This window comes from Lampris incognitus, chromosome 8 (assembly GCF_029633865.1).
Source record: "Lampris incognitus isolate fLamInc1 chromosome 8, fLamInc1.hap2, whole genome shotgun sequence".
In the NCBI taxonomy this organism is placed as follows: Eukaryota; Metazoa; Chordata; class Actinopteri; order Lampriformes; family Lampridae; genus Lampris; species Lampris incognitus.
Window position 1 is genome coordinate 50,246,423 of NC_079218.1, and position 288,358 is coordinate 50,534,780.

At 46.2% G+C, this 288,358-nt stretch overlaps 13 protein-coding genes across 20 annotated transcripts in view; 5 read left to right on the forward strand and 8 right to left on the reverse strand.

Moving 5' to 3' along the window:
• Window positions 1–42,344: 42,344 nt before the first annotated feature.
• ruvbl2 (RuvB-like AAA ATPase 2) lies at window positions 42,345–51,427 on the reverse strand. 2 transcript variants are annotated; one of them, XM_056285136.1, is made up of 14 exons: window positions 51,215–51,427; window positions 50,672–50,726; window positions 48,724–48,779; window positions 48,359–48,500; window positions 48,036–48,165; window positions 47,894–47,960; window positions 47,235–47,341; window positions 46,725–46,818; window positions 46,324–46,542; window positions 46,108–46,226; window positions 45,893–46,012; window positions 45,659–45,788; window positions 44,667–44,781; window positions 42,345–42,799 (listed from the first exon to the last, which is right to left on the reverse strand). In XM_056285136.1, the coding sequence occupies exons 1-14, from the start codon at window positions 51,224–51,226 to the stop codon at window positions 42,774–42,776; spliced, it is 1,392 nt and encodes a 463-aa protein (XP_056141111.1). In that variant the 5' UTR covers window positions 51,227–51,427; the 3' UTR covers window positions 42,345–42,773. The 2 variants fall into 2 exon arrangements, with proteins under 2 accessions (XP_056141111.1, XP_056141109.1); XM_056285134.1 differs by having other exon boundaries at window positions 42,346–42,802.
• A 5,264-nt stretch (window positions 51,428–56,691) lies between these two features.
• ftr83 (finTRIM family, member 83) lies at window positions 56,692–73,653 on the reverse strand. Of its 4 annotated transcripts, none has more exons than XM_056284553.1 (8): window positions 73,176–73,653; window positions 61,915–62,604; window positions 61,350–61,445; window positions 60,922–61,155; window positions 60,358–60,517; window positions 60,198–60,254; window positions 58,503–58,571; window positions 56,692–57,518 (listed from the first exon to the last, which is right to left on the reverse strand). In XM_056284553.1, the coding sequence occupies exons 2-8, from the start codon at window positions 62,488–62,490 to the stop codon at window positions 56,992–56,994; spliced, it is 1,719 nt and encodes a 572-aa protein (XP_056140528.1). In that variant the 5' UTR covers window positions 62,491–62,604; window positions 73,176–73,653; the 3' UTR covers window positions 56,692–56,991. The 4 variants fall into 4 exon arrangements, with proteins under 4 accessions (XP_056140528.1, XP_056140530.1, XP_056140529.1 ...); XM_056284555.1 differs by lacking the exon at window positions 73,176–73,653 and adding an exon at window positions 73,031–73,148 and having other exon boundaries at window positions 61,915–62,542; XM_056284554.1 differs by lacking the exon at window positions 73,176–73,653 and adding an exon at window positions 64,517–64,583.
• A 1,605-nt stretch (window positions 73,654–75,258) lies between these two features.
• On the forward strand, window positions 75,259–81,705 carry ftr82 (finTRIM family, member 82). The gene is made up of 7 exons (XM_056284558.1): window positions 75,259–76,011; window positions 77,732–77,827; window positions 77,918–78,151; window positions 79,669–79,828; window positions 79,940–79,996; window positions 80,570–80,635; window positions 80,727–81,705. The coding sequence occupies exons 1-7, from the start codon at window positions 75,421–75,423 to the stop codon at window positions 81,245–81,247; spliced, it is 1,725 nt and encodes a 574-aa protein (XP_056140533.1). The 5' UTR covers window positions 75,259–75,420; the 3' UTR covers window positions 81,248–81,705.
• A 5,762-nt stretch (window positions 81,706–87,467) lies between these two features.
• atp5l (ATP synthase, H+ transporting, mitochondrial F0 complex, subunit g) lies at window positions 87,468–91,235 on the reverse strand. Its single transcript, XM_056284557.1, has 3 exons — window positions 91,081–91,235; window positions 90,368–90,528; window positions 87,468–87,669 (listed from the first exon to the last, which is right to left on the reverse strand). The coding sequence occupies exons 1-3, from the start codon at window positions 91,130–91,132 to the stop codon at window positions 87,571–87,573; spliced, it is 312 nt and encodes a 103-aa protein (XP_056140532.1). The 5' UTR covers window positions 91,133–91,235; the 3' UTR covers window positions 87,468–87,570.
• A 2,392-nt stretch (window positions 91,236–93,627) lies between these two features.
• nherf4b (NHERF family PDZ scaffold protein 4b) lies at window positions 93,628–99,163 on the reverse strand. Its single transcript, XM_056284346.1, has 11 exons — window positions 99,157–99,163; window positions 98,353–98,380; window positions 97,368–97,432; window positions 97,073–97,284; window positions 96,749–96,956; window positions 95,934–96,070; window positions 95,619–95,823; window positions 95,271–95,467; window positions 94,968–95,180; window positions 93,722–93,941; window positions 93,628–93,641 (listed from the first exon to the last, which is right to left on the reverse strand). Exons 1-10 carry the CDS (start codon window positions 99,161–99,163, stop codon window positions 93,723–93,725), a joined length of 1,491 nt encoding a protein of 496 aa, XP_056140321.1. The 3' UTR covers window positions 93,628–93,641; window position 93,722.
• An 11,698-nt stretch (window positions 99,164–110,861) lies between these two features.
• Window positions 110,862–162,381, reverse strand: abcg4a (ATP-binding cassette, sub-family G (WHITE), member 4a). The gene is made up of 15 exons (XM_056284756.1): window positions 162,192–162,381; window positions 146,801–147,038; window positions 130,193–130,310; window positions 128,820–128,952; window positions 128,683–128,733; window positions 128,419–128,564; window positions 125,859–125,982; window positions 125,488–125,602; window positions 124,881–125,017; window positions 113,520–113,618; window positions 113,207–113,375; window positions 113,001–113,101; window positions 112,764–112,922; window positions 111,225–111,343; window positions 110,862–111,087 (listed from the first exon to the last, which is right to left on the reverse strand). Exons 2-15 carry the CDS (start codon window positions 147,027–147,029, stop codon window positions 110,862–110,864), a joined length of 1,926 nt encoding a protein of 641 aa, XP_056140731.1. The 5' UTR covers window positions 147,030–147,038; window positions 162,192–162,381.
• Window positions 162,382–162,601: 220 nt separating this feature from the next.
• si:ch211-117m20.4 (CUB and sushi domain-containing protein 1) lies at window positions 162,602–163,684 on the reverse strand. Its single transcript, XM_056284347.1, has 4 exons — window positions 163,582–163,684; window positions 163,224–163,388; window positions 162,899–163,066; window positions 162,602–162,810 (listed from the first exon to the last, which is right to left on the reverse strand). The coding sequence occupies exons 1-4, from the start codon at window positions 163,682–163,684 to the stop codon at window positions 162,602–162,604; spliced, it is 645 nt and encodes a 214-aa protein (XP_056140322.1).
• hinfp (histone H4 transcription factor) lies at window positions 163,590–173,124 on the reverse strand. 3 transcript variants are annotated; one of them, XR_008810613.1, is made up of 10 exons: window positions 172,608–173,124; window positions 170,591–170,817; window positions 170,269–170,380; window positions 169,380–169,532; window positions 169,183–169,260; window positions 168,257–168,377; window positions 168,005–168,143; window positions 167,769–167,893; window positions 167,180–167,651; window positions 163,590–163,718 (listed from the first exon to the last, which is right to left on the reverse strand). XR_008810613.1 is itself a non-coding variant. In XM_056285090.1 (9 exons), exons 1-9 carry the CDS (start codon window positions 172,771–172,773, stop codon window positions 167,279–167,281), a joined length of 1,494 nt encoding a protein of 497 aa, XP_056141065.1. In that variant the 5' UTR covers window positions 172,774–173,124; the 3' UTR covers window positions 166,473–167,278. The 3 variants fall into 3 exon arrangements, 1 of the variants encoding a protein (XP_056141065.1); XM_056285090.1 differs by lacking the exon at window positions 163,590–163,718 and having other exon boundaries at window positions 166,473–167,651; XR_008810614.1 differs by lacking the exons at window positions 169,183–169,260; window positions 169,380–169,532.
• A 388-nt stretch (window positions 173,125–173,512) lies between these two features.
• dpagt1 (dolichyl-phosphate (UDP-N-acetylglucosamine) N-acetylglucosaminephosphotransferase 1 (GlcNAc-1-P transferase)) lies at window positions 173,513–181,748 on the reverse strand. 2 transcript variants are annotated; one of them, XM_056285052.1, is made up of 10 exons: window positions 181,300–181,748; window positions 181,051–181,171; window positions 180,757–180,970; window positions 180,331–180,477; window positions 180,101–180,185; window positions 179,641–179,829; window positions 179,426–179,513; window positions 178,983–179,042; window positions 175,213–175,368; window positions 173,513–174,952 (listed from the first exon to the last, which is right to left on the reverse strand). In XM_056285052.1, the coding sequence occupies exons 1-10, from the start codon at window positions 181,452–181,454 to the stop codon at window positions 174,887–174,889; spliced, it is 1,281 nt and encodes a 426-aa protein (XP_056141027.1). In that variant the 5' UTR covers window positions 181,455–181,748; the 3' UTR covers window positions 173,513–174,886. The 2 variants fall into 2 exon arrangements, with proteins under 2 accessions (XP_056141027.1, XP_056141028.1); XM_056285053.1 differs by lacking the exon at window positions 178,983–179,042.
• Window positions 181,749–185,367: 3,619 nt separating this feature from the next.
• c2cd2l (c2cd2 like) lies at window positions 185,368–233,131 on the forward strand. Its single transcript, XM_056285243.1, has 15 exons — window positions 185,368–185,464; window positions 185,764–186,208; window positions 207,160–207,255; window positions 213,959–214,078; window positions 214,394–214,504; window positions 214,653–214,766; window positions 214,982–215,081; window positions 216,768–216,900; window positions 218,099–218,163; window positions 220,877–220,998; window positions 223,429–223,600; window positions 223,685–223,783; window positions 225,378–225,511; window positions 228,528–228,741; window positions 231,789–233,131. The coding sequence occupies exons 2-15, from the start codon at window positions 185,849–185,851 to the stop codon at window positions 232,037–232,039; spliced, it is 2,091 nt and encodes a 696-aa protein (XP_056141218.1). The 5' UTR covers window positions 185,368–185,464; window positions 185,764–185,848; the 3' UTR covers window positions 232,040–233,131.
• Window positions 233,132–249,420: 16,289 nt separating this feature from the next.
• On the forward strand, window positions 249,421–258,360 carry LOC130116440 (E3 ubiquitin-protein ligase RAD18-like). Its single transcript, XM_056284348.1, has 5 exons — window positions 249,421–249,745; window positions 250,903–251,002; window positions 253,971–254,122; window positions 255,515–255,585; window positions 257,522–258,360. The coding sequence occupies exons 1-5, from the start codon at window positions 249,421–249,423 to the stop codon at window positions 257,906–257,908; spliced, it is 1,035 nt and encodes a 344-aa protein (XP_056140323.1). The 3' UTR covers window positions 257,909–258,360.
• Window positions 258,361–262,247: 3,887 nt separating this feature from the next.
• LOC130116968 (histone H2AX) lies at window positions 262,248–262,913 on the forward strand. Its single transcript, XM_056285084.1, has one exon. It carries the CDS (start codon window positions 262,299–262,301, stop codon window positions 262,725–262,727), a length of 429 nt encoding a protein of 142 aa, XP_056141059.1. The 5' UTR covers window positions 262,248–262,298; the 3' UTR covers window positions 262,728–262,913.
• A 5,096-nt stretch (window positions 262,914–268,009) lies between these two features.
• The window catches only part of phldb1a (pleckstrin homology-like domain, family B, member 1a), an 86,961-nt gene continuing 66,612 nt past the window's right edge, over window positions 268,010–288,358 (forward strand). Inside the window, exon 1 of the mRNA XM_056284960.1 lies at window positions 268,010–268,413. The gene's annotated coding sequence lies outside the window, so the exon portion shown is untranslated. The remainder of the gene's footprint in view (window positions 268,414–288,358) is intronic.

The window sequence follows — 288,358 nt, forward strand, 5'->3', positions numbered from 1 at the left end:
ATCTGGCTGGCCTTCCGTATCATTCCGAGAGCGTACCACCCTTTCCCACAGCGGGAACAGTGTGTGCCCCTATAGGATGTCCCAGCCTCTGGACAAGTCAACACACCTAGTCATTGCAGCGGGCAGGAAGCAGCGGGGTGTAGACAGGAAAGAGAGAACAGTTCTTGCAAGCCGTGGAATTTCCATTCGCTCTTTACCGCTTTTATTCTCAGCGGGCGCGTGTTGTGGAGCGGGCCCGCTGATAAATTTAGATTGCCGGTAGCTGAAATGTCAGCCTGGCAGGAATTTTAACCTCCTTTGTTTTTCAGGCTGGCTGGGAAGGCTGCTGAAACGGGCGTCGTAATGTGAGTGTCCCCTTATCTGTAAGGATTTGTCTCTTGGGAATCCTTGTTAGCATTATCTTTCTTTTTTGTTTTTGTCGTTTTATTGCTTTTATTCTTTCTTATTGAGTAACTGTGAGATAGTTGTTGAGAATGGCGTAATTTGATGTGTACAAAACTTCATCATTATTATTAGAATTTGATTTATTATCATTAAAAAGTGCATTATTCAGGTTTATTAACTGAGCATTAGAGAGGGGGCAGGAGACTGTAAGTAGTCACTTCCTCCTGCTCCTTTTCCAACGTATCATTTTTGTTGGATTCTCCGTCGAGAATTCTTCTGGTTTTCTTTTTGTTATTTGTTTTTCTTTGTATGCTTGGTCATTTCCCTTTCACTTTGCATGTGTGAAATAAAGACGTTTGAATTTGAATCTGAATGACTGCTCTGTAAATAAGGACACAGCTGCAGGTAAGACATCTATTACAAAACAAAAACAAGGGAAAGGGACAAAGACCACCAGGCCCAACAAATGTAAAAGCAGATACTAGGCTGAGTTTGCCAACAGAATAAACACAATAATTAAAGTTACGAACATGCTGAGCAAAGCAAACCCACAGACAGGGCTGGGCTGATAAGGCCAGGCGCAGCTGGGTGGGGACGCAGCTTGGACTCATCCCAACAGAGAGGAACATATAATATATAAGGAGACAATGTTTGAAGATGAGCAGGCCGGTGATAATGATACTCAAGTACAAATCTGTATTTATACATTTCTGCTTCAAATGTACCACTCTTAGACTGGACAAATGGGTTTCAGACTGATGAAGGTACAGCTTCCAGGCCTGCAGTCCCGGCTGCGTCTCAATTCAGCGGCCGCGTCCTTCGAAGGCTGCGTCTGAAGACTGATTACGTCACAGCAGCGCACCGAGTTTGTCCCGCTCCACAGACTCCTTCCCCTTCTCTGGGTGCACAGGGTACTAAATGTGTCCGGAGACCAGCAACTGTTTGTTTGTTTGGATGGGAACTGTGCCACTTCTTGAAAAAAAGTGGTGAAGGAAATCAAAAAATAGAAGAAAGAGATGGACAGATGGATTGGCAGATAGATAGAAAGACATATAGGGACACAGGAGGATAGATGGATGGATACTGCTTTGTTTACAATTATCTTGCACTTTCGGTGTGGGTAGATGGCAGCGAATCCACATTTGTGGCAGCCTCATCCGGTACCGTCCATGCAGTGAGTCCACATCTGCATCTAGTTTTGTCTTCGTTTGATGGCTGGGAGAGCTGGCACTGGATCGGCTGAGGGAGCCTGGTCTGCTAAAATCCTGTGGGCCCAAGGATCACGGTCCTGCCTGGAGCTGTGCCTAAACAGGGTGGTCTGACAGGATGCAGAAGCGAGGCAGGCTAAGCTAACTGCTAGCCCATGCAGTCCAGCATTTCCGATAACAGCGAGGGTGGTCTGGCGGCGGCCTCGCCTGGCCTTGACTGTGTTTTTAGTGTCGTCGTGTGGAGTGCGGGGAGGTGTGTCGAAGGTGTCTGGCTGGGAGAGCTGGTGTTGGGTCGGCTGAGGGAGCCTGGTCTGCTGCATCCTGTGGGCCCAAGGATCACGGCCTGAACAGAGCTGCATCCAAAGAGGAAACACCGAGGGCGGTCTGACAGGACGCGGAAGCGGGGCAGGCTAAGCTAACTGCTAGCCCATGCAGACCGGCAGCTCCGACTGTCATCCTGGCTGGCGTTCGTTCTCCTGGACAGTGATTTCTGTTGTTTAGTTTAGATGTATGTGTTAGTTTGGATATGTGTGTTAGTTTGGATATGTGTGTTCTTGTAGTTCTTGTAGTTTGGATATGTGTGTCGTCTTTGTGTTGCACTGCTGTGCGCTGGGGGAAGCCATGTTTCATTTCGTTTCATGCGCGCAAGTCCATGAAGTGAAACGACAAAGTGTTTCTGACTCTGATTAACTTGTGCACTTTGTCAGTAGGCATGTTGACTTAACCTCTCCTGCACCATATGTGGTGATGATGATGATGATGATGATGATGATGATGTGGCAGGGAGCAGTGGCAGTGATTCCAGCACCCATTCGTCCGCTGAGAGTAGCTGTTCTGTTCAGTGTTTGGGTGGGCTGACAGAATGGAAGGATTCTTCTGGAAACAACTACAGTGGTCCAAAGTAACTGAGAAGGTTCTGGGCTTCATTTCCTGAGCTTTTACTCTGCACCTGTGCTCGCTATTAAATTCTCATTTGACTTTTTTGCAAATACAGCTCCTGCCACCCAGTGCCGGGCACCACGGGCTGCCACATGGCCTCTCGTGTTTCAACTCTGAACCGGTCTTGTTTGCACCTTATTGCACCTTACTTTTACTTATATATATATATATATATATATATATAAATGTTTTAACTTTTATTGTAACTATTTACTGTTAATCTTGCCAAGACAAATCCCTTACATGTTCTTATACGTCACAATAAATCTGGCCCTGATTCTGATTCGGAGACTCCCGAGACATCCGTGGAGCAGAAGTGTGTGGATCCTGTCTTCACACCTCCGCTGTGAGGCTCTCGCCCCTCTCTGCTGGCGCTCGCCCGTCACCTTTCCCCACTTGTTTCACTCTCCAGAAATAACCCTGACTTCAGCAGGCTGGGACGCCGCGGGGCGTGGAAACCCCGCGGAAGACCCGCTCGGCGTTTGGCGAGACACTTCTGTCATATTGCAGGACTCATCTGTGGTATCACGGCGATGTCCTCATGTCCACGTGTGATTTGAGTCGTGTGCAATTTGTCACATTACACAAAAAGTTGGACGTGTACACAAACTCGCGTGTCTAGTTTTTCTCTCATTCAGCGGCGGCTGACCACACACGCCTGCTTAGGCTGTGAAGGTGCTCTGAGGTGCAGTGCATTGGGGCGCAGCAGTTTGTTGCTCGTGACAAAGGCACCGAGCTGCTCGTGGGTGGAAGGTCAAGAAGGCCTCAACCCTGCGATTCCTCCGCCCCTCCCTTTCAGCGGCGGTAAGCTTGCAGGGGCGGAGAGCTCGGTGTGCTGCAGCTGAGCAGATCAGCGTCAGGCGGGGCCTCGGTGCTGCCTGGTGTGGATGAACATCGGGCCGAGAGGAGCCAGCCAACCTTTACTGGCACCCCCCACCCCATCCCCGCTCCCCCGACACACACACAGTCACTGCTGCATCGCTAATGAAGCCAGCACATTTCCAGGCGCTAGCATGAGACGTCCCCGTCCCCCGTCCCCTCTTATCATTGCGCGGTCCTGAAGTGAGGGACTCGTGCAGGCATGAATGGCAAGTAAAGTGCGGGCCCGCTGTCCCCTGCTGTCCTCACTCTAGTGGAGGACTTCTCCACCCTCAAGACAATCACCGGGTTGGTTGTTTTATCCTCCATCTGGCACCGAGGTACTGGATGTTACTTCACACAGGGCCACTGAGGTCCCCAAGCGCCATGAAGGATTCATTCAATTTGCATGCGCACGAGGACGACTCGATGTAAAGGGAGGCCGCTGAATATGAATGAGTCGCTCGCGAGTGTGTCTCCTGCAAGCTGCAGTGGGTTAAAGCGCTGCGGGTTTAGAGGAGTGTGTGTGTGTGTTGTGTGTGTTATAAATATCCCAGCCCTCTGCATTAAACAGGAGTTTACGCTCGACTAGGCCAGACGGGAACGATGCCGGTTGTCGCCGGTTGCCATTTTTAGCACACGCCAGTCCACATTTAGAAATATTATTTACCCCCGCAGCGTCAGCTGAAGCAGAAAATCCTCCACGGTGGCTTCGTCTGCACCGCAGCATCTGCACTTGTGTCCCACATGCATGTTAGTGGGAGGGGGAGGGGGCGGGGGGGGGGCATGGGGTCAGATGCGCCTTTGTGAATGAGTCGTGTGTGTGTAATGCAGTCAGCCAGGCAAGAAGGCGGAGGCCATGAATGGCACCGGCCTGGAGAGTGAATGGAGGGAGAAGAGCAACTAACATACAGTACACAACCCCCCCCCCTCGAAACCACATAGAGGAATTGTGTGTACTGAGACTGTGCATGTGTGTGTTCAGCAGAAGGGTCACGCTGTGGCATCGGGTTTGTTTTAAATTTGAACAAACTGCAGAGAGAAACGACGCCTTAATCAAGAGATGGTTTACACGTCTTTGTCTTGCAGACAACCACAAAGGCCTTTCCTTAGACACACACACCGATCCATTTGCATAGGAAGAAATAAATTCCACAAACACGTCTCTAATAGTTTTTCTACAAATGCCCTTTTTTACATTGTATTTCGAGCTCTAAGCCTGCATTTGTGAATACCAGATCATGTGTGGGGGGGCAGTCCCTTCAGTCAATCACGTCACAGTTTGTTTGCATCATCGATTTCCACCTTGGTCACTTGAGGGGTGGAGGGAATACACAGGATGCTGTATTCCCTCCATGCAAATGTATGACCACGCTTCTATCCTCTACCCCAAACGTCGATACACATTATTTGAGTCTTGGAGGAGACCTAAACTGTTATGGACACCCAGCTAGATCACTTGAGTTCCCAGGGTACCACTCTGTCACAGATGGCCACAGCACTAACGTCATCAGATCGGCAGAGGGGGTGGAGCAGCGACCGGGACAGCTCGGAAGAGTGGGGTAATTGGCCAAGTACAATTGGGGATGAAAAGAGGGGGAACCCCCCCCCCCAAAAAAATCATGTATGGAGGCTGTGATCCCTGGAGATTTTCACACCCAGACACCAGAGCTTACTCATTCTTCACCCACGTACATCAAACCTACTCAAGGATAGACTGCTTCTTATAGACAAAGCCTTACTACCATCCACGCACGCCTCTGAATATTCAGCAATAGTCATATCAGACCACTCCCCTTTATTACTTGACCTCAGATTGGATTCTTCATCAGCAGTAAATTCACTCTGGGGACTCAATACATCATTACTGTCTGATGATGCATTCTGTACTTCAATAATACGAGCAACTGAGGAATTTATAGGCTTTAACTACACAGACGAGACTAATCCATCATTAGTTTGGGAAGCTCTGAAAGCTTCTGTAAGAAGTAAAATGACCTCCCACTCTGCCTACCACAACAGGCAATGCAGGCAGGAAGACACAGGACATAATTGGTGAAATATCAGCTACTGATATAGGCATTACGTGATTCATTTTACTCCAGATCTGTACCAACAGAAAATGAACCTCCCAACTCAATTTGATCTTTCCTCCGCAGTCAACATGTAACATGCTAAAGGGTCGTACCCTTCAGGTGACGGGTTAGCGCGGTCGCCCGTGGTGCGAGCTATCTGGGTTCAGTTCCCGGCTGCGGAGGTTCCCGGCTGCGGAGGTTCCCGGCTGCGCCCTGAATTTGCTACACTGGTGTCAGAAGTGGGATGGTGAGGCCATCGGAAGCGCGTGCGCCCAGAGGCGCGAGGGAGCTGATACGCTGAAGCACGGGGACGCGCAACGACCACGGATGACTTGACTCACTAGCCCTTGGCTAATGGGTCAAATTGGCCCTTTAGTTGACTTGTTAGCGCAGTCGCCCGTGGTGCGGGCTATCCGGGTTCGATTCCCGGCTGTGGCGGATTCTCGGCTGCCCCCTGAATTCGCTACATTGGTAACATGGAAGAGCAAATTATACTGAGATCAAAAGCAATACGCTATGAATATGGCGACAAAGCCAATCGTCTGCAGGTCCAATGGCCCAACTCAAACACCAATCACCAACGCGATATATCCCTCAGATCTTTGACCAATCAAATCGACTTACAGCATGTCCCACTGGAAATCAATGCCACTTTAAATCATACTACTCTAAACTTTGTACACCAGAACCCCCAAAAGACTCAAACATAAATAAGTTCTTAGACAAACAAATGCAAACTTAGAGCAGCCAGTAACCCTGGGAGAAAGATGTGACAGCATCGGGGAAATTAACAATGGCAAAACACCAGCACCAGATGGGTTTACCACAGAGTTTTATATAATAAAAAAAATCTCAAAGTAATTAGTTCCATTACTAGTTGATGTTTAATTATTCTCTTTCCACAGCGACTCTGCCAAAAACTTTAACTTAAGCCTCAATCTCTGTCATTCTTAAAATAAATAGGAACCCTGCAGAACGCAGCTCCTATCGACCCATTTCACTTTAAATGTTGATGTTAAAATGCTGGCAAAAGTCTGGGCAAGACGATTAGAAATATGTCTCCTATGGAAATTGGGCGAAAACAGAGATGAACTTCTCTCTTTGACCACATGAACGCATGTGTCCTTTATTTCCTGACATTTACAACCCTGCCCAACCACATGGCGCTGCGTCACCATGGCTACATCCTGAGCCCTTAAAGTGAGCACATCGACGTCATAAAAACAAGCTATGGTGAATTATGTCCATAGGTTCACTACACGCCCTTCAATAATCTCTGAAAACCAAACAGGCTTCATCAGAGGAAGGCATCTATCCTCAAATATACAGCATCTGCTTAATATAATTTCCGCTCCACCCACCACCACAAATCCCAAAGTAGTACTCTCTCTGGACACTGAAGAAGCCTTTGACAGGGTTGAAATGGGGGGTATTTTTTAAATTACTGGAAAAAGTTGGGTTTGGTAAGGAATTCATTTCCTGGGTCCATCTTCTTTAGTCGTCTCCTCAAGCCCGTGTTCACACAAATAGTCGGCAGGCAACATACTTCCCACTAACCTATTCAAGGCTGTCTGCTATCACCTTTGCTGTTTGCATTAGTCACTGAACCTTTAGCCATAATGCTGAAAACATCAACACACGTGCAGGGTATACGCTGGGGCAATATGGAGCAGCGGGGTTCTCTGTATGCAGATGACCTGCTACTGTATATAACGGACCTGGTCAGCTGTGCCACTAAGATAACTCAAATTCTGGATAATTTTGGAGCATTTTCAGGTTGCAAAATCAATTTTTATAAAACTGTGTTCCCTGGTAAATTCTTTAGCCAAACCGCTCATACATGGGCAGATACCCTGTCATCTTCACCCATTCATTTTAGGCGCTACATAAAAATAACTTTGACAAACTGCCAAATAAAGTCAAAGCAGACCTGCAAAAACGGTCCAAATTACCACTGTCAGTGGCCGGTAAAGTGCAAACTATAAAAATGAACTTTTTGCCAAGGTTTCTGTTTCTTTTCCAGTGCCTTCCCTTCTTTCTCACAAAATCATTTTTCAAGCAACTTCAAGCAACACTTTTCTAGACACCCAATGCGCTTCACATTGAATGGGGGTAACTCACTTCAACCACCACCAATGTGTAGCACCACCTGGGTGATGCACGGCAGCCATTTTGCGCCAGAATGCTCACCATACATCAGCTTGAGGTGGAGAGGGAGGAATCATTGAGCCAATTACACGGGGGTATGATTAGGTGGTCAGATGGAGAGAGTCAGGTTGGGAATTTGGCCAGGACACTCGGGAACCCCCTACTCTTTGTGATAAGGGCCATTGGATCTTTAATGACCACAGTGAGTCAGAACCTCGGTTTAACATCTCATTCAAAGGACGACATCTCGTACAGCACAGTGTCCCCGTCACTGCACTGGGGCTGGATATGTGTTGTTTTTATTAGGACCAGAGGGAAGACTGACCCCTACTGGCTCACCAACACCACTTCCGGCAGCAACTCATGTTTTCCAGGGAGGTCTCCCATCCAAGTACTAGCCGAGCCTGTAGCTGCTTAGCTTTCGTCATTTGGCAGAGCCAGGGTACATGTAGGTACGGCTGCCGGTAACCATTCCCAAATCCTCTGTGACCTTAACTGGGTTTGTCAAACCCAGTTAAGGTCCATCTATTAACCTGGAAGGTGGTAGGAAGGGCTACATAAAATGGCTACCAAAAAAAGAAGAAATACTCCAAGTAATAGTACACATGGCCATTATAACTCTGGTCACGGCAGTTTGCATATGAAACTGATTGCTGGTTTCAGTTGTTCTGCCACTGTCTTGTTTATAAGGGTTGGGACACCTGCAGTCAGTTGAGACTGGGGAGGTCACTTGGATGAGTGGTGAAACGTTTCTCCCAATAAACGTTGTGTCCGGATGAACTGATTCACCCTTCTGTGATATCAAGTAAGTTGCTAACATTTAGCTATAATGAAAAAAATCAGTACTGACAAAAGGTGTCATTACAATCAAATAACTTCTTATTATTATGAAAAACCTCCTAACCGAGAGATTAAGACCTCATGTTTGCATAATAGATACTGTATCTTGTCGCTGCTGACTGCTGATTGACTGCTGGGATGGGCTCCAGCATCCCAGATAATGGATGGATATCTTCTTTTGGTTGGTTATAATAAGATCAACATAGGACCCATGTCATTCAGGTGGCTAACAGTGGCAAGACTGAATGGAAATTGAAGATGGCATGGCAAAAAAGCCGTACTGACGTCACCTAGAAAATATTTTGCCCCTCGGTACGTTGTCACGGGATCATGTCATTGTTAAAAGAAAGGACGGCATTCCCATTCCACCATCCTTTCTATCAAGGAATGGGAAGCAGAGTTGAAAGATTCAGATAGCAGAGGAAGAATGGTATCAAATGTGGGAGACACAATGTACACAAACTCACAAATATGGAGGGAATTCTGCTGGCAGAATTTAACTTGCTTTTTCATAACACCCAAGACAAAAAGAGGGCAACCTGCTGCACGACAACAGTGTGGGAGGCTGTGTGGGAGCATGGAGGCTGACCACTCACATGTGTTCTGGGAATGCACAAAGATAAGGTTATATTGGCAGAATGTATGAAATCCCAAATACCTGCCCTGTGGTACATCTTGGTAACATTTATGATGTTGTGATGAGAGAAGAGCTCTCTACTTGACTCTAGTTTCATTTGCAGCAAATAAGAAAGCCCTTGCCACAAACTGGCTTGATGCTAACACTCCAGAACAGGAATGGTGGATGGAAATTTGTCCAAGACATTTTTGTTACGGAAAAGTGGAGCTACATGATGAGAATCCGAGAGAACATGTTTAAAAAGAACTGGGAAGAGCGGAACATTTATATGAGAAATGACACCGACTAAATGAAGGCCTAATTAAAATATTTGTGTGACTACTGAAATATTTCCAGACGACTATTTATTGTTTTTTTAACTGTTTGTATATCATACCGTATTCTTTGTTGTGTTGGTGTTGTTGTACTGTTCTGTTTATAGCTGTTTGAAAACTTAATAAAAACCTAAGTGAGACAAAAAAGAAAGGATGGCGTCATTTCGAAAAGAGGATCTCTTGATGAGAAACCGATCTTGTAATGAGAGACGACGTCGTCGGGCAGCGTCTCAATACTGTTCCATAAGGTTGTGGCCTTCCCAGCGGTTGTGGCCTTCCCACGTAGCCCGCCTGAATCCATTTCAGAGGCACTGATTTGTTTCTACTAAACAAACCACGTTGGCTTAATAATAATAATAATAATAATAATAATAATAATACTAATAATGTAAACTACTAATAAGACACGTTAGCCCCTAGCTAACGGGTCTGACACTATGGCCGAGCGGTTAGTGATGTTGCCTTGTGGTGCAGTACACCTCGTATCGAATCTCGCACCGGGCAAGAAAATAACCGGTTACAATAACAATAATAATTAATGATAAATTAAAACTTAAGACTTAACCAATGCTGGAGGAATAATGCAGTGTAAAACACGTCACACTGTACTTTCTGACTTAGACGCAAAGTCAACAAACCAACGACACCGTCAAGATGGCTACCCAAGGACAGTAGTGTCTCCTGATGTGTCAAACCGAGACACAAATAAAACTGAGTTAAAGTGTACATCTGTGCCATCTTAGCTTTCTGCTCGGTCTTGCTGCTGTGAGCAGTCTGACAGGGGGCCATGTCAGGACAAGGACTTTCCTCCAAGTAACATCATCACCATCATCTGGCAGTTATGAGGTCTCACTCTCACAATTATGAGAGATTTTCTCATAAATAATGAGATGTTGTCTTGTAATCATGACACATTCTTGTGATGAAGAGATCCGCTACTACTTTCGGCTGCTCCCGTTAGGGGGCGCCACAGCGGATCATCCGTTTCCATCTCTTCCTGTCCTCTGCATCTTCCTCCGTCACACCAGCCACCTGCATGTCTTCTCTCACCACATCCATAAACCTCCTCTTTGGCCTTCCTCTTCTCCTCTTCCCTGGCAGCTCCATATTCAGCATCCTTCTCCCAGTATACCCAGCATCTCTCCTCCACACATGTCCAAGCCATCTCAGTCTTGTCTCTCTTGCTTTGTCTCCAAACCGTCCAACCTGAGCTGTCCCTCTAATATACTGGTTCCTAATCCTGTCCTTCTTCATCACTCCCAGTGAGAATCTCAGCATCTTCCTTGTGATGAAGAGCTCCTTGTGATGAAGAGATCCTTGGGATGAAGAGCTCCTTGTGATGAAGAGCTCCTTGTGATGAAGAGATCCTTGTGATGAAGAGCTCCTAGTGATGAAGAGATCCTTGTGATGAAGAGTTCCTTGTGATGAAGAGATCCTTGTGATGAAGAGTTCCTTGCGATGAAGAGCTCCTTGTGATGAAGAGCTCCTTGTGATGAAGAGCTCCTTGTGATGAAGAGCGCCTTGTGATGAAGAGATAATGAGGAGAAGAGATGTTCTGTTGGCGACGCCGACACACTTCTGTTGACCTGAGCCCACCGAGGAAAATCTGTCTCAGAATGATGACAATAAACGTGAGCCAGTTTACAGGTACATAAATGTTTAAAACATAAAGATTAAAACGTTAAATACAATGCAGAAATAGTACTGGAGCGACGATATAATTCACATTTAGAAATATATTCACGCAGTTATTTTCTTCAGCTGCAAATTGATGGGTATTTCTTTGTGTCGTCCTTATTTGTGAGACATGGTGGGCGTTCTTTCCCCAGGTTTTATTTCCTTTTGAGATAAATCTAGTTACACAATACTGTACACACACACACACACACACACACACACACACACACACACACACGCAGAGATAGGGGGTGTTTGACAGGGCGGGTGTGATCCTATCACCACTGTGCTGTAAGCTCATCTCAGTCTTTGTGATTAACTCATCGTTGTTGTAATTAACTCATTGTTGTTGTGATTAACTCATTGTTGTTGTGATTAACTCATCGTTGTTGTTTTCTCCTCCTCAGAATGTCGTTTCCTGGGAATGAGCAGTTCTTCACTGAGAAAGGATCACATGTTTTTCCATCAGAAGAGTTCTTAGTCTGTTGTGTCCTTGACTTGTCATTCTCTGTCTCTTTGTCTCGTGTCTCTTTGTCTCGTGTCTCTGTTAGAGTCATGAACACACACAGTGGGACACATTCTGGGCTCCAAAGTTCATGTTTCTGTGGTTCTGACCCGCATGTGGGGATCCCGCTGGACACGGTAATCCAGTCAGGAGGTTTGAGGCAGGCAATTTTTAGGGCACCTTTTCTCGCCCCTTCCTCAGGTGGGCTGAGCAGAGTGGATCCTGAGGACGGCTGCTCAGTCATGGGTGCTCTTTCTGCCTCGTTCCAAGAGCCCGGCGACTGATGTGCCGGCTCATGGTGAGGGGCTTCCAGATCTCACAATCCTGCCCCCCATCACCACTTGCCAGTCACCATAGGACTTATGGCGACCTGCCATAAAGGGATACTCCAGAAAGGGATACCCTTTATGGAGGACGCCTGTGCATTACTTTGTTTACCGTGGGGAGACTGGTGCACAGACAGCCACCACACGGTCCTTGATCGATCTGGGTCAGGATCCAGTGGTTTAGAGTCCAAGATGGCTGGGGGCCCATTCCTGCTGCCGCCTTCATCGGCCTTCCCAGCCGTTGTGATGCTTCCCTAACGTCAGCCATCATCCTCTGCCTGGTCCACCATTGAGGTCTTGGTTGGATTGCTCTTTGTCGGGGACCCGACCTTACCGCCATGGGTGACCCTACCAGGAGCGTAGCTCCAGACGGCATCGCTCTCGGGATCTCAGGACCATGCAAGCTTCTCCACCACGACAAGGTGACGATCCACAGAGGAGAAACACACAGACACAAGCGACACAGTAACGGCCTGATGTGCCACATGGCTGACTCCTATTTACATGAGAAATTAACCCATTGTTGTCAGGGGCACCGCTGACCTGTGGGCTGATGTGGCACGTACACACTTCTTTCTTTTTCTTACCCTTTCCTGTCTCCTTTCCTTATCACTTACACAAAAGGAGGGAAAGAGGGGGAGGAGAAATAAGCCCAGTCCACTGTACCTCATGGCCGAGGCTCACATGTGCAGTCCACATGGATAGAAGGCCGAGCCCACCAGGAATGCCACAGCCTTTTTCAGTCAGGCTACCTGAAGAAAGTATTTGATTTCCAGCTACATAAAAACTGCTCCTACGTTAAAAAGGGAGACCTCGATGACTTTGTTCAGTAAATGGGGAGAAGCTGTCTGTCGTCCGGTGGACCTGGGCTGTAGCTGACCTCCTCGACAACAGACCTTTCTTCTCTTAGAGGATAACAACAACAAAATACATTCAAACCCGGAGCACTGTACCAAAGAAAGGTGAATCAGTTCATCTGGGTGCAACGTTTAGAGAGAAACGTTTCATCCCTCCCAAGACGCCCAAACAGTGCACCAGCCGAGCGAAGGGAGAAGAACAACAGCCGTCTAAGCGTAAACCGGTGGTGATTCCATATGTGGCGGGAGTGTCAGAACGGTTGAGACTTGTATTTTGCAAACACCGCATCTCAGTTGCGCTGCGCCAGAAGTTGGTCCACCCCAAGGATCGAGTCCCCCGGCACAAACAGAGAAATATAGTGTACCCCGTTAAGTGCCAGGAGGACTGCCGTGACTTGTACATCGGGGAAACCAAACAGACGCTGGCCAAGAGGATGTCACAACACAGGAGAGCTAACATGTCAGACCAGGACTCCACAGTCTACACCATCTACAGGCCAGGACTCCACCGTCTACACCATCCACAGGCCAGGACTCCACAGTCTACACCATCTACAGGCAAGGACTCCACAGTCTACACCATCTACAAGCCAGGACTCCACAGTCTACACCATCTACAGGCCAGGACTCCACAGTCTACACCAGGGGTGTCAAACTCCAGGCCTCGAGAGCCGCAGTGTCTGCAGGTATTTGTTGCAACCGTGCACTACACCACCTGATTTAACTAATTAGCTCACCTCCTGGATCAAGGAGGGAAAGGAACTAGTTTAATCAGGTGGTGTAGTGCATGGTTGCAACAAATACCTGCAGACACTGCAGCCCTCGAGGCCTGGAGTTTGACACCCCTGGTCTACACCATCTACAGGCCAGGACTCCACAGGCTACACCATCTACAGGCCAGTGGCCACTCTTTCAAGGATGAGGATGTGCACATCCCCGATAGGGAGGAACGCTGGTTTGAACGGGGAGTCAAAGAGGCCATCTATGTGAAGAGGGGGGGGGGCAAGAGTACATCTGTCACCATCTTCACCATCTTACAATGCTGTGATTGCAGCTATTCCCCAGTCCTCTGTGAATAGCACACATGGCCATTGTAACTCTAGTTAATGGTCACGCCCATATTTGCATATGAAACCGATCATTGGTTTCAGTCACTATACCACTGTATTGTTTATAAGGGTGGGGACACCTGCAGTCACTGTATTGTTTATAAGGGTGGGGGTACCTGCAGTCAGGTGAGACTGAAGAGGTCACTTAGATGAGTGGTGAAACGTTTCTCTCAATAAACGTTGAGTCCAGATGAACTGATTCACCTCTCTGTGATTTCCTTACCTGGATTATTGAGCATCAAGACACCTGAAAATTGTAGCATCCACTCATACATCGTTTGAGCCGAATCGCCCTGTTCAATTCTGTTTACATCTTTTCATTATTTCGTACCATAGTGTGGTTCTGCTTATTCAAAATGTTGATTGGTCTACCATCATTCAAAGCAGATCACAGTATAATGAGATGTTTCCAGCCAGACTGCATTAAAGTCTTGATTGTTTAAAATGAGAAGAGATGACAGAGATACCGAGGGATGTGACAACACGCTCGGCGGACTTTCTCTCCTCTCATTTCTACCATGAATGTTCTCACACTGGTTGTAACAGCAGAATGATGGACCTCTCAGGGAAGTCTTGGGAAACGGAATCCATTCATATCACAAATGGTGCTAAAATCCTCCAATCCCGGAGAGGGACCCTGGTGCCAAACAATGTCCAAACACAGACAGACGGGGAAATATTTTCAAAGGGAAACCTGATTTGAAATTCACGTACAAGCTAAACTGTCGAATCAAAATACTAAAGGTGTTGTGAAAGTCTTCTTGGTACAACATTAGTCCATTCTGTCTTCACATTATGAGTTAGTTATTGCCCTGATTACCGTAATACTTACTCTTCAAGTGAACTCTGTATGTGTTTCTAATATGTGGTATGTATGCGTCATCTCTGATGGCAACATATATATAAATATCTAAAATTCAGGTTGACAGATTGATTCTTTTGTTGTCCTTCATTTCAGCTGACAGTATCTTAATTGATTACTAAGTCAATTGGTTTGATGGCATTGCGCTGCTTTTAATGTGGACACGTTCAATTAATTAAATGTGTACGAACGGCCCCATTATACTGCGAGGGTGTCCAATGACCTTTGACCCAGTCGATAATATTGGGGAGGCCTTTGCTAGCTGTCATGGCTTCCTCGCTAACATAAACCCACACCGACCTCAGACGGGTACAGTAAGGATGTGTGAGTGTGCGTAGCATGAGACGAGGGTGAGAGAGACGTGACTGGCCTGGTTAGTGGTAGCATGGGGTTAGTGTTAGCATGGTCTGACAGTGATGGCATGGGGTTAGTGTTAGCATGGGTTTAGTGTTAGCATGGTCTGACAGTGATGGCATGGGGTTAGAGTTAGCATGGTCTGACAGTGATGGCATGTGGTTAGCGTTAGCATGGTCTTGACAGTAATGGCATGGGGTTAGTGTTAGCATGGTCTTGACAGTAATGGCATGGGGTTAGTGTTAGCATGGTCTGACAGTAATGGCATGGGGTTAGTGTTAGCATGGGGTTAGTGTTAGCATGGTCTGACAGTGATGCATGGGGTTAGTGTTAGCATGGTCTGACAGTGATGCCTGGGGTTAGCGTTAGCATGGTCTGACAGTGATGGCATGGGGTTAGTGTTAGCATGGTCTGACAGTGATGCCTGGGGTTAGTGTTAGCATGGTCTGACAGTGACGGCATGGGGTTAGTGTTAGCAGGGGGTTAATATTAGCATGGTGTGACGGCGATGGCACGGGGTTAGTGTTAGCATGGTCTGGCAGTGATGAAGGAAAGGGCATCCAGATCAATGCAGCAGGCCAAATGCCACAACACGTTAGCATGCTGCACAGCTTTGTGGCCTGTGGACACCAAAGCTGCTCACGCTCAGAAGGGCTGGGCTGAACGAGCCACAGGGACGACGCTTCGTCACACATCTTGTGTGTCTGTGTCCAGTGTCTTCGCTGTCAGCATGGGGGGTTAACTGGAGAGGGAAGGCAGTACAAGTGCATGTCCACGTCGGGTTCTTGCATTTTCCCGTCATGCAGCACAGAGATTGGAAATGTTACCCCTCTTTCGTCATGAGCCCTGCTGCCCAGGTGTGGGGACGTCGGAGACGTGCATCATGATAGTGGTGCTAAACCACGCGTGGGACGTGGGCTAAATTATGATTCAGGAGATCTTGCAGAAGATCAACTGATGTGACCTTTTTTTTTTGCAGGGGAAGGAGAGAAGAGAACCGTTAAACACTCGATGAGAATACAGGTTCAACATAGGAGACAGATACCACGCTGTGGCTTCTAATTAAGTCTGCTCACACACACACACACACACACACACACACACACACACACACATGCACGATATACGCCTACTCTCTTTCACACACACAAACACTAATCTTCCCACATGAAATTCATCCCAGCCTAAATTCAGCCAGCGACTCCATCAGCTGCTGCCATGTGCAGCATCCACCAGCCGCCTGGTGGGGACAGGGGGGATTTATTGGATTTGTAGGCAGCAGGGTCGTCCATTGGAGAGGACAAAAAAAATTGTCGTCCAGCAGGACTAAACATTAAATATTCATTTCCACGTAGGAGGCCATCTGGCGAGCTGCTCATCTAATAGTGTGAGGTGTTGTGAGAGTTAATGCAGCTAGCATCGATCCCGCCGTCCTGTTCAGTTGTGGAAGCGATGCAACTCGTGGGTCCGGGAGAGGACGGCGGGGCCTTGGTACTTCTCAGAAATACAGCAAAACCCCCTGTGACGAGGCTCCTTCCCCCACAATAACGCCTGCATATGCACAAAGCCATGTTCACTTGAGCAGCCGGTCAGATATCCACCACTCAGATCCACCGAATACTGAATTAACCTTTTGTTGAGCGAGAATCTAGAAATAAAGCAGTTCTGCGACTATTCAGATCCAGATACTTTAATGCAACGGCTGATTCATCTTGGAAGGTTACGGCTGACTGGTTACGATATCTGCTGAACATGCTGGAGTGTGACAGAGCACCGTGAACATCTGCGGACCAGGCTGGCGGTGAAGCTGAGGTTGTAGAGCACCTCCGGCCTTTCAGACGACGTCACCACCATCACACACAAGCTGCTAACGGCCAGACACTAATTAGCCCATTAAACACACATAACAGGTGGACATTTCAGGAGATTAAGGGTGTCGTCTAAAATGGCTTGTTGAAAAGCGTGGCAAGAGGCCGGCACACGTGTTGCGTTCTACAGGAGCGCCGTAATACTGAATAAGATTGGGCTTCGGGCTCCACCTAGTGGAAGACATCTCAAACTACAACACTCCGCCGTAAGGAGCCTTTAAGACGCGGGGCCTTCTCGAGGTGGACGACAGGGAGTGGACAACATCGTCCTGGGGCCTCCCCCCAAATAATAATAATAATAATAATAATAATCCACCCTGTTTTAAAATAAAGGGTTGTAACCACAAAGGGTTTGACAATGTTTATTTTGAACCCTCAGCCCTAATATGATCTCCCACATCTTAACAGAAATCAATAAAAGTGGTTAAGAATTAGTATGTAAGTCCCTGTCAAGCATGTTTCTGAAGTTAAAGAAAAAATGGGAAATTGAGCACACATCCATCACCTCTTAGCAACACCGACCAGAACCGAGGACATGAAACGTATGGCATGTATCTTCTCTGCACCGTTATGACACTTTATCACCTCTTAGGTCCCCTGCACAAGTCAACGCCTGTGTATAGCGTGTGTGGAGATTGTTATTCTATGTTAAGTTCACCGAGAGAGCCACGAACCCGGAGTCCCACTCCATGGCGCCCCCCAGCGGAGGCGGATCTGAATCTTGAGGGGGGGGGCTGCTTTTAAGACATCCCCCAAAACAGCCTCCTTACCTCAGGAGTCTATTTAAGGTTGGTTAACACGTGACACTCCAGTCCAGAGGTACTAGTTATTCTCAGCACATCCCTGAGGGCCATATAGAGGTTTCTGGAAGGTAATCCCAAATGTAAAACATGTTTGTGGCTTAAAACAAATCTTCCAATTCCACATTTACAGCAATTCTGCCCCCAAAGTTTCCCAACAATAGATTTTTATTTTTTTGCTGAATACAAGATTAAATTAATGCATTTTCAAGCCAAGGTGTGGCTGTCATGTTCCATCAGGAATCATCAGAGTAAAGACAAAGAGAAGATAAAGTAAAACCATCTGCCTTCATGTCTGCTGTAGACCGCCTGCCTGCTGGTGGAATGCAGGAACTCAGGTTAGTGGTGCAGGGCTGTGGCTGGACCTGCACAGGGCTCCGCAGTGGGACTCTTCACAGCCATGCAGTAGCTCATAAACAGCCATACAGTAGCTCATAAACAGCCATGCAGTAGTTTATAAACAGCCATGCAGTAGTTCATAAACAGCCATGCAGTAGTTCATAAACAGCCATGCAGTAGTTTATAAACAGCCATGCAGTAGTTCATAAACAGCCATGCAGTAGCTCATAAACAGCCATGCAGTAGTTCATAAACAGCCATGCAGTAGCTCATAAACAGCCATACAGTAGTTTATAAACAGCCATGCAGTAGTTTATAAACAGCCATGCAGTAGTTTATAAACAGCCATACAGTAGTTTATAAACAGCCATGCAGTAGCTCATAAACAGCCATGCAGTAGCTCATAAGCAGCCATACAGTAGTTCATAAGCAGCCATACAGTAGCTCATAAGCAGCCATACAGTAGCTCATAAACAGCCATGCAGTAGCTCATAAACAGCCATGCAGTAGCTCATAAACAGCCATGCAGTAGTTTATAAACAGCCATGCAGTAGTTTATAAACAGCCATACAGTAGCTCATAAACAGCCATACAGTAGTTTATAAACAGCCATACAGTAGTTTATAAACAGCCATACAGTAGCTCATAAGCAGCCATACAGTAGTTCATAAGCAGCCATACAGTAGTTCATAAGCAGCCATACAGTAGCTCATAAGCAGCCATACAGTAGTTCATAAGCAGCCATACAGTAGCTCATAAGCAGCCATACGGTAGTTTATAAACAGCCATATAGTAGCTCATAAGCAGCCACACAGTAGTTTATAAGCAGCCATACAGTAGTTCATAAACAGCCATGCAGTAGTTTATAAACAGCCATGCAGTAGTTTATAAACAGCCATGCAGTAGTTTATAAACAGCCATACAGTAGCTCATAAGCAGCCATACAGTAGCTCATAAGCAGCCATGCAGTAGTTTATAAACAGCCATGCAGTAGTTTATAAACAGCCATACGGTAGTTCATAAACAGCCATACAGTAGCTCATAAGCAGCCATACAGTAGCTCATAAACAGCCATGCAGTAGTTCATAAACAGCCATGCAGTAGTTCATAAACAGCCATGCAGTAGTTTATAAACAGCCATACAGTAGCTCATAAACAGCCATACAGTAGCTCATAAACAGCCATGCAGTAGCTCATAAACAGCCATGCAGTAGTTCATAAGCAGCCATACAGTAGCTCACAAACACCCATGCAGTAGTTCATAAACAGCCATGCAGTAGTTTATAAACAGCCATGCAGTAGTTCATAAACAGCCATACAGTAGTTCATAAACAGTCATACAGTAGTTTATAAACAGCCATGCAGTAGTTCATAAACAGCCATACAATAGTTAATAAACAGCCATGCAGTAGTTTATAAACAGCCATGCAGTAGTTTATAAACAGCCATACAGTAGTTTATAAACAGCCATGCAGTAGTTTATAAACAGCCATACAGTAGTTTATAAACAGCCATACAGTAGTTCATAAACAGCCATGCAGTAGTTTATAAACAGCCATGCAGTAGCTCATAAACAGTCATACAGTAGTTTATAAACAGCCATACAGTAGTTTATAAACAGCCATACAGTAGTTCATAAACAGCCATACAGTAGTTCATAAACAGCCATGCAGTAGTTTATAAACAGCCATGCAGTAGTTCATAAACAGCCATGCAGTAGTTTATAAACAGCCATGCAGTAGTTCATAAACAGCCATACAGTAGCTCATAAACAGCCATGCAGTAGTTCATAAACAGCCATGCAGTAGTTTATAAACAGCCATGCAGTAGTTTATAAACAGCCATACAGTAGTTCATAAACAGCCATGCAGTAGCTCATAAACAGCCATGCAGTAGTTCATAAACAGCCATGCAGTAGCTCATAAACAGCCATGCAGTAGCTCATAAGCAGCCATACAGTAGTTCATAAGCAGCCATACAGTAGCTCATAAGCAGCCATACAGTAGCTCATAAACAGCCATGCAGTAGCTCATAAACAGCCATACAGTAGTTTATAAACAGCCATGCAGTAGCTCATAAACAGCCATGCAGTAGCTCATAAGCAGCCATACAGTAGTTCATAAGCAGCCATACAGTAGCTCATAAACAGCCATGCAGTAGCTCATAAACAGCCATGCAGTAGTTTATAAACAGCCATGCAGTAGTTTATAAACAGCCATACAGTAGCTCATAAACAGCCATACAGTAGTTTATAAACAGCCATACAGTAGTTTATAAACAGCCATACAGTAGCTCATAAGCAGCCATACAGTAGTTCATAAGCAGCCATACAGTAGTTCATAAGCAGCCATACAGTAGCTCATAAGCAGCCATACAGTAGTTCATAAGCAGCCATACAGTAGCTCATAAGCAGCCATACGGTAGTTCATAAACAGCCATACAGTAGCTCATAAGCAGCCACACAGTAGTTTATAAGCAGCCATACAGTAGTTCATAAACAGCCATGCAGTAGTTTATAAACAGCCATGCAGTAGTTTATAAACAGCCATGCAGTAGTTTATAAACAGCCATACAGTAGCTCATAAGCAGCCATACAGTAGCTCATAAGCAGCCATGCAGTAGTTTATAAACAGCCATGCAGTAGTTTATAAACAGCCATACAGTAGCTCATAAGCAGCCATACAGTAGCTCATAAACAGCCATGCAGTAGTTAATAAACAGCCATGCAGTAGTTTATAAACAGCCATGCAGTAGTTTATAAACAGCCATACAGTAGCTCATAAACAGCCATACAGTAGCTCATAAACAGCCATGCAGTAGCTCATAAACAGCCATGCAGTAGTTCATAAGCAGCCATACAGTAGCTCACAAACACCCATGCAGTAGTTCATAAACAGCCATGCAGTAGTTTATAAACAGCCATGCAGTAGTTTATAAACAGCCATACAGTAGTTCATAAACAGTCATACATTAGTTTATAAACAGCCATGCAGTAGTTCATAAACAGCCATACAATAGTTAATAAACAGCCATGCAGTAGTTTATAAACAGCCATGCAGTAGTTTATAAACAGCCATACAGTAGTTTATAAACAGCCATACAGTAGTTCATAAACAGCCATGCAGTAGTTTATAAACAGCCATGCAGTAGCTCATAAACAGTCATACAGTAGTTTATAAACAGCCATACAGTAGTTTATAAACAGCCATACAGTAGTTCATAAACAGCCATACAGTAGTTCATAAACAGCCATGCAGTAGTTCATAAACAGCCATGCAGTAGTTTATAAACAGCCATGCAGTAGTTCATAAACAGCCATACAGTAGCTCATAAACAGCCATGCAGTAGTTCATAAACAGCCATGCAGTAGTTTATAAACAGCCATGCAGTAGTTTATAAACAGCCATACAGTAGTTCATAAACAGCCATGCAGTAGCTCATAAACAGCCATGCAGTAGTTCATAAACAGCCATACAGTAGTTTATAAACAGCCATACAGTAGTTCATAAACAGCCATACAGCAGTTTATAAACAGCCATGCAGTAGTTCATAAACAGCCATGCAGTAGTTTATAAACAGCCATGCAGTAGTTCATAAACAGCCATGCAGTAGTTCATAAACAGCCATGCAGTAGTTTATAAACAGCCATACAGTAGTTCATAAACAGCCATGCAGTAGTTTATAAACAGCCATGCAGTAGTTTATAAACAGCCATACAGTAGTTCATAAACAGCCATGCAGTAGTTCATAAACAGCCATACAGTAGCTCATAAACAGCCATGCAGTAGTTCATAAACAGCCATGCAGTAGTTTATAAACAGCCATGCAGTAGTTTATAAACAGCCATGCAGTAGTTTATAAACAGCCATGCAGTAGTTCATAAACAGCCATGCAGTATCTCATAAACAGCCATGCAGTAGTTCATAAACAGCCATACAGTAGTTTATAAACAGCCATACAATAGTTCATAAACAGCCATACAGCAGTTTATAAACAGCCATGCAGTAGTTTATAAACAGCCATGCAGTAGTTCATAAACAGCCATGCAGTAGTTCATAAACAGCCATACAGTAGTTTATAAACAGCCATGCAGTAGTTCATAAACAGCCATGCAGTAGCTTATAAACAGCCATGCAGTAGTTCATAAACAGCCATACGGTAGTTCATAAACAGCCATGCGGTAGTTCATAAACAGCCATGCGGTAGTTCATAAACAGCCATACGGTAGTTTATAAACAGCCATACGGTAGTTCATAAACAGCCATACAGTAGCTCATAAGCAGCCATACAGTAGTTCATAAACAGCCATACAGTAGTTCATAAACAGCCATGCAGTAGCTCATCAACAGCCATGCGGTAGTTCATAAACAGCCATACAGTAGCTCATAAACAGCCATACGGTAGTTTATAAACAGCCATATGGTAGTTCATAAACAGCCATACAGTAGCTCATAAGCAGCCATACAGTAGTTCATAAACAGCCATACAGTAGTTCATAAACAGCCATGCAGTAGCTCATCAACAGCCATACAGTAGTTTATAAACAGCCATACAGTAGTTTATAAACAGCCATACAGTAGTTCATAAACAGCATTGCAGTAGTTCATCAACAGCCATACAGTAGTGCATAAACAGCCATACAGTAGTTCATAAACAGCCATACAGTAGCTCATAAACAGCCATACAGTAGTTCATCAACAGCCATACAGTAGTTCATAAACAGCCATACAGTAGTTCATAAACAGCCATACAGTAGTTCATAAACAGCCATACGGTAGTTCATAAACAGCCATACAGTAGTTCATAAACAGCCATACAGTAGTCCATAAGCAGCCATACAGTAGTTCATAAGCAGCCATACAGTAGTTTATAAACAGCCATACAGTAGTTCATAAACAGCCATACAGTAGCTCATAAACAGCCATACAGTAGTTTATAAACAGCCATACAGTAGTTCATAAACAGCCATACGGTAGTTCATAAACAGCCATGCAGTAGTTCATAAACAGCCATGCAGTAGTTTATAAACAGCCATGCAGTAGTTTATAAACAGCCATACAGTAGTTCATAAACAGCCATGCAGTAGTTTATAACCAGCCATGCAGTAGTTTATAAACAGCCATACAGTAATTCATAAACAGCCATGCAGTAGTTCATAAACAGCCATACAGTAGCTCATAAACAGCCATGCAGTAGTTCATAAACAGCCATATGGTAGTTCATAAACAGCCATACAGTAGCTCATAAGCAGCCATACAGTAGTTCATAAACAGCCATACAGTAGTTCATAAACAGCCATGCAGTAGCTCATCAACAGCCATACAGTAGTTTATAAACAGCCATACAGTAGTTTATAAACAGCCATACAGTAGTTCATAAACAGCATTGCAGTAGTTCATCAACAGCCATACAGTAGTGCATAAACAGCCATACAGTAGTTCATAAACAGCCATACAGTAGTTCATAAACAGCCATACAGTAGCTCATAAACAGCCATACAGTAGTTCATCAACAGCCATACAGTAGTTTATAAACAGCCATACAGTAGTTCATAAACAGCCATACAGTAGTTCATAAACAGCCATACAGTAGTTCATAAACAGCCATACGGTAGTTCATAAACAGCCATACAGTAGTTCATAAACAGCCATACAGTAGTCCATAAGCAGCCATACAGTAGTTCATAAGCAGCCATACAGTAGTTTATAAACAGCCATACAGTAGTTCATAAACAGCCATACAGTAGCTCATAAACAGCCATACAGTAGTTTATAAACAGCCATACAGTAGTTCATAAACAGCCATACGGTAGTTCATAAACAGCCATGCAGTAGTTCATAAACAGCCATGCAGTAGTTTATAAACAGCCATGCAGTAGTTTATAAACAGCCATACAGTAGTTCATAAACAGCCATGCAGTAGTTTATAACCAGCCATGCAGTAGTTTATAAACAGCCATACAGTAATTCATAAACAGCCATGCAGTAGTTCATAAACAGCCATACAGTAGCTCATAAACAGCCATGCAGTAGTTCATAAACAGCCATACAATAGTTAATAAACAGCCATGCAGTAGTTTATAAACAGCCATGCAGTAGTTTATAAACAGCCATACAGTAGTTTATAAACAGCCATACAGTAGTTCATAAACAGCCATGCAGTAGTTTATAAACAGCCATAGAGTAGTTCATAAACAGCCATGCGGTAGTTCATAAACAGCCATACAGTAGCTCATAAACAGCCATACGGTAGTTTATAAACAGCCATACAGTAGTTCATAAACAGCCATACAGTAGCTCATAAGCAGCCATACAGTAGTTCATAAACAGCCATACAGTAGTTTATAAACAGCCATGCAGTAGTTCATAAACAGCCATACAGTAGCTCATAAACAGCCATGCAGTAGTTCATAAACAGCCATGCAGTAGTTTATAAACAGCCATGCAGTAGTTTATAAACAGCCATACAGTAGTTCATAAACAGCCATGCAGTAGCTCATAAACAGCCATGCAGTAGTTCATAAACAGCCATGCAGTAGCTCATAAACAGCCATGCAGTAGTTCATAAACAGCCATACAGTAGTTTATAAACAGCCATACAGTAGTTCATAAACAGCCATACAGCAGTTTATAAACAGCCATGCAGTAGTTCATAAACAGCCATGCAGTAGTTTATAAACAGCCATGCAGTAGTTCATAAACAGCCATGCAGTAGTTCATAAACAGCCATGCAGCAGTTTATAAACAGCCATACAGTAGTTCATAAACAGCCATGCAGTAGTTTATAAAAAGCCATGCAGTAGTTTATAAACAGCCATACAGTAGTTCATAAACAGCCATGCAGTAGTTCATAAACAGCCATACAGTAGCTCATAAACAGCCATGCAGTAGTTCATAAACAGCAATGCAGTAGTTTATAAACAGCCATGCAGTAGTTTATAAACAGTCATGCAGTAGCTCATAAACAGCCATGCAGTAGTTCATAAACAGCCATGCAGTATCTCATAAACAGCCATGCAGTAGTTCATAAACAGCCATACAGTAGTTTATAAACAGCCATACAATAGTTCATAAACAGCCATACAGCAGTTTATAAACAGCCATGCAGTAGTTTATAAACAGCCATGCAGTAGTTCATAAACAGCCATGCAGTAGTTCATAAACAGCCATACAGTAGTTTATAAACAGCCATGCAGTAGTTCATAAACAGCCATGCAGTAGCTCATAAACAGCCATGCAGTAGTTCATAAACAGCCATACGGTAGTTCATAAACAGCCATGCGGTAGTTCATAAACAGCCATACAGTAGCTCATAAACAGCCATACGGTAGTTTATAAACAGCCATACGGTAGTTCATAAACAGCGATACAGTAGCTCATAAGCAGCCATACAGTAGTTCATAAACAGCCATACAGTAGTTCATAAACAGCCATGCAGTAGCTCATCAACAGCCATGCGGTAGTTCATAAACAGCCATACAGTAGCTCATAAACAGCCGTACGGTAGTTTATAAACAGCCATACGGTAGTTCATAAACAGCCATACAGTAGCTCATAAGCAGCCATACAGTAGTTCATAAACAGCCATACAGTAGTTCATAAACAGCCATGCAGTAGCTCATAAACAGCATTGCAGTAGTTCATCAACAGCCATACAGTAGTGCATAAACAGCCATACAGTAGTTCATAAACAGCCATGCAGTATCTCATAAACAGCCATGCAGTAGTTCATAAACAGCCATACAGTAGTTTATAAACAGCCATACAATAGTTCATAAACAGCCATACAGCAGTTTATAAACAGCCATGCAGTAGTTTATAAACAGCCATGCAGTAGTTCATAAACAGCCATGCAGTAGTTCATAAACAGCCATACAGTAGTTTATAAACAGCCATGCAGTAGTTCATAAACAGCCATGCAGTAGCTCATAAACAGCCATGCAGTAGTTCATAAACAGCCATACGGTAGTTCATAAACAGCCATGCGGTAGTTCATAAACAGCCATACAGTAGCTCATAAACAGCCATACGGTAGTTTATAAACAGCCATACGGTAGTTCATAAACAGCCATACAGTAGCTCATAAGCAGCCATACAGTAGTTCATAAACAGCCATACAGTAGTTCATAAACAGCCATGCAGTAGTTTATAAACAGCCATGCAGTAGCTCATAAACAGTCATACAGTAGTTTATAAACAGCCATACAGTAGTTTATAAACAGCCATACAGTAGTTCATAAACAGCCATACAGTAGTTCATAAACAGCCATGCAGTAGTTTATAAACAGCCATGCAGTAGTTCATAAACAGCCATGCAGTAGTTTATAAACAGCCATGCAGTAGTTCATAAACAGCCATACAGTAGCTCATAAACAGCCATGCAGTAGTTCATAAACAGCCATGCAGTAGTTTATAAACAGCCATGCAGTAGTTTATAAACAGCCATACAGTAGTTCATAAACAGCCATGCAGTAGCTCATAAACAGCCATGCAGTAGCTCATAAACAGCCATGCAGTAGTTCATAAACAGCCATACAGTAGTTTATAAACAGCCATACAGTAGTTCATAAACAGCCATACAGCAGTTTATAAACAGCCATGCAGTAGTTCATAAACAGCCATGCAGTAGTTTATAAACAGCCATGCAGTAGTTCATAAACAGCCATGCAGTAGTTCATAAACAGCCATGCAGTAGTTTATAAACAGCCATACAGTAGTTCATAAACAGCCATGCAGTAGTTTATAAACAGCCATGCAGTAGTTTATAAACAGCCATACAGTAGTTCATAAACAGCCATGCAGTAGTTCATAAACAGCCATACAGTAGCTCATAAACAGCCATGCAGTAGTTCATAAACAGCCATGCAGTAGTTTATAAACAGCCATGCAGTAGTTTATAAACAGCCATGCAGTAGTTTATAAACAGTCATGCAGTAGCTCATAAACAGCCATGCAGTAGTTCATAAACAGCCATGCAGTATCTCATAAACAGCCATGCAGTAGTTCATAAACAGCCATACAGTAGTTTATAAACAGCCATACAATAGTTCATAAACAGCCATACAGCAGTTTATAAACAGCCATGCAGTAGTTTATAAACAGCCATGCAGTAGTTCATAAACAGCCATGCAGTAGTTCATAAACAGCCATACAGTAGTTTATAAACAGCCATGCAGTAGTTCATAAACAGCCATGCAGTAGCTTATAAACAGCCATGCAGTAGTTCATAAACAGCCATACGGTAGTTCATAAACAGCCATGCGGTAGTTCATAAACAGCCATGCGGTAGTTCATAAACAGCCATACGGTAGTTTATAAACAGCCATACGGTAGTTCATAAACAGCCATACAGTAGCTCATAAGCAGCCATACAGTAGTTTATAAACAGCCATACAGTAGTTTATAAACAGCCATACAGTAGTTCATAAACAGCATTGCAGTAGTTCATCAACAGCCATACAGTAGTGCATAAACAGCCATACAGTAGTTCATAAACAGCCATACAGTAGTTCATAAACAGCCATACGGTAGTTTATAAACAGCCATATGGTAGTTCATAAACAGCCATACAGTAGCTCATAAGCAGCCATACAGTAGTTCATAAACAGCCATACAGTAGTTCATAAACAGCCATGCAATAGCTCATCAACAGCCATACAGTAGTTTATAAACAGCCATACAGTAGTTTATAAACAGCCATACAGTAGTTCATAAACAGCATTGCAGTAGTTCATCAACAGCCATACAGTAGTGCATAAACAGCCATACAGTAGTTCATAAACAGCCATACAGTAGTTCATAAACAGCCATACAGTAGCTCATAAACAGCCATACAGTAGTTCATCAACAGCCATACAGTAGTTTATAAACAGCCATACAGTAGTTCATAAACAGCCATACAGTAGTTCATAAACAGCCATACGGTAGTTCATAAACAGCCATACAGTAGTTCATAAACAGCCATACAGTAGTCCATAAGCAGCCATACAGTAGTTCATAAGCAGCCATACAGTAGTTTATAAACAGCCATACAGTAGTTCATAAACAGCCATACAGTAGCTCATAAACAGCCATACAGTAGTTTATAAACAGCCATACAGTAGTTCATAAACAGCCATACGGTAGTTCATAAACAGCCATGCAGTAGTTCATAAACAGCCATGCAGTAGTTTATAAACAGCCATGCAGTAGTTTATAAACAGCCATACAGTAGTTCATAAACAGCCATGCAGTAGTTTATAAACAGCCATGCAGTAGTTTATAAACAGCCATACAGTAATTCATAAACAGCCATGCAGTAGTTCATAAACAGCCATACAGTAGCTCATAAACAGCCATGCAGTAGTTCATAAACAGCCATGCAGTAGTTTATAAACAGCCATGCAGTAGTTCATAAACAGCCATGCAGTAGCTCATAAACAGCCATGCAGTAGTTCATAAACAGCCATACAGTAGTTTATAAACAGCCATACAGTAGTTCATAAACAGCCATACAGCAGTTTATAAAAAGCCATGCAGTAGTTCATAAACAGCCATGCAGTAGTTTATAAACAGCCATGCAGTAGTTCATAAACAGCCATACAGTAGTTTATAAACAGCCATGCAGTAGTTCATAAACAGCCATGCAGTAGCTCATAAACAGCCATGCAGTAGTTCATAAACAGCCATAGAGTAGTTCATAAACAGCCATGCGGTAGTTCATAAACAGCCATACAGTAGCTCATAAACAGCCATACGGTAGTTTATAAACAGCCATACAGTAGTTCATAAACAGCCATACAGTAGCTCATAAGCAGCCATACAGTAGTTCATAAACAGCCATACAGTAGTTTATAAACAGCCATGCAGTAGTTCATAAACAGCCATACAGTAGCTCATAAACAGCCATGCAGTAGTTCATAAACAGCCATGCAGTAGTTTATAAACAGCCATGCAGTAGTTTATAAACAGCCATACAGTAGTTCATAAACAGCCATGCAGTAGCTCATAAACAGCCATGCAGTAGTTCATAAACAGCCATGCAGTAGCTCATAAACAGCCATGCAGTAGTTCATAAACAGCCATACAGTAGTTTATAAACAGCCATACAGTAGTTCATAAACAGCCATACAGCAGTTTATAAACAGCCATGCAGTAGTTCATAAACAGCCATGCAGTAGTTTATAAACAGCCATGCAGTAGTTCATAAACAGCCATGCAGTAGTTCATAAACAGCCATGCAGCAGTTTATAAACAGCCATACAGTAGTTCATAAACAGCCATGCAGTAGTTTATAAAAAGCCATGCAGTAGTTTATAAACAGCCATACAGTAGTTCATAAACAGCCATGCAGTAGTTCATAAACAGCCATACAGTAGCTCATAAACAGCCATGCAGTAGTTCATAAACAGCAATGCAGTAGTTTATAAACAGCCATGCAGTAGTTTATAAACAGTCATGCAGTAGCTCATAAACAGCCATGCAGTAGTTCATAAACAGCCATGCAGTATCTCATAAACAGCCATGCAGTAGTTCATAAACAGCCATACAGTAGTTTATAAACAGCCATACAATAGTTCATAAACAGCCATACAGCAGTTTATAAACAGCCATGCAGTAGTTTATAAACAGCCATGCAGTAGTTCATAAACAGCCATGCAGTAGTTCATAAACAGCCATACAGTAGTTTATAAACAGCCATGCAGTAGTTCATAAACAGCCATGCAGTAGCTCATAAACAGCCATGCAGTAGTTCATAAACAGCCATACGGTAGTTCATAAACAGCCATGCGGTAGTTCATAAACAGCCATACAGTAGCTCATAAACAGCCATACGGTAGTTTATAAACAGCCATACGGTAGTTCATAAACAGCCATACAGTAGCTCATAAGCAGCCATACAGTAGTTCATAAACAGCCATACAGTAGTTCATAAACAGCCATGCAGTAGCTCATCAACAGCCATGCGGTAGTTCATAAACAGCCATACAGTAGCTCATAAACAGCCGTACGGTAGTTTATAAACAGCCATACGGTAGTTCATAAACAGCCATACAGTAGCTCATAAGCAGCCATACAGTAGTTCATAAACAGCCATACAGTAGTTCATAAACAGCCATGCAGTAGCTCATAAACAGCATTGCAGTAGTTCATCAACAGCCATACAGTAGTGCATAAACAGCCATACAGTAGTTCATAAACAGCCATGCAGTATCTCATAAACAGCCATGCAGTAGTTCATAAACAGCCATACAGTAGTTTATAAACAGCCATACAATAGTTCATAAACAGCCATACAGCAGTTTATAAACAGCCATGCAGTAGTTTATAAACAGCCATGCAGTAGTTCATAAACAGCCATGCAGTAGTTCATAAACAGCCATACAGTAGTTTATAAACAGCCATGCAGTAGTTCATAAACAGCCATGCAGTAGCTCATAAACAGCCATGCAGTAGTTCATAAACAGCCATACGGTAGTTCATAAACAGCCATGCGGTAGTTCATAAACAGCCATACAGTAGCTCATAAACAGCCATACGGTAGTTTATAAACAGCCATACGGTAGTTCATAAACAGCCATACAGTAGCTCATAAGCAGCCATACAGTAGTTCATAAACAGCCATACAGTAGTTCATAAACAGCCATGCAGTAGCTCATCAACAGCCATGCGGTAGTTCATAAACAGCCATACAGTAGCTCATAAACAGCCGTACGGTAGTTTATAAACAGCCATACGGTAGTTCATAAACAGCCATACAGTAGCTCATAAGCAGCCATACAGTAGTTCATAAACAGCCATACAGTAGTTCATAAACAGCCATGCAGTAGCTCATCAACAGCCATACAGTAGTTTATAAACAGCCATACAGTAGTTTATAAACAGCCATACAGTAGTTCATAAACAGCATTGCAGTAGTTCATCAACAGCCATACAGTAGTTCATAAACAGCCATGCGGTAGTTCATAAACAGCCATGCGGTAGTTCATAAACAGCCATACGGTAGTTTATAAACAGCCATACGGTAGTTCATAAACAGCCATACAGTAGCTCATAAGCAGCCATACAGTAGTTCATAAACAGCCATACAGTAGTTCATAAACAGCCATGCAGTAGCTCATCAACAGCCATGCGGTAGTTCATAAACAGCCATACAGTAGCTCATAAACAGCCATACGGTAGTTTATAAACAGCCATATGGTAGTTCATAAACAGCCATACAGTAGCTCATAAGCAGCCATACAGTAGTTCATAAACAGCCATACAGTAGTTCATAAACAGCCATGCAGTAGCTCATCAACAGCCATACAGTAGTTTATAAACAGCCATACAGTAGTTTATAAACAGCCATACAGTAGTTCATAAACAGCATTGCAGTAGTTCATCAACAGCCATACAGTAGTGCATAAACAGCCATACAGTAGTTCATAAACAGCCATACAGTAGCTCATAAACAGCCATACAGTAGTTCATCAACAGCCATACAGTAGTTTATAAACAGCCATACAGTAGTTCATAAACAGCCATACAGTAGTTCATAAACAGCCATACGGTAGTTCATAAACAGCCATACAGTAGTTCATAAACAGCCATACAGTAGTCCATAAGCAGCCATACAGTAGTTCATAAGCAGCCATACAGTAGTTTATAAACAGCCATACAGTAGTTCATAAACAGCCATGCAGTAGCTCATCAACAGCCATGCGGTAGTTCATAAACAGCCATACAGTAGCTCATAAACAGCCGTACGGTAGTTTATAAACAGCCATACGGTAGTTCATAAACAGCCATACAGTAGCTCTTAAGCAGCCATACAGTAGTTCATAAACAGCCATACAGTAGTTCATAAACAGCCATGCAGTAGCTCATCAACAGCCATACAGTAGTTTATAAACAGCCATACAGTAGTTTATAAACAGCCATACAGTAGTTCATAAACAGCATTGCAGTAGTTCATCAACAGCCATACAGTAGTGCATAAACAGCCATACAGTAGTTCATAAACAGCCATACAGTAGTTCATAAACAGCCATACAGTAGTTCATCAACAGCCATACAGTAGTTTATAAACAGCCATACAGTAGTTCATAAACAGCCATACAGTAGTTCATAAACAGCCATACGGTAGTTCATAAACAGCCATACAGTAGTTCATAAACAGCCATACAGTAGTTCATAAGCAGCCATACAGTAGTTTATAAACAGCCATACAGTAGTTCATAAACAGCCATGCAGTATCTCATAAACAGCCATGCAGTAGTTCATAAACAGCCATACAGTAGTTTATAAACAGCCATACAATAGTTCATAAACAGCCATACAGCAGTTTATAAACAGCCATGCAGTAGTTTATAAACAGTCATACAGTAGTTTATAAACAGCCATACAGTAGTTTATAAACAGCCATACAGTAGTTCATAAACAGCCATACAGTAGTTCATAAACAGCCATGCAGTAGTTTATAAACAGCCATGCAGTAGTTCATAAACAGCCATGCAGTAGTTTATAAACAGCCATGCAGTAGTTCATAAACAGCCATACAGTAGCTCATAAACAGCCATGCAGTAGTTCATAAACAGCCATGCAGTAGTTTATAAACAGCCATGCAGTAGTTTATAAACAGCCATACAGTAGTTCATAAACAGCCATGCAGTAGCTCATAAACAGCCATGCAGTAGCTCATAAACAGCCATGCAGTAGTTCATAAACAGCCATACAGTAGTTTATAAACAGCCATACAGTAGTTCATAAACAGCCATACAGCAGTTTATAAACAGCCATGCAGTAGTTCATAAACAGCCATGCAGTAGTTTATAAACAGCCATGCAGTAGTTCATAAACAGCCATGCAGTAGTTCATAAACAGCCATGCAGTAGTTTATAAACAGCCATACAGTAGTTCATAAACAGCCATGCAGTAGTTTATACACAGCCATGCAGTAGTTTATAAACAGCCATACAGTAGTTCATAAACAGCCATGCAGTAGTTCATAAACAGCCATACAGTAGCTCATAAACAGCCATGCAGTAGTTCATAAACAGCCATGCAGTAGTTTATAAACAGCCATGCAGTATTTTATAAACAGCCATGCAGTAGTTTATAAACAGTCATGCAGTAGCTCATAAACAGCCATGCAGTAGTTCATAAACAGCCATGCAGTATCTCATAAACAGCCATGCAGTAGTTCATAAACAGCCATACAGTAGTTTATAAACAGCCATACAATAGTTCATAAACAGCCATACAGCAGTTTATAAACAGCCATGCAGTAGTTTATAAACAGCCATGCAGTAGTTCATAAACAGCCATGCAGTAGTTCATAAACAGCCATACAGTAGTTTATAAACAGCCATGCAGTAGTTCATAAACAGCCATGCAGTAGCTTATAAACAGCCATGCAGTAGTTCATAAACAGCCATACGGTAGTTCATAAACAGCCATGCGGTAGTTCATAAACAGCCATGCGGTAGTTCATAAACAGCCATACGGTAGTTTATAAACAGCCATACGGTAGTTCATAAACAGCCATACAGTAGCTCATAAGCAGCCATACAGTAGTTCATAAACAGCCATACGGTAGTTCATAAACAGCCATGCAGTAGTTCATAAACAGCCATGCAGTAGTTTATAAACAGCCATGCAGTAGTTTATAAACAGCCATACAGTAGTTCATAAACAGCCATGCAGTAGTTTATAACCAGCCATGCAGTAGTTTATAAACAGCCATACAGTAATTCATAAACAGCCATGCAGTAGTTCATAAACAGCCATACAGTAGCTCATAAACAGCCATGCAGTAGTTCATAAACAGCAATGCAGTAGTTTATAAACAGCCATGCAGTAGTTTATAAACAGTCATGCAGTAGCTCATAAACAGCCATGCAGTAGTTCATAAACAGCCATGCAGTATCTCATAAACAGCCATGCAGTAGTTCATAAACAGCCATACAGTAGTTTATAAACAGCCATACAATAGTTCATAAACAGCCGTACAGCAGTTTATAAACAGCCATGCAGTAGTTTATACACAGCCATGCAGTAGTTCATAAACAGCCATGCAGTAGTTCATAAACAGCCATACAGTAGTTTATAAACAGCCATGCAGTAGTTCATAAACAGCCATGCAGTAGCTCATAAACAGCCATGCAGTAGTTCATAAACAGCCATACGGTAGTTCATAAACAGCCATGCGGTAGTTCATAAACAGCCATACAGTAGCTCATAAACAGCCATACGGTAGTTTATAAACAGCCATACGGTAGTTCATAAACAGCCATACAGTAGCTCATAAGCAGCCATACAGTAGTTCATAAACAGCCATACAGTAGTTCATAAACAGCCATGCAGTAGCTCATCAACAGCCATGCGGTAGTTCATAAACAGCCATACAGTAGCTCATAAACAGCCGTACGGTAGTTTATAAACAGCCATACGGTAGTTCATAAACAGCCATACAGTAGCTCATAAGCAGCCATACAGTAGTTCATAAACAGCCATACAGTAGTTCATAAACAGCCATGCAGTAGCTCATAAACAGCATTGCAGTAGTTCATCAACAGCCATACGGTAGTTCATAAACAGCCATGCGGTAGTTCATAAACAGCCATACAGTAGCTCATAAACAGCCATACGGTAGTTTATAAACAGCCATACGGTAGTTCATAAACAGCCATACAGTAGCTCATAAGCAGCCATACAGTAGTTCATAAACAGCCATACAGTAGTTCATAAACAGCCATGCAGTAGCTCATCAACAGCCATGCGGTAGTTCATAAACAGCCATGCAGTAGCTCATCAACAGCCATACAGTAGTTTATAAACAGCCATACAGTAGTTTATAAACAGCCATACAGTAGTTCATAAACAGCATTGCAGTAGTTCATCAACAGCCATACAGTAGTGCATAAACAGCCATACAGTAGTTCATAAACAGCCATGCAGTATCTCATAAACAGCCATGCAGTAGTTCATAAACAGCCATACAGTAGTTTATAAACAGCCATACAATAGTTCATAAACAGCCATACAGCAGTTTATAAACAGCCATGCAGTAGTTTATAAACAGCCATGCAGTAGTTCATAAACAGCCATGCAGTAGTTCATAAACAGCCATACAGTAGTTTATAAACAGCCATGCAGTAGTTCATAAACAGCCATGCAGTAGCTCATAAACAGCCATGCAGTAGTTCATAAACAGCCATACGGTAGTTCATAAACAGCCATGCGGTAGTTCATAAACAGCCATACAGTAGCTCATAAACAGCCATACGGTAGTTTATAAACAGCCATACGGTAGTTCATAAACAGCCATACAGTAGCTCATAAGCAGCCATACAGTAGTTCATAAACAGCCATACAGTAGTTCATAAACAGCCATGCAGTAGCTCATCAACAGCCATGCGGTAGTTCATAAACAGCCATACAGTAGCTCATAAACAGCCGTACGGTAGTTTATAAACAGCCATACGGTAGTTCATAAACAGCCATACAGTAGCTCATAAGCAGCCATACAGTAGTTCATAAACAGCCATACAGTAGTTCATAAACAGCCATGCAGTAGCTCATCAACAGCCATACAGTAGTTTATAAACAGCCATACAGTAGTTTATAAACAGCCATACAGTAGTTCATAAACAGCATTGCAGTAGTTCATCAACAGCCATACGGTAGTTCATAAACAGCCATGCGGTAGTTCATAAACAGCCATGCGGTAGTTCATAAACAGCCATACAGTAGTTTATAAACAGCCATACAATAGTTCATAAACAGCCATACAGCAGTTTATAAACAGCCATGCAGTAGTTTATAAACAGCCATGCAGTAGTGCATAAACAGCCATACAGTAGTTCATAAACAGCCATACAGTAGTTCATAAACAGCCATACAGTAGCTCATAAACAGCCATACAGTAGTTTATAAACAGCCATACAGTAGTTCATAAACAGCCATACAGTAGTTCATAAACAGCCATACGGTAGTTCATAAACAGCCATACAGTAGTTCATAAACAGCCATACAGTAGTTCATAAGCAGCCATACAGTAGTTTATAAACAGCCATACAGTAGTTCATAAACAGCCATGCAGTATCTCATAAACAGCCATGCAGTAGTTCATAAACAGCCATACAGTAGTTTATAAACAGCCATACAATAGTTCATAAACAGCCATACAGCAGTTTATAAACAGCCATGCAGTAGTTTATAAACAGCCATGCAGTAGTTCATAAACAGCCATGCAGTAGTTCATAAACAGCCATACAGTAGTTTATAAACAGCCATGCAGTAGTTCATAAACAGCCATGCAGTAGCTCATAAACAGCCATGCAGTAGTTCATAAACAGCCATACGGTAGTTCATAAACAGCCATGCGGTAGTTCATAAACAGCCATACAGTAGCTCATAAACAGCCATACTGTAGTTTATAAACAGCCATACGGTAGTTCATAAACAGCCATACAGTAGCTCATAAGCAGCCATACAGTAGTTCATAAACAGCCATACAGTAGTTCATAAACAGCCATGCAGTAGCTCATCAACAGCCATGCGGTAGTTCATAAACAGCCATACAGTAGCTCATAAACAGCCGTACGGTAGTTTATAAACAGCCATACGGTAGTTCATAAACAGCCATACAGTAGCTCATAAGCAGCCATACAGTAGTTCATAAACAGCCATACAGTAGTTCATAAACAGCCATGCAGTAGCTCATCAACAGCCATACAGTAGTTTATAAACAGCCATACAGTAGTTTATAAACAGCCATACAGTAGTTCATAAACAGCATTGCAGTAGTTCATCAACAGCCATACGGTAGTTCATAAACAGCCATGCGGTAGTTCATAAACAGCCATGCGGTAGTTCATAAACAGCCATACGGTAGTTTATAAACAGCCATACGGTAGTTCATAAACAGCCATACAGTAGCTCATAAGCAGCCATACAGTAGTTCATAAACAGCCATACAGTAGTTCATAAACAGCCATGCAGTAGCTCATCAACAGCCATGCGGTAGTTCATAAACAGCCATACAGTAGCTCATAAACAGCCATACGGTAGTTTATAAACAGCCATATGGTAGTTCATAAACAGCCATACAGTAGCTCATAAGCAGCCATACAGTAGTTCATAAACAGCCATACAGTAGTTCATAAACAGCCATGCAGTAGCTCATCAACAGCCATACAGTAGTTTATAAACAGCCATACAGTAGTTTATAAACAGCCATACAGTAGTTCATAAACAGCATTGCAGTAGTTCATCAACAGCCATACAGTAGTGCATAAACAGCCATACAGTAGTTCATAAACAGCCATGCAGTATCTCATAAACAGCCATGCAGTAGTTCATAAACAGCCATACAGTAGTTTATAAACAGCCATACAATAGTTCATAAACAGCCATACAGCAGTTTATAAACAGCCATGCAGTAGTTTATAAACAGCCATGCAGTAGTTCATAAACAGCCATGCAGTAGTTCATAAACAGCCATACAGTAGTTTATAAACAGCCATGCAGTAGTTCATAAACAGCCATGCAGTAGTTCATAAACAGCCATGCGGTAGTTCATAAACAGCCATGCGGTAGTTCATAAACAGCCATACAGTAGTTTATAAACAGCCATACAATAGTTCATAAACAGCCATACAGCAGTTTATAAACAGCCATGCAGTAGTTTATAAACAGCCATGCAGTAGTGCATAAACAGCCATACAGTAGTTCATAAACAGCCATACAGTAGTTCATAAACAGCCATACAGTAGCTCATAAACAGCCATACAGTAGTTCATCAACAGCCATACAGTAGTTTATAAACAGCCATACAGTAGTTCATAAACAGCCATGCAGTAGTTTATAAACAGCCATGCAGTAGTTCATAAACAGCCATGCAGTAGTTCATAAACAGCCATACAGTAGTTTATAAACAGCCATGCAGTAGTTCATAAACAGCCATGCAGTAGCTCATAAACAGCCATGCAGTAGTTCATAAACAGCCATACGGTAGTTCATAAACAGCCATGCGGTAGTTCATAAACAGCCATACAGTAGCTCATAAACAGCCATACGGTAGTTCATAAACAGCCATACAGTAGCTCATAAGCAGCCATACAGTAGTTCATAAACAGCCATACAGTAGTTCATAAACAGCCATGCAGTAGCTCATCAACAGCCATACAGTAGTTTATAAACAGCCATACAGTAGTTTATAAACAGCCATACAGTAGTTCATAAACAGCATTGCAGTAGTTCATCAACAGCCATACAGTAGTGCATAAACAGCCATACAGTAGTTCATAAACAGCCATACAGTAGTTCATAAACAGCCATACAGTAGCTCATAAACAGCCATACAGTAGTTCATCAACAGCCATACAGTAGTTTATAAACAGCCATACAGTAGTTCATAAACAGCCATGCAGTAGTTTATAAACAGCCATGCAGTAGTTTATAAACAGCCATACAGTAATTCATAAACAGCCATGCAGTAGTTCATAAACAGCCATACAGTAGCTCATAAACAGCCATGCAGTAGTTCATAAACAGCCATGCAGTAGTTTATAAACAGCCATGCAGTAGTTTATAAACAGCCATGCAGTAGCTCATAAACAGCCATGCAGTAGTTTATAAACAGCCATGCAGTAGTTTATAAACAGCCATGCAGTAGCTCATAAACAGCCATGCAGTAGTTCATAAACAGCCATGCAGTAGCTCATAAACAGCCATGCAGTAGTTCATAAACAGCCATACAGTAGTTTATAAACAGCCATACAGTAGTTCATCAACAGCCATACAGTAGTTTATAAACAGCCACACAGTAGTTCATAAACAGCCATGCAGTAGTTAATAAACAGCAGCTAAATGAACTCGGGGTTACAAGTTAAGTACTTCTCAAGTACATAAGAAGGATACTGTAAGATCTTAAGAAAGCGCACAGTAGCCAACGGTGACTAAAGGTGATTGTTATCAGGACATTTAAACCTAAACTAAGGGGGGCGGGGGGGGTGTCTTTTCTTTTTAATGGATAACGCTCCATAATGTTAGGAAAAACGCCACAACCCGTGCAATTATTAACGTTCTTTACCGGAAATGTCTCCTGCAGACTTCGTTTCGGAGCACTGGGGCAGTTACCAAATTCAAACAGTAATTACTGCAATCACAAATAAACTGATCAGAAAAAGAAAAGCGGTGTAGTGTGTAATAACATTCACGATCCTATCGCCCCCCCCCCCCCCGTGTGGCCCTGGGACTCTGTGATCACTGTCTGGTTCATCTCGTCCCAACCTACAGGCAGAAACTACAACCTGGTTAAAACCTTGAGGAACTGGACCAATGAGTCAAAACCGGAGCTCCCGGCCTGCCTCGGCTGGACTGACTGGAGGGTTTCTGAGGCTGCACCAAAACCCTCTGTACCTTTAACAACAATAATCCCTGGTTCTCAGCAAAACTCAGACGGCTTCCTCAGGCCAAAGAGGAAGCCTACGGGAGTGGAGACAGGATCCGGTGTAACTAAGCCAGAAATACACCCACAAAGGAGATCAGAGTGGCAAAAGTTGAAAAACAGCTTTTCTGCCAACGGCCGAGCATCATTCTGGAGTGGGTTGAAAGACATTACCAACTACAGGAGACCCCCCCCCCCCCACACACACCCTCTCTGGTCACAACACACAACCAACTACACCCCCTGCCAGCCACTCCCCCCTCCCCACCGAACCCCCACCTGCACTCTGGATCTGTGCTGAGGACGTGTGCCGGCTCTTCCAGAGACAGAAGACCAGGGAGGCACCGGACCCGGGTGGCATGTCACCCTCCCGTCTGGACGTCTGTGCTGACCAGCTGATCCCCATTTTCACACTGATCTTCGACAGATCACTGGAGCTGTGTAAGTCCCCTCCTGCTTCAACAGCTCCACTATCATCCCGGTCCCCAAGAAACCCCATCCAGACACAATCAGCAAAAAGGCCCAGCAGAGGATGTACTTCCGGTGTGGGAAGATGGCGGCGCGAACTCACGTTTGCAGCAGCTTCACCCAGTACCGACTATGCAGCGTCTTTGTCCACGTCTACGTCTGAGTTTGTGAAGTTTTTAAGTTTGATCTTAGTTTGTTTTTTTTTAATAGCTGGGAGAGCTGGCATTGGATCGGCTGGGAGAGCTTGGTCTGCCACGTCCGGTGGGCCCAAGGACCACAGCCTTTCCTGGAGTTGCCCCCGAAAAGGAAGCACCGAGGGCGGTCTGACAGGACGCGGGAGCAGGGCAGGCTAAGCTAACTGCTAGCCCATGCAGACCGGCGGTTCTGATAACACCGGGGGCGGTCTGACAGGACGCGGGAGCAGGGCAGGCTAAGCTAACTGCTAGCCCATGCAGACCGGCGGTTCTGATAACACCGGGGGCGGTCTGACAGGACGCGGGATCAGGGCAGGTTACGCTAACTGCTAGCCCATGCAGACCGGCGGTTCTGATAACACCGAGGGCGGTCTGACAGGACGTGGAAGCAGGGCAGGCTAAGCTAACTGCTAGCCCATGCAGACCGGCGGTTCTGATAACACCGAGGGCGGTCTGACAGGACGCGGGAGCAGGGCAGGCTAAGCTAACTGCTAGCCCATGCAGACCGGCGGTTCTGATAACACCGAGGGCGGTCTGACAGGACGCGGGAGCAGGGCAGGCTAAGCTAACTGCTAGCCCATGCAGACCGGCGGTTCTGATAACACCGGGGGCGGTCTGACAGGACGCGGGAGCAGGGCAGGCTAAGCTAACTGCTAGCCCATGCAGACCGGCAGTTCTGATAACACCGAGGGCGGTCTGGCCTGGCGTTGGCTGTGTTTCTAGTGTCGTCGTGTGGAGTGCGGGGAGGTGAGTCGAAGGTGTCTGGCTGGGAGAGCTGGCATTGGATCGGCTGAGGGAGCCCGGTCTGCTGTGTCCGGTGGGCCCAGGGACCACGGCCCTGACCGGAGCTGCACCCGAAGAGGAAGCACCGAGGGCGGGCGGTGCGCTCTCGAGAGTGAGGCAGGCTAAGCTAACTGCTAGCCTGGCTGGCCTTCGCTCTCCTGGACAGTGACTTATTTGGACTGTGTTGCGCTGAGTGGACTGTGTTGTTAACTGTTTGTGTGTGTGTTTTGTTTTTGTTTTTTGCTTTGTTCTCTCTGTTTTTGGATGTTTTTGGATGTGTGTTTTTATCTTTTGTGCCGCACTGCTGTGGGCTGGGTGAAACGAAATTTAGTTTCCTTTGTGTACGCAAGCACACGGAAGAAAGGATAATAGATTGTTCCTGATTCCCGATACTTTCTCCGCCAGCTCAGGAAGTTCAACCTGCCTCGGGAACTGCTGATTCAGGTCTACACTGCAGTAATCCAGTCTGTCCTCTGCACATCCATCACTGTCTGGTTTGGATCGGCCACCAAACAGGACCGGGACAGACTACAACGGACAGTTAAGTCTGCAGAGAAAATCACTGGTGCCAACCTGCCCTCCATTCAGGACTTATACACCTCCAGACTCAGGAAACGGGCAGGCAACATCACTGCAGACCCACCACACCCTGGTCACCACCTGTTCCAACCCCTCCCCTCTGGTAGGCGCTACAGAGCACTGTACCCCAAAACAACCAGATATAAAAACAGTTCCTTTACGCAGGCTGCCATTCAAACAAATGCTTAACACTGTCAAATAAATCCAACCATGTAGTATATACTATACTGTACATGCTGTATATACTGTACTGTACATGCTGTATATACTGTACTGTACATGTTGTGTATACTGTACTGTACATGTTGTGTACACTGTACTGTACATGTTGTGTATACTGTACTGTACATGCTGTATATACTGTACTGTACATGTTGTGTATACTGTACTGTACATGCTGTATATACTGTACTGTACATGTTGTGTATACTGTACTGTACATGTTGCACTGTACATGTTGTGTACACTGTACTATACATGTTGTATATACTGTACTGTACATGTTGTGTATACTGTACTGTATATTGTAGGTATACTGTCTGTCATGTCCATCTACCTTAGGCATGTATGTCAGTAAGCTGCTAACATCTATTTCAGCATCTCAGATATATTCTCTGCACCACTGCACTTTATCTCCTCTTATTTCACCTGTATAAGTCAGTCCTTGTGTAGATATCTGAAGATTGTTGTGTTGTTGTGTTGTAAGTACACTTAGAGCCACGAAACCTGTGCAAACCTACACAGCCAATAAACACGATTCTGATTCTGACAGAACTATATCACGTTTATTCAACCTTCAGGATTCATAAAAATGGAAGGAGGGGAAAACACCATGTGTCTTCATAAAAGTTTGAGTTTAATAAATGCAACAAAAAAAAAACAAACCACATGTAAAGACAAGTCAACAGAACATGAACGGAATGGATATTCCCACCACAAGGCCTCCATAAAGAACAGAGCGTGTTTAAATTCAGTTTTTTTGAAATACGGTCAAATTTAATTCAGCAAATGTGGATTTGGACAGAAGGTTGAATCTGAGGTGCGAGACTTAAAAAGGAAACTCAATGGGTTCCTTTGAAATTTCAATTATTTTCCTTTAAACGATACATCTTCATTGGGATATCAGATACTCTTGAGTGAAACTTTAATTATATTCAAAATTCTGAATCGTCTCCAACCCCCAGGAACCAGTAGCAAACAGCAGCAAAACTTCACAGGTAAAAAATGTCTCGTCTTCATAGACACGTGTCCATCTGGGCGTCTTCTGGAAAATAAGCAGAAAGACCTGAGTTACTCTCCTCACCGTCTACACTTCCTCTCAGTTGCTCGAGCATGTGTACCGCTTTTCCACCGCCCACTTCCCTCACGAAGGCCGCCGAAGGAATTTGCCCCCATCCAAGTTAAAAACAAAAAGCCCAAATTCTACTCCAAACCCACAAGAACCAACAGATCACCCTTACTGGGTGACATGTTTTATGGCAACGCATGCTTAATCTTCCGAGCCGTCCCGGTCGCTGCTCCACCCCCTCTGCTCCACCCCCTCCACCGATCCGGGGAGGGCTGCAGACTACCACATGCCTCCTCCCATACATGTGGAGTCACCAGCCGCTTCTTTTCACCTGACAGTGAGGAGATTCACCAGGGGGACGTAGCGCGTGGGAGGTTCACACTCTTCCCCCCAGCCCCCCCCCCCCCAAAAGGGCGCCCTGACTGACCAGAGGAGGCGCTAGTGCAGCGACCAGCGGAAAACTACGAACGCTTTTAGAGGCTCGTTCAGGGACCACGTCAAGCTGTTAAAATACTGTTGGTTAAATATGTTTGTGACTTGCTTGGGACTTTGAATTGACTGCCTTGTTAAATTCTGAATCAGTTGTGGACATGAAGACCATGCTGTTGTGCAGCATAGGGTTTTAAGAGGAGGAACGAACAGACATGTAATCAGAAAATGTAGGGTGGGATTTCCAAGCTCATGCTCAGAGACCTTTACGGCGAAAAATCTGACGTTAACTGCTGTTCAGTGCTTTTCCACAGCCACCTGACAACATTAACTTCCAGCAAAAGCACAGGAGCAACCAGCTACAGAGCAGCCTGCTCATGATGAGAGAAGACACAAACATTTTACCGGGAATTCTGGGTAAAAAAATGTTGGCAACGCTCAAATTTATGATAACTGCTTACTCTCATGTAAACTGCTCTTGATAAGTCGCCTCTGCGACCGGAGTCCCTGAAAGAGCCACGCAAAACGTTGGTATGTATTGTGCAGAATACCACCAGCGGGTTCCCGAGCTATAGGTCTGCAGTCCCAGGTTCACACCCTTTTCAGGAAATCATTTTCCAGGACTTCTGTTTGGAAATACAGGACCCTTGTCATCCACACAAGGTCGTAGTCTTCAGTATCAAATATTAGTGGAAGCCTCAACAGTTTCTAAATGGACTGTGTAACTTTCAGCTGGCCACTGACCATACCGCCCAAACCTCAAACGATGGTGTGCAACCACAGCAGATAAAAAACAATAGAAAAATAAATATATCTGTTGCAAATTATGCTAAAATATGCAATCTCAGTGTTACCGACTGAGATTATAAATATATATATAGATAGATAAATGTGATTTTACAGTCAAACTTTACAATTTTCGATGACCTCAACAATAATTCCAGGACATTTGATCGATTTTATTATAAACTATTCTATAATTCAAGGTTTTCCAGGATGCGTGGGAAACCTGAGTAAAACAAAATGTCAGCACACAGACCATCAAATACTGACCAGCAGGACCATTTTCAAAAGTAAACGATTATGTTAAGCGACTTTGAGTGTTAGACAAGCGCTACATGAATTAGATTTATTATTATTATTAATATTATGTTATTGAGCACAGTATTTGTACCCAATGCGATATGGTTCAGTGTGTTTGCAGAAGTGGAACAAAAGATGATACGGATCTGCAATCTGAGGGACGCATGGAGCTCAGGGGCTGCAGACACGTGTCAAGAAGCATGTCATAACATCTTTACTGACCGGAGCAGATAGTTTGTGCTCCTGTGGAAATGAAGCCTAAACATGACTAAAAGTAGGGAACTTGTTCTGCCGCTCTCGGAGAGAGAACGAACAGCAGCAGACTCACTTGTTTCGTTAAAGAGGAAGGAATCCTGGTACTCCTTCATGTACTGAGAGGATCTGGCCTCGTCCAGGAACAGAGAATACACCCTCTTGATGTCCTCCACCTGCACCTCCGTCCCCTGAGGTAAAAAACACACATATAACAGCCGCTTCCAATGCTAACAGACACACTAGAGGACTGAAAACCCTAACCTACTGTGAAAACAAACTGGTTCATATACATAAGATTTTGAAGACTTTGTCACTTCAGGCAATTGTTTGGTGTAAGGACATCAATGTCCTTACACCAAACAATTAAGCAAGGATGGCCTTTCCCAAATTAAGGCTATTACTATACTGATGACGATCACCTTTGCTCACTGTTGGGTAATGTGCGCTTTCGTAAGATCTTATAGTATCCTTTTTATGTATTTAAGAAGTACTTAACTTGTAACCCAAATTTGTCACTTCAATTCAGTTGTTTGGTGTAAGGACATCAACGCCTATCCCAAATCAAGGCTATTACTATTAGTTAAATCGTGAGCTACTGGGCACCCCGGTAGCTCACCTGGTACAGCGCATACCACGTACCAAGGCTGAGTCCTTACCACAGCGGTCTGGGCTTGAATCCAACCCATGCCCTTTGCATATATATATATATATGTGTGGGTGTGTGGGTGTGTGCTACTGAAACCCGACACACTACGGATGTCTGGAGCTATTAGTACAGGGACGCAATCCAACATGATGACAATTAAAATGCTAGCAAAACTCAAATTGACCCCTCACCACAACACCTCTTCAAGACCAATGCAGGTGTCAGGCCATTAAAAACTCATCATACTTGAGATTAATGGGGCAACTCAGATCAGTCTGAGTCAACTGGGGTGGGTAAGACTAACTCTGTAAGCCCACTTAAGAGTATGACTGATGGGTTTTTCCAGTCACGGTTAGAGCTGTAACACAATCTACGTATTCCTGGTGAAGCTGACTGGAACTGAGGCTCAAGAGGCTCACCCTGCGTTTGCGACACACCAGGCCAGCGGTGCTGATCAGCTGGATGGCATAGCGCAGTGACGTCTCCAGGCCGATGCGCGTCAGGACTGTGTGAGCCTCCTCACTCAGCTCCACATCCTCCTCCTCACACCTGAAATGACAGCAAAAATAGAAAATTATGCTATCTTATGTTAGCTTATAGATGCTGTGAAGAAGGGAACAGAGGTCGGTGAGCTTGAGAACGTGGATTCGAACCTAATCTTGAGGATCTGCCTCGTCTCTTTCTCGGTGTAGGGTGAGGTAGCGATGATGAGAAGACGGTCTAGCAAATCAATGGGGATACCATGGGGGCTCTGGTAGTTTGTGCCACGGATACTGACAGAAAGAAAAATGCAGTGAGTAACCTGTCAAGATTCACAACAGATACACAACATCAGAGGGAAAAGGGAGCAGGGGACAGCGGATAGTACCGAGTGATCCCTCTGTTGGTAGCCATGATCAGAACGGGGGACAAGTCACTCTCCAGCGCACGGTTCAGGAAGGAGAAGCACTCCATGTCCAACATATGGACCTCATCAATAAATAACACCTGGAACCAGTCACAAACAACAAATGGAGGTTAGTGAAGACACACACATGTATGTGCACATGCACAAACACATGAACTGTAAATCTTTACAACCTACCCCTGGAATTATCTCGGCTTTGCCCTCTTCCCTCCACTCAGACACTTTAGCGTTGATCTGCTCGCGAACTTCAGACTTGATCTCTCCGGTGTCTCCAGAGAAGAGCGCCAGGAAGCCTTGTGTGCGGCTGTTGATAACATCAATCTCGTGGAGGGACACTGTATGAACCACCTCTTTCCTCTTCTGCAGCTCCCCCTCTGGACACTGGACAAACTGCGTCTACAGTAATAACAATAATAGAAAAAATAAAGAAATAAAGGGTACTTCTACAAATTGATATGACTGTCATAGTCTTTTTCCACATTCTATATCTGCAGCTGCTTATTAGTGTGACTTATTAACATCTGCTTATGGGCATTAGAAATATCACACTGAAGGAAAGGTTCAAGAATAACCAGTACCTGGGCTCCCATGGCATCATAGTCTCTGGCTCTGGTGAACGAACGGCCCAGTTTGCTGATCTTCCCGGTGGCTTTGTCAATGGTTATAACGTCTCTAAGGGAGAAGGAGCCAGAAAAAAACAGACTAAGTCAGGCAAACTGACAAGTCTGGCTGAATAACATTTTTGTCATTGTACAAGTTACACGGAATGTGTTCTCTGCATTTAACCCATCCTATTGTATAGCAGCAGTGGGCAGCTGCAGTGCCCGGGGACCCACTCCACTTCCTCTTTCCATTGCCTTGCTCAGGGGCACAGACAGGAATATTAACCCAAACATGCATGTCTTTTTGATGGTGCGAGGAAACTGGAGCACCCACACAGACACGAGGAGAACATGCAAACTCCACACAGAAAGGACCTGGGACGGCCTGGGGTTTGAACCCAGGACCTTCTTGCTGTGAGGCACCAGTGCAAACCACTGGGAAATTAAATATAAATAAAGGGAATCCTTTACCAGAGATCAACTCACCCAGCTTGAACCTTCTCTTTACTGAGACTCTCAATCATCTTGTTGCCCAAGTCATAGATGGTCTCCATCTCTGTGGTCTTTAGAGTCAGCTTGCCCACCTTGGCACCCTGATAAATAATACACAAAGTGAAAAATGGCTATGAAAATAAATAATGATAAAACTTTATGTGTTTTGACATGAAATCAAATAAGTTAATCCATTGGCTGTCTTTCCATCCAAAGGATAGCGGTCCTCTAATCCCTTTGAGATGTACTGAGACAGCCTGGCTTTTTTTACTTAGCTGTACTTAAAACAATTTTAAGAATATATTTCATAATTCTTTTTACAATGTGAAGTATAAAATATTGTACGATATGCAATTTTTTTGTGAGCATGGAAAATTACAAATTATGGAAGTGCAACAATTGCTTTGAATTTATTTTCCATTTAACTACAGTTATATAATTATCTAAATTAGCAAGCTTTTGTTTGCATGATTGTGAATCCGAAAATATCACGACTTAACCAGTAGATGGCGTATTTCTAGGAGATCTGGCTTGTGAACAGCTGAGCTCATACTGAGCGTAGTGATCCATTCAAGATGAATTAAACAAGGGATTAATATTCGAGAAAAACAGACCAATAGCAAGTAGCCTACAAGAGAGAGTGAAGAACTTACTGTTCCAGTGGCTGGCCTGTCAATCTGGATCTCCACGACCTCTCCTTCGATGATCTCCGTCTCTTCTCTGCAGAAACACAATGAGCATCAATTCATTTCATACTATGAGAAGTATAAGCAGAACTCCTGTTTGACAACTCACTTGATTCTCACTCCAATTGCTTTTCTAAATGCTTGGCTGAGGGCCTCGGTCTTGCTCATCTCGAGAGAGAAGATCTCACTGCCAGCCAGTGCTGTGAAGGGTGTATCAGGGCCAAGCGACTGGGCAATACCTGCATTAACAACAAACAGCTCATTGTTGTCAACTACTACATCTAGGAAGAAGGGCTTTATATCAATAACTACTACTACTACTATTATAGTAGTATAATTTACGTCAATAAGATTCTACAAATTAACTACTCCGGAGGGCTAAGAGAAAACTTAGCCTATCATATTGTGGAATAATTACAATGTTGGGCTTACCCATAGCAATGGCCGTCTTTCCTGTGCCAGGCTGGCCAGCTATCAAGACAGCCCTGCCGGCAATGTGGCCATCTTTGATCATCTCCAGGATGACACCCGCAGCCCGACGGGAAGCCAGCTGGCCAACCATCCCCTGAGACACCTACAATAGACCAGGTGTAGGAATTTTTTAACTTCATTGAGAAAATACACATATGCACTACACAACCATACTGCAGTACACCCCAGCCTGCAGACTGTTTAGATATTTTCTTATGATTGTATGTATTCCATTTTTAAAGTTTTTTTTAAAGGTATGACTTGTCTAGGGACTATTACATGCAGATATAGGTTATTGAACAACTACATTTAAGAATTTAGCCTACCTGTCTTGGCTCCAAAGCATCATCCAAACCAAGGCCACGAATGTGAGAATGTGCACCTAAACACATAACAAAACAAAACTGCGTTCATAACAAATCATATTAAGGGCGATGGAGTAGACTGAATAATCTGAGTACAGGGTATGAGTAGAATAAACCTAAATTAAAACTGATCCAAGGGCAGCCCACAGCGTATCACTCGCTCTGCTGAGAGAGGTTGATTGGCTGCAACCTGCCATCCCTCAATGACCTGTATGCCTCAAGGATACTGAGGCGAGCAGGAAAGATCATGGCCGACCCTTCCCACCTAGGGCCATGGTCTCTTCAAAACACTCTCCTCTGGCAAGAGGCTAAGCTCTATAAAAACCCAGAACCTCACGCCACAATAACAGCTTCTTCCCTACAGCAGCAGACATTCCTAACAACCCCCCAGACACCCACAGAGTCTGAGACCGCTGGCCCCCCACCCCCTTTTATCTTCCCTACTGTGCTCTCCGTATTTGGACACCCTGCATAAAACCTGCACTACCCTGTAAATAACTTATTCTGTAAATCTACTAATATTTCTACTACTACTTTCGGCTGCTCCCATGAGGGGTCACCACAGCGGATCATCTGTTTCCATTTCTTCCTGTCCTCTGCATCTTCCTCTGTCACACCAGCCACCTGCATGTCCTCTCTCACCACATCCATAAACCTCCTGTTTGGCCTTCCTCTTCTCCTCTTCTCCGGCAGATCCATATTCAGCATCCTTCTCCCAATGTAACCAGCATCTCTCCTCCACACGTCCAAACCATCTGTCTTGTCTCTCTTGCTTTGTCTCCAAACTGTCCACCCTGAGCTGTCCCTCTAATACACTCGTTCCTAATTCTGTCCTTCTTCATCACTCCCAAGAAAAATCTTATCTTCAACTCTGCCACCTCCAGCTCCACCTCCTGTCTTTTCATCAGTGTCACCGTCTCCAAACCATATAACATAGCTGGTCTCACTACCATCTTGTAAACCTTCCCTTTAACTCTTGCTGGTACCCTTCTGTCACAAGTCACTCCTGACACTCTTCTCCACCCACTCCACCCTGCCTGCATTCTCTTCTCCACCTCTCTCCTGTACTCCCCGTTACTTTGGACAGTTGACCCCAAGTATTTAAACTCATTCACCTTCGTCACCTCTACTCCTTGCATCCTCACCATTCCACTGTCCTCCCTCTCATTCACGCATATATCAACTCTTATTCAGTAAATAACCTGTTAAAATTCCAATTTAACTTTTTATAAATACATCTCCTTCCACCCAATGCCATGCATCAGGGGCTGCCACATGGTCTCATTTTCAATCTGAATCGGTGCCGACTGCGCCTTATTGCACGTGTCTTCCATTTTTAGTTTACTTTATCGTGTGTGTGTGTGTGTGTGTGTGTGTGTGTGTGTGTGTGTGTGTGTGTGTGTGTGTGTGTGTGTGTGTGTGTGTGTGTGTGTTAAAAGAAACACTCAACGGTAGGGAAAGTGCTCAACAAATAAGGAGCAAAATAATCAAGTGAGTCAAGTAAATTCTTTATGAGACAGTACAAGCCTGTTTCATGCCATAATTATAATAATAATCGTAATGCTGATCACTTATGGCATATATATAAAATATATATTATCATATATTACAATATATATTTGATTCTTTTTAACTTTTATCTTTACTACTTAGTTAATTTTTCTCTCTTGCACCAACATACCAAGGTAAATTCCTTGTATATTCGTGTACTTGGCAATACATTTGATTCTGGTCCCAAACTTACAAGCACATGGCCATATAGGACTGACAGGCGTACAAATCAAGACAGGTTTTCTAATTCGTCCCTTGCCAAACACAGGCTTGTCTTGGGACAGAACGGCTGTAGTCTTGGTGACGTCACGTGCTAAACACAGTACAGTTTCCAGGCAACCCTGCTGTGTGTTCTTACCGATTCTCTCTATCCGAGTAATGTCCCGAACCTCTGGAACCTTTGTTGACGCCATCTAGTATATGAAATGCACACACGTCATTAAGAGAAATCCCGAAACCCTTAAAGAAATCCTGATCTTGTTTTGGTCAGCTGGTCGTCATAGTGACAGCTACGCTATCGCGCATGCTACTACCTAGCTATACTAAACACAGCTAGGTATCGTTAACGTTAGCCAAAAATCAATATCCATGCACCATTTGTTATTAAATTTTAATTACGACAAGTACTTTCCTGCAGAATAGAAAAACAGCTTACAATGCGACTGCCCTGGTGGCAGGATTAAAATGCCAAATGCGGCTAGTGCTAACGCTAGCAATGTTACTAGCTTTAGCTAGCTCCATTCGTAGGCTGCATGTCTACAATCAGCCTTGAACTGCGCAAATGAACTTTTACATAGACTGACGGGTCACCGCTGACGTTATTCTAACATTACTAACACACAGCATTAAAACATGCAGGACGGTTTTAACAAATAGTGAACTCGCCACATGGTGCACTTACCGGTGCAGCCATACTTGTTGAGTTGCGAGAGCGCGGCGCTAAATTCTCTGGGTGCGCAGGCGAAATGTGTCCGAAGAGCAACAACAGTTTGTTCGGAGGGGAATCATGAAGAAGAGAGAAAGAAAAACAGTAAAGAAAAGTAAAACAAACGGAAGTGTAAAGAAATGGACAGATAGATAGATAGATAGATAGATAGATAGATAGATAGATAGATAGATAGATAGATAGATAGATAGATAGATAGATAGATAGATAGATAGATAGATAGATAGATAGATAGATAGATAGATAGATAGATAGATACTCAGGACACAGGAATCGGGAACACTTTATTTGTCATGTAATTTCATGTACTTGCGCAAATTAAATGAAACGATATTTCGCCCCCCCCCCAGCTGGCAGCAGTGCAACACACACAACAACACGTATCCAAAACCACACATATCCGAACTAACACATATCAACACAACAGATAGCGGATGGGCACTATTGTGTTTACTATGAACTTGTGCAGTCATGTCAGTACGCAGGGTCAGCTCGTGTCCTAACCTCGCCTACACCTCATATGATGATGTGCAGTGGACAGAATCAGAATCAGCTTTTTGGCCAAGTGTGCCTATGCACGCCAGGAATTTGACTCTGGCACACAGCAGCTTCTAGCACTTGCAAACATTACTCACACACACACACACAAACAAAACAAAACAAAACAAAACAAAACAAAACAAAACAAAGCAAAACAAAAGGAAAACGAAAACACCCCCCCAAAAAAAAAAAACAAGAAAGCATCTATGCACAACAGGAGGTATGTCACTACTACACAGAGCTTTGTTATGGCTGAGTAATCAACAACCTATGCCCATATATTATACCATCTATTATACCATATTGTATATTATAACATGCACATATTATATTATATCATATTGCTTATATACTATATACACTATACCACATACCATACCACAACTCCGCAACCCATCATGCGCGTATACAATGCCATACACTCCCACTATATTACACTGCATTATTTTATGCACCAGAAGTATACACTTTCTATCACCCACCTCACAACTACTGTTAAAACCACAAAATGAACAGCAATAATTGTAACCGGTATACAGCAGTTGAATGTGTGTTTACAACTGTACATTTGTATTGCACAAACATTTGTATTGCACATCTGGTTTAAAGCAGAAGTGCGCATCGTAGATAGGTAGGTGAGACACCCTGACCAGAAGGGGCTGTTTACAGAGTGTCATATTTACATAATAAGTGTCCATTATTGCACCATGTTGTTAAGTGTTCATGAGAGAGCTGGTCTGTGTGTGTGTGGGGGGGGGATGTTCCTCTGTCTGGTGGTTTTGGTGCACATTGCTCTGTAGTGCTTGCCAGAGCAGGAGTTCAGACAGACTGTGTCCTGGACATGGTGGGGTAGGGGTGTTGTCTGCTGTCCTTGCTGTCCACTGCAGTCTGTTCCTATCATGTTTTGTTGCTGCTCTGAGCCAGACTGTGATGGATGTGCACAGGACTGATTCAACGGCTGCGGTGCAGAACTGGCTCAGCAGCTCCTGTGGCAGACCACATTTTCTCAGTTGCCTCAGAAAGAACATCCTCTTGTGGGCCTTTTGGAGGATGGAGTTGATGTTGGTCTCCCACTTCAGGTCCCTGGAAATAGTAGTTCCCAGAAACTTGAAGGTTGCAGTGGCAGTGATTCCAGCATTGCACCCGTTCCTCCACTGGGAGTAGCTGTTCTCTTCTGTATTTTGGTGGGCTGGCGGTAAACAGAAGGATTATTCTGCAAACTACAATGGTCCAGATTCACTGAAAAGGTTTTGGGTTTCATTTCCTGAGCTTTAAGTGGGCACCTATGCTGTTTTTCACCAGTGCAAAGTAGATTTTCTTTTAAATGACGTGCACTAAAAATTGATTTACAATCAACAAACAGTCTGAGGTGATGACCAGGTTGTAACATGGCTGTTGGAAGCCCTTCAGGAATTAAGACGAGTATCTAAACACAGTCTCCGTTTGAAGTTTGAGGAAAACTACTTCAAATTAAGCCAGAGCAGATAACGATGGAGGACGTGGAAGTTGCACTTTAAAGCACTCACAGTGTCAGATTAATTCATCTCTTTTCCTCATTTAATCTATTTTTTCTATTATTATTATTATTTGAAAATGCTCACAGCTGCATAAAAACACCCAGGAGCTCTTTTTAAGAACCTAACTTCCTTTTACACAATGGAGCTGATCCTTTTTTAAAAAGCACACTGCAGTTTAGTCTGGTGTTTTAGTTCTGCCCCAACACATTCAAATACATACAGATTTGGATTTCAGAGAACACCAGATGAGAAAGCACATGAATCATGGTGGGACGAACAGTGGCTGAGCAGTAAGCAGACATGCACAAACTGCACAAACTGCACAAACTGCACACTGCAGCTGAAAACAGACTGACAGCACAACAGCAAAGCTCGTCCACTCTGACCCGGAGGGAGGGAGGGAGGGAGGGAGGGAGGTGGGAGCTGCGCCCTGAAGGGTGCGTCATAGCCTCCACATGCAAAGGGCTGGCACTTGGCTGCAGAGTTAAAACAACTCGGACCAACTTGTTCAAAGAAGTCTTCCACACAGACTGCAGACCCCCACCAAGGAGATAACCCCAGCAACCCCAGGCTTTACTCATCTAGTCACTAAAACTAGACCGCCGCCAGAGATTCAAACGGCTCCACTGCATTTATTTGGGATATCTGAGTTTTTTTTTTCTTATTCTGAGTTTGCACTGTTTTCAACTCGATGGACAGTAAAAAAAAAAGTAGAGAAAGTAAAGAGAAAGTTGGATCTCGTAAGCACGAGATCCAACTTTCTCTTTACTTTCTCTACTTTCTCTACAAGCTACTAAGAACTGGAGTAACACAGCTCGTTGCAGGATAGATCAAGCACATTTTACACATAAATGACCAAATGCATGTTAGAGTAATATATGTATGATGCAAATCTTTATTTATTTATTTATTTATTTATTTATTGTCGCTGGAAACAAGTGAGATTCACGGAAGAGGAAAAACGTGTGTGTGAAGCGTACGACTTCTTCTCGTGAACTTCCTGTGAGTCACGGCTCGGGGCCGTTGGCAGGTTAACCATTCGCTAAGATCCAAGGACGTTACACGTTCACCTCTCCTACGGCTTTACTGTGCTGTTATTTGAGTAATGCACAGGATCTTGTGTTAGATCCCTTGTGCTGATGATTATGGGGCAACACGGTTCACCAGAACGACCTCACCCGCTTGCCCCCTGCATCTAAGGGCAGGACATGAGGCAAATCTCCATGAACACGGTTTCAGACGGCTTATCTGGCTTCCAAACGCTGAGCTAATGGGGCGGCTGACGCTGCTGGCTTGAAACAGCCCGCCGTCGGCGTACCGGTACAATCCCTAGCTGGCCAACTCGAGAGTCCAATATGATTATTTCATGGAGGTTATCAAGGGGGCACCGTCCATCCCGGATGATTCATTGAATTAGGCCCATGCCACCTCCAGAAGGCTCAACGGTGAGTTTTGGCGTCCCAGAACCACCCCTTTTTCTGCTTTTTTTAAAAAAAAATTTAAGTTATTTTGATATACTTTAATGATCCCCGTAGGGGAATTATGCTCTGCATTTAACCCATCCTAGCTGTGTAGCTAGCAGCAGTGGGCAGCCGCCGTGCAGCGCCCGGGGACCGACTCCAGGTCTCTTGCCATGCCTCGGTCCGGGACACAGACAGGGGTATTAACAACAACATGCATGTCTTTTGATGGTGGGAGAAACAGGAGCACCCGGAGAAAACATGGGGAGAACATGCAAACTCCACAAAGAGGAAGACCTGGGATGACCCCCAAGGTTGGACAAACCCAGGGTTCGAACTCAGGACTGTAAGGCGACAGCACTGACCACTGGGCCACCGTGCCGCCCAACACCTTCCATCTACCACCATCCTGCAGGTCAATTTGAACAAACACCACCAGCACTACACGGAGCTGGTGGTGTCCAACCCCACCGTTACTGCATGCTCAGTGGCACCATTCGCATACTACTACTACTACTACTACTACTACTACTACTACTACTACTACTACTACTACTACTACTACTCTCGGCTGCTCCCGTTAGGGGTCACCACAGCGGATCATCTGTTTCCATCTCTTCCTGTCCTCTGCATCTTCCTCTGTCACACCAGCCACCTGCATGTCCTCCCTCACCACATCCATAAACCTCCTCTTTGGCCTTCCTCTTCTCCTCTTCCCTGGCAGCTCCATATTCAGCATCCTTCTCCCAGTATACCCAGCATCTCTCCTCCACACATGTCCAAACCATCTCAATCTTGCCTCTCTTGCTTTGTCTCCAAACCCTCCAACCTGAGCTGTCCCTCTAATATACTCCTTCCTAATCCTGTCCTTCTTCATCACTCCCAGTGAAAATCTTATCATCTTCATCTCTGCCACCTCCAGCTCCACCTCCTGTCTTTTCATCAGTACCACCATCTCCAAACCATATAACATAGCTGGTCTCACAACCATCTCGTAAACCGTCCCTTTAACTCTTGCTGGTACCCTTCTGTCACACATCACTCCTGACACTCTTCTCCACCCACTCCACCCTGCCTGCACTCTCTTCTTCACCTCATAGAGGCCTCCTAAATGGCCGCCACTCATCTCGAACTACTGCCTCTGGACCGTATACAGGCCTACCTGATGACTAACCCACTGGCACCATTAAGGCATGCTCAGTGGTACCAGTTTCATACGGGCCACCTCGGTGTTTGCCTCCATACCTTACTATCAGCAGGATCAGAGTCCCCCCCCCCCAACCGCACTGATTTCTCCTCATCCACAGCCACTGACTAGCCTTTTGTATTGTGTCAGACAACTCCTTTAGGGCTGATCTTAAACGACGACCTCAAATACCAAAATCTGAAAGAAAACATGTGGTCGATTTGGCTACAAACCGTCTAACACCTACTTCAACCGGTCTAACCAGACCCTGCCAACCACAACCTCTTGTCTCGGCCTCCAACTCTGGATCCTTTAAGCTGCTCCTCTCTAGGGTTTCCTCGACTGCGTCCTCAGACAGAGCCGGTCGCTCACCAAGACCCACTATTTGCTCCTTCTCCAAGGACAGACTCCTGTCACGGCTCAAGGTAGCGGACGCAGATATCGGCGAGACCTGTGGGTGTGGCAACTACGCCTTCCCCGTTTACCAAATGACAGTTATGTGCCTGTGCTGTGACAGTTTGACCCCCCCCCCCACACACAAACACAGACACACCCATACAAAACCAGCTATTCTGTTTTCTCTACTAACAGAGCCTGAATTAGCTTCATACCGCCTCGTGACATGAGTGACGGGAGGAAGGAGGATTGGACTGCGGGGGTGTCGGCTTGGGGAGGCTGTGAAATGGAAGTAAGAAGTGACAGGGAAACAGTAATTTCACAAGCTGGGGAAGTTGCAAAATCTTTAATTGGTAAATGTACAAGTGCGAATCACCGATATAAAACGCAGCGGTGCGAATAACATCCACTGCTATGCCCTGCCGGTGGTCATATTAAAGAATCAAAACAATCATTACGGCCAACATTATTTGACCTCTTGCAGAAAATCTAAAATCCAAAATATACCTTCCCGATACAGTTTCATGGAAACACTTTGCTGACACATAAATCTGTAAAAAAAAATCTGATTTGTAAACCTATATGAAAATTGAATCACCAACGCACAATGACCAATGGGTGGCTGTGATGCTCTCAAAGCTGGCTGATGGTGATGGCCGACTCGTACCACACCCAGAAGCCTGCGTAGACAGCCTCACCGAAAGAAGCCTTGAAGCGGTGGATGAGAGACATGCTGTCCCCTACACTGTAGAAAGACAGGGTACCCCCAGAGTGGTCTAGGAAGACCCCTATGCGGGAGGAGTAGGGTGCATTGATCTCCAGCTGGTCTTTGCTGTGGCGGGCCGAATAGCTGGAGTCGGAGCAGAAGAGGCTCCAGGACTTGCGGTTGTAACCGATGCGGCAGCTGTCGCCATACCCCGTCCTCTTGATGCCCTTGTAGGTGACTCCAACGGCGGCGCCCTCTCCGCTCCACTCCACCTCCCAGTAGTAGGTGCCTCCGGAGAGGGGCTCTTTACACAGCACCTGGGGCAGGCAGTCAAACCTGGAGGCGCTATCACCGTAGGACTGGGGGTCTCGCTTCAGGGTGGCTTTCCTGTTGCCGCGGGACAAGTAGAGCTGCCTGTACGCCGTGTTTGGGTCCAATGTGAGCGGGCAAGCGTCTGCGGACAGAGACAAAAGGCATTTCATTAGTAATACTCAGCAGTGGTTTTAGATTTTGCAGCTAGCAGCAGCTACCCTAACTGTCACATGTTAGAAGTAGATGAGTAAAGTCATGCAACAAATATTAGCAAAGTTACTATATCCCAGAAGACATACCGTCCACCCGGCCTTGCCCAACTGCAGTGTCCCAGTGGTTAACTAAATGGCTATTACAGCTGTTAGCTCTGTTAGATATGTACCTAACTAACAATAGTAATAACAATAATAATAGCTTGGTGTGAGACCCTCTGGTTGTACACCTGGCTGTCAGAGTAGTTTGGGGGTGAAGGTCACCTGCCTGCTGCTGTGGACCTCCACCTCAGCAGGTCAGAGCTGGTGGGACACCCGGTGGCCTCGGCTAGATCTGGGTGGCCTATCATCTGGAATACCACAGGTATCGACACTGTTTGTGACTTTAACCACAAACAGAATTCCATCTAGCACTTCATTATACGTCACACCTCGAGCTACGGTTTTGGACTCACGGCAGTAATGTTCTGCATAAGTAGGCGTGGCCTATTCAGTAGAACCGTTTTACCCTGCAACCGTTCAAGTAAAAGAACAGTTTTGTGCGATTAGGTGCGTGCCCAGATTTGCTCCACGTTCACGATATTGTTTTGTCTGTTTTGTTGTGGTACTCGCCAGCTGTCTGCGTCTGCCGTTATCAACAAAATTAGGTTTTTACTTCGATTCAAAAACCTGTAGTCTGCACTTTGGAATTGCGTCCAATTGGTCATTTTCACCTCCATAGAAATCCAAATCTACTCAAATCTACTCGTACACAAGTGATTGTTTGTATTTACCACCGCGACTCTGGAATTGAGTTCTGCGAGGAACCACAGGGTCTGACCCTGAACCTCAACACTACGTGACTGGCCTCATCATCACATGTTAAACAGGAAGTGATGCTCTTCTTCATCACTCCCCTATGAGGGGACACTCACATTTGAGGAATTCCTCCCTGTGCTGAGGTTCTTTGGCTGGCACAGATTTGTACATGGCGACTTCATCACCTAAAAAGAGAAAGGGGAAAATAGGGATCATTAAAACTTTATATTTTTGACCAGTTCAACTAAGTTTCTTTTAAACTTCCATGTGAAGCTGTAGTTACGACTTATAATTACACCGCTTCCGGTGTGGGAGGACGGTGGCGCGGACTCGCGTTTGCAGCGGCCTCACCCGATACCAATTATGCAGCGTCTTTGTCCACGTCTACGTCTGTGTCTAAGTTTGTGTGATCATGTGAAGTTTTGATTTTGATCATCGGGAGAGCTGGCACTGGGTCGGCTGAGGGATCTCGGTCTGCTGCGTCCTGTGGGCCTGGAGAGGAACCGCCAAGGGCGGTCTGACGGGACGCGGAGGCGGGGCAGGCTAGGCTAACTGCTAGCCCATGGCCCTGCTGCACCTGAGGGGGAAACACCGAGGGCGGTCTGACAGGACGCGGAGGCGGGGCAGGCTAGGCTAACTGCTGGCCCACGGCCCTGCTGCGCCTGAGGGGGAAACACCGAGGGCGGTCTGACAGGACGCGGAGGCGGGGCAGGCTAGGCTAACTGCTAGCCCACGGCCCTGCTGCGCCTGAGGGGGAAACACCGAGGGCGGTCTGACGGGACGCGGAGGCGGGGCAGGCTAGGCTAACTGCTAGCCCACGGCCCTGCCTGAGAGGAAACACTGAGGAGGCCTGGCGGCGGCCTCGCCTAGCATCGACTCTGCAGTGTTTTTGTCCGCGCCTGCATTTGTGTGGAGTGCGGGGGAGGTGTGTCTGAGGGGCTGGCGTTGGATCGGCTGGGTGAGCCTGGTCTATGGCATCCGGTGGGCCCAGGGACCACGGCCCTGCTGCGCCTGAGGGGGAAACGCCGAGGGCGGTCTGATGGGACGCGGAGGCGGGGCAGGCTAGGCTAACTGCTGGCCCATGCAGACCGGCAGTTCCGACAGTCATCCCGGCTGGCGTTGGCTCTCTGGGCGGTGCAGTTTTTGGACTGTGTTGCACTGGGCGGACCGTGTTGTTGGCTGCTTTTCCTTGCTCTCTCTGTTTTTGTGTGTCTCTGGTGGCGGTGTTTTGGGAGGCTTTTCTGGATATGTGTTTCTGTCTTGTGTGTTGCACTGCCGTGGGCTGGGGGGGAGGCGGAGTTTCCTTTCTTTTGTGTACGTACTAGCTCATAAGATGAAAGAACAAATAAATTGTTCCGGATTGTTCCGGATTCCTGAACTTATATAACATTGTCATGTCATCCAAGTTCAGGTTGTGCAGCGTGAAACTGGTTTGTGTTTGCCGTGGCGATAGTGTGTGTGAACCGCAGCGCGGCGGTCCTTATCCGTAGCGTTATCAGTCGGGGTAAATGTGTCGCTATCGGAGCTCAGCACCTGCTGATAGCATCACGCAGCTCGAGACGTTGGCCACGAACACAGGAGTTCAACACATTCTTAGCAGAAAGAAAACTCTGAGCCCATTTTCAGCTTCCCCTGTCCAAGCTCCCCCGCCACCACATTAGAATAATTTCAACTTTAAGAAGTGGTTGCACATCGTTTCCTGGAAACGAACAACGACATGGGCGGTGTTGAACGATAAATGGATTCGTGCCATTCCCGTTCCTACATGGAATGATCAGGAGCTGGGAGGTTTCCTCTCTGCGTTGGCTCACCTTTCATTGTCCGCCTCCTCTTTGCCTCGTCCAGTTGACAGAAAGGCATTTTGTTGACTGCAACATGAAAAAACAAATCATGGTTTAGTTTTCGCCGGGTCACCGTGCGCGCTCATTGCTCAGCTCGTTGAAACGCCGGGCCTTCAGCCCGCTCTCTCACCTGTCTTGGCCACTTTGACCAGTTCGTCGTTGCCGAATTCGCTGAGCTGCTGCTTAATCTCGGACACGGCCTTGGTGACGGGGCCGAAGGAGAAGTAGGGGTTGACGCTGACCGTGGGAAGCTCCTCGGCCTCCGTCTGGGCTATCAGCATGTGGTAGCTCTGATGCCAAGAAAGCAGCAAGTCAAAGATGAAGCTCGTCATTCTGCATCGGCGTTTTACCGCGTGCGACTTACTCTAGTGGCTTCTTTAGCAGCTTGACTGCAAATTTAAAACGTGTTTGGAACGGTCAAATGAGTGTTGTGAGACTGGAAAGGACTCAAGCATCCCCAAATAAGGACATTTTTAGGTGGCTATAAAGGATGCTGCTAGTAAGCATGTTTCATCAATATACCGCATACACAATATTGTGTACAAAAGAAAATAAGTGGTATTATTATGGAGTCAGAAAATGCATCACGTATTGAGCACAGCTAAATCAATGTTGACACCATCATACTGGGTAAACGCTGCGCTATATGAGCCGCTATTGTGAGCTGAACATGTGGCCGTGGCTGCCTCGTCACCTGGATGAAGTGGATATGGTCCTCGGTGCGAGACAGCTGGGTGATCTCGTTGTCTCTCCTCTTCAGGTCAGCGATCTCGTGGCTCAGTCGCTCCATGTGGCCCTCGGCGTTGTTCAGCGCTGCCCTCTTATTGGTGGAGATGAGTTTGGACATCTCCTGCTGCATCCTCTCGATGGAGCGCAGCATGTCCCCGAAGAGCTTCTCGCACTCTTGCATGGCTCTCTGGGCCGAGTTCTGCATAGGGAATAAAGACAAGTGCCGTAAATCACCCGGATGCCGGCTTCTGCAGCTAGACTGGCTGAAGCCGTCGTGGTGGTTGCAGGACAGAGTCCTGCCTGTGTTGGGTGCAGGTTTTCTGATAATCTGTCGAATCTGCAGCGGCTATTCCGGTCCTGCCTGCCTGTCTGTTGGTGTATGGTGGCACATACCTTGAGGGAGTCTACAGCTTGCTTCAGCTCCTCCATCTGTTTCAACCGGTCGTGGATTTTCTCCTGGATCTCGGCCTGGGTGGCACCCAGCCGTTGCTGTGAGGAAATCCACAGTCATTATGCGTTGTAAAAAAATAAAACGGCTCAGACGGGTCAACCTTTTGAGAGAGTTTTCAGTGTGTTAATCAGGGTAAACAAAACAGTTATCAGAGGTAAAGTCCAATGACTTGAAGCAGGTCACAGTAAATGGCCTCTCTCACATGGGTGTGTCTCGCTGAGTCCTGCAGACTTTGTTTTATGGGCTTGCCACATCAACCTAGCTTCTGTTCCATGTATAACCTGCCACTGCTCGAGGATTTAAGTGGTGTGCAAACCTTTAACACACGGCACCCTTTATTCAGAAATGATAGAAAACAAATGCGACGATATATACGAATATAGGATTGTAATTTTGAACTTAACACACTCAAAAGTCCTTTAGTGCCCATTGCGGAGCGAGTCGTTATGCGTAGCCGCCTTATTATCACTAGAAACAGACGCACACGCAGAAGAAGTCGAGTCGTACCTGTTCCTCTGCCCTCTCCTGCTCAGCAGACACCATGTCGTGACCCTTGTGCTCTTTCACCGTACACAGCACACAGATGCACATCTGATCCGTCCGACAGAAGAGCTCCAGACCCTTCTGATGCTGGGGGCAGATCTGGCGGTCCAGGTGGCCGATTTCATCCACCAGCTTGTGCCTTTTGAAGGTGGCTGATTCATAGTGGGGCTTGAGGTGCTTCTCGCAGTAGGAGGCTAGGCACATCAGGCAGGACTTGACGGCCTTGTGCTTCTTGCCAACGCAGATGTCACAGCCAACGTCCTGGGGCCCTGCGTAGTTGTAGTCGGGAGACGGAGGAGGAGGCGGGAAGGACTCCGAGGTGCGCAGGAGGCTGGAGTGCCGGGAGCCTCCCAGTCGCCGCGGGGTGGGCCGCTTATTGTAAGTGACCCTACAGTGAGGGCAGACATAGGAGCCAGCGTGGTCAGCATGGTCCCAGTACGTCTTCAGGCAGATGGAGCAGAAGATGTGGCCGCATGGAATAGTGACCGGGTCCCTGAGGTACTCCTTACAGAGGTAGCAGCTCTCCTGGTCCGATGCCATGGCTGCTGCAGCTTTGTGGGGCGTCTTCTAAGCCAGCGGTTGCAGAGCAAGTCTGTGAAGTGAAGCAGGAGTCCTCGAGTAAATCCACGCTGAGGCAAAGTGATCCCACAGGCGCTACAGGTGCACGTTATATAGAGTAAACAGAGAGGGAGGTTAAACTGGTTAAGCCGAAACCAATAAAAAGAAGGTGGGGCAAGGAGAGAGAGCAGCCGAGTAAGATAGCGAATGAATGCGCCGTGCAAATAGAATGAATGGCATTTCGTTTCATTCATCAAATGGAAAAACAGAATTTGCTGACTCTTAACGAGTCAAGGACACGTTACTGAATCGCCACGGCTCATTTACCTACTTGCAGGAGCTCCTCGGCACAAGCGGGCAACCTCATTTTTGAGATTATAACCGATGTAAAATATTAAAATACAACTTAACGTTGAAAATAACAAATCTACTATTTCATTAAAGAAAAAGCCTGATAAAAATAAATGACTGGGTTCACCAGGGAAGCGGGTCGGCCCACTTCCCTGGTGAACCCAGTCATAGCGATGAAGTGTGCCGCACAGATCGGACACATAGTCTGCTTAATTGGCTCTTAAGCACGGCAACCCCTTCACGTTCAGACAGAAACTGACCTCTTGTACTCTTTATCTAACCTTCTACAATACAGTCTTTCCTTCCCAGGCCCTAACAATAAAACACAGCTCCTTCTGGCTGGAGGTTCTGGCCTCGCAGCACCCGAGTCGACGTCCACGTCTCCTCTAATGCGGTGAAGGAGCAGTCGTTGGATGCCCTGCAGTGATACACGTGGAGTAGGCCCTGGTCTCATATATTTGTTTTTCACCGAGGGGTGAAGTCTCAATGCACTATGTGACCGTGAAGGGTCGGTTGACAACTCTATTTTTACGTTCAGCCTCATTGTTTTCTGAGCCGCGGCGGATTTGCTGAGTGCCAGTTTGAGGTTCGACCAGTGAACAAGTTTATTCCGCTCAAGTGCGATTTCAACGTTGACGATTTCCCAAATAAATAAAATTCAATCTACCGAAAACAGGTGATTAAGAGAATCCTGCCTCGTCCAAAGCAAAGCTTTTCTGCTGCACAAATAACGCCCCCCCATCCCCCCACCCCCCCCCCCACACACACACACACACACACACTGAGATGAAGTTTCAAGGTTGTTCAGATGGAGAATGGAATGTAACCACACTAGATGGTCCAGATAGCAGGCGGCCAGAGGAGCCTGCTGAAAGCCTCCATTGTGTTGGAGCCAGAGGCGGAGAGCCAGGCCCGCAGCGCTGCTGTCCATCCACACGGGCCACGGTACTGTCAGAATACGCATGCTGACGGCCCGGCGCTGGATGTCTAGATATGTTACCGTGAAACAGCAGTTGTTCGTCAGTGTTACTCGTCTGTGGCTCTGTTTCTGCAAAACAACCTATTTTCATGCATCTCTGGTTTTTAGCTGGATCTTTCCCTACATCTGTATTTGCAGATCAATGTGCTAAGAAGTGCAAAGGGAATCGATTTTTTTTGTCTTTGGCATTACTCTGGTCTACAAAAATATAGTTTTTTTTTTCCTTGCATGGACTTTGGAAACTGTTTTTGGCTAATTTTGGGCTGCTGAATCCAAATCTGAGCTCAGATTTGCTCGATCACATCAAGTTTTCGTGCTATCTGTGTGCTCCTTATTCAGGATTTTGCAAAAGTTGACCATCTAGTCTGGCAATCTTGGTGGGGATAAAAATGACCCCTACTAATTTCCTAAGTAATTTCGTGCTAGGCTGGGTGTTTATTTATTCATTTTAATCATTTTTGCATCTATCGAGCTTCTACTTCGAGTGTAAAATTGCTGTTTTCTCGAAAATAATGATTTTTCATAGTTCAGAAACCTGATGTGATAGGCAAAAACTAATGCCAGATTTGGATTCAGCACCCAAAAGTTAGCTAGAATCCGTTGACAAACCCCATGCAAGAAAAATTGTGTTGACCAGCGTTATCATCTGCCAAGTATTTTGGCAGTGTATATATTTACATTTTAAATCTTTTTACAGAGGATAAGCATCTCAATTCTTCATCCTGTCCAGTCCTCTGCCCAGCCGTAGGCGTCGTTTGTGCGTCTTGGTGCCTGGCGGCCTGTCCAGGGTGTCTCCCCGCCTGCCGCCCAGTGACTGCTGGGATGGGCTCCAGCATCCCCGCGACCCTGAGAGCAGGGTAAGCGGTTCGGACAGTGGTGGATCTAGAGATCTAGAGATTTTTTCACCATGCATGTACATAAAATATACTTTAAAAACATATTATCTGATTTATAAATGGGGTGGCAACAGGGATGGCAAGACTGTGTCCCAGAGGTGGCAGCTACCACCCCTTGCCAGCCAGCGTGTCTTCTTATCCATGTACGTTACACTACCCCCCTCCTTCGGGAAGCGCGTCCCCGCGCTTAAGCATATCAGCCCCTTCACGCCTCAGGGCGCATGCGCTTCCGATGGCCTTACAGTCGCTCCATCCCACTTCTGCCACCAATGTAGCGAATTCGGGGGACAATGCAACCACAGGAACTGCCGCGGCCGGGAAGCGAACCCGTATCGCCCGCACCGCAGGGGACATCGCTAACCGCTAGACTAAAGGGTCAGACCCGCCAACCAGCGGCCAGCGTGTCTACTTATCCATGCACGTTACAGTATTATGATAGATACGAGGAGTACGTGATTCCTAAAGCCAACCCCGATTTTTGCTAGGTACAAGTTTCATGAAAAGATGCAGAACGCGGGAGAGTCCTTTGAGAATTTTGTAACAGAGCAAAAGGTACTCGTTAAAGACTGTAACTATGCTAACAACGATGAAATGATCCGGGATAGGATTGTTTTTGCAATCAGCTCACCAAGAATGCGTGAGAAACTGCTTACACACGGACCAGATTTGACCCTAGAGAAAGCCATCGAAATCGCTAGATCGCATGAGCTAGCACAGGAACAGATCAGAACGATGGTTGGCAGCCGCGCCAGTAGCGATGCGGCTGTGCATGCTGTAAATGAGAAGCCCCACAGGAATGAAATAGCTAACCACAGACAGGGGTGATATTTCAAAGGAAATGATGACCACAAACAATACAGAAATGAGAAGTGTGGATATTGTGCACGGGAACACAATGACAATGAGGTCTGTCCAGCAAAAGGGAACCAGTGTAGTAAGTGCAAGAAATTTAATCACTTTGCTTAAGCTTGCAAGAAAGGACCAGAACAACAAAGATACACAGGAAAAGTGCATGGCATAGTAGAAGATTACAATGTGACCGAGGATGAATTCTTCATAGACACGGTTACTAAGAATCCCAGTAATAATGACAAAAGGCAAGCATTTGCTGAACTGGAGTTGGGACCACAAAGGCACAAACTGAAGTTTAAACTGGACACAGATGCTTATGTAAACACAATACCGAGAGACATTTATGACAGGGACTTTAGAGATGTAGATCTAAGACCAGCAAAAATAAAACTCAGAGCATATGGTGGTCAAGCACTGCACGTGACAGGGATGTGTGACCTAGAATGCAAGTACTAAGGCACTACTGTCATGTGAGAGTTCTACATAGTCAGTACACAGGGTCCACCTGTCCTAGGCCTGCAAGCCTGCCTAGACACAGGCTTAGTCAAACTGGTGCTATCTGTCGATGCTGCACAAAATGAACCTACTAACAATATGGCCGAGTACTCTGATGTGTTTAAGGGCATTGGACAGTTCCCAGGAGAATGCACAGCCCATCTGAAACCAGATGCAGTTCCAGTGGTGTACCCTCCACGACGGATTCCACACAAGCTCCGCAACCGTTTGAAAGAAGAGCTGGATGAGAAGGAAAGAGCTGGAGTCATCCAGAAGGTAACAGAACTGGTGGTTGTTGAAAAACTCAGCACTGGCAGACTGAGAAAGACCTTAATCAGGCAATACAAAGACCACATTACCCAGTGTCTACATTAGATGACATCACACCGAAGCTGGCTGGAGCACAATATTTCAGTGTGCTTGATGCATGGTCAGGCTACTGGGCGATCAAACTAACAGAAGAGCCTTCAGTGTTGACAACCTTTAACACTGTGGTTGGCCGGTACAGGTTTCTCTGCCTTCCTTTTGGTGTCATTTCAGCACAGGATGAGTTCCAGAGGAGGATTGATAAGACCTACGAGGGCCTCAGTGGCATTGCAGCCATCGTTTATGACATTCTGGTGTATGGCAGCACAAAAGAGGAGCACAACGCAAACCTACGGGCCATGCTGCAGAGAATGAAGGAATGAGGGGTAACCCAGATAAATGTGTCATCTGTGTTCCAGAGGTCAAATACTTCAGGCACAGGCTGAGTCATGAAGGCATCAAACCAGACCCAGGCAAGATGGAAGCCATCAGAGATATGGAGTGACCTCAGAACAAGATAGAGCTTGAGACAATACTGGGGATGACCAACTACCTGGCCAGATTCGCACCCAGATTGTCAGAGGTGAATGCACCACTACGTAAACTACTGAAGGAAAGCAGTGAGTTTGTATGGAATACAACACACAACACGGCGTTCCAGAACATGAAATATCTGATTGTACAGGAACCAGGTCCAGTCCTCACATACTTTGATCCAGAAAAGGAACTGACACTACAAGTTGATGCATTCAAGAGTGGCCTCGGAGCAGTGCTCCTACAGGAAGGTAGGCCAGTTGCATACGCCTCAAAGTCACTAAATCTGTCTGAAGAAAACTACGCTCAAATTGAGAAGGAGCTCTACACAGTCCTCTCTGGGTGTAAGCACTTTCACCAATACGTGTATGGTTGCCACATAGTCATCCAGTCTGACCACAAGCCTCTCGAATCGATACTGAGGAAACCCCTCGCAGCAGCACCAGTCAGACTTCAACGCATGATACTGCAACTGCAAAGATATGACATCACTATCATGCACCGCCCTGGAAAAGACATTCCAGTCGCAGACACATTGTCCAGGAAGTCAGTCGTCACCGACGAGACCAATCTGAGTGAAGGCATGGATGCCCAAGTACACATGCTCATGAGTAACCTACGTGTGAGTGACAGCAAGCTTACGGAAATCCAGGCAGCTACATCCCAAGACGCACAGCTGACCATGTTTAAACAGCTAATTCAGGCCGGCTGGCCTGAATCAAGAAAGAAGTCTCCACCCAGTGTAGCTGAATATTGGAATCACAGGGACAAGATCACAGAAATCAATGGTGTGTTGTTCAAAGGTGAGAAAATCGTCGTTCCGCACACACTACGAGAAGAAATGCTAAGACGCATACACAAAGGACACGTGGGAGTAGAAAAGAGTAAACAAAGAGCTAGAGACATTCTATTTTTGGCCTGGCATGAATGCACAGATAGAATATGTAGTGGAGAGATGTCCCATATGCATAGAGCGCCACAGCTCAAACACGAAAGAACCAATGATCTTGCATCCCATTCCTGAGAGGCCATGGGAGGTTGTAGGTACGGACTTGTTCACTTCTGAAGGGCAAGACTACATAGTAGTTGTAGATTACTACAGTAGATACTTTGAGATCGAAAGGCTACATCACACTATTTCGTCTGTAGCCATCCACAAAATGAAGGCCATATTTGCTAGACAAGGAATACCTGAGAGAGTTATCAGTGATAATGGTCCTTGTTACAGCTCCAGGGAGTTCAAGAGCTTTGCAGAAGCATGGGAGTTTAACCACATCACTTCTAGCCCCCACTATGCACAGAGTAACGGCCTTGCAGAGAGAACCGCCCAGGCAGCCAAGATGATACTGGACAAAGCCAGAGCAGAAAGAAAGGATCCATACCTCAGCTTGTTGGAGTACCGCAACACTCCAGTCGACGGCCTGAAGTCACCAGCCCAGCTGCTAATGAGTCGACGACTGAAGTCAGTACTTCCCACCACAGGTAAACAACTCCAGCCACAAGTGTTCTGTCAAAAGGCTGTGCATGCCAGGAGAGTAGTGTCAGCACAGACAGAAGCAATTCTATGACCTCAGTGCAAGGCCACTGTCAACACTTTAGTGTGGTGACACAGTCCACATCCAACAGCCAAATGGACGTTGGAAACCTGACACAGAGCCTGCAGACACAGAGAGATCCTACAACGTCCACACTGATGAGGGTCAAGCCCATCGTCGCAATCGTCATCACCTGCTACAGCCAAGGGACAACACTACACACACAAGCTGTGAAGTACAGCCAGAACCAAATGATGGCACAGAACAAGGGACATCAACACCGGACACTACATCTTCATACAAGTACACTATCAGGTTTGGATGTGGAGTTAACCCAAGAAAGGTCCTTGACCTGTAAATGTAAAGGATGTAGGCGGATTGCTGCCCTATGGACATCTGTCAACAGCAACAAAAAAGACATGTATAATCATTATGTTGAACGTTACAATTTTTGAATTGCACTGACCATACTGAATGCAAGATTTGAATATGATACTTACCCCTTTATCCTACCTACTTACCTAAAGGGTATACCTCGTTCGAGCGTTCTGTTTATCATATGCTGAAAAAAATGCCATTGTTATGTTTTCACTGTTGCCTTGAAATATTTACAGTGTTTTAAAAAATGTGCACGTTTAGAATAATGCACTTATGTCGTAACATGGTTTACTTACTGGGGCAGTAGAAATGTGCTTGATGCCAAATGTGTTGTATCTTATGAAGGCATTTTATTTTAAGAAGGGCGATGTAGTATTCCTGTAACCTATCACGTTACAGTTGATACATCAGGCTATGATGTACGGAAGTACTTGAGGTCAGAGATGTCATGGGGATGCCCCGATGGAGTTCATTAAAGACAAACAATTTGAGTAAACTGCCTCATTCATTACACCGTATCAATGAATAGATATGGTATTTTTAATAACTTTGTTGGGAGGGGGGGTAGCCTACATATCTGCCGCTACCTGACTGTTCCTGAAATTGCACATATTTGCATTAAAATGAGCTTTAATCAATTGCACAAAAAAAGTTGTAAGATCTACCTAAAACGACCATGAGCGGTCAAAATGACCGCGCGTAATTTGCGCGTCCCGTCACTATTGATGACGTGTGTTGGTCGCGTCATTTCCTTCGTGAAGTTCGTTGCTCTGGCCTAGAAACACACTAGCGTCCTCCAGTGGAGAGAAATAGTCTAAACTTGATTTTTGATTATGTCCAACATGTCTGGGTACAGACACACCATGACTACCACCCAGGTGTGGCAGTATTTACAGGTGTTGGACAGCGGCCATTTTAAATGGTTTGAAAAACATTATTAAAGTTGTTAAAATGTTAATTTTGGTGTCAGTCCTTCTAGTAGTTTTTAAGTTCTGGTCGTTGTTTGGGACTACTACTACTACTTTCGGCTGTTCCCGTTATTCTTTATCTTTATTTCAGATCCCCATTAATCACTGTTCTTCCTGGGGTCTAACAGTACCACAGTTACTTTAAAAGTCAACAACCTATAACAACATAGTATAGCAATATAACAGCAATAACCAGAAACATCACCCAAAACTAAACTCATCAAACAGCTTTGAGCACTACACGAGATTCTATATACCCATTATGCCCAATTACACAAAATATATCTACCCATATATTTTCGTAATGTGTGTGTGTGTGGTGTTAGTGTGTGTGTGTGTGTGTGTTAGTTAGTGTAGATAGCGGGACAGAAAACTAAAGCACTTATGATCCTACTTCTTTTTGGAGGTGGTAGGTATTGTCTCAGAGAGTAAGGGGGAAATCCCAGAAAACTAAAATTATGCATAATTATGCATAAATATGCAAAATATGCATTTTTCTAAAAATGGCTAAAAACCACTTTTCTCGGCATTTCAGATGATTCTGAGCATCTTTGATTTTTTTCACCTATATAAAAAAAATGTTCTGGGACTTAATAATGTTTTGCCATCATGCAAAATATATGCATTTTTACAAAAATGCACTTATGATCCTCCTTTTTTTTTTGGAGGTGGTAGGTATTGTTCCAGAGAGGACCAGAAAAATAGCAGAAAATTAAAATAATTATAACAATTACGCATAATTGTGCAAAATATGCATTTTGTAAAAATGGCTAAAAACCACTTTTCTCGGCATTTCAGATGTTTCTGAGCATTTGGGGGGAGGGAGTTGGAGTGGGGGGGGTTTAGGGGCAGGGGGAAGGCGGTTAGCTGGCAGGATGAAGAGGAGGGAGATTTAGGACGAGTGGAGAACCAAACCGCTACATTGTAGCGGGGTTCTTCTAGTATATAGATATCGTAAATGAGGAAAAAAGAGAAATTAAAATTAGGGGGTCGCCACAGCGGATCATCCGTTTCCATCTCTTCCTGTCCTCTGCATCTTCCTGTGTCACACCAGCCACCTGCATGTCCTCCCTCACAACATCCATAAACCTCCTCGTTGGCCTTCCTCTTCTCCTCTTCCCTGGCAGCTCCATCTGTTCGGGACTGTTTCAATGGTTATTTTCAGTTTTTTTTTTATTATTATTTTTACATTTCACCTTTTGTACGCCTTGTTACGTTTGTCAGATCAGTAAAGGCCGCTCTAGGCCGTTCTAGTGTTAAAGGCCGCTATAGGCCGTTCTAGTGTTAAAGGCCGCTCTAGGCCGTTCTAGGGTTAAAGGCCGCTCTAGGCCGTTCTAGTGTTAAAGGCCGCTCTAGGCCGTTCTAGCGTTAAAGGCCGCTCTAGGCCATTCTAGCGTTAAAGGCCGCTCTAGCCGTTCTAGTGTTAAAGGCCGCTCTAGGCCGTTCTAGGGTTAAAGGCCGCTCTAGGCCGTTCTAGTGTTAAAGGCCGCTCTAGGCCGTTCTAGCGTTAAAGGCCGCTCTAGGCCATTCTAGCGTTAAAGGCCGCTCTAGCCGTTCTAGTGTTAAAGGCCGCTCTAGGCCGTTCTAGGGTTAAAGGCCGCTATAGGCCGTTCTAGTGTTAAAGGCCGCTCTAGGCCGTTCTAGGGTTAAAGGCCGCTCTAGCCGTTCTAGTGTTGAAGGCCACTCTAGGCCGTTCTAGTGTTAAAGGCCGCTCTAGGCCGTTCTAGTGTTAAAGGCCGCTCTAGGCCGTTCTAGCGTTAAAGGCCGCTCTAGGCCATTCTAGCGTTGAAGGCCGCTCTAGCCGTTCTAGTGTTAAAGGCCGCTCTAGGCCGTTCTAGGGTTAAAGGCCGCTCTAGGCCGTTCTAGTGTTAAAGGCCGCTCTAGCCGTTCTAGTGTTAAAGGCCGCTCTAGGCCGTTCTAGTGTTAAAGGCCGCTCTAGGCCGTTCTAGCGTTAAAGGCCGCTCTAGGCCGTTCTAGTGTTAAAGGCCGCTCTAGGCCATTCTAGCATTAAAGGCCGCTCTAAGCCGTTCTAGTGTTAAAGGCCGCTCTAGCCGTTCTAGTGTTAAAGGCCGCTCTAGGCCGTTCTAGCGTTAAAGGCCGCTCTAGGCCATTCTAGCGTTAAAGGCCGCTCTAGGCCGTTCTAGCATTAAAGCAACAACGAAACATTTTCCCTTTTCTTTCTCTCCTTCCGCTTTTTTATATCGGAGCACATCGGCGACATCATTCGTTTCAAATGCAGGATCCTTATCAGCCTGCATCCCTTATTTTACTATTTCAGTGATCCACAAACCAAAAGCTGATTGAAAATAATGAGACAAAAACAGAGACGGTGCAAAGGGAGCATGCAGAGCTCAACAGACCCCCCCCCCCACACACACACACGCACACAACTGGCTGAAATGATGCTAACGTGTGCAACAAGCTGGTGGCTGTGGCTTTAAGACCTCGGGTGACCTTTGCCCCTGCGGAGGTGACCTTTGCCACCGCGGAGATGTTTTACAGCAGGCTTTACGGCCCGCGTGTGACACACTGACTGGCACACGCGGCCGGGACTGCACCTTGATACCCCTGACTCGTCTGCTCGCCCAGCAGAACACGAGTTAACCACGTGAGAACGTCTCCGCACGCTGACGGTTTACGCATCATGGCGTTCCTTGCTGAATCTGAAATACGAGGTCTCGGGCAAAACGAATAGCTCCTCTGAGATGTTTGTCGAGTGAGAGCCGCTTTCTGAAACCTGCGGTGCAATTTGTGTCCAGTCTCGCTGTGCAAGCCCCACCTTCGTCACACTGTCTCTGCAGTGGCAGGCTGCTCGTCTGAGGCCTCGGAAGCTCTGCCACTCTGTACAACTACAGAGTGGCATATGTCATGTATAAAATTAGTAACAAAATAAAACAAAATGGCCTGGCGGCCTGTCCAGGGTGTCTCCCCCGCCTGCTGCCCAGCGACTGCTGGGATAGGCTCCAGCATCCCCGCCACCCCGAGAGCAGGATAAGCGGTTCGGATAACGGATGGATGACTAAATAAATAATAAAAAATAACTAACTAGCTAGCTAAAGAAAGAAAGAAATAAAAATAAAATAATCCATCCATCCCTTATCCAAACTGCTTATCCTGCTCTCAGGGTGGCGGGGATGCTGGAGCCTATCCCAGCAGTCGTTGGGCAGCAGGTGGGAAGATGCCACAGAAATGTGCCCGCTATGTTGTATGTTAGCATTAGCCACATACCACACTTGACATTCTCTCATCTTTGGTTTTAATCGTGGGGAAACCTGTGGTTCTCTCAGTAAGGACTGCTGTTGGTCGTGGTGGACTCAGCTGGTCCTGAAAATGGCCTTGTTGCTTTCTGATGGCGTCCAGGCTGCAGACTCACCTCTGGCGGGTGTCAGTAGTGTTCCTGTATCTTGCAGGCGTATTGACGCCGACATGGGTACAAGACACGTCAATACACTCTGTGAGCTGGGCCTTTGTCTCTGATGATGAGATGACCACATTTGTTGTGTTTCCACCTGCTCTTCAGAAACACGTCATCCAATACGCCTCAGGGAAGACTCGCCTTTCACCTTCATCTTGGCCCGAGCAGATCCGGCGGCGGGTTTCTGCCTGGCGAGCAGAAGAACGTCAGGCTCGTGACAGACACGGCACTACTATGAGAAGGAGCCACGATAGCGTCTGATCGCCATTTAATTATAATGCACCGTGACTGATTTGATCACGTCTCATTTGCACGTTCTCAACTCCAGACTGAGATTTCCCCAGACTAACTCGCTCGTCTCCCGCGCTTTCCCGTTGTTTCCTAGCAGCACGTTTTTCCCACACAAATCACGGGCGTCGGTCTGCAGCCGGCCTGTCCTCCCCGTCCGACAGAGTTAATGTGTAAGCAGGTAGCTCTCCATTCGCTCAGGAACGCTTTATCTCTACAAAAAGAAGAGGAAGGAAAGAAAAACTGGCTTATCAGAAACCCGACCAAATATGGAGCCGGGCGAAACTGTCCATGAGGTGACGTAAGCTGTGCGTTGAGGGAGGGGCGAAATGTACTTTGCACAATCTTAAATGAACAGCCGCTTTGGTTTTTCCGCAGCCAGTTTTCATTGCGGCCGCAAATCAATCGGACGTTTTGGGGTCGGTTCCCACGAAAACATGATCTCATCCAATAGTTCTTTGACACGGTGGCTTCCGAGGTCACGCTGAGGTCACGCTGGGGTCATGAGCGAGCGGAGATGTTCAAACGGAGGAAACCGAGGAGTAGGCCTAGCTGAGATGCTAATTTGGGGGGGCGGGGGGGGTGACGTAAGCAGATACCTGATGCAGAGAGTGAACCACGGAGCTGGAATCTGATGATGGTGAATCAAAAGCAAACATGTAGAGCAAGTTTGTGGGACTGAAATGCAGCAGAACCTGTGGTTGTGTCAAGCGCACACAAAACGTCCATCACCACAATAGTGCTGCATCTAAGAGGAATGTGTGTGTGTGTGTGTGTGTGTGTGTGTGTTTGGTATGCCTCCATGAGGAATATTTTCTCCCTGTTTCACACACAGATACTATGTCTACATGTTCACAGTTACAACTACACAGCTACACCTGCGTGAGGTGAGCGGACTGGTCGGACAGGACGCAGTGTAAATACTCAGTGTAAACACTGCGAGCTCGTGCCCCAGCTCAAATTGCTCCTTTAGACGGCGCCTAAAGCGACCCGAACTTCTGGCAAAGACACTACAAGCTTGGTTACAAAAGTAGCAACAAACGGTATCAAAAGTAGCAACAAATGATACCGAAAGTAGCAACAAATGATACCAAAAGTAGCAACAAATGATACCGAAAGTAGCAACAAATGATATCGAAAGTAGCACACGATTGCTTTTGAAGTTACCGTGACACGTTAACTGTCATCTATAGTAGCTCTTGTTTGTTTATTGGGCACAATGTGACCTCCAAACTTCAAAACCGACTTCAGTCTACGTGTGTTTTGTTTGGAAGTGTGGGTTTTGTAATGTTAGCGGAAAACTCATTATGTTCTCTTTGGGGGGAAAACCGATGGCAGACGAACGGTAATATGAGATATTTGACAATAAAATACACCCATTTGAAAAATGCAAAAAAGTGTTTGGTCCATTAGTTTTCCAGTTCATTCATTCTCCCTCCCAGCCTATTGCCCCCCCTCCCCCCGGCTCTCTCTCGCTCTCTCTCGCTCTCTCCCTCTCCCTCTCTCTCTCTCTCTCTCTCTCTCTCTCTCTCTCTCTCTCTCTCTCTCTCTCTCTCTCTCTCTCTCTCTCTCTCTCTCTCTCTCTCTCTCTCTCTCTCTCTCTCTCTCTCTCTCTCTCTCTCTCTCTCTCTCTCTCTCTCTCTCTCTCTCTCTCTCCAAGTCTCCAGTAGCCTTTGCTCAACCTGCTTATCTGAACTGGGCTGGGCTCAGTATACTCGGAGCACAGAGGGGAGGATCTAGTCTGCTTTCAATCAATAACCTCTGGAATTCAGAAATACAAGTAGGTCCTGTCTCTGGCAGGCTGTGGCACACTCTTGAGGGCGGGTTTCTCCCTGTACTCGACGGTATCTCTTCCTGTCTCCGGCATTCCCCAAGTCACTGCGGGGTTCGCTTGTGTTCTTCTGCGCCTGGGACAATGGCTGAGCCCGTGTCTCCAGATTACTTCAGATGCCCGCTGTGCGTGAGCCTTCTGAGGGACCCCGTGGCCATCCCCTGTGGCCACAGCTTTTGTATGGATTGCATCAGTGGCTACTGGAATGACGCTGACTACACAGGGATCTACATTTGTCCCCAGTGCAAGATAACGTTCACCCAGAGGCCTGTGCTGAGGCCCAACACCACGCTGACCATGGTGGCCGAGAAGATCAAGAAGAGCAGTCTGAACCTTCACCAGAACTCGTCGGCGGGGAACAGCTACGCCGGGCCGGCTGACGTCCCGTGTGACTTCTGCTCCGGGAAGAAACTCAAAGCCATAAAGTCCTGCCTCAACTGTCTGGCATCCTACTGCGAGAAGCACCTGAAGCCACACTACGAATCGGCGACCTTCAAGAGGCACAAGCTGGTGGACGAGCTGGGGAACCTGGACAGGAAGATCTGCCCCCAGCACCAGAAGTCCCTGGAGCTCTTTTGTCGCACGGATCAGATGTGTATCTGTGCCATCTGCACAGTCAGCGAGCACCGGGGCCACGACATTGTCTCCGCCGAAGCAGAGAGAGGCGAAAAACAGGTGAGACAACCTTAACATCCCGTCACAGTTGTTGGCTCTTAAAGAGCAGCGTCAAATAGAGAAGCTACAGTAATAGCTGCACAGTCTAAGCCGGACACCAGTTGTTGCGTTGTAGTGCTGCTATTCTATGCCAAGTACGCTGAGAGAGCCACGAAGCCGGTGTCAGATTCCATGTGTGTGCAAACCCACATGGCCGATGAACATGATTCAGAACCAGAATCATGTTCGGTCAACATGTGAGAACGTGAAGGCCTACTTCAGTGGTGTCAAAAGTTAATGAGAGCGGTTTGATGTATTGGGAGGTGTGACGGTATCAATCTACAGGGCTCTGTGAGGGGGCGGTCTACCGTCAAAATCATTCAAAAGCTCGATTTGAAAAGAACCACATCCTGAAAGGACCCAATAGGATGGAGTCTTGATGAAGTAATATGAGCAAAGGCAGACGTGTTGTTGTTCCCGACTCCCACCCGCCCACTATCACTGGTGTCTGTACTTTGACCCAGTTCACTGGCGCTATCAGCTAGCCTGGCAGGCGTTCACCGCCAAAACAAATGCAGCTCTCTGATTAGCTGTCCGGCCTCTGGAGGAGGGACTGGGCTATCAGCTCTGAAAATGCCTTTCGGAGTGTGTGGCGTTCCAGCTGTTTGATAGATACCACACAGAAATCCTCCCATTCAGTGCTGCTTCCCACCTGTAAAAGTGGGTATGTGGTAATGGTGGCCTGTCGGGAAAGTGAGTCGGGCCCTTCAGCACCTTCGCGTGTTCACGGAGCAATCACGAAGCCAGCCTGTCTCCACGACCATGCGACTTCACGTAGCGCTCTGATTACATGACCTGTAAAGCAATGCCCTGCAGACTAGAGTAGTCAGATCTGGTGCGGATCTGGATCATTTTCAACCATTTCACTTTATTACACCTTGGTCACACGCCACTGCAGTTGCAACAAGCTGTTCTGAAGGATGCTTTACGGCCTCCAGCAGTGGGAGGCAGAACGCAGTCGCTGTAAGATGAAGAGGTAATTCATTATATCGAGGCCCTCTTGCAAAATGGGGAGTCTGGTTTCTCTCATGCCCAGATTTACAACCTGGGTCTCACACATCTCACTCCTTCCTTTCTTCCCCCCCCCCCCCACCACTCGTTCTCACCCTCCCCCACCCCCAGATTCCCCACATTCCTCAAGCTTATCATGAAGAATGGGTCGGTGGGCTTGAGTAAAGGCTGCATTAGAAGCCCTCCTTTCTGCGTGTCACATCTGAGTGCACCTTGAAACATCTCTTCAGAAGGCAGGCGGCGGTCGTTTCGCATTCCTGACGTGGCCAGAATTCCATTATAAACCACCCCCCCCCCGTCCCCCCTCACAGATAAGAGCCAACGATCGTCAAAGGGAGTCTTAAAGCTGTATGTAGTGGACATAAAGACAGAGCAAACCCCTCTGATGGAAAAGACATCATGGCACTGAGCAGTAAAATGTGTAGTTTCGTGTCATAAGAAGGCCATCTTACATCCGGCTATAGTAAACTATGAGTGGACAAAGGTAAAAGAGTTTAGGGTATTATGTTATCAAGACCACCTTTATCATAAACAACTACAACACTGCATAGCTAAGTAATGCCAACGCTGTAGCTGCACATTTCCATCATATGTAAGGGCTATACTTGCAGGAAAGTACCGAACTGATGGTGAATATTGGCTGTGTGACACCTTCTCGTTCCTTCGACAGAAACTTTTAGGAATATCCCAAGCTGAAATCAGGCAAAAGTGCCAGGAGAGGGTGAAGGAGCTGGAGGAGCTGAAGACTGCGGTGGACTCCCTCAAAGTAAGGAGTCGTCAGCCAGAGCGCGTTGCATGATTTTAGCCCTGTTCCCCCTCTGCCGGCGGTACAAATCAGTAAGTTTTCCCCGTGCAGAGCTCGGCCCACAGAGCCATGGTGGAGAGCCAGAAGATGTTCGAGGAAATGATTCGCTCCATTGAGAGGATGAGGTCGGAGGTCACCAAACTGATCGACATCAACGAGAAGGCTGCGTTCAACCAGGCGGAGGCGCTGATCGAACGACTTGAGCAGGAGATTGACGAGCTGAAGAAAAAGGAGACCGGCCTCAAGCAGCTGTACAGCACGGAGGACCACATCCATTTCTTGCAGGTGGGGTATAGTCCACCACATCTTTTAACTGATGCTCATCCATTCCCATGCAGAACACTTCCATGTGACGACTAGGAGAGCACACTAAATCTGAAATGTTGAGTATACACTTGTCAACTTGTAAGCTGAAAGCCCCTCTCATTTCTCTCAAAGCTGCTAATGTGGGGGAGGGGGGGTCCAGGTAGCGTAGCGGACTATTCTGTTGCCTACCAACACGGGGATCGGCGGTTCGAATCCCCGTGTTGTCTCCGGTTTGGTCGGGCGTCCCTACAGACACAATTGGCCGTGTCTGTGGGTGGGAAGCCGGATGTGGGTATGTGTCCTGGTCGCTGCACTAGCGCCTCCTCTGGTCAGTCGGAGGCGCCTGTTTGGGGGGGGGGATAGCGTGATCCCCCCCACACGCCACTCCTCACTGTCAGGTGAAAAGAAGCGGCTGGCGACTCCACATGTATACTAGGAGGCATGTGGTAGTCTGCAGTCCTCCCGGGATCAGCAGAGGGGGGGTTGGAGCAGTGACCGGGGCGGCTAGGAAGAGTGGGGTCATTGACCAGGTACAACTGGGGAGAAAAACGAGGGGGCTGCTAATGACATATGTTAGACTGTTTAAGTGTTGATCAGATTTTGTAACATTTAGGGCACATACTGTTGGACCACGTACAGTGGCTGTGAACATATCAAACCTGATGTTCTTTACTGCAGATGGGAGGTTCAGAAGCTGCCTTCCAACTCAAGAGGGGCTGTACGTGGCAACTGTGCATCCATTTAATTAGTGAAATTAACAAGACAAACAGAATTCTGTGAATTAATTATCACTAAGTTTCCTTTATTAATCCCCTCGGGGGAATTCAGTTGCTTCAAATTAGCCCATCCTAGCTGTGATCTGTGTAGCTAGGAGCACTGGGCTGCCGCCTTCATGCTGCGCCCCGGGGGACCAGCTCCAGTTCTTTTCCCACTGCCTTGCTCAGGGGCACAGACAGGAGTATCAACCCTGACATGCATGTTTCTTTTGACGGTGAGCACCTGGAGAAAACCCACCGCAGACACGGGCAGAACATGCAAACTCCACACAGAGGACGACCTGGGATGACCCCCTAGGTTGGACAACCCCGGGGGTTCGAACCCGGGACCTTCTTGCTGTGAGGCGACAGCGCTAACCGCTGGGCCACCGTGCCAACCAAAATCAAAGAAGCTAACATTTTAAGCAAATCCAGTAGAAACAAAGTACCGAAGACAACGTTGTCCTTTAAAGGTGGATGACCCTTAACATCTGGTATCAGCTTTAACGCCAGTCTGATCATGGGCAACCACGAGGGTCTCGAACAGCCATGCGGGTGCTGTCCGCGGCTGCTCCTCCCGAACCAACAGTCCATTTCTAACTTCCCCTTCCTAGCTTCGTGGCAACACTGGTGTTAGCATACTGCAGCGGACAACTTATTCGACAAACACTGCTCACACGGGTACGTCTATTTCTCTATCATGAAACTCGCTCATTCAACGGCCTTTTCTTTAATTGACAGAACTTCAACTATCTCTGCACGCCCACCGATGACGGCATCATGCCTCGGGTCACGGTGAACCCTGACTTCTCATTCGGGGCAGCCAGGAAGGCCGTGGCTGAGATCAAGGAACGCCTGGAGGAGTTTGGCAGAGAGGAGCTGCTGAAGATCTCCAAGTCAGGTCTGACCTTAGGCAGTGGGGGGGGGGGGCTTTAAACGTGGCCTTTTGTGTGAACCAAGTCATGAAACTCCAAAACTTAACTGCAAATTCTGAATGTTCCTTATCTCACAGTGAATGAAATCCCAGTTTACACGACGGAAAACCGGACGCTGGACAGGAAGAGCAGAGGTGAGTTAGTTATCTTAGATTGCTGGCATGCTTACAACACATTGCTACAATCAAATATTAAACTAATGAGTTAAAAAACAACCTCTGAAAAGGGATTCTGGTTCGAATCCCCCGTGTTGCCTCCGGCTCGGTCGGGCGTCCCTACAGACACAACTGGCCGTGTCTGCGGGTGGGAAGCCGGATGTTGGTATGTGTCCTGGTCGCTGCACTAGCGCCTCCTCTGGTCGGTCGGGGCACCTGTTCTGGGGGGAGGGGGAACTGGGGGAATAGCGTGATCCTCCCACAGGCTCCTCCCTCCTGGTGAAACTCCTCACTGTCAGATGAAAAGGAGCGGCTGGCGACTCCACATGTATGGGAGGAGGCGTGTGGTAGTCTGCAGAGGGGGTGGGGCAGCGACTGGGATGGCTCGGACGAGTGGGATAATGGGCTGGATACAATTGGGGAGAAAAAGGGGGGAACCCCCCCCCCCCCAAAATAAATCTTAACGCGGATATCCATATAAGGGATTAAGAGCACAGGCTGTGCTACTGCTCATAACTCACTCTGACCCACCACCCTGCCCTCTCTCTCCAGTGAAAGACACCACAGTGGACAGTGCTCCTCCTCCGGAGCCCAGAAGCAGAGCAGATTTCATCAAGTGTAAGTATATGTGTAGCTAACTGGTACCTTGACATTGCTTTAGATCAGCAAATTCGTGTAGACTAGACATCACTTCATTCTCTTTGTTCAGACTTCTGCCAGCTGAGATTTGACCCCAACACGGCCTACAAGGAGCTTCATCTGTCCGACGGCAACAGGAAGGTCATCCGGACCAGGGACCTGCAATCCTACGCAGACAACTCGGAGAGGTTTGACAGCTTCGCGCAGGTCTTGTGCCGGGAGGCTCTGTCGGGAGGTCGCTACTACTGGGAGATTGAGTGGAGCGGGGAGTTCTCCATCGGCGTGGCCTTCAAAAGCATCAGCCGCAAGGGCAAAGGCTCCCTGTGTCTGCTGGGCTACAACGATAAGTCCTGGAGTCTGCTCTGCTCCGACTCGGGCTACTCCGCCTGGCACAACCGAATGGACAAGGCCGTCAGTGGTCCCCACTCCCCCAAGATAGGGGTCTACCTGGACCACAGCGCAGGCATCCTCGCATTTTACAGTATAGGCAACACCATGACCCTTCTGCATAGGTTTGAGACCACGTTCGTGGAGCCCCTCTATCCTGGCTTCGGGGTGGGGACCTCAGTCAAGATCTGCCAACTCAAGTGAACCCACCCCCAATTCAAATACTGAAAACTCAAGACTATTTGAGTATTTTGTGTGTTTTTCATAGTATACAATAATGCCTTTGGAATATATTTTCCGCAATATGTAAACTGCACCGCGGCACAGCAGAGAAGTGCTGTGAGTGGGCAAATTTTTGAAGGCAAGATTCGTGAATATTTAAAGGATTTTATGCATCATTGTAGACATCGTTTGATTAGTTGCCGAGGAAAGTTACAAGATGGTCCCAGTTATAACTGCACGGATACATAATCAACCACAGTGCCAAGCGATTAAAAAAAATGTTACTTATTTTTTCACTTAAAGTAAGCTGTCTGTAATATCTTGTACGTTTATCGATAGGACTGCCAGCCAGCAAGTAATTATTCTACAACGAGAGACACTAACTTGTTTTACAGGAAGAATTACTCACGTGTAGCGCTCAATAAAGAGTTGAAAGGTATACCGTACATCGACTTCTGTGCTTTCTTGCTGACTTTCCTTATCATGACTTTGCTGGAGATTCACATTAGGGCTTTAAAGACCCCAAAGCATCACTACCTGCTGGGTCTGCTCACCTGTTCCATGTCATTTACAGTGCCTGGAAGGGGTGAAGTCAAATTCTGGTAACACTTTAGTATGGGGAACATATACACCATTAATTAGGTGCGTATTAGCATGCAAATTAGCAACATATTGGCTCTTCATTGGTCTTTATTAAGCACTCATTAATGCCTTATTCTGCATGGCCTTATTATACAACCAGTAAGCCATTAACTATGAGTTTTCCCTCTATAACCTCAGAAGTATTGCTTATTAGTAGTACCATCTCAATATGCTTTGCTTAGTATGGCCTTTATAAGGTGGTAGTACCACAAGAAGAGTTATTCTCCCTTACTAACACTTAATGAATATGGTCTGTTCTTACATAACACAACACAAAACTACAAGTGTTCATAGTGTTGAATTACTGTAAATTCAGTTGTTGTTACTTAGAATATGTTCCCCATACTAAAGTGACATCTTGATCATTACTAATTCACTAGTAATTAAGTTTTTTTATGTTCCCCATACTAAAGTGTTACCCAAATTCTTCCATCAGATTCATCTGAGGAGAAATGATTTGGGCGTGGCGCCCTCTGTTGGTTGACTGTGTCCCACCGCTGAGAAACCTTCTCACAATGAACAGAAGGAAATCAGCCAAGCACCCGAAGGTTTTCAGAGCGTTTGTGATCCAGTGTGAATCAGGAATCAGGAGCAATTTATTGCCATTTCTTTCCTGTACTTGCGTACACAACCTTGCGCACACAAACGAAACGCAATTCTGTTTGCCCCAGCCCACAAAGCAACAACAACAACAAAAACCACACATACATAGTTAACAACACAGTCCACTCAGTGCAACACAGTCCAAAAAGTCCACTGTCCAGAGAACAACGCCAGCCAGGACGACTGCCGGATCTGCCGGTCTGCACGGCTAGCAGTTAGCTTAGCCTGCCCCACTTCTGCATCCCATCAGACCGCCCTCAGTGTTTCCCCCTCGGGCACAGCTCCAGGCAGGGCCGTGGTCCTGGGCCCACTGGACCCAGCAGACCAGGCTCCCCCAGACAATCCAATGCCAGCTCTCCCAGCCAGACACCTCCGACACACATTACATTACAGTCATTTAGCCGACGCTTTTGTCCAAAGCGACTTACAATAATTGCATTTAACGCAGGAAATCAGGAGAACTACTAGTCACCAGAGGTCAGAAGTGCATCTAAACAAGCATCTAAGAGCAAAACCAGTGCTAAAGTAAACGTGCAAGAAAGAGATTTTTTTCTTCTTTTTTTTTAAAGAGCAAGTAACAGGGTAGTAGTTCTTGAAGAGGTGAGTTTTCAACCTGCCCCGAAAGATGGGCAGCGACTCCGCTGTCCTGACATCAGTGGGGAGTTCATTCCACCACTGTGGGGCCAGGACAGAGGAGAGCCGGGACCGGGTCGATCGGCAGCAGGGGCCTCTGAGCGACGGGGCAACCAGGCGTCCCGAGGCGGCAGAGCGAAGTGGTCGGGCGGGGGTGTAGGGCTTGACCATGGCCTGGAGATAGGAAGGAGCTGTTCCTTTCACTGCCCTGTAGGCTAGCACCAGAGTCTTAACCTGGATGCGAGCAGCTACTGGGAGCCAGTGTAGGGACATGAGAAGGGGAGTTGTGTGGGAGAACTTAGGGCGGTTGAACACCAGACGAGTTGCAGCTTTCTGAACAAGCTCCAGAGGTCTGATGGCCGACGCTGGGGCGCCAGCAAGGAGGGAGTTGCCGTAGTCCAGCCGGGAGATGACCAGAGCCTGGATGAGCATCTGTGCCGTCTCGTCAGTGAGGAATGGGCGAATCCTCCTGATGTTATAGAGGAGAAATGTGCAGCAGCGAGCAACCGATGCAACGTTTTCAGCAAACGACAGTTGGGTCGTCCAGGATCACACCCAGATTCCTCACAGTCCAATTTGGCGTCACTACGGTGTTGTCAATGGTGATGGCCAGGTCTCGGTGTGAGCAACCTTTCCCCGGGAGGAACATCAGCTCTGTCTTGTCCAGATTGAGCTTCAAGCTGGTGTGTCGCCATCCGCTCCGAGATGTCAGTCAAGCACGCAGCAATGCACGTCTCTACTTGTGTGTCAGAGGGAGGGAAGGACAAGATCAGCTGGGTGTCATCGGCATAACAATGGTAAGAGAAGTCAACACACCTCCCCGCACTCCACCAAAAACACAGACAACGCTAGGCGAGGCCGTCGCCAGACCGCCCTCGATGTTATCGAACTGCCGGTCTGCCTGGGCTAGCAGTTAGCTTAGCCTGCCCCGCTTCCGCGTCCTGTCAGACCGCCCTCGGTGTTTCCTCTTCGGGCGCAGCTCCGGTCAGGGCCGTGGTCCCCGGGCCCACAGGACGCAGCAGACCAGGCTCCCCCAGCCGATCCAGCACCAGCTCTACCAGCCATCAAACAAAGACAAAACAAACTTAGACTTAGACGTGGACAAAGACAATACTGGGTGAGGCCGCTGAAAACGAGTTTGCTGCCATCTTCCCACACCAGAAGCAGAAAACGTCATTGAATGAATTCAATTGAATGAAACACATTGACTGATTCAATGTGATTCAGAAATAATTTTTAGTCACTGTCATGATTAAAGAACTCAAACTGATACCATTTACTCTGAGAGGTACATCATCATACACTCGTAGCTGTAATAGGATGTGTCTGATGATGAGAACCAATAACAAGGTTATCAATTATCACTCAAATGACTGATAGAAAGTCATCAATATTAACCATACATTAGAAGCACACATTGATAATGGGACTCTTTAAACACGTGTATATTACAGTTTTCTCAGTTGCTCAAATGTAATTCCTGAAAGACTGCCTGCCTTTAGACCAGAGGACAATATCAGGTCTGAGGCTAGTGTGGGTTATCCCCTCTGGGAATCTGAACTGCTTCTTAACAGCCACCCGAAACTCCCAGTCACTTGCTGTGGCCAGGACACCTTTGCTCCTCGTCCCTGCTGCTGTACTCTCCCCTGACCTGAGGAAGTGGATCAAACAAAGGCCATTAGAAAGTTTCTTTGGCTTCTTCTTTGCCTGCTCCACACCAGCAGCCAACTGTGTAAGAATCTGAATGGTCACCACTGGAATTTCCCATCCACCAGACTTGACCAATGTGTGGTGAGGAAATGTTCAAGGTTAGCTGGCCTTCCACAGAGCATGCTGCTGGGGCTCTCTGCCAACCCCCATGTGTTGAGGTTTGATGGAGTAGGCCGGACATCATACACAGAACACAACAGAAACTTGATCAGGTGTCCTTCTATGCTCGGGATGTCATGCCAGGTCAGAGCCCTCTCTCACACGCTCTCCCACCTCGTCCAGCTGTCCTGCTTGCTCATGGCTACAGCCTTGACCTGTTGGCTTTCCTCCTCTGCCTTGCAGACCTCCCTCTGCACCATGCCACGCCGCTCCTTCAGGTTAGCCTTGCTCCAGCTTGCCCTGGTGGGGCAGCCCAGACCCAGCCTGCCCTGGGTTACTGACCCGATGATGTTGGTGTGATGCAGGCAATCTCCCACCTCCCTCAGTGGTCTGCTGGCTGACCATTTGTGGCCTGTTCTGGCCTCAATGCCTGCCTGGTGATGCTGTCTCGCAGCATCATGGCCTGGTGTGTTTTTGTTTACTTGTACTCGACTACGGATGTTACTGGCAGCTGCAGCTTGCTGCCTGTGCTGTACAGGCCAATAGAGCAGAAGCTTCTCAGGACACCCAGCCTTCTCCTGAGGTAGGTGTTCGTCTTCCTCTCCAGCCCATCAACAGTGGAGATGGGCACCTCATAAAGGAGCAGTGGCCAGAGCAATCTGGGCAGCAACCGTGTTGAAAAACATCTTTATCAATACATAAATAAAGAGGAGCAACATGCTGAGTATCAGCATCAATCTATCATGGTCCACCTGGAATGGATCTTCGTTTAGCGTTTAGACCAAACTTAAACCTGATGATCACATTACTGTCATCAGTCTATAGACTACCGTGTCTTGTGTTGCTGGCAGAAAAGATTGTTCTTGCACACAAAAAAATATTTGTTACAGTATTCCCAACTAATGTAATATATAAGAAAATATTAAAAAGGCGGCGCAAACTTAACTGCAGGGTCTCGGTGACCATCCAGTCTCGCCTCGTTTGTTCACAATATTTCATCCACGTTACACGTCAGTATATTGATTGTTGGTTTTGATAAGTATTTGTGCAATGAACATACTATGTATGTATAGATGCGTGTGAGTGATAGAATACAACTGAAAACAGCGTCGTTGGTTTTTGTGTCAGTTGTATTACATTTGAATTCACAGGGTTGCAAAACTGTGCTGTACATTTGCAATTTTGTGTGTGAAAGTAATCAGAAATGATTGTGTTATGTGATTGTGTTTGAGACTAGATAATCATCTGAAGACTGCAGAGTTAAACCAAGTTAGATTAAAGAGCAGACATGAGATTTTATTTACCATAAACAGAACTGAAATCCACTCCAGCGGGCTGCTCACAGAAACCAGCTGCTGAACTTCACAGACAGGCTAAGCTAACTTCTAGCCCATGCAGACCGGCAGTTCCCATAACACACCATTAACGACACATATGTATTGTGACAGGCTCTTCATCAGTTACTGATGGCACGACAACGGGATGACTACCCCTCCTTTTCCTGCAGAGATGAGGTCATTGATCGAAGACGTCCCATTTGAATTGCCATAATTCTATGATACAAATAATCTCAGACACGGTAAATTTGGGCTGGACCTGGACTTGATGCAAACCGATCATATCCCAATACGGCTGTCTTGACATCACGAATACACAATGAGTGATTTGAGAGAAGGGTTTCAATTTGGTAAAAAAAAACAAAAAAAAACACATTATTTATATTAATGTTGTGTTATTCCAATAGAATCTTCAGGATTTAATGGTGTGTATGGGTGATTGTATGGGTCATTATAGGAGGCGAACGCTTACTGTGCTGCATGAGTCAATCTACTGCCATTACCAAAACCCTTTTATTGTGTTAAAAATGATTTTCTGTTTTTAACACATTTCGATCTGTTAGTTTTGAGTGTGCAGCCAGGACAAATTACATTTCATGGCTTTCCAGGGCAGACGGACGAACAGCAGCAGCGGCTGGGTAATCCAGTTAAAGATGGTCAAACATCCTGATTTCTCAATTATGTTCCAAGGTTTCAAACCAAACATTTTCATTTGTATGTATCTCAAGTTTGGCAGGACCTGGAGGAGACGTCAGAGGACGGAAGACAAACAGACCCAGAGTCACAGGCGTGCACCTTCTGTGTACCCTGCAGAACATCGCCTCCAATTTTCCATAACACTTAAAGTACAGCAGCTTAATGACGCTCATCCACAGGTTATTTCAGGTGAGCTTCAAAATAATCCTGTTTTAAATGACTGGCACGTGGCTGGAGACTTTCCTCATTCAATCATGCACATGTTGAACCTGACAAACACAACACAATGTGCTTAACGGAGGTTTAGAGAAACATCACACGTTGTGTTATTTCATACTCGGGTTACACAGTGGTCCTGCAAATGATAGATTAATAAATGTTAGAACGGATTTTGGAAAAACAGCTAGCACTGAAATGCCATCCAGTAGCTCGGGCGACGTTGTGGACCATGTGAGGAGGTTTTCAGAAAGACACCCCAGAGCTCTTGAACAATAGACATATGTTTATTGGATCCCAAAAATGGTACAGGAATATGAGCTTACAATACTCTGGAAGGAAAACAACCCGTCCCAACAGTCCAACAACTCAAACATCGTAGCCGACAATGCCTCCTTTGCCGATGCACTCTCCGATGTAGAACCACATGAGCACCTCAGTAGTCACCAGCCCGTTCCTTAATGCATCCTGGGAAATAAAAAAAATGAAATTAACATTTAATTGAAAGAGTCAGACCTAGCTTGTAAACAAACTTGGTTTCTGTATCAGCAGGAAAACAGCAATGTTATTGATACCAGTGATGGCTAAAGAGCTAAACAAGACCCTTCCAATACCCTCTTCAATCCCCTCTACCAGGCCGAAGATGCTTATACTTGTAAGATGTGTTATTTTACTTGAGACCAATGGAAGCCGCAAGCCACTCGATGGCTGTCGATGACCATGAGCCACTCTGCAAAATCAAACAATCAAACCTTTTCCTCCACCTGTTTTTTTTTTTTTACGGCTGAGATAGGCTCCAGCAGCCCCACGACCCTGAGAGCAGAATAAGCGGATTGGATGATGGATGGATGAATGGATTTCCCCACCCCTTTTTCGCCCCAGTTGTACTTGGCCAATTTAATTGGCCAAAATTTAACAGCTGACCATGTAACCTACCACATTAAACCAGGCCTGCAGATATGTGTTTGGAATTTTCTTTACACTTTGTACATTTTGCGCAAGTTATTGTACGTATTTTGGAGTAAATGGTGCTGGATGAGTCATTATGTACCCTGTAAAACTTGTTTGTGTTGCAACACCAAATTCAACCTTCACTATGAGAGGCAATCTCTTTATGCAATATTTTTGTGTGTGTGAAGCGAGTCTCCCTTGTGTGCATGTGCAGTCTGTCCTCCTCCCAGGTCTCCATGGTGACAGCGGTCACCACCTGGTCACTGCTTGGCATCCCCCTCATCACATTTCCTTTTTATATAGCTTATAAATCCATATAATTTTGTTATCCTATTTTCATGCTATGTCCTTCTCTCAATAAGATGCGTGACAATTTTTTGCATGGTGATGCTGGTCCTGGGCTGTTCCAGTGGCGTTTGGACACTGCTTGGCATCCTCCTCATCATATTCTTCATATATTTCATAATTTCATTATAATTGTTATCCTCTTTCAATTGTTGTATTCTGTAAGTTGTGTAAACACAACATCCATTGCATGTTGTCCATCTTGGGGGAGAGATCCCTCTGTTGCTCTCCCTGGGGGTTCTTCCTATTTTTTCTCCTTGTTAAAGGTTTTTTTTAGGGAGTTGTTCCTTATCCAATGCGAGGGTCTAAGGACAGGATGTTGTGTTGCTGTAGAGCCCCTTGAGGCAAATTTGTAATTTGTGATATGGGCTATACAAATAAAATTGACTTGACTTTTATTCTCACTGGAAGCCATTGATTTAATATGTTGATTGCTTCCCTCCTGGCGAGGTGGAGCCATAGAAATTGAGCTTGGTCTGGCCTGGGGTGAATGAATACCTTGCGGTTTGCCCACCATACATAGCTAGCAGTTACCCAACCTCATAAAGCCCAAAAAGACCATTAAAGAGAGACTGACATGCCCTTTCTGATCACATTTTTTAACATTGGGAGTTTGAATCATAACCGAAAATAGGTGTGATTTTATGAATTCAAAGCTATTGGCTACTGTCTTCGTGTGGGTGGAGCTTGGTACCACTTGTCACTTGCCGTAGAAACCACGGCATTGTGGTAGGCCTACGGCACAGCAGTGAAATACAACTTGATGAATAAAATAACTGTTAAGATAGATAGATGACAGATATTTAGATAGATGGATAGATAGCAATACGTTGTAGCAAGATCGATAATAAAGTCTCAGCAAAACAGCACAAATTCGAGCCAAGTAGCTAGCAGGAGGGGGTGAAAGAACGGCTTCTCCATGGTTTTATAGCATCTCGCTACAGACACACCCTATATGCAAATTGACTGGTGTCTACGTATCCACCGGCACAATTTGTCATTGGACACAATCTACAGTCAATCACAGAGCTCTCTCGAGTGGCCGCAGGCACGCTGTTTTGGCCACTGAATTTCTCCGTGGTCACATCCTAACTCGGAACATAGCCTATCAATAGGAATTTTCAGATTTTGATACTAGTACAACAGTTATCCTTTTATTTATTTACTCGCTTCTTTATTTTATTTTATATATATCTTTTTAACTTATCTAATCTTTTCCTGTTTCTTTTGTTCCCTTTTTCGTGTTTATATTCAACCTGCTGTAATGTGGTTTAATTCTGTTCTGACAAGGGGCCTGCGGGATGGGGTAGAAGTGGATAGAGGGGAGCAGGATGTGGGTAAATGGGTTTGGGGATGCTAAAATCAGTCTTTCAACTGCAGTTGTTTAGTTCAATTTGTTTTCCTTGAAAAAAAATTAACAAAAAAACAAATTGACTTTGTAGGGACGCACCAATAGCTGTCAGGTTGACACGATGCTAAAATGGAGTATTTGCATTGAGATTTTACCAAAGTCTAAAATCCGATACCAAAAGTCACGAACAACTTGTCACACATAACAAAATAGCTTCATTTCCTAATTTTTTTTTTGTGCATTTGTGCATTTCATAAATGGAGGAAAAAATGATTTTATTTCATTTTTGTTCCCTATTGACCCCAAACTAATGGTCTAAGCCTGCAATGTCTAGCAAAAGTAATGAATCGGAACCCAGCATCAGCTAATACTTAAAGATTCGTATTTGGATTCGGTATTAGCAATGAAAAAAATTATATCAGTGTATACCTAATAATCTGCATAAGATTTCTAATATCTATTGCTTATTTTACAACATCAAAGAAACTCTAGATGTGCCCGACTCCAACAGTCACTCACCCTCACTGTGGTTTGCCCCAGACGTCCCGACTGGAAGGCCTTGACGATGTTAGTAGCCCCTTCAATGGCCTTGGGGATTTCAGCAGGGGAAGGTGGGACGAGCTCGACTCGAGCATAGTGCCAGAAGGTTACAAGCCGGGGTTTGGAGTATGTGACAGCGGCTGTGGGAGAGGAAACATCAGCGGTCATGGCACCAATAGTGTGGCGGTGCAATGATGTCGGCGACTCGCTTGCTAGTTTCTCATTGCGTACCTTGCTCCAGGGTAATGAGGGGTAACGACACTTGACACAATACTCCACAATGCATGAGATGGGGGGGGGGGGGTGCTGCTTTTATATCGCAGTGCTTACAACTGGGTTGGAGGAAAAGGTGACTTTAACTGGCTCATGGTCACTGACAGCGATACATGCTGCTGCTGGCTAGACACGCTAGCCTTCAAGCTAACCCCGTCCCCCCCGTCCCCCACAGCTAACCTACAAGCCAGCCAACTCAAAGTGAAAGATAATAACAGACAAAACCTCGCTACACAGACGTACCTCTGCTAGTTTACATACTTTTGACAATAAAGGTACCGGTCGCTGGAGCTAGCTAGGTCATGTTGACGTTGCTAGTGTTAGCCTAGCAAAATGCTCTCATAAGAACTGTAAATATTAGACACATACACCCATATCGGTTTACTTTCACATTACGAATAAATGTCAGTTTAACTTACCGCCGAGCAATGAAGGTACCTTTGCCACCAGTTTCTGCACCGCTTGTGCCATCTTGCAGGGATTCTTCTTCGCGGTTCCCGGGAGCGAAGCGCTTCACTGAATGTCACCTCCAGCGGAAGGACCTTTCAGTAGCAGCTGGCCAGAAATATGCCTGTTCATAAACAAGGCGACCCTGTCGTAGGGAATAACGGGGCCTAATTTATAAATAATTTCCTCGGGGGGAGTACTGGAATAAAATAAAAGTAAAAACGGTCCCTTCTTCTTTTTTCTATGGTTATTTGAAAACGACAAAATATTTATTTTTCCATCCGAAAACACCTTAAACTGTACGAGAACCTCGTATGGTTTAAAAATATCACACCGCCGCATGGTGATGCAGATATTGCTCTAAAACTCAAACTCTTAATAACATGGTTCTGATCATGGAGAAAAAAAAGATTGTTAAATGTATAGTACGCTTTTTTCTTCTTCTTCTTCTAGTGAACTGAGAACGGTCGTCCGTGAAGGATAAACCAGTGAGCTGAGAATCTAGTTGGATAAAGATACCGTTTGCAAACTGAAAGCCACTATAACAAAGTACTACCATATTATGTACAGCACGTGTTTTCGTGACGCCTAATTATTTAAAAAAAAAACTGGTACTACTTCCGACACTTCAGGACACGAGAGAGCGTGAGAGGGGCGGGCTTGAGCGACTGTCACTCAGGGCTCGCGTTCATTATCCAGTGAACGAATCACTGAACATGCACCATTCCTTCGCAGTGAAGGATCTGAGACAGGCTCGGGCCCCCATTTTTTATATATATATATACATATATTATCTATCACAAAAAGTCAGGAAATGTGTGTTTGGTACATTATGTCTTTGGTGTAACAATGCTACTTGGCAATAAATATTATATCAGGCAGCTGATTGTCAGCACCTGGGGAACCAGAAGCTCAAAACAAGAGTCAATAGCAGCAGCAAAATAAGCTGCTTGGCATTGGCAGAGAAGGTTTGGCAATTTTTTCGTGGGCGCAACCCACATACTCAGCTCTGCTGCTCATCCCACAAATGCATGTTCCTGACAAATGTGGCGCCATTTAAAAGGGGAATAAACAGGCTTTCCAACGGTGTAAGAGTTATTACCACGAAGCCTTGTTACAACAAAGAAATAATCTACCAAACACAAATTCCCTTACTTTTTATGCTTAGTATGTGTGTGTGCACATATATAGTAGCGAATTTGGGGGACAACGCAACCACCGGAACTGCCGCGGCCGGGAAACAAACCTGTGTCACCCGCACCGCAGGAGACATCGCTAACCGCTCGACTAAAGGGTCAGACTCTCGAGCCAGCGGCCAGCGTGTGTTCTTATCCATGCACGTTAGACTATATATATATATATATATATATATATATATATATATATATATATATATATATATACACACATATATATATATACACACATATATATATACATATATATACATATATATATACATATATATATATATATATATTGCAGGTTTCACCAAGCACCGTAAACTAGAAAGATGATGAGATTTTTTAAAAAAAAAGTTTTTTTCAGGGATTGTCAAAAGTAAGCTAGCACACCTTCTTCTGGTACAACTTCGTTGTCCCTGATCAGTTCATCTCTCAGCGCCCCATAACCACGTGTCTCCCTAAGGCGAGTGACAAAACTGCCAATGGACTCACCGTCCTCCTGTTTGCCACAGCCAAAGACGTATCGTTTATAAACTATATTCTTGGTGGGTTTGAAGTATGCCTCCAGCGCATACTTGTCCTGTCCTGGAGATGTCCCAGTTAGCGCTCCGGTCTCCGCTGAGCTGCACCGGAGCGGGAGGAGGAATCACGTCCACCGCTGCCGTGACTCGGCGCTAACTTTAACTTGACCACACTTCAACTGGTAAGCTAATGTAAACTACTAATAATACACGTTAGCCCCTATCTAACGGGTCCGACCCTCTAGCTGAGCGGTTAGTGACGTCGCCTTGTGGTGCAGTACACTCCGTATCGAATCCCGCACCGGGCAAGAAAAATAACCGCTTGCAGCGGTGGGATCCGGAAGTGTGCAGATCCTCAGAAGTCTCTTCGGAGCGCGGGAATAACAAAGCGCGAGTGCGCGCTTCCGGGGAGGGTGACGACTGTAAATTAGTAATAACACACGTTAGCCCCTAGCTAGCGAGTCTGACCCCTTTAGCCGAGCGGTTAGTGATGTCGCCTTGTGGTGCAGTATACCCCGTATCGAATCCCGCACCGGGCAAGAAAATAACCGGTTACACTATGATATGGCTTTGTGGTTTGTGCAGGTAGGACAACATGTACATTTCCACTGAGTTTATTTAAATTGCTTCATGTTTTGTATCTGTCAGATCAGAGCTCGTCCAAGGGCAGATCAGGGTGACTGGAGCAATATCTAGTATCTATATATAGGGTGCCTATAGGACTAGCCCTTTCTTGTCCAGATCCAGTCAGACTCTCACTCAATCGAATAGTGGGGATGATGAATAGTTCTTCTGTCACGGAGCTGATATTTCCCGGGTTTCATCTTCCTGTGGAGTTAAAAAACAAAATAGACTTGAGAATTTATTCAAGGGAACTGCAAATTCTTCTGAGCAGATAGTTTCTTTACCTCAGAGCCAACAATGTCTGCTATCTGAGGCCGCCTGTCTCCGTTTCCACTTGGTGTTGTCTCTCTTCATCATAACCATCAAGAAAAGCAAATTCCCTCCCTCCTTCACTAGCATAACCACATCATCCAACCATTTCTCCTCCACATTATGTCCATTGACCTCCACCACGATGTCCCCTTCAAGGAGCCCTGCTCTCTGCCCAGGGCCCCCCAGGGCCACCTGCAGTAGTAAAGGATTGACAGGGAAACCGACATTATTACTTACAACCCCCCCCCGCAGCATTGTTTAGAAAGATAATACACAGCACCTTTAGAATCAGAATCACTTTATTTGCCGTTTCACTTCATGCACCTGCACACATGAAATGAAACGACACATGGTTTCCCCCAGCCCACAGCAGTGCAACACAAAGACAAAAACACATATCCAAAAACTACAAGAACACATACATCCAAACTTACACATATGTCTAAAATAGAAAATAAATTACTGTCCAGTAGAATAAACGCCAGCCAGGATGACTGTCGGAAGTGCCGGTCTGCATGGGCTAGCAGTTAGCTTAGCCTGCCCCGCTTCCACATCCTATGAGACCGCCCTCGGTGTTTCCTCTTCAGGCACAGCTCCGGTCAGGGCCGTGGTCCTTGGGCCCACAGGCATACAGACCAAGCACTCCCAGCCGATCCAACGCTAGCTCTCCCAGCCAGACAGCTTCGACACACCTCCTGGCACTCCAAACAACGACACTAAAAACACAGTCAGAGCTAGGCAAGGCCGCCGCTAGACCACCCTCAGTGTTATCGGAACGGCTGGTCTGCATGAGCTAGCAGTTAGCTTAGCCTGCCCCGCTTCCATGTCCTGTCAGAACGTCCTCAGTGTTTCCTCTTTGGGCACAGCTCCAGGCAGGGCCGTGGTCCCTGGGCCCACAGGACGCAGCAGACCAAGCTCTCCCAGCTGATCCAGCACCAGCTCTCCCAGCCATCAAATGAAGACAAACTTAGACGCAGACGTGGACGTGGACAAAGACACTGCATGGTGGGTACTGGGTGAGGCCGCTGCAAACATGAATTCACTCAACCATCTTCCCACACCGGTCCTGGGTGAGGCCGCTGCAAACATGAATTTGCGCTGCCATCATCTTTAGTTGTTCCTCTTTCTCTTTTTACGTACCTTCATGACCACTGAATGTGGACTTACTGAATCACTCAGGATAGCATACTGTGTGGTGATAAACTGCCTCTTACCTACCTGACCAATGAATGTCCCAGGGGTTTGCGGGACACAGCCCAAATTAAAGCCAAATCCCAGGGGACCTTTTTGGAGCAAACAGTGTCGCAGACTGGCTAGGTTGGCTGACTTCTCTCCTGAAGTTTGCTCCGCTGCTTCACATGTCGGCGCGCCACTCCCCTTTCCTTGTTCGCTGTCATTATGCCGACAGAACAGAAGAGGTGAAAGACCCAACTGCAGAAAAAAGTGAGATGAATAAATGAAACGTTTACAAGTTAGATCAGCCATGGGGTTCACCTAGAGCTGGTTAGTGTGCACACCTACTTGGGTGTAAAACTCTAGGCCCTGGGGAGTGATGGTGGTGAGAGTGACCTGTTGGCCACTCTTTCTCACTCTGTCTACGATCTCCTCATGTTCTAGTGACTCCACCGAGTCCCCGTTCACCTCCAGGAGCAGCTCTCCTTCTTGTATACCTGCCCGCTCTGCTGGACTGCCACGGTCCACCAGACGCAGAACGTGAGCTGTTGTTGAAAATTCACAGAAATGAAGTCGTAACACAAGTCCAGGCAACTATTTATGTAGCATGAATGCAGTTATTCCCAACGCACTTTACAAAGCCAAAGGCTCAGTCCACGTGTTCAGACCTTCTTTTGTTCGTTTTCTTTTGCACACCTGAATGTCCCGGTGGTGTCTTCTCCTGCCTTAGCAGGAAGCCATAGCCCTCAGGCCCAAGGGCAAGACGGAGTTTTCTGGGTGTGTGAGGCAGGTTGCATGGAGCAGCCATAACAGGCAGAATAGGCATCCTTTGTTGAATGTAGTTCTTCTCACTGTTGCTGTCAATCACCAAGACGGTCATGTGATCACCACATTTTTTCACCTGCATCCAAACAAACATTCACTATTATTCTCGTCCGAGAGCCAGCATGTAGACGCTTCATGTGTAAAGTGCATGAAGTTCATTGCAAGACAAGTCGTTCATCTGACTACCATTTTGCTGAGTGCCGAATAGGTGAGATCAGACACCGTCGCTCCGTTCATCCACACCAGTTGATCACCCTTGCACACTCCTGCCCTTTCGGCTGGTCCTCCTGTCGCAAGGCTCACAGAGAATCGACCCTTCTCTCCTGAAAGGCAGAGAGAACGTGAGTGACATTTGTTCGTCTGACTGACATCCTCACCTCCATCCATCCATCCATTATCCAAACCGCTCATCCTGCTCTCAGGGTCGCGGGGATACTGGAGCCTATCCCAGCACTCATTGGGCAGCAGGCGGGCAGACACAGCGGACAGGCCGCCAGGCCATCACAGGGGCGTCACATTCACACCTAGGGACAATTCAGTACGGCCGATTCGCCTGACCTGCACGTCTTTGGGCTGTGGGAGGAAACCGGAGCCCCCGGAGGAAACCCACGCAGACTCGGGGAGAACATGCATGAGCTCTACGTGATGTTTTATTTTGTCAGTGCGCCCTAAGTCAAGGTCATGCTGCCCCAACACATCTGGCATGGAGTTCAGTTTTTCAGCCATCCGTTCTTTCCATTCTTTGGATATTGGAGAGTTTCCAAAGTCGAAGTCATTTTTTGGTTTTGGTCGGGTTCAGTTGGAGAACTGAGTTGCTAGTGGTGATGGGCTGAGCACTTTGAGTAGCATTCACTTCAGCTCTCACACTCTTTGGAGAGGTGGTGATGTCATTGTCCGATCCCTGTTTTTAAACTTTCCTTTCCATGTAATCTAAATGAATTAGAGGCATCGTCGTATCCTATCATAGAGGTATGATTACCATCACCATCATGACATTGTACCTTCCACGGGAGTGAAGCTGATGCCCAGACCTGAGGCCGGGTCTCTAGTGATGTGACAGAGCCTGGGTGGTTTGCAGTTTTCTGCTTTTCTGTGTGTCCTGATCAGAGCTTGTAGGTCCTGACCTTGGGATACAGCCGGCTCATACTCCTCCCCATCCATCACCAACAGACAAAGCTGGTGTCCACTTAACCTGATGTGCCTGGCCACCTGATTCATAAAGAAAGAGACAGAGGAAGTCCAGTTGAAACATATGCTAATGCTTATTACAGCGGTCCGCCTCGAGAGACTCGTGTGATTTTGGTTATGTAATACAACAACTTCACCTCAGCATGAGAAATGTCATCGACAAAGCAGCCGTTGACTTCCAGAAGCCTATCTCCATCCCGTAGGCCACTTCGCTCTGCCGCCCCCGAAGACCTCACCTCTCGGATCACATGACCCTTGCAGCCCTTTTCCACACGCAGACTGAAGCCATAGGATTCACCCTCTCCCCGTTTGAGAACACATAGACGTGGGGTGGGCGTCAGTGCCAAGTCTAAAGAAGAGGAGTTTTTCAGAGTGCAGTTTTTCAAATGTTCTGATGATGTCACCGGGAATTTACTAAAGCGTGCTGGATACCTGCATCGTCTGTGATGACCATCGCTGGGTTGTCTATTCCCTCTTTAGGATTGAAAGTAAATGTCCTTCAAAAGAAGTTTTTAAACACTGCTTTGAGTCACAAAGTCCTGAACGCCAAAATAAGCCAATAAACAGATAGTTAAAAAGAGTAACCAAGCCCTAGACCACTGTGCTGAGCTTGCTGATATCTGATCTGTTGGATGTACACAGGTGTGTCAAAGAACCAGCATTGGCAGTACTATTGGGAATTAGGTCTGTCTGTCTGTCTGTCTGTCTGTCTGTCTGTCAGTGCTGATGGATACGCTGGTACACTTACATCCAGCGGATCCATTTTTAATGTCATTATCTGCAGCTGTGTTTATGCTGCTATGCTTACATCACAGAGTACCAAGACCCGCCTGCCATGTTTTTGACCTTTACATGGTTTTCAACCTGTAGATGTCAGCTAACTCATTAAAACGGTCTAGACTATAGTTACTCTTTAAGAGGAACTACAGCTCAGAAGATCAGTTAATAATGTATCACATAACCACCTGTTTAGTTTAGTACTTATGTAGCATGTAGATACTAACAGAGTTCACAGCACCGCCATACCTGCAGCGGTGCGCCACACAACAACTAAAACGTTCATCTGTGCACAGGAGAGAGTATCTTGAAGCCCAGTCCTAAATCAAGTCACTGTAAGCCAGTTGCAAAATTCGGCATGCCAAGCAGAGTCAGGTACAGTATTTTAAAGGCGTGTGCGTTCAACACTAAAGCAACGTTTTGGGAGGTTTCAAAATGAAAGCGTTGAATGAAACTGTTCGAGGCTGAACACCCAACTCTGACCTACAATAAGCTTAGTAGTTTTGCATCGTGCCCCCCCCTCCCCAAATTCATTCTAATGTAAAAAAGACATATGCCTGAATCAGGACTGGTGCACAGACAAATTCTTTTCCAACAAAATTGCTATGAAGTGAATAAAGAGGCGACAAACTGAACTTACCCTGTTAGCCCTTTTGCTTCCGCCAGCTCTTTAAAAAAGAACAGGGATCATCTCAATTTAATGCTTTCAGTTATTCTAACAAGGTAGCAGTGCTAAGCTAGGCAGGGGAAATGTGGGACGAAATAGGCTACCATGTATTAGAACTGCTATTGCTACTGTTGTTAGGACACACATGCTATCATTACTGTTGTTACTAAAGGGGTTTTTTTTCTCCCCAGTTGCATCCAGCCAATTACCCCACTCTTCCACTGCTCCAGCCTCCACCCCCTCTGCTGATCCGGGGAGGGCTGCAGTCTACCACACGCCTCCTCCCATACATGTGGAGCTGCCAGATGCTTCTGTTCACCTGACAGTGAGGAGTTTCACCAGGGGGACGTTATTCACGCTATTCCCCCCAGTTCCCCCTCCCCCCTGAGCAGGCACCCCGGCCCACCAGAGGAGGCGCTGGTACAGCGACCAGGACACAGACCCACATCCGAATTCCCACCCGCAGACACGGACACTCTGTAGCCCCACCAAGCTGGAGGTAACACGGGGATTCGAACCGGCGATCCACGTGTTGGTCGGCAACGGAGTAGACCGCCACTCCACCGGACGCCCTACTAAAGAAGCTTTAACAACAAGCTCCCTCATTATGTCCGGTCTAGATATAGTGCACAGGCCCCAGATTCAACCCTGCTGTCAATCACAGGTCTGATTTACACGGATTTGACCTTGCAGCTTTAGGAATCTCTGGGTTCTGTCCACTAAGTCAGTAGCGTGGTGCTGTACGGCATCAGCTGCAGGGGGGGTGCTGGGTGTTACCTGCCATAGTAACGGTTATCAGTACTAGTGTGATAAAGCAGGGCTTGGACTATGTGACATGATCCTTAACCTTTGGGCTCTCTAGAAAGAGGGAATTAAAGATCCACCATCCATCCATTATCCAAACCGCTTACCCTGCTCTCAGGGTCGCGGGGATGCTGGAGCCTATCCCAGCAGTCATTGGGCGGTAGGTGGGGAGACCCCCCCCCCTGACAGGCCGCAAGGCCATCACACAGGGCACACACACACATTCACCCCTAGGGGCAACTTAGTACGGCTGTTTCACCTGACCTACATGTCTCCGGACTGTGGGAGGAAACCGGAGCCGCCGGAGGAAACCCACGCAGACACGGGGAGAACATGCAAACTCCACACAGAGGACGACCCGGGACGATCCCCAAGGTTGGACCACCCCGGGGCTCGAACCCAGGACCTGACTTGTATATTTCCAACTAAAAACGCTCACATAACAGCGCTGACACTGTGGACTTATGGGCCAGACTGCGTTGTTCTTACCATCTCTTCTACCCTGTTTCGAGCACGCTGGTTCAAATTAAATGCAAATACTCTGCGCTCAGTCGGGAACGATTCTTCTCCACGGTGGGGGATATGCCCATTTCAGAGCCACGCTTTGGATTTTCTCTCTATTGTGCATATTCTGCAGTTCAAATATGTCAATCTACTGCAATTGGTGGGAACAGATATTTGTGGTGCTCCGTGATGGTGCAGCCAAGACAAACTGCAGATTCTGTCAGTCGATCTTTTCTCGACCTCCTGAATAGAATCCAGCACCACCTCTCCCGTCTCTCCCAGTGGTTAAGTGGTCGCAGGCCGGAGCTGGTCATTCCTCAGGCGCTATGGTGCAGCTAATGGCCCTCTGTTTGCTTTAAGCCACTATAAACCTTATCAGCCCCACTTTAGGCAATAGCCACCCTGCACACGAGGATCTGTGGAGACTCACTTATGACAGATGATCGCTCGTATTTAACTCGACTCCTTCCCAGATGCAAGATGCTGGAGCTGGGAAGGATGGTCATCATGACGTTCTTCTTCTGCGTATACCGTGTGCACTGAATGTGCATTGCTTTAAATTACCTGCACAAGCAACTGCCCTACAGTTGCCTGATCAGTGGTGTAGCGGAGGGTGTACGGGGTGCACCCACCTCTTTTTGTCTGTCAATTTACCTCCCCTATCAGCCAATAAGCCACTGAAAGATATAGTATACCCACTCTCTTCATAGTGATCTATCCGTCTGGGTCGCAGTATGCCTGCCTCCTCCAGGACCACTACACCACTGCACCTGATCATACACTTTACAGCTGTTTCCCTCAACTCTGCTGAGTTGTATAAAACAAAAAATAAGGCAGAGGCAAGAGTAAAAAGAAGAAGAGAAAAAACCCCCAGAAGATAATCCCAAAAAAAAAAGAAGCAAAGGGAACATCACAGAATTGGGGGAATGTGGTACCTGGAGTTTGTTTCATGGTGAGTTTCCCAGCAGGTCAGCAGAGAATGAGACAGAGGGATGTGAAAATAGGATGACCTCAGCCAGCAATGCCCCCCGCCCCCCGCCCTCCCATTATCTGGACTCCTCCCCTTTTAGTGAATGAACATTGCCAGGTTTAATCTTTAAACTCTATGTGCATGTGTGTGTGTGTGCGTGTGTATACTTGCAAATCAAATCAAATCAAATCTATTTTATTTGTATCCTATTATCACAAAATCTTATATTTATGTACTGTATTGTATTTCTGTAGTGAGAGTAGGGTGCAGGTTGAGGAGAGCCTGGAGAGGTGGAGGTATGCACTGGAGAGAAGAGGAATGGAAGTCAGCAGGAGCAAGACAGAATACCTATGTGTGAACGAGTGGGAGGACAGTGGAATGCTGAGGATGCTAGCAGTAGAGGTGATGAAGGCGTATGAGTTTAAATACTTGGGGTCAACTGTCCAAAGTAACGGGGAGTGCAGAAAGAGAGGTGAAGAAGAGAGTGCAGGCAGGGTGGAGTGGGTGGAGAAGAGTGTCAGGAGTGATTTGCGACAGAAGGGTACCAGCAAGACTTAAAGGGAAGGTTTACAAGATGGTTGTGAGACCAGCTATGCTATATGGTTTGGAGACAGTGGCACTGATGAAAAGACAGGAGGTGGAGCTGGAGGTGGCAGAGATGAAGATGATAAGATTTTCATTGGGAGTGATGAAGAAGGACAGGATTAGGAAGGAGTATATTAGAGGGACAGCTCAGGTTGGACGGTTTGGAGACAAAGCAAGAGAGGCACGATTGAGATGGTTTGGACATGTGTGGAGGAGAGATGCTGGGTATGTTGGGAGAAGGATGCTGAATATGGAGCTGCCAGGGAAGAGGAGAAGAGAAAGGCCAAAGAGGAGGTTTATGGATGTGGTGAAGGATGACATGCAGGTGGCGGGTGTGACAGAGGAAGATGCAGAGGACAGGAAGAAATGGAAACGGTTGATCCGCTGTGGCGACCCCTAACGGGAGTAGCCATAAGTACTAATAGTAGTAGTAGTAGTATCACAAATTACAAGTTTACCTCAGTGGGCTTTACAGCAAAACAACATCTTGTCTTTAGACCCTCACATCGGATAAGGAACAACTCCCTAAAAAAAACCTTTAACAAGGAGAAAAATTAGGAAGTGCTCGGCCGGACCTTCTTGTCCCGGTGCCCCAAGAAGGTCCGGCCCAGCACCACCAACGACTAAAGGCCCGTAGCTCTGACATCACAAGTCATGAAGCTTTTTGAGAGGCTGGCCCTCCAGCACCTCAAGTCCCTGGTGAGCGACTTCATGGACCCCCTGCAGTTTGCATACCAGGAGAACATCGGTGTGGAGGATGCCATCATCTACACGCTACATAGAGCCTTTGTTGTTATTCATCCGTCGCAGCGACGAGGACCATCTAGTCATCCTGTGATGGATGACTGATGACTTGCGCAATGATTAAAGTGAGAAAGAGTGGCGCATCATCAACCCCACTCTCCCATCCAAGACCACCTACTACCAGTGGCAAGACTAGCGAGGCGACTGGCAATGGAGACGGATGCAGATTTTTCCTTAGGGTTTCTTCCCGAAGCCTTTCCCGTAGACGAGTATACCCGCAAGGCAGCGGAGGTTTTAAATCAGAGTTGTCCTTCTCCTAGCTTAACCGCCTGACAAGGCTAAGGAACTTCATCTACCCGGGTTTGAGATAAGAGTTGTCCTTCTCCTAGATCGGTTGCCAAACAAGGCTAACGAATCCAATCGACCCACCCGGTTATACCGCCGGGAACCCGGTCGCCCCCGCAGCCGACTTTGTGAAAACAGGAGGTACCACGAGAAGGTGCTGCTGCGTACACATTTGCGTAGGAGCGGCCACATGCTAAGGTCCTGATGGACCCGCAGCCATCACTACACCAGGAGGCAAGAGGCCACCGCACCGCTTCGCATTCCTTTTGGCAAGTAGGACCTCTGGCCCAATACTCGAGAGCCTACATAGAGCCTACACATACCTTGAGAGGCCAGGCGACACAATGAGTTAGGTTCTTTGACTTCTCCAGTGCCTTCAATACCATCCAGCCACTCGGCCTAGCTGAGAAGCTCTCAACAATGCAGATAAACCATGGCCTGGTGGCCTGGATCACGAACTATCTCGCCTACGGACCGCAGTATGTCAGGCTGTCGGACAGGCGGTCGGACACGTTGGTGTGTAGCACCGGCGCTCCCCAGGGAACTGTGCTGTCACCATTTCTGTTCCCCCTCTACACCTCAGACTTCCGCTTCAACTCTGAGATGTGCCACCTGCAGAAGTTCTCTGACAACTCCTCCAACATCGGCTGCATTACGGATGACAGTGAGGGGGAGTACAGAGACCTGGTGGAGAGCTTCATGAGGTGGTGCGATAACAACCACCCCCAGCTTAACATTGGTAAGACCAAGGAGATGGTGGTGGACTACCGACAGAGCAAGAAGGGGACCCCTGATCCCATCACCATCCGAGGGGAGAAGGTGGAGATAGTGAACTCCTACAAGTTCCTGGGAGTACAAATAAACAAACTGGACTGGTCTGATAATGTTGAGTCCCTTTATAGTTTATCTAGAGCTGCATATTTTACCACAAAGAAAGAGAGGTAGATTAACGTCTTCGTGGTGACGTTAGGTCGTTGTTTTGTTTTGCTTTTTTAGCTATATTAAGACAACTAGTAGTGGGTATTAAGTAATAAGTAAGTAGTAGTAGTAAGTCGTAGTGGGTTTGAGCCCTGGAGTAGTCCAACCTTGGGGGTCATCTCGGGTCGTCCTCTGTGTGGAGTTTGCACGTTCCCCCTGTGTCTACGTGGGTTTCATGTGGGTGCTCCGGTTTCCTCCCAGAGTCCAAAGACATGTAGGTCAGGTGAATCGGCTGTACTAAATTGTTATGTGTGTGTGTGTGTGCGTGCGTGTGTGCGTGTGTCCTGTGATGGACTGGCGGCCCGCCCAATGACTGCTGGGATAGGCTCCAGCATCCCCGCGACCCTGAGAGCAGGATAAGTGGTTTGGATAATGGATGGATGGATGGATGGATGGATGGATAATGGATGGATGGATAATGATAAAATCAAATCTTATGTGAAATAAGCTTGACTAAAATGACGCATAATATTGGTTTTGGCTAGACCAGATTGACTGAAATGTTCAACATAATCTTATGTCTAATAAGACATCAACAGTTTTCTTTTATTAAAACTATACTGAAATACGTACGGTTTTCTTCACCCAGATAAGACTAAAATGCCCAGTCTTACAGTCAACTAAAACTTGACTGAACAAAAACAGGACTGACAAAACATGATAAAAACTAACAAGGACATTTGATACAGGATACTAAATACTACTATTACTGTAACCGGTTATTTTCTTGCCCGGTGCGGGACTCGATACGGGGTGTACTGCACCACAAGGCGACACCACTAACCGCTCGGCTAAAGGGTCGGACCCGTTAGCTAAAGGCTAACGTGTCTTATTAGTAATTTACACTACTAAATTAAAAAATAGCTGACAAAATTAACACTAATACCAAAGAGCAATTTGTGCACGTTAGAACTTTTGATGCGTGCTCACATTGACCTGTTTCCCTAGCAAGTGGGGTCAAAGGTCAAACTAGGCTAGCGGTTCAAGGTAATGGCACAAAAGCAGATATTCGATGTCCACCCTGTAATATTTGCTAGTAATATTTGATTTGCTAATGTCCCTTACGGCTTTCCGTAGCGCCACAACAAAGTCACGGATGTACGTAACGTCAGTCGGAATCCGGTCGGTGAATAAACACCCAGCACGAGAGAAGTCGTCCTTGCTTTATTAATGTTATAAATTAACATAGCCAGAGGGCACAGATCATTACACACCCCACCCATTTACAGCACCCCTCTCAGAAACTAGTTCCAACGTCCCTCCCGCAACCTAACCCTAATCTTAATTTAACACTTACCTTAACTTAATCGTAACCGGCCGCTAGAGCACGTTTTAACTGGGTACGTCAGCACGTCTTACTAGTATGTGTGACAGCTTTTCAGTAGTTTCCATGAGAGCTTTTTAGCTGTGTATGTATGTGAGAGTGTTTCAGTTGTGTATGTAAAAGCATTTCACTTGTGTGTGTGTGTGTGTGTGTGTTACCGTATATACACGTGTTAATTGTGAATAATGTCCCTCATACATCGCTGTAGAGGGTTGGGGAACAGTTCCAGTCCCCTGAGGAATCACGGCTAAATATTGCCACCTACCGACAGAAAAGAGCATAACAGGACATAAAATTGCCAACCTGGACAATGCAATACTACTACTATTACTAAACGACGACACATTTGTTATTCAAATTTCCACCTAGGTTGCAGCGCGCGCCTTTGCACCCCCGTAGAAGCGGACCCGGCTTAAGAAGCGTGTAAAGCAGTAAGGAAGTAAGTTTTTCTCTTTTTCTTGAAATAGAGAAAGGAAAATAAGCCTCGTTGTAAGTCACGGACGAGTGCTCAGTAAAGACACCATTGCATGAAAGAGAAATAAATGTGTATAATTCTGACTATGCATCCACCCATTTCTAGTGTTGAGTGAGTTAACTGCTGTATTGCTGTTTGGGAAAGCTTCATCCTGTACTCAGTAACTGTATTTGTATGTTCATGGTAATATGTGATGTGGCAAAATAAAAAAATAGATAGACAGACAGACAGACAGACAGACAGACAGACAGACAGACAGACAGACAGACAGACAGATAGATAGATAGATAGATAGATAGATAGATAGATAAGGGGGAGAAATACTGGTTTTGAGGTATTTTGGGGTTGATTTTTCCTGTTAGTGACATCACAGATACAATTACACCTCGTGGGTTATACTTGAACCTCAACGGCAACTATTGTGAGCTAACTGATGAATATTTGCAAAAAAAACAACAACAGCAACAAAAATCTCAACATGAGCAGGGGCAAAGGTTATAAATAGTAATCTTTATTTGAGTCCTTGGAACAGCGTTCAGTACACAGAACTTGCATTGTTGGAGCTGGAGGAACAGAAGTCAAACAGAAACTGGTGACTAAACCAAACCGGATGAAAGATCGTCTGCTTTGTGTGAACAACCCGCCATTCCACTGCACATTTTCGTCAGACCGGTCTCTGTGAGGACCCATGTTATTACTTACCATGCATGAGAAGAGTGTGGAGAAAGACTGGTGCCTTATTGTCGACAAACAAGTGAAATACTGAGGTGGTGGTTAGAAGCGTCACATGCTTATTTGAGTCATTATATAATCAACACCCGCCGTAGCCCCATTTCTGCCCCCTTCGTGTATTACCTCACACACCCGATCAATCTGAGTTAAAAACATGATGTCTGACATCTCCCCGGAGCTGGGCTTGAACCCCGGTGACAGGGATCAACATCTGGAACATCCGCTCGGGTCAGAAATCCTAAAGAGCGAGCAGCTGTGGCGGTCTGGACGGCGTTCGCCTTAAACGACATGCTGCGACAACGTGACGTGAAACCATCCAGCTGTGTTTAGAGGTTTCCTGGATGGATCCTGGCGTCTAAGAGCTTTCCAGAAAAGCCTCGGGGCCTTCCCTCGAGATGTCCAGAGCTTCCTCTGGTTTCGATGGGACTCGGTACCTCAACACAGGCCTAGTGATTTCACGAAACTGCTAATCATCCCATTTTCTTGTTAACCTGGTCTGTGTGTGTTTCCTTTTGTTGTTAATTAGCATCACCACACGTCTACTCACGCCGGAAGTTGTGTCCTCAACACATTCTTCATTTGCTGTGAGCTGGGTACAACACCGGTATCCGCTGCCTCGGCCACAGCACCGACTTTGCGAGTGACTCTCTCCTGGACTCGGGTAAAGTAGCAGCGGTTTCACTGACAGTACAGGGGGCAGCAGCAGCACGTCCACCAAGCTTCAGCGGCGCTCTCGTTGACATTGGGCCTGCAGCCACTTCGCTGGACATGTCTCGGAACTGCAATGCGGACGTCCCTTCAGCACGTCCTAAAAGATGCCTGACAGGTCATGAACTGGGCGTGTAATGTAGGCATTTTTACTCAGCACGGGATTCTTCTTCTTTTGTTTTTGTTTGCTTGGAAAAGACTACCAAAATGCAAAATGGTGAAATGCCACAACGCCACAATCACATTTGCCCCCCTCCTAACCCCAGGCTCGTGGAGGTAAAACATCGCCGGATGGTTATTGCACAGAAGCACACGGGTAGGCACAACAGCAACACGTAAATAAAGCTGACAACATAGAACTACAATATGGGCACTACTACTAAAACCAGAGCCGTAGGAGGTCTGAAGGGTGAAAATTCAAACTATTGCTATGAATGAGAGCCTTCACACCTCGGCTGCCTCACGTGTCCCTCCCCAGAGGACCTGACCAGGGGATCCGTGGTTATAATTATTAATTTGTTTCCCAAATTCATTCAGACCTCGAGGGATACGCTATCTGACTGTGTGCTACACACATCAGTTCACAGTGCAGTGTTGGAGCTCACCACGCTGCCGTCCTGCAGCCCAGCACACGTCTCACACTTCTTCTTCTTCAGTGTTGGAGCTCACCACGCTGCTGTCCTGCAGCCCAGCACACGTCTCACACTTCTTCTTCTTCAGTGCTGGAGCTCACCACGCTGCTGTCCTGCAGCCCAGCACACGTCTCACACTTCTTCTTCTTCAGTGCTGGAGCTCACCACGCTGCTGTCCTGCAGCCCAGCACACGTCTCACACTTCTTCTTCTTCAGTGTTGGAGCTCACCACGCTGCTGTCCTGCAGCCCAGCACACGTCTCACACTTCTTCTTCTTCGGTGCTGGAGCTCACCACGCTGCTGTCTTGCAGCCCAGCACACGTCTCACACTTCTTCTTCTTCTTCAGTGTTGGAGCTCACCACGCTGCTGTCCTGCAGCCCAGCACACGTCTCACACTTCTTCTTCTTCGGTGCTGGAGCTCACCACGCTGCTGTCCTGCAGCCCAGCACACGTCTCACACTTCTTCTTCTTCAGTGCTGGAGCTCACCACGCTGCTGTCCTGCAGCCCAGCACACGTCTCACACTTCTTCTTCTTCAGTGCTGGAGCTCACCACGCTGCTGTCCTGCAGCCCAGCACACGTCTCACACTTCTTCTTCTTCGGTGCTGGAGCTCACCACGCTGCTGTCCTGCAGCCCAGCACACGTCTCACACTTCTTCTTCTTCGGTGCTGGAGCGCACCACGCTGCTGTCCTGCAGCCCAGCACACGTCTCACACTTCTTCTTCTTCAGTGCTGGAGCTCACCACGCTGCTGTCCTGCAGCCCAGCACACGTCTCACACTTCTTCTTCTTCAGTGCTGGAGCTCACCACGCTGCTGTCCTGCAGCCCAGCACACGTCTCACACTTCTTCTTCTTCGGTGCTGGAGCTCACCACGCTGCTGTCCTGCAGCCCAGCACACGTCTCACACTTCTTCTTCTTCAGTGCTGGAGCTCACCACGCTGCTGTCCTGCAGCCCAGCACACGTCTCACACTTCTTCTTCTTCGGTGCTGGAGCTCACCACACTGCTGTCCTGCATCCCAGCACACAGCTCACACTTCTTCTTTGGTGCTGGAGCTCACTATGCCGCAGCCCAGCACACCTCTCAGACTTCTTCTGCAAGAACGTCTCACGTCCAGCTTCATCTTTCTCTCTGAATCAATGTCAGTTGAGCCCACGATTCCAGAGCTGTATAAAAATATTTAGTGACAAAGGTCAGGCTTTGCCCCCGCCCCCCCCCCAAAAAAATCATAAATACATTTGAAAGAGGTCTGAAATTGAATATTTCATAAATTCCATTCCTACGATGATCATGCAACATTCAGTTGCTGTTTTCCCCTCCTAACTTTCAAGCAGCACTCGTCACGTTGATATATAAAAATAAAATAAATACAAATAAATACAAAATAATAAACATACATCGAAAAGTGCAAATGTACATTTTTTTACAGCATAACATATTCACTGTACAGTCACTGATTATATACTGATATTATTTTATGCATTATAAGGATTACTAAGTAGCATAGTTTGAGTAAGAAATATTTCATAGCAAGTCGATTGAAAAATGATATTTGCATTGCCCTGTGATAAAGAGGTTCTGCTAAACATTATCAAGGGTGTGTGTATGTGTGTGTGTGTGTGTGTGTGTGTGTGTGTGTGTGTGTGTGTGTGTGTATGCGTGTGTGTGTGTGTGTGTGTGAGCATTTGAGACATAGGTATATGTGCAAATAATGAGCACCGAAGCAAAAGGAAACCGCACCACTGTGTTCCAGAGGCAGAAAAGCCGCTGGCATGTCAGGTATCTAGCATTGTTCTGGATGACGCACAACTGTCAGACATCAGCAGAAGCAGAGGGAAATGGAGGGGGGAAAAAAAGGTGTTCCTTTTCATAATTTGAGAAGGAGTCCGCTAAAGAGCCACGTAACACGCAGAAACGAGCAGCTGAAAGAGTTGTGTCGCAGCACAGACAACACTGCAGAAGTGGTTTTTGCATGATCCTCTCCTACTGGCCCACACACACATGGCAGCTCTCTGCAGGGTCAGCACTCCCATCATGCTCTGGGGGGTTCTCTCTGCTCTCAGACAGTGCTGGGTTATGGCAGAAACATATGTGAGGTGTAAGAAGTACAGCAAGGAGAAGATAGAAAAGTAAGGTGGGCTCCGTGCCCTCTCGCCGTCTGCCATTGCAAACCGCAGTGTTCTGGACTGGACGTTTTCAAAGTCCTGCCTACATGACAGGAGAGATGCCACCGCCGTTACTGGCGAGGCAGACGGCCCACCAGTATGATCCTCGCTTGAGGTGGAAAACAAGAGGGATCATCCTCCGCCAGTCCCATGTTATATTCCACAGAGAAAAGACAGTGTCCTGCCCCCAGGCGATAGTGTCCAGTAAGGGCTGAATGTAAAAGAAAGACAGGCCTACTGACAGTTCTCTGGCACACATCATCTCCATCTTTTCTAAATGGCATTCATCATCGCTCAGTCTTGACAACTCGCTGTTGGGCAGCGTGAGCCTGTCGTCCAATCGAATATAAATGATGACTATGAAAGTCCTGGGTTCGACCTCCAGGGTAGTCCAACCTTGGGGGGGGGGTCGTCCCGGGTCGTCCTCTGTGTGGAGTTTGCATGTTCTCCCCGTGTCTGCGTGGGTTTCCTCCGGGTGCTCGGGTTTCCTCCCACAGTCCAAAGACATGTAGGCCAGGGGAATTGGGCGTACTAAATTGTCCCTAGGTGTGAATGTGTGTGTGTGTGTGTGTGTGGGCCCTGTGATGGACTGGCAGTCTGTCCAGGACGTCTCCCCGCCTGCTGCCCAATGACTGCTGGGATATAAGCTCCAGCACCCCCGCGACCCTGAGAGCAGGATAAGCGGTTTGGATAATGGATGGATGGAGGGACTATGAAAGTGATGCTTGTCCTGTAAGGCTGTTACAGACACAGCGGTGGACACCGAGGACGTGGTCATGAGCCGTCTCGCACCAGGAATGTCATCACGGCTGCTCCCAAGCCCACAGCACTGGGCTGTAGCTCACACAGGAAGCAGCTTACCTCCTGTCCTCGCCATGAAGAGACATGCTTGTTCTTATTATGTTGGCTATTTTGATCGTCTACAGTGCATTTACACAGTATTCTCTGACAGTAATGGTGGTCTACAAATACTCTTAACAAAAACACAAAAACACACCAGGCCGGAGGACAAAGACTTACGGGCAAGGGAGGAAAAACAATAAATACTCTGTTGTCCAGTTTTATACAAAAAACTACTTAACAACTAAACAAACAAAAAAAAGTCACACACACACACACACACACACACACACACAAGTCCTCCAAATATCTTCCTGCCACTGAATATTGAAGTGTACAGTTGGGGTGATGATGCGGCACAGATTTTGGATGTCTGCCTGTTGTGTGTGTGTATATATATATATATATTTATATACACACACACACACACACACACATATATATATATATATATGTGTGTGTGTGTGTGTGTGTGTGTCTGGGGGGGGGTTACATGTGTGCACACAGGTACGCAAGTGCCTGCATCTGCACGTACCATGCACACATGTGCATGAGTACAGTTGTGTGTGAGTTACCAGTGAGAGAAAGAGAGAGGACTGTACATGTTCTTACTATCTCATACTGCAGGGATATGTGTGAATGTCTGCAGTCCATGAGCGGCTGACTGTGGACTTCTTAACGCTCTGACTTGACTTTGTAGCGCAGCACCAGGTAAGTGGCGAGCCTGAGGACCAGGAAGAAAACTCCCAGCACCATGAAGTCCACATAGAGCTTGGCATCCTCTACATCCAGCAGCTGCAGCACCTCCTCGGGCTTCTGGAACTTACAAACCAGCTCGGCACACTCCAGCTCCGAGCGGTTCATCCCATAGATAGACAGGATCACTCCCTCAAAGCCATACCTGGACAGCACCAAGGGAGAAGGGGGGACCAGGTTATTCAAAACTCAGAGAAAATGATCAGCCTCAGTGGAAACAGGGCCTAACCTAACATAAAAACATTACAGTGTCGTGCATACAGGGGCGTAGTTACAACATACCTGACGTAGGACACATAAGAACTCCACTGCAGGTACTTGGGAATGGTGTCAAAATTGACAAAGAAGCCAGAGAACAGCAGCACAGGTATAGCTGTGACTGGGCCCACAAAAGTTGCCACCTAGGGAGCAGAAGAATTGTAGCAGGGCAGGGTGATATTGAAAAAAAAATCAAATTTTAAGTTATTTTTCGCCAAATACCTCAATGTTTACAATGCAATAATACTTTGAGGATGACTATTGGTGTTTTCATTAGATATTTACACACAAGAAAAGTGAGAAATGATCATTAGAAATTTGAAATTGTTCTGTGATGGCCTGGCGGCCTGTCCAGGGTGTCTCCCTGCGTGCCGCCCAATGACTGCTGGGATAGGCTCCAGCATCCCCGCGACCCTGAGAGCAGGATAAGCGGTTAAGATAATGGATGGATTGTCCCAGGTATTAGTCAAACCCTCAGACGTTACCAGGGAAACCGAGTTATGGCTTGTGAAAAACTTTAGATTATGATTGCAAACCGCATGAAAATATAAAGTAATGGTCTTATTTTCTTATTTTATTTTATTTTTTTAGCAAGTGACCATCGTATAAGCAGGATAATGCCCTTCGAGATGTCCATAATCAGGAATTAATGGATTCTGCGGAAGTAACCGTCCTCTGGTTCTGGCCTCCCCATCGTCCATTCATTCCTGATGATGGACACCTCGTCGGACATTATCCCTTACATAACACACACGTAGTTCGGCTAAAGTTCAATAACCGTTCTAAATTCATGCGCTGCCCGCAAATTTGATATGTAACCATAGCGACACGCCGAGTCAGTAGCAAGCGCACTGAACATTCAAAGTTAGCTTAGTGACTTTTACTTCATAACCTTTTTTGTTCAACGCAAAAGGTTCAACAAAAGCCAAATGTTCAACAAAATAAGTGAATGCTTTTATTTTAATTCTTTGGTAACCCAGACAGCAAAATGAAACTGGGCCGGATCCGGGCTGGTTGTATCACAGCATCTGGCGCGGAGCCGCAAAACGGATCTGCCACAGTGTCTTTTTGCACAACGGGCCAATACCGGCGCGGATCCGGTTTACGGATCTGTACCAGCTCTGGGCCGTAATTGGCCCAGATCCATGCCACAGCTGTGAAAAAGAGTATTATGGGAGCGAATGTGATTGCTGTAATGATCTGCCGGAATCGGCGCAGAGGCGGGGGGCGGTCTATGGGCGGACGTGATTCCTATGCGGATCTGCCGGACTGTGGGCGGATCCGGCCCAGTGTCAGGTGCTATGAGGGAAGTGACCATGGCATAAGCGAGATGCGGAGGCAACGAACAACAGTCCGCTTTCTGATGTGCATCGGTGTATTGTCCGCATTGTGCGTTAAAATCCTTTAATGCACACCTTGTCGTGGATTATACCCATGCTCTAGAATGTGGTTCACCCTCCAAAAAAGGAACTCAATGAGAAATTGACTGTCAGCATGAGCAGTTGAAAAATATGTGTTGTGGATTCACATAAGATATGTGACACTGGTGTGATATTGGTCTACCTGCAGAGAGGTGGAAGCAGCCCCTATGAGCAGACCCAGAGACTGGGCTACCAGGGCTGTGGATGTACACAGGGCCACGAACAGCAGGTAGCGACCTGCTTCTGGAGGCTGCTCCGTCATCCAGTACACTATACTGCAGTACATGATTGGACATATCACCTGTGAAATGGGAGGAGAGATTCAACGGATGCTCTTATGAAATTTGTTCATTCTGTGTTATGTCTCTGTGAAAACTACCTGGAATGGTATGTCAGCCACGGTCTTGGCTAAGTAGTAGGCCTTCAGACTGTACCAGTAATTGAGATGTTCCCTCACAAAGACAGACATCTCCAGAGGAACTGGGAAACACAAGTAGCATTATAGCTCACCAGGACGTTCCAGTCCAAACCAAATAACATTCCCAGTTACTGTCGAGAATCCCTCCCAGGACATAAAGCTCTTACAGGTCAGCACAGTGGGCATCAGGGCAGCAAACATGAGGAACAGCATGGAGAAGAAGAGGAAGCCTGTGTTGTTGAAGACCTTGCTGGCATCATTACCAATGTTGAGATAGAGCAGGCCAATCAGAACGCCGATACAAAGATGGGACATCACCCTGAGGTGGGTCAACACCTTAAAAAAAAAACACACCATCACAACTTAAAATCTCACTCCACAACCGATACCAACTTCTTGTAAAAGATTTCCTTTTGCAGACCAATTCTCTATAAAATATAAAATCCAGAAAATACACAAGTCATCCAATGAATCATTTACCATGTCCCTGCATATTGTGATGAAGGTTCTTTTGAACAGGATGCGGAACTGTGTGAATGTACTGGTGGCAAAGCTGTGTTTCTCAGTGGTTCCTGTGTCCTGTCGAGGGAGAGACATGTACATTATTATACAGATATGTGCAATATGTACATTGTTACATCATGCCAGTAAAGCCATTTGAATTGAGTAAAGGCATAGATTCAGGTACGTAGAACATGAGCACTGTGGACCACCAGACAAAATTAAATGATCTCATTTGCCTGTGTCAGGTTTCAAAAAAACTTTGTAATCGGTCTGAAGCATTTAAATATAGACAGAAGAGCATTTACTGATTATCAATTGAAGTACTGCAATGTAATGAGTTTTATTTGTATTTTATTTGGTCAGGAAAATAACCGAGTTGTTCTTTCGAAGTTACTCTGCATGACTAGGCCTATCAAAGATATAGGTCCCAAGATCAAGATCATCTAGAAAGTGGTTCCAAATAGACAAATGGCCAATAATGAAGAACTTTTGAATTCCTCTAATCAGTCCTAAAATGTCAGAAAAAAATATGCATTTGACCTATTATGAACCACTTAAATGCAATATTGACCGAGTCTTGGATTAAGTGACAAAACAATGATCTCAGATCATTTTGGTCAATATAGTATGTCTTTTTCCTCATTTCCAGGTATCTACGCATCAAAGACATGCATGTTAGATTAACAGTCCTGTCTGTGCCCCTGACCGAGGCATAGCGAGAAGGCACGGTCCCCGGGGGGGGCACAGCAGCTGCCCACTGCTCCTAGCTACATGGCTAGCCACTGCTTCCAGTGTGTGCTGGGATGGGTTAAATGTAGAGGACGAATTTCCCCATGGGGATTAACAAAGTACATCTGAATCTAAATCTAGTGAGGTCATTTAATTTTGCTCCTCTCTTGCTCATTTGTTTCACACAGAAACCATTCAGTGCCCTGACTGGCTGCCTGACAAATGAGTGCCAAACTGCAAAGCAGGAATTGTGCAGGGGAGGGCTTATGTAAGTGACAGGTCAAAAATGACTGGTTGTTTTCACTGGAGCTATAAAGATGTCATCACTGGGGTCAATTCTGACTGGCTTGTTCAGTCCAGTGATTTCTTTTCAGACACAAACCCTAGTGATACACCAATTAATACTAATATCATGTTTCACCAGCATATAAATAACATTTGATATTGCCCCATCCATCCATCCATCCATAACTAGGTGAACACTGGGTGGTACAAATACTTATGTAACAGCCAATGTCAAAAGTCAGAAGAGGTGCTGGGGAAGACTTCGACGAGCCAAACAACTGGCAACAATTCTAACAAACTGCAAGACAAAACCCAGAGACCCTAAATTGATGCAAATAACAAAGGAGAACTAAACGCATAACAAGGAAGAGGAACTAGAAACTGACAATCTAAAAACGTTGAAAGGAGGAAGCAGAAAAGGGGGAGAATTTTTCATATATATAGGGCAAAACACCATGTAGATGGAAAAGAGAAAGATTAAGAAATCACTGAGAAACAAAAAAGGACTGAGATGATGGAGAACATCTTTTTTTTGGGGGGGGGGGTCTTCCCAATTGTACTTGGTCAATTACCCTATTTTCCGAGCCGTCCTGGTCGCTGCTCCACCCCCTCTGCCGATCCGGGGAGGGCTGCGGACTACCCCTTCCCCCCTCGATACATGTGGAGTCGCCAGCCGCTTCGTTTCACCTGACAGTGAGGAGTTTCGCCAGGGGGACGTAGCACGTGAGAGGATCATGCTACCCCCCCCCCAAGTTCCTCCTCCCCCCCCAAACAGGTGCCCCGACTGACCAGAGGAGGCGCTAGTGTAGCGACCAGGACATATACCCACATCTGGCTTCCCACCCACTGACAAAGCCAATTGTGTCTGTAGGGACTCCCGACCAAGCCTGGGGCAACATGGGGATTCGAGCTGGCGATCCTCGTGTTGGTAGGCAACGGAATGGACCGCCACGCTGCCCGGACACCCAATGGAGAACATATCCTCAGATCTGTGCTTTACTCAGCGGGAGAGAGTATGCTGGTACAAGTTGGCTGCTGCTTTTCTCCAGGGAAAATTTTTATTTTTATTTTATTTTATTACTGACGATGGCTCTGACCTGATGTTTTTAACTGAAACCTGGCATAAAGAGGGGGATTTCTTCCACCTAAACGAGGCATCTCCACCAGGATATAATTACACTGAAAAAGCTCAGGATCATGGCCACGGTGGTGCCATTGCTCTCTTGTACAAGGACTTTGTACTCCTCCAAACACTGTTTCTGAAATGCAGATATTTGAGAGCCTTGCTTTTAAATGTTATCCACCAAAATCCCTAATCTCTTGCTCCCAGCCATGCTACAGTGCAGACGCTTTTGCTCTTGCTCTCCACTTTGCTCTCTGACTTTCCAAGTTTTCCTACTTTTTTGTTACTTTTCGCTACTTCTGCATGAGCAGTACTGAACAACTAGATTATTCGTAAAAGTAATGACGGTCTTCACGGAGTTTTCAGATTTAATCTCTTTGAAGAGAAGAGACTGTCTGTTGACAGCACTGAGGCTGAAACAAAACGACTCCCGTTTGCCCTTGGGAACCAGACTGGCTTTGTGGAGATTGTCTTCTTTGTTTTGCTTTGGGGGAAAATGCCTCGCCTCTCTTCTCCCTCCACTGAATGCACCTGCTATGCCATGCTCAGTCAGAAAATCATATCAGCAGCAGTGGGTCCAAACCCAGTATGGACCCACTGCTGCTGATACAGCCCACCCCAGACAGTGAGGAGCAATTCCAAGGTCTGCAATTCCTGTTTTGACCAGCTTCAGGAAGAACAAAGTGTACTCAAAGCGCACAGCTACTTTATCTAATCTGACTCCAGTTGTACACCAGCAGCCACAGCCCGTCGCAAAAAATTGGGCAGATAATACTCAACACACTAAATGTAGTGTTACCAAACATCAGGTCTTTGGCAGGAAAAACATTTTTAATCAATGATTTTATCATCAAGCACAATCTCAATTTCATATTTTTAACTGAAACTTGGTTAGGCCAAGACAACAGTGCAGCTGTTCTGACTGAGTCGACCCCTACCAACTTCAGTTTTGTGAGCGAAACCAGAAAGCATAAGAAAGGAGCTGGAGTTGCCATTTTGTTTAATGATTCGCTTCAATGCAAGAAGATATCTTATGGAAATTTTACTTATTTTGAATATATGTCTCACAGTTGAAGTCTTCTTCTCAAGTTACATTTCTAAATATCGATAGGCCACCTAAATACATTTAAAAAGTTTTGATGACTTAATTGAACTGCTGTCTGCAATCTGTATTGAATTTGACAGTGTAGTTATTGCTGGTGATCTAAACATCCATGCTGACACCCCCAGGACAGAGGAACTAAAGAACCATGTTGTGCTCTTGATAATTATGGACTGACTCAGCATGTGACAGAGCCCACACATAACAAGGGGCGCACTCTGGACTTAATTATCTCCAAGGGTCTGGACATTTCTAAGGTTGTGGTGACTGATGTTGCTCTCTCCGATCAGTCCTGTGTTTTCTTTGAGAGTACTATCTCTGTGCACACAAATGCTCAAACAGTGGTAATCACAAAACGGCATGTCATTGAAAGCACCACTGAAATGTTTATTCAGGCTTTCTCTTCCACACCCACCCTCTCTTGGGTCTCAGTCAATGAGCTTGTAGAAAAATTGAATTCTACAGATGTTATCAGTACAACTGCACCCACTAAGGTGGAGGTGGTCTCTGGTGAGAAAAGATCTCCATGGAGATGTGCCGCGTTGGTCAGAATAGAAAAAAGAGTGCCGTAAAGCTGAACGCAGGTGGCGAAAAATAAACCTTACTGCTCATTATGACATCTATACACAGAGACTCTTCTTCTTCCAGCTTGTTCCGTTTCTCAAGGTGTCGCCACAGCAGGTTTTTACCCTCCACAGCTTTCTGCATGTGACGGAGCCTACACACTGATGATGCACAAGCCAGTGCATTCTTAGTGCCGGCCCCAAGTCCAGATAAATGGAGAGGGTTGCATCAGGAAGGGCATCTGGCGTAAAGTCTTTGCCAAATAAAATATGCAGATCATAAATCAGATTTCCATACCAAGATCGGTCGAGGCCCGTGTTATCAAAAACTGCCACCGGTACTTTGGCCAGCAGGGTGCCGGTGGAAACTATGGTACTGTTGGGCGAAGTAGAAGGAAAGGGAGAAGGCATGTCCAGAAGCAGCAGAAGAGCAGGAAGGGTAGGAGTGTGGAGGTGAGAGTCGGAAGTTTGAATGTTGACACTATGACTGGTAAAGGGAGAGAGCTGGCTGATATGATGGAAATAAGAAAGGTAGGTATACTGTGTGTGCAAGAGACCAGGTGGAAGGGGAGTAAGGCCAGGAGCATCGGAGGTGGGTTCAAACTCTTCTACCATGGTGCGAATGGGAGGAGAAATTGGGTAGCGGTAATTCTGAAGGAAGAGTATAACAAGAGTGTGCTGTAGGTGAAGAGTGTCGGACAGAGTGATGAGTATGAAGCTGGAAATTGAACGTTTATTGATGAATGTTATCAAAGATATAAGAGAAAGAAGAATTCTGGAGTGAGTTGGATGAAGTGGTGGAGAGTGTACCCAAGGAGAGGAGAGTTGTGATTGGAGTGGACTTCAAGAGGCATGTTGGTGAGGGAAACAGGTGATAAGGAGGTGATGGGTAGGTATGGTGTCAAGAAGAGAAATTTGGAAGGACAGATGTGGTGGATTTTGCAAAAAGGATGGAAATGGCTGTGGTGAATACATATTTAATGAAGAGGAAGGAACACAGGATGACGTATAAGAGTGGAGGAAAGTGCACACAAGTGTACTATCTCTTATGTAGAAGGCATGATCTGAAAGGGATTGGAGACTGCAAGGTGGTGACAGGGGAGAACCTAGCTAGGCTGTATCGGATGGTGGTCTGTAGGATGGCTTTGGAGACCAAGAAGAGGAAGAGAGTGAAGACAGAGCCAAGGATCAAATTCAAGACTTGTGGACTTCAGGGAGGAGTTAAGACAAACACTGGGTGGTAGTGAAGAGTTGCCGGATGGCTGGGCAACCATTACATAAATAGTGAGGGAGACATCTAGGAGGGTACTTGTGTCATCGGGACAGAGGAAGGAATACAAGGAGACTTGCCGGTGGAATGAGGAAATACAGCAAGGTATAGAGAGGAAGAGGTTGGCAAAGAAGAAGTGGGATAGTCAGAGAGATGAAGAAAGTAGACATGCGTACAAGGAGATGCAGCGTAAAGCGAAGACAGAGGTGAAAGAGGCAAAGGAAAAGGCATACGGTGAGCTGTATGAGAGGTTAGACACTAAAGAAGGACAAAAGGACTTGTACCAACTAGCTAGACAGAGAGACCGAGCTGGGAGGGATTTGCCTCAGGTTAGGGTGATCAAGGATAGAGGTGGAAATGTGCTGCAAAGTGAGGAGAGTGTTGTGAAGGTGGAAGGAGTACTTTGAGGGGCTATTAATGAAGGAGAGAGAGAAGGTAGTATGATGTGGGGATAGTGAATCAGGAAGTGTGGTGGATTAGCAAGGAGGAACTGAGGGCAACTATGACGAGGATGAACAGTGGAAAGGCAGTTGGTCCTGATGACAACCTATGGAGGCATGGAGATGTTTAGGAGAGATGACAGTGGAGTTTTTAACTAGATGGTTTAACACAATCTTGGAAAGTGAGAGGATGCCTTAGGAGTGGAGAAGAAGCTTACTGGTACGAGTTTTCAAGAATAAGGGTGATGTGCAGAAATGTAGCAATTACAGAGGTATAAAGATGATCAGCCACAGCATGAAGATATGGGAAAGAGTAATAGAAGCTAGGTTAAGAGGACAGGTGATGATTAGCAAGCAGCAGTTGGTTTCATGCCACGAAAGAGCACTAGAGATGCAATGTTGCTTTGAAAATATTGATTGAGAAGTATAGGGAAGGCAAGAAGGAGTTACATTGTGTCTTTGTGGATTTAGAGAAAGTATATGATAGGGTGCCGAGAGAGGAGGTGTGGTATTGTATGAGGAAGTCGGGAGTTGCAGAGAAGTATGTAGGACTGGTGCAGGATTTGTATGACAGTGGTTAAGTGTGCAGTTGGAATGACAAGTGGGCTCAAGGTGGAGGTGGGATTACATCAAGGATTGGCTCTGAGCCCTTTCTTGTTGGTAATGGTGATAGATAGGTTGACGGACGAGATCAGGCAGGAGTCTCCGTGGACTACGATACTTGCAGATGACATTGTGATCTGTAGTAAGACTAGGGTGCAGTTTGACGAATGCCTGGAGAGGTGGAGGTATGCACTGGAGAGAAGAGGAATGAAAGTCAGTCGGCGTAAGACGAAATACATATGCGTGAATGAGAGGGAGGACAGTAGAATGGTGGGGATGCAAGGAGTAGAGGTGACGAAGGCGTATGAGTTTAAATACTTGGGGTCAACTGGTCCAAAGTAACGGGGAGTGCAGAAGAGAGGTGAAGAAGAGAGTGCAGGCAGGGTGGAGTGGGTGGAGAAGAGTGTCAGGAGTGATTTGTGACAGAAGGGTACCAGCAAGAGTTAAAGGGAAGGTTTACACGATGGTTGTGAGACCAGCTATGTTATATGGTTTGGAGACAGTGGCACTGATGAAAAGACAGGAGGTGGAGCTGGAGGTGGCAGAGTTGAAGAGTGGGAGTGCTGAAGAAGGACAGGATTAGGAGCGAGTATATTAGAGGGACAGCTCAAGTTAGACGGTTTGGAGACAAAGCAAGAGAGGCAAGTTTGAGATGGCTTGGACATGTGTGGAGGAGAGATGCTGGGTATATTGGGAGAAGGATGCTGAATATGGAGCTGCTAGGGAAGAGGAAAAGAGGAAGGCCAAAGAGGAGGTTTATGGATGTGGTGAGGGAGTACATGCAGGTGGCTGGTGTGTCAGAGGAAGATGCAGAGGACAGGAAGGAATGGAAACGGATGAGCTGCTGTCTTTCTGTCTGATGCATCCCTCTCCCGCAGTCCAACCCTCCTCATGTCCTCCTCTATCTTCCTCTTTTTCTTTTAACAGGTATTTCCAGGTCCAATACCTTCTTTCCTATATAGTCTATGCCGCCTCTGTACATGTCTAAACCATCTCCATCTTGTCTCTCTCAACTTCGCATCCATTCCTCTGATACTGAACATAGCTCTCACTTCATTTGACAAATGACAAATAAATAAAGTGTTCCTGATTTCTCTTCTGGTCTTTTCTAGTCACTCCCAAGAACCAACACAGCATGTTCATCTATGCTACCTGTAATGTAGAGTCTAGCCTCTCTGTTGTTGTCACTGCTTCCATACCATAGAGCATGGCAGGCCTAACCATTGATTTGTATACCTTGTTGTTTACCCTAAACGGCATTCTTTTGTCACAAAGTACTCCAGCTACCTTTCTCCATGAATTCCACCCAGATTGTATCCTTTTCTCGACTTCCTTCTTACCACCGGCTTCTGTCTATATTGTCAATCCTAAGTACTTGGATTTGTTAACTTCTGGGACATCTTCTCCTAAGGTCAATCCTGGACTTTGAACTTGCTTATTTATACACAAGTAGTCATTCTTTGTTCTGCTGATCTTTAGTCCTCTGATCTCTAGAGCTTCTCTCCAGTCTTCAAGATCTCTCTCCAACCTTTCCTTGTCCTCATTTGCTAGCATGATGTCATCAGCAAACATCATGCTCCATGGGGGCTCTTTCTTCAAATGTTCTGTGAGGCTGTCCATCAGTGTCACAAACAGGAAAGGGCTCAACGCCGATCCTCGGTAGTCCTACCTTTACCTCAAACTCACTTGTTGTTTCCACTGCACATCGAACTATGATCTTACAGTCCTTATACATGTCCTGAATTATGCTGATGTAATTTTCTTCCACTGCTTTCACTCTCAGGCAATACCACAACTCTTCTCTCAGAACTCTGTCATAAGCCTTCTGCAAATCAATAAATAAGCAGTGTAATTCTTGCTGTCCTTCAACGTATTTTTCAGCTAAGGTCCTGAGTACAAATATGGTATCTGTGGTACTTCCTCCAGGCATGAATTCAATTTGTTCCTTCCCTATAGTCACTTCCTTCCTAAGTCTCATTTCACTCTCTCCCATAACTTCATTGTATGTTCCATCAATTGTATCCCTTTGTAGTTAAACAGAGACTGCACATTTATAATTTGGAACTGAGAAATGCAGGACAGTCCTCCTTCTATGACATCATCGCCAAAAACAATAATAATGTATGTGCCTTGTTTGCTACTGATGACAGGCTAACAAACCCTCCTGTGGCAGTAGCTCCCGGATTTCTATCTACCAGGGCTTGTAATGAATTTGTTTCCTTCTTAAATGACAAAATTCAGAAAATTAGACTGGCAAGTCAGTGCCTCCATACTAGGCACAGGGTATGTGTTGTCAAGTCAAGTCAAGTCAATTTTCTTTGTATAGCCCAATATCACAAATTGCAACAAAACATCCTGTCCTTAGACCATCGCATCGGATAAGGAACAACTCCCTAAAAAGCCACTTTAACAGGGAGAAAAAATAGGAAGAAACCTTAGGGAGAGCAACAGAGGATGGATCTCTCTCCCAAGATGGAGAACGTACAATGGATGTTGTGCTTACAGAATTTACAAAATACAACATTAAAAGAGGATATCAGAATTATAATAGAATTGTAAAATATATGAAGAATATGATGAGGAGGATGCTAAACAGTGTCCAAACGCCACAAGAACAGCTCAGCACCCGAGCCATGCGACCAGCATTACCATGTGGACCAAAAAAAAAACAAAACACATTAGTCACACGTATGAGTGAGAGGATTTAACACTGAAATAAGGAGGCTTTATTTTTGTCAGTAGCCTCATCCACTTGTAAGGCGAAATGTTTGTCTTTCAGTTTTTCAGTGAGTTGTTCTTCAAGGTCATTTGAAATGTCACATATATGTCTTGCAACTGTATCATTGGACAGAGGGACAGCCTTCAATCTTATGTCACGTGTCTCATCAAACATAGTTGACATAATATTTAAGCCGCGGGAAGTTTGAGCTCCTCTGCTATTGTGTGTGGTTTCTTGCACTGGGCAATTCTGTATGTGACTTTGCATGATGCCATTAGTGCTTTGTTGTTCACTGATGCAGCTTTCACAAAGCAATGTTCCTGCTGGCGGTATGCAATTTTCTCTGAAAGAGCTCGAGTGGCTTATTGACGTGACTGGGGTGTAATGTCTCTAAATGTCCTCTTAATTTGTTTGGTCTCATACTAGCAGCTGCCAGTTTTCAGACATAAAATACACACTGGTCTCTCCTCATCTCCCACCACATTCACTGTGAACCCAAGAGCAAGACAGGCTTCATCATATTTTCTTAATGTAGTGTTTGGTTGATTACCATCAGCTAAGCACTTTGTCTTGTTTGTCTCGGAAGCATCACCTGTCTTTTTTTTCATCCCTGTCAAATATCTCTCCATTTTTAATTTTTTTTAAAAAGAAATTCCTCCTTTTTCTCCCCAATTGTACCTGGCTATTTCCTCCACTCTTCCAAGCTGTCCCAGTCACTGCTCCACCCCCTCTGCCAATCCGGGGAGGACTGGCGACTGCACATGTATCAGAGGAGACATGTGGTAGTCTGTGGTAGACTACATGTGGTAGTCTCCTCCAATATATGTGCAGTCGCCAGCCACTTCTTTTCATCTGACAGTGAGAGTTTCACCAGGGGGACGTAGCACGTGGGAGGATCACCTATTCCCCCCAGTTCCTCCTCCTCCCTGAACAGGCGCCCCGACCAACAAGAGGACTAACTGAGCTTATTTTATCACAAAGGTCAGCAGTTCTGTTTCCAAAAGAGTTGATGTCTGGTTACTTGGAGAGTATGTTGGCAGTGAGCGATTTCACGCAACATTCATCCATTATCCAAACCGCTTATCCTTACTCAGGGTCGCGGGGATGCTGAGTACACACACACACACACACACACAATTTAGTATGGCCAATTCACCTGACCTACACGCACCCACACAGACATGGGGAGAACATGCAAACTCCACACAGATGACGACTCAAGACGACCCCCCCTCCAAGGTTGGGCTACTCCGGGGCTCAAACCCAGGACCTTCTTGCTGTGAGGCGACCGCAATAACCACTGTGCCACCATGCCGCCTGTATCATATAATGTGATATAAATATTAGACTACCCAGGTGGTACACAGCAACATTCACACAACATGTCAGAGCTAAATAGATATGACCTCTCCTATGCAAATTTTTCCCATATACTGGAGCTAACTGATCCGTGGTTGTCATTAACTAATTAGCCGCATTTGAATTTGGATTTAGATTGGCTTGAACTGTTGTGTGAGGAGAACTGAGGATGATGTAGCTCGATCTGAGAGCCACTTCACCATCTTTCATTTCTTCAAGATTACACCTTGTCAAATTTGTACTGAAATGTGCCGCATTGCATCATTTATGTAATTACGTTTGTCAACATCAACATCAAATGAACGAAAGTAATTTATTATCAATTTATTATCAAATAAATTACCAAAGTAAACTGACTTCAGTGAATTTTCTTACTTCGTGAATTTTCTTAAACTGACTTAAGTGAATTTTCAAAAGTGAATCAATTAATTTTCAATTAAGTGAATTTTAAGTGAACTGAAGTGAAGTGAAAGTGAATTGACTTAAGTGAAAGTGATTGAAGTGAATTTTCAAAATAACTGGTGAACAGAAAGTGTTCACATTTGGTGAAGTATGGTTGTATGAATTTTTTTTTTTTTTTTGTGGTTTGTGAGTGAGAATCTTAATGTGTAGGCTTTATACTCGCAAACTATAAAAATACTTAAAGGGAACATTTGCTGATTTCCAACCTTATCTCTGTCTATCTACAACAGTGACGGCACATCAAAAACACCCGCAGTTGTTCCCGATCGTTTCTGCGTCTCTTTTTTTCCAGCCGCCATGTGACATATTGTGACATCAGTTTGCGGTTTGGAAAAGCTAAAAAATCCATCTTAGAAGGGTTTCTAATACTCCAATCTACTCTAAACACACTGTTCAGAAAACACATCCTTATTCTCTCTGCTACGTTTCCGATGGTATAAATGATCAACCACAACACTAGCGCAGAAGATTTTATGGACGATGATACAAAGACTTATGCCCAATGCATTCTGGTACGTGTAGGCGCTGTGGGAAAGACTCTGAGCAGGACAACACTGATTTCTCTGTCACTATAGTACACACTGAGGACATTACTCATCAGTGCTGTTGCACACAAACAAACCAATTGGTGAAATGTTCCTTTTAATGTGTAACGGTGAGCTGTCAGTTATATATCACTTACGCTGTGACACTGAGAGCGACAGGAGTCACTTTTGTCCCTGGAGTTCTTTTTACCCTCCTCCGAGCACAGTCCTCCCTGGACAGCCTCAAACAGCACCGGGTTCAAATCCCCATACTCCCCAGAGGCCACCTCAATGACTGGGGACAGAGAGGACCAGTTATTGAAATTGTGTATATCGGTTAACATATGACAAACACATTTCACATCAACATTTAAATATACCTTTTGAGGCATCACTCTTATTAGGAACAATTTACAGTGAATGGAGCAGTGGGATAGTTGCTACATTACCAAAGTTCCAAGAATCACACATTTAGGGGCACAAAAATTGGGGCCTCGGAGCCCATATAATATCACTATGACCATAGAGCAGTCAGGTAAGTGCTGGAGAAGAAGTAGCATAAGAAGATAGAGAGATAGGGAGGATTTTTTTTAATGTTTACACGAGCAAGAAGAGTGAGCAGAGAGGAAATGCCATGGCGGAGAAGGGGATTACATGAGGCACACGAGGTACACACACACACACACACACACACACACAAACATGCACGCACAGGCAGGCGTATGTACATGCATGCACACATACCCAGGGCATTCCTACACTTACTGAAGTCAGCAGGGTTGTGATAAGTGGGACAGTGAAGGCCCAGATTCTTCAGATAAGGGATGAGGTAAGGGACGGTGCCCTTGTATATGCACTGGCCCTGACTGAGGATGTACAGCTGATGGAGGAATAACCCAGATACAGAGTAACCAACAATGCTCTCAACACACCAACATTGCCTCTCTGAATAATATATGAAAAACTGACGTAACAACATGCCCAGATATCGACCGCTGGGCAGTTTGTCAGTTAGCTGAAATATATCACGCTAAGCCTGGGTTGATACGGTCTATAAAACAAGTAACGGGTAACTGCCCATCCTGTCTGACACTAAGGCACTCAATACACTCAACTGGATTTAGCGTATTAGTTACCTTATCAAACATCTCAAAGAGCTTGGCACTGGGCTGGTGGATGGTACAGATGATCGTCCGCCCTCCCTGAGCCAGAGATTTCATGAGGGACACCACCTGGAAGCAGGATGCACTGTCCAGGCCACTGGAGACGAACACATTGCGTTTAAAAGACAAAGATGCAGACACACCCTGCATCCCAAATGCTATACTTACATACTAACTCTACTGTGTTTTGAGTATGTAGTGTGTTCACACTGGAAAACTGACAAAATTAAGTATACTTCAAAATGCCAATATGCGTACAACATCTGGTTTGATGATGAACGTTGTCAGCAAATATGCCCTGCAAGTTGGGTGTCAGATGGAAGAGAAGAATTCCGGAGCAAGCTGGATGATGTGGAGGAGAGTGTACCCAAGGAGAAGAGAGTGGTGATTGGATCGGACTTTAACTGGCATGCTGGTGAAGGGAACATGAAGGTGATGAGGAGGTGATGGGTAGGTATGGTGTCAAGGAGAGAAATGTGGAAGGACAGATGGTGGTGGATTTTGTAAAACGGATGGAAAAGTCTGTGGTGAATACATATTTTAAGAAGAGGGAGGAACACAGGGCCACGTATAAGAGTGGAAGAAGGTGCACATAGGTGGACTATGGCAGGTGGCTTCTTCAAGGATCTGAACGACACATTAAATGGGCAAGAATGAGCTTCAAGTACACAAAATCCAGGTCCTCAGGAAAGGAAGAGTAACCAACCAGTTCATATTCTCTTTGGGAGAAGCTGGCAGTCAGTTGAGACTGAAGAGGTCACTTAGATGAGTGATGAAAAGTTTCTCTCAATAAACGTTGTGTCCAGATGAAGTAATTCACCTTTCTTTCTTTGACTCTCGTTGGGAGGCACCCAAATTCCATCTGTGACTGAAAAGCCAGTCAAGAGCCTGGGTAAGAGCTTCACCAGAAATCTGAAGGACACAGCGGCATGCCAGGCAACCAGTGATGCTCTCAACACTTGGCTCTCCACAATGGACAAGTCAGGGCTTCCTGGAAAATTCAAGGCCTGGATATATCAACATGGAAACCTGCCTCGACTCCGCTGGCCATTGCTAATCTATGAAGTCCAAATCACAATTGTGGAGGGCTTCAAAAGGAAGATCAGCCAGTTCCTGTGCTGGACTATGATGTTTGCGGTTGACATTGTGATCTGTAGCGAGAGTAGGGTGCAGGTTGAGGAGAGCCTGGAGAGGTGGAGGTATGCACTGGAGAGAAGAGGAATGAAAGTCAGTAGGAGCAGGACGGACTACATAATGTGTGAACGAGGTGGAGGACAGCGGAATGTGAGGATGCAAGGAGTAGAGGTGGCAAAGGTGAAGGAGTTTAAATACCTGGGGTCAACTGTCCAAAGTAACGGGGAGTGCAGAAGAGAGTGCAGGCAGGGTGGAGTGGGTGGAGAAGAGCGTCAGGAGTGATTTGCGACAGAAGGGTACCAGCAAGAGTTAAAGGGAAGGTTTACAAGACGGTTGTGAAACCAGCTATGTTATATGGTTTGGAGACAGTGGCACTGACGAAAAGACAGGAGGCGGAGCTGGAGGTGGCAGAGTCGAACATGCTAAGATTTTCATTGGGAGTGATGAAGAAGGACAGGATTAGGAACGAGTATATTAGAGGGACAGCTCAGGTTGGACGGTTTGGAGACAAAGCAAGAGAGGCAAGATTGAGATGGCTTCGACATGTGTGGAGAAGAGATGCTGGGTATATTGGGATAAGGATGCTGAATATGGAGCTGCCAGGCAAGAGGAAAAGAAGAGGCCAAAGAGGAGGTTTATGGATGTGGTGAGGGAAGACATGTAGGTGGCTCGTGTGACAGAGGAAGATGCAGAGGACAGGAAGAAATGGAAACGGTTGATCCGCTGTGGCGCCCCCTAACAGGGGCAGCTGAAAGCAGAGGAAGATACTACATCTGCTTTATTTTTAAGTGTGCTGTTGGTGGACATGATTGTCCCATAATGCAGTGCATTTTTGAAACGGAGGAGCTGGAAAATGTTTTTAAAAAATGTCAAACAGTGACGTGACCTGCGTCCGAGCAGCAAGCCAACCTTCAATGGTGTATAAATGTGAGTCAAACCTGTCTTTTATCTGTAAAATAACACTGGAGTAAGTGAAAAAAATCAGCAGTTGTCTACAGGAGCATCTTTGCTGTCTCAGAGGAGAACGGTAGAAAGAGTAATAATGAAAATGAAAAACACACTTAATAAATCCAAATTACATTTTAATAACTGTTTTGGTGCATTCTGCTTTGTCTCAGTTCTGTTGGTGTACATGTGCTGACAGGAAATACGTGCATTGAAAGAAATGTAGCGTACGCATTTCCTGTTTATACCAAATGATTAGTACACTCTGACATACTAACTGTCATATACTAGCTATAGTATAAAGATTAACACATGGTGGACACTATATAATGTTTTAGTATATGATATGGATTTGGGACACAACAACAGACTCATAGAGAGACACACAAAATGCTTGTTTGTTTGGATATATGCTTGGTTATAAGTATAAAGGTACAAGAGTATCATCTCTGACCTGGTGGGCTCATCAAAGAACATGACTGGAGGATTGTTGACCAGTTCTAAGGCAATGGCCAGCCTTTTACACTGACCACCTGACAGGGAAATGGTGCGCGTCTGGGCACACTCCAACAGGCCGAGAGCAGTCAGGATCTCATCCACCTGGGAAAGAAAAAAAGAGAAAAAAATACTATTTTCAACACATAAAATATGTGGAGGAACACACACAAACAGAAGTGATAACTAAAATGTAGCAATAAGTCGTAGCATTCAGACTTACAAGTTCTTTTTTCACCTGTATGCTCTCATTCAGTTTCAGATTGGCAGAGACCTGAGAGGCAGAAGTGATTCAGTAGAGGGTTTTGGGATTATTAAACACTGAAACGGCATGGGGCAGCTGTTTGAGAAGTTCCTCACCATCATAGCCTCCCGTGCCGTGAGATGTGGCAGCAGCATATCATCTTGCATGATGTAGCAGGACATCTTCCTGAAGGTCCTCAGGTCCCTTGGTCGGCCATTCACCAGGATCTGGCCTTTCATCCCTGTCTTCCTGTTTCCATAAAGAGACACACACACACACCCACACAAGTGATCACATTCTGAGGATGACTTAAACTTGTTTATGTGCAAGTCACTAAGTGGCATTTCATGCACTTGCGCACATGAAATGAAATGAAGCATTTTCCACCAGCCCACAGCAGTGCAACACAAAGACAAAAACACATCCAAAAACTGCAAGAACTACTAGAATACAAGAACACATATAACCAAACCAACACATATATCTAAACCAAAAAAACAAAAACAAAAACCCAAAATCACTGTCCAGGAGAACGAACACCAGCCAGGATGATTGTAAAGCTCGAAAAGCACTATACTATAAAATGCAACTTGATTGACTGATTGATTGACTGTCGGAACTGCCGGTCTGCATGGGCTAGCAGTTAGCTTAGCCTGCCCCGCTTCCACGTCCTGTCAGACCGCCCTCTGTGTTTCCTCTTCGGGCGCAGCTCCAGTCAGGGCCATGGTCCTTGGGCCTACAGGATGCAGCAGGCCAAGCTCCCTCAGCCGATCCAACGCTAGTTCTCCCAGCCAGACAGCTTCGACGCACCTCCCCACACTCCACACGACGACACTAAAAACACAGTCAAGGCTCACTAGCGGTTAGCTTAGCCTGCCCCGCTTCCACGTCCTGTCAGACCGCCCTCGGCATTACCTCTTCGGGCATAGCTCCAGGCAGGGCCGTGGTCCCTGGGCCCACAGGATGCAGCAGACCAAGCTCTCCCAGCCGATCCAGCACCAGCTCTCCCAGCCATCAAACGAAGACAAACTTAGACGCAGACGTAGACAAAGACACTGCATGGACGGTACTGGGTGAAGCCGCCACTAACGTGAATTTGTGCCACACCATCTTCCCACACTGGCAGTGGGTGAGGCCGCTGCAAACGTGAATTTGCGCTGCCATCTTCCCACACCAGAAGCTAAATTTAGGGCTAAGATCAGGTGGTGGTTAAGTTTATGGTTAATATTAGCGGTTAAGATTAGGTAGTGTTTAGTGATTTGGCTATCTTTGTCATATACATGGTTTCTGAGAGAATTTTAATGGAGACTGTCCCCATATAGCCTGCCAACCTGCCAACCAAAAACATTTTTTTAATTGACATACTTTGAGATTATATTACTGATTTATGAAGGAATTAAAACACTTCAGAGTATGCCTTATTGTAAAGTGAAAGTGGAGAATGTTATATGAAGCTGTTCACGAACGTGCAGTCAAGTCCGACTCTCACCTGTAACCAGCCAGAATGTTCATCAGGGTGGACTTCCCCGCTCCAGAGGGCCCCATGATGCCTATTAGTTCTCTGCTGTTGAATCGTCCTGACAGACACTTGAGCAGCGCTTTGAAACCTGAGGAAGAGGAAAACCTCAGTTACCCCAGTGCCACTGGTAAATATAAATTCTCACTGTTAGACTTTTTTTTTCATCAAAGTCTTCCTTTTAACAGCTGAAAACACCCGTCACCAGGGAAGTAGTCAAGACAACAGCGACTACATCATTGCCCTATTAGTGCTCTTTGGTGGTCATGTGTAGTACTGTCCTTGTTTAATGTGCTTTGTTCTGTTTATCCACATCTACTGATGATATACAGCACTTCGTCTTCTTTTTTATTTGATATCATACAGCACTTTGGTTGGCCTTGGTTGCATTTGAATGTACTCTATACATAAACTTTACTTGATATTAATAGCAAATTAAATATATATATATATATATATATATATATATATATATATATATATATAATGAAAAACAGGAGATCACAGAAAGGTGAATCAGTTCATCTGGACCCAAAGTTTACTGTGAGAAACTATTCATCATCATCTAAGTGACCTCTTCAGTCTCAACTGACTGCAGGTATCCCCACCCTTATAAACAATACAGTGGTATAATGACCGAAACCAATGATCAGTTTCATATGCAGATTGTCGTAACCATTAACTAACTTTCTGGCATCTATATTTAACCCATTGGTAGGCAGTAATGAACATCAAATTCAGAACACTGTGGATTTTGTGGATAAGGTGAGGGACATCATTATGGAGAGGGATGAAACAATGGTCTCTTATGATGTTAAGTCTCTGTTCGCGTGAGTTCCTGTTGATGAAGCAGTAGAGGTAGTCCGTATGATATTAAGTGTGGTTATCCTAACTGGGCGTTTGTCAAAGCCAGGAAGACGCCCAAACAGTGCACCAGCCGATCGAAGAGAGGAGAAGGACAACAGCTGCCTAAGCATAAACCAGTAGTGATTCCGTATGTGGCGGGGGTGTCGGAAAAGCTGAGACGTGTATTTTCTAAACACCGCATCTCAGTTTCTTTCAAGCCCCAAAACACGCTGTGCCAGAAGTTGGTCCACCCCAAGGATCTGGTCCTCCGGCACAAACAGAGCAATATAGTGAACGCTGTTAAGTGCCTGGAGCAGGGGTGTTTCCAGGATTTGCGGACATTTGGGGCTTAGGCTTCTGTAAGAGGGTCGGGGGGGCTCCTCACCTGTCACATTTTTGTATAAACAAGCTCTATTTTGATGCTTTTTTGAGCACTCTGGCATCTTATTTACATTAAAAGTGCATGTCTTTATCATTGAAAAATTGAAATGTGTACCTCAAAAACTGTTGTTTACTCCTACTCTGGTAGGAATTTTCATGTACCTTGTGATACACATTACAATGAAGTCACCACAAAAGTTATCCATCCATCCATTATCTTAACCACTTATCCTGCTCTCAGGGTCACGGGGATGCTGGAGCCTATTCCAGCAGTCTTTGGGCAGCAGGCAGGGAGACACCCTGGACAGGCCGCCGGGCTACCACAAGAGTTATATTTTTATATATTTTTCAGGAAGTCAAAATAATGTGATTTCAATATTTATTTATTTTTTCACTTTTTTGACATGAATTGTCAAAATGGTGTATGGCATGATAAAATGAGCTAAAATGAAAACATCTGTTATTTCGGTATAACTTTAAAAGGAACACCATGACATTGACCTGTCTATACTGACATTTGTAATTGACAAAATTCATTCCAATGTACAGGCATGAGTAGAATTAGCATTTTAGCTAATCAAAATTGCTTGACTCTTGGTCTCTCTCTGACACACAAACACACAAAGTAACACCAAATTGTTGTTACCAATTTCCACGCCTGATTCTGACTCAGCTGCTGCTGGCTGGCTCTTCAGTCTGGAGCCTGTCTTTGCTACCCTATGCAAACCCATGAAATCAGCTTAAATGAAACTCATAATTGGATTCATTGTTGGACTAGATTGCATTCTAATTACATTACATGGTCTAACTGTAGTAGTATCCAGTGGCGGCTGGTGCTAAAAAATTGGGGGGGGGGGGATTTACCTTGGCGCAGCACACCTGACAGCTGCTTTAATGTCCACACAGTCACAGAGTTATTAAGAAGGACAATGTAGCCTGTAGATTTTATCAGGGTTCAAAGACGGTGGATGATTGACAGTCAAGACGAGGCGTCGTGGTGGGTGTGTGAACATGATTGACAGCCACGATACCTGTCCAATCACATTAGATCAAAAAACATTAAAACAACACCAATTCGCTGCCAATGAAAGTGGGAGTGTCTGTGCGCCCCATGGAAAATCTGAAGAAACCAATCAGACAGCAGTCTCAGGTCACCTGCTCGCCACGAGTTTGAGGGGCTTACATAAGGTATGGTTTGGCCGGCGCCCCTCACCCAGGAAGTATATGTATTCAGACAGAAATCAACCAAATACCATTTGGAACCAATATTTAATGGCTGCTGATAGGTGCTCACGGACTGAAAAACAATTTTATTTCATAATTATTTGCATTGTACAACTAAATTATATTTAACATTTTCAAGAGATTTTCAAGAGATTTTCATCTCTTGGTGTTTGAAGGGGGCGGTGCCCCAGCACCCTGTACTGGCCAGCCGTCAATGGCGTAAAGCTAATAAATAATAATAATAATAATAATAATAATAGTAATAATAAGGTAACACTTTAGTATGGGGAACGTAGTCACCATTAATTAGGTGCTTATTAGCATGCAAATTAGCAACATATTGGCTCTTAATTGGTCATTATTACGTACTCATTAATGCCTTATTCTGCATGGCCTTATTATACAACCAGTAAGCCATTAACTATGAGTTTTCCCTCTATAACCTCAGAATTATTGCTTATTAGTAGTACCATCTCAATATGCTTTGCTTAGTATGGCCTCTATAAGGTGGTAGTACCACAAGAAGAGTTATTCTCCCTTACTAACACTTAATGAATATGGTCTGTTCTTACATAACAAAACACAAAACTGCAAGTGTTCATAGTGTTAAATTACTGTAAATTAAGTTGTTGTTACTTAGAATATGTTCCCCATACTAAAGTGACATCTTGATCATTACTAATTCACTAGTAATTAAGTTTTTTTATGTTCCCCATACTAAAGTGTTACCAATAATAATAATAAAATAATAATTGCATTTATATAGCGCTTTACTAGACACCCAAAGTGCTTCACATTGATGAAAACAATGAGCTGGATTCTCTTTTCACAGGTTTTCTCTGTTCGACCTCTTCAGCACATGCTCAATTTCGTCTCTCGTTTATTTACTTTAAGTTCATTTAGATTTAAATCAATATGATGGTAAACTTCTGTTTGCGCCTATAGTAACGTGAATGAATCGTTACCGTTTTAGTTCGTTTTATGGAAATTTGATTTATTTACGAGAAAACCCCTGCTAAAGGAAAAGTATGGCGGTGGGATCAGACGAGCATGGCCCGCTAGCTAAACGGCACCTACAATGACGATGAAGATGATTTCTCTTCATCATGACTGTAGGTGCCGAATCCAATTCATATCATAAATCGACAGGCAATTTCAACTATTATTGAAAAGTTACTACGTATTGTAACGAATTCGGGGGGCAACCACAGGAACTGCCGCAGTCGGGACGCGAACCCGTATCGCCAGCACCGCATGGAGACATCGTTAACCAGTCGACTAGTGTCCGACCCGTTAGCCAACCGCCAACGTGTCTACTTATCCATGCGTTTTACTCCCCTCCCCTCCCCTCCCCTCCCCTCAAATAGACACGTTGGCCGCTAGCTGACGGGTCTGACCCTTTATTCGAGCGGGCCGCGATGTCTCCCGCGGTGCGGGCGATACGGAGTCGCGTCTCGGCCGCGGCAGTTCCCGTGGTTGCCCCTCGAATTCACTACATGTTAAATTCTTACCCTTCTTTCCCTTTTGGGAAAAGCCAAAAAGATTGAGCTGTTTGTCGTTGTTGTTCTCCCCTACACGCTCCGCCATTTCTCCTCTTCTCGTCTCTTCCCGCTTTAAATTGTGTCACGTGACTCGGCGCTGACCGCCCCACCCTCCCACGCATGCGCGACGCGTACAAACCCACACGTAGGCGCGTACGGGGTTAGTTTAGAGACCTGCGTTTATTTTGGCAGGAGGCTGTTACGTTACGAAGACTGTCGGACATTCACGCAAGTTGCGTTTTTTGTCGTGCTTCACGTAGGCTTAAATTAACAATTATATTCGGGGCTACACGCTTAAGCCGCGGCGAAATGACCCGGCGACGCCGATGGCCAGGAGGATCGCCGTGGCTTGTCCATTGGCGAGGAGGATGACACGCACAGGAGAGCCAGGCCGGGACTCCACAGTCCCACAGTCTACAGGCCAGTACGGGGCGCTAGGGCGCCGCCCCCTCCATCAAGAGATGAAAATCTACTTAAACATGTTGAATATAATTTAGTTGTATAATACAAATAATTATGAAATAAATGTGTTTTTCAGTCTGTGAGGGGGGCCCGGTCAAACCATACCTTACGTAAGCCCTCAAACTTGTGGCGAGCAGGTGACCTGAGGCTGCTGTCTGATTGGTTTCTTCAGGTTGTCCAGGGGGCGCGGTTCTGTGCGCCCCAGACACGCCCACTTTTATCGGCAGCGAATTGGTGTCGTTTTAATGTTTTTGTAAACTACTAATAACATACGTTAGTCCCTAGTTAACGGGTCTGATCCTTTAGCCGAGCGGTTAGTGACGTCGCCTTGTGGTGCAGTACAACCCGTATCGAATCCCGCACCGGGCAAGAAAATAACCGGTTACATTGGCGGCAGCGGCGGGATCCGGAAGTGTGCAGATCCTCAGAAGTCTCTTCGGAGCGCGGGAATAACAAAGCGCGAGGGCGCGCTTCCGGGAGAGGGTGACGACTGTAAACTACTAATAAGACACGTTAGTCCCTAGCTAACGGGTCTGACCCTTTAGCCGAGCGGTTGGTGACGTCGCCTTGTGGTGCAGTACAACCCGTATCGAATCCCGCACCGGGCAAGAAAATAACCGGTTACATTTTTGATGTTTTTGATCTAATGTGATTGGACAATTCTCGGGGCTGTCAATCATGTTCACACCCACCACGACGCCTCGTCTCGACTGTCAATCATCCACCGTCTACGAACCCTGATAAAATCGTGTCCTTCTTAATGACTCTGTGACTGTGTGGACAATAGAGCAGCTGTCATGTGTGCCGCCACTGGGATTTGCGTATCCTTGATAGGGAGGAACACTGGTTTGAACGGGGAGTCAAGTGAAGAGGGAAAGACCATCCCTGAACCGAGAGGGGGGGGGGGGTCATCCATTTAACTCTCGTTAATGGTCACGCCCATATTTGCATATGAAACCGATCGCTGGTTTGGGTCGTTCTGCCGCTGTATTGTCTATAAGGGTGGGGTACCTGCAGTCAGGTGAGGCTGAAGAGGTCACTTAGATGAGTGGTGAAACGTTTCTCTCAGTAAACGTTGTGTCCAGATGAACTGATCCACCTTTCTGTTATTTCCTTACCTGGATTACTGAGCATGCATCAAGACAACATAGAGTTATACATGTCCAACGTGTGAAGTTGTTATTTCAATCATTAGTTCACCTTGGTTTTATTTTTTTCAGTCATGTGTTTCTTCTTTTTTACCCCTCATTATAACGCCTCTACCCTCCCGATAATGTGAAGAAATGTAATGTGCACTCAGCACTCCTCTTCCTCTCTCAGTTTGTGTAACAGGAGTGGACTGGATGGACCACAGCCTCCGCAGACCCTCACACCGTCAACGGCTACGCCCCTCCACCTCCGCTGTCGTCTTCCATCCACCAGACAGGCACCAACCAGGCAGCGGGACAGCCCCTCTGTCCCCGCCTTGGCGTGTGGCCTCTACTGGTGATCTAACCCCGTCCGTGGCTAGACACCTATTTCTAAGTGGCTGCGAGGGCACCTGAATCCATCACTCTCATCTGCCCACCCCACGTTGTGCGTTCACCTGCCCACCCAGCTTTGTGCGTTCACCTGCCCACACCGCTTTGTGCGTTCACGACAGTCTTGCCAAACACACCATTTTCTCTCATCTGCAAGTGAGTGAAGCCATTATACAAACATGAACGTGTGTAGCTTATGCACTTTTTTTTCATGATTTGAGCTTGATGTTGGTGGGACAGCTGACATGCATCAGATTAATGCAGGTTAAACAGCACACACCCACACACACACACACACACACACAACAACACATCTTTTCCTAACAAAACAAAACCAGTCAAAGAAAGTGTGAAGAAGACTCAGCAGCATTAAATAACAGAATGTAAGGCCTACATCACCTACAGCCCCCCTACTCGCTCTCTCTCCCTGTCTGTCTGTCTGTCTGTCTGTCTGTCTCTCTCTCTCTCTGTGTCTCTGTCTGTCTGTCTCTCTGTCTCTGTCGCTCTCTCTCTCTCTCTCTCTCTCTCTCTCTCTCTCTCTCTCTCTCTCTCTCTCTCTCTCTCTCTCTCTCTCTCTCTCTCTCTCTCTCTCTCTCTCTCTCTCTCTCCATCAGTCTCTTCATTTCATGGCTGAGCTTGTGATAAGCCACTCAGCGAGCTCCCCTGGGAGGAGAACACACTCGGTGTGAGGGAGAGAGGGCCATGTTGGCTTCATAATAACACAGATTAAAGGCTGGTGCCAATGAAAGGAAACGTGCATCGGGGGGCTGCTTATACCCCCCCTGACCTTCCCGATCCCAACCATCCTGCCACTCCAACATCAATCCTAGTATGGTGTCTGCTAGTAAAAGAAATAGCCCCGCTAAAGCGTTCCATCCCTGCCCTCCGGTGACTGCACTTCCACGATCAGCTTTGTTGTCTGCGGCATAGATCTTCAGAAATGACTCATAAGCCGGGTCTGGGCTCTCATCTCTCTCAGCTACATTGCGGAATAGAATGAGGCATACCTACAAGGACAAAAGCTCACCATGAAGCTCTAATCCTTCGCCCTGTGTCATTATGCCTGCTGTGTATTGTTTGTTTCTGCAGGGCGGTAAGGGAACATCGGCTGGTTTTACCAGAGGGGAGAACATGCTGCCTTCTAACGTGACGCAAGAACACCCACAAGTGCAGCACTACAAACAATATATCACATGTATGCAGTGTTTTTTTATTCTTGCATGATCTATGGAGAAATGGAAGATGAGTTGTGTGATTTTGTGAGGAAGAGGCAGTGGGAGAGGCAGGAAGGGATTAAGCGGGGACATGGAGTGCTGTGAAGGTGACCTGTATGCTAAAGGCAGCTCGATCAGATTGGAAATAGCATGACTGAAATGACTCAAAAAAAAAGCCGAGACTTCCTGTTAACACATTTTCAAACAGACTAGCTGAGGCAGGCACCTCACAGAACAGGGCCAAACGAAGGGAGGAACCCCAGGTGGATTCAATGCAAAAGCAGTCCGGGTGGCGTGGCGGTCTATTCCGTTGCCTACCAACACATGGATCACTGCTCCGAATCCCTGTGTTACCTCCGGCTTAGTTGGACATCCCCGAGAGACACAATTGGCCATGTCTGCGGGTGGGAAGCCGGATGTGGGTATGTGTCCTGGTCGCTGCACTAGCGCCTCCTCTGATTGGTCGGGGTGCCTATTGGGGAGGGGGGGACTGGGGGGGAATAGCGTGATCCTTCCACACGCTACATCCCCCTGGTGAAACTCCTCACTGTCAGGTGAAAAGAAGCGGCTGGCGACCCCACATGTATCGGATGAGGCAGCTCGGAAAATAGGGCAATTGGCCAGGTACAACTGGGGGGGAAAGGGGAGGGATCCCCAAAAAAAAAAGAGTGCAAAGGCAACGTGGCGAGTGTCTGCTTAAGTATACCAACAAAGACTGATTATCAACCAAAACTCAAGGAATCTCATGGTGTTTCTGATTCCCTGGCTTTGGGATGATCCTCCTAACACTCTGATAGTCCTCCACCTCTGCACACTTAGGTTAAAAAGAGGGAAAAAGCGGAAAAATATTTCCATGCCCGGTGCTCACAAGGCAAATCAGTATCAGACGATCCCGGTAACACATGATAAATTGCCACGAGTCATGTGTGGCCCGTAGGAATAATTCGTAAAGAATGTAAATATAGATTTCTTTTCAAGTCCACCAGCCCAGCCTGCTGAACACATACGAGGCAACAATAGCAGAGAAACACAGAGTTCCACTGCGGGTCAGAGAAGTATGACAGACAAGTATGACAAACCGTGTAGTCGAGCGAGGAGACTCAAAGTCTCCTCGTTAATCAGGGCGGTGAGTTTAAATGCCATTCATAATTCATCAGTGTATCAATCAGGGCGTGCTGCTGCCTATTGTCAGGGAAACTGGAAAAAGAGAGGAAAGGAGAATGCCAGCCTGCAAATGTGAATTATTTACCACGTCTAAACTCTGCTGAGCACAGCAAAGCTGCAAGGACACCCACTGCTGCAACACGTTGGAATGCCGTGTTCCACGGCGAGTGCAGGAGTGTGTGTGTGCGTGTGTGTGCGTGTGTGTGTGTACTTCTATCTTTGTGAGTTTTTAACCATCAAGGTGAGGATACTTTTGCACAGTGAGGACATTTTGGGTGTATTTCAGGGTTATGATTTAAGGTTAGAATCAGGATTAGGTTAAGATTCAAGAGTCAAGACACTTTCTTGCCGCACAACCAGGTTGGTGGTATTTGATTACGGAAGAGCGTGGCTGCTCCTTGTTAACATGCCCAACTTCCACACAGATACATACTACTGCTACTTCCAGCGGCCCCCGTTAGGGGGCGCCACAGCGGATCATCCGTTTCCATCTCTTCCTGTCCTCTGCATCTTCCTCTGTCACACCAGCCACCTGCATGTCCTCCCTCATCACATCCATAAACCTCCTCTTTGGCCTTCTTCTCTTCCTCTTCCCTGGCAGCTCCATATTCAGCATCCTTCTCCCAATATACCCAGCATCTCTCCTCCACACATGTCCAAACCATCTCAATCTTGCTTTTCTTGCTTTGTCTCCAAACCGTCCAACCTGAGCTGTCCCTCTAATATACTCATTCCTAATCCTGTCTTTCTTCATCAGTCCCAGTGAAAATCTTAGCATCTTCAACTCTGCCACCTCCAGCTCCGCCTCCTGTCTTTTCGTCAGTGTCACTGTCTCCAAACCATATAACATAGCTGGTCTCACAACCATCTTGTAAACTTTCCCTTTAACTCTTGCTGGTACTCTTCTGTCGCAAATCACTCCTGACACTCTTCTCCACCCACTCCACCCTGCCTGCACTCTCTTCTTCACCTCTCTTCTTCCCGTTACTTTGAACAGTTGACCCCAAGTATTTAAACTCATATGCCTTCACCACCTCTACTTCTTGCATCCTCACCATTCCACTGTCCTCCCTCTCATTCATGCATATGTATTCCGTCTTGCTGCTACTGACTTTCATTCCTCTTCTCTCCAGTGCATACCTCCACCTCTCCAGGCTCCCCTCAACCTGCACCATATTCTCGCTACAGATCACAATGTCTTCCGCAAACATCATAGTCCATGGAGACTCCTGCCTAATCTTGTCCGTCAACCTGTCCATTGCCATTGTAAACAAGAAAGGGCTCAGAGCCGATCCTTGATGTAATCCCACCTCCACCTTGAACCCATCTGTCATTCCAACTGCACACCTCACCATTGTCACACTTCTCTCATACATATCCTGCACCAGTCCTACATACTTCTCTGCAACTCCCGACTTCCTCATACAATACCACACCTCCAACTTCCAAACATAAATACATACAGTGAATAAATGGGAATACACATAACAACAATAGCAGAGTCATCGTCGGGGTGTCAGGGGTCGTAGTTAGGAGGGCGTGGAGTTGAGCGTTCTTATTGCAGTGGGGAAGGTGTCTCTGAAATAGGTGTTTTGTGCACTGATTGACCTGCATGTAGCATCTTCCTGATGACATGAGTTTGGGGAGGTAGTTGGCTGGGTGGGGCGGTCGCTGATGATCTTACCAGCCTGGTTGGATTTGCAAGGGTGAAGAGGGAGTCTGGGGGAGAAGGTCACATCCTGGAGGATTTTTTCACTATCCGTTAGAGCTTGGTTTTGGTGATGCTGTCTGTGCTGCCTTTAAAGTTAAGTTAGTAATTTAGACAAATTAGGTAAATCCATCCATTATCCAAACCGCTTATCCTGCTCTCAGGGTCGCAGGGATGCTGGAGCCTATCCCAGCAGTCACTGGGCGGCAAGCGGGGGGACACCCTGGACAGGCCGCCAGGCCATCACAGGGCCATAAATTAGGTAAATAAGTTAGTTAATTAACCGGTCGGTTTGGTGGACATTATGGGCGGAGTATTCAAGATACGCGAGCAAATCAACGGCCCTCACACCGCACCTTACGCACAGCGGCTAGACCTAGGTTGGGTCATTGTGGGAAACGTGTTTGGGAACAGTTCACAAACCATTATAGGTCAATGTCTACAAAACAAATGTACTGCACAATGGTCGTGCATCCTTTCTCAGACCATGTCCTAACAGTATCCACATGAAGGAAGACTACGGGGGCATGACACGGCATTACTGTCCAACCTTCCCTGCATGTAAGCAGAATACAAGTCTCACAATCAGCGCAGAAAACCTAGGGTGTTCTGTGTTTGACAGGTCAAAGGATGATAAACCAGTTCTATCCATAGTCGACAAAGCTTTCCTGGCCACCATGAATGCAGAGGTTTGCCAAGATAAAGAAAACAGCTGGGTGGCACCTCTTCCCTTCCGCTCTCCTAAAAGACGCCTTCCGAGTAACAGGGAGCAAGCCTTGAAACATCTCCACTCACTACGGAGAACTCTGAAGAGAAAGTCAAAAATTAAAGCGCACTATATCAAGTTCATGCAGAAGATGCTAGACAATGATCAAGCTGAGCCTGCTCCACTTTAGACAAAAGTAAAGAACACTGGCACCTGCCAACTTTCAGCGTGTACCACCCGCAAAAGCCAGACCAGATACGGGTTGTGTTTGATTCAAGCGCTGAATGTGATGGAACATCTCTCAATGAGGTGCTTCTCAGTGGACCAGACTTGAACAATATCTTGTTGGGAGTTCTTTTGAGGTTCCGAAAAGAACCCGTAGCCCTTACAGCAGATTACAGAAAATGGTTTATTGCTTTGTCATCCGAGAAGACAACAGAGATTATCTCTGGTATCTCTGGTATAAGGATAATGACATCAGCAAGGACGTGGTTGAGTACAGAATGATGGTCCAAGTATTTGGAAACAGCCCTGAAACCTGCTGTAGCTATTTACTGCATGAGACGAGCAGCTCAAAAAGGTGAGCAAGAGCATGGTTCTGATGCAAGACAGTTTGTTGTGAGGCAGTTTGACATTGATGATGGTCTCACCTCGGTTGCCACACCTGAAGAGATGCTAGATCTCCTCAAATGAACCAGGGAGATGTTAGCAGAATTCAGTCTATTACTGCACAAAGTGGCCCCAAACAGTAGCCAAGTAATGGAAGCCTTCCTAGCAGAGGACCGTGCCAAGGAGCTTAAGGATCTGGACCTTGAAGTGGATCCTGTCCCCCTTCAAGAGGAGCTTGGGGCTCTCCTGGAACTTAGAAACAGACAGCTCTATTTAGCTGGTGTCCCGCAAAGAGAAGCCATTCACACGAAGAGGTGTGTTGTCGATGGTCAACAGTCAACAGCTCCCATAAAAATGCAAGGGAAAGCACTAGTCCGAAAATTGTCATCTGAAGAGAGAGAGTGGAATGCTCCCCTCCTCCCAAAAAAGGAAGCAGAGTGGAACTCATGGAAGGACTCTTTAAAGGCTCTTGAAGACCTGTACATACGGAGGTGCTACATTCCAGTCACGTTGTCTTCAACACAGAGAAAATAACTGTGCATCTTTTCAGATACTTCCACAGTAGCTATAGGAGCTGTGACATACTTGAGAGCTGCCGAAATGAAGGAACAATATCATGTTGGATTTGTCACGGGGAAGTTGAAATTGGTCGCTCGTCCTGCCCACACCTTTCCATGTCTGGAGCTCAGTGCAGCTGTGTTGGCTGTTGATCTGTACGAGCTGATCACAGATGAGATTGACACTGAGGTCCAGTACAAAGCCTTCAAGGAAGAATTTAAATGTCTTGAAGACAGACGGGCATGCCCCAAGCAGAACACACTCAAAAAGCTCAATCCAGTCATAGATAAAGATGGTCTGCTTCATGACGAAGGTCGTCTTTCTTCTGCTGACCTGTTGGAAGAAAAGAAGCACCCACTGATCATTCCACACAACCATTACATTGCCGCACTACATGTGAGATACTTTCATGAACAAATGGTTCACCAAGGGCGTCACATTACAGAAGGAGCTGTCCGAGCAGCTGAATACTGGATAATTGGGAGTAAGTGTCTGGTGTCTTCTGTCATCCACAAGTGTGTTACCTGCTGCAAAATGCGAGGGAGGTTGGAGGATCAGAAGATGGCAGATTTGCCTGCTGACAGACTCACTCCTGAACCTCCGTTCACCACTGTTGGCCTTGATGTCTTTGAACCATGGTCTATCATGACACATCGCACAAGACGAGGAGGTGCGGAGAGCAAAGCTGGGCTGTGCTTTTTACATGCATGTCTACCACAGCAGTGCATATTGAACTGATTGAAACAATGTCAACAGCTTTATCAATACTCTAAGAAAGTTTTTCTCGATTCGTAGTCCAGCAAAACTTCTGTGGTCCGAAAGAGGGACCAGCTTTGTGGGAGCTTGTAAGCAGTTGGATATAAACACAGATGACACAACAGTCGGCAAGTACCTCCAGGAAAAAGGATGCGCCTAGGTGTTTAATCCCCCTCATGCTTCCCACATGGATGGCTCCTGGGAGAGGCTCATCGGAGTTGCCAGGCGCATTCTAGACGCAATGCTGCTCCAGACAGGACCAACTCGTCTCATGCATGAAGTCCTGAGCACTTTCATGGCGGGGGTGATGGTGATGATCTTGAATGCAAGACCCCTTGTGTCCATATCCACTGACCTAGATATGCCTGCAGTACTCACCCCAGCGATGCTTCATACTCAGAAGATGAGTGCTGTTTTAGCCCCCTCTGAAAACTTTGGCACGGGTCAGTTGTACGGAAAGCAGTGGAAGCAAGTCCAGTGTCTTGCTGACACTTTTTGGACGCAATGGAAAGGAGAGTATCTGTCGACTCTACAGAGCCGCAGGAAGTGGACAAAAGACAAGCCGAACGTCAAAGAAGGAGATGTCGACTTACTGAAAGACAGCCAGGCTCACATAAATTAATGGCCAATGGGACTGGTGGTTAAGGCTTTGCCAAGCAGTGACAAGAGGGTCCGCAAGGTAGAGGTGCGGGTTGTGAAGGACAGGACAGCCAAGGTGTTTCTAAGACCGGTCTCAAGAGATTGTAGCCCTTCTTTCAGGCACTTGGTGAAAAAGACTCTAAGAATGTATTTGCCCATCAATATTCCCCTTCAAGTTTGGTTGTATCTGTAGTGATATAATGTTATTATATCAAGCGGGGAGTGTGCTGCCTTTAAAGTTACTAATTAAAATAAATTAGGTAAATAAGTTAGTTAAATAACTAGTCGGTTTGGCGGACATTATGGGCGGACTATTTTGGCGCCTATGGCGCAGGGGCTTGTGGCAATGTGTTGCTATGTATATATAGTAAGTGCTCTGTGCTCTGTTCACCTCTGTGCTGCTCCTCTCTGTATCTTCCGCTAGCTTAGCCTTCCTTCAGTCGAGCACAGACATGCAAGACGGACAGTGATGAATACATGTTGTTGCTGAATGTATTTGGATACGCTTCTGCCTTGGAGACTGTTTGTCTGTAAGTAACGTATGTAAATAATTACACATTTTCTTAAGGAATGTCATGTTAGAAACTTCTTATCGAGCTGTGTTTCTATACAGTACATTACTGCTTAATATTTTGGTAGGAATTGTGCATTTATGTAGTTAAGTGTATAATACTTACTGTCAGTATGACTATGTTGATGTTTGTATACCGATTTATTTTCTTATTTCTGTAATGTTTCAGTTTTACAAAAGCAAAAAGCCAAAAGAGGAAACAAGACTTCAGTAAACTACAAGAAAAGTCAAGCCTTGTGTTTATTGGAGGACCTCAGTAAACATTCTCATTCTTTTAGCCTTGCAGGTTACGTCATTTTGTCAGGCACGAAAGGCTCCCCTTTTCTTGGAGATGAGCTGCCCTATCTCCATGTCATTCTCATCAAACCACTCCTGGTGTTTTCTGGACTTGTACCTAAGGGTGGTTTTGCAGGTGTCGATGATGGTGGATTTGAGCAGGCTGCAGTACTTCTCAATGTCATCAGGATATTCCTGTTGGAGGGTTTCCCCAAGAGAGACCTGAAGTCACTGTTGGGTGGCAGTTTCAGTCATGCTTTCAGGGTTCAGTCTTCGCCGGTTTGGGTTCCATTTCTGCTCTGGTACAATATCGACTTGGGGTCCTTCGACTACATATGATGTCATGAATTATGTTGCTAGCTAGCGTTATTTAACGCTAGCGTTATGGTTATTTAGCTGTGTGTTTTTTACAATCCATGTTGACATAGAGTTGGTTAGCAAAGGTGCGAGGCCGCAGGCTCAGGACCTGGGGAAGACCTGAAGAGCAAACGCGTGTGAGGGCCGAAGGCCCGAGCTGCATCTAACGTCAATCTACTGTTTCCCGCTGTTCCTGAACTAGCCCCTACCCAATCATAATGCGCAAAGTAGTGATGTCATCTGTAGTCGCAGGACCCCGAGCACATCCAGGAGGGTGAATAGATCAAGTACCGACACCAGACCTGCTTCTTTTGAACCCTCCTCTTCCTCTTGGTTTTGATGGACATTGTGGAGAGGATGAGGTGATGATCTGCCCAGCAGTCATCTGCATCGATCATGGCCCTCATGATGTTCACGTCATGGCGGTCCCTGGTTTGCATAATGACATAGTCAAAAAGATGCCACTGTTTGGAGCGGGGGTGTTTCCAACCTGCCTGAAATTTGTTTTTCTGGTGAAACAGAGTGTTAGGGATGGTGAGATTGTACTGAGAACATTTGCTAAGAAGCAGAAGTCCATTGGAGTTGTTCCCGATGCCTTCCTTTCCTATAGTGCCCTTCCAGAGGTGTTGATCCCAGCCGACCCTGGTGTTGAAGTCTCCTTAGAGAATAATCTTATCCTCCTTGGGGATCCTTGACAGTGTCTTGTCTAAGCAGCGCAGAGTGTCTCTTTTACTTCTTCATTTACCTCCTAATTTTTCTCCCTGTTAAAAGTTTTTGCTGCTTTTTTTAGGGAGTTGATCCTTATCAGATGCAAGGGTCTAAGGAGAGGAAACTGTGTTGCTATAAAGCCCACTGAGGCAAATTTGTCATTTGTGATATTGGGCTATACAAATAAAATTGAGTTGAGTTGAGTTTACTTTTGGATGTTAACTGGCTGTCTAGCTTTGCACAAGAGTACACGCTGCAAGGCCAGTACACTGTCCCTGGTCCCATACCAGACTGTAAAGGAGGATGTGAGGATGTTTTGATTGATAGCAGTGTAAAATTGGACCGGTAACTGTTTATTACCTCAGGAGGTGCAGTCGTTGTGCCTTATCGATGATGTAGTTGGTGTTGATATCCCATTTTAAGTTGTCGTTGATATGAGTGCCGAGGAATTTGAAGGAGTCTGTCACAGTTATGGGTTGGTTAGTGATATGGATGGGTTCTTTGGCGGTCTTGTTTAAGGTTAGGGTAAGGCTTAAGCTTATGAGGCTCTGTAGAGAATGTGTGTAACCAACGAGGAGTCCTCACAAAGATATATAAGCACAAGAATGTGTTTGTGTATGAGCGTATGTGTTTGTTTGAGTTTAATATATAGCATTAATTAATTATATATAACATATAATAATATATAGCATTTCCTTCATCTTGATATAGAATAATGTATTTCCATCCATCCATCCATTATCCGAACCGCTTATCCTGCTCTCAGGATTGCGGGGATGCTGGAGCCTATCCCAGCAGTCATTGGGCGACAGGCGGGGAGACACCCTGGACAGGCCACTAGGCCATCACACAGGGGGCTCTCTCTCTCTCTCTCTCTCTCTCTCTCTCTCTCTCTCTCTCTCTCTCTCTCTCTCTCTCTCTCTCTCTCTCACACACCTAGGGACAATTTAGTACTGCCGATTCACCTGACCTACATGTCTTTGGACTGTGGGAGGAAACCGGAGCCCCTGGAGGAAACCCACGCAGAGAACATGTAAACTCCACACAGAGGACGACTCGGGACAACTGGGACAACCCCACCCCAAGGTTGGACTACCCCGGGACTTGAACCCAGGACCGTCTTGGTGTGAGGCGACTGTGCTAAGCACTGCGCCACTGTGCCAGTGCCACCCTGTATTATATACATTTATTTATTTATATTCTCTCTGTATATACGGAGCGAAAGGGAGAGAGAGAGACTAGGCAGGCAGCCAATACATAAACACATATTACTGTATTGTTTTGTTTCATTTCTGTTCCAGCTCGTTGTTGTAATGGGTTTTTTCAGCTAACTTGCAGTACCTCTTCTTCGCCAGCAGGGACCTTCCCGGATGGTGTAGGAGATTTCGGTGAACTCCAGGTCCACGGTGGAGCGGCGGGGCAGGTGGGAGAAGCGCTGGGCCTCTGTGATGTGATTCTCCACCTTCTTCAGGTGGGTGAGCAGGGCTGGCTCCTGAGGGGTCCCACCGTGCAGCTTGGTCTCCTCCATGGGTATGCTGACCGAGCCCTGCTCCAGGGTCTTCTCAGCCATGCTGGACCGCTAGGCAGGGGAGAGAGAGACATGTCTGGGTTATCATTTTCATCGTGATTATTTTCATTACACGGTCACCACTACCGAACAAGCTGCTTTCATGCCAACACGTTCGTTGGTTTTTTTTGGGGGGGTGGGGGCGCAATTTAGCTTGGCGCAGCACACCTGACAGCTGCTTTGTCCACACGGTCACAGAGTTATTAAGAAGGACAATGTAGCCTGTAGATTTTATCAGGGTTCGTAGACGGTGGATGATTGACAGTCGAGACGAGGCGTCGTGGTGGGTGTGAACATGATTGACAGCCACGAGAATTGTCCAATCACATTAGATCAAAAACATTAAAACAACACCAATTCGCTGCCAATAAAAGTGGGCGTGTCTGTGGAAAATCTGAAGAAACCAATCAGAGAGCAGCCTCGGGTCACCTGCTCGCCACAAGTTCGAGGGCTTACATAAAGGTATAGTTTGGCCGGCGCCCCCTCACCCAGGAAGTATATGTATTCAGACAGGAAGTATATGTATTCAAACAGGAAGTATATGTATTCAGACACAAATCAACCAAACACCATCTGAACCAATATTCAATGCTGCTGACGACGCTCACAGACCAAAAACACTTTTATTTCATCATTATTTGCACTACACAACTAAATTATAATTAACATGTTTAAGTAGAATTTCATCTCGTGATGTTTGAAGGGGGCGGCGCCCCAGCGCCCCATACCGGCCAGCCGCCACTGGAACTTGAGAATCCTAAAAGAAAACTCAGGAGACGCGTGATAACGAAAGCACGCGAGGAATTAGGCTGATTGCAGACATCCTCCTCGCGCCGGCTGCTGGACATGATGTGATTACAGATCATGTTGCGGTGAGGAGGAGTGTGATGAGGCGTGTGATGAGGCGTGTGAGGAGGAGTGTGACGAGGAGTGCGAGGAGGAGTGTGAGGAGGAGTGTGATGAGGAGTGTGAGGAGCACGCGCTCACTCGCCACTGCATGGACACACACACACACACACTCTACATTCACATCCATGTCAGGCTGTGTGTGTGAATACTTGGTGCCTGATCCACTGGCTGTCCAGAACACCAGATGTGAGGATGGTCCAGTACTTTATATTTACTCACTGATCCACTGGCTGTCCAGAACACCAGATGTGAGGATGGTCCAGTACTTTACATTTACTCACTGATCCACTGGCTGTCCAGAACACCAGATGTGAGGATGGTTCGGTACTTTACATTTACTCACTGATCCACTGGCTGTCCAGAACACCAGATGTGAGGATGGTCCAGTACTTTATATTTACTCACTGATCCACTGGCTGTCCAGAACACCAGATGTGAGGATGGTCCAGTACTTTATATTTACTCACTGATCCACTGGCTGTCCAGAACACCAGATGTGAGGATGGTCCGGTACTTTACATTTACTCACTGATCCACTGGCTGTCCAGAACACCAGATGTGAGGATGGTTCGGTACTTTGCATTTACTCACTGATCCACTGGCTGTCCAGAACACCAGATGTGAGGATGGTCCAGTACTTTACATTTACTCACTGATCCACTGGCTGTCCAGAACACCAGATGTGAGGATGGTCCAGTACTTTACATTTACTCACTGATCCACTGGCTGTCCAGAACACCAGATGTGAGGATGGTCCAGTACTTTACATTCACTCACTGATCCACTGGCTGTCCAGAACACCAGATGTGAGGATGGTCCAGTACTTTACATTTACTCACTGATCCACTGGCTGTCCAGAACACCAGATGTGAGGATGGTCCAGTACTTTACATTTACTCACTGATCCACTGGCTGTCCAGAACACCAGATGTGAGGATGGTCCAGTACTTTACATTTACTCACTGATCCACTGGCTGTCCAGAACACCAGATGTGAGGATGGTCCAGTACTTTACATTTACTCACTGATCCACTGGCTGTCCAGAACACCAGATGTGAGGATGGTCCAGTACTTTACATTCACTCATTGGCAGGTGCTTTTATCCAAAGTGAATAACAAGAGTCGGATAAAACCGAGTGTTCGTCACAGGCTTCATAGAGCGCTATGGAGGCTGAACGTGCGCGTCATGTTGTGTTAATGCAGATGTGTGTGTGTGTGTATGTGTGTGTGTGTGTGTGTGTGTGTGTGTGTGTGTGTGTGTGTGTGTGTGTGTGTGTGTGTATGAGAGCATCAACAGGTAGAGACCAGGAACACCAAAGTACAAAGTCAGTTAATATGGCCAAAAACAGCAAAACAGGCAAATGAGGGCGTCCGGGTGGCGTAGCGGTCTATTCCGTTGCCTACCAACACGGGGCATCGCCGGTTCGAATCCCCGTGTTGCCTCCGGCTTGGTCGGGCGTCCCTTCAGACACAATTGGCCGTGTCTGTGGGTGGGAAGCCGGATGTGGGGTATGTGTCCTGGTCGCTGCACTAGCGCCTCCTCTGGTCGGTCGGGGCGCTTGTTCGGGGGGGGACTGGGGGGAATAGCGTGATACCCCCCCCACGTGCTACGTCCGCCTGGTGAAGCTCCTCACTGTCAGGTGAAAAGAAGCGACTGGCGAGTCCACATGTATGGGAGGAGGCGTGTGGTAGTCTGCAGCCCTCCCCGGATCGGCAGAGGGGGTGGAGCAGCGACCGGGACGGCTCGGAAGAGTGGGGTCATTGGCCAAGTAGAAAAGGGGGGGGGGATACAAAAAAAACCCCAAAACAAAACGGGCAAATGCTTCCCTGAGTGCAGAAACATGGCGCGTGGCAGCGCAGGAGGAGGCGCAGCAGGAGGCGCAGCAGGAGGCGCCAGTAACGATGAAACGAACGAATGAAAGAAAATGAAAGCCACGTTATTCGGTCATCGTACGGGTTCCAGTGAATGTCTTCTCTGCTTGCAAGCCATCCTATCGTATAGCAGCAGTGGGCAGCTGCACCGCCCGGGGACCAACTCCAGTTCTTCCTTCCAGTGCCTTGCTCAGGGGCACAGGCAGGAGTGTTAACCCTAACATCTATGTCTCTTTGATGGTGGGAGGAAACCCACGCAGACACGGGGACAACATGCAAACTCCACACAGAAAGGACCTGGGACGGCCCGGGGTTCGAACCCAGGACCTTCTTGCTGTGACGGACAGTGTGACCACCGTGTAGTGCCTGTTGAGGTCAGTAGGGGTCAGTAGAAACCATCGGTGCAGGGGAAATGGGGGGTTCTGTCGACGTTAAGACGGCGTTTATCGGAAAACACTCCAGAGAATTTAGACTCCATCATGATGAGAGCAATGGAGACGTGATGGGACGTGATGGGACGCGATGGGACGCGATGAGACGCGATGGGATGTGATGGGACGTGATGGGACGTGATGGGACGTGATGGGATGTGATGGGACGTGATGGGACGTGATGGGACGTGATGGGATGCGATGGGACGTGATGGGACTCGATGGGACGTGATGGGACGTGATGGGATTTGATGGGACGTGATGGGACGCGATGAGACGCGATGGGATGCGATGGGATGCGATGGGACGCGATGGGACGCGATGGGACGCGATGGGACGTGATGGGACGTGATGGGACGCGATGGGACGTGATGGGACGTGATGGGATGTGATGGGATGTGATGGGATGTGATGGGACGCGATGAGACGTGATGGGACGCGATGGGACGTGACGAGACGTGACGGGACGCGATGGGACGTGATGGGACGCGATGAGACGTGATGGGATGTGATGGGACGCGATGAGACGCGATGGGATGTGATGGGACGCGATGGGACGTGACGAGACGTGACGGGACGCGATGGGACGCGATGGGACGCGATGAGACGTGATGGGATGTGATGGGACGTGATGGGATGTGATGGGACGTGATGGGACGTGATGGGACGTGATGGGACGTGATGGGATTTGATGGGACGTGATGGAACGTGATGGGACGTGATGGGACGTGATGGGACGAGATGGGACGAGATGGGACGTGATGGGACGTGATGGGACGTGATGGGACGTGATGGGACGTGATGGGATTTGATGGGACGTGATGGGACGTGATGGGACGTGATGGGACGTGATGGGACGCGATGGGACGCGATGGGATGTGATGGGATGTGATGGGACGTGACGGGATGTGACGGGACGTGACGGGACGTGATGGGACGTGATGGGACGTGATGGGATGTGATGGGATGTGATGGGACGTGATGGGACGTGATGGGACGTGATGGGACGCGATGAGACGTGATGGGACGCGATGGGACGTGACGAGACGTGACGGGACGCGATGGGACGTGATGGGACGCGATGAGACGTGATGGGATGTGATGGGACGCGATGAGACGCGATGGGATGTGATGGGACGCGATGGGACGTGACGAGACGTGACGGGACGCGATGGGACGCGATGGGACGCGATGAGACGTGATGGGATGTGATGGGACGTGATGGGATGTGATGGGACGTGATGGGACGTGATGGGACGTGATGGGACGTGATGGGATTTGATGGGACGTGATGGAACGTGATGGGACGTGATGGGACGTGATGGGACGAGATGGGACGAGATGGGACGTGATGGGACGTGATGGGACGTGATGGGACGTGATGGGACGTGATGGGATTTGATGGGACGTGATGGGACGTGATGGGACGTGATGGGACGTGATGGGACGCGATGGGACGCGATGGGATGTGATGGGACGTGACGGGATGTGACGGGACGTGACGGGACGTGACGGGACGTGATGGGACGTGATGGGACGTGATGGGATGTGATGGGATGTGATGGGACGTGATGGGACGTGATGGGACGTGATGGGACGCGATGGGACGTGATGGGACGTGATGGGACGTGATGGGACGAGATGGGATGTGATGGGACGTGATGGGACATGATGGGACATGATGGGATGTGATGGGACATGATGGGACATGATGGGATATGATGGGATGTGATGGGACATGATGGGATGTGATGGGATGTGATGGGACATGATGGGATATGATGGGATGTGATGGGACATGATGGGATGTGATGGGACGTGATGAGATGGGACGTGATGGGACGTGATGAGATGGGATGTGATGGGACGTGATGAGATGGGACGTGATGGGATGAGATGGGACGTGATGGGACGTGATGGGACGTGATGAGATGGGACGTGATGGGACGTGATGAGATGGGATGAGATGGGACGTGATGGGATGAGATGGGACGTGATGGGACGAGATGGGATGTGATGGGACGTGATGGGACATGATGGGACATGATGGGATGTGATGGGACATGATGGGACATGATGGGATATGATGGGATGTGATGGGACATGATGGGATGTGCCATCACGAGCGATGAGAAGCCGCTGTGAAAACAGGGGACTGAAGCTGGACAGGTTACTGTCTCGCTCTCGCCACCATCTGAGGTTGCTGTTTGGACGTGTCTGCAGCATGCAGGTACATGAGACATGAAATACACACTTGTGTATAGAGTAGTATTAAGGACAGCTTACACAACAGCAAAGGGAAGTGGTTACCTTAGTAAAAAACACTAAACTCCACCCATTTAAACTCCACCCATTTACTTTTGAGCCAACAAAGTACATGTCAGACTTGTTCCAGCATATTCCCCAACATGAACCGGCGCCTCCGTCTGCTGATGCAGCACCGCCCTGGTCGGTAAATGGATGCATCATTGTGAGGAAAAGGGTTTTACAGCTGCTCACGTGTCAGTGATATCTGCACAGAGTGATTCATGGGAGCTGCACGGCAGATGCAGCGTGGTGGACGATGAAGACCGCCTGCTTCACCTCACGACCCGTATGTCCTGCACCCACCTCGCACCGCGTGCTGAATATGACATGCTGCTAAAGTTAAAGGTGTATGGACTTCGACAGCCCCCCCAAAAAAAGAAGAAGTCAGTAGCACAAACAAGTGCAGCACTGATGCATGGATGGCAAGAGAGGATGCTGCCTTCAGCCGAACATTACACGGCAGTCTTCTGCAGGGACGCAGTACTCACTCACTGAGTACTGGCCTCTATATACAGTACTGGCCTCTATATACAATACTGGCCTCTATAGACAGTACTGGCCTCTATATACAATACTGGCCTCAATATACAGTACTGGCCTCTATATACAGTACTGGCCTCTATATGTAGTACTGGCCTCTATATACAGTACTGGCCTCTATATACAGTACTGGCCTCTATATACAACACTGGCCTCAATATACAGTACTGGCCTCTATATACAGTACTGGCCTCTATATACAGTACTGACCTCTATATACAGTACTGGCCTCAATATACAGTACTGGCCTCTATATACAGCACTGGCCTCTATATACAATACTGGCCTCTATATACAGTACTGGCCTCTATATACAGTACTGGCCTCTATATACAATACTGGCTTCAATATACAGTACTGGCCTCTATATACAGTACTGGCCTCTATATACAATACTGGCCTCAATATACAGTACTGGCCTCTATATACAATACTGGCCTCTATATGCAGTACTGGCCTCTATATACAATACTGGCCTCAATATACAGTACTGGCCTCTATATACAGTACTGGCCTCTATATGTAGTACTGGCCTCTATATACAGTACTGGCCTCTATATACAGTACTGGCCTCTATATACAACACTGGCCTCAATATACAGTACTGGCCTCTATATACAGTACTGGCCTCTATATACAGTACTGACCTCTATATACAGTACTGGCCTCAATATACAGTACTGGCCTCTATATACAGCACTGGCCTCTATATACAATACTGGCCTCTATATACAGTACTGGCCTCTATATACAGTACTGGCCTCTATATACAATACTGGCTTCAATATACAGTACTGGCCTCTATATACAGTACTGGCCTCTATATACAATACTGGCCTCAATATACAGTACTGGCCTCTATATACAATACTGGCCTCTATATGCAGTACTGGCCTCTATATACAGTACTGGCCTCAATATACAGTACTGGCCTCTATATACAGTACTGGCCTCAATATACAGTACTGGCCTCTATATACAATACTGGCCTCTATATACAATACTGGCCTCTATATACAATACTGGCCTCTATATACAGTACTGACCTCTATATACAGTACTGGCCTCAATATACAGTACTGGCCTCTATATACAGTACTGGCCTCAATATACAGTACTGACCTCTATATACAGTACTGGCCTCAATATACAGTACTGGCCTCTATATACAGTACTGGCCTCAATATACAGTACTGGCCTCTATATACAATACTGGCCTCTATATACAGTACTGGCCTCAATATACAGTACTGGCCTCTATATACAGTACTGGCCTCTATATACAGGCCTGCATTCATGTACTGACATATGACGAGCTTTTCATCTCCTGTGATTAAAAACTCAACCTTAAAGGCTCAGTCTCACTTGTAGGCTAGCTGAAAACTTGTGCTATCATCTTGTATAATAATGATAATAACAATAATGATAATTTCCTTAAAGCTCAGGACTCTTATGGTCCCATAGTCTGTAGTTGTCAGCCCTGTGATGGCCTGGCAGTCTGTCCGGGGTGTCTCCCCGCCTGCTGCCCAGTGACTGCTGGGATAGGCTCCAGTATCCCCGCGACCCTGAGAGCAGGATAAGCGGCTTGGAAAATGGATGGATACTATAATCAACGCGTCTCAGACTGTCAGCTACTTTGGCAGACGTGCAGATTAATTCAGCTTTTGTAAATTCTGTGTGCTTCTGGAGATATTTCACTTCTGCCCGTTGAGAAACACTCGCCAGTACGAGTGAATTGCAAGCTGTTTGGAATCTGCCACAGAGGAGAAGACTGATGATGTCACAACTCATTTCATAGTTCTACTTTAATCCACCGTACACCGCATGGCCGGCCCACATCTACAGGAAATACACGTCCCCTATGTCACTGATGTTGACTTATGATGACTTATGTCACTTATGACTTATGTCACTTATGATGACCTATGATGACTGATGTCACTTATGACGACTTATGATGACTTATGACTTATGTCACTTATGATGACTTGTGTCACTTATGACTTATGTCACTTATGATGACTTATGATGACTTATGATGACCTATGATGACTGATGTCACTTATAATGACTTATGATGACTGATGTCACTTATGATGACTTATGATGACTTATGCCTGTTCAGTAAGACATGGGCTCCATTGTGCTCCTAACTATTCAAGAGCCAAATCTAGTCAATATCAGATGTCAGAACGTCGGTGATGTTTTGGGGTGGGGGTGGGGGGGTTATAGACTCGTGCAAGTCATTACACAGCATTATACCGTCCTGCCTTAGTGGAAACGAATAAATGTCCAAACACCTCCGTCAGCTGGAACCATGAACTGAGGTGGGGCTTAAACAATGAACACAACAGATCCACAACTATTAGCCGCTATGGTACCAAAGTAACAAGACTATGGAGCAGCAACATCAGTGTGTGCCAGTACCAACGGCATATTTAGGCTGCAACGTTTGAGGTGAACCATTATGAACCTTAAATTCGTTTTTGAAACTCATGAGTGCTCAGAAGGACGCCTGACTATCTGCAGCCTGGACCGGCTCAGTCAGGCAGAGAGCTGGTCCAGGCCGGACCAGCTCTCTGCCTCCCATCTCTGCTGCCCTGCCGCATGCTTGGTAAACTTCTCCCCAACACGACTGACGAGGTGTTCACACGCTGTGATCTGACGACATGAAACCTTCACAGCATCACTGTGACACCGCAGCCGCTCAGGCGGAAGAGGGGTGTCGTGGGGTTCAAGTCGTGTTCGTACTTCTGCCGTAACGAGACCGGTCTATATCTCGTCTTCCTGCCGTCCCTCACCGTGTTGTGATCAGTACCATCACGTACCGTCTCTCAGCATCTCTTCTGGATGGCCTCTGGTACCATCAGAAACAAGGTCGCCACTGGCAACCGTGCCCCGTGCCCAAGATCCCACATAACCGTTCAGGACGAGATGTTAGATGGACGTTTTCCCGAGTGAAGCCAATGCAGTATTCTAACTCAGTATTCGAGACTTGTACTACTACGGCGTCGAGAGCTGTGTATAATGGAATATCTTCACGTGTCTGAAGGAAGGGCGAATCAGACTGACCATAGTCTTTATTGATTATGCTTCCATTAGTGAAACTCCATTAGCAGCCTACATGCGAGCTCTGCACGGCCCTGACCGACTTTAATGGCCCCCTCGCTCAGATGAAGGCCAACCACGCTCACCCGTGTGCGAGCCCCAGCGCTAGCACGCGTCACCGCACTTCACGCTCATGTGTGAGGGCATACGGCTAATCGACTCATCCGTACCCTTTGTATCAGCCCCGCACGGCAGCGTGAGACCCCGGAGCTAACCGGGTCGCTAGAACCAGCAGCGACTAACTTTGTCAGTGAAGAGAGACGCTCCGGGCCTCCCCGGAGCACCTGTTACCAAATCCCAGCGATAACGGAAACATTCAACTATCTAATATCGATAGTCCCGCATTCCGACCGGACTCGAACCTTACGTGACTGAGCAGCAGGGAGACTGAAATCTGCACATGCAGTGTTGGTGGTGGTGGTGGTGGTGGTGGTGGGGGGGGGGTAGGTGAGTCAACAATGATACCGTGCTATACAAAAAAAAAAGAAATGCTAAGGATGCATCTAATTGTATACTCGATTGCTTTTTTATGCACGCGCACGCAGCCGGGCGGTGCGCGCGCACACGCGCACAAAAGCGGTATAACGCGAAACATGCCCTTTACACATATGAGCACATGGAGCATACTTGCTGTGTGGCGTGTGTCGCTTAGAAGCGGGCGAGGGGCGCCCCGGTGCGCCTTGTCTCCGGGCGGCAAGAGCAAGCGAGCGCCTTCACAAGATCCCTTCACACCAAGAAGCCGCGCAGTCCATCCGCGTCACAAGGTCCTTCGAGAGTCCCGAGCCCGCTAGATGTCTGGGGAGTCCCGGTTCGGCGCTGCTGAGGCAATGGAGCGATCGCGGTCCTCATCAACAGTCGTCGGGGTGCGGCGGTGTCCCGCATCCAGCACAGCACGTCCTGACAGTAAAACCATGTCCGGTCGTCCGCCGAGGGGCATCGGGGGAGCGGGCTTGTCCGTCACGTTTCACGCTCTCGACGCTCCGGCGTGGCGCCCATCTGTGCTCAGACGCGTGAAGTCAGCGCCGCTTGGTGACCGTCCGGAGGAGTCCGGAGGAGTCCGTGGCGTCCGGAGGAGTCCGTGCTGCAGAGGCCAGCAGCTGCTCAGTACAGCACGCGCCGTGGTCTGACCGGGCGGCGCATCCGCGGCGCGCAGCGGCCGCGTTGCACACAGGGCGTTGCTGGCAGGCTCGGCGCGGGCAATGCCTGCACCCCTGAAGCCCCTTATGATGATGATGATGATGATGATGATGATGATGATTATGATCAACTTATAACCTGGGGTGGACTTCACGTTTGAGAGACACCATTTAACACTAGTATATCCGCCCAAAGCGTGCTTCATTCAGATGGCTCGAGCAGGAGTCCATCAGAACCCGGTTCGGGCATTCAGAACCCAGTTTCTGAGCACATGCGAACCCATGTTATCTGTGGAAGAAACACATATCCAGACTGGGAGGTTCTGACCCGTTCCTAACTGGAACAGGTAAACCGGTCACCGGCCGGGCTGCTCCGTCCGTCGCCTGGCGGACATGATGGGCGTGTGTGTGCGTGTGTGTCTGTGCGTGTGTAAACGGCGCGCGAGCGTCTTCAAAGAGCGCGCCTGCGCAGAAGCCCGCTGCTGATGCTGCAGTGCCCGGGTTATTTCCGGTAAAGCCGCCGGGGTTACTCGCGTTCAAACCGAGCCCCACACGCCTTACATCACCGACAGCGGACCAGACCAGACCCGGGCCGAGCGACACGGCGCTGCTGTTTCTAGCCGAACGACGGCGAAAGAAGAGCTTTGACGTTGCTGTGACGACGGCGCTGAACGCATCATGGCGTCACGCACGTCGGGAGCAAGACGTCGGTCCGTAGAGTTCAGAGCGCGTGCTTCCCACGTCCGTTATGTCACCGGAGAACTTAATAACTTCAATTTATGAAAAAAAATTGATTTTTTTGGGTCGTGTAACGGGTAATTATTTAGGACTAAGATGCAGGGGCGGGAGTTGTTCACACGTTTGCACCTGTTTTCCAGTGACGGGTGGTTGTGTGGGGGGGGTTTTGCGACACCGTGTGGTGAGATGTATGACGGCAGCCATTGGCGCCGGCCTGCGACTACTTGGCCTGAGAAGCCACGGTGACCCTGCTTGTTTGTGTACCCAAAACTTTACCTCAAAAGTTACTTAACAACTCTTTGGAAAATAACCTAATAGCCTAACCCTGTCACATCACTCATGTGCCCTGCCTCCGAGATAATGCCCCCTGTGTACAGTCCCTGAGTGGCCTTTTGTAAGACAAAGGTAAACACTCGAGAGCTATTGCTCATTTTTGCCCTTGAATGCCGAAGCTCAACAAAGACTATTTGTGAATGTATATAAAGAGCCTATAGGAGCCATGGCAGTCTGGCGTGGATTTGAATGCACTGACAAATGGTGTGTGGGTAGGGTATAAATGGCGTGCTCATGTGCCGTGAGACAGTGTGTGGCAGATGCTTGGGTGAAAAGGGGCAAACGTGATGGCATCAGCACCAAGAACCTTGTTTTCTTTGGGCCTTCTGCTGTTGCTGACACAGGAGACTCTCGCACACGGAGGAGGTAAGCTTCTAAGTGTGTTTGGTTGTGGAAACGCTGCATTTAATTCAGACCGCCGTGTTATCTTCTCGCTTTATTACATGACCAGCCATGTCTGCAGTCTTGCCCGTTGCATCACAGTGCAGAGGTTTACTGTGAACTGATCCGATATGGTGCGTCGGTCTAGCGGTTGTTCCTGTCAGACTGACTGTGGAGAACGACCTGTCCAACATGACCCCCGAGTCCTACTCCAGCCACATGGTGGAAGGAGGCGTACTGCTGGGCGCTCTGAGGAGACTGCAGGAGACAAAGCAGCACTTCAAGTAAGATTACACATTTGTAAAATACTTGTACTTTTAATAAGTCTTTAGACCTTCTGTTTGAGGAAAAACACCGCTCTTAAGGTCAGGAGGAGGTTCACGGGTTTCATAGCCACGGGTACACTGATAACTGGGCAGCACGGTGGCCCAGTGGTTAGCGCTGTCGCCTCACAGCAAGAAGGTCCTGGGTTCAAACCCCGGGGTTGTCCAACCTTGGGAGGTCATCCCAGGTCATCCTCTGTACAGAGTTTGCATGTTCTCCCCGTGTCTGCGGTGGGTTTTCTCCGGGTTCTCCGGTTTCCCCCACCATCAAAAAGACATGCATGTTAGGGTTAATACTCCTGTCTGTGCCCCTGAGCAAGGCATGGCAAGAAGAGCTGGAGTTGGTCCCCAGGCGCTGCACGGCAGCTGCCCACTGCTCCTAGCTACATAGCTAGGATGGGTTAAATGCCGAGAGGAGTTTCCCCATGGGGATCAATGGAGTATCTCAAAATAAAATAAATAAATAAACCTACTGTTCCGTGACAGTTGGGAGTTCAGCTGGTATGTTCTCCTAACTTCTGCTCCCCGTGTATTTTTAGGTTTACAGTGAAGGAGGACCCTGACTATGGTCTGTTCCTGGAGAGTGTGAATGGAATATCTGGCAGCGAGGCCAAGCAGACGTACTGGGAGATCCTGTCTGACAACGGCGGGGACTACACCAGGCTGGATGTGGGTGAGTGTCCCCCCATGGTACCGCACCAAGCCTGCATGACCACCATCCGGCAGAACAAAACCATTAAGATGCCTTCTTTTCCCCACAGGAATTGGCTGTTACCAACCCAAAGCAGATGAACACATCATCCTTCGGTTGAGCAGCTGGTCCAAACACGCGGTTTTGCATTAAGTGTCTGCTGCCAGACTCAGAATCCGACTCACCTCCAGGATGGTTGTGGATTTTCTGTTTTGAATTCTTTGTCATTGAATACACTGTCTCGCCATCTAGCGGAGCTAGTGCTCGCAAGATGTTGTTGCACATATTGGGTCAGATGACTGAGAATATGCGTAACAGCATCATCCAGCAGGAACGGGCAACGTGATCCAGAAAGGGCCGGTGTGGCTGCAGGTCTTCGCTCCAACCCAGCAGTTACACGCCCGAGTCTATTAGTCACCCAGTAGAGTCGTTGCTGAAGGGCCTCGATTTGTAGACTCAGGTAGGAACAAAGACCTACACCCACACCAGCCCTTTCCGGATCACGTTGCCCGTCCCTGATTGGCCGGCTAGGATTCAAACCGACAAATGGGTTTCCTGATGAGTCAGTACCTCTTATTTTTAGTTGACGTCATATTAGCTAGTAAGCATATTAAACCAGTAATAATGAAAGATCAACGTGTGGGTTGCTGGTTGGAGAAAAGTGGATTTATTTACATTTACTCATATTTGCGCGAATTGCATTTGATTCGGAAGAGTTGTTTAAAAAAACAACACCGGCCGACCGAAGTGAAAATACATCAAATTTTAAAGAGGGGATGTCTAGTTTGGACAAATAAAAACTTTCAAATCAACTGTTTTTATGTGTTTCTTTGGGTTTTGGTACGGTAGCAAAGGCCCCTAACATGATGTGACACGGGTACACTCCTGGCAAGACGTGGGCATGATGGGAAAATAAAGGGATATTACAACAAACACCGCTCCGCTGGGTCTTTCATTTTTTCCCATCGGTTCCAGTTCAGAGGCAAACGTTATCATTCCAAACCACGGGTCTGACTGCACGCCTGGTTCCGTGCTGACCCGCCCTGAGCTCCTGGGCCACAGACGATCACACACCCACCTCCTGGGCCACAGACGATCACACACCCACCTCCTGGGCCACAGACGATCACACACCCACCTCCTGGACCACAGACGATCACACACCCACCTCCTGGACCACAGACGATCACACACCCACCTCCTGGACCACAGACGATCACACACCCACCTCCTGGACCACAGACGATCACACACCCACCTCCTGGGCCACAGACGATCACACACCCACCTCCTGGGCCACAGACGATCACACACCCACCTCCTGGACCACAGGCGATCACACACCCACCTCCTGGGCCACAGACGATCACACACCCACCTCCTGGGCCACAGACGATCACACACCCACCTCCTGGGCCACAGACGATCACACACCCACCTCCTGGGCCACAGACGACTCCTCTTGGGCGTCTAACAAGATTAAGGTTTCAACTCGTTTCAGCACAGAAGGGATGAGCAGCTAAAGGAAGGGGAGGAGACACTCATCGCCATAAACTCATGACTATTTTCCGTCATCTTCTATCTCTTTCTTTCTCTTCCCCTCTCTCACTCTCTCTCTCTGTCTCTCTCTCAGAAATGCAACCATGCACAAACGTACATATACATACACTCCACTCTTTTTTGGGGGGGAGGTTCCCCCCCTTTTTCTCCCCAATTGTACTTGGCCAATTACCCCACTCTTCCACTGGGCGGCGCCGCAGCATCCACATCCTGGACGAACCCGCTTCGAATTAAAGTGAGGATCTAAGGTGTACAGTCTCCCCAAGTCTTTCTGCTGGTTTTGATCTGTGTCTGTACAAACAAAAACTGGTTTCTTGGGGCGTCCGGGTGGCGTAGCGGTCTGTTCCGTTGCCTACCAACATGGGGCTCGGTGGTTCGAATCCCCGTGTTACCTCCGGCTTGCTTGGGCGTCCCCTACAGACACAACTGGCCATGTCTGTGGGTGGGGAGCCGGATGTGGGTATGTGTCCTGGTCGCTGCACTAGCGCCTCCTCTGGTCAGTCAGGGCACCCTCCCACGCGCTACCCCCTCTGGTGAAACTCCTCACTGTCAGGTGAAAAGAAGCGGCTGGCGACTCCACATGTATGGGAGGAGGCGTGTGGTAGTCTGCAGCCCTCCCCCGACCGGCAGAGGGGGTGGAGCAGTGACTGGGACGGCTCGGACGAGTGGGGTAATTGGCTGGATACAATTGGGGAGAAAACGGGGGACCCCCCCCCCCAAAAAAAAACTGGTTCCTTCACCACAATTTAGCCCACAGATGCTAGAAGGAAGTTCCAAGTGTGCTTCCTGAGTATATAACTTCAACAGAATCAAACACAACCTCGGTCATGACTAACCACATGGACAAGCACTGGGGCGACACTGCAAACCTGCTGCTTCTTGGCCAGAGAAATCCTGGGATTCAGGAAGTGACAGCGGAGCGGATGTCAGTCAGCACAGGACAAAGAGCAGAGAAATCCTGGGATTCAGGAAGTGACAGCGGAGCGGATGTCAGTCAGCACAGGACAAAGAGCAGAGAAATCCTGGGATTCAGGAAGTGACAGCGGAGCGGATGTCAGTCAGCACAGGACAAAGAGCAGAGAAATCCTGGGATTCAGGAAGTGACAGCGGAGCGGATGTCAGTCAGCACAGGACAAAGAGCAGAGAAATCCTGGGATTCAGGAAGTGACAGCGGAGCGGATGTCAGTCAGCACAGGACAAAGAGCAGAGAAATCCTGGGATTCAGGAAGTGACAGCGGAGCGGATGTCAGTCAGCACAGGACAAAGAGCAGTCACAGATACAGGGCGCACACTGGGCAAAGAAGCGCTTCCAGCCGGTCTCCTTCTTCTTACAGTTGTCAATGCGGGTGCAGCCCCTCTTCGGCGGCCCGTAGTAGCTCTTATAGGTGCAGGTGGAGGAGCAGCTCCCGTTTAACTCCCGCTCGCTGATCTCTAGCTGTCCTCGCGGGCACATCCCTACGGTAGAGAAGGGACGGGCAACAGAATGATTGTCCATTATAAGTCAATGCACCTGGCCAATCTGGACCGGGCGGTGTTTACTTACGGAGGCAGCTGGGTTTAGGTGTCCAGAGGCCGTTGGACTGGCAAGTTCTGGTCGGGTCTCCCATCAGCATAAAGCCGGGGCGACACGTGTACCTCACCACGGAGTCTACCCACCAGTCATTGCCGTACACTATACCGTTGTAGTCCACATCTGGCTTCCCGCAGTTCACTAAAGGGAAGAAAAACAGGGGGGAAAGTGATAGCGTTCAGAATTTAGCTTCATGTCATTTGATCAGATACAAAAACGTGTAGTTTTTTTCAGTACACCTGCGTGTTTCTGTTTCAAGTGATGCGTACTAGAAGGGCACTCAAGTTGATAGCCTGACCTCTGCACAGGGACTTGAAGCCAAACCAGCAACAGTCGGCGTCACCACAGGGATCTCTCCTCAGTTCCTGATGCCTCCCCCTGCAGCCTCCTAGACAAATGGGTGCCGTCCCGGACCAATATGTGTCGTTCACGAAGTCTGGCTGAGGAATCCATCCCGCCTCACCTAGGACACGGTGCTTTTGTCAGTGCGTGTACCAAACCGCTGATTCGGCATGTCAAAATAAATCAGGAATTCTTTGTCCTTTTTTTGTTTCCAGTGTGCAACCCAAGTACAAAACATGTTAGGTTCATGGAAACATGCTACTGTCCTAGTAAATGTAAGAGGAATGTGTTGTCGGCATCACAGGAGATCTTACCGCTTCTCTTGTCTTCTTCTACTACTTCAGACAACTGGGTGGACACTCTGCGCAGGGACCCCAACAGCAGCAGCGGCAGCAGCAGCAGTGTGTACAGTTTCATGGTGGCTGTCCTCTGTTGCAATCAGGGTGCTCTTCTGAAAGGAATACAAGTAAACACACAATGCTCATTTCTGACAACTGGGAGCCTGAGTCATATTAGTTTCCCGGAGAGGTTTCGTGCATTATTCTTGAAAGACTGAAGACCCATAAAGGCCTTGAAAGCCATGCCAGTCCTTGGTTATTGTGAATGAGTCCCCCAACTACAGCGAGGCTCAGAAACAGAGCTCGGAAACAGAGTGCTGTGAATGCTGCTCAGACTAAGCTCTGTATTCTGACTAATCCCCTAAACACAGCTAATACCGCTACAGAGATCACGCTGGCGCTTCACACACAGCTTTGGCATTGGTTCAGAATTTTATATGGTGCACAGTTGCTTTGATAAGAACAACAGCAAGGGGACACACATGGGATGGTGGTGACTAACAGGAACTTCCTCTTCCTGTTAGTCACCACCAATTTATTGTCATTTGTTTCATGTACTTGCATACACAAAAGAAACGAAATTCCAGCAACACAGTCCAAAAATTCCACTGTCCAGGAGAACGAACGCCAGCCAGGATGACTGTCGGAGCTGCCCGTCTGCATGGGCCAGCAGTTAGCTTAGCCTGCCCCGCTTCCGCGTCCTGTCAGACCGCCTGAGGTCCGATCAGGGCCGTGGTCCCTGGGCCCACAGGACGCGGTAGACCAAGCTCCCCCAGCCGATCCAGCGCCAGCTCTCCCAGCCATCAAACGAAGACACAACAAACTTAGATGCAGATGTGGACAAAGACCCTGCATGGACGGCACTGGGTGAGGCCGCCGCAACCGTGAATTCGCGCCGAGAATGCATTAGGAATCAGTTTGGCTTAACTTGTCTGATTTTTGCCCCCCTAACACTTATACATTATCTGTATCTCGATTAATACAAATCTTCCAAGCCAGTGTTGCCATCTTTTGTGTCGGTCTGTTCACCGTAAGACAGGATGGCCTGCAGCAGCTGAGCCATGATACATGAGAGTCTCACCAAGTGGATTAGTTTAGTGCTCCTTTACCTCTTTTTCACACTTGACTCCACAAACACACATGTAGCTGGCTTGTTGAAATTTGTAATTTCAATTCATTTTATTAAATTATTCCCACTCATCAGTTAATAACAATAAAACTTAGGTATCCACCAGCAGGCGGACCATGTGTCCCTTTGTAAACATTCTGCGCTGGACAATTTCTTAAATAATTTTCAATAAGGGTTACTCTGTTGGTCATTCTAAATTTCACAAATTGTTATTTTCGTGTAACTCTCAATATTACAGCAGTGCATTCCACCGATTCCTGTTGGAATCATTATGGCAACCTGGTATTTACAGAACCTTTTTAGCAGTCTAATACTGGCATTATCCACATCATACTTCACGTAACTGGGGGGAAAAAAAATTGTGCAATCATGGTAATATAAAAACCATATAACTATCATGGTAACATGAAAACCATATAACCAACATGGTAACATGAAAACCATATAACCAACATGGTAACATGAAAACCATATAACCATCATGGTAACACGAAAACCGTATAACCATCATGGTAACACAAAAACCATATAACCATCATGGTAACACGAAAAACCATATAACCATCATGGTAATATAAAAACCATATAACCATCATGGTAACATGAAAACCATATAACCATCATGGTAATATAAAAACCGTATAACCATCATGGTAACATGAAAACCATATAACCATCATGGTAACACGAAAACCATATAACCATCATGGTAACATGAAAACCATATAACCATCATGGTAACATGAAAACCATATAACCATCATGGTAATATGAAATCCATATAACCATCATGGTAACATGAAAACTATATAACTATCATGGTAACATGAAAACCATATAACTATCATGGTAACATGAAAACCATATAACCATCATGGTAACAGGAAAACTATATAACCATCATGGTAACATGAAAACCATATAACCATCATGGTAACATAAAAACCATATAACCATCATGGTAACATGAAAACCATATAACCAAGTCACTGGCACAATTAATTTTCAGAGGACAGACATTTCCTGTCATTTACACCAATTAAAATGGGAAGCATAACTCTTCCTCACATATGCAAGGCTGTGTTTGTTACCTGTAAAGTTTTGCATTATTTGCTTGTTTATAATCCATCACAGCAGAAGTATTAGCGTACCAGAAAACAGCAAAATTCTGTGTATGCCACCAGTTGTTGGAAAGCATTTTTTTCCTATTCTTTGACCTTTAGATTTACTACTTGTGATGCATCCATTAGTGCGGTAAGGGGGCTGGGTGGGTGGGTGGGGGGGGGGGCTAACATCTTAGACCCACAGTATGCCTAATTTTTCCTAACGTACAAATGCAAAAAATAAATAAATATACATACCTTTATCTTAAACAGTGGGCTAGGGCTGTGTGGAATGTACATTTTTAGTGTTAAAGTGAGTAAACACTCCATTCCAAATCTGCCCCTCACACACCTTACAATGACGTCATAATGTACCGACCGGGGGAGGCGGTCTCTCTTGACTGTCGGCGGTTCTGCGCTGGGGGACCGCAATGGCCGATGGGACTGTTAATGTTAGATTTAAAATTGTGTTTTAATGATGTGTTGTTTGTGTTGTGGTTATTCTTGTGTTGTTGTTTTGGGGGTTCGACTCAAAGTATAGGAGACCGTTTACTGACTAACTGACTGTTGGTCGGTGACTGGGACTGATGTCGCCACTTGGGAGATGGGGGAGCCATCAGCACAACATCTGTTGAGTATGGGCAGCAAGACATGACAGAGTTGAAACTTAGGTTGGTTCCTGCCAAATGGGAGAAGGGGCATATAATAGGCTGGTATGCCTTTGCAAATGAAGGCAGATGCTTGTTTTGAGGTAGGTTCGTTCTTTCTCTCAAGGCATCCAGATAAATAATCTTAAAATTCTGCCACTGTATGTCTGCTGTTTAGGTCGGTTTCTTCCAAGACCAAGAATACCCAACACAGTTTTAGGGGCCATGCATCTTTCGCAATAATAGTGTGTAATGCATTATAATTCAGCAATCAATTGATAAAGGTTAACAAAAACAATCTCCAATAGGAATTATGCAAACGTTTCAACATGAGCTGCATTAAAGTTGTAGATTAGGCACCAAAAAAAAAAAGAAGTAAAAAAATCACATTTGTTTCTCAGGCAAAGTGCATCACTTAACCAGCAAGCCAGGATTCAACTGGTTTGGCTGAATCATATTCACAATCCAATCTTTGGGCTGTTTTGAGTTTTCAGGTTTGTCCAAGAGGAGGCAAGTAATTGGACTTGACAGAAAATTTGGAACAACCCTCGCAAACTCAAAAACTTGCTTTGCAGTACAACCCAACATCTGGACTTTGTCACAAGGAAACGGGTGAGTAGAAAACTGAAAAAGTAAATCTACAGTCTCTGAATCAGAGAAGAAAAAAAAACCCACGTTAAACAAAAGTGTTTCACCTAATATAGGTTTCCAATTAAGATGGACCATCATCGTGTCTGTAATGGCCCAGCTGAAGACAGAGTTCTCTGTGTATGTATATTGGGCTTCTGTGGCTGTCAAACCACCTGCATCCCCAGCTGCTTGGCAGTGTCCTGAAGCTGCAGTATGACAGTGTCTTCCCCTGCTGGGGACAAGTCTTCAGTCAGAACGTAGAACATCCCCTCTTCCTGAGCCCCCTCCCCACTTTCCCTGGTCTGCTCCTCTGTCCTTTGCTCCTCCTCCTCCTCCAAAAGTACTCCTCGCAGCTCCGCTGGCATCTCTGTGGGGGCTGCCACCTCAGCCTCTTCCTCCAGCCCCAGGCCCTCTGTCTCGCCCGCATCCTCATCCCCTTGTCGATCGTGTCTTTCCCTCATCAGCTGCTCCGTCAGTTCCACGCTCTCGTAGCGAATTAGCTGCAACCGCATGAAGCCGTCTTCATGCTCCTTATACCTGACAGAACAGCACAGAACAGAAACAGAGGTGACCAGTTGCCAGGTCATTCCAGAGATATTCTGGATTTAGCAGCATCTATGACCAACGTAGTGGGTGATCAACGGGAGGGCTTACCTGAACCTGGGGTGCCCAGAGGGCCATTTGAACTGGTGCTTTTTGCGCAGATGGATTGTGAGGTTGTTGCCCCTAGTGAAGCACTGATCACACACATGACACTTGTACCGAGCCACAAAATCCCCCTGTTCGGATAAGGAGAAAGAAAAGATCTCAGGATTCTTGAATAACTCTTCTCTATCAATCTGAGCGCATGATGCGCACAAACAAACATGTACACACATACACAAACAAACCTCATGTTCTCTTTTGTGGTGAATGTTCATGGTGCGGAGGGTACGGGAGCTAAAGTCACAGCCAGGAACGTCACAGCGAAATGCAGGCTCACTGCTGTGGGTGTCTAGGTGTTTATGCAGGTCGATCAGGTTCTTACAACTAAGAGTATAAAAGAACAGTGTTCAAGAACCTTCAAAAGTTAACTTTCCCTTCAACAGCTCAGTCTTACGATGACATATTTACACTGGTAACAAATTCAGAGGACGTTCTACCTGTACTCGCAGTATTCACAGCTGTATGGCTTCTCGTTACTGTGGCGGAACTTGATATGGTTCCGCAGCGATGACGGTGATGGGCAGGTCATATCACACAGGGGGCATTTATAGTGGTTCACTACAGGGAAGGAAGGAAAAAAACCGATGATGACATCAACTCACTTTGAACACTTTACTTAAAGGACAGTTTCCATTTTCTCCCCAATTGTATCCGGCCAATTACCCCACTCTTCCAAGCCGTCCCGGTCGCTCCTCCACCCTCTCTGCCGATCCGGGGAGGGCTGCAGACTACCACATGCGTCCTCCGATACATGTAGAGTCGCCAGCTGCTTCTTTTCACCTGACAGTGAGGAGTTTCCCTGGGGGGGGGGGGTAGCGCATGGGAGGATCACGCAACCCCCCCCCCCGGACAGGCGCCCTGACCGATCAGAGGAGGCGCTAGTGCAGCGACCAGGACACATACCCACATCCAGCTTCCCACCCGCAGACACCGCCAATTGTGTCTGTAGGGACGCCCAACCAAGCAGGAGGTAATACCGGGATTCGAACTGGCGATCCCCATGTTGGTAAGCAACGGAATTGACTGCTATGCTACCGGGACGCAATTTTTTTTTTTAAACATAGACTTTGTTAAGCTTGATTTCTGAGCTTCTTGATTTAGAAAAGGAGCTGAATCACGATTTCTGAAGGCCTGCATGAGTCCCCCATCCCATCGCTGAATTTCAGCGGAAAGATTTGGCAAAGTGGCGAGTTTCTCAATACTGAAGGGATCAGCAAAGTTTTGGTCTGTATGATTCTAAATGATGTCCGACAATACTTTAATAAGGTCTAGGTTAGAAAAGTGAGCCCATCCTGTAAAGACTTCAGAGCTACATATAGGTAACAGCATTTGGAAACACTGACACCACAGTAAGGTGACTGACCATGGGTCCTCATGTGGTCTCTCAGTAGCCTTTCTATTGCAAAACGTTTGGAACAGTGAGAGCACTGGAACCTCTGACCTGTAGCACATATACACAAAGTACACACAAAGTGAGGGGTGTTAAGAGCTCAACCTATTCAAGTTGCAAAGACAGCATTCAGTTAGATCTTGCAAGCACTCTGTAGCCTACACTTTCACCTTCCATGGCACTCTGTCGTTTGATGTGATCGAAGAGCTTTGTGTTGTTAGCATACATTCCTCCACACCCTGGACACGCCACCACCTTCTCCTGAGTGTGGCTACGAAGATGCTCGCGCAGTTTAGGACGCCCTTTAACGGTGGCTTCACAATCTGAAAAAATTACAGCCATCAAGAACGGATTTACCAATTTCAAGTCTTAACCTCACAAATAAGATAACAGACACAGACTTGTCAACATCCGTCCTGACAGCAACTCAACTATGCTCATGTTTAGTTGCCCTGTGGTGTTAACGAATCAGTGGGTTGCACTGGGTTGCATATCTCTTAAATGGAGGGGGAAACATTTGCCGGTGGGAGGAGGTGTGACCTTAAACAAAGCATAGATCTGTCACAGTGATCAAGGTTTATTGTGTCAATCACTGACAAGATAACCATGCCACAGAGACGCAACGCATTAAGCGGATACACCGACTTTATTCATCGATTTAAGATTGCATTGTTGTGTGCAGATCGCTTGTTTCCATGGTCTGTATATTCAAACTCCTTTGGTTCTCCTTGCCCGCTATGTCCTGTTGTTTTTTGTTGTCCATCAGTGATGTGTCAATTCTGTCTTGGGGTTTTGTTTGTGTGAGTTATATACTGGCTGCAAAGTAATTTCCCTGTAAGGGACGATTAAGGATACTTTGAATTGTTTGGATCAGCCGTGTGGTCAATTATGCGTGGTCTATTATTATATTATGTGTACACGCCACTTGAATTTAGCGGGGCATCTAACGTATGCGCCGGCAGACACCTTTTAAATGGAGTGCAAACTTCATATGCCGGCATGGTAATGGTGCTGGCCTACATATTCACCCTCAAAGATAAATATGGTGACATGACTTACCCTTCCATCCACAGCGTATCAAGCATTCACTGTCACCAACTGGTACGTCTATACACAGGCTATGCATCTCCACATGGCGGTAGAACCACTCAGGGTTCTCATATGGGGCATGCTGAGAAACAGAAACACAAGATGTGGCTGAATAATACTGTGAAGAGTTTTGAAATCTTTTTGTTCATTTAACACTGTATTACATTCTAAAATTCTAGGGATTCTTTAAAAAGTGTCCATATTTCAATTCACTTCCACACCTATGATTTTTCTTAAACTATCTTGTAAAACCATCACAGCTAACATCTAACATTAACAATCACAAGTCTACCTCACACTCCTCCCATAAGCAGGTGAAGTTGTCTGGGATTTCAGGGATGATGTTGTGGTTCTGGTAGCCAATGGAGCAGGTACCAATGCTGGGCTGAGAATTAAGCACCTGCTGACCCCACTGTTTGAGCTTAGTGTGGTAACAGTGGAAGAATAAGTGACGTCGCAGCTCCTCAGGACCTTCCACAGAGCAGAAACCACAATCTCTCCACAGGCAGTTGTGTTCACCTGGACACAAAAGAACATTTACCTAAGCAAGCATTTATAGACCCTTTAAAGAGTAAATAAGCACTTGCCTACTCACATTTTGAAAAAGATAAAAAGGGGTGTAGCTGTAGAGGGCAGTGATGGTGGTGTCCATGTATAACGCATATAAAGGGGTGTAGATGTTGAGGGCAGTGATGGTGTTGACATTATTGTAATAAATATCTCATTCTAGTTTCTCATGAGTCTACCCAGAGAGTTTAGTTTCTGTCCTTTGGACGAGACGTTAAACCGAGGTCCTGACTCACTGTGGTCATTAAAGATCCCACGGCACTTATCGCAGAGTACAGGGGTCTTCCAGTGTCCTGGCTAAATTTCCAATGTGGCTCTCTCCATCTGGCCACCTAATCATACATCCGAACCGCTTATCTCGCTCTCAGGGTCGCGGGGATGCTGGAGCCTATCCCAGCAGTCATTGGGCGGCAGGCGGGGAGACACCCTGGACAGGCCGCCAGGCCATCACACAGGGACAACACACACACACACACACACACACACACACACACACACCTAGGGACAATTTAGTATGGCCTATTCACCTGACCTACATGTCTTTGGACTGTGGGAGGAAACCAGAGCCCCCGGAGGAAACCCATGCACACACGGGGAGAATATGCAAACTCCACACACAGGATGACCCTAAAAGTTGGCTACTCGAACCCAGAACCGTCTTGCTGTGAGGCAACTGTGTTAACCACTGCGCCACCTAATCATCCCCTGTGTAATTCGCTCATTGACTCCTCCCACTCCACTTCAACCTGATGTGTGGTGAGCGTTCTGGTGCAAAATGGCTGCCGTGCATCACCCAGGTGGCGCTACACATCGGTGGTGGGTGAGGTGAGTTTCCCCCTTCAACGTGAAGCGCTTTGGGTGTCCAGATAAAGCGCTATACAAATGTAATCTATTATCATGATTGTCTTTATGCATGCTCAATAATCCAGGTAAGAAAGTCAAAAGAAAGTTGAATCAGTTCATCTGGACACGTTTCATCACTCAGCTAAGTGACCTCTTCAGCCTCAAGTGACTGCAGGTGTCCCCACCCTTATAAACAATACAGTGGCATAACGACCGAAACCAACGACCAGTTTCATATGCAAATATGGGTGTGACCATTAACTAGAGTTTCAATGGCCATGTGTACTATTCGCAGAGGATTTGGGAATAGTTGCAATCACAGCATTGGAAAAATGGCGACAGATGTACTCTTGCCCCCCCTCCCCCTCAGTTCAGAACATCTTCTGGTCTAATGTGCTAGAGCCAACCTGTGTCGCCTGTCATATGGGTCTCGGCGTCTTTGATGCACCCACATGACATAGGCAAATCGGATGGGATCGATGGTATTGTACGATTTTCCCATACCCTAAGAAAAAGCATGTTAAGGTTAATACTCTGTGCCCCTGACCAAGGCAGCAGGAAAAAGAAGTGGAGCTGGTCCCCGGATGCTGCAGCTGCCCACTGCTCCTGTACAATAGGATGGGTTACATGCAGGAGCCACATTTCATTGTTAAAAACAAACTACAATGACAAAAATAAAGTGGCTTTCTAACTTTCCATAGGAGCAATGAATTATACCATCATAGGTCCACACCAACATGTTGGCAGTTTAAGAAACATAAAAAAAAAGTTGACTACCCCTTTAATTAAAGTAGCACCACCACAGTAAATGGCACCACCTGTATCCCAAGCCTCGGTGGGGTGGCCATTACAGAAGTGCGCCCCCGGAGCGTGTCAAAGTGTCAAAGGTCCTTCCTTACCCAAGGTCTCCTCGTCGTCCTCCTCCTCTGAGGCGCTCAGCGCTTTGAGGTGACCCTCCGCGTGCTTGCAGAAGCTCTCCATGCGGCTGAAGGACTCTTGACACGAGCCCCATTCGCATTCCAGCTCGAGCGGCGTTTTTTTCTGGATCCGTTTGTTTGGCGGCATTTCCGTGGACCGGACACGTCACAGCCGACCTCATCCAGCTGCGGACTCCGAGACGTGGTCGACGCGAGGCTACCAACGACTGGGGAGGGGGTTTCTTCTCTCCTGTTCGGGTTTGACCATCACCGCCTGATGCCGCTTCAGGGACGCCAGCTAACGCTCCCCGCGGCCCGGCGTCAGTCCCGCCCGCTGGAACAAGCGTGTTTCTCGTCGCCCGGGTGACTACCGGGGCGCTAGCATGTTATCGCAGGCTAGCCGACAACTTGGCAACTTAAATCCGCTATTTAGTTCAAAATCGGTGCCAATAAGCAAACTTCAGCCCGAGAGAACCAACGGCCCCACGACGTCGACCAATCCAAACGACGCTCATGCCAGCCGTCGATGGGCGGGCTGAGCACCGCTAATATACGTCCCCCTGAAACAGCGACTCAACCGATCGTTCCGCGCTCACGATTCCTTTGTATCTCCAGCGACAATAGGCGTTTCTAGCCCGTTTTTTGGGGGGGGGGTGCTGCCTAAATTGAACCCCAGCACCCCCAAAATTGAAGAGATTTTTTATTTTTTTACTGTATGTCCATGTTTAATAAGCCGAAGAAATGTCAAAACCATATCCAGTATATGGTTTAAACGTAATATTTTAACAACAAAAATACAACACCCCCCCATGCTTCGAAAATGGTTTGATCCACCCCCCAAAATTTATCTTGCCTGGCCGCCCAGCACTCTGGCTGCTCAGCACCCCTAAAGCTCTGATCCTAGAATCGCCCCTGAGTCCTCGACAATGGAAAAATTAGTGTCACAAATAACTAATTCTTGAGCTCTTTTATTTCTCGATTTTGGCCGTCCATTTATAAACACAATCGTAAACGTTCTTTATAAACACGTGGAGAATGCATTGTCAAAGCGAGTTGACTTCACATTGGATGATTTGTTTCGAACATGTAAAGAAGCAGGATATAACACACACACACACACACACACACACACACACACACACACACACGTGAGACACTGCCAACAATCTGAAGTGATCAACAAATCCACGCGCCAGTCCCAGCGAACACGTGTCTGTGCAACACATTTGCTGCATGTTCGAAATGGAGTAGGAGCAAGTACACACTTTTTTCCCTACCCCTTACAATTGATGACATGGATAACATAAAAAATCGGTATTTACTGAATTTTTATACGACCAAAAATAATTTGTCATGTGTGAATATTTTCATTTAAATAATTACGCATCCAATAAGACAAATAAACAAAATACATCACCTCTATCCAAAGACGATCTTATTGTTCTCAGTAACTAGAGAAGACCCAGGCGGCTGATCTCACATGATCAGCTCCAACACTCCCTCCATTTGTCCTCAGCTCATCTTTTAGTGATGTTTATTGGCTTGAGCAAGACTTCCACAATTTCCCTGCTTTGCTCAATATTACTTCTCAGTGCCCAAACCTATATCTAGAGGCCGAGAAACATACAGATTTCTCAGCTCTCGCATGGCTTATTTTGTGAAATAAAACCTGCATGGGGTTATTTTTACTATGCCATTATTTTACTGTGCAAGAGTTTAGTTCAAGCAACATGTCACCATGCAAACATTCACTATTTTAAAGCACAAATATAGGCAAGAATTCGAGCACTGAGTTTGGCTGTTCTATGGACCCCTATTCACTTCTACTGACTACTTTCTCTCTTTAAACCTTGTATAAAAATATACTTGCACCTTGTCCAAACAATCCAATGATGTCTAAAGTAATATTTTGTGTGTCCAAGGCCCTGCCTTTTTTACAACTAATTTTGCCTCTGTGCCAAATATTGATTTTGACAGCTGAAGGAAAACAATCCTGCAGATACCCATGGCGGAAACTAATGTGTGAGGAGTGCACGCCTAAAAACTGAAAGAGCTACGCCTAAATGTAATTCAACTTTACACCTTCCATTGAGTCTTTACTGTAAATTGGTCTGAGGCAGAAAAGTAACAAGTGAGGTAATGAGATCTATCAAAAGGCCAAAGAATCATAAACCAAGAATCATAAGTGAAACAACTCCATGACAAGAACTTCATATTCCTGGGCAACATTCCCTCTGATCTTCAAACATTGGCATAATCGCTTAGACGTCATAGAAGAGGCGCACCAGATGATAGCGGATTCCAAAAGCCAACACGCTCCCCATCACCTAGATCAGAGGCAGACACAACCGTGAAAGAATGAATATATTACCCAGCAGGGGCACTGCCAGGGCCCCATGAAAAGATGTCACAGTAACATATAAAAAGTGATTAACCTCATGTTCTAATATATATATATATTTTAGAACATGAGGCCCCCTGTCAGTCATATGCCCTTGGAACCCCCCCCCCCCAAAAAAAAATGCCACTATTACCCAATATTCACTGATGCTATCACAGTGTATCTGGACAGTTGTTTCTTTTTTACCTGGAAGAGCAGCATGATGACTGTGAGATTTCTCTCATGTGTGGGGCCGAGCACTTTCAGCACCAGATTTATTATGGTCATGTTGTTGCATTCAATAAACTCATCATCTCCCCCCGGTCCTCTTCGTACCTCGAGTAGCTTCAGTAACTCTGCCAGCTGTGGGACATTCAAGGTATTGCTGTTATCAACAAATGGGTAGAAAATATTTATTCCAGCAATTATTGCTGGCTTTTTATTATTGGTGCTATTGGTCGGCCTCAGTAGTGTTTACCCCTTAAAATGAATCTACATACGCGTGAAAAGGGGTCTGGGGTGACATAAATGGGGTAGCAAACTTACAAGATGCTTGTTTCACAACCAGTAAGGTCTGATTGTCAGTTTGTATAGCCAATGACTACAGATAGCCTGACTATACCGAGTTTTATTCTGTGCCACTCACTATTGCTTTAATGTAAGGGTTCAACAGCATACATACATACAAGTTTTAAGAATCCTTTGTGACTCTTACATCACAGGCTTTTTTTCCCCTCTCTTTTTCTCCCCAATTGTATCCGGCCAATTATCCCACTCTTCTGAGCCATCCCGGTCGCTGCTCCACCCCCTCTGCCGATCCGAGGAGGGCTGCAGACTACCACATGCCTCCTCTGATACATGTGGAGTCACCAGCCACTTCTTTTCACCTGACAGTGAGGAGTTTCACCAGGGGGGATGTAGTGTGTGGGAGGATCACACTATCCCCCCCCTGGTTCCCCCTCCCTCCTGAACAGGCGCCCCGACCAACCAGAGGAGGCGCTAGTGCAGCGACCAGGACATATACCCACATCCAGCCTCCCACCCGCAGACACGTGCAATTGTGTCTGCAGGGACACCCGACCAAGCCGGAGGCAACACAGGGATTCGAACCGGGATCCCTGTGTTGATATGCAATGGAATAGACCACCACGCCACCCGGACGCCCCTCATGACAGGTTTACAGGACACTATAGGTCATCAAAAAACGTTGAATCAGTTCATCTGGACACAAATTTTATTGACAGATACATTTCATCACTCATCTAAGTGACCGCTTCAGTCTCACCTGACTGCAGGTGAGACTGAATATTATAAACAATACAGTGACTGCAGGTGTTTCCTCCCTTATAAACAATACAGTGACTGCAGGTGTTTCCTCCCTTATAAACAATACAGTGACTGCAGGTACCCCCACCCTTATAAACAATACAGTGACTGCAGGTACCCCCACCCTTATAAACAATACAGTGACTGCAGGTACCCCCACCCTTATAAACAACAGTGACTGCAGGTACCCCCACCCTTATAAACAATACAGTGACTGCAGGTACCCCCAGCCTTATAAACAACACAGTGGTATAACGACCCAAACCAATTACCACTTTCATGTGCAAATACGGGTGTGACCATTAACTAGCGTTTCAATGGCCATGTGTACTATTCACAGAGGATTTGGGAATAGTTGCAATCACAGCATTGACAGATGTACTCTTACCCCCCCCCCACCCCAGTTCAGAATATCTTCTTTCTTCTTGCCTCATATTTTACTGGTCACCTGGGTTAAAATTAAATCTTAGGGTGTACCACATTTCATCAACCACATTAACTCTGTGGACAACCACATCAAGTTCACCAGGGAGGAAGTGAAAAATGACAGGTTAGCCTTCTTAGACTGTGAAATTGCAATTGGTGATGGGGAACATTTGATTGTTGATGTTTAACTGAACTCGTCTTCATTGGCTCAAAGTCCACTCTGAGCCAAATCAACAACCTTGCACTCACCATCGATGGCACTACTGTCTCCCCTTCCTCCCAGGCACGCAACCTTGGTTTGATCCTTGATTTCACCCTCTCCCTTGAGCCACATATCCGCCAAATGGTCAAATGCTCCTTCTACCACCTTCGCAACATCGTGAAAATAAGATCCTCTCTCACACGCCCTGCTACTGCTGAGACACTGATCCATGCCTTCATCTCCTCCTGCCTTGATTACTGCAACTCACTCCTCTATGGCATCAGTGCTAGCTCTATCAAGAGACTCCAATTGGTCCAGAACGCATCCGCCCGACTTTTAACTTTCACCAAATCCTGGCACCACATCACCCCAGTCCTAAAAGACCTCCACTGGCTACCCATCTCTCACTGGATCAATTACAAAATCCTGGTTCTTACTTATGAAGCCCTTCACAAACTGGCTCCCCCATACCTCACCGACCTCCGCTCCCCCTACCAACCCGCTAGGTCCCTCAGATCCACCTCAGCCTCCCTTCTCTCTACCCCCAGGTCCAACCTCCGTAGCTTTGGTGACTGAGCCTTCTCCAGGGCAGCTCCCAGGCTCTGGAACTCACTCCCCCAAATCATTAGAGACTCAGAATCCCTCCCACTCTTCCAATCCCGTCTCAAGACACACCTCCTCTCCGTTGCCTTCTTGTGCCCCCCCCCGCCTCCCATCCACCCTTAATCTGAGGCAGACTAAGGACCAAGCACTCAACCTGCAGCCCCCTCCTCTTGGAACTTCCTCCCCAAGCACATCAGACACTGCTGCGATCAGCCCAAATTCAAGTCATTAATCAGACTCACCTCTTCAGATTTGCTTTCATCTGTGATTTATTTGATTTATGATGTTTGTTTTTCTTGCCCTTTTGTATCTGTCTAAGTCGGAGAGTACTGCTGCTGTCATGTGTGGCTTCCGCTTCTCCCTCTTGTAGCTCCCCTTCCCATCCACCGCTGTATCTCTGTGTTATATCTGTCGTCTTGTTTCACCCCGTTTATTGTAAAGCGACTTCGAGTGTTAGAAAAGTGCCATATAAGTTTAACTTATTATTATTATTTTTACTGTAAACCAACACATACTGATCAGTACTTAAGGTTTGACTCTCATCATCCACTGGGGCACAAACTAGGAGTCATCAGGACGCTGAACCACCAAGCTGACAACGCCCCCACCAACACAGCGGCCGAGGAAGGGGAGAAATCCCACATTAAACAGCCCTGGTTAAGTGTGGTTATCCTAACTGGGTGTTTGTCAAAGCCAGGAAAACGCCCAAACAGTGCACCAGCCAATCTAAGAGAGGAGACGGACAACAGCTGTCTAAGCGTAAACCAGCGGTGATTCCATATGTGGCGGGAGTTTCGGAACAGTTTAGACTTGTATTTTCCAAACACCGCATCTCAGTTGCTTTCAGACCCTGAAACACGCTGCATCAGAACCTGGTCCACCCCAAGGATCGGGTCCCCAGTACAAACAGAGCAATATAGTGTACCCTGTTAATTGCCAGGAGGATTGCCGTGACTTGTACCTCGGGGGAAACCAAACAGACGCTGGTCAAGAGGATGACACAACACAGGAGAGCTAACACGTCAGGCCAGGACTCCACACCATCTACAGACCAGGACTCCAGAGTCTACACCATCTACAGGCCAGTCTTTCAAGGATGAGGATGTGCACATCCTTAATTGATAGAGAGGAACACTGGTTTGAATGGGGAGTAAAAGAGACCATCTATGTGAAGGGGGAATGACCATCCCTGAACCAAGGGGGGGGGGGGGGCTAAGAGTACATCTGTCACCATCTTACAATGCTGTGACTGCAACTATTCCCAAATCCTCTGTGAATAGTACACATGGCCATTGAAACTCTAGTGAATGGTCACACCCATATTGCATATGAAACTGGTTTGGGTCATTATACCACTGTATTGTCTATAAGGGTGGGGGTACCTGCAGTCAGTTGAGACTGAAGAGGTTGAGTGACGAACCGTTTGTCTCAGTAAACGTTGTGTCCAGATGAACTGATTCACCTTCTTTGATTTTCTTACCTGGATTATCGAGCAAGCATCAAGACACTATAGGTATAATGTATGAGCAGACAGTACATCTACATTTTCCACATGTTCTGCACCAGAAAAATGTAGAGCCGTGGGGTTTAATGCAATTTACTATTTGAACTCTGTATGTGAAATCGCCTAATAGAAATGGGAAAACTGCCCAGCTGAACAACTGAGTCTAAAATGTGTATATGGGGTCATTTACACACACACACACACACACACACACACACACACACACACACACACACACACACACACACACACACACACACACGCACACACACGCACACACACGCACACACACGCACACACACACAGAAGAATTACAGGAGGTATTTGTATGTGGTGTAAAACAATTAAAATGACTTTACCTCTAAAATGAGGTGTCCTAATTTAGAAAGATCCTTCCTTTTGAATTTAGAGTAGCTCATTCCCAGTTTGCCTGTGTCTGGATTCAATCTTCAGTTATCAACAATATCAGGAGATAGGGGAAAAAAAAGACTGACAATGACAACGCATATTCAAGAAAACTGACTGAACAGAATGGTATCAGAAGAAGAGAGGAAGTCGATGTACAGCGCGTTACCTGGGGAGTCGGTGTCTGGGGCAGGGAATTATGTGAAGGAGCTGAGGGAGGGAATATACAAAGTTGACCACCTGAGGAATGAAGAAGAGCAGCATTGTTTTGCTGAAGTGTCCAAGGATGCCCACTACGGCAAAGGTCATCCCGGCAAAGTAGCAGAAAGTATCTCCCACAAAGACAGATGAGGGATACCTATGTCAAAGTAATCAATCAATCAATCAATCAATCAATCAATCAATCAATCAATCAAATCAGTCAAATCATACCTAAAAGCATATTCCAAACATCAAAATGCAATGCAGTTAAACAAAAGTGCACTCATAAAACGGTAACTAGAAAAGAGGAACATAGGGTAAATAAGTAAATTAAATATAAAGAAATAAAAAAATTAAAATATCCTCTTTACATTTAAAATTTGAAAATATTGCTCACGAAATTGCCAGGCAGGAGTGGTCCAACTCACCAATTGTGGTAAAAAAGAGCTAATGTGGTGAAGAAGAATGGTATCATGAAGTAGAGGGAGAAAACGTGGTCATCCCGGTAGTCTCCTGTTGGGTAAGATAACCAATGAACAGGTGACAGGAACAAAGACATATTCAGCATATGACATATTCCAAAAATAATCTCAGCATCAAGGGAGAGCTAAAATATGTGTGTTATCAATGAGGATGAGAAAAGATAACTGTCCCACACCACTTAGTTCCAACAGGTTGAAGATGATGATTGAAGCGGAGATGAACAGGGCTTGCCCCGACTCTATACCATTGATGCCAGCTAGGATGTTAATAGCGTTGGTGCAGAATACCGCGAGCATCCCCATGTAGACATAATAGAGAATACCTGTAGATGAAGAGCACTTACATATTAGGTATTTAAGCAACGCTTTAGATCAAATGACAATGAGTGCAAGAAGGCAATACATTCAAATTCGTAGTGCCAACAGTAAGATCATTATTGATCATACAATTGTTGTAAGAGTGTGGGCCAAACCCACAGCCCCCCGGAGAACATGTGGGGAAACATCCCTCTCTACTTCTCCATGTAACAAACATTTATATATGAGAGACGACAAAAGGTGTGAGCTTTCGGTAAGCAACAGCAACAACCAGTTTAGCCTACCCAGATCTAAGTGCAGCCCCAGTAGGGCTCTGAAGGGCTTGGGCACCACGATGACCGTGTTGCCAAAATTGGTGAAATAAACCATGAGTAGTGGCAGGGAAGCCATAGTGGGAAGTAGGAGCTTGTGTCTCCAACGCAAGTTCAGCACATCATCAGCAAAGCCCAGGAAGATCATACAGCAGATGGCCAACAGGGCACCGATCAACTGGACAAACTGGAGAACACAAGAGATGAGAGTTGGGGTCAAGGGCTCCCTGTGACGTAACAGCAGCCACCACATCTCCATCAACTGACCTCATCGTGTGGGAAGCCCGTACACTGGTCTCCCACAAAGCAGCTGAGGAAAGGCACTGGGATAAAGCAGAAGAGGATGATGAGGAACACGGTCCCACTGATGACACCCTGGGATTCTGGACTGGGGGGACAGGAGGGAAGTGTGAAGAACAAGACGCGTTTTGCAGCCGGGCAGCTCTTATTTTCTCCTACAACACACAAGAGCTGTCCTCACAACCCGAACTAAGTGACGACGAGGAAGCAACTCACATTTCCTCTTTGGACGTTTTATTCAGGTCCATTCCGTACAGCCTGGCCGAGATGAAGTGGTCTTTGAAAGCGGGGATGAGCTTCGCTGTGGCCATGCAGCCAAGTGCGGACAGGAAAGTGTTGATCATGAGCGGCAGGACAGGTACAGGCGACATGGCGGCGGGGGGTCCGGCAGCTGAAGCGACGTGTGTAAAGATGTTGCTAACCTAGCAACCCTCTCGGTTGTGGATCGCTACGCCCGTTTCTGCGGTGTGCTCCAAGTTAAACGCGTATGAAAACGTCATTGGAACAAAATACGTCCAGGATATTGTTTCGATTCCGGTACAAGACATCAATCCTTGACTCCCAACCATAATCCATATCAGATGCCCGGCAGTAAAGGATTCACGTATTTCTATTCTATAAACTGCACAGTTGGATAAACTCCTTTTGTGGGACTTCGTACACGAGATACATCCACTTCCGGGAACGTCTTCTTCTTCCTCTGTTTTACCGGTGGACTATAAACCAACGGTTAAGGTGCATGCCGCCATCTACTGCACCGGAATGTGTAAATCGTGTTTTTTTTTTTTTTAAGAAATCGTAACCTGGATATGTCTTGATGCATGCCCAATAATCCATGTCAGGAAATCCAAGAAAGTTGAATAATTTCATCTGGACACAACGTTTATTGACAGAAACGTTTCATCATTCATCTGAGTGACCTCCTCAGTCTCATCTGACTGCAGGTATCCCACCCCTTATAAACAACAAGGAGAGGTACCGCGGCGTTGCCCGGGGAAAATGTTCTCATCAAAACAACCAACACGAGCTGATCTTTACGATTTAATCGATGATGAAATATAGGATAATTTATGATATGGCAGCAGTATGGTTTCATGCCATGAAAGAGCACCACAGATGTGATGTTTGCTCTGAGAATGTTGATAGAGAAGTATAGAGAAGGCCAGAAGGAGGCACATTGTGTCTTTGTAGATTTAGAGAAAGCATACCACAGGGTGCTGAGAGAGGAGGTGTGGTATTGTATGAGGAAGTCGGGAGTTGCAGAGAAGTATGTAGGAGTGGTGCAGGATATGTATGAGGGCAGTGTGACAGTGGTGAGGTGTGCGGTTGGAATGAGAGATGGGTTCAAGGTGGAGGTGGGATTACATCAAGGATCGGCTCTGAGCCCTTTCTTGTTTACAATGGTGATGGCCAGGTTGACGGACAAGATCAGGCAGGAGTCGCCGTGGACTATGATATTTGCGGATGACATTGTGATCTGTAGCGAGAGTAGAGTGCAGGTTGGGGAGAGCCTGGAGAGTTGGAGTTACGCACTGGAGAGAAGAGGAATGAAAGTCAGTAGGAGCAAGACGGAATACATATGCATAAATGAGAGGGAGGACAGTGGAATGGTGAGGATGCTAGCAGTAGAAGTGATGAAGGTGAATGAGTTTAAATACTTGGGGTCAACTGTCCAAAGTAACAGGAAGTGCAGAAGAGAGGTGAAGAAGAGAGTGCAGGCAGGGTGGAGTGGGTGGAGAAGAGTGTCAGCAGTGATTTGTGACAGAAGGGTACCAGCAAGAGTTAAAGGGAAGGTTTACAAGATGGTTGTGAGACCAGCTATGTTATATGGTTTGGAGACAGTGGCACTGACGAAAAGACAGGAGGCGGAGCTGGAGGTGGCAGAGATGAAGATGATAAGATTTTCACTGGGAGTGATGAAGAAGGACAGGATTAGGAACGAGTATATTAGAGGGACAGCTCAGGTTGGACGGTTTGGAGACAAAGCAAGAGAGACGAGATTGAGATGGTTTGGACATGTGTGGAGGAGAGATGCTGGGTATATTGGGGGAAGGACGCTGAATATGGAGCTGCCAGGGAAGAGGAGAAGAGGAAGGCTAAAGAGGTTTATGGATGTGGTGAGGGAGGACATGTAGGTGGCTGGTGTGACAGAGGAAGATGCAGAGGACAAGAGACGGAAACAGATGATCCACTGTGGCGACCCCCTAACGGGAGCAGCCGAAAATAGTAATAGTAGTAGTAGTAGTAGTGATAGTACTGGTAGTAGTAGTAATCAAAACTTTAGAACATTTGTTCTTTACTTGTAAATATACTAGAGCCTTTTCGGAATTATTTCAAAACTGGATATCTGAAAAGGACTTTCATTTGCCCGATTTAGAATATAAGGATATTAAATGTGGAGTTATAAAGGAGGATACAAATTTGGAAATGTTGTACACTAGCCTGTGTATTATGGCTAAACAGTTCATCAATAGATCTAGATTTATTAATGCCAGGCCACTATTCTTAGTCTTCATGAATGAGTTAGTAAATTTTAAGAACGCACTGAAATGTATAAAAACCAAATAAGCTTTGAATATGTATAAAAACATACATATATTGATTTCTGATTAGACCTCTGTCTTTTATTATTATTATTATTTGTGAAATACTAACATATTTGTTATAGCTCAGTCTGAGTTGAATTATTTGCTAATCTGTTATTGTTATGGCCAGATTTTGTTTGTATAAAGGTATTTAAAAAAACTGAACCTTGAACAATAGAAACTTTTACAGAAAAAAAACAGGTATATAGTATTAGCACATATCAGGTTCAATATAATTACTACATCAAAAGTGTACAATAAGGGTATCAGACAGTTACAGAGATAAATAACCGATAATAATATAATAAAAGTAAAGAACCGACAAACACAAAACCGGAGTACACGTGTACAAATCTGAAATAATCAGGCAAGTTTCAAGGAAAAACGTTTCACAGTAATTCAGCAGCTTTTTACGACGTGTTTCGTTCTTCACAAGGCTGACAGATCTAAGTCAAGAGTTCAGCTCCCGGAGAAAAGGGGCGATCTTAGGTAGTGGTTTGGATAACTGCTGTTTGTGAATAAAACATTTTGCATATAAAATAACAATAATTAATCAGATATTCGAGAGCACCATTTTTTGGCTCGTCACAGTGACGGACCCCCCGGAACGCCGCCACAAAACGGAAGCATAACAGTGTAGTAACGGAAGTGACGTATCTGCTTCTACGCTACACATATTCGTTAAATCGTTCGCGGTCTATTGGGAAGAGCCCGTTCACTGACCGCGCCCGGACACTGTCGCACTTTGTGTGTCACACCTGAATTGTGTGTGTGTGTGTGTTTTGTTTGTTTGTATTGTTTTGTTATCGTTTCTGGGTTGCTTTTCTTCGTAGCACACAGTGACGGACCCCCGGAACGCCGCCACAAAACGGAAGAATAACAGTGTAGTACCGGAAGTGACGTCTCTTCTTCTACGGTACAGATATTCGTTAAATCATTCGCGGTCTATTGGGAAGAGCCCGTTCACTGACCGCGTCCGGACACTGTCACACTTTGTGTGTCACACCTGAATTGTGTGTGTGTGTGTGTGTGTGTTTTGTTTGTTTGTATTGTTTTGTAATCATTTCTGGGTTGCTTTTCTTCATGACACACAGTGACGGACCCCCGGAACGCCGCCGCAAAACGGAAGAATAATAGTGTAGTACCGGAAGTGACGTTTCTTCTTCTACGGTACACATATTCGTTAAATCATTCGCGGTCTATTGGGTAGAGCCCCTTCACTGACCGCGTCCAGACACTGTCAACACTTTGTGTTTCACACCTGAATTGTGTGTGTGTGTGTTGTTTGTTTGTATTGTTTTGTTATCATTTCTGGGCTGCTTTTCTTCGTGGCAAGTCTAATTTAAAGACGCGTTTATATGTCCGTCCCAGCGAAGACAAGTTGGCGTCAGTGTCAAGTCAGTCCGCTGAATATAACCTATAATGGCCGACTTGGACGTGTGTGTTTTCTTCTTTCTTTCTTTCACCTCCTGGCTTTGCGTTTGCAAATGAAGCGAGCCCGGATCCCCCCCCCCGCTGTCATGCCGAGAATAGCTGCCTCTAGCGCCATCTGTCGACTGCTGATCCTTGTCAACGCGAAGGCGGAGAGGTATCCTGCGACCAGCGGAGTCTCCGTCTCTCTGGCAGGCTCTTCATCGACACGCCGTCGTGGATGAAGAGGGGAGCAGCCTGCTGACTCAGAGTCGGCTGTGACGCGCCAGGCTCGCGTATCGCCATGAAGCCCGCGTCGTGTTCCCCGCCGCACGCACTGGACTCTTTCGCTTTCGGCCGGGGGCTGGACCGTTGAAGTTGAAGCGGTAAGTTGACGCACAAATCCGATTCCGGACGTTTCGATGATTGGAGACGTAGCGTGAAGTTTTGCCCCCCCCCCCCCCCCCCCCAGTGCGCACACCGCGTCGCCCCGCTTGACGCGCGCCCGCTCCGGTCGCGCTGGGTTCGGTCTCAGACGCAGGTGCGGTGTTGTGACGTGACGCTGTAGCGCAGGCTTCCTTAAGAGCGGATCTCATTTTTTGCCCCGTTAGACGCGGGACATGCCATAGTTATAAGCTGTATGCATGAATACACTGACGGCTCTTTGCTGCCCCCCCCCCCCCAGGCATTAGGGGCTGACCTGCACTGGCTTTACAGCCTTAATCGCTCCGATCTGACTGGGAAGAGATGAGAGGTGTGACAGGACTGTGATGAAGCTCCAGGACATGAAGTGGTTCTGTTTGCTGGGCCTCTTCCTGGTTTCCCTGCTCGTCGTGTTGGCATGGCTGGTCCAGTACTCCCTGACCGTCCTGCGCCTGTGGAGAACAAAGATGGCCGAGCAGGGCAGGGGGGCAGCAGCCCGGCAGCTCCCCTTCAAGCAGTCCCATCAGGCCAAGGACGGGCTTGGATGGAGGTTCCTCCTGAAGCTCCGCTCGGCTTGTGATGGAAGGCCGGTCGCCGAGGCAGGGGTCAAGGGCTTGCTTTCCTCCCTCTTCTCTTTCAGGTCGTTCAGGGAGCACTGGCAGAGAGCTTGGGTCAGAGCTCTAAATGAGCAAGCCTGCAGGCACGGGGTAAGTTGTTGTATTTATTAACCCGAGTCAAAATCAGATGTGAAGGACATGCCTACATACCTACACGGGCGATAAGCCTATCTCAGGGTTAACTCGCAAGGCTGGTGCACACTTTGTGGGGGATGATGCTGCGAGTTTGATGCGTTGGAGTTGGGAGTGCCACGAAATGGGAAGATGTTCAAGAGGGTCTTGCACAACAGGAATGAATGATTGCGCGTAGCAGCGGAGATGCAAGAGCGGTCCTACCACAGAGCGAACACCCACATATAAAAATAGACTAATGTTCGAGCCTCGTCGGGAAGATGCATGCATGCGGTTTGGTTCCATCAGGAAACCCCTGTCATAGCTGAAAGCGCAGGAATAACCATCTCAGGCGTTCTGCAGCTCGTGACGCTGTCATATCGGCTCTCACTGCTGCAGCACACTTCCACTAAATTGTATGAGAATGTCTCCAGTGTTGCTGCTGCAGTTCAGCGTCACGTGTACATTTACACGTTGTTGGATTCAGTGTTTTTACCCCCCCATATGATGACGCCGGGCAGTTAGTCGGTCATGTGTTTGAGGCACACGGCTGCTTTTAAAGGTCTTGTTTGAACCGTGTAAAACCTGATCTGCCTTTTTTTTTAAAGCCAGATTCTGCTGCAAGTATAGGAACAGTGGGTGGATCCTCAACCCCCAACTCTGTGTGTGTGTGTGTGTGTGTGTGTGTGTGTGTGTGTGTGTGTGTGTGTGTGTGTGTGTGTGTGTGTGTGTGTGTGGAGCGACAGTGGAATTGACGGGGCATTTAAAGGGGTCAGATCAACCCAAAGAGAGCGCGGACGGCAAACCGTACTTGATTCGGAGTCGCAAGGAGAGAGTCATCTCTCCTTCGCCGGTTTGAAAGCCTCACCTCAGAAGTACAAGTGAACACATGAGAGATGTTCATGCATTGATTGTGCTATGTACTTGATACTTAGACCTAGCCTGACGTTGCCAGGCCAGTACTCATTTTCAATTTCCAAGGGGTGTTCGTTATCGCCGGACGCAGACCAAAAGGCCTCTGGACATGACTGGATGGACCTACATCCAATTGGAACAACCACATGTATGACGTAGCGCCGCGTGACTGTCGGAAGTATGGCAAACACATCTTATCAACAGAAGTGTGAAGTGCAGATCTTCTTTTAGAGAAAATATACTGTCCAGGTCATTTTATACTGTCGCGATAGCGATTTTGACGGACCGTTCCACATCAGCGGCAGTCGTCTCGTTTGTTTACAGAAATGCCTCAACGGCGCTCCTCTGTACAGTCATCGCAGGAAGCCCGCCACATGTTAGATAAACGGCTGTGATTGGCCCATGAAGCCTTCTCCATGCACTGCAGCTAAAGGCCTATTGTCTTTCACAGTGAAATTCACCGGCACCTTGGTGATCTGGAGCAGTCTTTTCTCTGTTGCGGCAGGGCGTTCGGCGAAGTCGCCAGTTGACTGCTGCCGGGAGGCTTTGGCTCGCTCCTCAGCAGCTAGTGTAATGGGATGCTTTATCAGATGAGTGTGCATGGCACTTGTACTTTCGTTGTTCTCCGGAAAGGACTTGCATATTTTGCAAGAGACAGTAGTATCGGCCCTGTGATGGACTGGCGGTCTGTCCAGGGCGTCTCCCCAACTGCTGCCCGATGACTGCTGGGATAGGCTCCAGCATCCCCGCAACACCAACTGGGATAAGTGGCTTGGCTAATGGATGGATGGATGGCCCAACCCGGGTCGGGGGCCAAATGTATAGAACTCTGTGGATATTTAGGTGAAGAAAAGAAGAAAAAGAGAGCCACTTTCTTTTGCCATCCCCTTTCTTGCAGTGAATGTGTTCTCTGCATGTAACCGTCCTGTTGTATAGCAGCAGTGGGCAGCTGCAGTGCCCGGGGACCAACTGTAGTTCTTCTTTCCACTGCCTTGCTCAGGGGCACAGACAGGAGTATTAACCCTAACATGCATGTCTTTTTTTTTGTGTGTGTACACAGATTTCTGTGTACACACACAAAACAGGAAACATGCATATGCAGTCTTTTCGTCAGCTTTGTAAAACCCCACGTATGTCTGTTCCCAGCGTGTGTTTCCTCATACATCTCAATCATCCCGAAATTGTGCGCACGTGCACAAGCCCTCTGACCACGGCCGCAGTTTACTATAAATGGCTTCTAACACACCCCCAATTGCCCTGTTTGCTTATAAGGGGCCGGCACTTAGTTTAGTATTGAGGAGAAATGGCGGAAGAGTTTGAGAAGCAGCTAAAGAAGAGGCGCAGTTTTAACGACTGTGAACTTGAAATAATGGTTGACGAAACGGACAGAAGAAAATATGTATCATTTGGAGGCCTAAGCCCGAGCCACGGACCCTGGAGGAGATTAAAAACAAGTCACACCTGAAGGTGTAGCTTATTCCTACCCCACGATAATACAGAATAATATTTATTTATATAGAGATCATGCACTATTTATTTGTTTATTAATATAAAGATCATTATAGTTGTTATAATGCTTATAAGTGGAATGGCGAGGATGCAGGAGTGGAGGTGACGAAGGCGTACGAGTTTAAATACTTGGGGTCAATTGTCCAAAGTAACGGGGAGTGCAGAAGAGAGGTGAAGAAGAGAGTGCAGGCAGGGTGGAGTGGGTGGAGAAGAGTGTCAGCAGTGATTTGTGACCGAAGGGTACCAGCAAGAGTTAAAGGGAAGGTTTACAAGATGGTTGTGAGACCAGCTATGTTGTATGGTTTGGAGACAGTGGCACTGATGAAAAGACAGGAGGTGGAGCTGGAGGTGGCAGAGTTGAAGATGATAAGATTTTCACTGGGAGTCACAAAGAAGGACAGGATTAGGAACGAGTACATTAGAGGGACAGCTCAGGTTGGATGGTTTGGAGACAAAGCAAGAGAGACAAGACTGAGATGGTTTGGACATGTGTGGAGGAGAGATGCTGGGTATACTGGGAGAAGGATGCTGAATATGGAGCTGCCAGGCAAGAGGAGAAGAGGAAGGCCAAAGAGGAGGTTTATGGATGTGGTGAGGGAGGACATGCAGGTGGCTGGTGTGACAGAGGAAGATGCAGAGGACAGGAAGAGATGGAAATGGATGACCCGCTGTGGCGCCCCCTAACGGGAGCAGCTGAAAGTAGTAGTGGATAGTTGTTATAATGCTCAGTGAAAAGCATATTTACTCAAGATAGAACGAAATGAAGGATTGCCAAAAAAAGGTTGGCAACCACTTATGCGTCACCATGTAATCATCTATCCATCCATCCATTATCCGAACCACTTGTCCTGCTCTCAGGGTCGCGGGGATGCTGGAGCCTATCCCAGCAGTCATTGGGCGGCAGGCGGGAAGACACCCTGGACAGGCCGACAGGCCATCACAGGGCCAGTGTAATCATGGTAAAGGTTTTTTTAAACTATAGATTACATCCTAACACAATGTATATGAATGTAGTGAAAGAAAACACTCTGAATAAAATGTCACCTAAATTCACACTTTCATTATCCTTTTTCGCCGACTCACAACATCACACTAATCAGACTCAAAAGACTGCGTATGCGGTACGCTCGGTGTGATGATGTGTACTGGTACGCACATTCTCTCCGCCTGTGGATTTTTATACATTCGGAAACCTGCGTGGGAAGCGGTGCGAGTACAGTTTTCGTGCATAGACATGGTTTATGCATTTGGCCCCAGGTCGGCTGGAAATCTGTCTGAACGGGGGAGAGGCCAGACACATCTGCCAGAGCAAATAAAACGTGAGCTCGCAGACTCATCTGGTTCCCAGGCTGACTTCAACGCAATCGTTTATTAAACATGAGGTGTCTGACCAGTTGTTCTCCGGCAACTTCGTTATCTCTGAAGGGAGCAAGAGATGGCAGACGTACGTGGGCAGATATGTATTCTGAGTCGGAACAAAGAGGATGGCAGTAATTTGAAAATAATTTGAGTTTATCTCGCTGCACTCGAGGGTGCATTTCCTTTGCGTGTGGTGCAGCGCTTGGTCTGCTGCATTACGAATTTGCCCGTGAAGCATTCTGCTCATAACAGGCCTAAGTGAAACGCATCTGTTTGACGCATATCTATGGCCCTGTTAGCGACGGGCGTTGGTAAACATCTGATCACAAAGAGCCACGCATATCAATAGCTCTGACAACGACTCCTAGAGGATAAATACTGAGTCTCATCACCAGCCAGTCAGACTAGCTTGGTCTAGTCAGAAAGGCACGAACGGAGGAAGCCTCTTGGATGAGAGGCGAAACGTCTTCACGGATATATACCAAGTCCAGCTGCACTTGATTCAACTCCTTTGGATGACTGTTTGATGTGGAACAGCTAAGGTAGTCTGGTTTTGGGATAATACTGTGGGTATGACTGTATACTGGGAGAAGGACGTTGAATATGGAGCTGCCAGGGAAGAGGAGAGGAGGAAGGCCAGAGAGGAGGTTTATGGATGTGGTGAGGGAGGACATGCAGTTAGTTGGCCGATGTGACAGAGGAAGATGCAGAGGACAGGAAGGGATGGATCAAATGATCTGCTGTGGTCACCCCTAACAGGAGCAGCCAAAAGAAGTAGTAATAGTAGTAGTAGTAGTAGTACTAGACTGTGGGCATGACTGTGTGTTATCCTTAACATTTGGTCCCACACAAATTTGTTACATTGGAATAACCTTCTTCACCCATGTTCACCCAGAAACTACAATGCTTAGGGTGGTGCAGTGGTTAGCACTGTCGCCTCACAGCAAGAAGGTCCTGTGTTTGAACCCCGGGGTTGTCCAACCTTGAGGGGCATCCCAGGTCGTCCTCTGTGTGGCGTTTACATGTTCTCCCCGTGTCTGCGGTGGGTTTTCTCTGGGTGCTCCCGTTTCCCCCACCACCACCATCATCATCACTGCCAGCTCCCCACCCAGGACCAATGCCAATTGTGCTCCCTGTGAGGCCCAGCTGAGCCAGAAAAACCACAGGGCTTTGAACCAAGTAAAGTGATTCTCAGCATGTTTCAAACTACTGGCACAGACAGTCGCTGGTATCCCTCATGAGCTTAACATTTGAAAAGCTTCCTCCAGCTGATGTCCCATTGACGGGTAGTATGCAGACAATCAAAAATGAAATCCAAATATTTGGATATAACAATTTGTTTTCCAGGATAAAATGCAGTAGTTGGAGAATTGTCAATTCTTTCAGTTCAAAGTTGTAATATGTAAACATTTCTGCCTCACTCTGATAGGGAAACATTGATACAGCAAATTATTTCAGGGACTGAGGAACACAAAGCAAAAGGCACGACCGTAGCCTACACCTGTGATTTGAATGTCACTCGGCATAAGGTGTAAAGAATTTCCAAAACACAATAGGTAGCCAAATATATTAAAAATCTGAAGAGCTTGTGTACAAAGGTTTGTCTGGGGGCAGAGAGACACTGAGTACACACATTGTTTTTGTTTGCTGCCAGTGAAAAGAGATGGCGTTCCAACTGGCAGGAGGTCTGCCACAGAGGTATAGAACGGCTGGAAATGGAGAGGAATGTGAAGAAACAAAATTAAAGACTAACCATGCGTGCCCCCACTAACTAAGACTTCATATGCCTAACGTGCAATAAAACTTGTGGATCAAGAATTGACCCACAAAATCTGGAAAATGATCCAGAAAATGGTGGCTTGCTCCCTCCGGGTCGGGGATGAGTTTTTGCCTCAAGTGGAGGAGTTCAAGTATCTCGGGGTCTTGTTCACGAGTGAGGGTAAGATGGAGCGGGAGATTGACAGGCGGATTGGTGCAGCATCAGCAGTAGTGCGGACATTGTACCGGACCATTGTGGTGAAGAAGGAGCTGAGCCGGAAGGCAAAGCTCTCAATTTACCAGTCAATCTTCGTTCCAACCCTCACTTATGGTCATGAGCTTTGGGTGGTGACCGAAAGGGTGAGATCATGGATACAAGCGGCTGAAATGAGTTTCCTCCGTAGGGTGTCTGGGCTCAGCCTTAGATGTAGGGTATGGAGCTCAGACATCCGGAGGGAGCTCGGAGTAGAGCTGCTGCTCCTTCGCGTCGAAAGGAGCTAGTCGAGGTGGTTCAAGCATCTGATTAGGATGCCTCCGGGGCGTCTTCATTTTGAGGTTTTCCGGGCACATCCAACTGGGAGGAGACCCTGGGGTAGACCCAGAACTCGCTGGAGGGACTACATGTCCAATCTGGCCTGGGAATGTCTTGGGATCCCACAGGAGGAGTTGGAGGGCGTTACTGGGGAAAGAGACATCTGGAGTGGCCTACTTAGCTTGCTGCCACCGTGACCCAACCCTGGAGAAGCAGCTGATGATGATGATGAGGATGATGATGATGATGAGATGAGATGAGCTAGTCAAAATAATTGTCATCATTGTTTCTACTCTCATTATTTCAACATATATTTCCATAGCATTGGATATATACCCTGCACAGCACTGTGTTCAAGAGTTGAGGAGGAGGGTGGGTGGGGGTGGGGGGGCGTGGATGTGTGAGGCAGGAGTTGCTCAGTGACATTCGCTGGCCAGAGAAAAATGGAGAGTGGTGCTGGATCACAAGGCATCTATGCCACAGAGGGCTGTTGAGGTAGAGGATTTTCCCATTCCACAATTCCCTGAAGTGGACATTGATGGTGGTGGAGGATCGTGGTGTTCCCGAGCCGTCTTAATTCAAGCCGTTGGCACCAGCCAAATCAGTGATAAGTGTATATTTGAAAATGAGGGCGGTTTCACAAACTCGCGCTCAAGGGGGGCTGGGGGAGGTGGGTCGCCTACCTCTGATTAGAGGACGTTAATGTTCTTTTTCATATAAATTTCATGGCATACTTAACTCCCAAGCGGTCGACTCCAAGTCAGCATTGGCCTTGCAAGGTTCAGGGCTGATTTAAAACAGTGGATAGCGTGTTGAGCAAGTTTCAATCCCTGAAAAGCCATTTTTCATAAATTTGGTAAGAAATGTCAATATTAACACCAGCATTGATGTGTTTCATCACTGTATAGTCATATCATGTAGTTTACAGCTCAAAAAACCTGTTTAAATGTGCAGTACCCCTTTAAGGCCGTGTGCTGGCCAGAATTTGACGATATGATTCGGATTACAATACAAGTTTCACAGTTATGTATATTATGTAAGTATATGTATGTTATGATATATTATGACGCTACAAACACTGCAATATATTGCAATATTTTGTCAAAATTTGAGAAAGTTTTTGTAAAGAAAACATATCAGAGTTATCGCTAGCTACAGCTAGTTTGGCCCTTGCAACAGCTGCTGATGTGGTTCTGTGCAGCCTTGTTGCAGTACTGCAGCGTCTACCTAGTGGTCGGAGAATTAAACTACACAATGAAGGAGTGTCACTGGCAAGTCTCCTTGTGTGTCGCAAGTATGGATGCAGTTTCTTTTTTTTTGGAAAATCGATACAATCTTGCGAAAGATAGGATCGTGATACACGAATATATAGATATTTTATAACACCCTTGTGCTTATTCTTAGTGTTATAGCAACCCCCACCTCTTTGCTGGACATACTTGACCACGAAACTTGATTTGAATGTTAAACTGATGTGCAAAAAAAAACAGCAGGAAAATTGTTATTCGATGAGATGGTATTGGCTGGTGGAGAGTCCACACCCTGGTGAAATTTGGCATCATGTCCAAGGTGAAGGTATAGCATTAACCATTTCTCTGAAGAGATTCAGATGGTAGGCACCGGCCCAGGGTGGGGAGGTGAGCAGTCTAGTGTTGGCCCTGCATTTAGCTGTGTTCATCAACACAAAATCTGTGAATGTGTCACGTCTACTTCTAGTTCAATGATGACAATTCATACTGGCTAAGAAGTTTCCCTCGCTCCCTCTTGGTCTCTCTCTATCTCTATCTACTACTATTGTCAGCTGCTCCCGTTAGGGGTCGCCACAGCGGATCATCCGTTTCCATCTCTTCCTGTCTTCTGCATCTTCCTCCGTCACACCAGCCACCTGCATGTCCTCTCTCACCACATCCATAAACCTCCTCTTTGGCCTTCCTCTTCTCCTCTTCCCTGGCAGCTCCATATTCAGCATCCTTCTCCCAATATACCCAGCATCTCTCCTCCACACATGTCCAAACCATCTCAACCTGAGCGTTCCCTCTAATATACTCGTTCCTAATCCGGTCCTCCTTCATCACTCCCAATGAGAATCTTAGCATCTTCAACTCTGCCACCTCCAGCTCCACCTCCTGTCTTTTCGTCAGTGTCACTGTCTCCAAACCACATAACAGTTGGTCTCACAACCATCTTGTAAACCTTCCCTTTAACTCTTGCGGTACCCTTCTGTCACAAATCACTCCCGACACTCTTCTCCACCCTACTCCACCCTGCCTGCACTCTCTTCTGCACTCCCTGTTACTTTGAACAGTTGACCCCAAGTATTTAAACTCGTATGCCTTCGTCACCTCTACTCCTTGCATCCTCACCATTCCACTGTCCTCCCTCTCATTCACGCATATCTATTCCGTCTTGCTCCTACTGACTGTTGTCCCTGTTCTCTCCAGTGCATACCTCCACCTCTCCAGGCTCTCCTCAGCCTGCACCCTACTCTCACTGCAGATCATAGTCATCCGCAAACATCATAGTCCACGGATACTCCTGCCTAATCACTTTTACGTTTGTCAACCTGCCCATCACCATTGCAAACAAGAAAGGGCTCAGAGCCGATTCTCTTTCTCCCTCTCTCTCTCTCTCTCTCTCTCTCTCTCTCTCTCTCTCTCTCTCTCTCTCTCTCTCTCTCTCTCTCTCTCTCTCTCTCTCTCTCTCTCTCTCTCTCTCTCTCTCTCTCTCTCTCTCTCTCTCTCTCTCTCTCTCTCTCTCTCTCTGTCTCTCTCTTGCTCGCTCGCTCGCTCTGTAATCCAGAGATTTGGCATAAGGCCTTAGCACAACTGGCTACATGTGAGGATGGCAAACGGGAGGACATACTCTTAAAAACAGACATGTATTTGTGAGAAGATGCAAACATTCTGTTTCGTAATACTGATTCCAGTGCAGAACAATTCATTTCAGTGGAGTAAGTATTAGGTATTCAGTGTACAAACAAGCAAATTCTTATGTATGCATTTTGCTACAATTTTGAAACATAAGCATTTGGCTAAACTTACCTTCTATACTTTCACAGTTTTATTTAACTGTAATTGATGAGCATGATGTGGAAGCTTTAAGCGTAGTGTGGTTCTGTTATGAGCCGAAATTAAAAATGGAGGTCACGGAGCTTCTCAGTTGCATAACTAATTAACCTCTGCAGTATTTCTGTCTTTGCGGTGTCCTTTTAGGCACCTTAGGATAGGACATGAAAAGCCTTTGGATCACACAAAAGCTTTCGTGTTTTCTGTGACTGATGTATTCTTTTATTACTCATTTATTTACCCAGTGGGGGGTAATATCTCTCTCTCTGTCTAAGTTTGCTGAGGAATCCCCTACCGATACTCTTACCGTGACAAAATGACCTTGAAAAATCCTGTTGGCGGGCCCGTGAAGACTGGGATATTCCGGTTGAATTAAAAGGCAGAATTTCCTCCAGATGTGCATTCGCATCAAGTAATGTCACACACAAGGGTCAGATGGTGGAAGGTGCAGGAGAGGCAATGTGGGGCATGGGAGTGTGTCTGTAGGGGAGAAGGCTCTCTGTCCATTCACAATCTGCACTTATAAGGGCGCTGGAGAGTAGCCCAGGGCTACAGGATGCTCTAGCCATCCCTGACCAGGAACGCTTGATAGATAATAAATGCACAATGTATTAAGTCTTTCCTAGAGTGTTTGTTTTTTTTGGATTTTTTGCCCCTTTTTCTCACCAATTGTACTTAGCCAATTACCCTATTTTCCAAGCTGGTCGCTGCTCCACCCCCTCTGCCAATCCGGGAAGGGCTGCAGACTACCACATGCCTCCTCCGATACATGTGGAGTCGCCAGCCACTTCTTTTCACCTGACAGTGAGGAGTTTCACCAAGGGGACATAGCGTGTGGGAGGATCACGCTTTCGCCCCCAGCTCCCCCCCCCGAACAGGCACCCCGACCGACCAGAGGAGGCGCTAGTGCAGCAACCAGGACACATACCCACATCCGGCTCCCCACCTGCAGACATACGGCCGATTGTGTCTGTAGGGACGCCCGACCAAGCCAGAGGCAACACGGGGATTTGAACCGGTGATCCCCGTGTTGGTAGGCAACGGAATAGACCGCTAAGCTACCCGGATGGTTTTGCTTTAAACATTCATTCCTCCTCCCCTTTTAAGGGGTAGAAAACTAACCTTTTACTCCTTCCAGCCAAAAGCAAACCACTATAATTTGCTCAATGGATAATAGTAGAGGAACTAAGGCCTCTCGAGGTTTAGATGCTCTTGCCCGAGTTGGATCTCAGCACAACCATGTTTTTTCATAACTTCAATGTCTAGTTTTTGAAATGGATGGTTGTATAAAGATATTTTACTGCAAAATTAGTTTATTTGATTGATGTTTGAATCCTCCCCAAGACAGGAAATAGTGGAAATGTACGTAGGTCTCTCCAAAAGGGACAGCGTCTGCCTTGTCGCACAAATCTCTGGAAATAATGATCAGAATGTCACCAAGTTTGGGATGCATGTTCACAGACACTTATTGCCTACAGCAAGACAAAGATTTCATCAATACCTTTGCTCATCTTTGAAATTTATACACTTAAACACACATGAATCATAGGTAGAAATTGAATGGGAAATTAAAAGTCCAAAAGGTGTGTGTGTGTGTGTGTGTGTCTGTGTGTGTGTGTGTGTATATATATATATATATATATATATATGTATGTATGTATGTATGTCTATCATTATTAAAGTAAGGGGGGAGGCCAGTCACCAAAAAAATGTCATTGTTATGTATGTTATCTTACTATAAAAGTAGATTTGGGTGTCCAGAGCCTTCAGCATCTCAGGGCAAATCTCATCCACACCCAGTGCCCTGCCATTGAGGAGCTTCTTTTTGTTCTTCAATTTTCCCCCCGTTTTCTCCCCAAATTGTATCTGGCCAATTACCCCGCTCTTTTTTTCTTCTAAACTTATTTCTGATTTTTCCCTTGTTCTCCCAATTTAGTGGCCAATCGCTCCCTATTTTAGTTCAAACACCCACCCTCGTACTGCATGCGTTCGCCAACTGCATCTCTCCGGCCGGCAGTCTCGAAGGAGACGCCTCCCCACTTCCGTGACAAGGTGAATCCAGGCCGAACCACTGCTTTTTCCGACACACACACAGACGCATTCGTGTGATAAACACAAGCCGACTCCGCCCCCCTCCTGAAGGCAGCGTTGCCAGTTATTGCTGCGTCATCGAATCTGGCCATAGTCGGATCTGACGAGACCGGTGCGCGAAACCCGGTCCCTAGTGGGCAACTGTATCGACACAACCCCGCTCTTTTTGAGCCGTCCTGGTTGCAGCTCCACCCCTTCTCTGCCGATCCGGGGGGTGCCCCGACTGACCAGAGGTGGCGCTAGTACAGCGACCAGGACAAATACCCACATCCGACTTCCCACCCACAGACATGGCCAATTGTGTCTGTAGGGATGCCCGACCAAGCCGGAGGTAACACGGGGATTCGACCCGGTGATCCCAGGTTGGTAGGCAATGGAATAGACCGCTACGCTACCCGGACGCCCACTGAGGAGCTTCTTAACTACCTCAGAGACCTCTGTCAGGGATATGGGTGGGGCTTCCCCCAAGTCTTCAGACTCTACCTCCTCCACCGAAGACGTGTTAGCCGGATTCAGGAGCTCCTCAAAATGTTCTTTCCACCGCCCGACAACATTCTCAGTCTGGGTCAGCAGTTCCCTTCCCCGGCTGAACACAGCCTGAGTCAAGGCCTGCTTCCCCTTCCTGAGTTGCTGGATAGTTTGCCAGAACTTCCTTGAGGCCAACCAAAAGTCCTCCTTCATAGCCTTGCTGAACTCCTCCCACATCTGAGTTTTTGTTTCTGCGACTGCCGAAGCCACAGCCCTTCTGGCCTCCCAGTACCTGTCTGCTGCTTCAGGAGACCTCTGGGCCAACTAAGCCCGAAAGGCCTCCTTCTTCAGCCTGATGGCGTCCCTCACTGCCGGTGTCCCACAGGGGGTTCTTACGTTGCACCTCGACAGGCACTGATGACCTTATGACCACAGCTCCTATTTGCCGCATCTGCATAGAGGCTTTGATCATGGCCCTCTCAGACTCCATGTCCCCAGCCCCCCTCGGGATACATGAGAACTTCTTCTGGAGGTGGGAGTTGAAGACCTCATGGACAGGGGCCTCCGCCAGATATTTCCAGTTCACCCTCACTACACGTATGGGTTTTCCAGGTCTTTCCAGCAGCCTGCCCCGCCATCTGATCCAACTTACCACCAGGTGGTGATCAGTTGACAGCTCTGCTCCTCTCTTCACCTGAGTGTCTAAAACATATGGCTGCAGATCTGATGATATGACCACAAAGTCTATCATCAATCTTCGGCCTAAGGTGTTCTGGTACCAAGTACACTTATGAACTACCTTATGTTCAAACATGTCGTTTGTTATGGCCAATCCATGACTCGCACAGAAGTCCAATAACAAGGCACTGCTCAGGTTCCAGTCGGGGAGGCCGTTCTTCCCAATCACACCCCTCCAGGTTTCGCCATCATTGCCCACGTGAGCGGTGAAGTCCCCCAGCAGAACTATAGAGTCCCTAGGTGGAACCCTATCCAGGACAGCACCCAGAGACTCCAGCAACGCTGGGTACTCTAAACTGCTATTCGGTGCATAAGCACACACAACAGTCAGAGCCTCCCCCCAGTGACTCGCAGTTGTATAGAGGCAACCCTCTCATTCTCTGGGGAGAACTCCAACACGGCGACGGTCAACCGGGGACTTGTGAGTATCCCAACACCTGCCTGGTGCCTGTCACCTTGGCTAACTCCAGAAACGTAGAGTCTAGCCCCTCTACAGGAATTTGGTACCAGACCCCATGCTATGTGTGGAGATGAGCCCAATTAGATCTATTTGGTACTGCCCCAACTTTCGCACCAGCTCAGGCTCCTTCCCTGCCATAGAGAGGACATTCCATGTCCCGAGGACCAGTCTGCAATGCTGGAAGCCGGCACGCCCCGGTCCCCGCCTTTGCCTGCTGCCCGGCCTGCATTGCATCCTACCCTAATGTTCATCCCCGCGGGTGGTGGGTCCACGGAGTGGTGGCTCCATGTTGTTTTTTCGGGCTGGGCCTGACCGGGCTCCATGGGCCAAGGCCCGGCCACCAGACGCTTGTCGGCGAGCTCCCTTCCCAGGTCTGGCTCCAGGAGGGGGCGGCAGTTTCCCTTTTCCGGGTGAGGTGCTGTACAATAGTTGTAATTACTAAGGTTCCTGATTATGAACAGAAATGACACTTGATCCCAAATGCTTGGTACATACTATGGCTTGCAATTTTCCTTTCAAACCTACTCTGACTATATGATGCCTTGTTTCATTTAGCTCATGTCCTGTGTTGCTGGTGATGATTCTATATAGCAAAGTCTAAAGCGGCATGCTCCAGACTAGAGGTTTTCATTTGGTTTACGAGACCCACATTTGACCTCACCTGTGATGTCATATAACATTGGACATTATATTGAAAATAAGTGTTAAATAACAAGAGATCACCCCATCATTTTTAACATCAAAAATCATTCTAACTGTAATACCAGCTGATGTAAAATTTCTGGCTTTTACTTCTAAAATCAGATTCATTTTATTGAAATGTAAAATGCAAATGAGCTGAGCTGATGCCACAAAACTGCATATATGTTGTTGGTAATGGTGCTTAAAGGTACGGTTCGTAATGGCATGCAGTGCCATTGCTATGCGGAGTACTGCAACAACACAAAAGCTCTACTGACAAACAAGAAACATTGTGTATTTTTTTTTAGAAATAGAGACAACTGAACGCCTCAAAAGGATTTGAAAGCAATGCTGCATTGGCTCATTTTCTCATTTGTAAGAAATAAAGCAAACAACATTTAGGAAGTCTGACCAAAACAACAGCAGAAGTGAGGCAGACAGCCACTGTGTGCATCAGTTGCAGATTGCACCTTTAACTTTTGCAGAATCTTTTTCTATATCATGCTGATTTGCCTCAATGTATTTTCTATTTGTCCTAAATTTACTGCTACATATATCCACAACCCAGTCAGAGTGGTCCCTAAGCCCATTGTTGTCACAACCCACTTGTTGTGAAACGCTGTTCTAGACTGGACCTTAGGCATGATATGATTCCAAGAAAGGGTAGGGAATAAAAGGATCAGGGTCAACAAGAGCTAGAGGACAAGCCTGTATCTGGTTTAGCCGTATCTCCTGCAAAGGTTTTCTGCCATCTGCTACCAGAGGACTGGCTGTGACAAACCTAGAGTGGCACCGTGCATGACTTGAAGAACAATCTCTCCATAAATACCCCCTGCAGATACTCTCATATGAACAGTAATGTTTCACAAGGACAAATTAGTGGTTAAAATACCAGTGCTTCCCTCACTAGGACAGAGTGAACTGTATAACCAGGGGTCCTTCCATTTAGCTGCATACACAACACCCCTGCGCACCACATCTTGTCTGTGGCAAACAGACCCGCGTTGTTAGAAACTGTTGGATCAATGCAAAAATACTAAGCCACACATGCAGTCAGAAAAGATTGCGGCATGATGGATGCTTCAATACATTACGCTTAACGGGAACTTATATAAAAAGTAACCCCAGTAAAATCAAGCTAAATTGATTAATGATCCTCCCTTAACTCCACTACTCAAGATTTTGTTCTTTTATCAAGCTTGTGGTGCTGTCCTAGGGACTTGTTTCAAAAAATATGGTCAGATTTATTTATTTATTAATTTGGGTCACAGATTAGCCTCTAGCAAAACAAAACACAGTACAACCACTTACAATCGCAACATCCATCGCACTTTGTCCGTCTTGGGAGAGAGATTCCTCCTCTGTTGCTCTCCCTGAGGTTTCTTCCTATTCTTTCTCCCTGTTAAAGGGTTTCTTTAGAGAGTTGTTCCTCCTCCAATGTGAGGGTCTTATCTGATGTGAGGGTCTAAGGACATGATCTTGTTTTGCTTTAAAGCCCCTTGAGGCAAATTTGTAATTTATGATATTGGACTATATACATCAAATTGACTTGACTTCCTGTAATTGGTTATTTAGCTTGAATTGCCAAGAGTGACTTGTCAGGAACTTGGCTCTAGCTCAAATTTTGGGAGCGTGCAGTTTTACAAACGTTTTGGTCAAGTCAAATTGTTGGAATCCCAAGAAAGTGGACATTCTGAGGATCTGGTTATATTGTAGTTCTTATTCTTAATAGACTCAATGCAAGGACAGGGATCCCCCCCCCATGACCATGCTTGTGTACGTAAATCCTGTAGGCCATGCCAAATGGTTGCTCAAGAGTTTTATATGATTCTGACCCTGATTTTGAAGATCATGTTAATTAAGTTATACGGTCTTGTATCCTCCAGTCCATCTCAAAACTAGGGTTTCTTTGACCCTGACAGGATGATACATGCTTTTGTTTCATCTCGTTTGGACCACTGTAATTCTCTGTATTCACTCGTCTAAGCCAAAATTATCTCTCCTGTCTACCGCTTGTGCAAAGTGCAGTCAACTAAATCTAAGCGACATGATCTTATTACTCCAGGGTTCCCCAATTAGTTTACCCCAAGGGCCAAATTATGTCATGCATGCCAAGCCAAGGGCCAAAATGTCTGGGCTTTTTTTCCATTATGCCAGTTAAAATTGTTTTATGTGCAGATGTTGTTGCTGCTGTTATGATTATTGATATTATTATTATTATTATTACTAGTAGTATTAGTAGTAGTAGTTGTTGTAGTGGTGGTGGTGGTGGTGGTGGTAGTAATTTAGGCCTGGGATTCTTAAAGCCTGTGTTGAGAGTAACACAAGAAAAAATAATGCACTCTTGAAATAAAATGAGCCCAAAACCAACCATGTAATTATGGACAAATGGACAAAAATAAATGGATGTTCATTCACCAGTCAGTGAGAGAAGTGAGACTGATGGGATGAGGCAATCCTTCTGATGTCGAGTCTGTATTCTGTTGTGGCAAGCCTGGGGCACTGGCCAAGATGTGCACTGGAGAGTCTGTCTCTTTCCTGGTTCTTGATTGAGTTGAATAAAGAAAACAATGACTCACATATGTACGTGGAGCATTGCAGCAGCTCTCATGTTTTTGAATTGGGCTTGGGGAACTACGGTGATCCAAAAGACACTCACTCCAACGTCCTTGTGTTGCAGAGTGCTTTGAACAAATTAGATGCTCCCATCTCCAAGACCTCCATCTGAAGAGTTGCCTCATCTGCAGTCCACTGGCCTTCAGCCTAAACAGAGGACGGCTGGTTCAGGAAGAGGAGGATGTCACCTGAGAGGTTAGGGGAGCTTTCAAATCGTTCCTTGACGTTTTCTGCCGGGCTCATCACAAAATCTTTCATCGCTGGATCTTCCATTTTGTTCTTCTCGCAATGCTCCCGCAGATGTGAAAAGTGCAACTTTCTCTCTTTCGAAAAGGTTCAGCTTTCACTGGAAAGCTTCAACCGCCTCGTACACGTCTGCAACAGTGTTGTTCTTGCCTTGTATTTGCAGATTAAGGTGATTTAGATGAGACATGATGTCAAACAAAAAAATCACATATGCCATCACCTTATTGTCATTTAAAAACCTCTGATATTCTTGGGCTTTTTGGCTTCACAGTCCAGATAAAAATGACCCAAGCTCCTCGCGCAGGTCGCACACCCTCTCCAACACACGGCCTTTGCTCAGCCAGTGAACATCATCATGCAGCAAAAGATCCTTGTGTTCTTCTGACTTTTCCTCCAGCAGTACTCTGGAAAGGTGATGTTGCAGACTAGAACTCCCGCGAATGAAATTGACCAGTCTCGTCACAGTATCCATCGCCTTTTTCATTTCCCCACACAGTTTAGTGCACAACACTGATTTGTGAATAATGCAATGAAATGCTAAGAGCGCTGGGTTGACAGCGGCAAGCCTGCTTACCAAGCCCTTACGTTGTCCCACAATTGACGGTGACAATGGACACAATTTTGCTCATATCCAAACCATTCTTCTCAAAGAACTGTGTTAGTTCATTAAAGATGATTTCCCCAGTTGTGCACCCAGGCAGAGGAAGCAGACAAAGTAGCTCTTCCCAAAAGGTCCATCCGTCCATCCATCCATCCATTATTGTAGCCACTTACCCTGCTCCCAGGGTCGCGGGGATGCTGGAGCCTATCCCATTAGTCATTGGGCGGCAGGAGGGGAGACACCCTGTACAGGCCGCCAGTCCATCACAGGGCCCATCAAAAATCTTGCAAACACATGTACCTGTGCCATATTGGTTTCGTCACAGGACGAGTCTATGGCTTCTGCTTTCTTGAAATCGGGGAGTAGATTGGAAAAACACTCCTCCGCCTAAAAGTTCTACTCTTCTTGTTGCCGTGTTAGCCAACAGTTCATCTGCTTTAATAGCTCCAAAACCGTTTTCTAGTTTTTCTCACCATGACTTAAAACTTTGCGAACCATATCGACTGCACACGTTTTAACCAACTCAACATTGATGATGCAGCTGTTGCACTCTCTTGTGCCGATGTTAATTTACAGACAGTAGCAACGGAGTGCTTGTATGATGTCATCATATTTGCTCTTTTTTGTTTGCGGTGATCTGATTTCGTAGGGTAGTTGGCAGCATGCATAGTGTTGAAGTGTTGCTTGGGAGTATCTGTTTTGCAGACAGCTACGGTCAGCATGCATATCAAGCATGTCGGTTTAGCCTTGGCGTGTTCTGGTAAAATAAAACAAAACTGATGAGTCCAGTCAGATTTGAACTGACGGTTTTCCTGGTCAACTTTCTGCTTTTTCGTGCAGGCCATGTTCTGGGTTTAGGACAGTTATTGATTATCTGTGACTTAGCTGGTGAGTGGCTCTGTCTAGTCAAGGACCATGGCGAGCGCGGAGTACGTCTTACGTCTACGTACACTCTATGACATAGTGTAAGTGTATGGTGTGGGGGGAGGTAAAAATAAAGTAAAGCAGCACGCACTTTATTTCACATGTTGCACACTTTATTTCACATGTTATGACAGGCGCGTTAGTGCCAGTGGGTCGACGCGGGCCAGACATTTGGCTCTCACGGGCCGGGTGGCATGCTGGAGTATGACATCTCACCCAAGTGCTGCTTGAGAATTCTGCAGATTAGATCTGGGTGATTAACGTGGTCTAGTGATGGACTGCTGCGCAAACTAACCCTCACCGCCTCCATGGCCCTGTCCCTGAGTCTGTACATAATCTCCTCAGACTGGTCTGTGTGCTTGATAGTCCTTCTCCTCATCTACATCCCCACCATGTCAACCCACTCCTGAATGTCACACTTATCTGACCCATCTCCGCTGAAGGCTGGTGGATCTTTGGCATCAGATTCCACGATAACATTCACTTGTGATAGGTCTTGGTTTGTACCCTGGATGTTGGAATCCCTAAACACACTACGAGACCGGGAGGGCTGAGAAGCTTTACCAAAACCACCCTCAGTCAGTAGCCTGGTTGTAACCGAGTCACCTGTCTGCTTGCCTGACTCCTCCATCAGCACACCTAACTCTCTAGTTGCATCACCTGAGACCCTTGGTGTGGGTGTGCTTGGTGGCATATTCACGTTGTGTTCACCTGTACAAGCATCGCTGTGTATGACATCATCAAGAGCAACGAAACCATGCTCTGAGCTGGGGTCTGTGAGGTGAACAGAGCTTTTAGGCCTAGCGCCATTGTAATCTACACTGGCATCAACACCCTCTGCCATTTCCTGCATGAACCTTCCCCAGAACACATCAAATATATACAGAACAAGGGAAAATGTTCTATACTTGATGAGGAAACAGCACTAAACACAGCTGAGACTGAGAATTGCACTCTCAAAGCTAAAACATGTGGTATCGCACAGTTATGACTTGGGTAATTGTGCCCTCGAAACAATTAACTAAATCACTGTGAGGACGATGTGACTTGAAGAAATCCATCCATCCATTATCCAACCCACTTAGTCCGCTCTCAGGGTTGCGGGGATGTTGGACCCTATCGCGGCAGTCATCGGGCGGCAGGCGGGGAGACACCCTGGACAGGCCGCCAGTCGACCACAGGGCCGGCTGACACACACACAGACACACACACACACACCTAGGGCCAATTTAGTATGGCTGATTCACATGACCTGCCCTGTGACGGTCTGGCGGCCTGTCCAGGGTGTCTCCCCGCCTGCCGCCCAGTGACTGCCGGGATAGGGTCCAGCATCCCTGTGACCCTGAGAGCAGGATAAGCGGCTTGGATAACGGATGGATGGATGGATTCACCTGACCTACATGTCTTTGGACTGTGGGAGGAAAGCGGAGCCCCCGGAGGAAACCCTCGCAGACACGGGGAGAACATGCAAACTCCACACAGAGGACGACCCGGGACAAAAACCCAAGGTTGGACTACCCCGGGGCTCGAACCCAAGACCCTCTTGCTGTGAGGCGACCGCGTTAACCACAGCGCCACCGTGCCGCCCGACTTGAAGAAATGTATCCTCAAAATAAAAATGAAAAAATTATTTATTAGTTTTTATTTTATTTTGTTGCTTTACTGTTTGTGCTTGTCGGACCCACTGTAGTGCCTATCTACATAGCATCTGAATTATCACAGTTATAATTGCAGTTCTTTTTGTTATGACTAAGGCTCCCTCTTAACCAGAGCATCACCAGAGCATCGCACAAAAGGCATCACTTCACATCTTGTCCCGTCTGTGGGAGGGAGTGGTGACGGAGCACTTGGCCAGGCCCGGCCAAATGGAAGTAAACACTGTGGGTTACACAGCGGAGTCACGTGACTGCAGTGTTGCAGTGCTGGGCCGGGGATCCTGCAGGAGCTTGCAGCATTCTTCTTGGCTTCCTGCCCTTTTTTTGGCTTGGCGTATCCACACTATACTGCTCCACACATATGAGTGTGTACACCCACACACATATACACACACACACACACACACACACACTCTGTTAATACACTGTTATGTCACCCTGCCACTCCAGCCGCCCTCCCCCCACAGGTCTGTTTAATGGAGATTGGATTTAGACCTGGCAGAACATATGCCCTGACAATAGGGGATTTGTTTCCTCTTCTCCTGCCTCTGCTGAGACGGTTAAAGCTGTATCCAGTGAAACATGTCCGCTAATCCTCTGGCACAGGTGCAGATGGGGATATTGAGCATCGTAGTCAGCCGGTGTTACCCCCTTCCCAGAGACACCATGTCCTTCTGTAAACCCGTCGTAAAAGGTGTCTTGCAGCGCTCCTTCACATCCCCGTCAGCGTACTGAAACATTCGGAGGCGACTGCCTTCCCGGATACTGTTCCTTTCCAGATACTACGTAGGATGGCGTTCAGTCTCGAGGCCTGGGCAGCAAGGCTTACTGCCCTGTGAGGGCGTCGGTGAAATGGACGCGTGAATCCACAGCTACCACGCTCGGTACAAGAGTCCGTTTTCATTTGAATGGCCTCCATGGCAGCCCTGTAGTGGACCATATGTGGAATCTTTCTGCCAGCGTTCCCTGCCGCTCCTGACTGCAGCCCGTGTTTCGTATGCAGGCGTGTCTGCAACGAGCAATATTGTTTTCTTGTAAAGAAATAATAAAACCGCTTGTAAGAACAGTCCGAGTCATAATTAATGAATTGTGTTGTTGGACGTGAATACTGAATATTTAAAATTCAAGAAATGCCCCAGTTAATTTGCATGATAAGGAATCAGACAGCAGTCTTACTAGCTAACCCTGAGGCCAAGCTGACGAAAACCTGCATCACACAATATGTCCTTTCACAGGGGTCTGTCCCCTTTTCATGCATTGCTGTGTGATGTGAGACTCATATGATGTGTTGTCCTCCTCTTTTCTCCCTCAGAGTTCCATTCAGATCACGTTTGACTCGAGTCTCAAGATAACGCCCTCTGCTGCGATAGACAGCGTGACCTGCACCGACCAGTCACCACACCGCATGGTAGGTCCAGTCTTTCTGATCCAGCCGCCACAAATAGTTAACCGCAGGACGTTGAGTCAGTTCAGCTGGACACGACGTTTATTGAGAGAAACGTTTCATCGCTCATCTGAGGGCCCAGACACGCCAAACTGACTAGCGGCGACCAGGGCCCACTGTTGCGTCGCCTCGCGTCGCCTGCCGTCCGGGCCAAACGGTAGCACTTGAACACAGCGCAAAGACGACAGCCAACGGCCAACTAGCGTGTACGTTCTGCACCGATTCGCTAAGCTGAACAGCCAATCAGAGTGTTCTCTCTCACCAACGGGCTCCGCCGATTCAACATGCAGAATCGACCGAAAAGCTGCTGACAGGAGTCCGACTAGTGCCGACGGTGCGGGACACGCCGCAAAAACTGGGGTCACAGATGCTCACCGACGGTCCGACATTGGCCGATGGCCGACCATCGGCCTGGTCTGTCAGGGCCCTAAGTGACCTCTTCAGTCTCAACTGACTACAGGTATCCCCACCCTTACAAACAATACAGTTGCATAACGACCGAAACCAATGATCGGTTTCATATGCAAATTATCATGACCATTAACTACTAGATGTGTACTATTCATGTGTACTACTCAGAGGATTTGGGAATAGTTGCGATCACAGCATTGTATGATGACAGATTATAATAATAATGATAATTAATAATAAAAAACTTTATTTATAGCGCACCTTTCTAAACAACGTGACAAGGTTCCCTACACAACAGGATAAAATAATACACATAGTCAAGATGCATCCATCCATTATCCAAACCGTTCATCCTGCTCTCAGGGTCATGGGGATGCTGGAGCCTATCCCAGCAGTCATTGGACGGCAGGCGGGGAAACACCCTGGACAGGCCACCAGGCCATCACAGGGCCATGCTCAAGATAAAACAACAAAATATAATGAAAATATAGGACATAATATCAGATCCGCTCCACAGAACAAGGTAAAACATGGTCAGGATAAAGTAACAAAAACGTAATTAAAACATAGAGAATTGGAGCCGATAACACGAGGATTATGATTAAAAACAATTCAAACAAGGTGATAAAAGGAAAAATATGACGATATAAAGGATTAAAAATGTAAAATTATAAAAGTATACGACGTAAACAACATAAAAATCTAAAAATAGATAATAAAATTGCACAACAACGGATTTACTATAAAAGAAAGTTTTAATAAGATGTACTCTTAGCCCCCCCCCCCCCCCCGTTCAGGGATGGTCGTTCCGTCTTCACATAGATGGCCTCTTTGACTCCCTGTTCAAACCAGCGTTCCTCCCTATCAAGGATGTGCACATCCTCATCCTTGAAAGAGTGACCACTGGTCTATAGATGGTGTAGACTGTGGAGTCCTGGTCTATAGATGGTGTAGACTGTGGAGTCCTGGTCTATAGATGGTGTAGACTGTGGAGTCCTGGTCTATAGATGGTGTAGACTGTGGAGTCCTGGCCTGATGTGTTAGATCTCCTATGTTGTGTCATCCTCTTGGCCAGCATCTGTTTGGTTTCCCCCGAGGTACAAGTCACGGCAATCCTCCTGGCATTTAACAGGGTACACCATATTGCTCTGTTCGTGCCTGGGGACCCGATCCTTGGGGTGGATCAACTTCTGGCGCAGCGTGTTTTGGGGTTTGAAAGCAACTGATATGCGGTGTTTAGAAAATACAAGTCTCAACTGTGCCAACACTCCTGCTGGTCGTTATGCCACTGTATTGTTTTTAAGGGTGCGGGCACCTGCAGTCAGCTGAGACTGAAGAGGCAATTTAGATGAGTGATGAAATGTTTCTCTCTCAATAAACGTGTCCAGATGAACTGATTCACCTTTCTGTGATTTTATTTCCTGGATTATTGAGCACGCATCAAGACACAAATAGTTAAGTTCGTTACACCTGCAATAGACACGTTATCATTTTCTAAACAAGCATCATTAACAGCCTACCTAGCAATATGTGACATTTGATGTGAACATTTTACCCAGTGTGGGATGTTGGATGCAGATTTTCATGCATTTTCTTCTAGAGCCCGACTGATATTGGATTTTTAGGACCAACACTGATTTCTATATTTGTGGATTTAAAAATTTGATAATGATATATCAGATGCAGGGATCGCTGGTTCGAATCCCCGTGTTACTGCTGGCTTAGTCAGGTGTCCCTACAGACACAATCTGCGGGTGGGAAGCCAGATGTGGGTATGTGTCATGGTCACTGCTGTGACCATGACACTCTGGTCAATCAGGTTGCCTGTTTGAGGGGGAGGGGGAATAGCGTGATCCTCCCACACGCTACGTCCCCCTGGGGAAACACCTCACTGTCAGGTGAAAAGAAGCAGCTGGCGACTCCACATGTATTGGAAGAGACATGTGGTAGTTTGCAGCCCTCCCCGGATCGGCAGAAGGGATGGAGCAGCGACCAGGACGGTTCGGAAGAGCGGGGTAGTTGGCCAAGTACAATTGGGGAGAAAAGGGGGGGGGGATAAATGATATATCAGAAGGTATTCTTTTTTTCTTCCAGAAACACATCTATATATATGTGTATATGTATATGTGTGTGTGTGTGTGTGTGTGTGTGTGTGTGTGTATATATATATATATATATATATATGTGTGTGTGTGTGTGTATATGTATATGTATGTATATATGTGTATATATATGTATATATATGTGTATGTATGTATGTACACTACCGTTCAAAAGTTTGGGATCACCCAAACAATTTCGTGTTTTCCATGAAAAGTCACACTTATTCACCACCATATGTTATGAAATGAATAGAAAATAGAGTCAAGACATTGACAAGGTTAGAAATAATGATTTGTATTTGAAATAAGATTTTTTTTACATCAAACTTTGCTTTCGTCAAAGAATCCTCCATTTGCAGCAATTACAGCATTGCAGACCTTTGGCATTCTAGCTGTTAATTTGTTGAGGTAATCAGGAGAAATTGCACCCCACGCTTCCAGAAGCAGCTCCCACAAGTTGGATTGGTTGGATGGGCACTTCTTTGAGCAGATTGAGTTTCTGGAGCATCACATTTGTGGGGTCAATTAAACGCTCAAAATGGCCAGAAAAAGAGAACTTTCATCTGAAACTCGACAGTCTATTCTTGTTCTTAGAAATGAAGGCTATTCCATGCGAGAAATTGCTAAGAAATTGAAGATTTCCTACACCGGTGTGCTACTCCCTTCAGAGGACAGCACAAACAGGCTCTAACCAGAGTAGAAAAAGAAGTGGGAGGCCGCGTTGCACAACTGAGCAAGAAGATAAGTACATTAGAGTCTCTAGTTTGAGAAACAGACGCCTCACAGGTCCCCAACTGGCATCTTCATTAAATAGTACCTGTTAGAGCCTGTTTGTGCTGTCCTCTGAAGGGAGTAGTACACACCGGTGTAGGAAATCTTCAATTTCTTAGCAATTTCTCGCATGGAATAGCCTTCATTTCTAAGAACAAGAATAGACTGTCGAGTTTCAGATGAAAGTTCTCTTTTTCTGGCCATTTTGAGCGTTTAATTGACCCCACAAATGTGATGCTCCAGAAACTCAATCTGCTCAAAGAAGTGCCCATCCAACCAATCCAACTTGTGGGAGCTGCTTCTGGAAGCGTGGGGTGCAATTTCTCCAGATTACCTCAACAAATTAACAGCTAGAATGCCAAAGGTCTGCAATGCTGTAATTGCTGCAAATGGAGGATTCTTTGACGAAAGCAAAGTGTGATGTAAAAAAAAATCTTATTTCAAATACAAATCATTATTTCTAACCTTGTCAATGTCTTGACTCTATTTTCTATTCATTTCACAACATATGGTGGTGAATAAGTGTGACTTTTCATGGAAAACACGAAATTGTTTGGGTGATCCCAAACTTTTGAACGGTAGTGTATATATACATATAAAAAGAGAAAGTGTATGTTTGTATGTTCGCTTAAAACTCCAGAAATACTCACTGTAGAACAAAAAGAAAGGTATCTTTAGAATCGGCACTTTCCAAGGATTGCACAGTTCGAAAAATATTTCAAAACCCAGGTAAAAATTTTATTTATTTGTGAAAGAGTCATTCCAACGATGCTTCGTGGAGACGTCCGGCAAATCCTTCCAGTGGTCAAGGGAGGCACTACACTTAACACTGTCAATGCTAGCCTGAAGGCACGCGACGTGGTTTACCCTGAGACGCTTGAGCACTGATTGATTAATACACACATTGGCAAAGAAGCTTGATGAATGGATTGAAAATTATGACACTCGAAGCTTTTCGTTAATAACATTCGTTTATTCGACATTCGTTTGTCATGTGTATCATTATCATAAATTATCCTATATTTCATCATCGATTATATCGTGTTGGTTGTTTTGGTGAGAACATTTTCCCCGGGCAACGCCGGGTACTTCTCTTAGTAACATAAACAAAGGTTTCCCTAACATTTTTCATGCGTAGTTATTTAAGAGTCCTCACCAAGATAACACGACATAGTGCGGTTTAAAATAAACTCATTGATATGAACTGGCTAGAGAGAAATACAAGTTGATATTTCTGGTGAAGTAGAGATGACATTCTCACAAGTGCTTTTCACGTTACACCTTCTATTCACACGAATTAGTTAACGATACTTTCCCATTGAATGTCAAAAAACACTAAGATGTTAGTTAAGGGGGAAAACTCCGGGGAGAGTGTGTATTTTTGGAGCAACAGACCTTCGAAGCAGTGGACTTCTGTTTTCAGGATCATGGGCTGTCGGGCAAATGGGCTTTTGGGGTTTCGGAATAACGGGCCGTCAGAACAATGGGTAGTCCCCAAACCAGGCATGGCTGACATGAAGTTTGTCAGGTTTATTTAGGCTAAGAGAAGAAGCGATATAGGGATATTTATCATTATTGTTATCGGCACTCGCCAATTGTCGGGCTGACGGTGGCCGGTAGGAACATTTTGACGTATCGCCCAACCCTAGTGTGCTTGTTTCTGTGCGCTGCTGATCTTGCACACTACTGGGCCTGTCAGCCTGATTTTTGTTGTCCACAGTTATGACTGTGTGATGGAGGACTTCTCGTGGTTGCTGTAATTCAAAACCTTTGACGAACCTGTTGTGTACAGTAATTGAGTTCTAACTCCTCGGCTGGTTTTTTGCCCAAGTCTGAGCACCAGAGAAGGGGAGATATGCAGCCAGTGGCTCCGTATTTCCCCTTCTCTCGGTAGATGAAAAAGGGGTGGTTTATCACAAAGTCCAAGCCACAGAGAAGGGGAGATCCGCCTGGGGGGATCTGCACTCTAGTTAGTGCACTTCTCTAGTTTAAGTAATGTATTTCACGTGAAAATGATTAACTTACCATTAACACAGGTGATCTCCGTTGTGGGCTACTCTGCTCGACTCTGCTTCGGTTGTTCGATTGTTGTGATTTGAAAGTGCTTGAGTGCTCTGACAGGCGCCCACAGATAAAATGTGTCATTAGTATTATTGTTATTATCATTATTATTACCATTTGTGGCATGTTGACAACAGTGGAGTTACAAACTATGCAGCGACAACGCTCATAACATGGTTGAAGGATCCATCTTCCGTCTCCATTTCTTTTTTGATTGTCATTTATCGGCCGTTATCAACGCTGATACCAAATTATCTGCAATTAGCTGATATCGGCCGATAATATTGGCACGCTGATTTATCGGCCGGGCTCTATTTTCTCCATGTTGACTAGCTGGTAGCCTTAATATTTGAATTGAACTGATTCTAAAATCCAACAGACTTTAAAAAGCAAGATAAGTGTTTCCCCCACCCAGTTGGAGTGTCTACTTAGGTCAGAGCAAACTGGCAAATGCACCTCTGTTTGAATCCGATATCTGTCTTGACGAGATAATAAAAAAGGGGTACTTAATAAAATATAAGTACTTGGGCGTTCAGGTGGTGTGGCGGTCTATTCCGTTGCCTACCAACACGGGGATCGCCGGTTCAAATCCCCGCGTTACCCCCGGCTTGGTCGGGCGTCCCTACAGACACAATTGGCTGTGTCCGCGGGTGGGAAGCCGGATGTGGGTATGTGTCCTGGTCACTGCAGTAGCGCCTCCTCTGGTCAGTCGGGGTGCCTGTTCAGGGGGGAGGGGGAACTGGGGGGAATAGCGTGATCCTCCCACGCGCTACGTCCCCCTGGCAAACCTCCTCACTGTCAGGTGAAAAGAAGCGGCTGGCGACTCCACATGTATCGGAGGAGGCATGTGGTAGCCTGGGTGGAGGCAGCAACCAGGACGACTCGGGACAGTGGGGTAATTGGCTGGATACAACTGGGGGGGAAAACGGGAAAAAATCCAATCAATCAATCAATGAAATACCCCTGTCCTTATTTTTGTAGCTGCATGCACACCCTCACCAACTACTCTGAATGTATTTAAAATGTGACATTGCCACAACGATGACCAAACTGGGACCGCTTCAGCAGTGTTGCTCAGCCTAGGGAACACATTTCAACAGCTTTCTTCATTAGCGCAGGAGTAATTTGTTTGTGGGTAGTCGTTTGTTACTTGTGTGTGTGTTTTTATGTGTGCTTGCACGCGTCTTTCTGAACAGATGGAAGGAGGGACGCATCACACTTCCTCTGCTGGTCTGGTCTCATATCACAGTCAGGACGCTGCTTCATGTTAGCAGACCGCTCTGGTGCTTCTGCTGTAGTGTGTATTTCCTTGCTCGTTTCAGGTTTTACAGTGTTTATGCAGGGTGGACGCGGTGACATTTCCAGTGACTGTCACCCAGCAGTCCCCGGCCGCTGTTTCCATGGACACCTACCACATCACGATAGAGCCCATGGTAGCACAGGTACAATAACACCATCTGGATTTTGTGTTTTGCAAATTTAAGTGTATGGCTTCTCGAACAACATGGACGCCAAGGTTTCATTTGCATTGTTATTCAAAGGTACATATGATTTGCATGTAATTACATGCATTCCTTTCGCCATTGTATGTCACGTGACACGTCAGTCGTTTATCCCGGTCTGACGTAGATCACAGAACTCCAGTTTTTGGTATGTGTATGTGTGAATCAAGAGACGTGGGGAGCGTGTGTCTTTCTGACAAGTTTTCCATGTCTGCATCCACTTGTGTGTCCCTACCAACTGTCTGCTCCCATCAGCTGACGGTGTGTTTGGAGGAGCTGGAGGAGGAGGGGCTGCTGGTGTCCTGGACCCTCTTCAAGCAGCCAGTGTTTGCCCTGACTGTCTCTTCATGCAGGCTGCAGAGACAGGTTCGACAGCCCCCCCTACTGTTTACACTAATATGTTAGTTTATTTATTTGTGATACTGGGCTATACAAATAAAGTTGACTTGGGTTTTATGCCATTCCACTGATTTGCACATGTTGGTTTATTATGTTTGCCCCTCTGTTCTTCCAGGGCAGTGACGGCATGGCAGATCTGAACACGATTAAAGAACTGGTGGAGGACACTCTGTTTAGCACCCAACCCGCCATGGTCCTCAACCTCAAGACCAGTGTGTCTGATCTTATGGTGAGGAACATTCTCAGCCTTCTCAAATGAAAGTCTTAGCGCTGGGGAGGTACTTCCTGCTTATTTTTAGTGAGAAAATCAACTTCAGCTACTGAGAACCTGTCTAACAAGGGCCTAGTTTTTAGAATAAATGCACGGCCGTGGCTGCATGATGGGTCCTCTCCTGCAGGGATTTGGCTTTTCAGATCGATGTCCTCTCCTCCACTTATTCATAGGTCCCCACAGATCATCTGCATGGGGGATCGAACTCCGTATTACAGAATGTTGCTGTTCGACGGCTGCTGCTGCGGCAGCTCAGGGTAACCTGCCACAAAGGTCAGCTTTTTTTTCCTTCAGCTTCAGCTATCACCCAGCCAGTAACATCCAGCCAGTAACATCCAGCCAATAACATCCAGCAAATAACATCCAGCCAGTAACACCCGGCCAATAACATCCAGCCAGTAACATCCAGCCAATAACATCCGGCCAATAACATCCAGCCAGTAACATCCAGCAAATAACATCCAGCCAATAACATCCAGCCAGTAACATCCAGCAAATAACATCCAGCCAGTAACATCCAGCCAATAACATCCAGCCAGTAACATCCAGCAAATAACATCCAGCCAGTAACATCCAGCCAATAACATCCAGCCAGTAACATCCAGAAAATAACATCCAGCCGATAACATCCAGCCAGTAACATCCAGCCAATAACATCCAGCCAATAACATCCAGCCAGTAACATCCAGCAAATAATATCTAGCCAGTAACATCCAGCCAGTTATATCCAGTCAATAACACCCAGCCAGTAACACCCAGCCAATAACATCCAGCCAGTAACATCCAGCCAGTAACATCCAGCAAATAACATCCAGCCAATAACATCCAGCCAGTAACATCCAGCCAATAACATCCAGCAAATAACATCCAGCCAGTAACATCCAGCCAATAACATCCAGCCAGTAACATCCAACTTGTAACATCCAGCCAGTAACACCCATCCAATAACATCCAGCCAATAACATTCAGCCTATAACATCCAGCCAGTAACACCCAACCAATAATATCCAGCCAGTAACATCCAGTCAGTGGCTCAATGTTAACTAGGTTGGGACTGTGTCAGTGACTGACAAATGGCTAACCAACCTCCATCATAAAGCAATAGAGGCATTACTTTGGCTTTACAAAGAGTCATGTGAATAGCTTTATTGGGTTATTGATACACACATTTTTTGCTCCACCCCCTCTGCAGCCCTCCCTGGCTCGGCAGAGGGGGTGGAGCAGAGACTGGTACAGCTCAGAAGAGTGGGGTGATTGGCCAAGTATAATTGGGGAGAAAAAGGGTGAAAAATACAGGGAAAAAAAAAGAATGGCTGCCTTCCAAGCAGCTGACCCGGGTTCGATTCCCAGTCAACGCACTCATAGGTCAGCACAGTGGCGCAGTGGTTAGCGCTGTCGCCTCACAGCAAGAGCTTCCTGGGTTTGAACCCCAGGGTTCTGCAACCTTGAGGGTCATCCCAGGTCATCCTCTGTGTGGAGTTTGCATGTTCTCCCCGTGTCTCCGTGGGGTTTCTCCGGGTGCTCCGGTTTCCCCCGCCATCAAAAATGACATGCATGTTAGGGTTTACACTCCTGTCTGTGCCCCTCAGCAAGGCATGGCAAGATGAGCTGGAGTTGGTCCCCGGGTGCTGCACAGCGACTGCCGGCTGCTCCTAGCTACACAGCTAGGATGCATGATGATGAAATGCAGAGCATAATTTCTCTACGGGGACCAATTAAGTATCTCAAAATGAAAAAAAAAAATTACAAATACGAAAGAAGAAATGATTGGACATGCTTGCTTGAGGAAGGGCTAACATAACACCAATCATTCAAAGAAAGAATATGTACGCAGAATGTATAGAAACTGGGTCATCTCAAAACCACATAAACCCTTTAATTGATATAATGCCTTTAACGGGTTACTCTCAGGAAAAAGGTTGTTGGTTTGCTGTAAACATGTTGGATGTGTGTCTGCAGATCTGTGGTCCAGGCCAGGGGAGCTGTGCTGTGTGCTGAGCCTTGACCCGCCCACCACGGAAAAGAGAACCCACTTCCTGCCCGTCCCGAGTAACACTGCCGCCTCGCTGGAATGGAACAAAGACATCACTCTGTAAGATGGTGTCTGCAGAATCCATCTGCAATCGATTTGCCACACATGCCCCTACTCACATTTACATTAGAGGCAATATTCACGCAGGAAGTTATTTCTCTGATCACAGGCCAGTTGATTCATTTTTGTAGTCTACTGACCACTCAAAGCTCTTTACAGTGTACGCCTCACATTCACACACTGATGGCAGAGGCTGCCATGCAAGGCGCCAAGCTGCTCATCAGGAGCAGTTGGGGGTTCAGTGTCTTGCTCAATGGCACTTTGACATTCTCTCTGAAGGAGCTGGGGGTTGAATCAGTGACCTTTCTATTACTGGACGACCAACTCTACTTCCATAGCCACACTGCCCCTCTCTGTAAAATTCAAAATGATGCCCAACGGTGTTTCAGTGATGTCTGGCATCAGCACAAGTTAACCTGCGTAGAAGTGATGAGGAATATCCATCCATCCATTATTCGAACCGCCCATCCTTGCTCAGGGTCACGAGGATGCTGGAGCCTATCCAAGCAGTCATTGGGCGGCAGCCGGGGAGACACCCTGGACAGGCCGCCAGGCCATCACAGGGCCAACACACACACATTCATACCTAGGGACAATTTAGTATGACCGAGTCACCTGACCTACATGTCTTTGGACTGTGAGAGGAAACCAGAGCTCCCAGAGGAAACCCACGCAGACACGGGGAGAACATGCAAACTCCATACAGAGGACCTCCCCGGACGACCCCCAAGGTTTAGACTACCCCGGGGTTCGAACCCAGGACCTGCTTGCTGTGAGGCGACTGCTAACCACTGCACCACCGTGCTGCCCATGACTAGGGATATTACAACTTATTACAACATAGCTGCACAAACGAATCCAGAGAACCACTATCCATTATTGGATTAGGCGTAACTTTCACAAGCTGCTTCAATTACAGTAAATCTGATTTTGTGGCTGCAGCATGTTTACTCGGAGCCTTTGTGTTTGGAATGGATTGTGTACTTTATGGGAGCATGCAGATCTGAACCAGGAAGTGTTTTCATATTTCTGTAAAATAACCACAGCCACTCTCACAGTGTCCACCAAGTCTGGTCTCTGGTTCACTGTAAGTGGATCATCAACACTTATCGCAATTTATTAGACTCGATCAGAAAGTGTGTTTTTTTATGGTGTTGTTTGCCTTTAAGTGTAACGTTGCTGTTTTCTGTGTGTTAAGGGATTTAGGCCCAGACACCAAAGAGCTGAGAATAAGACTTCTGGAGCGGAGCAGGAAGCGGGAACGTAAGGCACTACTCAATACTAATTTACTGCTGGCTACCGCTCAGAGACCTCATCAGCACTATCGCCCTGCTCTATTGTGGACATCCTGCGTATCTGTTTCAGCATGAGATCATCCTGAAACAGACACGCAGAATGTCCACAACAGTGCCTTGCGAAAGTACCCAACCCCCTTGACAGTCATCACTAATTTCTGGATTATAAAAGATACTCACACATCTGTTCCTGAACAATATTATTTTTGTGAGCCCATAAGATCTAACAGCATGTTCCCAAAGCCAAAATAAGTTATGTTTCGCTGACTTTTTGTAGATAAATTAAAAACTAAAATATGGTGCATAAGTATTCAACCCCTTGTGCTCGGAAGTTTACACAAATGACAAATTATTCCTAAAACAAACTCAGGTTAACACAATTCGACATAATTAGTGTGCGCCTGTAAGATATTAAAGTAACGGTCTGGTTTATGGGTATAAAAAGCACTTTGTGTGAAGTTCATTAGCCGGGCGTGAACTCCATCAGAAAGTGAAGGCAGAGGAGCAGAATACTGAAGTAAGAGACAAAGTGATTAAAATGCCGAAGGCGGGAAAGAGATACAAAACAATATCCCAGTGTTTGGATGTCCCACGGAACACTGTTGGATCCATTGTCAGGAAGTGGAAGCTGGATCGCACCACCCAGACACTTTGTAGGACAGGCCGTCCCTCAAAGCTAAGTGTCCGAGCAAGATGTGGGCTGGTGAGGAAAGCCACAGATCATCCTGCAATCCCTTTGAAGGATCTCCAGAGGTCAGTTGCTGAAACTGGAGTAAATATACATGAGTCAACCATATCACGGGCTCACCATAAATATGCCTGTATGGGGGGTGGCAAGAAAGAAGCCGTTGCTCAAAACTATGCATATCAAAGCACGCTTGGAGTTTGCTACCGAGCATGAGAAAGACCCAGTTAGGATGTGGGTAAAGGTTTTGTGGTCAGATGAGATGAAAGTGTTGTGGTTCAGCCCCCTGCTCGGCCCTCTGGCTCCACCGTGAGGTCACGAAGCACACCTCCGTCATCTGTCTCTGAAACACCAAGCACGTCTGCAGGCCCTCAAAGAGTGTCGCGTAGACGCAGTCAACAACAACGCACCTGTCTACAATCTACAACCACCAGACCTGCGAGTGATCAGCTCATCACCAAGCTACAAGACCCCAGCCAACCCACTATGTTGTCGCCAGAACGGGCCTAAGCGACAGTCGGTCACGTTGTCTAGCCTACCTTAGTTTACTCGTGCTCTCTAGTCAAATTGTCAACCCAAGTTTTCCTTCGTGTCTCCTGATGCCGTGTTTAATCCTGTTCTTCCCCGTCTCCTCAAGAACCCCTCGAGCTCTGCCCTCTCCCACGGACCCTAACCTCTCACTTGGAACTCCCGGCTTTTGGATTTGGACCTCTAAAGGACTCGCACTCTCTCTCACAGATTACGGACCTTGGAAAACCATGCTCAAGACTTCTGTTGGATCACGGGCACCTTTGCCTGCACGCACATTTCATACATTGGACACGCCATTTACATACCGCACCACACGTAGAGTGATACTTACACATAGCCTAGTAGACACACAACCCGCTGGTCATCACACATAGTTTAGACACATCCCACAAACAAGATGAACAACACACCATACACAATACACTTTATTCTTGTATTTTTCCTTGTTTAATTTTGTTAATAAATCCGCCCTCCCGGCAGCTAAAGATCCGCTGCCTCTTTTGGTTCCACTCCGGCCGTTGCCGTAACAAAGTTGAGCTTTCTGACCAAAACTCAAAGCATTATGTGTGGTGCAAACCTAACACTGCTCATGCCCTAAAAACACTCCCCCTACAGTGAAGCATGGTGGCGGCAGCATAATGCGGTGGGGTTGCTTTTCATCTGTGTGCACTGGGAACCTTGTTCAAATGGAGGGAAGAATGGATGGCGCTAAATACAGGAAATATTGGAAGAAAACCTGTTGCCGTCTGCCATAAAACTGAAGCTTGGGAGAAGGTTCACCTTCCAGCAGGACAATGATCCTAAGCACAAGGCTAAAGCAGCAATGGCATGGCTCGGCAACAAAAAGGTGAACGTTTTGGAGTGGCCAAGTCCAAGTCCGGACCTCAAACCCATTGAAAATCTGTGGCACAGACTGAAAATCGCAGTCCATAGGCACCGTCCCACCAACCTGCAAGACCTGTATAAATTCTGCCAAGAAGAATGGGCAGAAATTACTCCAGAAGAGTGTGCAAAGCTTGTACATACTTACCCCAAGAGAATCATGGCTGGTATTGCAGCAAAAGGGTACTCGACAAAGTGTTGATATGTGGGGGTGGAATACTTATGCAACCACTGTATTTTAGTTTTTAATAATAAAAAGTCAGCAAAACATATCTTATTTTGGCTTTGGGAACATGCTGCTAGAGCTTATGGGCTTATGGAAATAATACTGTTCAGGAACAGATGTGTGAGTATCTTTTATAATCCAGAAATTACTGATGACTACCAAGGGGATTGAGTACTTTTGCAAGGCGCTGTACATTGGTTCTGTTTGTCTGCATGTTGGTGCTTATGAATGACACACACAAAAAAACAACAACAAAATGTTGTGGGCTGTTGCATACGTAATCAAGCAAGCATAACAAATACTATCTGTTCAAACCTGTTGGTTCATGATTTGAAATCACTTTTTTGTTTCCGACAGAATTCTTGCCTGGCCATGCTTCCATAGCCTTGGACCTTCCGTATAAAAGTCCCACTGGACAACATGTACTGTCTGTGGGCCCAGGCCATGGCCTGTCACCCAACGCTACCATCACCACAGAGGTGAGTGACTGCTAACATTGGGCACCATTCTATGAAATAATGGAAAAGTTAGTAGAAATTATAGAGTTCTCCTATTTTACTATCTGTTTCATACCCAACATGAAAGAAAAGTAAAGCTGAACCGTGTCCCCGCATGCAGACACGTGCACGACATTTCCTACCTCTTAATACAGCAGCAGGAAAAACAGCCTGCATACATGGAGGATAAAATGGATTGAAACTCAGAAATGATCTTGAAAAGCATCTTGGAAATCACAGCACAGTGGCAAAAAATAAAAAATATATCCTCCCAGACATATTGTGCCATGCCTTCACAACTCTCCTTAGAAAATGTGTTGTGTTCTGCAAAGCAAACACGATTACCAGTCACCCACAGGTGGACGATAGTCTGGCTGACTTTCACTTTCTCAGAGCGGTACTAATATCGTTTGATGTCGAATATAAAAGATGGTAAATGAATTGCTGACTATCCTCCAACAAATGGAAAATCTCCATTTGTATCTGTGCCTGCGGAGTAGAAACACAAGATAAGAAACACGACTGCAATGTCCAGCCGTGATAAGTCTCGTATATCACATTTGATCCGTCGGATTTCATCATACACCAGTGTGGCGTGAGACAGAGCACAGGGCTAGTTACGTACACCGGGTAAAGAAACGATGTTAAAGTCCAGCTGAAACGGCATTTTGAGAGTATCTGACTTCCGTGTCGCGATGTGTTTCCGAGTGAAACAGGATAGACAGGCGGGGTACAGCGCCGGCAGGGATTTGATTTGAACATAGAAAGGTGGGCGTGTTGCGAGCAAGCTAACTAATGAATCTTAGCGGTGTGCCACTAAAAGTTGAAGATTGATTGATGGGTAGATGTCATGGTATTCCCAGAAAGGTGAATCCGTTCATCTGGACACAACGTTTATGGAGAGAAACGTTTCTTCACTCATAAAGGTCACCTTTTCAGTCTCAACTGACTGCAGGTGTCCCCACCCTTATAAACAGTAGTGACATAACGACCGAAGCCAACGATCAGTTTCATATGGAAATATGGGCATGACCATTAACTAGAGTTACAATGGCCATGTGTACTATTCACAGAGGATTGAAGAATAGTTGCAATCACAGTATTATAAGATGCTTGGTTCAGGGATGGTCCTTCCCTCTTCACATAGATGGCCTCTTTGACTCCCCCTTTCAAACCAACATTCCTCCCTATCAAGGATGTGCACATCCTCATCCTTGAAAGAGTGGCCACTGACCTGTAGGTGGTGTAGACTGTGGAGTCCTGGCCTGTAGATGGTGTAGACTGTGGAGTCCTGGTCTGACATGTTAGCTCTCCTGTGTTGTGTCATCCTCTTGGCCAGCGTCTGTTTGGTTTCCCCGATGTACAAGTCACGGCAATCCGCCTGGCACTTAACAGGGTACACTATATTGCTCTGTTTGTGCCGGGGGACCCGATCCTTGGGGTGGACCAACTTCTGGCGCAGCGTGTTTTGAGGTTTGAAAGTAACTGAGATGCGGTGTTTGGAAAATATGCTTCCCAACTGTTCCGACACTCCCGCCACATACGGAATCACCACTGGTTTACGCTTAGACAGCTGTTGTCCGTCTCCTCTCTTCGACTGACTGGTGCACTGTTTGGGCGTCTTCCTGGCTTTGACAAACGTCCAGTTAGGATAACCACACTTAACCAGGACCTGTTTAATGTGGGATTCCTCCCTTTCCCCAGCGCTGTGTCAGTGGGGACGTTGCATATGAAACCGGTTGTTGGTTTCGGTCGTTATGCCACTGTGTGTTGTTTATAAGGGTGGGGACACCTGCAGTCAGCTGAGACTGAAGAGGTCACCTAGATGAGTGATTAAACGGTTCTGTCAATAAACGTTGTGTCCGGATCAACTGGTGTAATTTTCTGGGATTTCCTTACCTGGATTATCGAGTATACATCAAGACCATGTCATTACAGTACTGGTTGAAATTGGTTGGTTCATGATATCCCTGATTAAGATCATAAATTAATTAAACCAATTGCAAAATATTCATGCAACTGAAACTTTGAAAAGTGATTTGTTATTCTGACCGTCTTCACGTCAGCATTGTTGAACAGTGAGGAGACAGGCTTGCTGCATACTACAGAGGGACTAGTGACCCCTTGCTGTAGTCGGTTATACCTACATTTATTTTCCTGCAGGCATGTTCTCAGTTAGAAACACTTTTAAAAAGAAAGTGCTTACTACAGTACAGACATTATGAGTTGGCACCTAGAATGTGCATAGATCCTCTGAATATATGCTTGTTAGGGCATCTGACTCATTGCTACTCACCTCCAGCATCTGTACAGACACGTATGTCTCCAGTATGTGAAGACATCTGGTAACCATGGTAACCAGATATGTAAAGTCTTTGGCCAGTATGAATGTGATTGTTTTTATGCTTCCAGCTGCTGTATGTGGAATCGGAGGAGCCTCACAGCAGCCACCCTGTTGCACCACTTCGTTCCTCACTCACTCCCACGAAGAAGGTAGACGTAGACCGAACCATCACGCCAGATGGAACCATTATAACCACTGTAACTACCATCCAGTCCCGACCCAAACTAGACCGCAGCCCAGGTGAGATTAGTTTACATCTACAGTTATGGTAAATGTATAATATATACAAGACAACCTGAAAGTGACAGAGATGGTGACTTTCAGGCGATTCCCCCAAGTGTTCCCCGTCCACTGTGGAGGTGACTGAGAAGAAGTCCACCTTCCTGTCTGATGGCCAAGGCAGCACCAGCCTCACTCCCAGTGGTGAGTTCTGAGCTAGCACAGACTTCTCATGTCAGACCCAGCACTTGGCACTGGAGATGCCAGACAGAGAGACGGGTATGCACCAAGCAGCAGTGTGGCAGGAGGTGAGAGGAGTGCACCTACAACCTGAAGATCACACTTTCCCTGGAGCTTCTCTTATCCAGTGGCTCCTGGGACTTCCATAACGGAATCACAACAAGGATACCTTTGTTAAAAGGGCAATTTGTGTATTTTTATATATGGCAGTGACAGGATGAATTACTTTTCTTTCTTTCTTTCTTTCTTTCTTTCTTTCTTTCTTTCTTTCTTTCTTTCTTTCTTTCTTTCTTTCTTTCTTTCTTTCTTTCTTTCTTTCTTTCTTTCTTTCTTTCTTTCTTTAAGACTCAAGGAAATGGAATCTAATAGCATCACTAAGCATCGTGTGTGTGTGTGTGTGTGTGTGTCCACGGCTTATCTCTGGACCTATCAACCTAAAAAATGTTGTGTGCAGTTATTCCTGTATGAGGAGGAAACTTTCGTGGTTGCAGTGATTAAAAGCATTTGTTCTCGCCATCTCCTCTGCCCGATCTGAGTCAGCCGTGCACATGCGCAACTCACATCTACGGCTGGGTTGGCTCGGGCAGCGACAGTGTCCAAACCAAAACGTCATGTATTCGGGTATGAGTATTGAAAGTAAACCAGAAGTCGGTCATATTTCGCAAGCCAGCAGATCATTCCCTGCTGATCTCAGCACAGGAGAATTGGAGGAGCACTGGATGAACCAACAATAATTAACCTCATTCATCTCGCTGCCACACAGAAGTGCCATCATCTCCAATGTGAAAACTGCGCTACAAAAATACGATTTCAAGAGTAGGAATAATCCCGGTCTCAGCCGGAAATCATCTCAGTAGCTACAATAAAGCATTTCCCATGGCTGAGCTATGTTTTCTTACCGTTGTTTAATGAATGAGAGTCAGTCAGCAGAGCAGCCATTCGCCTTCATTCATTTTATCATGAACACCGTGACGTTTAAACATATTTGAACTCTTTTAACAAGGGCTTTGAAATGTCGATACCCTGATCTGTCAGTTCATGTCGGAGTTGGTTGCTTTCGTGCGATGGTCCACCTAGGAGGCTGCACATCCACAGACTGACAGGCAAAACGTTTTCATTAGCTGGACTTTTTAGCTAGAGCGCTGCATATTAATGACACCCCCCCCCCCGTATTTCCCGTTCAGTCAACTTGGGCGCTGCACAAAAGTCTTATAACGGCAGAAACAACACTGGTTTTTCTGCCCATGCGAGTGTGTACGGAGAAGGGGAGCTATGTACGCCTGGTGGAGATCTATTCTCTACTGAGTGCGCTCCTCTATTTTTATAGTGCTGTAGCAAATTCAGGGTCAGCTGGGATGCGAACCCGGGTCGGCCATGGTGCGGGCGACCTGGGTTCATTTCCTGGCTGCGGCGGCGGTTCCTGGCTGCCCCCTGAATTCGTTACAGTGCATTAAAGTGAGTTTAACTGAAAGGGGGGCGGGGGGCAGATGTTTTAGAATGACTTTTAATCGCAGTTTGCCAACGTAACGCTTATTCATATTTGTCTTGTATCACTCAGCAAGCAGCCCTCTCTCGAATGGCTTGGATCCGGTGGCAGAAACTGCTATTCGGCAGCTGACAGAATCTGCCAACAAAGTGGTGAGGAAGACGCCTACAAAAAGGAGCATGCTCATCATCTCAGGGGTGTCAAAGGTCAGAGGTCACATGTGATGAGAAGTGCTTGTAGATTCAAGATTCAAATGTTTTTTCATCACGTACTTCACTTACAAGTCTGGAAAGTACAAAATAAATAGAAGTGGAACAACAATAAAATAAAATGAGAATGAAATAAGATACAATAGAATGTAAAAAAAAAAAGTTAAAAATCCAGGGAGTATACTGAAGGTATGTTCTGATAAATATCTGTACAATGTGCAGTTGCTATACAAATACAAGTGTACATAGATATTTTTAGGAATGTACCTTCTGTAGACCCTTCACAGTTATTAGCATAATTAATAAATATAACATTCAAAGTAAGTTATAAGGTTGTGATTCACCAATTCTGTCTAGTTTTGGCCAATAATTTAGTCATAAAAACATGTTTTATTTATAACTTGGGGTGTTATTTTTTCTTCACAACTGATCATGTCTGATGAAGTTAAAATTATATTTCAACTGGGCAAATCATTTTACCGCTGTAAACTTCGCTCTAATATGACCGCTCAACAATCAGCAACACAGCATGGTAGCATACAAAACGCGGATCCCGATGAAATTATTGTTCTGTGCCCACGTTGACAGTAGCTGCCAGTACATTTCTTAAGGGAAGTCCTGCACCACGTTGCAGCAGAATGACAAAGAGGAACACCTGATGTGTGTCTAAAAGAGGGGGAGGCCTCGGTAGAAACATGCACGGCACTGACCAATAAACACAAGGCGACGGAACTGTCCCCTCAGCTAGTTTTGGAAGAACACCTATGCAGAAAGCTAGCATAGGTGTAAGCAGAAAGCTAGCATAGGTGTAAGCAGAAAGCTAGCATAGCTGTTTGCAGAAAACTAGCATAGCTGTTTGCAGAAAGCTAGCATAGGTGTTTGGAGAAAGCTAGCATAGGTGTTTGGAGAAAGCTAGCATAGCTGTTTGCAGAAAGCTAGCATAGGTTTTTGCAGAAAGCTAGCATAGCTGTTAGCAGAAAGCTTGCATAGGTGTTTGGAGAAAGCTAGCATAGCTGTTTGCAGAAAGCTAGCATAGCTGTTTTCAGAAAGCTAGCATAGGTTTTTGCAGAAAGCTAGCATAGCTGTTAGCAGAAAGCTAGCATAGGTGTTTGCAGAAAGCTAGCATAGGTGGTAGCAGCAAGGGCCATGGATTAGCGCCACTGGGATGTGCTCCTGGGGCTCAATGACGACCACCCACCATGAATGTTTGGTTAATCAAGTTTACAAAATCCACAAAATGGCACAACTGCAAATTCTGACATCTAAGAACAAACCCAAACAGAAAGGTCCACACCTACTTTCAACACCGTCTCAGGTTTTTCTTGTCATATGTAAAACAAACATGCGCAACAAAGGTGACTACATATGTAAACTTAAACTTTGCAGCAAAGAGTTCAAGCAAATATATAAGGTCTTTATTCTCTTAATGAGTACTATTGAAGGATAAATTAGATTTTTTCATTTCAGAACATAATAAGTATTGCTTGTAGTGTTAAACCCCCCCCCCCACCCTTTTTCTCCCCAATCCGGCCAATTATCCCACTCTTCCGATCCATCCCGGTCGCTGCTCCACCCCCTCTGCCGACCCGGGGAGGGCTGCAGACTACCCCATGCCTCCTCCGATACATGTGGAGTCACCAGCCACTTCTTTTCACTCGACAGTGAGGAGTTTCACCAGGGGGACGTAGCGCGTGGGGGGGGTCACGCTATTCCCCCCCGGTTCTGCCTCCCCCCCAAACAGGCGCCCTGACCGACCAGAGGAGTCGCTAGTGCAGCGACCAGAACACATAGCCACATCCGGCTTCCTACCTGCAGACACGGCCAATTGGGTCTGTAGGGACACCAAACCAACCTGGAGGTAACACAGGAATTCAAACCTTCGATCCCCGTGTTGGTAGGCAACGAATAGACGGCTACGCTACTTGGACGCCCCGTAGTGTTAATCTTCTAATAACATTTTCAGGTCGTCTTTAGTTTTTAACTGACCAAAGATGGCTACAATTAATCAGCGTCTTCCTCCATATTGCCCAGTTCTGTGCTGGTTTATATGCGCAGCACATCAGCTGTGTCCACCCTCAGAGTGGGACTCCTCCGTCTGCATGGTGTTGAGCTGCACACTGAAAAGCATACGTTTGTAAGCAGTACATGAGAACAGACTGAATACTTGCCGTTTGGCCCACAAGAGGAGGCGTTGACAACTGTAGGCCACTGCATGGACTTTTGTTTGCTAAACACATGACATCTTCTATACAACATATGGGTACCCAGAGGCTTGAGGATAAATAGGTTGCTTATTCCCCCTTATTTGTGTTGTTGTTGGGAAAACTTGCTCTTTCTCTTTTTGTCATATCATGTTTTATGTTGTGATGGTGAAAGAAATGCATGACCAATATATGCACAAAGAAACAGGTGGCAGTTGAGACACTTAACTACGTGGCATTGCAACACAGAGAGATGCATGACTTGGGGCATCCCGGTGGCGTAGCGGTCTATTACGTTGCCTACCGACACGGATCCCGGTTCAAATCCCCGTGTTGCCTCCAGGTTGGTCGGGCGTCCCTGCAGACACAATTGGCCGTGTCTGCGGGTGGGAAGCCGGATGTGGGTATGTGTCCTGGTCGCTGCACTAGCGCTTCCTCTGGTCAGTCGGGGCGCCTGTTCAGAGGAGAGGGGGAACTGGGGGGAATAGCGGGTTCCTCTCACGCACTCCGTCCCCCTGGTGAAACTCCTCAATGTCAGGTGAAAAGAAGCGGCTGGCGACTCCACGTGTATCGGAGGAGGCATGTGGTAGTCTGCAGCCCTCCCCGTATTGGCAGAGGGGGTGGAGCAGCGACCGGGACGGCTCGGAAGAGTGGGGTAATTGGCCGGATACAATTTGCACTGTTACACTGCTGGTCATTCTTCCAGTGATCTGATTCAGTGTAATTTGACCTTCATCAGATGTTTCATAATATCTGTCTCTTATATATTTATATCACTACTGACTGTGGGCTTCAATTTTCAAATGCTTCAGGTTCCACTTTCGGAGGATGAGAGCGCGTTATCAACCGGCTACGCTGCAGCCATGGATGCAGCCTTGCACAGCAACAACTGCAGGGCGGGGCGTCAGCAGGACCAAGATGAGACCACGCCGTCCGATGTGTCAGAGCGACCGTCTGTCGATGACGTGGAGTCGGATACCGGCTCAACCGGCGCCTTAGAGACCCGCAGCCTGAAGGACCATAAAGGTACCACAGCCTTCAGCCACGCACTACTCAGTCCTTACACGTTCAGGGTAAAGTCAGCTTTCTTATTGGGCGCAAAAAATTGCAGAAGCAACAGGACCTTTTTTTTATTTTTTTGATTTCATGATATATATTCTTAGAATACCTTGAATGCAGTCCACTAATACAGCGTTTCCGAACCCAGTCCTCAAGGAACCCCTATCCTGCAGATTTTCATTGTACCCTGCGTAGGTAGCCCTGCTTGTACTTACTCAACCAATCATCTCACAGCACTTAATTATGCAAGGTGCTCAACATCTGACATAATTCATTGCTGATTGGTTGAATAACTACAAACAGGTACCTATTCAGGGTTGCAAAGAAAATCTGCAGGATAGGGGGTCCTTGAGGACTGGGTTGGGAAACACTGCACTAATAAACACTTCTTCTCTAACAACTACACAACATTTTAATATCTCTTTCCATTATACTCCTAAAAGTATTCCACACCTCAGCTCTTTTCATAATGGGCCATATTCCTCCTTAACTTTGCAGCAAACCTGCATGGCTTAAAACACAATTTAATAAACTGACATTCACATCCTTTCACTTTACCAGTCACCCCGACCAACCACAATTCTCTCCATTCCATTCTCTCAACAAACCCACCTCTCCAGCATCTACTTATTGAGTTCCTCATTTTCAACATGTATCCCTCCAGCTCGCAACATTCAACAAACTCATGCATAAATGCTTCCTCTCCCACACCACATTCTTTCTTCACATTCACATCAAATTATTACATATACATTCACACACATTTACATTATTGAACACACTATTGTGTCTTAATAAAAAATCAAATTTCTCACATTCAACACTGTTCCACTTCACTCTCAGATTCCTCCATATCCTCCCTACATCCATCTCATTCATAACCCTCTCCCACACTTTCTCCGCACCCGCTCTTCTCACTTCTCCCCCTCTTAAACATCTATACATCACTCTCGTTTTCCCACTCACCAGACTCACTCTCCCGTCTCCTCCCACATGCATTTCTATCTCCCCTTCCTCACCCAACACGGCCTCTCTCTCCATCACACTGACCCATTCTCTCGGCATCCCCCCTTGATCTTTCCAAATATCCTCTCCGCCGTTCCCAACCACATTCCATCACCCCTTCCCCTCACTTCATCTACCAGTACCTGTGCCCTCAAAAACCCTGGTACATACTCATACACTAGATCCCTTATCTTCCTAAACCCCCCCCCCCTCTCCAAATCACCCTGTTGTAGATTGTGTTCCCCTCAAGTGTGATTTTTGGATTGAAAAACACTCGTTGTTCCCACACCTGCTTCACTTTCTCACATTCATGTTTCACAAACTCTCCCCACACTCCCAACACCTCCTTGTAAAACTCAGACACTCCACTCAACATACCTTTCTTCATTTGAATATACACTCCACCCTCCCCACACCCTCCACATTTATACATATTGCTTCCCTTAAAAACACCTTCCATACATGTATGATCCCTCTTGTTTCTTAAATATCTAACCATCATTTTTACCCTGTGTTTTCTTTTTCACCCCTAAACTGATTAACTTCAACCCACCATCTTCATACTCGTTTTCTATCACCTCCCTTGCTCTCCTAACTCCCTTCCCATCTCACAGAAACTCACTCGCCTTTCTTTCCACCTCCTTCAACACTCTCAGGCACATCCAACACATTCATTACTTACACAACCATACTCATAACTAATCCATTCACAACCACCACCTTCCCTTTCAGCTTCAACCCTCTAAGTTTCCAAAACCCCAGTGTCTTCCTAATCTTATTCAATATCTCTTCATGCTGTATATCTCTGCCTTCCTTATCCTCTATCCCTAAATTCACACCTAACACCCTTCCATAATCCCTCTTCTCTTTTAATCCTATTCCTAAATCTTCTCTACCTGCCCCTATATGCATAACTTCTGACTTATCTATGTTTACTTTAGCCCCTGGTGCCCTACCATACAGCTCTAAAGTATCTAATACCCCAACTACACTTTCCCTGTCCCTTACTATAACTATCATGTCATCTGCATATTGATAAACTAAACTCACCTGCCCTCCTGGTAACTCTTATACCCCTAATTCTACCATTTCCCTTCAGTAGTGCCGCTAACAGTTCTGCCGACAAGGAGAACAGCAGAACCGACAGGGGACACCCTTGCCTGACTGACCTCTATCCTAAATGTGTCTGTGACTATCCCATTGATTTTAACACACCGTACTGCCCTATCGATCGCACATCCTTCTGATCCATCCTACCAGCCTATGCCCAAAACCAACTTTCTCTAACACCTTGTGTAAATAACCACGATCTACCCTATCAAATGCCTTATCCAAATCTAAACGAATAACTATCCCTCCTTTGTCTCCCTTCATGAAGTCAACAATGTCTCTGATGCTATATATTGTTTATTACTTAGTCTTTATTAGTGGATTTGTGGAGGGGAGCACTTTTACTGTGATTGGGGAAGGAGGGAGGGGGATGTTGGATTTTGGTTAAACAGTGTAGTGTGTATGGTGTATATGTATATATATTTGTTTTCCTTGATTTGGTGTGGGGTCTGTAGGCTGGAAGCCATGCCAAAGCCTACAGGTTACCTCACTATTTTCTGTCTTGTCTACCAGTGTTTTAATTTTTAATTCTTATTCTGCCATGGTTTTAACCTTTACCTTTATGTTTGAGCTGAAACAGACTTGGCTTTTGTCAAATTCAGCGTTAAGCATTGTAAAGAGGGTCTACACGGGGTCATTCTGGGAAGTGCGTCTATGTCCCCTCAGCCCTATTTCACTGAACTTACCTAAACTTAACCTAACCTACCTTAACCCGACTTAACCTCAACCTCTACTTCACCTTAACCTTAACCCAACACTTACCTTAACCTAACCTTAACTGATGGCCAACTTATTCAGTAGCTAACCCAAAGGGCTGAGGGAACACGGGCCAAACTCCCACCATTCTGTGATTGAGGAATAACCCTTTAATACAGCGATGCAACTTGTCCTTCTGCTAGTGGGCTTTCTGCAGAGCGGGACGAAGCTGCTGTTCCGCAGAAGGCACCGGGAGACGGCCCCCAGCTTCAGCCAGTCCCACGAAGACGTCTCCAACTTGGGAAATAACTTTGCCGCCACCGCAGCCGGCAGCCGCAAAAAGTCGGACAGCTTCTCCCGTCGTCTGATCAAACGCTTCTCCTTCCGTTCGTCGGGCAAGTCGAAAAGCAAAGCCCCCGCCGCCAGCCCAGGGGCAAGCACACTGGATGACTGATCGTCCCGGCGGCGGTAGGAAACATATCACCTGAACTGTTCGACGACGCTGTTGTGAGATAAATCTAGTTTACCTCCTGAAATTAATGTGTGTTAAGCGAGTTTGACAGGAAGTGTGCTGCAGGTCGGAGGTCACCCATACCTCACGGATTCCTCTGGAAGGGGCCCCCTCTGGATAAACGGCACTGCACCTTGAGGAGCAGAGGATGTTCATCACCCTTTTAACGTGCGGGGAGTTGCTTATCAAACCTGTTTTGTTTTGAGGGGAGGTCTGCTGCGAGCTGAACCGGGTCGGGTGGAGGAGGACGAGATGGTTGGGGTGAAACTGTGCTCTGTTGAGCACAAGTTCGGTAGAGATGGTTGTCATTGTGGAATTGTTCTTGAATTATTTAATGACATACAATGCCAGTATGATACTATTGTTCGCACCTTGGACCCTGTTTGATATTTTTAAAGCGCGTGTAAATTTCGTGTTATTTTTTATTTATTCTGATTTACAAAACGAGTGCTGTTTTATCAGCAAACTCATTCGTGCTACTTGCGTTTTACTGTGTACCATTTTATGTGTATTTTTTCTTGCAAAGGTCAACTTTTTTTTTTTTTAAAGTAGATTAATATAATCAACCCATTGGGGCGTCTGGGTGGTGTGGCGGTCTAGTCCGTTGCCTACCAACATGGGGATCGCCGGTTCGAATCCCCGCGTTACCTCCGGCTTGGTCGGGCGTCCCTACAGACACAATTGGCCGTGTCTGCGGGTGGGAAGCCGGATGTCGGTATGTGTCCTGGTCGCTGCACTAGCGCCTCCTCTGGTTGGCTAGGGCGCCTGTTCAAGTGGGAGGGGGTACTGGGGGGGAATAGCGTGATCCTCCCACGCGCTATATCCCCCTGGTGAAACTCCTCACTGTCAGGTGAAAAGAAGCGGCTGGCGACTCCACATGTATCGGAGGAGGCGTGTGGTAGTCTGCAGCCCTCCCTGGATCGGCAGAGGGGGTGGAGCAGCGACCGGGACGGCTCGGAAAAATAGGGTAATTGGCTGCGTACAATTGGGGAGAGAAAAGGGGGGTGGGGGCAAAAAATTAATAAATAAGTAAAATCAACCCAGTTTTATTTTGACAACTATTACAAGACCCATAAATGTGTGTGTGTGTGTATGTGTGTGTGTGTGTGTGTGTGAATATATATATATATATTTCCATCCATTATCTGAACCCTTATCCTGCTCTCAGGGTCGTAGGGATGCTGGGGCCTATCCCAGCAGTCATTGGGCGGCAGGCGGAGTGACACCCTGGACGGGCCGCCAGGCCATCACACACACACACACACACACACACACACACACACACACACACACACACACACACACATAGGGACAATGTAGTACGGCTGATCCACCTGACCTACATGTGTTTGGACTGTGGGAGGAAACCGGAGCCCCCGGAGGAAACCCACACAGACAGGGGGAGAACATGCAAACTCCACACAGAGGACGACCCGGGACGACCCCCAAGGTTGGACTACCCCGGGGCTCGAACCCAGGACCTTCTTGCTGTGAGGCGACCATGCTAACCACTGCATGTATATATATATATAAATGTCTTAATTTGGTCTTGCTCTCCTTGTTGCTCCTGTTCACCAAAGTGAACGCCAAAGCGTATTTGAAACACGCTCGAGTCTTCGTTTTACGCCCTCACTGATGTTTCATCCCCCGTGAGTCTGAGAGCGGGATAAGCGGTCGGATAATGGATGGATGGACGGATGATATTTCATCATCACATAAAAAAAAAAAAAAACCCCCAATGTGGTCCCTGCAGAGCTTGGTCACATGTGTTGTGTGATGCCTGATGTGGCCTCTGGGTCACACACACGAGGGGGCGAGAGACGCATCCTCCGCTGTCTCTGATCAGGTCCTGCACGGGTGGGGTCATTTCGCAGCAGCAGCATTTACACGGAGGTACAAGACTGACGTGCCCGTCGTGTCGCGTGGCTCGTCGTGAGGCTCTGGGAGTTGCATGCCGATTTGAACGCAAAGCTTATGATGACATGACGGACGGAGGTGGTTTTCTCAGGGGTAGGCATAGCGTGGCTTCTTGCAGCTAAAGCTGCAGAGACAAGCGGGCGATCCTTTGGTGAAGCAGTGAAACAGGGAGGTCGCTTCAGTCAGACGTACGCTTCAGGGGATGTACATAAGGGACTCGCTCTGGCAGTTTTTCTCTCGTAAGGGATTTCATTCTGTGCACTGTTAGAAATGGTTTGGGTGTCTGTACATGGCTTACTTTGTAATAGAGTAAATTATAGTTGTTCAAAGGGGTTTTGCTTGCGGCGCCACCGTTGGTGAAATGGGAATATGCGCCCGGGACACCGACGGACTCGTGTTTTGCTTTACGGAACTACAACCAGTTTGAATTGTAAAAGAAATGAATTCAAGTTTTTCTTTTCTCCCGTCTCCCATTCTGCTGTACATGCCCTCACACAAAAGCAACTAGAGGAAGTGGCATACATGATTTCAACTCTTGTAATATTTAAAATGATTAACTTATTGCCAATAAATTATTTTTGAAGCCTCACTCTTGCCCGGACTGAACTCTTGACGTTAACTTGCGTCGTGGGTTTCTTTACGACGCCATTGAAAGATTGTTCTGACCGCTGACGCTGAGCAGTGTGGTACTACTGTACATATTCATATACCGGTTATATATACATATACATATACCGGTTATATATACTAGTTATGAAATGATTTGTGCTGTAACAATACACATCTGTCTTCCAGGTTCTCGCTGAATGAACGTAGACTTCATATGGACCTTCAGGGGGCAGAAAGCGTGGTCATTATGGCCCAGCTATGTTCACTTTAAGTCAACTTGTACATCTAGTTACCTGGTCAGACTGCAGCCCAGTCAACCCCCCCCCCCCCCGCATCAGAAAGTACTGTAACATTCAGTTGTATAGCACACACACACACACACACACACACATATATATATAGAGCACTTTTATCTACATCATTGATGGTTTCCAGAAAAAAGCCCCCGCTATTATATATATAGAAGAGCCCCGCTACAATGTAGCGGTTTGGTTCTCCACCCGTCTAAATCTCCCTCCTCTTCATCCTGCCAGCTAACCGCCTTCCCCCTGCCCCTAAACCCCCCCCCCCCACTCCAACTCCCTCCCCCCAAATGCTCAGAATCATCTGAAATGCCGAGAAAAGTGGTTTTTAGCCATTTTTAGAAAATGCATATTTTGCACAATTATGCATAATTATTTTAATTTTCTGCTATTTTTCTGGTCCTCTCTGGAACAATACCTACCACCTCCCAAAAAAAAAATGAGGATCATAAGTACATTTTTGCAAAAATGCATTTATTTTGCATAATGCCAAAACATTTCGAAGTCCCAGAAATTTTTTTTTATATATAGGTGAAAAAATCAAAGATGCTCAGAATCATCTGAAATGCCGAGAAAAGTGGTTTTTTAGCCATTTTTAGAAAAATGCATAGTTTCCATAATTATGCATAATTTTAATTTTCTGGGATTTTGCCCTTACTCTCTGGGACAACACCTACCACCTCCAAAAAGAATTAGGATCGTAAGTGCTTTAGTTTTCGGTCCTGCTATCTACACTAACACCACACACACACACACACACATTACGAAAATATATGAGTGATATATATATATATATATACGTATATATATATATATATATATATATATATATATATATATATATATACAGTGGGGAAAATAATTATTTGACCCCTTGCTGATTTTGTAGGTTTGCCCACTTACAAAGAATGCAACAGTCTATAATTTTAATCATATGTACATTTTAACAGTGAGAGACAGAATCCAAAAAAAAATTCCAGAAAATCACATCATATGAATTTATAAAAATCAATAACCACCTGATTTAGAAAAATAAGTATCTGATCCCCCACCAAATAGCAAGTATTCTGGCTCCCACAAACCAGTTAGTTTTTCTTTAAGATGCACCCCCAATCCCAACTAATTACCCACATAAAATACACCTGCATCACCTCGTTACCTGTACAAAAGATACCTGTCCACACCCAATCAATCAGATTTCAACATCTCCACCATGGGCAAGACCAAAGAGCTGTCTAAGGACACCAGGGATAAGAGTGTAGACCTGCACACGGGCGGGATGGGCTACGAGAGAATTGGAAAGCATCTTCGAGAGAAAGTAACAACTGTCGGTGCAGTTATCAGGAGATGGAAGGAACACCACACCACCGCCAACCTCCATCCTCGGTCTGGGGCTCCACGCAAGATCTCGCCTCGTGGGGTGTCCCTGATCATGCGAACGGTGAGGAATCATCCCAGAACCACAAGGGGGGGACTGGTTAATGACCTGAAGGCAGCTGGGACCACAGTTACAAAGCAAACGGTTAGTAACACACTACGCCGTCATGGATTAAAATCCTGCAGTGCACGCAAGGTCCCACTGCTGAAGAAGGCACATGTACAGGCCCGTCTGAAGTTCGCCAATGAACACCTGGACGACTCAGAAGAGGCCTGGGAGAAGGTGATGTGGTCGGATGAGACCAAAATAGAACTTTTTGGGCTCAACTCAACTCGCCGTGTTTGGAGGGTGAAGAACACGGAGTACAACCCAAAGAACACCATCCCCACCGTCAAGCATGGAGGTGGCAACATCATGCTTTGGGGGTGCTTTTCAGCCAAAGGGACAGGGCAACTCCATCGCATTGAGGGGAGGATGGACGGGGCCATGTACCGTGGAATTCTGGACCAACACCTCCTTCCCTCAGTGAGAGCGCTGAAGATGGGTCGTGGATGGGTGTTCCAACACGACAACGACCCGAAGCACACCGCCAAAGTAACCAAAGAGGGGCTGAAGAAGAAGCACATCAAGGTTCTGGAATGGCCTAGCCTGTCTTCAGACCAGAATCCAATCTAAAATCTTTGGATGGAGCTTAAAATTCGGGTTGCCAGGCGACAGCCTCGAAACCTGAACAACTTGGCTGTCTGCAGGGAGGAGTGGGCCAACATCCCTACTGAAATGTGCACAAACCCTGTCAAAAACTATAAAAACCGTTTGACATCTGTGCTGGCCAATAATGGCTTTTCTACTAAATATTAACATAATGTTTGTCCAGGGGTTCAAATATTTATTTTGGACCAAAAATATGCAAATAAATTCATAAAATCCATACAACGTCTTATTCCATTTTTTTGGGTCATATTCTGTCTCTCACTGTTAAAATGAACCTACGCTTAAAATTATAGACTGTTGCACTCTTTGTAAGTGGGCAAACTTACAAAATCAGCAAGGGGTCAAATAATTATTTTCCCCACTGTATATATATATATATATATATATATATATAGTATCTCACATTGGCTCTCACTGTAAATATTACACTTGTCATTTGCAGACCTCCTGCTGTTGAAACACATGCATCTGTGCATTTTAAATACATGTTGGATGGGGACACACTACGTAAGCTAGCTACCGGACCGGTTCAGATGCATGTGCATCTGCTGTCTTGCTGGAAGTCAGATCTGCAGTGCTCAAAGGCAACACGTAATCTGCTGCAAGAACTTATTCCATAGCGTAATGCTTCATTCATCTCAGAACCGTTTTAATGACACCGCCTATACGTACGTTGCTCAGATTTGGACTCAGTTTGAGGAGTGTGCGTTGATTTGGTTAGAAAACGAGGCCAAAAACCCAGCAGCATCAACAGATGTGTTGTCTGGTGCTGGGATGAACACATGGGCATGCTGGTGAAAGGTGATTACTGACAGATTTGAATCATCACATCTGGGTCGTTATACCCTTTGGTTGTGTAAACATGCATATCATTTTGCACATGCATATTTCTTTCAGCATAATTCTTATATCGGTTCTTCGTTACACAAGGAACTGATTTGAGGCTGGTATTACCTTGTGGTAGCATAAAAATACCCAACACACACAGACACGATCCAAAACTAACGAGGGTGTCTGTGATTCTTGAGATAAGGGACAAAACATGTCCGACACCGAAAAGTCTTCTTTGCATTTAAAAATCAAGAAATTAATAATAATAAAGATAATTGAAAGGTTAAATCTGAAGGGCCTGTGTATACTCGTGAAATTAATTTCATATATTTTAAATCAGTTCATTAGAATTTGTTAAAATGCAGGCTCTGTACTCGGAAAGTACATGTAGGTTAACTTGTCTCCCGCAAGAGGTCCCAATGTCAGGCGAAAGTGTTTAAAATGCTTTTAAAATGTGTTTAAAATGCTTTTAAAATGTGTTTAAAATGCTTTTAAAATGTGTTTAAAAATGCTACAAATGCATCAATATCAATATCAAATGAAATGAATGGTTAGATAAAATATCACATAATCCATAAAGTGAACTTTGAATTATATTTTCCATAAAAAAAACTGCCTGTCAAAGTTGCATCCTCCCTTTCCGTCAACTCCGTCAGATTTTTTTCATAATCCTGAATAAATCAGGCAATGTCATGGTCAGCTATAAACCCGAGGACTCCTTTCCCGCTCGCTGCTGTTGGTGGATGCAACGGTAGGACACTTGGTCTGGTAAGTTTTCAATTTCATGATATTTTAAACAAACAACGTTGATATCAGTAAATGTACAGGTAGCTGGTGTTGCCTGCAGAGCATTACTGCCTGTCGCACCTCCTCCGGTGCCCATGGGTCAGCGGCGGGGTCATCAGCCTGGATCCGTGGATCTTCAACGTTCTGCTACTTTAACGCTGGAATGTCTGCTGGCGGCAGATCAGTGACAGGGATGCCTCCCTGCCACCCCCTGCAGCTGGCGTCTGGGGTTAGGTGGTCTTTCTCCAACACTTTTCCGTCCTCCTCAATCACCGCCAAAAGCAGCCCTTCGTCACCTCCTCTGCCAGTTCTTTTGTTGCCTTCTTCAGCTTTGCTCCCGTCACTCCTGCGTCCCTCAGCAGGTGTGTGGTTGGCAGCCCCATGATGCCTGAGTATCCAACCTCCACTGGATAGATGGTGGTCCTCCAGCCGGTCTCTCTGCACTCAGCAACCAGTTCTGTGTACTTGGTCATCTTTCCTTCGAAAGCGGCCTCAATCCCCTCCTCCCATGGAACTATGAGTTCCATGAGGAGTACAGCTTTTGCCTTGGAGGACGACACTACTATGTCAGGATGGAGAGATGTGATAATCTCACTGGGGAACTGGAGCTGCCTGCTGAGATTGACTCTCATATCCCACTCCTGGTCAGATGAAAAGAGCCTTGGTGTTTCTCTTGGCCTGGTATGTTCTCTTCCTCCGCCCTCCCTGACAAAATGCATGTGGTCTTTCACTGGTAGTGAACATCCCCCGGATCCTGTCTATGCCCCTCCAGCTCCTCGACCAGCTTTCTCAGGACCTGATCCTGGCGCCGTCTGTAGCGCCTCTGCAAAACCTCAAGTCTTACAGCCTGATAAGATGTACTGGAGGCTTGCATTGAGAGCATTTCAGAACAAGCAGCGTTACTCCTTCCCAAACCACCGGTGGAGGTTCCAAGGACAGGGAAGCGTGTCATGGGTTGACCTGATGAGGAAACTGAGTCTTGCCTGTGGGATCTTCCACAGGTCTGACCAGCGGATTTCCAGCCAACAACCCCGTCCCAGATTGTCCATCTTCCTTGTCAGCCCTGTTACACAGCCTTGATCTTATAGCACTCTTCCTCCATCCTTGTCACCTCTGATACTGCCATCTTCAACTTGACCAGAGTCAAATTCCATGTATGTGCAAACCTACATGGCCAATAAACATGATTCTGATTCTGATCTTTCCCTCTGATTCTGATCTTTCCCTCCTTTCGGTTGGCCTTAGACCAAAAACGTGGTGCTTTTCCCCACCCTAGGCCTGCCATTGCTGCCTGGACCCTGAGGACAAGTTCTTGGTGCTGCTGCCTACCAACTGCTCAGTCGACCTCAGTTTTGGACTTTCCCCTTCCAGCCAGCAGGGACCTTGGCATTTGCGTTCCTCGCTTACTGATCGGTGGACTCTTTCAGTTCGAGAACCAATCTGGTCTTTTCCTGCTTGTAGCCCAAATTGATGGATTGCAGTGGCAGCTGCAAGGTGTTCTTCCCAAAGAGGCCCATTTCAGAGAGGCACCGCAGCAGCCCCAGCCACTTTCATATGAATGAGTTGGCTTTTCCATCCATCTTACTTATTGTGGATGAAGTAGTTTCGCTTATCTTCAGCAGCCACATCATCCTCTTGTGGGGGGGGGTGTTGGGAGGACCACACCTTTTACTTCTGCTGGAGTTGGCCTTGATTGATCCTTGCCAGGCCTTCTGAGAGCTGCTTCAACACAGTTCTCCCCATCTGTTTGTCGGAGAGCTCTGCTGTATATCATCTCCCCCAGGTTTTTGATGGGTTGCTCGGACAGAAGTGGGATTTTCTCACCCCCTACGACAAAGATGGTGTTGTTATTTCTGATTCCTCTTCTGAGAGACAGGCTGTGTAACTTGGAGGGCTTGATCTCCATCCTTGCCAATGACATGAGCTCATCCATCCTTTTTAGCAGTCTGGATTTACATGCTGAAGGAGGCTGGTGACATCGTCTGTCTAGCTCCTTGGTGGAGGTAGCCTCTGTCCAGATGGTAGTTTGAGCCCTCCCGCCATCTGTCTTGCTCCAATGAGGATTATCTCAAAGACTGCCACAAACAGGATGGGAGAAATGGTGTACTCCATGGCAATTCCTACCCCCAGTTGCTGCCATACGGTAGTGAAATCCTGGAGAGCACCTTCAAGGACCTGCAAAGCACATTTGCAGGTCCTTGAAGTAGTATTGCATGTGTGTACTTTTTTACTTTTACTTGAGTAGGTTTCTCAAATGGTAATTTTCACTTGTATTCGAGTCATTTTTTATGGGAGTAATTGTACTTTTACTTGAGTAGATTTCCAGATCTCTACCCATCCCTGGGGCTGAACCCACTGACAGCTAACGTCATTAGGTAACGTTAACATTACCTAACATAGCTAACGTTAAATGGTTAATTATCAATGAATGAACTTCTACAAGAACGTTGTCTGTTTTCTGTTGTACACTGATAATGATACAATTGTGTTTGGACTAGTTGTGGTCCTTGACCATCAAAACATAGGGTTAGATGTCACCTTTTCTGTGTTATCATGTTTGGTTCAGGATATGTTTAAATGGAACAATGCACCCATTAGGGAAGCATCCGTCAGGACTCTGTGAATGTGGATCAGAAGACACTGTTGAACATGTTATTAGTCACTGCCAGAAATACTCAACACATAGAGAAAAGCTGAAAAAGAACTCAAGACATTTGGGGTGGGAGTTAAGAATTTATTAAGGTTTGAGGGGGAGCAATATAAACCATTGTTTGTGTTCTTAAAAGAAATTGTCATAATGAAGAGGATCTAGTGGTATTATTATTTATTATTATTATTGTGTTCTTGCCTTTCACCGTAGGTGGCGGTAATGCGCCTTAAACGCTAGTTGCCACCCGCCTTTAAATACACGAAGAAGAACGACGGCTTCTCTCGCTGAGCCGCCGATTGTAGGGTAAATCAATGTTGCGGACGGAAAGTCACTCGGTAATTTATATTTCAAACTTTAGTAGGCGCAAGCTTTTCCAAAGTATGCCCGGTCAAGACGAAGCGGACTCGCCTTCCAGTCTAGTGTGTTTTCAAGTAAGTTGTAAACCACTGTAAGCGTCCTAGCCGACCCCTGCGTGCTTGCTAGGCTAAGTTGGCTAGCAGACCGAAGTGCCGATGAACGTCAGCTGACTTGTGTTGTCTGGCCTCCGGTGAACCGCCAGACGGTACAGTCGCCACAGTAGTCTGTGGCTTTCATCCAACAGCGCATTTAAAGGGATAGGTGGGGCCAGCAGCCAGCGCTGCTTCATCTGTTAGCCGTTAAAATCCCAACTGGATGAGCTCGGGAGTGTTGAAGCAAAGCGGTGGCGGTGGCGGAGCATCTATCAGCTACGTAGACTGGTTGCCCAGTTGTGTGGAGCCCATGCCTCCTGGTCTTATTAAGTTGTCGTACTGAAGTACAAAAACAAGTTATTTTCCCCTCCATGTTGGCCCAAAGTAAACATAATGCAGCATGCTAAAGCAAACATGCAGCTAGCTTCATGTTGTGATGCTAAGTACGTGCTCTTTGCCTTGAGTCTTTGGTGTTTATCGTAAACCAGCTTGGGAGGTAACAAAAAATCAAAACGTATGGGTATAGTAACATGCATGTAATATAATGTTTGCACATTTAATTAGACCTAGCATAATTAGACCTAGCCTAAACCATGTTTTGCCAATGTAGAACAGCCTTTATATTGGATATACGGGCTTGTGTTGCCTTTATATCCAATTATGTGTCTGTGTTAAAACCGACGAGCATACTGTCTGTAGTTTAGAGACAGAGCAGCTGGATGTGGAGCTCATCAACCAAACCAGGCTGACTGCCTCAGTGTCACAAACAGGCCCATGGAGGGCATCAACCGGCCTGAACAGAGTCTGAGTTTGGTGCTACTTGGCACGAGATTGTCTCTGGGTGCAATCTGCATTTTGTCCTTGAAACTCGTGACACGAAAGAGAAAAAACAGCCGGTGACAACAGCACCTGTGTTGTGCTACTATGACATGGCAAAGGCTGTCACTATACAGAGTGGGTCAAGCCGGCATGGCCTGGACCGCTGCCTGATGCAGGAGGGTCGCTCTGTCACATTCGCTTCGAGGGCCCTCACACCGACAGAGCAGAATTCTGCTCGAATCGAAAAGGAGTTCCTCAGCATTGTGTTTGCGTGCCAGCATTTTCACCACTATCAGTATGGATGCGATAGCATTACAGCAGAGACCAATCACAAGCCCCTCATGGTCATATTCAGCAAGCCCCTTCTGAGTGCCCCCGAAGCGTCTGCAGAGCATGCTGCTGGCTCTGCAGAGCTACAACATCAGGGTGGTGTATAAGCCGGGCCAGAGATGCACGTGAGTGATACCCTCAGCAGGGCCACTGTGTCAAACACACATGTAAGGTCCATGCACAACGAGCATGCTGTCTGTAGTTTAGAGACAGAGCAGCTGGATGTGGAGCTCATCAACCAGGCTGACTACCTCAACGTCACAAACAGGCTCATGGATGGCATATATTGGATATCTATTTATGAAGGTCCTTACTGTTACTGTTGGGAATATCTGGAACAAAGAAAACTATAACAGTGTTGGACTGACAGAATTGGGAAAAAAAACCCCACCAACAATCTCACCTTTCACACATTCTGACCCATCCATCCATTATCCATGCCACTTATCCTCATCAGGGTTGCAGGGATGCTGGAGCCCATCCCAGCAGCCATAGGGTGGCAGGCGGGGAGACACCCTGGACAGGCCGCCAGGCCATCACAGGGCCATTCTAACCCAATGATTTGTTAAATGATGTGTGCTTGTGGTCAGTGCTGCTGGATAAGGAGCAAAGAAGGCTAGACTGTTGGCCAACTATCACCAAGGGTAATTAACTATTACTAGTTATGCATCTGCTCATTACAAAAGCAGAAAGTACAGTTTGCTAAGGGACAGGTCGACATTTATTTCACAAAGTAGCTTTGTGATCAGATGTTTATGCCACGCATAACAAAGAGCCACGCATATCAATAGCTCTGACGACTCCTAGAGGATAAATACTGAGTCTCATCACCAGCCAGTCAGACTAGCTTGGTCTAGTCAGAAAGGCATGAACTGAGGAAGCCTCTTAGATGAGAGACGAAACGTCTTCACGGATATATACCAAGTCCAGTTGCACTTGATTCAACTCCTTTGGATAACCATGACCTGGATGAATGTGAACATTCACAGACAAAGTAGCTATCTTTATAATTTGCATTAAAACCAGATACTTCATGCATCCTGACTTTTATTTCCATACATAGCAAGTATGGATTTTTTCATAGTAAGGGTTCTTGATAATATATAATTTGTCCTACTATGGTAGATGAGTAATTTTACCTTGTGTTGTGCCGTCTAAATGTCAGTTGGGCGGAGGCTTGGAAGGAATGGATACAAAATAACCCATCTCAGGATTAGCTACTTCAAAAGCATTATGTTCTTTTAATCCAACATTTTTCTTTTTGCATCAGATGCAGAATTTGTTGTGAAGCTGTTGAAATGCTGCTTAATTTTGCAAATTGCAGTCCAGTCACACTTAATCTTTATAACTGTTGGTTTAATTCAATAAGATGGACCTTTAATCGTCTCTGTTTTGAAACTTAGTTTTTGTGAGGTATTGCATCCAAGTGGCAACAGCTTGTGAGTGGCGTAAAGAGAATTGAGAACAAAGCAGTCATTATTTCAGAGCATGCAGAGCGATGGGCAGATTCACCCATGCTTCACTACGTGATCAAGCTGCAATACAGTCTTGCACAGGGCTTCCTGCTGGATAATACAATGTAGGAAAATTACCTCCAACTCAGGGTCCTCTTCTTTCACCTCGTCCTGGATTCTTTTCAGCAGTCTGACGTTTTTTTCCTGTTAAATTTGGCGACCCATCCGTGGTGGCATTTGCCAGTTTACACCAAGGTAGCTTCAGCCTCTCAATGCAACCTATCGTATAAATCCGACCCTCTCGTTGTGCCTTTCATGGACTCCATGGTTAAAAACTCCTCCGTGATTTCAAAATTGTCATTAGTTCCTCTGACAAAAATTAACAGGTGTCCTTTATGTCACTGCTTTCATCCGGTGCTAACGAATACAAGTTAAAGGACTCTGCTTTCTTGATCAACCCATGAGCCGAGTCTTCGTCAATTAGTTCTCTACGGCGAGTCACCGTTCTGCGCCGTAAGCTTATGTTTTCAAATTTGCTTTTGCTCTCTGGACAGAGAAGACTTGCTGTCTCCACCACACACTCCTTCAAAACCTCTCCTTCAGAGAAAGCCTTGCTCGCTTTCACTAATTTATATGCCAGTAGATAAGATGGCCTTGTGCTGGACTCCTGAATTGTAGACTGTCGGGTAAAACTATTTTGCTGCGCTTGTAAATTGGCTGCTAACCTCGAAGCTGTACTCGCCCTTTCTTGGGATGACAGATGGCTAGCGTAGTTAGCGTGCTTGGTGGAAAAGTGTCAGCTGATATTGTATTCCTTGAATGCCGCAACGTTTTCTTGACAAATCGGACATATGGCCTTTGATCGGACTTCAGTGAAAAAATATTTTGCCGTCCACTCTTTCTTAAAAACCCGGCACTCGCTGTCGACTTTTCGCTTCTCTGGTCCGCTCATTTTGTGAAGGTAGGCGATTGCTACATGCTCTGATGCTCAATACAAGAGGCAAAAGTGAAGGTCAGGTCAGGTGAAGAGATGAGTGACTCTTGGCCTCTACATTAGAAAAAGGCCGGTTGTATTTGCAGCGCGCCATCTAGTGGAACCAGCCGTCATGTATTGCAGGGGGAAAAAATAGCGACTACCGCCGTATGTGGCCCGCGGGCCGTAGTTTGCCCACCCCTGCTTTAGGGTAACGGTGTGGTAATAGGTGGAAAGGGTAAATGGAAGCTGAACCCACATGGCTTTCATTAAGAAGGCTATGCACCTTTAAAAAGCAGCTAGAGACACAGTTGGCCGTGTCTGCGGGTGGGAAGCCGGAATTGGGTATGTGTCCTGGTTGCTGCACTAGCGCCTCCTGTGGTTGGCTGGGGCACCTGTTCGGGGGGGGGGGGGCTGGGGGAGAATTAGTGTGATCCTCCCACGTGCTGCGTCCCCCCTGGTGAAACTCCTCACTGCCAGGTGAAAAGAAGCAGCCGGCGACTCCACGTGTATGGGAGGAGGCATGTGGTAGTCTGCAGCCCTCCCCGGATCGGCAGAGGGGGGTGGAGCAGCGACCGGGACGGCTCGGAAGAGTGGGCTAACTGGCCAAATACAATTTGGCCAGTTAGCCCACTGGGGGGTGCATGGAATACAATCCTTAAACCTGTGTCCTCTAAACGAGAACCCCCCCCCCCCCAAAGAACAAAACGAAAAACAGCCCTGTTGCCCCAGTAAGACTACATGATGTCCCATTATCTGTGACGTCTCACTGGCAGGGTGGCTTATCGATGGTCACTGCTACCTACGTGAAGTACTGACTGGTCAGACCTGCTAGTTGAACCAGAAAGTAGCTCAGCATTGTGTTGACTGTTGTTAATATTTTTGATTATTTTGAAAAAAAATGTTTTATTTTTTGATTTTGAGATACTTCACTGATCCCCGTAGGGAAATTATGCTCTGTATTTAACCCATCCTAGGAGCAGTGGGCAGCCGCCATGCAGAGCGCGGGGACCAACTCCAGTCCGTCTTTCCATGCCTCGGTCAGGGACACAGACAGCAGTATTAACCCTACCATGCATGTCTTTTTGATGGTGGGGGAAACTGGAGCACCCGGAGAAAACCCACCGCAGACACGGGGAGAACATGCAAACTCCACACAGAGGACAACCCGGGATGACCCCCAAGGTTGGACAACCCTGGGGTTCGAACCCAGGTCCTTCTTGCTGTGAAGCGACACTGTGCCACCAATATTGGACACGTGCAGTTATATGTTTTTTCATTCACACTTCCAAATACGCTGTTTAGATAATTAAGTTAAATTGGACTTCTTGAAGCTTGTCTGACAGTTGTGTATTCCATTGTTAAGCCGTGTCCTGCGGTGGTCCCATGTCTGAGATCTCCGCCGTGAGGCCGGTGAGTAAACTGATATCATAACTGATATGTACGATGGCAGACACTATGAAAATAAGACCCAGGTTGTAAAAAGACAGAATCGTCCTTTCATGATTTTTCCAGCCAATATGCAGCAGTATTGCCAGTTTACTACAATATGCAGCAAACTTTGAAGGGTCTTTGGGATGACTGAGGTACGCTTTGGCCTTGGGGGATGAGCTAATAGAGCGAGGAAAGACGGAAGATCAGAGTGAGACATAAGTGGACATGAAAACCTCTCGGCCATGAACACGAGGAGATGGAAACCCGTCTCTGGAGTTTATATCATCATGGCTCCGAGGGTTCCAGTGAACAGACTAATGACAGATTAACACAGGACTTCAGGGGGATGTTATTTTGAAAGATGAGAGATCATTTTATCCTCGCAGGGACACACTCACATCTGTATCTGGAATCTTTGTTTTTGCTTCCAGTAGTAATCAACCCCTAAATAAGGATTTTCCAGAAATCAAATGGGGATTTTCTTTTCATCAACTAAGGTTATTTCAGGCTGTCCCCTTATGAAGCATCTGCTTTATGTATTTGTTCTGCACCTTTGGGGCATATGTGTTTTTTTTTCATCACAATGGGATGTTTGCTCTACTCTAAGCTTACTGCATGGAGTTCAGACGAGCGTTAGTACTTGGAGCTCGTGCAGTGCCCGTTTTGGTGTAATCCTCCTTCCGACCACAATGCGGGTTGCAATGGCAGGGTGGCGCTGTTTGTCCGGTCGCAGCAGACAGATATGCAGATTGTTTCCATTTTAGTTAGATGATAAAATTGAATTGCCTATTATGTATGCTACAAGCCTATTTCTCCTGGAAATTCACATTATTTTTTCCACATCAGGTTTGTGTCAGAAAGGCTTGGTGCAAGAGTCGGTTTGACTTGCTGTAATGGGCAAACCGAGAGCAAATAATAAGTTTTCAATATGGAAAGCGGAGTAAGACACACCTCACTGATTCCATTTTATGGTGTAGTAATGGCCCTGCTTTAATTTGTACGCTTTGTACTCAGCTTGTGTATGCTTTCACACCCAGTAGAAAGTGCAGGATAATTGAGTGTTTAGTGACAATGAGGTAACGTGGTAAAGTTAAGTTTCAGATCAAATGTGCAAATTTTAAGTGGGTTTCCAAAAAGTCAGCCAAAATACGAAGAGATGCCGTGTGGAATTACTTGCTGTTGTGAGAGTGGTTGTAACCGCTCTTTATTGGTTGTGCATCACTCCTACATGCAGCCCAGAGACGGCCTAGAGGGCATGCAATGGCTTGTTTATATAGGGCTGAAATGATTATTGCACCACCACGAAGTTCACCGTATGTCTGGGAACACCAGCAAACCAGGCATCGCTGAGAGGAATTTCACAAACAAGCTTTGGAAAGCAGATGATGCTTTATGTCATCATTTATTTGAAAAATGTGTTTCCATAACCCTTTATCGCATTTTCTCTAACGATATGCCAACTTTTCCACCTCGACCAAGCATTAAAACTTTTCTGCTGGTCCGCGGTGGTGTAGCGGTCTAAGCATCAATCAGCTTTGCATCGATGCAGTTGCCCACTGGGGACCGGGGTTCACGTCTCAGTCTCGTTAGATCCGACTATGGCCGGACTCGATGAAGCAGCAATAATTGGCAACGCTGTCTTCGGGAGGGGGGCGGAGGCGGCTTGTGTTCGTCACATGAATGCGTCTCTGTGTGTGTCAGAAAAAGCAGCGGTTTGGCCTGGATTCGCCTTGTCACGGAAGTGGCGAACGCATGCAGTATGAGGGTGGGTGTTTGAACTAGAGTAGGGATCGATTGGCCACTAAATTGGGAGAAATCGGGGGGGAAAAAAACTTTTGCAACATTTTGGGGAGTTTTTTTCTTTTGAAATCCTTGCATTTCAGTTCAGGTTTTCTTGGGCCCAAATTCAAAATATGCATAAAAACAGGTGGATGGAAACCCACTTAGGCAATGCTCTTTTATTGCCAACAGGACCAATATGTCTTTTAAGAGGATCTTGTACCTTTGGCTATACATTATAATAAATAAATGGGTGGCCCAGTGGTTAGCACTGTTGCCTCACAGCAGGAAGATCCTGGATTCAAACCCCAGGCCGTCCCAGGTCCTTTCCTGTGTGGAGTTTGCATGTCCTCCCCGTGTCTGTGTGGGTTTCCTCCGGGTGCTCCGGTTTCCTCCCACCATCAAAAACACATGCATGTTAGGGTTAATACTCCTGTCTGTGCCCCTGAGCAAGGCAGTGGAAAGAAGAAGTGGAGTTGGTCCCTGGGTGCTGCAGCTGCCCACTGCTCCTATACAATTGGATGGGTTCAATGTAGAGAACACATTCGTTGTAAGAATACAGTGACCAAATAAAGTGGCTTTCTTTCTCTCTCTAAATGTATAGATGGAACGGAGTACATTTGATAAATTTAGGTTTTCATTGCATTTTTTTTTTGCCCACGGGCAGGGTGCTTGTGTTTGTTTGCATGTGTCAGAGCACATTTCATCAATAAATGATGTGGCAGATTTTGCAGTTTGTGGGGATCATCAGATGAGCACTTTTGCACCATATAAGCAAACGTTATATTAAGTTTCCATCTTCTGTCTATTCCAGGCAGCAGTCGTCAAAAGCACATTTTGAGTCGCCTCCGATGTCTCCAGTGACTTTGGTCTCAGCAGTCAAGTGCAGAACTCCAGGAGAAATGGGCCCCAAGAGGGATGGTCCCATTCTCAGTCACTTTTTCCAAAGTGGGTCCAAAAACTCTCCTACCCAAGACTCCCTCCAGGTCGGGTTACTTGCTACAGGCGTTCCTCAGGGGCAAATGCAGACAGCTCGCACCCGTGCTACAAATAATGTTGACCTGCATTCACCTCTGCTGGGTGTTAAAGAGGAGCCCATGGAGGAGGGGGAGGAGGTGGTCGTGGACCTGGTGTCAGTTAAGGCTGAAGAGATGGATGTCTCCTTCCCAGCACAACAACCATCCAAGTCTGACTGTCCATCAGCAGATACTACGCCAGTCAACAAAGGTGAATGCTTTTGGCATCTGAGCGCACAACCTACCAAATGATGTCCACTAAAAATATGAACTACTCAGCAGGTAGTTAAATGCCACATACCTATTATAAACAACATGTGGTCCAAAAAAAAACTTAAGTATTTTTCCCCCATTCATATAATTTGTGTGTTTGCTTCCCTACAGACACAATTGGCCGCGTCTGCGGGTTGGAAGCCGGATGTGGGTATGTGTCCTGGTCATTGCACTAGCGCCTCCTCTGGTTGGCCGGGGCGCCTGTTCGGTGAAGGGGGAACTGGGGGGAATAGCGTGATCCTCCCACACACTACATCCCCCTGGTGAAACTCCTCACTGTCAGGTGAAAAGAAGCAGCTTGTGACTCCACATGTATTGGAGGAGGCATGTGGTAGTCTGCAGCCCTCCCCGGATCAGCAGAGGAGGCGGAGCAGCGACCGGGACGGCTCAGAAGAGTGGGGTAATTGGCCGAGTACAATTGGGGAGAAAAAGGGGGGAAAATGAAAAAAACTTTCAGTGCTCGACTTCATCAGCATTCTTCCTCGTGCTTTTCTATGGACGTTACAGACTTACGCAGTTGAACCTATGAATAATAATTCAGCTTTTAAAATGTTCAGCCTTTATTTAAATGTTGGTACTATTTACGCCTTTTGAGATATTTAGCTTTTGTTTTTTTGCAAAACAAAAAGTCTCTGTGGAAGTGATTGGTGGAATGGTTTGAATCTAAACCAAACAGGACCGATGATCCTATAATTCACTCTGGGCTTAACACTAAACAGCCGGAGCAAGCACTGTGATTTTATTGAGAAAACTCTGCCTTTTCTAACTGATTTACTTCATTATTTAATACTTGTAAATCACAGAGGAGGCAAATTATACAAATATTTAACGCAATCTCTTCAAATACTTTTTTGTTTTTGAATATTATCATTTCATTCATTATGGCTGTGCAGTCAAAAATGTATTCAGCACCGCAGCATCTTTTTCCCTTCTCTTACATAATGTCCATTTTCTATTATATTTTACTTTATTCATTTTAGGAGCGTTTTTGGGTGCAGCATTGACCGCGACTCATAGCAGCAACGCAGTATTTAAGGAGCCGTTCTGAGGTTGTCTAATATTTTCTTCTCTATGTACTTGTGTTTCTCGTTGCAGTGGCGCGTCCCATGTGTTCTGCAGGCGTGTCTCAACATTTCATCAGTAGACACCTTGACATCTGCCTGACCAGGGGTGAGAAGAAGGAATGCTTGAGAAGGTACTCATAGCTACTCATTTTCAGATGAGTCACTTTCTCCTGCTCTGTAGTTCCCTACCATGCTTTTTCTTCAAGCTCAGAAACTGTTTTTTCTGTTTTAGGCGCTGTCTTTATGATAATAATCATCATCATCATTACATTTATATAGTACTTGTCTAGATACCCAAAGCGCCTCACATCGAAGAGGGTAACTCACCTCACCCACCACCAATGTGCAGCACCACCTGGGTGATGTACAGCAGCCATTTTGCACCAGAACGCTCACCACACATCAGCTTGAGGTGGAGAGGGAGGAGTCATTGAGCCAATTACATGGGGGGAAGATTAGGTGGCCAGATGGAGATAGCCAGGTTGGGAATGTTGCCAGGACACCAGGGAACCCCCTACTCTTTGCGATAAGTGCCATGGGATCTTTAATGACCACAGGGAGTCAGGACCTCGGTTTAACATCTCATCCGGAGGATGCACTGGGGCATTGGGGTTTGATATTTGTTGTTTTTATTAGGATCAGAGGAAAGACTGCCCCCTACTGGCCCACCAACACTACTTCCGGCAGTAACTCATTTTCCCGGGAGGTCTCCCATCCAAGTACTAGCCAAGCCCACACCTGCTTAGCTTCTGTCATTTGGCATAGCCAGGGTACACGTTGGTATGGCTGCCGACCATTTCCAGTGAAGGGTCGCTGCCCGAATCGCCTCTCCGCTGCTATACTGGGGCGAGGTCAAAGAGCACCTGCAAAGCAAAGCCCTGTTTGTTTTCACATCCTACCAGGTTGTAAACTGTGTTCACCTTGGAGTCCAGCTGTAAATCAGGCCATGATTTGATGACAAGAGTTAAAGCCAGCATAGCTCTGCTCCACTGGGATCAGGGTAAAATCACTGCTCTGGAAAGAGGCAGAGTAGGGCTGACATTAAGCCCAACCCACCGACTGACTTACCGACGGTCTGACAAGCTCTTTGTTGGCCACTGCAATTTTCCATAGAAGTTCCATGATGATATTAGATAATCATTATTTACAAGAGATCATCAGTTGCTACGTGTGCCAATGAAGGTAATGGTACAAGACTCAGTACTGAAAGGCTAACCACAGAACCACTTCTTCCATAAATACAATGTCCTCCTGACATTCTAAGAAACCTACCAAGTTGTTGGTATTGGTTTTAGAGGTTTAGGCAAGCTATTCATCATTTGTGCTGTAAGTTCTCAAGCAAGCTGAGGGTGTGTTGTCTTGTGTTAGCAAAAAAGCGTAAAAGCTCATTCGGGGGCGTCCAGGTAGCATAGCGGTCTATTCCGTTGCCTATGAACATGAGGATCGCCGGTTCGAATCCCCGTTACCCCCGGCTTGGTTGGGCGTCCCTACAGACACAGTTGGCCGTGTCTGCGGGTGGGAAGCTGGATGTGGGTATGTTTCCTGGTCGCTGCATGAGCGCCTCCTCTGGTCGGTCGGGGCGCCTGTTCGGGGGGGAGGGGGAACTGGGGAGAATGGTGTGAACATCCTACACGCTACGTCCCTCTGGTGAAACTCCTTACTGTATGGTGAAAAGAAGCGGCCGGTGACTCCACATGTATCGGAGGAGGCATGTGGTAGTCTGCGGCCAATTGTGTCTGTAAGGACGCCTGACCAAGCCGGAGGTAACACGGGGGTTCAAACCGGTGATCCCCGCGTTGGTAGGCAACGGAATAGACTGCTTCGCTACCCGGATGCCCCCGCAAATAACATTTCTGAGCCTGGGTTTTAGCTTATGATGATGTAGTGTCTTATTAGTAAAGGTTATCTACAGGCTTGGTCTGTCGTGTGTGCTTGTTGGTCACAACAACGTTGTGAAACTTCCTGTTAAACTTGCTTCTACCTGCCTCATATTCTTCCACGTTAGGCTGCTGTGATGAAAATGGAAAAACACTGTGCCACAATATCATTAACGGTAGCGATGAAAATGAGCGCCTACAAAAGCATGCAGTTTGACTGTGCAGGGACATTTGTAGTGTTGATCTTAAATACTGTAGTGATGGAGAGTCTCAAAGCATGGTCATTTTGAACACAAGTCTTCAGGATTATGGTTTCAAATCCTTTGACCTCATCTCTGTGAGAAGGCACTTAATCAGTGTTCTCCACGTTGATAAATACATCCTGTGGCAGTGTGACATCCTGCTAATGACTGGCTGTAAAGAGCATGTCACCCTTGAACTATGGCGGACCTTGAAGTCACAATGATGGATAGCACAGCATTTCTGCTGTCTAACGTACCCGTAACCTAATACTATTTTACATGGATAGGAACTTTTTCTGGGGGGGGATTTTTCCCTCTTTTTTCTCCCCAATTGCACTTGACCAATTACCCCATTCTTCCGAGCCGTCCTGGTTGCTGCTCCACCAACTCTGCTGATCCAGGCAGGGCTGCAGACTACCACGTGTCTCCGATACATGTGGAGTCGCCAGCCATTTCTTTCCACCTGACAGTGAGGAGTTTCACCAGGGGGACGTAGCATGTGGGAGGATCACGCTATACCCCCCCGGTTCCTCCTCCCCCCTGAACAGGCGCCCCAACTGGAGGCGCTAGTGCAGCGACCAGGACACATACCCACATTTGGCTTCCCACCCGCAGACACGGCCAATTGTGTCTGTAGGGACGCCCAACCAAGCCGGAGGTAACGCGGGAATTCGAACCGGCAATCGCTGTTTGGTTGGCAATGGAATAGACCACTACGCTGCCTGGACAGCTGGATAGGAACATTGTATACCAAAACCTGTGCTTAACCGCTCACCATGTGGTTAGAGTGAGCTTCAGAGACGTTTGCACTGCAGCACAGCCACATGGTGTATTGTGTTTCCATTGTGGACCACGACTGGGGAGGAAAAGCAGCCTCACTGGGCATTGTTAAGTGACGTTTAAGTCATCATTTGATTCAGCTAGTGTGCTTCTTTGTTGCAACCCTGTAGGAGGTAAAAGGTGTCCCATGGGGAAGCTAGTGTACCCCCCCTGCTGACCCTACAGGAGGTGAAGAGAAAGCTGAAGGAGGGCCATCTTTCTGTACAAGGGACCAGAGGCCAGTTGCTCAAAAGGCACCAGGAGTTTGTGCTTTCTTATAATGCCCCGTGTGAGTCACCGAACCCCAAATCAGGTGAGAGACATGAAGCAACTCTCAGATCTGGCATTAAAATGTGTCCTGAGTGATCCGATCACAAGTGAACACCTCGAATCCCAGGTCTGAACACACGTAATGTGTCCTCAAGACGTCCTGAGATCCAACCACTCAGGATGCATTTGGAGGTGGCCTGGGGTGCATATGTTCACATATATAATGTAGTCTGAAAGACAGTTGTGTCCCTGTCCACACTGAAGGACCACCTAGTTGTCAGCATTGGTGGTCATTAACCACAGGAAGGGAGTCAATGTCACAATCCCGCGAGTGGCACAAGACAAAAATCAATGAGAGTTTACAGGACAGGAGTGACTAAAAAGTGAATTTATATTGTACTTTGGGGCGGCATGGTGGCCTAGTGGTTAGCACTGTTTCACAGCAAGAGGATCCTGGTTTCGAACCCCAGACCATCCTAGGTCCATTTTTTTTTTCTGTGTGATTTTTCCACCTTTTTCTCCCCAATTGTATCCGGCCAATTACCCCACTCTTCCGAGCCGTCTCGGTCGCTGCTCCACTCCCTCCGCTGAGCCGGAGAGGGCTGCAGACTACCACATGCCTCCTCCGATACATGTGGAGTCGCCAGGTGCTTCTTTTCACCTGACAGTGAGGCGTTTCGCCAGGGCGACATAGCGTGTGGGAGGATCGCACTATTCCCCCCCAGCCCCCCCCCCCCCCAGAACAGCTGCCCCGACTGACCAGAGAAGGCGCTAAGTGCAGCGACCAGAACACATACCCACATCCGGCTTACCACCCGCAGACACAGCCAATTGTGTCTGTAGGGATACCTGACCAAGTCGGAGGTAACACGGGGATTTGAACCAGCGATCCCCGTGTTGGTAGGCAACAGAATAGACCGCCGCGTTACCCGGACTTCCATCGTCAGCTGCTTTTGTCTATATGAATGGTATGATTTCATTGTGTGTAAGGAGGTAATTCTCTGTGTTTGAGAAGTAGGGCAAAATTGTTCTCATCAGTAAGAAACACTCATCTGGTACCTCTTAAAGTATAGACCACTTTGTGATATGAAATCCACAGACTGATATGTACAGGTGCGTACAGTCCGATAAGTGTAAGAATAAAACCATACTGATAGCCCATTCACACCCCATCACACCCTGGTTCCACTACTCATGGAGACCATCAGTGTTCTCTGAGAATATATAAAAGGAATGCACAAGATGGTTGTACGGTTTTAAAATTTGATGTCATGGCTTGCTGTTTTTCCGCTGTACACCTCAGGGGACGCCTTATTTCCTGAGCAAGTTGCCTCATGTGCCAGAAGCTTTTGTAAGGTGAAACGCACTGCTCTTATGAACAGGCAATATTTGTGATATTGGGGGTCATGCAGGTTTCTCCACTCTTTGTCAACAGCTGAAGATATTGCCAGAGAAGTGGAGGCCAGTGAGAAGACCAGAAATCACCTGCAGGGAAAAGCCAAACCAGTATGTATTTACTGTTTAAAGGGACATTTTGAATTTATCTTTATGCATAGTCCAGTTCAGGAAATCAGAGAAAGGTGAATCAGTTCATCTGGACACGTTTATTGAGAGAAACATTTCATCACTCATCTAAGTGACCTCTTCAGTCTCACCTGACTTCAGGTGTCCCCACCCTTATAAACAATACAGTGGCATAACGACCAAAACCAATGACCAATTTCATATGCAAATTACTGTGACCATTAACTAGAGTTACAATGGCTATGTGTACTATTCACAGAGGATTTGGGAATAGTTGCAATCACAGCATTGTAAAATGTAGAGACAGATGTACTCTTAGCCCCCCCCCCCCCCCCCCCGGTTCAGGGATGGTTATTCCCTCTTCACATAGACGGTCTCTTTGACTTTCTGTTCAAACCAGCGGTCCTCCCTATCAAGGATGTGCACATCCTCATCCTTGAAAGAGTGGCCACTGGCCTGTAGATGGTGTAGACTGTGGAGTCCTGGTCTGGAGATGGTGTAGACTGTGGAGTCCTGGACTGACGTGTTAGCTCTCCTTTGTTGTGTCATCCTCTTGGCCAGTGTATGTTTGGTTTCCCTGATGTACAAGTCATGCCAGTCCTCCTGGCACTTAACAGGATACACTATATTGGTCTGTTTGTACCGGGGCACCCGGTCCTTGGGGTGGACCAGTTTCTGATGCAGCGTGTTTCAGGGTTCGAAAGCAACTGAGACGCGGTGTTTTGAAAATACACGTCTCAGCTTTTCCGACACTCCCGTCACATATGGAATCACTACTGGTTTATGCTTAGACAGCTGTTGTCCTTCTCCTCTCTTCGATGGGCTGGTGCACTGTTTGGGCGTCTTCCTGGCTTTGACAAACGCCCAGTTAGGATAACCACACTTAACCAGGGCTGTTTAATGTGGCATTCCTCCCCTTCCCTGGTTGCTGTGACGGTGGGGACGTTGTCAGCTTGGTGGTACGGTGTCCTGATGACTCCTGGTTTGTGCTCCAGTGGATGATGAGTCAAACCTTAAGTACTGATCAGTATGTGTTGGTTTACGGTAAACATCAACAATCAAATGTCCCCATCACCAATTTCAATTTCACAGTGTAAGAAGACGAACCTGTCATTTGTCACATCCTCCCTGGTGAACTTGATGTGGTTGTACACAGAGTTAATGTGGTCGGTGAAATTTGTTACCTCCTGAGATTTAATTTTAGCCCAGGTGTCGTCCACAAATCTGAACCAATGGCTAGGTGGTGTCCCTGGATGTGACATCAGAGCCCTCTTCTCCACTTCCTCCATATACAAATTGGCCATTACAGGTGAGACTGGGGAACCCATAGCACACCCAAGCCTCTGCCTATAGTACTACCCCCTGTATGTGAAGTACGTGGCCATTTATGTGAAGAGGGAACGACCATCCCAGAACTGAGGGGGCGCTGTGTACATCTGTCACCATCTTACAATGGTGTGGTTGCAAACATTTCCAAATCCTCTGTGAATAGTACACATGGCCATTGAAACTCTAGTTAATGGTCAAACCCATATCTGCATATGAAACGGATCATTATATTTTTGATTGTTATGCCACTGCATTGTTTATAAGGGGGGGGGGATACCTGCAGTTGGTTGAGACTGAAGAGGTCACTTAGATGTGCGATGAAACGTATCACTCAATGAATGTTGTGTCCAGATGAACTGATTCAACTTCCTTTGATTTTGAATTTCATTTTTCATTTTTCTTTCAAAATAAAAGTTCAAAATCGGTTATGGTCTGCAAGTTAAAACCACAGAGCAAAGCAATGACGATAAGAATTATTCTATTTCTGCTTATAGTTTTTCCTCATACACCATTTCTGTATTTTATCTTTTGTCTGTTGTGGGACTTTGGGTTTATTTATGCCCTTTTTGTCCATTCTGATATGTTACAGGTCATGCCCTTGTCAAAACTTTCTAGCATGGCTAGAAAGAAACTGTCAGTGGAACTGTCGGTGGAAGAGCAAAGAGAGAGAAATAGGGAGTATCAAAGAAAGAGAAGAGAGAAAGTAAACAGTGACCCAGACAGCAGAATTGAGATTCTAGAGAAGGAAAGACAAAGGTGGAAGAAGAGGGTTCAAGACAAAAAGGTGAGACAAATAGGAGAATTGGGAGCAGGGGAGCAGATGCGTCAGAGAATGTATTGGAGGGATGCTCAGAAAAGGTCTAGAGAGTACAGGGCTATGCAGAATCCAGTGCGGCAAGTAGACACACCCCCAGATAGTCCACCAGACCAGAGTACCGAAGAGCCAAGTATGAGCAGACGTGTTCTTGCAAGTTGAGAGGGACAGAAGAAAAACAAGGAAAAGGCATTCAAGTGGAATAAATGCTCGAAAGAGAAAATTAAGATAACAAAACAGTGAAATCGACTGAGAAAGCAAAAATGGCGAAAAAAAGAAGGCTCAAATAGTTGACAAATGGCAAACAAAAAAGAAGAGATAAAGCGCAAATTGACTCTCCACAGACAGAAACTGAGAGGATGATATTAGGAAGCCGACTTAGAAATCCTAACATCAAGAGAGCTCTTCTCTTCCACAATGTTCTCTGCCAAGAACTCAACATGAAAAAACAAACTCCTGTGTCACGGAGACGGGCAACTGACAGATCAACTAATCGACAACTGACATTATCAGGCAAGTTCTAAAGAAGTATCACCTTCTTCATAAGATCTGCCACAAGTTAATGAGTGAAAAGAAACTGACAGCACAGAAAAAGTCAACATTTCTCCAGGGTATCAGCCAGACTGTTGAGGAGTTCTTCGTGAACTCTTCTTGCATAACAACAGATAAAACTGACACCATCAAAAGAAACAAGATTAAGCACCAGTGAATGATTCTGACTGACTCCATTATCACCCTCCACAGTGAGTTCATCAACAGGAACCCAACTGTGACACTCAGTTACTCTTCCTTCCGTTACAGCACCAAAGACATCTGATAGGAAGACGTGTCTGTGTCAGTATCATGAAAATACATACTTAATGAGATCAAGAAAATTACACCAGCTCATCCCACATCAAAATAGTGTTCGCCACAGACAGCTGTCATGGTTTTGCAGTGAGCCATTGCATTGCCAATGCTTTACCTCAGCTACTTTCTGTTTATGTGGCTGCACAGAGGAACAGCAGACTGAGCCAAAAGCCAGGAAGAAAAGTCCTTTGGACATGTTGATGGGAGAGATGGAAGAGGAGCCGCTGAAAGGTCCTAAGGGCACTATAGTCGAAATCACTATTGACAGCATTGAGGATGGAGACTGGCTAGCAGTGGTGTATGATGACCACTGGTGGCTAGCAGAGGCCATTGATGTAGACACTAAGCACCAAGATGTGAAAGTAGAGTTTATGCGCCCTCATGGTCCAACAGCAAATGTTCACAAAACATGGGAGGGGAGATGTCTGTTTCTGTCCAGTCAAAGACATTCCTCTGAAACAGGGAAGGCATGTCCACTCCAATCAAGCCGTGCAAGAGAGCTCTACAGCATAGCCCCTGATGTAATGGACTTCATAGAGCACGAGCATGTCCGACGCCTGTTGCCCAATGCCTAAGTCATGCAGGTCAGACAAAAATTAAATCTTAAGTAATTGATCCTGTTTCAAAATGGCTACAGATCTCCTGTATTCCCACAGAATGTAGAACATTTCTGTTGTTGTTACAGGGTGTCCTATAGTAATGCTTACCTCTACACTAAAGCCAGTATGCTTACCTGTATACTTACTGTACCTGCAGCACTTACCTGTTCGGAAAATGCGTATTCTAGATCAGCCAAACTCCCTTTATACTTACCTGTTCTACTTACCCGTAGAGAGAAATTCAAGGGAATCCTCGTACTTGCCTTTCTGAAGCCCTGCAGAAAAAGTAGTAATGGTTAGATTTATTACCTGTCTAAGCTCTATGGACAAACATAGTGGGATTTACTACACAACATAATCACCTACCTTGCTAGTTCTAGTTCTAAACCTGTCCTATTCCTATGTAATACTTATCTTTGACTTTGAATCAAATATGCAGTGTTTACCTTTACCTGCAATAATTACATATACATTTATTCATATAGCAGATACTTTTATCCAAAGCAACTTTCAATGAGATTACAAGGACAGCGCCGCTGGTGGAATTTGAACTTGTGACCTTTTGGTCACCAGGCAGCAGTCCTGCTCACTGTCCACTATGCTATCCCTACCCCTTATTATGTGAATAAGAGAGAGAAAAGTTGTATTTTAGAAAAGAAATGAAAGGGAAATGACTTTCCCAGTTTCTGCACAGAATCACAAAGAAAAATATTTTAAACTAGAAACTTTACTGAGACATATTATGAGTCTCTGACCATTTGATTTTCCAGTGAGCCATTGGAAAGAGGAAGGACAACCACTGGAAAGATTCTGGAACTTACATATAATACAGTTACAATTGAATATCTTTTAAAACCTTATTAGTTCGTTTTCTTAGTCTGTTGTCATCTCAGTCAGTTCAGTTCAGTTATGCCTGACGCCCCTGCTGGGGTATAAGCCATCAGCAAGGGACCTCCAGAGTTCTCTGTCATTAGTTTTCTTTTGATGCCAGGTACATCCCAGTCTCTTGATGTCTGCCGGGAGATCCCGTTGCCAGTTGTTCTTTGACCGGCCTCTCTTCCTCTTTCCTTGAGGGTTCCATGTCAAGCTTGTCTGATTTCAATCAGTTGTCAGTAAAATATTTGTAAATACTTGATCAGTTTTCATCTCCATCAGTTGTTTGTTGACACTGTCAGATGAAGGTTTGTGTCCTTTTTCAAAGAAATATGTTCCTCTTTGTTAACTTTATTGTGTTTATATATCAAAACACCAGCTGAACTACATGCAATGTCTTCTTTGCCCAAGAACGTTGATTACATGTGCTTAATATTAAAAATGAATATACAAAATTTGAGCTATAAAAAATGTATATCTTTGCTCCTGAATTGTTGAGCTCTTTTTTTATACATCAAAGGTTTCATTGCAACATCCTGTGAACATATACAAAATTAAGGAATTTCGAAATAGGATTTTTCAAAATAGTGTGAAATCAGAACATAAATATATGTAATGCATTTTATTAACTCTGTTACAGAACACCATTATTAGATAATTGAGGACTTTACACTCTTGTTGATTTGGTCAAATTAAAATAGCACGCATTTTGGTTTGTCTGGCGGAGTTGACACAGATCAAGCTATGAAGCGAATGATGTCAATTTTCATAAAAAAGTGATTTGATGAAAATAAAAAAAAACTTCCCTTATGTAAAAATATAATACAAGACCTAAAACATGTTTTGTCCCTTATCTCAAGAATCAGTGCTGTACAGGTGAAATTGGATGTCCATTCTTGTCCAGTGCGATGAAACGCTTGGAAATGTCTTGACGCATGAGCAACAATCCAGGTAAGGAAAGCCCAGAAAACTGAAACATCGAAATGAAGACAACAGACGATATCTAGTGATTTCCCAACACTAAGTTCATTGGGAAAACGGGTTTCTAATATCAACTGTGGGCCTTATACACAAACTGCAAGAAATGTTGAAATTAGCGGTAGCCTGTGCAGAAGTTATATTTCGTATAGGCTGGGTTCTATCGAGGGGGTTTGTAGGACCTGGTAATGTAATAAATTCCCAATAATGTAATAACCCCGATAATGTAATAAAAATATGCTCTCGAGTCCATTGAAAATGCAATAAAACCTGATAATGTAACAACTACCTGATAATGTAATAAAGTGCATTTCCCAATAATGTAATAATGTGTTACATTAACGGGACGTTATTAGGGTTAGGGGTTAGCTATGATATATAGTTTATTACATTATCGGGAAGTTATTACATTATCAGGCTTTATTGCATTTTCAATGGCCTCAGGTGATTTTTTTATTACATTATCAGGGTTATTACATTATCGGGGGATTTATTACATTATCAGGTTCTACAGGGTTTTATCTCTTCGCCCATCGCTAGAGCTAGCCCTGGGCGAAGAGATACCCAGCGGGCGAAGAGTCGCCCAGTAGCGATAGCCTCGGAGGGCTGCGATAGCCTCGGAGGGCCGCGCCTAGCAGAGATGGGCAGCATGAGCCGGAAAGGGCCGGTGTGGGTGCAGACACGTCTGAGTCTACAAATCAAGGTCCTTAGCAAAGACTACTAGAATCAGATGTGTAACTGCTTGGTTTGGAACAAAGACTTATCGTTCTATGTGGTGTCGGCTTCGGCCTCTAAGGCCGCCGCTGGGGGGGTGGATCCCGCCGCGCATATCGATACTCACGGAGTCTGCAGTGTGTAACTCAGGTTGTCATGTCGGCCGCCCGCATCAACGTACGAAGCGGAGCAAGCCGCCAAAAAACTTGAAACACGAGGGAAAATGCGCCATTGGTGAACGAGCGCCAACGTTTTGATGGACATACGCGTAATCCAATCGTGACAAAGAAGGAACAACACAAACCAATCACGCGCCGCCCCACGGCATGGTTGGTTAGCACGGGAGCTCGACGTCAAATAGCTGCTGTTTCAATAGTTCCCCCTTTGACCTTTCACAGCCAATCACTCGACGACCTCAATACGAACAGCCAATCGCGTCGATGGGCGGGACGAGCGGCTTCCTTATTTAGGGCGTCAGGCGTCTCCGCCCCAGCGTCCATTGCTAGGTAGTCGGGAGGTTAGACGACACGCCGGGGAACATGTCTGGAAGGGGTAAGACTGGAGGAAAGGCCCGGGCCAAGGCCAAGACCCGCAGCTCTCGTGCCGGTCTGCAGTTTCCCGTGGGCCGCGTTCACCGCCTGCTGAGGAAGGGCAACTACGCTGAGCGAGTCGGGGCCGGAGCCCCCGTGTACCTGGCCGCCGTGCTGGAGTACCTGACGGCGGAGATCCTGGAGCTGGCCGGCAACGCCGCCCGGGACAACAAGAAAACCCGCATCATCCCGCGTCACCTCCAGCTGGCCGTGCGCAACGACGAGGAGCTGAGCAAGCTGCTCGGCGGAGTCACCATCGCCCAAGGCGGCGTGCTGCCCAACATCCAGGCCGTCCTGCTGCCCAAGAAAACCGGACAGGCAACGCCGAGCTCCGGCAAGGCCGGCAAGAAGGCCTCGTCCCAGTCCCAGGAGTATTAAGAGCCGGACCCCCAAAACTGACTTCACACGACGAAGTTGTTTCGTTGGTTTTTGAGCGTCCCCCGAAACGGACTTTACACGAAGTTGTTCGCTGATTTTTTTTTTGATATTTGAGTGTGACAAGTTTGTTTCATTTAGTCATTTTGTTCTTTAAATAAACGATGTTTTTGTAAAAAAAAAAAAAGAGAAAGAAAGAAGGGTGGTTTGGTTTTGTGTTCTGATGTGAAGCTAATGTCTAGCTAGCGTGAAAGCTAGTGGTGCCTGGTCCCGTTGGCGCCGCGCCGGGCTGCTGTATTGATCTCAGTCTTGTGTTCCGGTCCAACTCGCCGATGGCCGCAGTTTCAACCGTCAACGTGCTGCCTGGTTCGGCCAGCTGGACCGAGCTGGTCTGACCCGTTTAAAAGAGCCCTTCCCGCCTCAGTGCCAGAGAGAGCTCTGGTCTGAGCAGCGACTTGTTCCGGTTCACATGAACCGCCAGTGTACCAACGGTCAAGTCCAATGTGTTTTTACCTCCTTTAATCTCAATTCGGTCCCAGATTGTTTTCTATCGAACTATTCGCTGTAATCCAGGACGCCCCCTGTCCTCACACATTGCAATGAGGTGGGAAATTGAGGACAAAGACCCGCACAACTGTGCAGCATGAAGACGTCCTAACTAGTCATGGGGTATCCCAACTAGTCATGGGGTATCCTAACTAGTCATGGGGTATCCCGTCTGCTATGTCCACTTGTTATAAAAGGCGACCTAGAGGCCAGACTGGAGGCCCAGAGCTGACCCGCGGTGCTGACTGGGTAGTTTTCTTGCAAAGGCTTATTTTCAGTCTTAACGAATCAATGCAGGCAGTTTAAAGATCCGGGGAACACGGTTAAAATGTTCAGCTTTTATTATAAGTACCTTGTTCTCCAGCTACATCCGTGTTGAGCAGGATGTGCCCTTTATCAGAATAAGAGTCCTGTTTAGTGGCCATGTAGGTTTGAGGCAGATAGAGGGAATCTGACTCCAGTTTCTGGGGCTCTCTGAGTGTGCTCCGCATTAGAATAACAACACGACAGTCTTCAGATATACATACGCAAGGATTTGACTATATACAGGTGATACAAGTGCAGAATATTACCATGCTACACCTGCACCTGACTGCCACTTGGGTCCCCATCGGGTGGTGTGGAAACTTCTAGATATGTTGTTGTCTTGTCAGGGCGCATCTCCGGGGTCACGCTGCCCTGTTTACAACAGTGACGGTTGTAACATCTGGAAAACAAGGTGTTTCCTTTGTGCAATGCAAAGAGGGCTGTTGTGGTTGCATGCTAGCTAGCAGGAGCACAACAGCTTATCTGATCAACTGTGTTAAATAAGTACACACCTCTACAGGATGGAGCTTATCCTCAACACACACACTGCACTTGTAATTGCTTTATTGACATACACACATGGTAAAAAAAAAGCCCTGTTCAGATTGTCCATCCTGTGAGTGTTGTTGTTGGGGGATCTTAAAAAGCTGAACATCCAGGTCCAGTCTGAAGGAGAGGCAGAGAGTTCAGGTGGCAGCACTGGCCACAGTTGAGGCAACCAAGATCTACATCAGCACACAGATTACCAGCACACAACCACGTGGTTTCTGCAGTCTGAGAAGCACCACCTGCTGAACTTCTGGCATCTTCCACCGCAGCCACGCGCCGCATGGCTCGGAGGAAGATAAGCACAAGACGTGCAGCTTGTACAGAGGAAATAAGGCACCTCAGACTTCCTGTGACACACTGAGGAAATGGACAGAATACAGTACCCATGCCAAACGTTGTGTTGAAGCTTGTTAACCTCTGCTGCTGTTGGGAGGTGTGGAATAAAACTGCAGCGTAGGACAGAACATTCAGCTCCTCCCCCGGCTCCATCAGAGCCGCTGGCCACAGACACTGAACGGGTGCAGCGTCAGTTTCCTCCGGCACCTGTGTGTGTGTGTGTGTCCTGCTGAAGTGTATATCAAGGCACCAAACCGTTGCCTCCTCCCTGGTTTTGTGTGTGTTAGAATAACAGCATCAGCTAAACTGCCATCCGCCCACTACAATCCTAATATTCTGCAGAAATGACATTAATCAGATTACAAAAAAAAAATCTTAAAACAAATGCAACACAGACAGGAACAACCACCGAGCCCAGACAAACAAAAACCATGCATTTTCTCAAACAGAATTGTTCACATTTCTTTCTTCTTTGTTTTCTAACTGGGACGTGAACGAGTCAGAAAAAGCAAATGGTAATAGAAATGTTGGAGAGTGATTATGGTCAGCATGAGAGATTTCTAAGAGTTTTGAGATCTAGTTATGAGATAAATTAGATTTACTACCAACCCAAACTTTGGCTCATCTCTGGGGTTTTATTTGTTGTACTTGAACGATAAATCCGTCTCAGTTGTTATTACAGAAGCTTGTAAGAGGAAGAAGCTTTATAGGCCCAGTCCAAAATAAATGTAATGAACGAAAACAAACAACAAGCCTTGTCTGGAGACGATAAACACAGCAGCTACAGATATCTTATATCTGGCTGAAGAGGCAAGGTAATCTATTTGTATAGCAAAGTAAATTCCCTTCCCCACCGTCTGGTGTCCTGCAGGCTCTCGGGGTTGAAGGGAGAAAGCTGAATAAGACACTGGGAAACCTCTAGACTCATTAGGATGGATTTGTTTTCAGACAGTAGTGCAAATACCAGGAAAACACATCGCTACGTTGCTTGCTGGTGCTTCGCAGTCATCCGGTTCACTACGAGCCATTATTCCCAGGTGTGTAAAATCCTGTCTGTGTCTATTATCTCAAAATCAAAATCTTTTCTCCCCTTTACATAGGATTTAGAGAGCAATTGTTAAACAATTATAATTACCTGTGACCTGATTATCATTGTTGTTCTCCAGTAACTATAATAATGTTGCATGGCCTTTTTTGTTGTCACATAAAAATCCACAACATGGGATCCATTATTCCTCCAACGTGCGTGTGTGTGTGTGTGTGGGGGGGGGGGAGGCACGAGGACAGTCACAAAAAAAATTGTACTTTGTGATATTGGGCAATACAAATAAAATTGACTTGACCTGACAAAAGGAAGATGGGTGAACTTTGCTTGTGTGGGTGCAGTTCGCCTATTTCGCCACTAGATGTCACTACATTTCAGGATGAACCGTCACTCAACCTAAAACTTTGAAAGACCTCAACTGGAGAAACGACAGATAATTACAGAATGTAAACTGCTCATCTAGGCCTAGTAATTCTGCCAGTTTCTTTCTGATCTCTGCGTACCATGAGGAGGAAACTGAAACCCTGACCTGCTCACTTGTAAGTGATGACATGCAGTGATTGCTAGCAATGACAATAACTATGAAATATTCAAAACTGTCTTTGATTGTGATCGGTTGTTTTATACTCATTTATTCGGTTGCATGGCTTGAAAGATCTATCAAGTGTAAGAGTGGTGACTTCTTAGGTCTCCCTTTCACTCTTATTTTAGCTAAAGCAGTATAACACACAAACCCAGCCACTGAGGATGCACAAGCCAGTGCATTCTTAATGCTGGTCCCAAGCCCGGATAAATGGAAAGGCAGCCAGTGTTAAACCTTTGCAAAATCAAATATGCGAATCATAAATTGGAGGGAAATCATCAATCAGGTGGAAGGGAAGTAAGGCCAGGAACATCGGAGGTGGGTTCAAACTCCTCTCCCGTGGTGTGAATGGGAGGAGAAATGGGGTAGGGGTAATTTTGAAGGAAGAGTACGTAAAGAGTGTGTTGGAGGTGAAGAAAGTGTCAGACAGAAGGATGAGTATGAAGCTGGAAGGTGTGTTGATGAATGTTATCAGCGCATATGCCCCGCAAGTTAGGTGTGAGATGGAAGACAAAGAAGACTTCTGGAGCGAGTTGGATGACGTGGTGGAGAGGGTACCCAAAGGGGAGCGAGTGGTGATTGGAGTGGACTTCAGTGAGCATGTTGGTGAAGGGAGCAGAGGTGATGAGGAGGTGATGGGCAGGTATGGTGTCAAGGAGAGGAATGTGGAAGGAAGATGGTGGTGGATTTTGTGAAACAGATGGAAATGTCTGTGGTGAATACATATTTAAAGAAGAGGGAGGAACACAGGGTGATGTATAAGAGTTGAGGAAAGTGCACAGAGGTGGACTATATCTTATGTAGGAGGTGTGATCTGAAAGCGATTGGGGACTTCAAGGTGGTGACAGGGGAGAACGTAGCTACGTAGCCATTGAATGGTGGTCTATGACTTTGGAAACCAAGAAGAGTAAGCGAGTGAAGGCAGAGCCAAGGATCAAATGGTGGAAGTTGAAGAAGGAAGACTGTTGTGTGGAGTTCAGGCAGGAGTTGAGACAGGCACTGGGTGGTAGTGAAGAGTTGCCGGATGACTGGACAACCACTGCAGAAATAGTGAGGGAGACAGCTAGGAAGGTACTTGGTGTGTCATCTGGACAGAGGAAGGAAGACAAGGAGACTTGGTGGTGGAATGAGGACGTACAGGAAAGTATACAGAGGGAGAGGTTGGCAAAGAAGAAGTGGGCTAGTCAGAGAGATGAAGAAAGTAGACAGGAGTACAAGGAGATGCGGTGTAAAGCAAAAAGAGAGGTGGCAGAGGCAAAGGTAAAGGCGTATGTTGTCAGCGCATATGCCCCGCAAGTTGGGTGTGAGAGGGAAGAGAAAGAAGACTTCTGGAGTGAGTCGGATGACGTGGTGGCGAGGGTACCCATGGAGGAGAGAGTGATGATCGGAGCAGACTTCAATGGGCATGTTGGTGAAGGGAACAGAGGTGATGAGGAGGTGATGGGCAGGTATGGTGTCAAGGAGAGAAACGTGGGAGGACAGATGGTGGTGGATTTTGTGAAAAGGATGGAAATGGCTGTGAAACAGTAGCAGTTAAAGTTCAACTACTTCTTACTTCCTCAGTTCTTGCTATGCCTGTGATGTTCTGCAAATGCTGCGATTAGGATCTCACCGAGCATTCTTTTTTCTACCACTTCCTTCATTGATTAACTCTTCCGTTGATGTTGAAGAGGTGTGAAAGCCACACGGATGGAAGAGGAAAGGTAAGATGGTCATCTCTGCATAGAAAACAATATCACTAGGATTCAATTCAAAGGACAGTAAACCAAATTACACAAACATTTTCATCCTGAAATATAGTGAACCATTGCAAGAATGGAACAGAGTAACGTGGCACAGACACAACCGAGTTTGTGTGTGTGCTCAACAAAACCCTCTGCTGGATCTGCACCGGCTATGGAGCGAGGAGCTGAGCAAGAAATGGTCCAGTTAGAGAACAAATCTGCCTTGTATTAACTCTGGAGGAAGTGTGTGCGTGTGTGTGTGTGCGTGTGCTGGGGAAAAAGAAAGAATGCAACAGGGGATGAAAGAGTGGGTAGATACAAAAGGATAAGAGAGAGAAGGCTGGACAGACGGGGCCGAGAGGCTCAGATGGAAACGTTCGCATAGTTCTTCACTCGGAGATTCCCTGAGTAACTACGAACATCTGACAACAAAGGCAGCGCACAACACAGATATTTTCTTCCCCCAAAAACAGAACTGAAAAGAAGTGGGGAAGTGGAAGACTTTTGACATGAGGCGTTGGGGAAAATGCCTGGTCTCCTCTCTGCAGTTTGGGATTTGACCACAAACGAGAACGTTTCCCGACACGCTTCAAATATACGGTAATGAAAATAATGTTTGATCGTGCATGGAGATATATGTTTGTGTGTATGGTGAGAGGGGGTATGAGGGAGTAGGAACATGAGTAAAGCAGAGAGAGAGAGAGAGAGAGAGAGAGAGAGAGAGATTACTGATGTCTTTGGACACATGGAGGTTTTTCCTGGAGTACTTAAAACTACATTGAATGGGACTCTGAAACCAGTCGGTGGGATTGGAGTGACGTCTGTGCCCTACAAAGGACTATGGTCATTTTGCAACACAGTGGTTTCACCTCAGGCAGCACGGTGGTGCAGTGGTTAGCGCACAGCAAGAAGGTCCTGGGTTCAAGCCCCGGGGTAGTCCAACCTTGGGGGTCGTCCCGGGTCGTCCTCTGTGTGGAGTTTGCATGTTCTCCCCGTGTCTGTGTAGGTTTCCTCCGGGGGCTCCGGTTTCCTCCCACAGTCCAGAGACATGTAGGTCAGGTGAATCGGCTGCACTGAATTGTCCCTAGCTATGAATGTGTGTGTGTGTGTGTGTGTGTGTGTGTGTGTGTGTGTGTGTGTGTGTGTGTGTTGGTCTGTCCAGGGTGTCTCCCCGCCTGCTGCCCAATGACTGCTGGGATAGGCTCCAGCATCCCCGTGACCCTGAGAGCAGGATAAGCGGTTCGGATAATGGATGGATGGATGGTTTCACCTCTTTTAATCCATAAAATCCTTGGCGTCCGGGTAGCATAGCGGTCTATTCCGTTGCCTACCAACACGGGGATCGCCGGTTTAAATCCCCGTATTACCTCCTGCTTGGTCGGCGTCCCTACAGACACAATTGGCCGTTTCTGCGGATGGGAAGCCGGATGTGGGTGTGTGTCCGGGTCACTGCACTAGCGCCTCCTCTGGTCGGTCGGGGCGCCTGTTCGGGGGGGGGGGGACTGGAAGGAATAGCGTGATCCTCCCATGTGCTACGTCCCCCTGGTGAAACTCCTCACTGTCAGGTGAAGCAGCTGGCGACTCCACATGTATCGGAGGAGACATGTGGTAGTCTGCAGCCCTCCCTGGATCAGCAGACGGGGGTGGAGCAGCGACCGGGATGGCTCAGAAGAGTGGGGCAATTGGCCAAGTACAATTGGGGAGAAAAGGGGTCGGGGGGGGGGTCCATAAAATCCTTATTTGTATCGTTTGGTGTGAAATTTGCATCAGCACTTCACCACACCAGAGAAGCGCACATCTTGCGGGTCACCGGAGAGCACAGTCGCTCCCTGTGAATCTGCTCTGCGCTGCTCACCAGACTCCCGCTCATCCACGTGTCCCCGTAGCTCGGGCGTCCAACGTCATTCGTAGGCTCCATTTTAACTTTGTCAAGGGATCGTCTGCACGCCGAGGAGATTGTGACCGGAGTCATTTCATCACATCTCTCGTCACCTGAAAAGGAGCAGAAACATTCCCACGGGAGCAATTGGCGCTAGATAGGTGGAAGAGAACCAAAGTGCTTCTGGTCATTTACTCCCCACTCGCATCCATCCCACTGTTCTTATGTGCACACATAATGAAGATGACTGTTTGACTTCAGTTCGGGGGAAGAGCTCATATCTCGTCCGTGCCCCGTCTGCGGTTACTAACAAAGCCTCTGCACACCTACCTACACGATCAGTCCTGCTCTGCACTGTGACATACTCCACGTTGTCCTGGTAAAACAATACAAGAAAAGAGCGGTAACGTTGGATGAGCATCCTCGAGCATACAATGTGGTAATTACTGGCTGTTTGGCCCAGGAGCAGATATGAAAGGTAATGCCGAACACACCCGTGTGCTTCATCTGATCGAGATCATGCAGCAGGCGTTCGTCTCGCACCACCGAGTACAGGGCTTTGAAGGACGAGGAGTCTGAGTGGAGCCACCTCTTCTTCTTCTGCTGCTCTGTCGTCAGCTCGGCGTGGTAACAGCGGCGCTCCACTCCATCCTCTTCCCAGCGATGGACCCCGCAAATATGATGTAGCAGAGATGTCCACTTGCGCATCAATTCCTGAAAACAACATTTTAAATCACAAACACGATTGGATTTGGATATACTTTAATGATCCCCACAGGGAAATAACCCATCCTAGCCCTGTAGCTAGGAGCTAGCTGCCATGCCTCGGTCAAGGGCACAGACAGGAGTATTAACCATGCATGTCTTTTCTGATGGTGAGGGAAACCGGAGCTACCGGACAAAACCCACCGCAGACACGGGGAGAACATGCAAACTCCACACAGAGGACGACCTGGGATGACCCCAAGGTCGGACAACCCCGGGGTTCGCTGTGAGGCAACAGCGCTAACCACTGTGCCACCGTGCTGCCAGTGGCAATGGCAATGACAATGGACAAGCATTGTTGATGTCTGCACACTGGTTTAGCGAGCTGTTGTGAAACACTGCGTTATGAGGGCAGTGGCAGCCGTTCTGCGTTTTGCACATTACATAAGATAACCAAGAATAGCCGAATGTGGCAGTTATTTTAGCTATCACAACTTTGCATAATGTAGATCTGCAGGGTTCGTCTTACCCTTTGGCTGTAGTTTGTATACCAACTTGTTAAGGTGGGAGTGCTGTGCTGCTGGATCGTGATACATTACCTCAGAGGAGACAGAGTGGGCTTGTGTCTAAGCAGTAATATTTATCTATTAACGTCTTACCTCTTTATCACCTCCACACGTGCTGCGACTCCACCACATGTGATTGCAGATACTCGTCACCCAAGGCATAAGCTCTCTGCAGTCCTGACAGCTTGCCAGTTTCAGCAACTTCTTCCTCAGTCCTGGTTTTGAACAAATGGAAAAGGTCTGGCTGGGTAAATCACATAAACAACGGCTCTAGCAAGAACAGATTTTTTCACCCCAATTGCACCTGGGCAACCGCCCCGCTCTCTGAGCCGTCCCAGTTGCTGCTCCACCCCCTCTGCCGATCTGGGGAGGTCTGCAGACTACCACATGCCTCCTCCGATGCATGTGGCGTCACCAGCCGCTTCTTTTCACCTGACAGTGAGGAGTTTCACCAGGGGGACGTAGTAGCACATGGGAGGATCACGCTATAACTTCCAGTCCCCCCCGAACAGGCGCCCCGACTGACCAGGGGAGGCGCTAGTGCAGCGACCAGGACACACACCCACATCCGGCTTCCCACCCACAGACACGGACAACTGTGTCTGTAGGGACACCCGACCAAGCCAGAGGTAACAAGAGGATTCGAACCGGCGATCCCTGTGTTGGTAGGCAACGGAATAGACCGCCACGCTACCCGGGCACTAGAACAGGAACAGAATTGTCTTAAGCTGAATAATCACGAGACAGCAACAACAACTAACCTTTACAGGTATCCCATTCGTCGAAGTGGTGTTTTATTTGTGGTAAGGACTCTCTAAGTAGCTTATGACTGGAGGAAGATCCATCTGGGGTCATGATCTGAACAGCCAATCCCTCGTCCATATGTTGTTCGAGTCCCCTCTGGAAACCTAAAGGTTCTCTTGTGTTGCTGTTTGCTTCCGTAACCTGGGGGTATAAAACAAGTGAGAATTTGTAATGTCAGTAATGTAGCCCAGATAGTAATTTTATTGGATCAAGGTTTCCATCGCCTAACCTGAACCAATTCAAAACGAATGATCTCTTTCGTCGAATCATCCATAAAAGAATGTGTCGTATATTTGGCTGAAAATCCCTGCCTGTCTGAACGTCCATCATCACATCTGCCTGTCTTCACCATTTACTGACTGCCCCATCTGCCTGGAAAGAATGTGTTGTGTTGGCTGCAGTGTGCTTCTTCTGGAACTGGAATCAAGTGCCTTGACTGTATTGTGTAGTGCAGCCCAGTCTTGTGATGCTGCTGAAGTATGTCAAACCGGTAAAACGCATGGATCGCGACATCAGGGGTTGTTTCCCTGATATGTACATGTATAAAGCCGTTCAGGGTAACATTTTGGTCTCAACAAGTGTGACAACATTTTGAGAATGACATCGACTTAGTCTTACATTTAGGAGTAAGAATAAGTGCAGTGTGTAAATGTGTAGCTGTTGGGAGATATCTCAGCTCCCAGTTGAGCCAAGAGAGCTCAGGGTGTCTTAACTTTGACGGGAGTTGCCAGCAGATGGCTGCGTTTGACGCTCAGATGCAGGGAACATAGCACACCTTGCATGGTGTGTATGGCCACATTGATAGAAAGATGCAGGAAGAAGAAGGTTCAAGAAAAGTTTTTTTTATATATTTGTCATCATCTTAATCATTACCAGGTGGGTAGGACGTCAGGGTGTAGATGTGTGCAGAGGATGTTAATTTAAACGCAACTGTTATGAGTTGACTGTTGTTCAGATAAGACGAGTTAGCCGTTCGTTTGTTCATTTGCTTTGTATATATTCTTTTGTTTCACTTGTAGCTACACCTTGCAAATAAATCATTTTTGTTAAATAGAAACAGTTTCGAGTCTGCCCCCTACATTTTAGCCACTCAGGTCAGGCTTCCCCACAGTTGGTGGCAGCGGCAGGATCCAGCCAGTAGGAGGCAGTGAAGGAGGTGCCAACCTGAGAAAAGAAACGTCAAGCAACTGGTGTGCCTGAGATTCATGGTGTCCTTGACCAGCGCGGGGCAACGGTCGGCTGCCGGATCGACTAGGTTGTGCTGAACGGTCCAGTCTTTGGGGACATCTGGTGCGGAAGCAGTCTGACAGGGGTGCCAGGATGGAGCAGGAAGGCAAGCAGCAGGAGCAGAGGGGGAATGGAGTCCAGCAGCAGTGTGCCCAGCTTCAGCAAGGGGATGCAGCAGGACCATCAGTAGTGTCCGCAGCTGTTGGAAGGTGCGGCAACCGTCTCTAACCCCTCTGCCAAGCTCAAGGCAGAGTACTCTGACAACCAAGCTATTTGGGAGAGGCCTAACGCCCAGCCAGTGGGAGCATCCAGAGGAGGACACTTCAGTCGAGCGAGGTTCCCTGACTGGTGAGGCCCAAGGATTCATGAAGAATGGAAGAGCCAGATGCCGGTGCGGTACATAAGCCACAGACTCTTTCCGAGGGAAGTGCGATACTTCATTGTTGAAAAGGGAGCTCTAGCAATTAAATGGGCTTAGGACACTTTGAAGAAGTATGACTTCATTGGTAGAGACTTTGTGCCTGAGGCCGATTGCATTTGTGGTGGAGCCCCTGAGAGCAGGGATGACTAGCTGCTGTCTTTGTTCGGCCATGTTGTTTTCGGTTCCGGTGCAGACCAGGGGCCTCATGTATCAACCGTTACTATGGGCAAATTTGTGCATACACACTCATGGGATTTTTTAGTCCTGAAGTTTGTCTCAGAGACCAGTGTAGAATCTGGGTAACCCCTGAATTTAGACATCGATTGGCTAACACTGATGTCTTCGCAGGCCTGGGTGACTGCTCGTTGCACGAGGTAGACAATAGATGTTACGAGGAAGGAATTACAAATAACCATCATGCTTTGCGGGCTAAAAAACTCCATGGGTGTGTACGCACAAGTTTGCCCATAGTAACGATTGATACATGAGGCCCCGGGGCACAGGGGTGTCATTGCTGACTTCTGGTTCCAAGACTCTGAGGAGTAATGGTCTTAAGAGGGGGTGACAAAGTGGGTGAGAACACACCATTTGTCCCATCACCTTAATCATTACCAGGTGTTGGCTTTCCCCTGCCACAGCAGTGCAGCCTAAAATTCACTTAATGTGGAAACTTAACTCCTTTAAAGTCTGTAACCCCATTTTATGTATTATTTTTTTTACCAATCATTTATTAAAAGTCTTTTAACTTTTTCCTCTATTTGTTGGTTTAACGGGTTGACTGTGAAGGGCAGAAATAGACTAAACAGTATCGTTAAGGTCTGCTCCAGGATAATGGGAGTCCAGCAGAGAGACTTGTCCTCCCTCTGGGAGAAGTGTGTGGCCCAGAAAGCTAAAGGAATTGTTTGCCAATCTGACCACGTCCTGTAATGCCCTCAGGCCGGCGCTATGAAGCGCCCCCTAGGAAAATGAATCGCTATTCTCCGTCCTTCATTCCTTCTGCTTCCAGGCTGTTAAAAGCTGAGATGAGTCATTTTAAATGAACGCTTTATATTGTTTTGAACCACAATAGTTGATTAATACCTTGTCTGTTTTTTGCACGGCTTGTGGGCCTGACTGTAGTGGGGGAATGTGGCGTGTAATGCATCTTGGAATGCTTTATTTGTTTATTTATTGTTCTATTCTGTTGGCTTATATGGACTTTTGCCCTTCGCCTGGTCCTCGTGTGAGTCTGCATGCAGGGGCCACATGAGGGTGGCAGTGTGCCTCCTTTCCCAAGTACCGATCTGTCTGTTGTTTCAGACATGGTGATGATTACCACCTGTTTGTGAGTTTGTGTATGTCTGGGTGGACTGTGGGAACTGAATTGCCCTTCTGGGATAAATAAAGTTTTCTGAATCTGAATAAACTCAGGTGCTGCTGATTGACTCAGGAGTATTTAAACAGTTGATCTGAAGTTTAGTAGTGGGTAGGATGTCAGGGTGTTGATCTGTGCACATGTTAATTTAAGCTCAATCGTTATGAATTTTTTGTTCAGTTTAAGACGAGTTCACTGTTAATTTGTTCGTTTGCTTTGTAAATATCCTTTTGTTTCACTTGTAGCTACACGCTGTAAACAGTTTTTGTAAAATAGAAACAGTTTTGAGTCTGCCTCCTACATTTTAGCCACTCAGGTCAGGCTTCCCCACAATATTTATACAGCCTTGGAGTTTGTCTTCTTTTTTTTTGTATTGTAAGCAAAGTTTCTTCTTTGGACCAATTCAGATTAGGTCTTGCTGAATGCATTCTTAGTTTGAGAAACTGAGCCTTTGGGTTTCTATACGTACAGCTGTTAATCCATTTGAGGTGGTGTGGCAGACATTCCGCAACTCTCAAATTAGAAAACCTAATTAGCAGTTGTTCCATTGTAAGTTTATTCTTTACTTATTCAAAAAGTTCATTACAATTGCAAAGGCAGCAATGAAATAGTGATGTACAGTGGATATAAAAAGTCTACCCCCCCCACCCCGTTACCATGACAGGCTTTTGTAATGTAAACAAATAAGATAAATCATGTCAGAACTTTTTTCCACCTTTAATGCAAAATTGGAGCCTATAAAAATAAAGTGGAAAACAATTGGAAACATTTTAGGGGGAAACAGAAAAACACAGAACGTCAATAAACTGGTTGAATACGTGTGCACACCCTTTTATAACCGGGGGAGTGGCTGTGTTCAGAATCAACCAATCACATTCAAGCTCAAGTTAAATAGCAGTTGGTGCACACCTGCTATCAATTAAAGTGCTCGACTCCAAATAAAGTTCAGCTGTTCAGAATCAACTTTATTGGCCAAGTGTGCTTATGCGTATGAGGAATTTGACTCCGCTTTACAACAGTGCAAAATATAAGCAGTGAACAATAAAATACAACTTACAAGGTGCAAAAACACCATCAGCAAAAATGCAGTAAAGGTGTGGTGGACAGATATGAAGGTGTGTAAAGTGACATGCGAGTAACTATTCCACATATTGCACGTGCCCAATGGTGGCAGCACATCAGTCTCATCGGACTGAGGAGATGCCCGAGTTCATTAGTGTCGCAGCTTTTGGAAAGAAGCTGTTTTTCAGTCTCTTTGTGCGCGTGTGGATTTATCTGAAGCGCCTACCTGATGGGAGGCTCTGAAACAGATGTTGTCCAGGTGTGTAATGTCTTTTATGATGTTCTTAGCCCTCCTCAGACAGCGAGTGTTGTGAAGATGCTCTAGTGAAGGCAGATCGGTGCCAACAATGTCCTGTGCCGTTTCCCCAACACACTGGAGGGCTTTTTGTCAGCTTTGGTGCAGCTGCCGCACCAGGCTGTCATGCAGTTTGTTAGGATGCTCTCGATGGAGCCTCTATAAAAGTTTACAAGCAGATTTTGGGGGAGGTTGGCTCTCCTTAGCCTCCTCAGAAAATAAAGGTGTTGTGGTGCCTTACCACTGCTGAGGTGTTGTCAGCCCAGGAGAGATCCAGCTGGGGACTCTCCACCGCCTCTGTGTTGATGTGGACAGGACTGTGTGTGATCTTCTTTGAGGTCCTAAAGTCCACGATAATCTCCTGGTCTTTTTGGTGTTTAAGACCAGGCTGATGTCAGCACACCACATTGTCTGGTTCTGAACCTCCTCCCTGTATGCCACTTCATCATGGTCTGATATGAGTCCGATGACGGTTGTATCATCCACAAACTTAACAATAGTGTTTGAGGTTTGGATGGGTTGGCAGTCATGTGTGAACAGTGCATAGAGGAGGGGGGTCAGCGCGCAACCCTGGGGGATGCCGGTGCTCAGGATAAGGGTGGAGGATGTGTGCTTGCCCAGTGTTACAGTCTGGGGGTGGCTGGTGAGGAAGTCCAGTATCCAATCACATATGGAGGGAGTTAGTCATAGTTTGTGGAATTTGTCGACCAGCTTGTTTGGTATGATGGTGTTAAACGCCAAGCTGTAATCAACAAACAGCATCCTGACGTAGGTGTTGGGTCTTTCCAGGTGAGAGGGGGCTGTATTTAGAGCCACACAGATGGTGGCCTGTTGATCTGTTTGCCCGGTAGGCAAACTGGTGTTGGTCTAGATCATCTGGGACAGTGTCTCTGATGTGGGTGAGTACCAGTTGTTCGAAGCATTTTGAAATGACAGGTGTAAGAGCGACTGGCTGATAAGTCACTGGGACAGGTTACCACAGGTTTTTTGGGAATGGGCACGATGGTGCTGGATTTGAGGCATGTGGGGACTGTACATAAGGATAGAGAGAGGTTGAAAATGTGTGTGAATACTTCTGCTAGCTGGTCAGCACAGGCCCCATGGCTTTCCGTCTGTCGATGCTGCAGAGGTTCCACCGCACCTCTGGAGTGTATACAACAAGGGTCTGTGGGTCCCCCAACAGTTTGAAACTGTCTGGAGGGTTGGTTATTGTCTTTGTCAAACCGAGTACAGATGTTACTTGGTTTGACAAAGACAATAACCACCGCTAAGTTGTTGTTGTCTTTATTCCACCGCTAGGTTGGCAGTGTTGTTGGCTGGTGTACGCTGTGTGTTACTTACCCTTTTGTAATCTGTCATGGTCTGGATGCCTTGCCACATCCTCCGTGGGTTGGAGTTGCTGTTGAAGCCCTCCTCCTTTCATTCCTTTCATAGTTTGTAGTTGTGTTTTGCAGATCTGATACCTCTCTTAAGGTTCGCTCTGGTGACACCACAGTGTTACGGACTAGTCGGGTCTAGGGGTTAAGGGTTAAACACGCAACACTAGTCCTAACCTGGAGTGTGTAGAAAAGATGGAAACGAGAAAAAAAGAAGGAGGAGGACTGATTTCCAAGACGAGAGAAATAGCGGAGGTGGGCTAGCTTACCGAGGTAGCAGGCTAGCAGTTAGCAGGTCCCTCCGACAAGGCCTCGGCCGCACAAGTCTCAGCTTCCGTAAGCGGCGGACACCGTCTTGGTAGTTCAGTTCAGTTTAGGTTGATGGTGGATGGATCCTCAAAAAAATAAATAAACGAGACTTGGTTTTCTTCAAAGTCCTTCAAAGCTGGAATGGCGTGAACCTGCACCGCGTTCTCAAAATGGCGCATCCAGAGGCGTTAGGTAACCTCCCGCCGTTAACAAACTCCCGCCATTAACAAACTCCAGGAGACGCACCCGCGCCTCATGGTGACGTCCTCTTATATACCCTGCTTAACCACGCCTCCAATCATTTCTCAATGAAAACCAGTCCAAATAAGTAAGAAAAGAAGAGGGGAAAGGGCAGCTATAACCCCTACCACTTCTAACAATAGGCTGAAGTGTCTCCTGATTTAGAAGCCGTGTCACGTGCCCTGAGCAGCCGTTTGACTTCGCTGTTCATCCATGGTTTCTCATTTGGGTACACTTGGATCCTTTTGCTAACAGTGTCCGTGCAGTATGACAATATAGATGAAATGTACCCCTCCAGGTCTGTCTGATGGGCAAATATACTCCATTGTGTGTTCAAAACAGTCCTGGGGTTGAGAGATGGCTCCCTCGGGCCAAACTTTAACTGTCCTGCTGGTCAGCTTAGCACTGATAGCAAGGGCTTTGTGTGGTAGGACAAGAAACAAAGAGGGGTGGTCTGAATGTCCAAGGTGGGGTCAGGGTATGGCCCTGTCAGCATCCTTTATGTTAGCATAGATATGATCTAAGGTGTTTTACACCTTGGTTGTGCATTTGACATGTTGATGGAATCTGGCAAGGACATAAAAGTCAGGTGCAAAAAAAATAAAAGGTGCAATCAACACAGTTTCAGAGTTGAACATGAGACTATGTGGCAGCCCCTGGTGCCTGGCATTGGGTGGCAGGAGCTGTATTTAGGAAAAAGTTAAATGAGAATCCTAACACGTTATTTACAGAATAAGTTATTTAAAGCATAATGCCGAATTCAGGGCCCCATTCAGCACAGATTTCCAGGAGAATGGCTACTGGTAATCTGAATCAGTTTATTAGCCATTCATCACCATGGTCCCTGAACACGTGTTCACATCGAACTCTTCTATTTGCTAAGTCTTCAAGAAATGCTGAAGCAGCCATAATTTTGCATTACACAAGACACCATGATCACTATTTACAGGCCGTGTGCCAATGAGCAAGACTGATTTCAACATCTGCTCCTGTATTTTCACAATGTGTGTCTGTGTGAGAGTCTATAAATGGCCAAACTACAGCACTTGGGGCCTTGATTCTTTTTGGAGGTTATTGGGGATGATCAGGGGCACCTACAAAAAAATAGCAGAAAATTAAAATATAATTATAATACTACTACTACTACTTTCGGCTGCTCCCGTTAGGGGTCGCCACAGCGGATCATCCGTAAAATATAATTATAATAATTATGCGTAATTATGCAAAACATGCATTTTTCTAAAAATGGCTAAAAACCACTTTTCTCGGCATTTCAGGTGATTCTGAGCATCTTTGATTTTTTGACCTATATACATTTTTTTTGGACTTAGAAATGTTTTGGCATTATGCAAAATAAGTGCATTTTTGCAAAAATGCACTTATGATCCTCATTTTTTTTGGAGGTGGTAGGTATTGTTCCAGAGAGGACCAGAAAAATAGCAGAAAATTAAAATAATTATGCATAATTATGCAAAATATGTATTTTCCAAAAATGGCTAAAAACCACTTTTCTCGGCATTTCAGATGATTCTGAGCATTTGGGGGGAGGGAGTTGGAGTGGGGGGGGCAGGGGGAAGGCGGTTAGCTGGCAGGATGAAGAGGAGGGAGATTTAGACGGGTGGATACCAAACCGCTACATTGTAGCGGGGTTCTTCTAGTCACCTTATAAAACCATTAATAGACTAGTGCACAGGTGGCGGCGGTGGTTTCATCTGCGTGTCTTATTAGTAGTTTACACTAATATGGCTCCCGAGCCCACGTTGTTCTCAAAGTCTAAATACATCACATTTAAGGGGTAGGAATTGAGCCGCACAACGCTCACCTCTGCAACACTTGGCCGAGGGGACGTGGGTATCCTGGTCCGACTTGGAGCGGGCGGATCGGGGCATAACTTATCCAGAGCCCTCGTGGTCCGTGACGGGGAAGACTCCCGACTCCTCCTACCTGCTGCCGCTGACGCCGACGCTTCTTCGCTGAAACCGGGTCGTTTTTCTTCCTCTTCCCATCGCCGGAAGACCGGCAGATCCCGCTCTATTCTCGAAAGTAGATTGGTGCACTTCTGACAAGTTCGTATAGACTTTTCGGGACATTTTGTCAAAGTCAGTCCCAGATCGACAAGGCGATCGAAAACGGTTTTGGCCTTCCCTGCTCTTTCAAAGATCTTAGTGGAGTGGCTAATGACGCCCTGTATTTTCAGATTCCTGTGGCAAAACCGGCAGGACTCGTTCACCGCCATCCCGACACGCCGACCGTCACGCTGTAGTCTGTTTACGTTTTTCTTCCCCCGTCGCTCGGCGCCACGTCACAGGGTTCGTTGCTCTGATTGGTTGTAGGGCTACCCAGTTGCGTCATGTTTCTGCGCCAGTTGGTAACGCCCCTCGGAAATCAAGTCAGTGTCGCGACGTCGACCTAGACTTTCGTGACAAAACGTAGTTTTGTGTATTTAAAAAAAATCATTTATTAATTGTTTTTTAATATCACGCACAATTGTTTTTTACATTGCAACAATACAATGCCGGAGTTTCAGTACAGGGGAGAGTCAAAACATAAAAAGTCATGATTATAGTCTGAATATAATACAATGCAAAAAAATAAACAGGGAAAGGCTGACACACAAAAAGAAAGTGAGGTTGATGGTCAGATGATGATGATGATGATGATAAGAGCCACTATGTTAGGAGTCTTTCAGGAAAAGCCCCCCAGTATACATCTAAGCTGTTCATTTATCTGACGTGTTGAATATTTTTTTCCAAGACGAGAGATGTTTTCATTGCCCCTTTTGTTAGAAGCTATTGTGGTAAGAGATTTGAAAAGGAATATCAGATCAATGTAAAATAAGTTAAATATTAGTCTTGGAGCCCATCACCTTGCATCTGTGCATGTGAAATTCACCAGACAAACAGGATTTGAGAGCATTATCTACAGGAGATGAGCCGGACTGTTGTGTCTTCCTGACACAGTGTGCCACGTGTCCAGAATAACTCACGACACTCAGCTGGTTTTGATAAAGGAAGGCGTTAATCGGGTTTAGTGAACTCTTCAACTCACACGAAACAAGACCATGGTCAGTGCACGTCAAGCGAAGACAGAAAGTGTGACAACTGGTTTAAAATCAAGCATGGGTCTACTCCTGCATGTGTCCACGTGGGTGGAAGGCGAGGTTCAGTACACGTGAGGCTGAGGACTTTTCCAGGAGGTTCTGCTCCAGGAGTACTCAAGTAGTACAAGACGAGTAACGGAGGGGATCCTGCTGCAGCCCCCAGTGACCCTCCTGTGGTATTGCTGTAATCATTTCCTGGGGATGGATGGATGATGATGTTGATGATGATGATTGATTGTGATGATGATGATGATGATTGATTGTGATGATGATGATGATGATGATTGATTGTGATGATGATGATGATGTATGCGCTATTGCTTTCGACATAATGTCCATTTCTTCTTTAATGACTATGTCAGTCACATCTCCACACGCACAGCAGAGTGGGGGGGACGGGGGGGGGCACAGGTGGCTGTCAAACGTAAACATATGAGTTCAAATCCAACTCATTTTTGAAACTTAATGCAATGGGCATATTTCAAAAGTGTTTATTTGCTCGCTCCTGTGTGTAGATGACACACAAATTGGACAATATCTGTGGCTCGGGCAACACAATTTGAGCCATTTTGTCGCATCCAGATGTTGCGCTGAGAGGAAGGCATCGCCAGCTCATCCAGGAGACAAACATCCCTTCCACCTTGTGGTGGAGTGAGCTGCAGTCGCGTTGACTCCATGCGGCTTATCTTCACAGCTGCACCCAGCGAAGAAGATGCAGAAGAAAGCAGCACCTCCCCCAAGACTCAACAAGACCTCTGGCCTGTTATGCATAAGAACGCTCGGAGAAAGATTTGGTTTCAACTGCATAAAAATTCTGAGAAGGGCCTCCATCTAGTCTTACATGGAGGAGTAAGAATGAGTCTACTACTTTTGGCTGCTCCCGTCAGGGGTCGCCACAGCAGATCAGTTTCCATCTCTTCCTGTCCTCTCTCACCACATCCATAAACCTCCTCTTTGGCCTTCCTCTTCTCCTCTTCCCTGGCAGCTCCATATTCAGCATCCTTCTCCCAATATACCCAGCATCTCTCCTGCACACATGTCCAAGCCATCTCAATCTTGCCTCTCTTGCTTTCTCCTCAAACCGTCCAACCTGAGCTGTCCCTCTAATATACTCGTTCCTAATCCTGTCCTTCTTCATCACTCCCGGTGAAAATCTTATCATCTTCAACTCTGCCACCTCCAGCTCCGCCTCCTGTCTTTTCATCAGTGCCGCTGTCTCCTAACCATACAACATGGCTGGTCTCACAACCATCTTGTAAACCTTCCCTTTAACTCTTGCTGGTACCCTTCTGTCACAAATCACTCCTGACACTCTTCTCCACCCACTCCACCCTGCCTGCACTCTCTTCTTCACCTCTCTTCTGCACTCCCCGTTACTTTGGACAGTTGACCCCAAGTATTTAAACTCATCCGCCTTCGTCACCTCTACTCCTTGCATCCTCACCATTCAGCTGTCCTCCCTCTCATTCACACATAGGTATTCCGTCTTGCTCCTACTGACTTTCATTCCTCTTCTCTCCAGTGCATACCTCCACCTCTCCAGGCTCTCCCCAACCTCCACCCTACTCTCGCTACAGATCACAATGTCATCCACAAACATCATAGCCCACGGAGACTGAGTGCAGTGTGTAACAGGTGTATTGACTGGTCTAAGCTGCACATTGGTTTAGGAGAGCCCAGGCTGTCTTGGCAGCGGATGGCTGCGTGAGGAGGCGCAGAGCATCCACCTGTCCTGGCGTGGATAGCCACATGGATGCAAAAAGATAGAGGCCTGATTGTCAAGAAGCAGTTTCTTAATCAAAAGACATGAAGGAATGCTGCTTTTTGCCAGTATAATGTAAGGGGGAGAGGTGCTCTTCTGAGGAAGGGATGAAAAAACAGCAAAGAAAAAAAACCAATCCTATAGGGGGACTCTCTTCCATATACTAAATATGGAGAGACTTTCTGGAAAGGGCTGTGCTATATATAATGAAAAATTGTGCACCAGTGTGTATCAACATTATGCCTTTTTAACTTTATTATGCAGCCCTTTAATAAAGGCTTCTTATTTTGTATGGAAGAGAGACTCGCCTTGGGAGTGGGTTTTTTGTGTTTTTAAGCAAAGTTTCTTCCTTGGACCAATTGGGCTCATGTCTTTTTCAATCCATTTTTAGTTTGAAATGCTCAGCCTTTGAATTTGTACACAGCTGTCAATCCATTTCCGGTGGAGTGGCAGACATCCGTCAACGCTCAACGAGACCCAATAGAAAAGCCAGTTCCACTGGTTTTTCATCAACATGTGTATTTAAACTCATCGAAGCTTCGTATGTGGCCCATCTAGTACACTTCCTTGTATTGATGTTGAGACACGGTGTCACGTGACATGGTAATTATTGAAAAATATTCCAGATTTTTCTTCTTTTTTTTAAAAAAAATATTCAAACCCATTGAAGCTTTTCTATGACAATGTAAATGTGTATGTCTTGTGGTAGACCTTGCTGATATACCGTTTAAGCCATTGACTCACATGAGGGTATAGAAACGTGTTATTTCTGATAAAATCTGTACTTAAAACAAGTTGAGCTTCATATGCCAGTATAAGGAAGGTAATGTGACTTATGTAACCACAGTTTTTGGTAGTGATGTTTCATCGCTGGGTTCCATGATCAGGAAGTTATTGAGAAATTAAATTTTTTTTTCAAATTAGCACATTAACAGAAGTGATTGTGCCTCCTGCGGGCATGGCGATTTTCTAATATTGAATTTGAATCAGGCATTTATCCATGAGGATACTGAACAACAAATCTACTCATATATTTTCACAATGTGTGTGTGTGTGTGTGGTGTTAGTGTAGATAGCGGGACCGAAAACTAAAGCACTTATGATCCTACTTCTTTTTGGAGGTGGTAGGTATTGTCTCAGAGAGTAAGGGGAAAATCCCAGAAAATTAAAATTATGCGTAATTATGCATAAATATGCAAAATATGCATTTTTCTAAAAATGGCCAAAAACCACCTTTCTCGGCATTTCAGATGATTCTGAGCATTTTTGATTTTTTCATCTAAATTTTTTTCTGGGAGCCCCCCCCTTAACCTGGAACATGTGACCCTCTCCCCCTTTAATGTTATTGTGTATGCAATGTCATGTATGTGAAATATGCTCGGTGACCATCGTCTACTGCTTGCCATTTAGCCCCTTTCCACCCCCCACTTGAAGTGGGGTGCCGCTACATTGTAGCGGGGTTCTTCTAGTTAGTTCATATTTCAACCAAATGGTGTGTTGTTGATGGTCCCTTACTCATACAAGCCAGGGCTGTCCTGCTAATGCAGTGGTTCTCAACCTTTTTGGGGTCCTGGACCCCCTGCGTATTTGTGATCTACCCTGAGGACCCCTCCACCTGATCTTGGGGGAGGGGGGTTGCAATTTGATAGAAACAGAAGAAACTGCATTTTAAATTGCATTATAGCATTTATTCACTCTTTGGGGCAAAAATAAGAGCTTTCAGTTGTAACTTAGATATAGTTAACAAAACAGAATTCTTATGCAGTAACTTTTAACAATGCAAACGGGAGCGAGATCTCTTATTAAAATACAATAAATTACACTTGTGAAACAGATGTAATTCGAGAAAAAAGTCCTGTTACCCTTTATAGTTTAGGTAGATAAAGGTCTCAGTCAAATTTGAGTAAAATAATCCTATTTCTATAAATGTCATAGGATCTTTTTTTTAAGATATTTTATTTTCACGGACCCCTTGCAATTACACCACGGACCACTAGGGGTCCGCGGACCCCCGGTTGAGAAACACTGTGCTAATGTGAGGCCATGGAGAACTCAGAAACACGCTGCTCAGATCGGAGGGAGGGTCTAGATCAGGGATAGGCAACACGGTCCAGAAAAGTCCGGTGTGGGTGCAGGTCTTTGTTCCAACCAAGGACTTACACGCCTGAGTCTACAAGATCCTTAGCAAGGTCCTTAGCAAAGACCAGAGCCCTAGAAAGAGAGAGTTACGTCAGTGAGGGGTCAGAACGCGAGAGGGGAGATCAGAATGTTTGTAAACAAAGAGCGCCAAGCTACTTCCGGGTGGATGCTAGCAGCTGCATAGTGCCTAGTAGCTAACGTACATAACGGTTAGCTAGCACTAGTTGAACAGGCAAATTAAGTTTAAAAATGCCGAAATCGTGCTGTGCGTGGGGCTGTAATGCCAAATGCACCCCGGCAAACACGTTTTTAGGCTTTTCCCGTTTTCCATCAGATAAATCTAAATCTACCCAGCGAAGTCTGTGGGTACTGAGGGTAAACCGGACGAAGAGCACTGCTAACGTTACAACGTTAGCGACATTGCCAGGAGGACTTGCTTGTGCTGAACCGGGAGGAGGATGGAAACCAGCCAGTCATGACCGGATTTGTGGGAGACATTTTATTACAGGTACAAATGAACATTGTTGCCGTTGTGTAGCGGGGGATGGTGTATCCGTTTCACCCGCTAGCTAACGTTAGCTACATTTTACATCCGTCAAAATAACTTCTAATAAGACACGTTAGCCCCTAGCTAACGGGTGTGACCCTTTAGCCGAGCGGTTAGTGATGTCGCCTTGTGGTGCAGAACAGCTCGTATCGAATCCCGCACCGGGCACCAAAATAACCGGTTACAAAAACAACATAGAACACTGTTCATGGAACACCCAGCTCTCTATAGCTGGGCCTACTACTTTATTTTTGTTTCAACAGAATTATTAATTAATTAGTCGCGAACACTTCCTCGCCTTCTCATTCAGCTGGGCGATCCAAAAATGTCCCAAATGTCCGTTAGGAGCAAAACGTCCAGAGGTGGACAAATGTCTCGAGAGGTACGTCTCGAGACGGGGACATAGGCATATTATGCCCCGAGACCGGTTTGAGCTGAACGTCCCACTGTTGGACGAGGCTCCAACACAAATAACGTTAGCTAGGCTGGAGAGCGTAATCCAACAAACTTTTGTATTGATGTTTACACGCGTTATTCACAGCAAGTTGAAGATAAAATGAACACAAAAACAATAGTTTAATTTAATCTGCACTCCAAATTGCTTCATTATGCTGTTTATTTCATACACACATGGGACAAACCTTACAGAGCCCTTGCTACAGACGCGTTTCGACTCTGCCCTCTGTGTTGTGTAAACGTTGCACTCCGCGAAGCTAGCCACCCGGAAGAGGGGTTGTTTGTTGTTGTGACGTCACGCAGATCTCTCGTTCCAAACGAAGCTTGGCGGGTAATTTAAATGAACGCGATTTCTTGTAACTACTAACCAATATTTTCAGATTTTTACATTTATGTATAGACATAGATATATTCCAACGTGACACCTATTCTATGCGCATGTGTAGGAATTGACGAGCTGTCACGCTTTAAATTACATCGTTAATTGGATTCAAACGTGCTTGTAAAATGGTCATCATTAAAATGTCAACTGTAGCTTCTTACCTGTAAATTAACCTTTGATTAATGCGAGAAACATACCTTCGCCATAGAAATCCTATTGCCCCGGGTCGCCCTGCTTGGAACTATCCGGGGCTCCCATGATCCGCCATTGCTGTTAAGTAATCTATTGGTTGACTAATAGGATCAGGTGTGTAACTGCTTGGTTGGAACAAAGACCTGCACCCACACCGGACCTTTCTGGACCACGTTGCCTCTCCCTGGTCTAGATCTAAATGTGTGTCGAACAGCCAACAGTAAGCTGGTTTGATCGTGGTACCTGCCAGGGTGTTGTGTGGACCAACACACCGCACCCGGTTTCCAACTGGCACGAGAGCCAGTAGATAATAGATAGGTAGATACAAAGTTTCATTTTTGGGTGAACTGTTGCTTTAAGTAAGGACGGGGAAAATCAATCCAGTTAAGAATGACGATTTTATTTCTCTTTTTTTTATCGCCATAAAGACTTCAAAATCGCTATTTTATTCAGTTTAAAGAGGCAAAGATGGAGGCTGATGATCATTCATCCTCCATCTTGGTTCATTCATCCTCCATCTTGGTTCGGGCATCTGATCAGAATGCCTCCTGGGCTCCTTCCTTTGGAGGTTTACCGGTCACGGCCAACTGGGAGGAGACCCCGGGGTAGACCCAGAACTCGCTGGAGGGACTACATGTCCAATCTGGCCTGGGAACGCCTTGGGATCCCCCAGGAGGAGCTGGAGGGCGTTGCTGGGGAGAGGGACGCCGGAAGTGCCCTACTTAGCTTGCTGCCACCGCGACCCGACCCCGGAGAAGCGGCTGAAGATGAGATGAGTTGATGATCATACTGTAGCGAATTCGGGGGGCAGCCGGGAACCGCCGCAGCCGGGACGCGAACCCAGGTTTCCCTCGTCACGGGGCGACTACGTTAACCAGTGGACTAAAGGGTCCTATCCGTTAGCCAAGCAGCTAGCGAGTCCGCTCACACGTGATCGTTTCCCTACCCCCTCTCCTGCGGAAGCGCATCCCGCGCTTCAGCATACCAGCTCCCACGCCCCTGGGCGCATGCGCTTCCGATGGCCTCAGTTTCTCCATCCCACTTCTGACACCAATGTAGCGAATTCGGGGGGCGGGGGCAGTCGGGACGCGAACCCGGGTCTCCCGCACCACAGGCGACTACGTTGACCAGTCGACTAAAGGGTCCGACCCTGATAGGGATGCACCGATATCACTTCTTCACCTCCGAATCTGAGTACAAATCTTCAAGTATCGGCCGGTACCGATCCGATCCGTTATGCTGAACACTGCAAACTTTGACAGCTAGTTTGGCATCAATGGGCAAAATAATTGTTATAGAACCCGATTTTTGTCCACCTTCCTGTTGTCCACAGGTCAAAGGTGACCCGTTTTCAAACGTTTTTCAGAAATATGGGAGTCTTTCATCTAACCGCCATAAAATAACATGGATGGGTCCGTACTATGCTCTTTAAAGTCAGTACTCATCACTTTCATTGAATTGTGGGTGTTTTATTCAAATTTATAGCATCTGTGGTCTTCCCAGGTAAAATACACACACACACACACACACTTTTCTGTGTTTTTGAAGTTACAATCCAGATGACCTGTAATTATTCTGAAAAGTTAATGTTTTGAAAATTGAAACTAAAATTTCAAATTTTGGAAATGAATGTTGACTGTTCTTGGCAAGTAAAATGGTTTTGCTCTTTGTTTGTTCTCTGTTATTAAAAGTGAAATTATTTTATTTTATTGTGAGTAAAATTGCATCA

Excerpts from the sequence above, each read along its gene's own strand:
- ruvbl2 (XM_056285134.1), bottom strand. Across the intron at positions 47,342-47,893 it reads ACAGGCCAGCCACTGGAACA|GGTGCCAAGGTGGGCAAGCT; the intron begins GTAAGTTCTTCA and ends ATTATTTATCAG. Across the intron at positions 46,013-46,107 it reads ACCAACAGAGGGATCACTCG|TATCCGTGGCACAAACTACC; the intron begins GTACTATCCGCT and ends TCTTTCTGTCAG.
- atp5l (XM_056284557.1), bottom strand. The coding sequence starts at position 91,132 with ATGGCACAAGCGGTGCAGAAACTGGTGGCAAAGGTACCTTCATTGCTC. Across the intron at positions 90,529-91,080 it reads GGTACCTTCATTGCTCGGCG|CCGCTGTCACATACTCCAAA; the intron begins GTAAGTTAAACT and ends CCTCTCCCACAG. Across the intron at positions 87,670-90,367 it reads TGGGGCAAACCACAGTGAGG|GATGCATTAAGGAACGGGCT; the intron begins GTGAGTGACTGT and ends TTTATTTCCCAG.
- c2cd2l (XM_056285243.1), top strand. The coding sequence starts at position 185,849 with ATGAAGCTCCAGGACATGAAGTGGTTCTGTTTGCTGGGCCTCTTCCTG. Across the intron at positions 214,079-214,393 it reads TAGAGCCCATGGTAGCACAG|CTGACGGTGTGTTTGGAGGA; the intron begins GTACAATAACAC and ends TGCTCCCATCAG. Across the intron at positions 215,082-216,767 it reads CAGGGTAACCTGCCACAAAG|ATCTGTGGTCCAGGCCAGGG; the intron begins GTCAGCTTTTTT and ends GTGTGTCTGCAG.
- LOC130116440 (XM_056284348.1), top strand. The coding sequence starts at position 249,421 with ATGGGCCCCAAGAGGGATGGTCCCATTCTCAGTCACTTTTTCCAAAGT. Across the intron at positions 254,123-255,514 it reads GTCACCGAACCCCAAATCAG|CTGAAGATATTGCCAGAGAA; the intron begins GTGAGAGACATG and ends CTTTGTCAACAG. Across the intron at positions 255,586-257,521 it reads TGCAGGGAAAAGCCAAACCA|GTCATGCCCTTGTCAAAACT; the intron begins GTATGTATTTAC and ends GATATGTTACAG.
- dpagt1 (XM_056285052.1), bottom strand. The coding sequence starts at position 181,454 with ATGTCGCCTGTACCTGTCCTGCCGCTCATGATCAACACTTTCCTGTCC. Across the intron at positions 180,971-181,050 it reads CGGGCTTCCCACACGATGAG|TTTGTCCAGTTGATCGGTGC; the intron begins GTCAGTTGATGG and ends TGTGTTCTCCAG. Across the intron at positions 179,043-179,425 it reads TAGGACACCTCATTTTAGAG|GTAAGAAAATCAAAGAAGGT; the intron begins GTAAAGTCATTT and ends TCGATAATCCAG.
- ftr83 (XM_056284553.1), bottom strand. The coding sequence starts at position 62,490 with ATGGCATCGGACCAGGAGAGCTGCTACCTCTGTAAGGAGTACCTCAGG. Across the intron at positions 61,446-61,914 it reads AGGAGAGGGCAGAGGAACAG|CAACGGCTGGGTGCCACCCA; the intron begins GTACGACTCGAC and ends ATTTCCTCACAG. Across the intron at positions 57,519-58,502 it reads CAGGGAGGAATTCCTCAAAT|ACGCTTGCCCGCTCACATTG; the intron begins GTGAGTGTCCCC and ends CTCTGTCCGCAG.
- nherf4b (XM_056284346.1), bottom strand. Across the intron at positions 97,433-98,352 it reads GAAGCAAAAGGGCTAACAGG|GACATTTACTTTCAATCCTA; the intron begins GTAAGTTCAGTT and ends CTTCTTTTGAAG. Across the intron at positions 96,957-97,072 it reads ATGACATTTCTCATGCTGAG|GTGGCCAGGCACATCAGGTT; the intron begins GTGAAGTTGTTG and ends TTTATGAATCAG.
- si:ch211-117m20.4 (XM_056284347.1), bottom strand. The coding sequence starts at position 163,684 with ATGAAACTGTACACACTGCTGCTGCTGCCGCTGCTGCTGTTGGGGTCC. Across the intron at positions 163,389-163,581 it reads AGAAGAAGACAAGAGAAGCG|GTGAGGCGGGATGGATTCCT; the intron begins GTAAGATCTCCT and ends ACCGTGTCCTAG. Across the intron at positions 163,067-163,223 it reads CTTCAAGTCCCTGTGCAGAG|TGAACTGCGGGAAGCCAGAT; the intron begins GTCAGGCTATCA and ends TCTTCCCTTTAG.
- ftr82 (XM_056284558.1), top strand. The coding sequence starts at position 75,421 with ATGGCTGAGCCCGTGTCTCCAGATTACTTCAGATGCCCGCTGTGCGTG. Across the intron at positions 77,828-77,917 it reads CTGCGGTGGACTCCCTCAAA|AGCTCGGCCCACAGAGCCAT; the intron begins GTAAGGAGTCGT and ends TTCCCCGTGCAG. Across the intron at positions 79,829-79,939 it reads GCTGAAGATCTCCAAGTCAG|TGAATGAAATCCCAGTTTAC; the intron begins GTCTGACCTTAG and ends CTTATCTCACAG.
- LOC130116968 (XM_056285084.1), top strand. The coding sequence starts at position 262,299 with ATGTCTGGAAGGGGTAAGACTGGAGGAAAGGCCCGGGCCAAGGCCAAG.
- hinfp (XM_056285090.1), bottom strand. The coding sequence starts at position 172,773 with ATGCCGCCAAACAAACGGATCCAGAAAAAAACGCCGCTCGAGCTGGAA. Across the intron at positions 170,381-170,590 it reads GCTTATGGGAGGAGTGTGAG|CATGCCCCATATGAGAACCC; the intron begins GTAGACTTGTGA and ends TCTGTTTCTCAG. Across the intron at positions 168,144-168,256 it reads TGTGAATACTGCGAGTACAG|TTGTAAGAACCTGATCGACC; the intron begins GTAGAACGTCCT and ends TTATACTCTTAG.
- abcg4a (XM_056284756.1), bottom strand. The coding sequence starts at position 147,029 with ATGGCTGAGAAGACCCTGGAGCAGGGCTCGGTCAGCATACCCATGGAG. Across the intron at positions 128,734-128,819 it reads CGGCACGGGAGGCTATGATG|GTCTCTGCCAATCTGAAACT; the intron begins GTGAGGAACTTC and ends TCTGCCTCTCAG. Across the intron at positions 113,619-124,880 it reads GTCGCTCTCAGTGTCACAGC|GACACAGGAACCACTGAGAA; the intron begins GTAAGTGATATA and ends CTCCCTCGACAG.